At 45.2% G+C, this 286319-nt stretch overlaps 6 protein-coding genes, 1 long non-coding RNA gene and 1 pseudogene across 12 annotated transcripts; 3 read left to right on the top strand and 5 right to left on the bottom strand.

The window, feature by feature from the left end:
• Positions 1 to 23156: 23156 nt before the first annotated feature.
• HCAR2 (hydroxycarboxylic acid receptor 2) lies at positions 23157 to 25267 on the bottom strand. Its single transcript, XM_020970298.2, has one exon. The coding sequence runs from the start codon at positions 25171 to 25173 to the stop codon at positions 24055 to 24057; it is 1119 nt and encodes a 372-aa protein (XP_020825957.1). The 5' UTR covers positions 25174 to 25267; the 3' UTR covers positions 23157 to 24054.
• Positions 25268 to 39995: 14728 nt separating this feature from the next.
• HCAR1 (hydroxycarboxylic acid receptor 1) lies at positions 39996 to 41701 on the bottom strand. The gene has a single exon (XM_020970299.2). The coding sequence runs from the start codon at positions 41192 to 41194 to the stop codon at positions 40166 to 40168; it is 1029 nt and encodes a 342-aa protein (XP_020825958.1). The 5' UTR covers positions 41195 to 41701; the 3' UTR covers positions 39996 to 40165.
• A 34928-nt stretch (positions 41702 to 76629) lies between these two features.
• LOC110196772 (uncharacterized) lies at positions 76630 to 89965 on the bottom strand. The gene is made up of 2 exons (XR_002321311.1): positions 89830 to 89965; positions 76630 to 76924 (listed from the first exon to the last, which is right to left on the bottom strand). It is a non-coding gene; the product is annotated as an uncharacterized LOC110196772 (long non-coding RNA).
• LOC110196843 (large ribosomal subunit protein uL5 pseudogene) lies at positions 81607 to 82180 on the bottom strand (annotated as a pseudogene).
• A 63-nt stretch (positions 89966 to 90028) lies between the features above and the next one.
• DENR (density regulated re-initiation and release factor) lies at positions 90029 to 110945 on the top strand. 3 transcript variants are annotated; one of them, XM_020970176.2, is made up of 8 exons: positions 90029 to 90117; positions 93339 to 93453; positions 104713 to 104732; positions 105331 to 105415; positions 106739 to 106822; positions 108068 to 108184; positions 109163 to 109302; positions 109723 to 110945. In XM_020970176.2, exons 2-8 carry the CDS (start codon positions 93348 to 93350, stop codon positions 109765 to 109767), a joined length of 597 nt encoding a protein of 198 aa, XP_020825835.1. In that variant the 5' UTR covers positions 90029 to 90117; positions 93339 to 93347; the 3' UTR covers positions 109768 to 110945. The 3 variants fall into 3 exon arrangements, with proteins under 3 accessions (XP_020825835.1, XP_020825834.1, XP_020825833.1); XM_020970175.2 differs by having other exon boundaries at positions 90042 to 90134; XM_020970174.2 differs by lacking the exon at positions 90029 to 90117 and adding an exon at positions 90171 to 90252.
• A 211-nt stretch (positions 110946 to 111156) lies between these two features.
• Positions 111157 to 169476, top strand: CCDC62 (coiled-coil domain containing 62). 2 transcript variants are annotated; one of them, XM_020970170.2, is made up of 13 exons: positions 111157 to 111890; positions 122956 to 123151; positions 126880 to 127046; positions 129841 to 129942; positions 131506 to 131677; positions 132402 to 132503; positions 147167 to 147255; positions 148497 to 148597; positions 152008 to 152754; positions 157878 to 158034; positions 160648 to 160761; positions 167483 to 167572; positions 168566 to 169476. In XM_020970170.2, the coding sequence occupies exons 1-12, from the start codon at positions 111864 to 111866 to the stop codon at positions 167546 to 167548; spliced, it is 2040 nt and encodes a 679-aa protein (XP_020825829.1). In that variant the 5' UTR covers positions 111157 to 111863; the 3' UTR covers positions 167549 to 167572; positions 168566 to 169476. The 2 variants fall into 2 exon arrangements, with proteins under 2 accessions (XP_020825829.1, XP_020825831.1); XM_020970172.2 differs by lacking the exon at positions 160648 to 160761.
• Positions 169477 to 173486: 4010 nt separating this feature from the next.
• On the top strand, positions 173487 to 253177 carry HIP1R (huntingtin interacting protein 1 related). Of its 3 annotated transcripts, none has more exons than XM_020970212.2 (32): positions 173487 to 173674; positions 208717 to 208780; positions 210361 to 210503; positions 210714 to 210770; positions 216380 to 216460; positions 220477 to 220553; positions 222701 to 222762; positions 223871 to 224011; positions 225516 to 225573; positions 226688 to 226763; positions 227630 to 227770; positions 228062 to 228123; positions 229817 to 229889; positions 230959 to 231142; positions 231998 to 232086; positions 232500 to 232616; positions 232850 to 232951; positions 236342 to 236536; positions 237557 to 237704; positions 238791 to 238877; positions 240310 to 240417; positions 241952 to 242088; positions 242354 to 242464; positions 242960 to 243018; positions 243219 to 243249; positions 243402 to 243464; positions 246270 to 246370; positions 247990 to 248095; positions 249514 to 249637; positions 249761 to 249822; positions 250731 to 250875; positions 252503 to 253177. In XM_020970212.2, exons 1-32 carry the CDS (start codon positions 173582 to 173584, stop codon positions 252505 to 252507), a joined length of 3102 nt encoding a protein of 1033 aa, XP_020825871.1. In that variant the 5' UTR covers positions 173487 to 173581; the 3' UTR covers positions 252508 to 253177. The 3 variants fall into 3 exon arrangements, with proteins under 3 accessions (XP_020825871.1, XP_020825869.1, XP_020825870.1); XM_020970210.2 differs by having other exon boundaries at positions 250731 to 250937; XM_020970211.2 differs by lacking the exon at positions 232850 to 232951 and having other exon boundaries at positions 250731 to 250937.
• Positions 253178 to 258191: 5014 nt separating this feature from the next.
• VPS37B (VPS37B subunit of ESCRT-I) lies at positions 258192 to 278889 on the bottom strand. The gene is made up of 4 exons (XM_020970245.2): positions 278725 to 278889; positions 262639 to 262810; positions 261696 to 261778; positions 258192 to 260796 (listed from the first exon to the last, which is right to left on the bottom strand). The coding sequence occupies exons 1-4, from the start codon at positions 278863 to 278865 to the stop codon at positions 260293 to 260295; spliced, it is 900 nt and encodes a 299-aa protein (XP_020825904.2). The 5' UTR covers positions 278866 to 278889; the 3' UTR covers positions 258192 to 260292.
• Positions 278890 to 286319: the final 7430 nt, after the last annotated feature.

Genomic DNA, 286319 nt, shown 5'->3' with positions numbered 1-286319 from the left:
AATAAATAAATGCTTGTTCAGTGATTGAAAAATACATAGAGTTACAAAAGAAACCAATTCGATTGAAATATAGTTTATCTATCTATCTATCTATCTATCTATCTATCTATCTATCTATCTCTATCTGTCTGTCTGTCTGTCTATTATATCTATCTATCTATCTATCTGTCTATCTATCTATCTATCTATCTATCTGTCTGTCTGTCTGTCTGTCTGTCTGTCTGTCTATCTATCTATCTATCTGTCTATCTACATGTCTATTATTTCTCTCTCTCTACCTGTCTGTCTATTATATCTATTTATCTATCCATTCATTCCTTCATCTATCTACCTGTCTATTATAACTATCTGTCTGTCTAGTCTATTTATCCATTCCTTCATCTATCTGTCTCTCTTTTATATCTACCTATCCATTGCTTCATTTATTTATGTCTGTCTATTCTCTCTCTCTCTATCTGCTTGTCTATTATATCTATGTATCCATTCATTCCTTCATCTATCTGTCTATTATAACTATCTCTGTCTATTATGTCTATCTATCCGTTGCTTCATCTATTTATCTGTCTATTCTATCTATCTATCTTTTAAAAACAGGTTCACGGACCCCAGCTCCATTGGATTTGACTCTCCAGAATTTTGCGACAGAAGCAGTAGTAATCCTTTCCATATATCCTGTCCCTATCTGGTCCTCATTCCCTAATCTTTTCTCTATTTACCTTGGGAGGTGAGATTTTCTGGGAGCCAAAGTGAGGCATGCCTTTTTGATTTGGCATATGAAGTGGAGTTATTGGTTTGGATTTTTTTTTTAATCCTGTTTTAAAGGCAGAGCCAAGATGGTGGAGTAAAAGCAGTGACCTGCTTGAGCTCTCCCTCAAACCCCTCCAAATACCTGTAAAAATTGGCCCTAAACAAATTCTAAAGCAGCAGAACCCACAAAAAGACAGAGTGAAACAAATTTCCAGCCCAAGACAACTTGGATGGTTGATCAGAAAGGTATATCCACCCGATGGGGAGAGGAGCGCAGTGTGGTGTGGGCGTATAGGCCTCAGTGAACCTGGAGCAGGCCCCAGAGGACTGAATCACTGGCAGCTGTGGCGTCTTCCAGACTTCTCAACCCACGAACACCAAAGACAACTTAGAAGGTCAGTGGGAAAAGTCTGTGTCTGCTGAGAGAGAGATGTGCTGGGTCCCAGCCCCATTCCTTGAGTGCAGTCCCGGAGCAGTGGCTGCCACCTGAACTTCCAGGCCACAGTCTGAGGGGGGATCGAGTGGCTGATCAGAGGGGGATTGCAGGGATCTCTTTGCCAGTGCTGAGTCAGGAATCTCTTGCTTTGCCCATGCTTGGATCTGGGTCACAGTTCTAGGTGGAGGTCCTGGGGCGAGGAGGAGTGCTGGTGTGGTAGAGCTTGTAGTGGTTGTAAAGCGAAAATCCTCCTCACAGTTCCAAGACAGAAAAGAGTGCTTGTGGTCACTCATGGACCAGAGCACAGGCCAGGAAAGGAGTAAACATCTCACTCTTGATCATAGCACCTTGGAAGAACGGAAAATTTACGGGTTCCTAGAAGTATCTCTGAAAACAGCCGCACAAAACCCCTGAAGCTTGGGACAGTACATTCTCCACACTGGAAGCAGACTCCTACCTTAACAAAGAGTTTATAACTCAAGTAATTGGCTGGCATCATAAGCAAGCAGTCAGACTATAGAATCTTTCTTTGGTAACAAAGAAGATCAAAACATACAACCAGAAGAAGACAATACAGTCAAGGGTCCTACATCCAAAGCCTCCAAGAAAAATATGAATTGGTCTCAGGCCATGGAAGAGCTCAAAAGAGATTTTGAGAAGCAAGTAAGAGAAGTAGAGGAAAAACTGAGAGTGATGCAAGAAAATCATGAAAAACAAAACAGCTTGCTAAAGGAGACCCCAAAAAAATACTGAAGAAAATAACAACTTAAAAAATAGCCTAACCCAAATGGCAAAAGAGGTCCAAAAAGCCAATGAGGAGAAGAATGCCCTAAAAAGCAAAACTGGCCAAATGGAAAAGGAAGTCCAAAAGCTTACTGAAGAAAATACTTCCTTAAAAATTAGAATGGAGCAATTGGAAGCTAGTGACTTTACGAGAAATCAAATCACTGTAAAACAAATCCAAAAGAATGAAAAAATAGAAAGCAATGTGAAATATCTCATTGGAAAACAACTGACCTGGAAACTAGATCCAGGAGAGAGAATTTAAAAGTTATTGGCCTATCTGAAAGCCATGATCAAAAAAAGAGCCTTTCAAGAAATTATCAAGGAAAACTGCCCTGATATCTTAGAACTAGAGGGCAAAATTGAAATTGAAAGAATCCACTGATCTCCTCCTGAAAGAGATCCCCAAAGAAAAACGCCTAGGAATATTGTAGCCAAATTCCAGAGTTCCCAGGTCAAGGAGAAAATATCGCAAGCAGCCAGAAAGAAACAACTCAAGTATGGTGGAAACGCAATCAGGATAACACAAGATTTAGCAGCTTCTACATTAAAGGACCGCAAGGCTTGAAATATAATATTCCAGAGGGCAAAGGAGGTAGGATTACTACCAAGAATCACCCACCCAGCAAAACTGAGCATAATCCTTCAGGAGAAAAAATGGAAATTCAGTGAAATAGAGGACTTTCAAGCATTCCTGATGAAAAGACCTGAACTGAATAGAAAATTTGACTTTAAAATACAGGACTCAAGTGGAACATGAAGAGGCAAACAGGAAAGAGAAATCATAAGAGACTTATTAAGGTTGAACTGTTTACATTCTGCATGGAAAGATGATATTTATAACTCATGAGACCTTTGTCAGTATTAGAGTAGTTGGAGGAAAAAAATTATATGTATGTAGATAGATAGATAGATAGATAGATAGATAGATAGATAGATAGATAGATAGATAGATACAGGGCACAGGGTGAGTTGAAGATGAAGGGGTCATATCTGGAGAATAAAATTAAGGGGTGAGAGAAGATTATACTGGGAGAAGGAGAAAGGGAGAGGTAGAATGGGGTAAATTATCTCACATAAAACAGACAAGAAAATGCTTTTACAGTGGAGGGGAAACAGGGGAAGGTGAGAGGGAATGAGTGAGTCTTATTCTCATATGATTTGGCTTAACGAGAGAAAAATATACACACTCAATTGGGTATGGAAATCTATCTTACCCTACAGAAAATAGGGGGGGAAGGGGACAAGAGAGTAGGAGGATGATAGAAGGGAGGGCAGATTGGGGGAAGGGGTAATCAGAAGCAAAATACTTCTAAGGAAGGACAGGGTCAAAAGAGAGAATAGACTAAATTGGGGGCAGGATAGGATGAAGGGAAATACACTTAGTTTTTCACAACATGTCTACTATGGAAGTGTTTTGCATGACTACACATGTATAACCTGTATCGAGTTGCTTGCCTTCTCAATGAGGGTGGATGGGGAGGGAGGAAGGGAGAAAATTTGGAACCCAAAATTTTAAAAATGAAAGTTAAAAAATATTGTTTTCACATGCAACTAGGAAGTAAGATATACAGGAAATGGGGTATAGAAATCTATCCTGCCTTATAGGAAAATTGAAGGGGAAGGGGATAAAAGAAGTGGGGGAGAGATAGAAGGCAGAGTAGATTAGGGGTATTCAGAATGCATGCCATTTTGGGGTGGAGGGAGGGACAAGATGGGGAGAAAATTTGGAACTCACAATCTTGTGGAAGTGAATGTTGAAAACTAAAAGTAAATAAATTAATTTTTAAAAATCCTGTTTCAATTTTTACTTTGAACTTTTTGAAAAAAGGAAGCAGTTCAGCAAAGAGGAAAAATAGGAGGTCAGTGTTAATGAGGAAGGAAGAAGACAGCAAACAAAAGTAGGAAGAGAGGATGGTTGAAGCGTAAGGGGAAGAGACATTTGTCCAACTGTGGAGGGGAGTGCTTGGGTTAGTTGGTCAGATGATACTATCGCCACCGTTCCACAGTTACAGTTAAAGGTCAGTGGCGAGAACATTACAAGGGAGAGTGGTCATTTCCTGCCACCTATTGCCACCATTTCCAAACCATGCTGTCTGGCCCTCTTCCTCCAGCCACCTTGGGACCCCGTGCTCCGCTATGAGTTTCCCTGTTACCTGGCCCAGAATCAGACCATGATACTTCCTGGACACCTCTAAACAATGAGGCCCAGCACACACTTTTCCCCCTTCCCACATCCAATCTCTCCTTTACGTCTTGTCTTCCCGTATTAGAATGTAAGCTCCTTGAGGGCAGAGACTGTTGTGCTTACTTGTATTTATATCCCTAGCACTTGGCATAGTGCTTGGCATGCAGTAAACACTTTTTTTTGGGTAAATTTTTTCATTTTAAGCAAATACAAAATAAGAAAAGAAAAAAGGAACAAACTTAAATACTAAAACTAAAATAATACAAAATAAGAAAAGAAAAAAAAGCATTGCCACGTGCATAGCAAAACATGAGAAAGGATTCAAAGTATACAGCGATAAATTTCCATTTCAAGAAAACTTATGTAATAAATACTATGCATTGTGCTGGGAGCTGTCCATCTTCGCTTCTCTGTAAGTTTTCTTTTGTTCTCTGCTGTGCACTTTTTAAACTTTGCTCTTTTTTGCCTCTTCCACCTCCAGGCTACAATTAAGCACACACACACACACACACACACACACACACACACACACATATAATAAGCATATATAAGTGTATACGCAAATGTACACACATACACATGTACACACATACACACATACACACATACACACGTACACACATACACATGTACACACATACACACGTACACACATACACTTGCTCATACATATACTTAGCTATCTATAATCATACTCATCTATAGACACATACATTTCTGTGCCTCTGTCTATGTAACACCTGTCTATGCTCATTTGTCCTCTTTCTCTGAAGGTGGACAACATCTTGTAAACACTTATTATTAATAATAACAGCTAGCACTTACATAGTAGTTACCATGTGTCAGGCACTGTACTAAATGCTTTTATAAATATTATCTCATTCAATCCTTGCAACAATCCTGGGAGGAGGGCAGCTGGGTGGCGCAGCGGATAGAGCACCGGCCCTGGATTCAGGAGTTCAAATCCAGCCTCAGACACAGAACACTTACTAGCTGTGTGACCCTGGGCAAGTCACTTAACCCCACTGCCTAGCCCCCCCGTCCAAAAAATAAAAACCAATCATGAGAGGGAGATGCTATTATTATCTCCATTTTACAGTTGAGGAAACTGAGGCAGCTGGTGACTTGCCTGGGGTCACACAGCTAGCAAAGAGGTTGGATTTGAATTCAGCTCTAGGCCTAGCTCTCTATCCACTACACCACCTAGCTGCCTGACAATTATTAAATGTTTTTTTATTCATCTATTCATTCATTGCATTATGTTTCTGCCTTGGGAAGCCAGGAGTCCGCTCCTTGAGGGCCTGACATTTCTTCCTTGTGTGGATTCCCTAAACTTACACAGGCTTCCTTGTCTAGAACTTAGCAAATGGTCTTTGAGAGGTGTTGTTATCACACTCACCTGCCCTGTGGTTGAGCCAGCCGTCTCAGGCCTTCTCCCAGTTGGGCCTCCACCAGCATTCAGCCCATCCTCTGATCTGCCCTCAAAGCCTTCCAGCTTTGTGTAGGGCCTACCAGAGACTGTTTTCCTGTGGTGTGTAGCCTTTGAGAATCCAGGGTCATAGCCATTCCAAGATGAGCCATCCAAGGAGGACTCTGGGGCAGGAAACCTTATCTTCCTTTTAAATACCTTGGACTATATGCTTAAACTTTAATAGGAAAAGTTAGATGGCTTTATGTCTAGAGGCAGCTAGGTCATGTAGTGGATAGAGTGCTGGGCCTGGAGTTAGAAAGACCTGAATTCAAATCCAGCTTCAGACACTAGCTGTGTGACCCTGGGCAAGTCACTTCACCTGCCTGCCTGACTTTCCTTAACCGTAAAATGGGGATGATGATAGCACCTACTACCCAGGTTGTTGTAAGGATCAAATGAGATAATATTTATGAAAAACTTAGCACTGTTCCTGGCACATAGTAGGCAGTATATAAATGCTAGCTATTATTCACGATACTAAGGTGAGATCTGCACTGGAACAAGGTGCTTCCCCACTGGGCATTCTCTTCACCAGTAAAACCAGAAGTCCAGTCTCCTATGTTCCTCCCCAAAAAAATACTAAAGAGGGTAGTGCAGATAGGAAAAATTGTATATAGGAATGTATACAGGACAAAGCTAAAGCAACATCTGGTTACATGGACAGGAAGACAAGAAGAACTTATGTGTAAGAAACAAGCTTTTGAAGACTTTTTCTCCTACCTCTGGTGCTCTGGCTGGACTGTGCCATTGGCAAGTGGACAGCCCTCATACCCACCTTGGGCTTTGTATGTAACTCCTGCTGGGTTTTGTCATTTAGATGCAGCTAAGGTGCCTGCCCCCTTATCCGGCTCAAAGTCAGCAGGATTTCATGTTTTGCTACGGGTTTGTTTTTCTTTCTCCTTTTAATCACGCTTATTGGTTGTTTTGGAAACAATTCACATTCCAGTCAATTGAAGGCCCCTAGAATAAGCAAACCACCTCTTTCTAGACCATACACATTGCAGATACTGAGTTCCCTGGCAGGCGTGAAGAAACACCCCATCTGGAGGAGTGAGCAGAATTCACATGCCATCTTCCTCTTCCCCTCGGTGTCGTGTTCTCTGGGGAATGGACTCCAATTCAAATGAGCCATGCTGAATTCCTTAGTGCGCTTCATTTAACAAGCCCTTATTAAGCGCCTTCTCTCTGGCCCCATCAGCAGCAGAAAGAAGGGATCTGTTTTTCCTAATCATTTGACTTTGACACAGGTCTGGGCTGCAGGCGACTTGGTCATTTGGTTTTTTAGTTTACATGTTACACAATGACTTGGGAGGTAAGTGTCAGGGCTTACTGAAGTGGAGAAATATATTAAGAACAGTGCAAAAAACCCCCCATAATCTAGCTCTTACCATTGACCTCTTTACCCCATCTCACCCTGCCCCCCTCAAAAAAAATCACTTACCTCTTTATCCCATCTCACCCTGCCCCCCGACAAAATGTCTCTGGAATGGCTCCACTTCCAAACTCTACTGGGAGTCGAGGGAGAAGGAGATGGCGGTAGGGACAAACAGGGGCTTCCATACTCTGAGCAGGGGGTGTGCTGGTAAATGTTTAACAACCAGCTCTCCAGAAACTTATATCACCCTTTTAAGCTGAATCTGCATTGTTGACATTTTCTCCATCGCTTTTTTAAGTCTAGACCATCAACAAAACAATCAACCAAGTGTTAATTTGTAGCCCGTGTCGATTTCTGGGGGTGTAAATGCTATGCTGAAAATTTAGCAAGTGGCTTTCCAGAGCCGGTTTGAGCTGGCTCTAGCATACCCCAGGATTGAAGGAATTCTGGGGATTTCAAGGGAAGATGGCAGAACTGGAGTCACTTTCATGCCTCGGCGCTGGCTGTCCATCATGCCTAAAACGCTCTCCCTCTTCACCTCTGCCTCTGGAGTCCTTGGGCTCCTTTTGGGTCAGCCCAGGCACCACCTTTACGCGAACACTTTCCTGACATCTCCAGCTCTTACTTATATATGCACAAAGGATCACGGGAGAGACTTAGAGCTGGAAGAAACTTTAGAAGCCATGAAGGTGAACCCCTCATTTTACAGATGGAGGTTAAATGACTTCTCCAGGGTCAGATAGTTGGCAAGTGTCTGAAGCAGGATTTGAACCTTTTTGGCTCCAAAATTCGGTGTCCTATCCAATAGAGTGGACATTCATAATCTTTTATGACTTGGACCCTTCGGGCAGTATGGTGCAACTTATGGACCCCTTCTCAGAATCATGTTCTTAAATGCATAAAATGAAACATAAGATTACGGAGGAGACCAATCATATTGAAATCGCAATTATCAAAAAAAAATTTGTTTTAAGTCATGAACCCCAGATTAAGAATGCCTGCACTGACTAGACCATCAGCTCCTTGAGGGCAGGGACTGTTTGCCTTTTGTCTTTATGTCCTCAGCACTTAGCATAGTTCCAGGCACATAGTAGGAACTTAATAAATGCTTGTTGGTTGAGTGATTGATTTCTTACTCTATTTCTCTTCAGCATCCCCCCCTCCCCCCACCAGTCGTGGCTTGGTAAAACAAACAGAAGATGGACTTGGTCATTTGGTTTTCTAGTTTACATGTTGCACAATGACTTGGGAGTTAAGTGCTGGGGTTTACTGAAGTGGAGAAATCTGTTAAGAACAGTGCAAGGACAAACCCATAATCCAGATCTTACCGTTGACCTCTTTACCGCCCCCCAAAAAACATCACTTACCTCTTTATCCCATCTCACCCTGACCCTCAACAAAATATCTCCGGAATGGCTCCTCTTCCAAACTCTACTGGGAGTTGAGGGAGAAGGGGATGGTAGTAGGACCAAGCAGAGGCTTCCATACTCTGAGCAGGGGTATGTGACAATAATAATTATTAATATAATTATTGTAATAATAATTATATTTTATGTAGTAAGTTAAGGTTTGCAAAGTGCTTTACAAATATTGTCTCATCTGATCCTCACAACATCCCTAGGAGGAGAGGCAATTATCATCCCCATTATACAAATGAAGAAACTGAAGCAGACAAGAGGAGAAATGACTCACCCGAAGTCACAAGGCTGCATTTGACTCCAGTCTCTTTTTTTTTTTTTTTTAAGGCAATTGGGGTTAAGTGACTTGCCCAGGCTCACACAGCTAGTAAGTGTTAAGTGGTTGGTCTGAGGCCAGATTTGAACTCAGATCCTCCTGAATTCAGGGCCAGTACTCTATCCACTGCACCACCTAGCTGCCCCATTGACTCCAGTCTCTCTCTCCATCCACTACATTACCTGGCTGCCTACTAGAAAGAGTGCTGGAATTGGAGCTGGGAAGACCTAGGTTCAAATCCTAACCCCAGTACTTGCTAGCTGTGTGATCCTGGGCATACCACTTCCCTTTTTTGAGCCTCAGTCTCCTTATCTGTAAAGTGGGGATAAAAATACATATAGTCCCTCCCTCTCAGGGTTGTTGTGAGAGTCAAATGACATAATATCTGCAAAGGCCTTTGCAAACATTAAGGCCACATATAAATGACAGTTGTGATTTGTTTATCCAGGAATTGTTGAATTTGTTTTCTTGAATTTTCTACAATACTCTCCTGTTCTGGTGTTAGCTAGTAAGCCTTCAATTCCTCCTCCTTCCCCATTCCCACCCCTATGAAGCTTCTCTTAACTCTCCAAGTAGAAAATGATGAAAAGAAAAGAAAGGAAAAGGAAAGAAAAGAAGAAAAGAAAGGGGAAGGGAAGGGAAGGGAAGGGAAGGGAAGGGAAGGGAAGGGAAGGGAAGGGAAGAGGGAAGGGAAGGGAAGAGGGAAGGGAAGAGAAAAGAAAAGAAAAGAAAAGAAAAGAAAAGAAAAGGAAAGGAAAGAAAAGAAAAGAAAAGAAAAGAAAAGAAAGAAAAAAAAGAAAAGAAAGAAAAGAAAAGAAAAAAGAAAAGAAAAGAAAAGAAAAGAAAAGAAAAGAAAATTATGAACTCCAAGACTCCATTCCCCTGGTCAATGTGCTGAAAAGGGGATGCTGCTCAGAGACGGTGGTACCAGAAGCTTCTTATGTTCTGGGGCAATTGCTTAATTGCTCCAAGCCTCAGTCTCCTCTCTGTAAAAAGGGAATGAATGAATGAGTGAGAGAATGAATGAATGAATGAAAAATCACTAAGCACTTATTATGTGCCAAACACTAGTGCTAGCCACTGGGGATACAAGAATAAGAGACACTAGAGAAAGATTAAATAGAATAGAAGAAGAAGAAGAAGAAGAAGAAGAAGAAGAAAGAAGAAGAAGAAGAAGAAGAAGAAGAAGAAGAAGAAGAAGTCGGCATGTATGCAGTACTTAAAGGTTTGTTAAGCACTGTTGGCCCTCCCAACAGTCCTGGAAGGTAGGTGCTATTATTATCCCCATTTTATGGATGAGGAAACCAAGGCAGATAAGAGGTGATGTGACTTGCCCAGGGTCACACAGCTAGTAAGAGTCTGAAGCTGGATTTGAACCCAGATCTTCCTGATTTCAGGTCTAGTGCTAGAAGGAGTGGGAGAGCTTGGGTATCTATGGCATGATTTGGAAATGGCCAGGAGGTGACAACACTTGCCCCTACCTCCGTCATAGAAGGGTGAAAACAGTACTTTTGAAGCCCTTAAGGGTCTACGTAAATACAAATTGTTATTATGACTGTGTTAGATGTGGCCCAGTAACTAGAACACAAGTCTGGAAGTCTGGAAGACCTGGGTTCGAATCTTGTGTCAGATACTTGCTGGCTATGTGACCCTGGGCAAGTCATTTAATTTCTCTGAGTCTCAGTTTCCTCATCTATAAAAAGGAGATAATAACAGCATCTATCAAATGAGACAATTTATATAAAGCACTTTGCAAATCTTAAAGGTGCTATAGAAATGTTAGCTCTCATGGCTAATATGAGATCAGACCTCCATAGAAGTAATATTTCTATAATAATATAGTTATATATGTGTACATATATATATATACACACACATATATGTGTGTGTAAGAGTGTGTGTGTGTGTGTGTGTGTGTGTGTGTGTGTATGGTTATATCCTCCTGTTTTACTATCTGCTCTCTTAGGGCCATGTCTTAACTATCTTTGCATCTCCACCCAATATCTAACATCATGCCTTGAACATAGTTAAATAGTCATTCAAATTTATTAGATGGGAAGGCTATCTGGGAGTGGGGGAAAGGAAGGGGTGCTTGTCAAAGTTCTGGAGATATCAAAAATCAAATACATCACTAAAAATGTATTTTAACAAATTAATGGTTTCTGAAGGAAAGTGTGGGGGAGAAGAGGTATTAGACTGACTACCAAACTGAACTTCTGCAGAGCCATTGTGCTGACCCCACTGTTGTATGCCTGTGTAACCTGGACAGAACACCAGCTCCACTGCAGGAAACTGAATTGCTTCCATATGAGTTGTCTTAGGAAGTTTCTGAAGATCGCCTGGCAGGATAAGGTACCAGACACTGAGGTCCTTTCTTGAGCTGAACTGCCAAGCATTCAAACTCTACTGCAGAGAGTGCAACTCCAATGGACTGGCCTTGTTGTTCGAATGCTAAATGTACATTTGCCTAAAAGACTATTTTACTGAGAACCCACACAAGACCAGCACACACAGAGGTCAGAAAAAATGATACAATGACACTCTCAAGGTCTCTCTGAAGAATTCTGGAATTGATTGTGAGACGTGGGAGACAGTGGCACAGCACCACCTAGCATGGCGTGCCAACATCAAAGAAGGCGTTGCGTTCTATAGAATTGCCACAGCTCAAAAGAAATGTGAGATGACTGTGGTACAGCCTTCCAAGCTTGTATCAATCTGATCAGCCAGTCAGACACACTGCATCTTCTTTTTTTGGGGGGGGGTGAAATAGGCAATGGGGTTAAGTGACTTGCCCAAGGTCACACAGCTAGTGAGTGTTATGTGTCTGAGGCCGCATTTGAACTCAGGTCCTCCTGAATCCAGGGCCGGTGAGCCACCTGGCTGCCCCTAGACACACAGTACCTTGACCGCAACACAATGACGTCATTTTGCTCCTCTTTTAGCATGAAAGACAACAGCCAATCAGTGTTCTCATCTTCAGGATTTCATTCTCGAGTATCTACCATCCCTGCTGGGCTGACTTCCCCTGCAGCGTTTTGTCCATAGATTCTGACCTATCTTTCCTCGGTATCTTTTGAAATCTGCTTCTCCCAATTCTTTTGTATTTACTTATCTCTGTAGATGTTGGTGTCTTCCCAGTTCACTTTGTGGAATGAGGAGGGAAACCGAGGACAACTGAGAGTTCTTGAGATTGATTTCAGGGTCACTCACGGCTCATAAATGGGAAACCCATAAAAAACATTCTTACAGAAACCTAGGAAGGGGGCTGAGCCATTTCTACTCAGGTTTCGTCTGCTAAGTTTTGACTTTTCTTCAAATTTGGAATGTCTTCCCAGGAGGTAGTTTAATAAACCCAGGGGTCCCTTGAGCCACGGATCGTCTATGGGTTGTCAGATTTCAAGTTGAGTAGGTTTGGTTTCCCCAGGCAGTTATGATGAAGCTTATGCAAATTTCGTGGACAAACTTAACCACTTTCTGGTCAACAATTTTTGTGACTCAAAGTAAGAAAAAGAGAACAAAAAGAGTAAAACAATGGAAATGAAATAAAAGTTGGCTCCTAAGGAGAGAGAGAAAGCTACGCTATCCTTCCTTTGCAGAGGAGGGAGACCAGGGGTGTGAATCGCTACGTTCAATGTCAGACTTCTTGGATACATTGGTTAATTTTGCTGGTTTTTTGTTTCATTTTGTTTGTTTTTGTTCTTTTGTTCTTTATTTGAAGGGCTAGCTCTCCGGATGGCAGAGGAGGAGGGACAGATTGGTAATGTGATGTAAAAGCAAAAGGGATCAATAAAAATTCTTTAAAATATATTTATTGCTTAGAGATATATACTAGGTGCTATGACAGGAAAAGAACTCAGGTTTTGGAGGGAGAAGATCTGGGTTGAAATTGCCCCTCTACTTCTTGCTTGGGATCACAGATATAGAGAGGGAAGGGAGTTTAAATGTCCTTTAGTCCTGAGGTGTCAGACTTTGCTAAACCAGCTGCATGGGGCCAGGAAAGCAACCTAGTATGTTGCACCAGATTAAGATTTAACTGGGAAATGTTTAACAGAATAAATAAAAATGCAATGCAACATGTTCAACTCTTCATGATTCCATTTGTTTTTGTTTTTTTTGACAGAGATACTGGAGAGGTTCACCATTTTCTTCTCCAGCTCATTTTACATATGAGGAAACTGAGGCAAACAGAGTTGAGACTTTCTCAGGGTCACACAACTAGGAAGTGTCTGAGGTCACATTTGAACTCAGGTCTTCCTGACTCCAAGGCCAGTACTCTATCCATTGAAATACCTGGCTGCCCCTCAAGTCACGTCTTTTAAAAGAGGGAAGCAGTAAGTCAAAGTGGGGAGAGAGCTGGCCTAGAAGTCAGGAAATCCCAAATTTAAATCCTATCTCTGATACATACTGACTGTGTGACCCTGGGCAAGTCACTTTACTTCTCATTGTGATAAGTTGCAGAGAAGGTGCTGACCTGCAGTGGTAAGAGATTTTCCTCGTCCAGGAGTTCCCTGTAGGGATAAAATAACAGCTCTAGAACCTATACTTTTAAAATGAAAAAAGATGAGTTTTTTTATTAATAATAATAATAAAGGTAGATATATTGAGGCAGAGAGGTGTTTAATTTTTTTCTGGAGCAGCTGTATTATTTATAGCAGTCTTGCTGTTATTCCTTAAAAGTAGGGGGGAAAATTAATAAGTATTAACCAGTCTAATGTTCAGCTGCCATGGGAACCCTGGAGGACGAGCTATTTCTTTTCTTTATCATGAAAGACGGCCAATAAGAGTTGTTTCTCTGGGATCCATTAATTTGCATCCTACATAGTTCTGTGATTAATTTCCCTCACTAAAATAAAAGGCAGGTGGAGAGAAGTGGAGAGCATTTGGACATTGTTTGCCTATGGAAAAATCAAGCTGTCATTAACATTACCCTCCTACTCTTCCAGAAGCTGAATTTCTCTGCTGTGTGGTTCACCTGAAACTCTGCTCTTATTCGTAGTTGGTAAGTGCTTTTAAATAAATATATTTGGCAGGCTGTGAAAACCACCTGAACTGATTGGGAAACCCAGGAAAGACATGTTGGCCATGTGAAATGGACCTGTGAGTGGTACATGCTATACCCTTTCTCACTTCCATGGGGTTATAAGAAACAGTTGGCAGTCAGTTTTATCACATGGTGAAAGGCAACGAGAAACAGTCTAGCCAATAAGCATTTATTAAACCCTTAGTAGGTGTTAAGTACAGTGCTAAATGCCAGGGATACAAATGTAGCCTTTATAGACTCTAGGGAGCCTTATCCCAACCTGGACCTGCACTGAGAAGACAGGTACCCCAGAAGAAGGCCAGATCCCTGGAAGGGATGCGGCATGTCTTTCTAATATATATGTATATATGTGCATATGAATGGAATGATGTATATATGTATTATCCCCCATTGCAGTGTTAATTTACTTTATGTCATTGATTGATCCAGTGATTAGCACCTAGTCTCATGTAACCGATAAAATACCAATACTCTTTTACCAAGGGATAATATATAGCTGAGAAAATATAGTAAGAACAGATGTACCAAAAAGTTAATATATGCTCTCCCTTATATTATCTCAGTGCCTGGGGAGAGTGGGCTCAAACTTACAATGGTTGCTCCCCAGCATCCCTTCTTCCTCCCCAACTAAGTTCACTTCTAAAAGGGGCAAAACCGAGCAAGGAAGTCACTCCAGAAAATAGCATCTCATTGCCAGGTCTGATTCACTGCTGGGTAAGGCTGCTAAGGCTCATTCCTCACTGGGTTCAGCTGCTGGCAGACTGTGGCATGGGCTAAAGTTCCTGGACCTCTAGAAGCTCAGACTTCTGACCTTTGGAAGCTCACGAGTTCACCGTTATCTCCAAAGTGCCTTCTCCTAAGATCTGGGAAGCATAGAAACAATAGAGACAGAAGGAAAAGGAAGGTTTGTGAGTCCTCCTCCTCTCAGAGGCCCACAGCATTCTATCCTCCTTACTCAAAGGGCAACAGGCAGGAGGCAGACCAGGCTGCCTCTGTGAGAGTTTTTTTGCACATACTCCCACTTCCCACTTAGCAGTCGATCAAAAAGGCAGGCAGTGAGCAGACTGAAAATAGTTATAGAATATCTTTGCATGCTCCAAAGTGGAAGGGAAGGTTTTCTAGTCAGCATAACTGTAAGCAGGCTCCCCAAACATCCAGGTGGTTCTTTTGTACATACTCCTGAGACTGGGCTCTCACTAGCCAAACCCCTCATATAAGGAAAGTAAAAAACATTGTCCTAAGAACACACACACACACACACACACACACACACACACACACACACACACACATGCGTGCACGCACACTCAAAAGAGAATGTAGCAAAATTATAAAGACCAAGCACGACTCCAGTGAAGACAGGAGAGAACGTTCCCCCTCCCCCACATGGATGTGGGGTATATGTTCGCAGATTGTCAATGGATTGATCAGTCGTACTGATTTTTTTCCTTTTTTTTTTGTCTTTAAAAATGATATTTGTTATGGGGCAGCTAGGTGGCGCAGAGGATAGCGCACCGGCCCTGGATTCAGGAGGACCTGAGTTCAAATCTGGCCTCAGACACATAACACTTACTAGCTGTGTGACCCTGGGCAAGTCACTTAACCCCATTGCCTAACAAAAAAAAAAAAGAAAAGAAAAAAAACTTTAAAAATGCTTCACATGTGTAACCTATTGCTTGCCTTCTCAATGAGGGCGAGAGGAGGGAGGGAGAGAATTTGGAGCTCAGAATTGTATTTATTTTTAATGTAAATAGTATTTTATTTTTTCCAATTACATGTAAAGACAATTTCCAACATTCATTTTTAGAAGATTTGAAGTTCCAAAATTTTCTCCCTGTTTTCCTCTCTCCCTTCCCTCTTCATTCCCCGAGATGGCAAGTGATCTGATATAAGTTATACATGTGCAATCATATAAAACATATTTCCACAGAACTCAGGATTTAGAAAAAGAATGTTAAAAATTTTTACATGTAATTGGAAAAAATATGTAAAGTAGTAAATATATACATATACCCATACACAACACATATTTTCCTTGCATTTCAGGGACTCAAATTCTCTCTCTCTCTCTCTCTCTCTCTCTCTCTCTCTCTTTTTTAGGTGATTGGGGTTAAGTGACTTGCCCAGGGTCACACAGCTAGTAAGTGAAGCCGGATTTGAACTCAGGTCCTCCCGACTTCAGGGCCAGTGCTCTATCCACTGCGCCACCTAGCTACCCCCCCTGAGATTCTCTTTGGGGTGTAGAGGAAGAGACAAAATGTAAATAATTATGAACATACACATATATACAATATTAATGACAGGTAGTCTCAGAAGGAAGTCTGGGGTGGAGTAGGGTTAGGGATATAGTACTGGGAAAGCAGTAGGTAGTTCTGCAGAAGGTAGGATTTGGCCTGAGTCTCAAAGGAAGCCGAGGACGTTTAAGAATTGGAGCCAAAGGGGCAGAATATTCCAGGACCCTGAGCCCCAGAGCCCCTTCCCCCTCTCCCTCCCTCCCCCCCTCCCCAACCACTACCTCTTCTTCTGGTCCTAACCATTATGCAGAGAAGCAGCCTTTTTTTTTTGGCTAGGCAATGGAGTTAAGTGACTTGCCCAGGGTCACACAGTGTCAAGTGTCTGAGGCTGGATTTGAACTCAGGTTCTCCTGACTGCAGGGCAGGTGGTCTATCCTCGAATCAGCCTTTTTGGAGATGCAACCTCCAACTGCCTCTGTGGTCCCTCCCTCCTCAGCAGCCATAGTTACTAAAGATCCAGAAGAGAAAGTTCTCCCCACCAAAGTCCTTGGCGCTTTGGAATAGCTCATTGTCACAAGTGATGAAATCAGGATGCACTGCTGCCTATTTCCTCATGCTCCCTACGGATCATGGGATCTTTTCATCTGACTCCAATTAGCCTGTTTGCGTCTTCTTTGTAGGTAATTGCATCTTGTCTCTCCCTTTAGACAGCGAGCTCCTTGAGGGCAGGGGCTCCCTTTCGTCTTTCTATAAATCCCCATCACCCCACGATGTAATTGGTCCTCTTCGAAATGAAGGACAAACAAAAAGATCCCCAGCCCTTAGCATAGGGCGTGGTGCTTAATAAATGTTTCTAGACTGACTTGAAGCTAAGACCTCCGACAGGTGTTGTCTCCTGTTAGAAAGGGAGCTCCTTGGGAACAGGGGTTGTATTGCTTTTCTATTTTGAACCTCCATACTTAATGCGATGTTTAGCACATAGTAAGCACTTAGGATTTTTCACTCAATCAACACCAGTTTCAAAGGATGAACAGAGAAATTCTATGAAAGGGAGACCTTCCAAATTAAATCAACATACTCAATACCTGGTAACTTCAATGCAAAGGTGGGAATAGGTTAGGATCTTTGTTCCAATATGTCCCACCATAATATACCTGACCACTTATCAGGTACATTGCAGGGGGTAGATTGTTTTTAGGTGTGGGTTGAAGGAAACTCCACTGAAATCCTTTCCATCTCTAAATTCAGAGATCCTGTGGTTAGAGACTAGGCTCTGTTTATACCACTTGTCTGGCCTTGGGAAAGTAACTTATCTTTTCTGGCCCTCAGTTTCCTCTTTTGTAAAATAGGGAAACTGTGGTTGGACAAGACGATCCAGAAATTCCCTTCTAGCTCTAAATGATAATCCTATGATTAGACAATCTGCCTAGCCCCAACTGGTGAAGCAGAGTAACCTAACAGTGCAGTGGAGCCAAGAAGACCTAGGTTCAAATTCTGACTCAGGCACATACCAGCTGTGTGACTTAAGATGATTCATTTCTCCTCTCTGAGCCTCAGTCTCCTCATCAGTAAAATGTGGAAGATGGACCCGATTCTCTCTCGGTCTAGGCACCAATGATCTCAATCCCATGAGCTATGCTGTATTTTGCAATAACACTAAGTTTTGTTTTCTTAATAAAAATGATAAGTTCTATTTTTTTTAAACATCACATCCAAAGAACAAGTACTCATCTTTACCTGATATTTGCTAAGTTCAGAATTTTTTAAAATGGGTGGGAGAGGAAACATCATATCCAAAGGAATGGCATTTCATAATCATCTTGAAAACAAAACTCTTTTATTTTTTTCTTATTTTCAGGCAATTGGGGTTAAGTGACTTGCCCAGAGTCACATAGCTAGTAAGTGTAAAGTGTTTGGTCTGAGGCTGGATTTGAACTCAGGTCCTCCTGACTTCAGGGCCGGTGTTCTATCCACTGCGCCACTTAGCTGTCTCTAAACTCTTCTTTTTTCAACCAGCATATTTTCTGTGTTAGGTTATATTTCTTTTCAAGTTGTATTAGGGATACTATATCAAATACTTGCTACTTGTCAATAGTATGACTATATATTATAGGTATGGCCAACATAGTGAGTAAGTCAGTATCTGTGAAAAAAAAGATGGGATTTGACAAGATGTCCTCTAGCAGTAAAGCCATGATCCCAATCCCTCTTCACAGGGCTGCCCTTCAGATATTGATCAATACTCAAATATCATGCACTCTAGATCCTTCATTATCTCAGCTGCCCTCTACTGAACACTTTTCAGCTTCCTCATGTCTTTCTTAAACCTTAGAACCCTAAACCAGATATAGTAGTCCAGATGAAGTCTGATGAGGGGAAGTAGAGAGTTCAATTCTATCTTCGTAATCAGGAATCTGACAGTGAAGACAGAGAAATGGGTTGCCAATACGAAGTTTGTTGGCAGTGCCCAGCTCCTAGGTTTTCATATCCCTACAGGAGCCATATAGGCAGCCAGGTAGTGCAGGAGATAGAGTGACAGTCCTGGAATTAGGAGGACCAGAGTTCAAATGTGATGTCAAATGTTTACTAGCTGTGTGATCCTGGGCAAGTCACTTCACCCTGTTTGCCTCAGTTTCCTCATCTGTAAAATTAGCTGGAGAAGGAAACAGCAAACCATTCCAGTGTCTTTGCCAAGAAAACCCCAAATGGGGTCATGAAGAGTTGGACACGACTGAAGCAACAAAACAAAAATGGTGGCTATAGTCTAATTCGTCAAGCACCATTGTAAGTGCCACACACCTCAAATGTTGCTGACTTATCTTTGAGTATCTATCAAGAGAGCCTGGAAAAAAAATCTACAAGGTGTTCTAGACCATTAGTTGTCAACCTTTTTGGCCTTGGAACTTTTTGTACTCTTTTTTTTTTAGGCAATTGGAGTTAAGTGACTTGCCCAGGGTCACACAGCTAGTAAGTGTTAAATGTTTGGTCTGAGGCTGAATTTGAACTCAGGTCCTCCTGACTTTAGGGCGGGTGCTCTATCCGCTTCACCACCTAGCTGCCCCCAACTTTTTACACTCTTAAAAATGGTTGAGGACCCCAAAGAGCTTTTATTTATGTGAGTTATATCTATCAACATTTACCACGTTAGAAATAAAAACCAATAACATTTTGAAATATTTATTTATTAATTCATCATATAATAAAATTTATTAATGCATCATATAATAAAATAAATAATCATTAATTATTTATGAAAATAATAACACCATTACATGTTAGCATAAATGACATTTGTTAGTTAAAAAATATTTTCCAAAACAAGTTAATGAGAAGAGTGGCACTGTTATCCTTATTTTTGCTAATCTCTTTAATGTCTGGCTAAAGAGAAGACAGCTGGATTCTCCTCTGGGCTTCTGCATTCAATCTGTTGTGATGTGTCATTTTGGTTGAAGTATATGAAGAAAATTCAGACTCACGTGGCTGAAAGGGAGAAGTATTTTAATAGGAACTAACATTTTAGTGTTATTAGAGAAAGAGTTTTCGTCTTGCAGATCCCTCAAAAAGAGTCTCAGGGAATCTCAGAGACCTAGAGACCACACTTGGAGAACTGATGTCCTAAGCCATTCTGCGAAGACATCTTATTATCTGCTGCATCCAGAAATGTCATCTAACTGCCCACAATCACTGGGAAAGGTTTTAGAGAGAAGGAAGGAAATGAACATTTATTAAGCACCTACTATATACTAGGCACTTTACAAATATTTTCTCATTTGATCTTGACAACAACTCTGGAAGGTAGGTGATATTATTATCCCTGTTTTACAGTTGAGGAAACTGAGGACAGAGGTTAAGGTACTAGCCAAGGGTCACACAGCTAGTAAGTGTCTGAATTTGGCTGAATTTGAACTCAGATCTTCCTGATTCCAAGCCCAGCACTGTCTACTTTGTCACCTAGCTGCCTCTATATTTTTCAAAGATGGTTTGGCCTAGCTGATAAGAGTCAGGAAAATCTGGGTTCAGATCCTACCTCTGACACTTAACAACTGTTAAACCTTTGGTAAGTCGTTCAGTTTAATGCAGCAAGCATTTATTAAGCACTTCCTGTGTGCCATTCGATGCACTAGTAGCTAGGGTTACAAAGATAAAAAAAAAGCAGTACCTACTGTTAAGGTGCTTACATTCTACTGACCCCTTCTGAGCCTCAGTTTTCTCATCTGCTAATGGGGATGATGATCCCTGTAGTGCCTGTCTCACAAAATCATTGTAGGGTTCACTAATAAGGTAACGTGTATAGAGTATTTTGTAAATTTCAGAGCACTGTGTAAATGGCATTTGTTATTATCCCTAGCTTTGTATAAAATTATAGCACCCATGCCTAAAACATCATATGTATTTCTTTCTGGTGAGCTCACCCCACCTCAAGAAAAACACAAAGTCCCAGGGTTGCTAGATTTACAGAGCCATCAGAAGCAGCTGAGTCCAACCCTCTCTTTTTCACGGAGGAGGAAACAGAGACAGAATGAGATTAAATGATTTGTACAGGGTCACACATCCGAAGTGGGATTTGAACCTGGATCTTCCTGACTGAGACCAGTGCCCAATTTACTGTACTGTGGTGTCTAGAGAAGGTCTAGAGAAATGTTATTAGTATGATCAAGGGAGGTAGCTAGGTGGTACAGTGAATAGAACGCTGGGCCTGGGGTCAGGAAGAGCTGAGTTCAAATCAAGCCTCAGGAACTTGCTAGCTGTGTGACCCTAGGCAGGTCATTTAACCCTTTTTGTCTCAGTTTCTTCATCTGTAACGTGAGTGGCAACCCACTCCAGCACCTTTGCCAAGAAAACTCAAAATGGGGTCACGGAAAGTCAGACATGACTGCACAGTAATGACACGATCAAGGGAACATACTAAAGAAAAATAGGCAAGTTTAAGTCTCTAAGAAAACCATGATTGAAGTTTATAAAATTATGATAAACATAACATTTTTCCTCAGTGTTTGGAATACTAGAAATAGAGTGCATCACTTTGGTGCTTGGAAACGAGGTTGTTTAGAACAAATAAAGTCCTACTTATACAGAGGACGGTCAATTTAATCGAGCTGTGGACCAAGAGGAAGTGTCCCAAGGGGCAAATAGTTTCAAGATCGGTTTAGATTAGAACTGCTGTGGATAATAGACTCACGACTTTGTTGAAAGGAGCTCAACATGTTTGAGACATACTGTGATTTGTTTTAAGTTGTTGTCATAGAACAGAACTAATCACGCCCTCCCACAAAATATCCTTCCATGTGACTGCTGGAGACTTTCTGAAGCCAACAAAATGTCCCTGAAGGGACCAGTTGAAGTGGATGATAAGAGAAAAGAGAGAAAACTTTGCACGGGAGATGGGTTTGTAGATACTTGCAGACTCAGGCTGTTTTAAGAATTAGAAATTTCTGAATCTGATTCTTCCACTGAGTCATGGATTCTGAGTTAGGGAAAGTCCCTGGTCTTTCTCAGAGCACCAGGCTCTTCCTCTTTGTAAAAGAGATAATCTATGTGCCTTTTCACTGGTTGTATCCTCCATGCCGGGAATGTTTTCCCCAACCCCTCTCCAACTCTTAGAATCGCAGGCTTCTTTCAAGACTTAGTCAGCGATGTAAAGGGAAAGACTGTAACCTTGGCCCCGAAGAAGAGATATGAAAAGATACCTCCCCTCATTGCTTTGCAGAGGTATGAATAGGAGTGATGTCTATGGATGTAGAACATTGCACAGAATGGTAGGTTTCTTCAAAATGTCAATGGGTTTTGCTGAATTTTTGTTCTTTTCTGACTCATCTTTTATAAAAAAAAACCTGTTTTTATTATAATGGGGTATGGGAGGGGAATAGATACAGGGGGAAATGTAGATAATGAAACAATAAAAGCTATCAATAAAAATGTACGCAGGCTTTTGCAGGAGACCTCTCTCAATCTTCCAACCCTAACCCAGCTGCTAGTGCTTTTCCCTCTAGCATTATTTTGTATCCACTTTGGATATAGCATATACACTTTTTAATGCATGTAGCGTTTCTCCCTGTTAGCACATGAGCTCTTTGAAGGCGGGGTCTAGTTAGCTTTCTTCTCTTTGTTGTCCCAGAGCCCAGCTTAGTGTCTCATATGCCCTGCACAGAATAAAGGCTTAAATGCTTGCTGAATGTTCAATTGAAATGCAATTGAAGTCCCCGGACTCCTTTGCAGAGGTGGGGGCTCCCCAACTGTGGCTCCTTCATGGATACGGAGCATTTTATATATTATCAGATTTTTAAAAATATGTTTATCAGTTTTGCTGTGTTTTTTTCCCTCCTTTTCTTTTATTATTTGTTATTAGAGATAACGCTCCTGGATTGAGTAGGGGGAGGGACACAAAAATTTAGATGACGTAAAAAACAAAAGATGTCAATTAAATTTTTAAAAAGAAAAGTAACTAAAGGCAATTAAGTAGAAAGCACTGGATTTGGAGTCAGGGGACCTGGGTTCAAATCCTGTTCTGTCATTTACTACTTGTGTGATCCCAGGACAAGTCATTTCCTCTCTTTAGATCTCAGTTTCTTTGCCTATAAAATGGGGGGAGGGGGAAGAGAGAGAATTGGAGTAGATGGCTTCTGAGGTCTCTTTCAGCTCCAGATCTGTGAGCCTCCCTAGAGGCTCGGATGCCTCATCTTTAAGTGGGGAGGTTGCACTCTAACGCCCCTGGGTTCCTAATCGCTCTATGATTCTCAGAAGTGTTGCAAGGTGAACACGTCCAGAGATTACTCTTATTATTTATTTATCTCTGTTCAGGCAGCGAGGGTGGGACCATCTGTAAGTTTGCTATCAGGAACTAAGGAGGTCAGGGGCAAGCTTCTACTCGCCAAGGAATCCAGGAATGCCTGGGAGCCAGAAAAGAGCTTAGCCGCCAACCCAGGTGACTAATTCCCCACAAACCAGGACTTTTTCTTGCCATGTCAAGACTCGGAACTGAAACTATGATACTGGAAGCCCCTTTTCCCCTCAGTGAAAACTCTAATGCTTGTCCCTGTTCTGTTTTTGTTTTCTCATCGTACACACTCAATAACTCAAAATAACAGCTCAAAGAACAGACGAGCATTTCCGCGACCCATCACCCAGACACATGCAACACCAGCTGGGATTTTTTCTATTAAATTTTATTAAAGAAATGAAATCATGGCAACAACTGGACAACAGAGGTGGTTAAGAACACGCACAAACCTTTGACCCATAGGTAGCAGCATTTTCTCTTTAAAAGACAAAATCAAACAATGAAGAGGCAGCTTTCTTCTGAGACCGGAGAGGGTGGTTTGTTTGTTTTTTCCAGCTACTCAACCCCTCAAGTGTAAACATGCTAGGGACGGATTAGTAGCCCATTAGCTGTACTGACAGTCATTTAAAACCACTTAGTATCACTGTTCAGTTTCCCACCTTCTAATGGGATCTGCATTTCCTTATGTTTATTCTCTTCCTTTCACCTCTGGAGAACAGGGACATGGGGAGTGTCTTTGATCCCAGATGGACTGGCTCCCCCTAAACTCAGGTTTTTGCTGGCGTGGCCAGCCTCTGGAAGGACCAGGCTCCCCTCCTGTCACTTGGTTCCACACACGGTCCTGCTGCACATTGCTCCTGGAGTGGAGGAGCCACCCTCCCCCACCACCTCGACTCCCACATGTGGAGGGAGAAGGGGAACTAGATGAAGATTCTGACCAGAAGCTCTATGGCTGGGAGAGTGCCTGGCCCAAATCTATGGTCTCTTCTGGCCTCAATTCCACTGTTGTTAGGTTTGTGATCTAGAAGATGCTCTGAGATGCATAAATTAAGCCAAGTGTTCCAGAAGATGAGCTTTGCTTCCATCCTCTTTCCTAAAGGATTTGTGACAGCAGATCAGAATTGCAAGTCACTGTGCTGTTTCTCTCGTTCCATCAGAGCCATCAGCTCTGAAGACAGTAGCTATATGTGGACCAGTCCACTGGTATCGATTGATCCATAGAGACCCATTTCTGGACCCATTTCTAGAAATCTTAATTCTAGCAGTCTCATTCTCCCTTCTCTGCCACTGCCTGGATTGTTGAAGGAGATGCTGGGGCTGTATTTGTAGGGTTCCATGCGACACTGGAGTTGGTCATTAGTGCATCTGGCAGACTCTTTCTGGTGATGGCATTTCCAGAACTGGAATTGGTCAAGCACAAGTCCCTTGTGAGATCCCCACTGGTGCTCCGGTTGTTATCAGAGTCTCCCGTTGGCTTTTGCCAAAGACGGCAAGTGATCAGCTTGGAGAAGAAGTTGGGGAAGGAGGGGCTGGAGAAGTAGTATACCAGGGGGTCCAGCATGCTATTCATGTAGGTGAAGCTGAGGGTGATATAAAAGGCCAGGTCTGCTGAACGGTAGATCTTACAGTCACTGGTGCCCTGGGAGTAGAGGAGCCAGAAGATTCGTATTCTCACAGCCACACTGGGCAAAAAGCAGATCACAAAGACGATGGCGACCACCATGACAAATCTGATGGCCCGCTTGATCTTAGCCTGCTTGTCCAACTGCCTCCTACGAAGGCTCCAGACGATGCTGCTAGAGCAGAATATGATGATGCCAAGGGGCAGGAAGAACTCCAGGAGAAACATGGCATCGTGCCAGCCAAAGGTTGGGCAGATGGCAAAGCTGCTGCAGAACCGTGAGTCTCCCATCTTTTTCACATGGGAGGTGACGAGGAGGTGGCCAGTAAGGGCGATGGTGACACCCCACAGAAGGAAGCTGATGATGGCTGCTGTCCTATTGGATAGCTTGTTCAGAACATGATGGGGGTGAACCACCCGAAAGTATCGGTCCACAGCCACGACCGTGAGGAAGATAATGCTGCCTTGCCGGTTCATGGCCAACATGAAAAGCATCAGCCGGCAAGGGATGTCACCAAACTTCCAGTCCCATTTTCTGACGTAGTTATCCGTCAGGAAGGGAAGACAGAAGATCAGAAGTAAGTCAGCCACAGCCAGGTTGAAAAGGAAGATCCGGCTAGATTTCCAGGACTTCAGGGAAAAGCAGAAAGCCCACAGGGCCAGACCATTGCCAATGGTTCCAAACACAAACTCCAGCCCCAGCACTGGGGGCAACACCCGAGGAATAAAGTCATCACGGAAGACGCAGCAATTTTTGCTGCTCATGGCTTGGCTTTGCAAAGAGAGAACCTCACCAAGGAGTTTCGTCCTTACAACTGACACTCAAGGAAAGAGGTGTGTGTGAGGGTGAGTAGCTGTGAGTCTGCCTTTATGTTAGGTCAGAGGTGTCGAAATAGATGACTGAATGGTTACCAGGAAACTACGAAACAGCTGGGAAAAAAAAAAAGGAGAGACAGAGCAGAGAGCTTATGCAACCTTTCAGTAGCTGTTTGCATAAACAAATCATAAAAATCCCTGAGGTCAACAGAACCCACAGTATTTGGTGAAAATGTGAAGGGTAAATTTAGACGGATTGCTATTTGATTATTATGAATGTGAAGGATATCCTCTATGGGAAGAGAGAGGCTGTGTGGCGAGTTCAGGAGTTCTAGGGTCTCTCTCTGTCACTTACACCCTGGGGTCAATTTGAGTGAGTCACTTAACCCATCTGAGACTCAGTTTCCCTATCTGTAAAATGAAAAGGTGGAACTCTAATGTCCTTTACAGCTCTATGATCCTGTGTTTGTCACTAAGTAGTGTGTGTGTGTGTGTGTGTGTGTGTGTGTGTGTGTGTGTGTGTGTGTGTAGAGCTATTTTACAGAAATCATTAGGGATAAATGGTGAGTTTATTTATGCTTTTGGCAAAATCACATTTACCAGACTAAACAATATCTTTAAAAAAAAAAAAAGAAAGCCTCTAGAACTATTTGAACATGTCATCCCTTCCATATACACATTTATTTAGATCATTTTTTGGAATTCTGAGAAAATAGTAATGGACCTTTTGCAAGGGCAAGTATCTTGAATTTTTCTTTACTGTCCCTTTTGATACTCCTTCCACAAATATGAAATACCCCTCAGTTTTAAGTTATTTTCTAGTTAGAAAAGTATGCTAAAAAAAAGAGTTGTTTGGTTTTCTTGTAATTTACCTCGAGGCCTCTTTGGCTCTCCAGTGGTGCAGGAAATGGAATTACAGTGAACTTGTCTTTGCCAGCCTCTGGTGCAGGAAATGGAATTACAGTGAACTTGTCTTTGCCAGCCTTTGTAGTAGTTACAAAAAAAGGCAAAAACACAAGTGAGCAGTTTCTAAAAATCTGTTTTAAAGAAATTGAGCTTTTTAGTGGCAAGATCCTATTAATAGGATGTAAGTAAAACTTCACAGTATAGCAGTCAGAAAGGACCTCAGGAACATAGGTTAGGTGGCTAGAGAGAAGGACTTGGAAGCTGAAAGACCTGAATTCAAATGCAGACGCAGACACTTACTAGCTGTGTGACCCTGGGCAAGTCACTTCACCCTGTTTGCCTCAGTTTCCTCATCTATAAAATGAGGACTATTATAGCACCTACCTTGAAGGGTTGTCCTGAGGCCCAGATGAGACAGCATATATGAAGTGCTTAGCCCCTAATAGGCACTTTATTACTGGGGAAAATAGCACGTATCTAGAATAAGTGGCCAGGGAAGGGAGCCTAGATCTTGGCAGACATAAGAATTACAAGTAGAGGAACAGAGCAGTAAATTGTTTCAACCTTCCCAGTAGCAAGCAGTGTATTCATTTTATTATTGTTCCTTAAGCAGGGGGTGAAAAGGTGAAGGTGGGTTCTAAATGACAGCAAGGAAGATGGTGAGATGTCTACACTGGGTGGACACTGGTGTCCTGGCACATCGCTGGATGGTCTGGACAGTCCACGGGATGGGGGTGGGGTGGGGTTGGGGAGTTAGACAAAAAAGGTTAAGGTGATGATTAACTCAACCTAAAATCGCCCCAACTAAGGTGAATTTCAAAATTGAGTGGATTAATTTCCTCATGTTGGGGATGTGGGAGGGAAGTGAGAGAAGGGGCTTTAGAGTCTCTAGTCTAGAAGTCCTAGGGTAGAAAAAGCCCTGACTCAGGAGTGAGAGGAACTAGGTTCAAATCCCACATGTGATGTTTACTACCTTATTTATTACTGGGTGACTTTGTTGTTGTCAGGCCATTTTTCAGTTGTGTGTGACTCTTCATGACCCCATTTGGGGTTTTCTTGGCAGAGATACAGGAGTGGTTTGCTATTTCCTTCTCCAGATCATTTACAGCTGAAGAAACTGAGGCAAACAGGGGGAAGTGACTTGCCCAGGGTCACACAGCCAGTAAGTGTCTGAGGGTGGATTTGAACTCATGAAGATGAGTCTTTCTGGTTCCTAGCCCTGTGTTCTATCCACTGTGCCACCTTACTGCCTGGGGTAACTTTTGGCAAGCCAATGAATCTCTACGGACCTCAATTTCCCCCTCTGTAAAATGAGAAGGTTGGAATAGATGGCTACTGAGGTCCCTTCTAGAGCTATGATCCTAGGCAGGAAGTGGAGCACTGTGGCAAGGTAGATGATTAGGCCCCAGTGTCCTGGGAGATGAACTGTAGGAGATGAGCTAATAAAAGGTAAAAAGAAATCAGTGTTTGACAAGTCCATCCCAAGGGGTTCTATTATTAACTTTCTTGTAAATTATAGTCTTTTTATTATGGACCACAGGAGTACCATCATAGGAAGCCTCCAGTGGATGGAACCATCACCTTCCTTCTGGACCCGTTAGGGAGTGGCTACTTTCACTCAGTTCAGTTCAATTTAATTCAACCCAACCCATCCCAATTCAATTCAATTCAGCCGTCATTTACTAACTTTTGCCTACATGTCTGCCCTCAAGGAGCTTACATTCTAACAGTGTTTGTGATGTGTGCACAGATAAGAAGGCTGCAAAGGTCCCATGGGGGACAAAGGAGAGATCCAGGCAAGGTGCCCTTGAGGAGGGAAGGAACATTCAACATGGGTGGAAAGAGTGGCTTTCCCAGAGACAAAATAGCACTGGAGCTGAGCTCTAAAGGAAGGGGCAACTCTCAAAGGAAAGAAGAAGAGAAAATAATTCATGGAACGAAGAACACATGAAAGGGAGTAAGGTGAAACAAGGCTAATTTTAATGGGGAGTAAGGAAGAAGATAAGTGGGGATCAGAGTGTAGTTGACTTGACAAGCCAAGCTAAAGGGCTGGTATTTCTAACCCAGAGGTAATAGGGAGCCAAGGAGGGCTTATGAGCAGGGTAGTAACATGATCTGACCTGTGCATTAGGAAGATTATTTTAGCATCTGTGTGAAGGGTGGTTTGGGAAGTGAAACCTAGGGCACTGATAACAATCCCTCTTAATTCTAGCGCCCTCTGTCTGTTGATTATTTCACATTTATCCTGTCTGTAAGCTTGTTTGTACACAGTTGTTTACGTGCGATCTCCCCTGTTAGATTGTAAACTCCCTTGACAGCAGACGTTGGTTTTGCCTTTCTTTATATTCCCAGCACTTAGCATGGCACACGGCACATAGTAGGTGCTTAGTAAATATTTAGTGGCAGACCAATATCCTTAGAAACAGGGAGACAGCATGGCAGGGTGGAAAGGGCATAGGATTTGGAGCTAAAAAACCTGAATTAACTCTAGCTTCTGTTACTCCCTATGTGACTCCGGGCAAGTCATCTACTCTCTCCAGGCCTCAGTTTCCTTAATTGTAAAATGAGAGGCAACAAGCCTCTAAGGTTCTTTCCAGCTATGATGCTCAGAGCTTTAACTCCATTCTTTTTAGGGAAGTTCTAGGCTTAGCTCTGCTTCTTATTAGCTGTGTTCCTGGGCTAAAATCATCCCTCTTTCTGTGCTTCAGTTTCCTCATCAATAAAACAAGGGTATTGGACCAGATCACCAAAGCCCTCTGCAGCTCTATGATTCTAAATGAAAATTTAAAACTCTCCAGGCAAATGACTTCTTTTCTCCTTGGATTCTGGGGGCCAGTTCCAGGGAATTTCTTGCCCTACAGCAAGACTGGAGTCTTGTTTAATCTTGTTTAGGTCTTCCTATCATTCACCGGGCTCAGGAAGCTTGTCACAGTGAATCATTTTAAAAAACAGAAACCAAAGTGGTGGAAACCCCAGGGAAAGTTATACATTTTCAGTGGGTCATCCCCCAAATCTTGATCAATCTATGCCATAGGTCAGGAGTGACTTGGTTTGTGTTTCTGAAGCATCCTGGTTAGAGTACGTGAGGGGCTCCATTTTGTTTTTTATTTACCTAAGAATTAAAAAAAAAAGGAATTTTAAAAATTTAAACTTTCTTATTTACCATAAACAATAATTGTGAAGATTTCATCATACAGAAAACTGAAAAAAGGATTCTATATGAAACAGTGCGCAACTAGATGGCCCAATAGAGCACTGGGCCTGAAGTCAAGAAGACTCAACTTCCTAAGTTCAAATCTGGCCTGAGACACTCACTAGCTGTGTGAACCTGGGCAAGTCACTTCACCCTGTTTGCCTCAGTTTCCTCACTGTAAAATGAGCTAGAGAAGAAAATGGCAAACCACTCCAGGCTCTTTGCCAAGAAAACCCCACAAAGAGCTGGACATGATTGAAATGACTGAACGATAACAACATATAAAACTATGAGCCTCTATTATTTCCAAGTTGCTTTAAGTGTTCTGAGGTGCATAATAAATGTATTTATTTTTCCAACATTGTTTATTTTATTGTCACTAACTTGGCAAAAATCAGCAAACATGAACACTGTCATATTCGAAGAACCACAGGAGTGATGGCCCATTCCCCTCTATCTCAGGCCTTCGAAAAATAGGGTTGGGTTCCTTGAGGGCAGGACGTAGGCCATTTTTATCTTTATGATCCCAATGTGTTGCCTAGGTTTGGTTTCTGGTAAATATTTGTTGAACTGAATTGATTTGGGAAATGAAAGCAAAGCATCCATTAGTGGAAGGAGAGAGCTTAGCAAGCTGGGAGGAAGCTGGTTATCTTGACACAGACTGGGCAGAGGGACCCATAGAAGGAAAGGGGAAGAATAAGGTTCTGGAAACCCAGCTCATTTCCTGAAAGCAGACCAAGTGCCCATTTGTTTTGTCATCCTCCCCAGGGATAATGCATTTCTCTCATCTATTCCTCATCCCTAGATCTCAGCAGAGCAGAGATCCTTAAGCTTTGATTGTTTTGTGCAGAACTTTGGCAATCTGGTGGAGCCCGTGGACACTGTTCTCCAAAGAATGCTTTTAAATAATTTAAGCAAAAGCTAAATTTCAGTTAAAGGTTAAGGAAAATTAAGATGTCATTCTTTTTTTCCCCATCCAAGTTAACAGACTCTCTGAAATCTACGCACCCTGAACTAGAGTATATAATTTGCTATAACATGGGTCTCCCTTGGACCATGTGAAGAGAGAAGAAAGGCACCAAGGTATAGTCGATGAAGCACTGTACTTGAAGTCAAGAGGACCTGAGTTCAAATCCTGCTTAGACTAACTAGTTCTATGACCCTTAACATTTAACTTCTTGTGCCTTGGATTCCCCATCTACAGCTCTAAATCTGTGATCTTATGTAGGCTAGGCCCTAGACATGCTTTGAGGTTTTCTTTGTGGGCCTCCATTCCAGATCTCAACCCCTCTCTAATGTTGTAAATGGGGTTCATGAGGAACTATGTCCAAAGGCAGTTAGGTGACACCATAGTGCATAGAGCACCAGGCATAGAGTCAGAAAGACCTGAGTTCAAATCCTGACTTAGAAAGTACCAACTGTGTGACCCTGGGCAAGTCATTTAACCTCTGTTTGTGTCAGTTTCCTCAACTATAAAATTGGGTTAATAATAGCGCCTCCCTTCAACAGTTGTTATGAGTCTCAAATGAGATCATATTTGTGAAGTGCTTAGTAAGATGCCTGGGAACTGGGCAACTGGTTATTCCTTCCCCTTCTTCCAAATTCAGCTCTCTATGTCCAATTAAAATGATACACGGTTCCAAACTCAATCAGAGGGACCCTTAGCAGATCCTTAGGCATAAGACTTCATAAGCTTCAAGACAGCCTTTCCCTCTGAGGCCGTGGAAACCATCGCCTTCCTTTCAAGCACTTGGAGGCAGATAGAATGCTGAGATAAAACAATTTCACATTTTATTGCCAATTAAATTGCTGAAACAGTTGGCATTTGAAAAAGCCAATTGAGAAAGTGACTTGACAAAAAGTACATCGCTTTAGTGTCAGGGAGAGAAGGTGTGTGTTATATCTGTGATCTTCGACGATTGCTCAAAATCAGCTGGATTTACTGTGGAGGGAGACTCTTTAGAGAGATATCTGGAGAGAAGCTGATGAAATGTTTCCCAGTTGTGGTTGGGAAGCTGCTGTCTTTAAGAGAAAGGAGAAGAGGTGCTTCCTGAGGAGAATTCTTTTCCACTGTCTCTTATCACAGTGGATTTTTGAGAAGAGGTTTTTGGGATTTTTTTTTTTAGTTGATAACTATGGAGAAAACTGAATGTGTAAGAGGAAGAAAAAATATCAACATATGAATGGATTTGAAAGCATTTATTATGCCCTTACTGAATACCAAGCACTAAGTTGAGAAAGATAGGAGAGGTGGCCAGGGAGGGATGTTTTGGTCAGGCAAGTCAGAGGGAATGACGAGTGGAGTCCCAAGGGGAGCTGATACATATAGGGAAGTAGTGACCTGGTGGAGGTGGTTTATGTGGAAAGTTACAGGGATGGTGAGTGAGGAGAACCACAGGGGAGTCGATTGACACAGCCTTTCCAGGAACAATGACAGAGTTGATTTGATTATAGTTTCTGAACTGGAAAGTTGGATTGGGATGGATGGGGTTCTATGCATGGGAGGTTCCTCATCTGTAAAATGAGCTAGAGAAGAAAATGGCAAACCACTCCAGTACATTTTCCAAGAAAACCCCAAATGGTCACAAAGAATCGAACTTGACTGAATAACAACAAAAATGTGCCAAGCTTTGTGTTAAGTACCGGGGATATAAATTCAAGCAAGCAGAACAGTTCTACCCACAAGGATCTTGCATTTTAATGGAAGAAGATGAAACATAGGATAGCATCATGGCCATGTTTTGGGCAGGAAAGTCAGAGGAAATAGTGTTTGGAGTCATAGAGAGACGTTCCAAACTCACATAGCTGAGTGATGGCTAGGGAGGGGACGAGAAAGTCCCGAAGTAATAGTGACTGGGGTCGTCGGTCAATTAATTGACATCTCCTTTACAGGAATGGTAGTGCCAATTTGTTTCACGTTATTAGAGGTAGAAGTAGAAAGAGACCTCAGGGAACCTGCCAAGATGGCAGGCAAGTGGGATTGAGGGTTAATCAGAAGCCCAGGGTATCACAGTTCTCAATCAGAGGTGGAGGCTGGAGTGCAAGCAGCCGTAGAGATGGATTTGGTTAATAATCTGGATGTCTTCTGTAGCTGGCACAAAGCATGGTCCCCTGAGAATGGTGGTTAGTAAGACTATGGTATATTTTTGTTCTGCACTAGCCATCCAGGCCTCCACTGCAATCATGCCTGAGTCATGTTGAAAGACTTACTGTTTGGGAGAGCTAAGCAGGCAAGACAGCTGAGGCCCTGGGCTGTAGTCTTGGCCAATCCAGTCACTCACTAACTTTCAGCCTTATTGTGCTCCAGCACAGGGCTCTTATGTGAGTCAATGGCGCCCAAGTAGCCTGAGGACAGCATGATAAAATGGAAGTCTAGAAAGGGCACCTGCATCGTAGAGGGACTTTTCTCACCTGGGCGTTCCCTATACCAATGAAATCACAGGGCCAGTCCCTATTCTTAGCCATTCTATTAAAAGTGATACAGCTCTTTCAAATTTTGTATTTGCAGTTCTTAACACACATTTATTCACAATACTGGAACCAACTAAATCTAGGGCCTTGCTTTATGATGCCTATGTGGGATCCTAATGGAGAAGCCAGGACTGCAAAATTCTTTTCTTATAGAATACTGCTTCCATCAGACTCTTCCTTTCTATGTTTTTCCAAACTGTTTAACCAATCTGTTTTTTTTAAGTGAATAAACTTGTTTACTTGAGTTGAGAGCAAAACAGAAATTAGAGAAGGTATGCATCTGAGAATATATCAGATAATACAGAGTGAAGGAGGTCTCCCATTGGGAGTGAGAAAATTCGGCTCAACTGAGAGACAGAGACAGAGACAGACAGACAGACAGATAGAGAGACAGAGAGGGGAGAGAGAAAGACAGAGAAAGAGAAAAAGACAAAGAGAGAGAGACAGAGAGAAGAGAGAGGCAGAGAGAGAAAAAGACAAAGAGAAAGAAAGAGACAGAGAGAAGAGAAAGAGACAGAGAGAAAAAGACAAAGAGAAAGAAAGAGAAAAGAGAGACAGAAGGAGAGAGAGCAGAGACAGAGAGAGAGCAGAGATAGAAAGAGACAGACAGGAACAGAGAGAAAAAGACAAAGAGAGAGGCAGAGAAACAGAGGAAAGAGAGAGAAAGAGAAAAAGACAAAGAGAAAGAGAGAGAGAGAGAGAGAGAGAGAGAGAGAGAGAGAGAGAGAGAGAGAGAGAGAGAGTGCGAGCGCCAAAGGGAGATTCCCTGAAGTCTCCAGTGTAGTAAGCTGGGGATAGGGGAATAGGGTGTGGTCAAGGTAGCCGTTCCTCTGCATGGAGGCTTCTTCGAAGAGTCTTTCTCTCCCTTCGGTTCTAAGATGCTTGATCGGCTGCTGAATAGGGAGCGCTTTACCTTTTCTCTCTCAACTTCAAGCACTTAGCAAAACTAGACTTCTCTAGAGTTCTTCGGATTCCCCCACATCGTTCCAAACTCCGTGAATTCATTCTTCTTTGGATGCACCAAGGTAGTATTTGGTGTCAGTGTTTAAGCTCTATGATCCCTTGAGCCCCCAGCATACTCTTCACTTTGTACTTGGGGCAGAATGTCAAGAGTGCTTATTGAACTAATAAGAAATCTCCTGTCCTTTGGTGCGATTTTCCTTTACACCATTGTGGTCATGGTCAGTGTTGCTCATTGACTTCTCATCAGTAAGCTCCGTATTAATCAGAAAAGTTCTTTCCTTCTATAGTAAAATTGAGCCAGAATTTTCCTTTCTTTTTCCTAAGCGTTTAGATACTTGGAAAATGGACAGGAAAGCTGGCAACACCTCCTCCTTTGGCGAGGCAGCCTGGTGGAGAGAGAGCTGTCCAAGAATCACAAAGCTGGTGCTGTTGCTCAGTCGTTTCTGACTCTCCATGACCCCATGTGGGGTTTTCTCGGCAAAGATACTGGCATAGTTTGTCATTTCCTTCTCCAGCTCACTTTACAGATGAGGAAACTGAGGCAGACAGGGTGAAGTGATTTGCCTAGGGTCACATAACCAGTAAGCGCCTGAGGCTGGATTTGAACTCATGAAGATGTCTTCCTGATTCCAAGCCCAGTGCTCCATCCACGGCACCACCCAGAGGCCCCCAGAATCACAAAGACCTGAATTCAAATCCTGCCTCAGACATATACTGACTATGTGACCCAGGGTAAATCAGCTAACCCCTCTTAGCCTCAGTTTCCTCATTTATAAAACACATGGGTTGCACTTGATGGTGTCTAAAGCCCCTCCTAGCTCTGAATCTCTGATGCTATGATCCTTAGTCTTTTCCCCTTCTAGTGCCTCAGTTTTGTCTGTAAAATGAGAGTGTTGTGGGGCAGCTAGGTGGTACAGTGAATAGAGCACCGGCCTTGGATTCAGGAAGACCTGAGTTCAAATCCGGCTCAGACACATAACACTTACTAGCTGTGTGACCCTGGGCAAGTCACTTAACCCCATTGCCTAGCCAAAAAAAAAAAAAAAAAGGAGAGAGAGCATTGGGCTGGATGACCTCTAGGGTTTGTTGTGAGGATCAAATGAAATAATACTTCATTTGTAAAGTCAAGTGCATTTATATAAATGCTGGCTATTATTATTATTGGCGAATAAGCACTTGGTCATGGATTGGCTAGGTTAATCTGGGTCCCTTCGCTCTAGAGCAACAGCAGTTCTATCATAAATTTATCTCTTGATCGATGTGTTTGTTCTGTGTCTCATGCTGGGAACCCGAAGAAGTGAATTTAATTTTGTTTGGTTTTGTTTCCCCCTTGTAAGAACCACTGGGTCCCATTGTGCTCCTGGGAAAGGATGGCATTTCTTACCCCTAGGATCCCGCCGTGAGCCATGATACTGAGTGAGGGGCCACGGCTGCGCGGAGGTGACTTGCGTCTTTGCGGTAACTCACCGCTCACCGGGCAAGAGGGTCTGAACCAGTACCAATATTTACCAAGCTGAAGCAATGCAGGAGGAACCCAGAAAACAGCAGGAACTAAAAATAGAATGAAAAACAGAAGTGAGGGTTTCCACAGATTGGTATCTTGCAAATGCCCAGTTTTTCGAATGCTGACAAGTATCCAGTGTGACTCTGAGGTCAGAGGAGGAACTGACACTCAGGGGCTGCAAACTCCAAGCAAGTCACTTCTGTGCCTCTGTTTTCCCATGTGGAAAGTCGGTTAGATCGGGAAACCACCCCGCTTTACAGCTGAGGGATGTTGTAAGGAATGAAGACGAAGAGGGCAGAAGGCTTCAGGGCTAGGAAGGTTAAGGAATAATTATAAATGATTCATAGTAGAGTGAAGAGAGTCAGAGGACTTAAGTTCAAATCCCGGCTTTAACATATACTACCTTTAGGGCAGCTAGGTGGTGCAGCGGATAGAGCACCAGCCCTAGATTTGGGAGGACTTGAGTTCAAATTGGACCTCAGACACGTAACACTTACTAGCTGTGTGACCCTGGGCAAGTCACTTAACCCCACTGCCTAGCCAAAAAAAAAAAAAGGCAACATAACATATACTACCTTTGTCACCTTGGACAAGTCTCTTCTTCTCCTGGGCTTCAGTTTCCTCATTTATACCATCAAAAGGATTGGACTTGGGGGGGGGGTGTCAGTTTGTTTGGTTGGGTTTTTTTTTTTTACTATGGGCCAGGCAACATTTTATAATTACTCTCTCATTTGGTCATTACAACAACAACCCTGGAAGGCAGGTACTGTTATTATCCCCATTTTATAGATGAGGAAACTGAGGCAGACAGCGGAAAGCACCACATGATGTCCGAGGTCATGCAGCTAGTAAGTACCTGAGGCTGACTTTAAACTCAGGTCTTCCTGACTCCAGGTCCAGTGCTTTAGTCATTGCTCCACCTAGCTGCCGGGCTGCACGTCATGACCTTTAAGGTCCAGTTCTTCTCAGCTCTAAATCTATGGTCCCAAGTGTCTGCCCCTTGCTCTGCCTCAGTTTCCTCATTTGTAAGATGATTATGTTGAATTTGATGGTCTCTAAGGTCTCTCCCAGCTCTAAGCCCATTATCCTGAGTCTCTTCCTCTCCCCATGCCTCAGTTTCCTCATCTGTAAATTGAGAGGATTGGGCTAAATGCCCTCTAATGTCCCTTCCAGCTCTGGGTCTAGGGTACTAGGATCCTCTTCTCTAGAATAGGAGAATTTGTTTCAGAACAAATCTTTTTTTCCATGGCTTTGTGACTTGTGCATTAAAAAAAAAGTGAACCTAGAATAAAATTTTTTTAAAAAGAAAAATGGAGCTAAAGTTGAGTTGGATGCTTCTCCTTCCTCTTGGGAAAGCACCACATGATGCCACTGCAGAGAAATTTCTGTTCCTCCTCTCGGCAGCCACAGCAGGCTTTGGGACCCTTGTGCACAGCCGGGACTTCCCCAGAGAGATGCTCACCCTTTCCCACAGCGATCGCTTTCCCGAGAATCGATGTAGGTCCTGTCCTTCTAATAGAAAAGCCCTCGTGTAGGCAGAGGTCATGCTAGTGAACCTCTCCAGTAAAAAGACATGGCTGAGGCTTGAGGGCAAAGCGCTCCACTTCTTTGGCCAACCCAAAGGCTTTGAATGTCATTGCTGTCTTGACCAAGCCTCCTATTCATAGCACACATTTACACAGTCTTTTAAAGTTTGCAAAGCATTTCACAAATGTTACCTCATTTGGACCTCGCAATAACCTTGGGATGGAGGGGCTATTATTGCCCCCACTTTATGGATGAGGAAATGGAGGCAGATAGAGGTTAAATGGCTAGCCCAGAGTCACACAGTCAGTATTTGTTTGAGGCAGGATTCTAACTCAGGTCTTCCTGATTCCACCACCTAGCTACTGCACCTTACACAACTCCCCAGTAGAATGCAAGCTCCTTGAGGGTAGGGGAAGTTTCATGACTGTATTTGTATCCCCAGGACCTAGCACAGTCCCTTGTACACAATGGGCACTTAATAAATGCTTGTTGATTGACGTATTTCACCACAACCCAGCAATTCACAGGATCTCAGGGTTGGAAGAGACATGGGAGGGGAACTCATCCGAGCTGGACTTAGCCATCCCTACCAGGTGGTGTTCCAGTCTTGGCTTGAAGACCTCCAGCAAAGGGGCCCCCTTTAATACCCGAAACAGCCCATGTCATTCAGAGCATTATAGATTTCGAGATGGAAAGGGTCTTTGAAGTCATCCAGCCATAGGATCATGGTTTTAGAACGGGTCGCCCCACCAAAAAATGCAGCTAAGGGTCATGGTAGATAGAAGAATGGACATGGAATCAGGAAGACCTGCATTCAGAATCCTTCCTTAGACATTCACCAACTGCACGATCCTGGGAAAGTCATTTAATCTCCCTCAGCCTCTATTTCCTTCTCTGTAAAAAGAAGAGTCTGGCATTGACAACCTCTAGGGTACCTACCTTCTAGTTCTAAATTGATAGCTCTATGAATCCAACCCTTTCATTCATAGATGGGGAAACTGAGGCAGACAGCAATTAAGTGACTTGCCCAGGGTCGCATGGCTAGGAAGGATCTAAGAGAGGATATGAACCCACTTCTTTTTGTTTTGTTTTTGTTTTTAGGCAATTGGGGTTAAGTGACTTGCCCAGGGTCACACAGCTAATATGTGTCAAGAGTTCAGTCTGATGCCAGATTTGAACTCAGGTACTCCTGACTTCAGGGCCAGTGCTCTATCCACTGTGCCACCTAGCTGCCCCGTGAACCCACTTCTTCCTGACTCTCTAGGTCCAATGTTCTCTCCACTGTGCCACCCTGGCTTTCCAACCCACCTTGTTTTACAAATGAGGAAGTTAAGTCCCATAGAGGAGAAATGACTTGTCCAATGTCAGATAGAGGACATGGCAGAACTGGGATTTGAACTCAGGATCCTCTGATTCTAAATACAGTATCTTTTTACTACTCCATAGCAATCGTGAAATCTTCCCTTCCACTAATCTGAAATCTCTATGCACAAAAGTAATGTGTACTTTAGAGTATATTTTATTTATTAGATACTAAGGAGAGCTACCACTACCTCTGAAATTCTAGAGTGAAGTGGCGAGGTGGTTCAGTGGATAGAGCACCAGGTCTAGAATAAGGATGACCTGAGTTCAAATCCAGCCTCAGACACTTACCAGCTGTGTGACCCTGGACAAGTCAGTTTAACTCTGTCTGCCTCAATTTCTTCCTCTATGAAACAAAGATAATAACAACACCTACTTCCCAGGATTATTGAGAGGACCGAGTGAGATAATATTTGTAAAGTTCTTTGCAAACCTTCAAGGGCAATGTAAATGTTGGTTATTCTTATTATCATTCCCTTAAGCATCAGACTTAGAGTGAGGAAGATTTGAGTTCAAATCTGGACTAAGGCACTTCATAGCTGTGTGACCCTGGGCAAGTCACTGAACTCTCTCAGCCTCAGTTTTCTTATTCAATAAAATGAGGATAATAACAGCACCTACCTCATAGGAGTGTGTGAGGGTTAAATGAGATAAGAGATGTAAAACACTGTGCAAATCTTAAAGCGCCATAAAATGTAGTCGATTATTACTGTCGTTATTATTATTATTATTACATTTCCTCCACCTGGCATATCTTTCCTCACTCATCACCCCCTAATGAAGTCCCACCTATCTTGAGGCCAGTTCAAATGGCAACTCCCTAATTGACTAATGTTATAACTGACGTTGTTATGTAACACCCCAGACCAGAAGCATTTATGCTGGACTCCTCAGTGAAATGAAGGGATTGGACTCTGTGGCCCAGAGGGCCCTTCCAGCTCTCTAACTCTGACCCTTTGACCTTGGGAAATTCACTTCAACTCCCTGGGCCCCTGTTTTCTCATCTGTGAAATGACACGGATGGACTCGATGGCCCTGAGAACTTTTCCAGCCCAAACTTCATGATCCTCTGACCCAGTAATTGTTCTAATCTCCCACGACCACAGATGTCCTTGCAGTCCCCAGGTAGGATTGGAGAATGAGGGCTGGGTCGACCCAGGGGAACTCATCTACCAACACCCGATCTGAAACGCTTACCACGCAGCTGGTGTTGACTCAGGACAGATTGTTTTACTTCCACTCTACCCCAGACATAGAGAAGCCATAGAAAACTAAACCAGGAACGGGGTGCTGCTTCCTACGGCTCCCTCCCCTCGACCGGACAGCGGAAATCCAACCCAGCCTTAACAGCAGTCACTCCCCTCCTCTCCAGGGACACATTTTGTAAAGCAAATCAATGACGACAAGAATCATGGTAAGTAACAGCCGACTCCATAGAGCTCAAAGGTTTGCAGAGCTCCGTCATGTATTATCTGACTTGATCTCCCTGCAACAGCCCTATGAGGTCAATGGTACCAATATATCATCCCCATTGAGCCCCACTGAAGTAATTCTGTGACTTGGTCAAGCTTCTACACCTAATAAGTGCCAGAGGTGGGATTCAAACCTGTCTCTCCGTTAATTCCAAATCCAACATTCTTTCCAGTCTGTGCAACTCCGGGAGGAAGACTGTGGACTGGTCCTATTTTTGTGTTCAGTTATTCAGTTATTTCATTGACCCTCGTACTTAATCCTACTAGCACCCCTGCTCCTGTTACCACCATCCTCCCCATGCCCCACCCCATGCACATGTATCTACTCTGTTGTCATCAGTAGTATGTAAAAAAGACTCACTTCAGGCATCTGGAACATGGCAAAGAGGTTTTAATAGTGGGGCTTGAGGACATACCTAGAGAAGGCAGTATTTTCAGAGACAACCTTCTCTTCTTCCCCTATTCCCACCCTCACTTTCCACAAATCACTTCCAACACACATGTCTCTTTGGCATCCTGGTGAATTCAGTCAGGGCATGACATTCAAAATGTGTGGAGGTCCCACTGAACATCTGGATGGCTTCTGGAGCTAGTCTCCCTAAAATTACAACTCTTTGGGCAGGGTTTCAATGTTGACATTCCTTCTGAATTCTGTGTCTTTGACTCTCCTGGGCGCTTGGATCTCACACCACAGATCTTGAACTTGGTATAGACTTTTGGGAAGGAAGGGCTTGAGAAGTAATATACCAGGGGGTCCAGCATGCTGTTCATATAGGTGAAGCTGAGGGTGATGTGAAGGGCCACATGCACAGATGTGTCACAAGCACTTGATGGGACTGTCCAGAGAAAGTACAGTCTGGCCAAGACACTGGGCAGGTAGCAGATGACAAACACAGCAGCCACCACAACGATGAACCGGGTGGCCTTCTTCATCCGGGTTTGCCTGGTCAGCTGCTGCCTCTGCCTCAGGCTCCAGACGACGTTGAAGGAGCAGAAGGAGATGATGCCCAGCGGCAGGAAGAACTCCAGCTGGAACATGATGTCATGCCAGCCGTTGGCAGACTCCATGATGAAGCTCTCACAGGACACTGTTCTGCCCTGCACACACAGGTGGCTCTCAGTCAGCAAAAACAGAGTTCCCACAATGACCATGGCCCAGAGGGCACAGGTGATGCAAGCTGCTGTCCGGTTGGAGATGGTGTTCAGGGCGTGGTGGGGGTGGACCACCTTGAAATAACGATCTACAGCTACCACTGTGAGAAATACGATGCTGCCGGCTCGGTTGGTGGCCAGCATGAACAGTACCACTCGGCAAGGGATGTCTTCAAAAGCCCATTTCCGATTTTTCCGGTAGTAATCAGTCCGAAAAGGGAGACATACCATCAGAAGGAAGTCTGCCACGGCCAAGTTGAAAAGGTAGACGGTGCTTGGTTTCCATGACTTCATATGAAAGCAGAAGCCACACAGAGCGAGGCCGTTGCCCAAGGCTCCGAGCACGAATGCCAGGACCAGCAAGGGAGGCATCACCTGGGCGATGGTGTCCCCTTTGATGAGACAGCAAGTTCCGTTCATGACTGAGAGAGAGCCGGGGACGGGGCTCTTCTGCCCGTCTGACAGCTGAGCTGAAAGCTATCTGAGCCTCCCTCTGTAGCACGCTGGCATTGACCAGCCAGCTGATTCTCCGACTTCACCACGGTGGGATGCAGGTGTCTCACATCACACACATCTCATCTCTACCACCGCAAGAACAGAGATATTAATCAGGAAATGGCAGAGTCAGAGGGGCCTCCCTTGACCCAGCTCACAAGCTGGTGGCCTCCCCTGGAGAAAAGTGGCATGCCAGGGCTAGGACTGGAAGTGCAATGAGCTTGCCCACTGAGCGATTCTTTCCCAGGGAGCAGCCAACAGACCCACTGCGACTCATGCTGCCCAGCACAATGTCTTTTCTCTTCCTTGCCCAAGAAATGGTCGGGATAATTTTCATTTTCAGCTGGCCTGTTTCTCTTTGCAATCACTCCAGACTGACCAGCACAAACTACCCAAAAGGCACTAAGAGCTTGTTTGCCATCCCTCCTGGGGGGAAAGGCAAACATTTCCTGGAGACGTTCCCTGCCCCTTTGCTTGTGTTCCTCCCCCTGACCTCTGACTGACTGCCCAGTCCTCTCCTCCAACCCCATGGGGAGCCTGCATGGAGTAACAGAAGGAAAGGAGGGTCAGCTGTCTGCAACACCATGGATTTAGTCCACATTTAGACACATGGAGCAGGGGCAGAGGAGAGCAGTTTAAAGACTAATTCTGATAAGTCATTCTTAAGAATCAGAACTGCTTTCACTGCTGGGAAAAGCCACCGTGGCCACCATGACCACTTACCCTCACAACTGATGCCATGCTCTCCTGTACACATCCTTCCTCTGCCCCAGATCAATTGTGCAATTTTTTTAAGTCTGTGAAATGGAAACAGGCATCTTTTCTCATTGGTCTACCTCTATCTTTTTGGGAGTCAAATCCCCACACTCCTGGGAAGGGGAGCCTGGTATGTTTGCAAGAGACGATCAGGCTCTGAACTTGCCATGAGTGATCCAGACACTCAAAAGCTGAAACATATTTTGCTTGGGGGTGTCACTCAGTCGGTAGGGGGCCAGTAAAGAAAGTAGGTTTAGGATTGAGCCATGTGGCCAGTTTATCTGTGTATTCAAATGACCAGACACAAAGGTGGACATAGTACGACCCAGAAAGGCCCTTCCTCCCAAAGACTCTGGGGTCATATGGACCAGGTCTGATCCTGTGCTCTGACCCAAGAGGATCAGTCTTGCTTTGCCACTCATTGTCCCCACTTTGAGTTGCTCCAATTAAATCTAATGTTCTCTAAGTCTACATTTCTCCAAATATGGGTAACAGCGTCACCTATTTCCCATACAAACAATCAGGGTAATAAATGCATATTGAGCATAGGGAAGCTTTGTATTTACCCCCCACAGAAAAGGTGGAAGAAACAAAGACTCACAAGAGGTTACAAATGCATAGACCGCTCAGAAAACCAAACAGATCCTCTCAGAAGCCTAGGATTGCTCTCAGGGTAATCCTTGGCCTTCCTGTGAGCCCCTCTTCCATACAAAGTCCTATCTAGTTCCCCTAGATTTCATGGTGCCACTTTGTGGTACTAAAATCCCATATTTTACAGGAAGTCTTTCCCAATCCTCCTTAATTCTAATGCCTTCCCTATTAATTATTTCCTATTTATCCTTTATCTAACCTGATGTGTGTGTGTGTGTGTGTATGTGTGTGTATGAGTGTATGTGTTGTTTCAGTGCTGTCTCTCCCATTAGATTATAAGCTCCTCGAGGGCAGGGGCTGTCTTTTGCCTCTTTTTATATCTTAGGACAGTGCCTGGTGCAGAGTAGGAGCTTAATAAATGTTTACTGACTGATTGGTTTAGATTCCCTCTGGAAAGCAAACACATTAGATTCTGAACAATCTCCTTTCCCATTTGACCTTTACTGTCTGAGTAACTCACTGGCTTTACTCTCCAAATAGTCCACTGTACAGGAGCTATGAAGGCAATCCTCAGGAAGCATACAATGTCAGGAAACTCCCTTGTCTTTCTCAAAGGTCCAATCCCCAAACTCTTGAACTTGGAACCTCACAAAGTTGGTCTTATATGAGACATCTCTCAAAGCTAATGCTGCTCAGGAAATCTCCCTTAGCTGGCTAGAAGTTTAGATTACAGAATCATGCTCCTTGGGGAATTAAGAATCCTTCCCCCTCCACACAGGCATTTGGCATTTTTGAACATTGTCCATGAAACAATCCACAGACCAAATGGGCACGCACATTTCTGCCTCTGCCATGTGCCATGTAGGAAGTCTCTTAGTGCCTGGGGTTGCTACCATTTATTGGTTCCTCCTTTCAGGCTACATACAAGCACATATCTAGAGATCCCATTTACTTTTGCCACAAACTCCTCTTCAGGGGAGAAAGCTATGTATGAGCACAGTTTTCTCACCACCACCACCACCCCCAGAAAACAGGTCCACTCTCTGAGTGCTGGTCTGTCTTTTCTTTTTTTCTCCACTTAATAGCATTTTGGATTTTTTTCCAATTATGTGTAAAGATAATTTTCAACATTCACTTTTATGAGATTTTGAGCTCCAAATTTTTTTCTCCCTCCATCCCTCCCTCCCATTCCTCTTCCCCAAGATGCCAAGCAATCTGATATAAACTATAAATGTCTGATCTGTCTTTTCAAAGAGAAAGAGCCGCTAGCTTGCTTTTATAAATATGGATGGCAACAGTTGTTCTGAAAAGAATCTGTCTTTCTGACTCTTAGTCAGCCAATCACCAGGAGTCTCTGGTGTCCTGTCAGCAAGTTGCCAGTGGACATATTCAAATTCCATGAGAAATTGCTTCTCCAGTGCCTTGTATAAAGTTGGTTGGGGATCTCATCACACTGACCAGGGCCACCCTTTTCCTGACTCCCATCAACTCTCTCATAATTAAATAACAGATTTAGAGGTAGGACTGACCTTAAAGGACATCCGATCCAACTTTTTACAGATGAGGAAACTGAGGCCCAGAAAAGTTAAATGATTTGCTGAAAGCTACACAGTTGGAAAGTAATAGAATCGGGGTTTGAACCCAGGGTCTTGAACTTCACACCCAGTACTCTTTCCACTATATTATGTTCCTTTTCATAATCATAGTGGACACCCTCAAGTATGTGGCTCACCATGCCTGGAAGGCTCTCTCTCTCCTCATTTCTGCCTCCCGGCCTTACCGGCTTCCTTCAGTTCCCAGCTAAAATCCCACCTTCTGCAGGGAGCCTTTCCTGCTTCCCCTTAATTCTAGGGCCTCCCTCTGTTGCTTATCTCCAATGCATCCTGTCCATTGCTTGTTTATATGTAATTGTGGGGGGTTTTTTTGGCTAGGCAATGGGGTTAAGTGACTTGCCCAGGGTCACACAGCTAGTAAGTGGTATGTGTCTGAGGCCACATTTGAACTCAAGTCCTCCTGAATCCAGGACCGTACTCTATCCACTGTGCCACCTAGCTGCCCTTATATGTAATTGTTTGCATATTGTCTCTTCCACCGGATTGTAAGTTGCTCAAGACTATCTTTTTACCTTTTTTTGTATCTAGTGCTTAGCACAGTGCCTGGCACAGAGCAGGGGCTTAATAATGCTTATTGATTAAATGACTGACAGAACCTTGAAACAATTCAAATTCCACCTCAGATACTGGGTAAGTGGCCCTGGGCAAATCACTTAACCTCTTTGCATCTCACTTCCCTCATCAACAAAATGAGAGAATCAGAGTCAAAGGCTTCTCATAGTCCTGTGATCTTATGAAATACTGTTATCATTTCAGATTTAGATTGGGCCTTTTCCAAATGGAACCAGGTGATTTCCCAGTCATATTCCATAAGCAGCAAGCTTCGCTTTTGGAGGGAGGAAGGAACAGAGATGTAATTTTGTGGAAATTATGCCTAATGGCCTGCAACCTGGAGAGTTTGCCAGAGCTCTCATATGACGGGTATTTGACTCTGGATAAAGCCTCTTTAGACAGCAGGGTGCCATGGAAAGACTCTTGGGTTTGGAGTCAGAGAAACTGGATTCAAATATCGGCTGTGTTACTTACAGCCTGGGTGACCTTAGATAAGGCACATTCCTTCCTCTGCTACTCAGTTTCCTCATCTGTAAAATGAGAGTTGCACAGTGGATAGAGCACTGGCCCTGAAGTCAGGAGGACCTGAGTTCAAATCCAGCCTCAGACCAAACACTTGACACTTAACTAGCTGTGTGACCCTGGACAAGTCACTTAACCCCAATTGCCTAAAAATAAATAAATAAAGTAAAAATGAGGGTTGGATAAGATGATCTTAGTCACTTCCAGGCCAAGTCTGTGATCTCCATGTCTTGGTATCCTATTTCACAGTTGGCCAACCTCTTTTCCATGCTCTCTCACTGTATCGTTCCAACAGCAAGAACCATGACAACAATAAAGATTTTTATAGCACTTTCAGGTTTGCTAAACACTTTGTAAATATTATTTTATCTTCACAACAAGCCTGGGAGGTAGGTGCTACTTTTATCCCCACTTTATAAATGAGGAAACCAAGGCAGATAGTGGTTAAGTGACTTGCCCAGGGTCACACAGTTAAATTTTCTGAGGCTGGATTTGAACTCAGGTGACGCCAGGTTCACTGATGTTATCTGCTGTGCCACTTACACAGGAGGGTTGATAGGTTGCCACGTCTGGTTTCTAGAGAAGTAAATTGAGGCTGAGAGAGGTTAAGTAACTGGACAAAGGGAGGGAGGGAGGGAACAAGCCTTTATTAAGTACCTACTATGTGCCAGGCACATGCTAAGAACTTTACAAATATTATTTCATTTGATCTGATGTGACAAAACTATTAAGTGCTGGAACCAGGATTTGAACCCAAGTCTTCTGGGTAGAAGGCTGGATTTAGAGTCAGAAGACCCAAGTTCAAATACCTTCTCTGCTGCTTACTATCCAAGTGACCCTGGCCAAGTCATTTAACTTTTCTGGGCCTCTTCATTTATAAAATTAGAGCATTGCACCAAAGTATCTGTAATGTCCTTTCTAATTCTAAATTCTGTGATCCTAGATTCAAGCATTTGTCTGGTTCCTGAAGTTTCTAACCAAATGTAAACAATAGAAAGGATTTTTAGAAAGGCTAGGGGTTTGTGCAGTTTCTTCTATGGGATCCAGACTCTTTTAGTGAATGCTATGGTTTCTTTTTCCAATTTGCTGTACTGATTCTACTCATTAAGGCCTCTCTCCATCTATCTATCTGCAAAATGCCATAAATAGCCGTAGAATCATAGTATAAGGGTATATGTGTCCACCTCAACACCAATTCATGTAATTTTAGAAAGCCTGGAATTCTTGATTAAATCCATCAATCAAAAGTGTAAATAAGTCCTTAATTTGAGAAGAATGAAATATTTTGATCATTGAATGAAGATAGATTAACAGCTATATTGGAAATGTCTTGGGTTTTGTTTTTTTTTTTTACTTTTGAGGCATTTGGGGTTAAGTGACTTGCCCAGGGTCACACAGCTAGTACATGTCAAGTGTTTGGTCTGAGGCCGGATTTGAACTCAGGTCCTCCTGACTTCAGGGCCAGTGCTCTATCCACTGTGCAATCTAGCTGCCCCTTGGAAATGCCTTGTGATTGGCTGAAAGAATCAGACACCCTTCCAGGCTTAGGTAAGACAGGGTGAGGCAGTTCAAAATCTCATATCCCAGAACTATGGTGGTCAAATTCAGTGGTGGAGGGATCTTAAGTTGAGGGAGAATGAGTTTCTCTTCCCTTTTCCCCATATTGACCAGTTGATGACCTTGTGAACCTTGAGAGGTTAGAAAATCTGAAATTCCCATCACAACTGGTAGTAGAACAGCAGCAACTGATAGTAATATCTGCATCTAGGAGCTGAGCATCACACCATGGACAAGCTAGATACAGTAAGGAAAGGCAGCTTTAGGACTCTACAAGGGTAATCCTTGGAGCCCAAAAGAGAGATATACCCAACGGGGATTTTATAAGGACTCTATGAAGGGAAAAAGGCCTACCTTTGGCCACGTGGGCTTTCTGTTTAGGTACATTTTCCCCAGGGACATTGTGTGTGCAGTATGAGAGTGTACCCCCACTTTGTGGACAATGTTTCTGTAATAACTATCCTTCTCACACACACAGACACACACACACTTAATAAGTACCTTTTCTAAAAAGTCATTTTGGATGGTAATTAATGGGGAGCACACCGGTTGGGGCTCATGAGCAACAATACTAGAAAATTCCCATCCCCCTCTTTCTAGGATGCTAGGAGCAACTGTGAGGGGGGTGGGAATTTTCAGCTGCCCTTTAGGAGACCTGGCCTGCCAGTACAAGTGCAAGTTAAGGGAGGGAGTCCAGAGGAAATGTTACAAGAAAATGGAATAGACTTTGGAAGTCATATAACCCAGACCCTTCATTTTATTTCAATGCTTAAATAGATGCATATAATGTAGATGCACACTTGCCTTCTTATCCTGAGCAAGTCTTGTCCATGGTATTTGAATAAGTCCCTTGTAGAGGATCTGCTGAGTGTGCCAGAGTCATTCCTGTAGTTCTTTTGATAACTCTTTGATACTAATAAAAAAAACTCTGCCTATCTGTCAGTTTTCCTTTGCTCTCTTAATAGATCTATTCGACCTCCTTTTTTGGTCACACATGTCATATCTGATGTTTTTTCAGCTACTTCTCATACTCAAGTTGTTGGTATGTAGGGGGAGGACAGCAGCTTCATTGCTGGCAGGAAAGTAGGACAAAGCCATTAGACCCATTCAATCATTTTCAGTCTTGTTAAGTGAGGCTCTCAGGATGATCTGCGTGGACCATGAGGGTCATGATGAAGGCTGAAAGGACTTTTCTCACTCCAGACTGTACAAAATAATTTCCAAGGGGAAGGACAGGTCTAATATGAAGGGAAATTTGTTCATCAAAGAAAAGGGATTCCAGAAGGCACAATAAACGGAGGGAGAGGGTAGAATGGGACCTGGAAGGGATGGGGCTGACATGAATGGATCTGAAGGGGCAGGGAGTGGTGGCCACGGAAGGGAGCTTTGGCCCAGGTAGCCCATGCCACTGAATCACAGGTGGTTTGAATGGAACCATTGGGTAGTAGATGCTTCATGGCAGCAACATCAGCTGGGTTGTCAGTCTCTGAGCAAGTAGAAAACCAAGGTGGGAAAGAGGAAGGGAATATAAGTGGGCAACAAGGGTTCAGATGGCCAGTCCTTGGTCCTACTCAATGATCAAGGCAGTGGTTGGTGGAATCTGGAGCTCTGCTTCCGAAGGTCTAGGCCCCAGGGGTGGGGAACCTGCAGCCTTGAAGACACATGTGGCCCTCTGGGTCCTCAAGAGTGGCCCTTTGACTGAATCTCGAGGCTGCACTTGAGGACCTAGAGGGTCACATGTGGCCTCGAGGGCTGCTGGTTCCCCACCCCTGGCTAGGGTAAAACAAGCAAATAAATAAGGGTGCTAGGCCCTGAACGGGAGGTGGCAATTCAAAGACAAAAATGAAAACACTCTCTGTCTTCAAAGTGTTTACATTCCAGGGGTAGGGCATGGGGAGAGGGATATTGCATATAAACAGAAGAAGAAATGAAAAGTGGTCTGGAGGAGAGAATGCAAACCACAAGCAGTGGCCTTGATAAAGCTCAGAATATCATCATCCCAGCTTTGCAATGCCCTGGAATGGTTCTTGTAGCCACAAGGGCTTCCCTTTTCCTACACAAATAGCACCTGCACTTCTTCCCCAAGCCATTTCTCTGTTTCACTAAGGTCTGGGCAGATACTTCCTCCAGTCTCCTCTGCCATTTTTCTGGCCAGAAGCCACAGGACTAGAGGAAAGAAGACAGACTTTCCATTCTCTGGAGGCCACGATATCACTGGCCTATCGCATCCATCCTGATGCTTTTCATAAACGAATACAGCTGCAGGGCTTACAAAAGATGGTGCCACAATGTCACAGCCATAGACAGGGACCTTGGAGGTCAGCTAGCGCAACCTCATCACTTTACAGATGAAGAAAAATGAGGCCCAGTGAGAAGCGTGGCCTTACCCAAGGTCCCAAAAGGAATCAGAGGCATGCCTGACGTGTGCACCCATGCCCTTGAGCTCCAAATCCTCTGGTTTTCCCACCACACCCTGAAGCCTTGATCTGAGAGAAACAATGCAATAGCAGAAGGAACGCTATAGTACCAGTGAGTATTTATCTAACAATTTAAGGTTTACAAAACGCTTTACAAATATTATCTTATATGATCCTTATGACACCCCTGGGAGGCAGGTGTTATCCTTATTCCCATGTTATGAATGAAGAAACCAAGGTCGATAGTGGTTAAATGACTTGCCCAAGGTCACGTGGCTAGTGTCAAAGTCAAATTTGTGCTCAGGTCTTCCTGACTCCGAGTCCAGTGCTCTGTGCACTGTGGCACCTCCTGCTGCTCTCACAGGTCATTTATCCTCTGCCTCAGATCCTCCAGTTGGGTAACTGTTATAAAAAACACATTGCCTACTTCTGGGAAAACGAGTTGTAAACCTCAAAGCTCTATGGCAGCATGAAATTGTTCTGGGCCTGGGATTTCCTCAGTGTACCAAGGTCCCTTTGAGGAAATTCCCTGTCACGTTAGAGATTAGCAATTGCTCCCATATGCCCAGAGACACACAGACAATGTGTGTGTGTCAAAGGGAGGACGGCTCCCAGGTTGTTGTGACCCTAAGGATGCTGGTCTGTTCTTTACCCTGTGTGAGAGACAGCTTCATATACTGGTTAAGACCCTACCTTAGACACTTACTACCTGGTGACCTGGACAAACCATCTCACTTGTTTTTTCGCCTGTAAAATCAGAGTTGGACTCACTGATCTCTAAAGTCCTCGCTGTTCAGGATCTGTGGTCCTGTGCAACGATTATCATCTTTCCCATAGTTGGTCAGACTTGAAGACAAAATTATTCTCAGGTTCACTCTTGTGTCCCAGATTAAAAATAATTTATCTAAATGCCTCATCTGTCTGTCCCTTGTCTAACTATTCCCTTCTCCAAATTTTGTTTCATTTCATTCTTCCATATCATCCCCATCACTTGAAATATTTTCTCACCTCAATTTTGGCAAAGACTTCCTTCTTTCCTCCTGCACCCCTTCTTGGGAGGCCTATGAACCCCACCATGATGAAGCCTGATTAATACACACATTCACACATCATTCACATACGTGAATGCACAAATAAGAATACAAACAATACACTATTACACATGCATACACACAAATATACACATGAACACAAACATGCCTACACATTCACATATGTACAAACATACATGCACATATATGTATACACACAATACACATATACATATATGCCCAGACCCTTCCAACACGTAAATACGTTCAGTACTTCAAGAAGCAGGGGTTTTTTCATTGTGACAGTTGGGCCCCAGTCCGGGAAACAAAATATGCAATTTTGTATACTGTCTTCCCCTATTAGACAGTGCTTAGCACAATGTCTGCCAAACCATAGATGCTCAATAAATGTTTACTGACTAACTGGGGTGGAGGGTGTGTTTGGGGAAAACAAGTACCTCTGCTGTGAGGGCTGCTGAGCCCTTTCCAGGGCTGCTTTCCACCTTTGGTGTCCACCCGATCCACTTAATTCTCACCTGTGGCTCCAAGAAGCTGCAGCGTGCACAGCAGTCAAAACCTGAGAGGAGATTGAGGGGAACCCAACCCATCAGGGAGGTAAGAGGGTGTCTACCCCAAGCATGCAAAGACTTCTCCTGGCAGAATGGGCGGGTGAGAACAATTTGTTCCCATAGCCATGAAGACAGCTGAAGCAGGTGCTGTGGAGTGCTTGGAGCTTGCTTAGACATCGAAGACACCAAGGTTATCCACTGCATCTCAAGCCATCACTAGTGATCTTGGCTGTCCTATAACTGGACTGTGACTACTCTGGAAGAGAGAGTGAGGCTGACGACTTCATGCAACTCTGCCTCACTTAAATCCAATTTATGTGCAAATCAAAAGGCATCACCCATATCTCTACCATTTTTACTTATCTCAGAGTCCTGTGGTGACAGGCAAGTGATGAAGCAGCAGGTGTGGATACACTGGGAGCTGTAGTCACAACCCTATACACAGACAGCCCAGGCCATAGGGTCGTGTTCTCACTGGAAGCAGCAGTGAGGTTCAGCAGCCCCCTGGGTGTCTGAGCAGCCTTTTAAGGACTGCACTACTCACCTCCTAGTGTGAGGAACGGGCTAGGAAAGGTGCCCTAAAAACTGTCTGCTTACTCAACCCTGTTTACTGTGGCAGGCAGGGAATCCCATCCTGTGGTTGTACAGAAATGTACAAAAACTTCTGCAAAGATGATTCCACTCACCATCAGTATGTGGAATGTGTGCACACTTACAGACACCACAAAACCCAGCAGAACTGAAAGATGAACAGCTTTTGTTGTGAGAGAACACATGTGTGAGTATCACATCCAAATAGCAGCCGTGAGTGAAACAAGGCTGGCAAATGTAGGCCAGCTTACCAAAGTTGGAGGTGGATACACATTCTTCTGGAGAGGCTGTAGTGAAGGGGAGTGCTGTGAAGCTGGTGTAGGTTTTGCAATCAAAACTAATCTAGTCAGCAAGCTTGCATGCCTACCAAAAGGAGTGAATGAGATTGCCACTTGCAGAAAAACACTGTGCCACCTTCATCAATACATATGCTCCCACCACAACAAACCCTGATGAGGTCAAAGAAAAATTTTATGAAGACCTGGAAACCTTCATCATCAATATGCCAAAAGAGAACAAGCTTATAATTCTAGGTAACTTTAACGCTAGAATAGGCTCAGACTACCAGATGTGGCAGGGAGTCCTTGGAAAGAATGGAGCTGGAAACAACAACAGCAATGGTCACTTACTGCTGAAGACTTGTGCATCTCGAGACCTTCTCATCACCAACATTGTCTTCTGTTTACCTAAATACTTATAAAACTTTGTGGATGCACCCTCGCAGTAAACATTGGCATTTAATAGACTATGTGATTGTGAGAAGAAGAGACAGAATGTGAGAGAGATGAAGACAATGTGTGATATAAAGTGCTGGACAGATCATAGACTCATCTTCTCCAAACTAAATATTCACCTTCAGTAAAAGTGGCAGCCCCAACGTGAGATGACTAGCAGAGGACTTAATGTCAACAGATTTGCATGCTTCTCTGAGTCTGAACAAATGTTGCTAACTTGGAGGGAAGGCAGAAAAGTAATGGGCGGCTTTCAGAGATTTGGTGTATAGCACTGCATTTGCTCCTCTGGGTCAGAATGCTCACAAACATTAAGACTTATTTGACAAAAATGAAGGGGAAATTCAGAATCTGCTAAATGAAGAACAAGAACTCCACAGGGTTTACCAGTAGGATAGTTCATCCATCTCTAAGAAAGCAGCATTTAACTCCATCAAAAGTAAAGTACAAGTGAAGCTTGGAGAAATGCAGAATTCTTAGTTCAGTAAGAAGGCAGATGAAATTCAGTTTTATGCTGATAGTAACAATCCAAAGCACTTTTATGATGCCCTGAAGGCTACTCAGTGCTGATGGACCCGCATTGATTGATAAGGACGTGATCCTAGAGAGATGGGGCTGAACACTTCCATAGTATTCTCAACACACAGTCGTCAGTCAATGAAGCCGTTGACTGTTTACCTCCAGTTGAAGTCAATCCCTCCCTAGCTGAAGTTCCAACTGAAGAAGAGGTTTTGAATGCCAGTAGGCTCCTTTCATGTGACAAAGCACCTGGTGCTGATTCTATTCCACCTGAGATTTACAAAGTGGGGGGTCCACTGCTCATATAAAAGCTGACTGACATTTTCTTGGTTATATGACAAGAGGAGATTATCTCCCAGGAGTTCAAGGATGCTTCCATTGTTCATCTCTATCAAGGTAAAGGAAATAGATTGTCCTGTGACAATCAGAGGGCAGGAGGGTCTCTTTCTTAGTCATTGCTGGCAAGATTCTTGCCAGAGTCCTCCTTAATAGGCTGATCCTTCATCTGGAAGATGGTCATCTACCTGAGAGCCAGGGTGGCTTCAGAAGGGGCCGAGGAATGGTCCATATGGTGTTTGCTGCCTGACAACTCCAGGAGAAATGCCAGGAGCAGAACAGAGGTCTGTACACAACATTTATGGGTCTTACCAAGGCCTTTGATACTGCCAGTCATGACGGCTTGCCGTGAGGGAAAATCATGTCAAAATTTGGTTGCCTGGAGAAGTTCATCAGCTTGTGTATCAATTTCATGACAGCATGCTTGCCCAGATTCTAGATAATAGAGTATGCGCTCCCGCTTTCCCAGTCACCAATGGAGTGAAGCAAGGCTGAGTGCTTGCTCATGCTTTTCAGCACGATGTTTTCAACCATGTTGTCTGATGCCTTCAATGACGATAAATATGACATCATCAGCTACATCACTTAACTTGAAAAGGCTTCAAGCCAAGACTAAAGTGGAAAGAGAGTTGGTGCGTGATTTTTCGTTCACAGATGACTGTGCACTCAATGCAGCCTCTGAAGCTGAGATGCAACAAAGGATGGATTGATTCTCTGCTGCTTATGCTAATTTTGGCCTAACAATTAACACTAAAAAAACACAGGTGCTTTACCAGCCAGCACCATACCTTCTATAGGTAGAACCATCAGTCATAGAGAATGGAAAGTTTTGAAAAGTGTGGATAAGTTCCCTTACCTTGGTAGTATACTTTCTAGGGAGGTACACATTGACAATGAGGTTGATGCACACAGACCAGTGTTTGGGAGGCTCTGAAGGAAAGTATGGGAGAGAAGAGGTATTAGACTGATGACCAAACTGAAGGTCTACAGGACTGTTGTGCTGACCCCATTGTTGTATGCCTGTGAAATCTGGATAGTATACCAGCGCCATGCCAGGAAACTGAGTCACTTCCATTAAATTGTCTTAGGAAGATTCTGAAGATCACCTGGCAGGATAAGGTACTCGACATTGAAGTCCTTTCTTGAGCTGAACTGCCAACCATTCAAACTCTACTGCATAGAGCACAACTCTGGTGGGCTGGCCGTGTCATTCAAATGCCAAACGTACACTTGCCAGGAAGACCATCTATGGAGAATTCACACGAGGTGAGTGCTCACATGGTGGTCAGAAGAAGCAATACAAGGACACTCTTAAGAACTTTGGGATTGATTATGTGACATGGGAGATATTGGCATGGGACCCCCCAATATGATGTGCCCTCATCAGAGAAGGTGCTGTGAGCAAAGCAGAATTGAAACAGCTCAAAAAAAACACAAGATGCACAAATTTAGAGAATCCACCCCAAATGTTCACGTGGACTATTTGTGCCCAACCTCTGGTAGAACATTCCAAGCCAGTATTGGTCTGATCAGCCACAGTTGGACACACCGGACATTGACCCCAACATAGTGGTGTCATTTTGGTCCTCTCTGAGAAGGAAGGACAACCTACTTACTTACATAGACACTCTGTGCCTTTGTATTGGCTTTATCCTGTTCCTTAAATGTTTTCCTTCCTTACCCTTGGCAATCCCTCATTTCCTTCAAGACTCTGTTCTGGTGGGATGGGGGCAGCTAGGTGGCTCAGTGGATAGAGCACCGGCCCTGAAGTCAGGAGGACCTGAGTTCAAATCTGGCTTCAGACACTTGTCACTTACTAGCTGTGTAACCCTGGGCAAGTCACTTAACCCCGATTGCCTCCTCCCCCCCCAAAATAATTAAAATTAAAAAAGACTGAGTTCTAGGGCCACTTGCTATAACAGGAGTGCTTAACTTGGGGTCCATGAACCCCACCCCACAAGAGGGTGTATAGATAGATTTCAGGGCATCTGCAAACTTGGGTGAAGAAAAATGACATCTTCATTTCCATAACCTCTAAATGAAAATAGCATTTCTTTCCCTTGTGAAGGTCGGCTATAAACCATCAATCTGAGATGGAGTCCCTAGACCTTGCCAGCCTGAGGAAAGGGCCCATGGCATAAAAAAGGTCAGGAATCCCTGGTCTATGTGAACTTTTCCTGATCACCCCAGATGCTAGTGTCTATCTCCTACCTTGTATACATTTTGCCTATATTTTGTATGTTGTCTCGTTGCTGAGCTATTTCAGTTGCATCTGAGTCTGGGACCCGCCCCCACTTTGGCATTTTCTTGGCAAAGGTACTGGAGTGGTTTGCCATTTTCTTCTCCAGCTCTTTTACAGATGAGGAAACTGAGGCAAACTGAGTGAAGTGACGTGCCCAGGGTCACACAGCTACTAAATATCTGAGACCAGATTTGAACTCAGGTCCTCCTGACCCCAGGGCCAGCACTCTATCCACTGCACTATCTGTATGTACATGTACATAAAATCATAAGATCACCCTATAATCATGGCTGGGAGTTAGAGGCATTTGGCCAAGGGCAGAACTAGCTACTCCTCTCTGGGCCACACTCTCACACTTTTCCCCACATCCTCACTTCAGAGATGACTTCCTCTTTACCAGCCAATCTGAGCTCCGAGAAAAAAGTTTCTCCTAACTAAAACTCGGTCACCTTAACACTGCTGATGACTCAAGTTGGTTTGGGGAGTCCATGATGGTCCAGACTCGCATGACTTAATCTTTTCCTTTCTTTGGGGGGATTAAAATAATATTTATAAACAAATCTCTGTGGTTTGTTTCAAGCCCCCAGCTAGGCAAACTCCAGCAATTTAGAAAGAAAGCTTCCTTCTCTATGTGTGTTGTCAGCCATGACCTCCCTCTCAATCAACCTTGAGCGAGTGAAATATATATATACAGACCACCCCTGCATGGGGTTAACTGCAATTTCATCTTAATACTCGCTTTTGGATACTTGGTGAATAGCAATGTAAAATATAGATTTTAAAGAAACAGAGTTAAGCTTCAGAAGACGTATACATACTCTTCTTGGAGTGAGAGGAGAGGGGAGTTTCACTCTTTGCAGGCTCCAGGGTTTAAGGACAACTACAGACTTTTCTGCTGAAGCTCAGGATGGTTGAGACTCTCACAGCTGATTGGGAAGGCAGCTGCAGCAACAGTAATGGAGGTGGTAACAACACCTCTAGGCTCGCTCTTGGTCACCCCAAGGAGAAGCTGACTACCTGCCATTCAGCTTCTGATCGCCCTTGTGGTTGAGGGACCCCTGCTATGGCAGGGGGAGCTGGCATTAGCCCCCTTACTTTCATATACCATGGAAGGAATGCATTCTGGGCTCTTGACCAGTTCCTCACTGGGCTTACACATAATTTCTGCCTTTCCTCAGATTTTAGCTCTCCTTCCCCTTCTTTCAGGTCAAGAGGGAAGAAGCCTTTTTCTGGGGGCAGTCCCAGCTCCATGACTCCCAGGGGCTTAAGTAGACAAGTGTTGGGGACAGAAGATCTGCCAACAGTCACCAGTGTCTCTCCAATTCTCTGCTACAAAAAAGGGACCATATGGCAAAGAATTGGAAATTGAGGGAATGCCCATCAATTGGGGAATGGCTGAACAAGCTGTGGTATGTGAATGTAATGGAATACTATTGTGCTGTAAGAAATGATGAGCAAAACGGACTTCAGAAAAACCTGGAAAGACTTGTATGGACTGAGGCTGAGTGAGGTGAGCAGAACCAGGAGAATGTTGTACACAGTAACAGCCACAGTGTGTGATGACTAACTTTGATAGACTTAGCTCTTCTCAGCAATGCGAGGATCTAAGATATTTCCAAAAGTCTCATGATGGAAAAAATGCTATCCACATCCAGAGAAAGAACTATGGAATTTGAATTCAGATCAAAGCATAGTATTTGCTCTTGTTTTTCTTCTGTTTTGTTTTGTTTCCTCTAATTCTTCTTTACAACATGACTAATGTGAAAATATATTTAATAGGAATGTATATATAGAGCCTATGTCAGATTGCATGCTGTCTTGGGGAGGGAGGCGGGAAGGGAAAGGGAGAAAATTTTGAACTCAAAAGCTTATGGAAGTAATTGTTGAAAACAGAAAAAAATTAATTAATTAAAAAATAAATAAAAAGGAACCATAAATGTAGAGACAGAAGGGACCTTAAACATCTTTAAGACATATTGTCTCCCTTGTAAGAATATAAACTTCTCTTAGAGAGAAGCATGGGAAGCTTATTTGAACAGATGCAAAGAGAAGAAAGTAGAACCAGAGAAACAATATATGCAATGACTACAACAAAGAAAATGGAAAAAAAACCACTACAACAAAATTGAATGCTGGGAAATGATAATGACCAAGTCTGCCTCCCCAAAAAAGATGTGAAAAGAAACCTCACTCCGCTTCTTTGCAGAGGTGGGGAGCTATGGGTAGAGAATACTGCTTATAATGTGAGCCTTTTTAATAGCTTGCTTGGTTTTGTTAAATTATTTATTTATTTATTCTTTTATTTCTCTTTTTTTGCTATTAGAGATGGGTTTCTAGGAGGAAGAGGATGAGAAGGGATGGATATAGGGGAAAATTCAAGTGGCATAAAAACAAAGACATCAATAAAATGAACTTTTAAAGAAAAGGAATGGGGGACAGCTAGGTGGTGCAGTGGATAGAGCACCAGCCCTGGAGTCAGGAGGACCTGAGTTCAAATTTGGCCTCAGATACATAACACTTGCTAGCTGTGTGACTCTGGGCAAGTCCCTTAACCCCATTGCCTAGCAAAAAAGAAAAAAAAAAGAGGAATGGCAGCTTCTTGAGGCCATAGACAAGTTTTATAGCACCATCACATGCATGATCTCAGTAGCACACTAAAAAACAGATTTTAAAAGAAAATTTGAGTTGGATTATTAAGACTTTTGAGTATTGAGATTATGTTTAATATATAAATATAAAATTAATGTGCATAATTATGATAGCTATGCAAATAATATCAAATTATAAATATTTGGGAACAGTCAACTTTTAAAATATATTATAGACTAAGATTTTTTAAAAAAGAAAATTTGAGAGGAGATACTGCAGTCATTACAACTTGTCTCTTACTATAGACAATCTGAGGGCAGGGATTATCTCTTTTGTGGGTTTGTTTTCCTTTTTTTTGGCCTCCAATTCAGGCATGTTTTAAAAGAAATTAGATTGTTTCTATAAGAAATAAGGCCATAGGGAAGTAATGATGCTATAAAAATTAGATTTATACCAAATTCTTTCAGGCTTCTGAAAATTACAACCACATTGTGGTGAGACGCAGTTGGGGATGGAAAGGGACACTTGAAAGGCTTTTTGAACATATCTGCAAGGCTGATCTAACTCTCAATAAATAGTAATGGCTGAATGCAATTATATTCTTAGTCTTGGGACCTGTTTTTGATTTCTCTTTGACATTATGCATGACGGGATGAGGAAGTCTGGGCTTTGGGCTGTTCTTGTGGCTAGGCAGGTTAAACTCTTAACCATGGGTCGTGACTATGAAGACATTAAAGGAGGTGTTAGTTCCTCTGTATTCTGCCCTAGTCAGACCACAGCTGGAGAATTTTATTCATTCCTGGGAACTACATTTGAGAAAGGGTATTGACATTCTAGAGAATACTGTGAAAGCCTCTTCTTCTTCTAGGAAATGTTACAGAAGTAATAACATTATGACAACGTCCTGGTGTGAAGCCTATCCTAAATGAAGGCTTCGCCTTGCTCTCAATGGAAAAATCAGTCTCCCTTGAATAGAAGATTTAATCAATTTCAAGTGTATGGCATCCCTGCTTACTCCACCAAATTATACTGGCCTATTAGATTGTGGGGTGGGGTAGAGTTGTTACTACTACTTTCAGGATTCTGTGGGTCACCCTATGGGTGGCTATCTTAATTAGTTCACAGCTTCCCCAACAGTATCCTGTCTTCTACAACACCTCCACATATTTTCTCATCTTTGTCTCTCACCTTCGCTGGGTGCAAAGTGGTACCTCAGAGTTCTCAGTGTTTTCATTTCTCTTACTATTAATGCTTTGGAACAATCTTTCTCATGATTATAAATTAGTTTTCAATCCTGTTAAGAGCTTTTGGTTAATATTCTTTGACTGTTTGTTGATTGGGGAATCAATCAGCAAGAATATATTGAGTGCCTACTATGTTCCAGGCACTGAGCTAGGCAAAAGTGAAAGTTTTCTCATCTGCAAAATGAGGATAATAATAGCACCTATCTCTCAGGGCTGATGTGAGGATCCAATGAAAAACTATTTGTAAATTTTAGCATAGTGCCTGGCATATAGTAGGAGCTTAATATATGCTGGGTATTATTATTGCTGTTTAAGAAGTTTACATTCTAACAGGAGATGGCAGTATTTATAAAGCACCTAGCACAGGGCCTGGCACATAGTAGGTGTTACATAAAAGTAGTAGTAGTAGTAGTAGTAGTAGTAGTAGTAGTAGTAGTAGTAGTGCTGGTGGTGGTGGTGGTGGTGGTGGAGGTGGTAGTAGCAGCCCCTATTTACAGTCTAACAGGCGATGATAATATTTGTAAAGCACTTAGCACAGTGCCTGACACATAGTAGGTGCTATATAAATATTGGGGGGGGTGGCGGCGGGTGGTGGTGGGGGTAGTAGTAGTAGTAGTAGTAGTCATTATCATCCTTGTGATAAAGGAATTTACATTCTGATAGGAGATAGATGATAACATGTACAAAAAAAATGTTATGTACAACACACATTCAAGGTATATATAGATAAAAGGTAACTGTCAAAGGACAGGTACTAACAAGAGGGTGGGAATAGAAAAGGTCCTTGAAAAAGCAGGCAGTTGAATTTTTTAAAAATTAATTTGACTTCCGCTTCCAGGAGCCAAGATGGCAGAGTAAAAAGGTAGTTGCTCTCACCCTTCCCTACCAACCTCTGAAAACCCAGAAAGTTTCACCCCAGAAAAAACCCTAGAATAGCTGAACCAGAAGAAAGACGGGGAGCAGCACAGCAGCAGGCCAGCCTCACTTTAGCACACCAGGAGGAGATCCTGGTGACTTGGCACTCTACAGCAAACTGGTCTCCCAGTGCCTAAGCAAAAATAAGGGAGGCAGTGCTGCAAGGGGCCCCAGGTGGATAAGCACCCTGCAGCATTCATCTGAAAGGAGATGAAGAAAGCAACCTAGAGTCCTACTAAAGTTCCAGCCTTGCTGATTCCAGCTCAACACCAGGTAGGCTGCCAGAACCCTACAGCCTACAATTGCCAATATAAGAGGCCCCAGCACACAAAGCCAGTGACCAAGATCTAGGCTCCCAACGTAAGAAGCTTGGGTCAGTGCCCTCTGCTCCCCAGCAGGAGAACTCAATCTCGTTAAAGGCCAAGGAATAAAGAAACACCATGAGCAAAAAGAAACATACCATAGATTCATATTATGAGAAGAGTGAAGATCAAGACAGAAATTCTGGAGAGGACAATATTGTCAACAAAACCACATCTGCAACATCAAAAGAAAATATGAACTGGTCTGAAGCCCAAAAAGCCTTCTTAGAAGAGCTCAAGAAGGATTTTAAAGTCAAATGAGAGAGGTAGAAGAGTCCTTCAAAAATACAATTGGCCAATTGGAAAAAAATACACTGAAGAAAACAAGTCCCTAAAAACACAATTGAAACTGGAAAAAAAGTACACTGAAGAAACAAGTCCCTAAAACACAATTGGCCAATTGAAGAAGGAAGTACAAAAACTAACAGAAGAAAACAATCTGTTAAAAACTAGAATTGGACAAATGGAAACTAATGTCTCTATGAGAGAGCAAGAATCAGTCAAACAGAAACAAAAAAATGAAAAAATAGATGAAAATAAAATACCTCATCAGTAAAACAACCGACCTGGAAAATCATCAGGAGAGACAATTTAAAAATTATTGGACTACCTGAAAATCATGATGAAAAAAAGCCTGGACAGTATCTTTCAGGAAATCATAAAGGAAAACTGCCCGAAGTCCTAGAACCAGAAGGGAAAATAACCATAGAAAGAATCCACCATCACCACCTGAAAGAGATCCCAAATTGACAATGCCAAGAATAATAGCAAAATTCCAAAATTACCAGATGAAAGAGAAGGTGCTGCAAGCAGCCAGAAAGAAACAATTTAAATATCATGGAACCACAGTCAGGATTACACAGGACCTTGCAGCTTCTACATTAAAAGACCGGGGCATGGAACATGATATTCCATAAGGCAAAGGAGCTTGGAATGCAGCCAAGGATCAATTACCCAGCAAAAATGAGCATCATTTTCAAGGGAGGAGGTGGATATTCAATGAAATAGGAGACTTCCAAACTTTCCTGATAAAAAGACCAGAGCTCAACAAAAAATTTGATCTTCAAGTACAGGACTCAAGAAGGACTTAAAAGGTAAATGGGACAGAAGATACAATATGTTGTTAATAAGGGGGCTAAACCCCTACAAGGGAATATGACACTTGCAACCCTTGAGAACTGTATTGTTATTACACCTGTTAAAGGAGTATACATAAAGAGGGTGGATATTAGTTGACTTTGATGTAATGATAAAAAAAATCTAATCAAGTGGGTTAAATGGATCCAAATAAGTGGATCAATCTGATCTTAGAAAATGTACTGAGAAAGGAGGAGGCAGACAAGGGTAAATTACATTACAGGAAAAGACACAAAATCCTATTACAGCAGAGGAAAAGAAGGGGGGGGAGCATTGTTTGAACCTTACTCTCATCAGATTTGGCTCAAGAAGGGCATAACATAATCAGTTAGGTATAGAAATCTAACTTGCCCTATAGGCAGTAGGAGGGAAAAGGGGAAAGAAAAGGGAGGGGAAAAAGGGAGGGAAGAAGCAGTAAGTAAAGGGGAAGAAAAGGGAAAGGGATAATAAAGGGGGAGGGACTGAAGGAGGCGTGGTCAAAAGCAAAACACTAGTGAAGGGGGAAAGGAAAAGGAGAAAAAAGCATAAAAGGGGGAAAAGGATGGAGAAAAAGACACAGATAGTAATCATAACTGTGAATGTGAATGGGATGAACTCTCCCATAAAACGGAAAGGATTGCAGAATGGATTAAAAACCATAATCCTACAATATGTTGTTTACAGGAAACACATTTGAAAAAGAGTGACACATACAGGGTAAAGGTAAAAGGCTGGAGCAGAATATATTATGCTCAGCTGAAGTAAAAAAGCAGGGGTAGCAATCCTGATCTCAGACAAAGCAAAAGCAAAAATAGATCTAATCAAAAGAGATAAGGAAGGAAACTACATCCTGCTAAAAGGCACCATAGACAATGAAGTAATATCATTACTAAACATATATGCACCAAATGGTATAGCATCCAAATTCTTAGAGGAGAAGTTCAGGGAGTTACAGGAAGAAATAGACAGCAAAACTATACTAGTGGGGGACCTGAACCTCCCCCTCTGACTAATAACCACAAAATAAACAAGAAAGAAGTTAAGGAGGTGAATAGAACATTAGAAAAGTTAGGTATGATAGACCTCTGGAGAAAACTGAATGGGAATAGAAAGGAATATACTTTTTTCTTAGCGTTACATGGCACATACACAAAAAGTGACCATATACTAGGGCATAAAAACCTCACAATCCAATGCAGAAAGGCAGAAATATTAAATGCATCCTTTTCAGATCATGATGCAATAAAAATTATATGTAATAAAGGGCCATGGAAAGATAGACTAAAAAATAATTGGAAACTAAATAATCTAATTCTAAAAAATGATTGGGTCAAACAACAAATCATAGAAACAATCAATAATTTCATTCAAGAGAATGACAATAATGAGACAACATACCAAAACTTATGGGATGCAGCGAAAGCAGTTCTTAGGGGAAGTTTTATATCTCTAAATGCTTACATAAATAAAATAGAAAAAGAGGAGATTAATGAATTGGGCATACAACTAAAAAAACTAGAAAAAGAACAAATTAAAAATCCTCAACTAAACACCAAATTAGAAATATTGAAAACCAAAGGAAAAATTAATAAAATTGAAATTAAGAAAACTATTGAACTAATAAATAAAACTAAGAGCTGGTTTTATGAAAAAAAAACCCAATAAAATAGATAAACCTTTGGTTAATTTAATTAAAAAAAGAAAGAAGAAAACCAAATTACTAGTATCAAGAATGAAATGAAAGAAGAAGAGAAATTAAAACAATAATTAGGAATTATTTTGCCCAACTATATGCCAACAAATTTGACAATCTTAGTGAAATGGATACATATTTACAAAAATATAAATTGCCCAGATTAACAGAAGAGGAAGTAAAATACTTAAATAACCCCATCTCAGAAAAAGAAATTGAACAAGCCATTGATGAACTCCCTAGGAAAAAATCTCCAGGGCCAGATGGATTTACATGCAATTCTATCAAACATTTAAAGAACAATTAATTCCAATACTATATAGACTATTTGGGAAAATAGGTGAAGAAGGAGTCTTACCAAATTCTTTTTATGATACAAATATGGTGTTGATACCTAAACCAGGAAGAGTCAAAATAGAGAAAGAAAATTATAGACCAATTTCTCTAATGAATATAGATGCAAAAATTTTAAACAAAATATAGCAAGTAGATTACAGCAACTTATCACAAGAATAATACACTATGACCAGGTAGGATTTATACCAGGAATGCAGGGTTGGTTCAATATTAGGAAAACTATCAGCATCATTGAGCATATCAACACAAAACCAACAGAAACCACATGATCATCTCAATAGATGCAGAAAAAGCTTTTGATAAAATACAACACCCATTCCTATTAAAAACACTAGAAAGCATAGGTATAAATGGAGTCTTCCTTAAAATAATAAATAGCATCTATCTAAAACCTTCAGCAAGCATTATATGTAATGGGGACAGCTAGAAGCATTTCCAATAAGATCGGGGGTGAAACAAGGATGTCCATTATCACCACTGTTATTCAATATTACTGGAAATTAGCTTTAGCAATAAGAGAAGAAAAAGAAATTGAAGGCATTAGAATAGGCAAAGAAGAAACAAAGCTATCACTCTTTGCAGATGACATGATGATATACTTAGAGAATCCTAGAGAATCAAGTAAAAAACTACTTGAAATAATAAACAACTTTAGCAAAGTTGCAGGCTATAAAATAAACCCACATAAATCATCAGCATTTCTATATATTACCAACAAAGCCCAACAGCAAGAGATAGAAAGAGAAATCCATTTAAACTTACTGTAGACATTATAAAATATTTAGGAGTCTACCTCCGAAACAAACCCAGGAACTCTATGAACACAATTACAAAACACTTTTCACACAAATAAAATCAGATCTAAATAATTGGAAAAACATCAGTTGCTCATGGGTAGGCCAGCTAATATAATAAAAATGACAATCCTACCTAAGCTAATTTACTTATTCAGTGCCATACCAATCAAACTACCAAAAATTATTTTATAGAGTTAGAAAAAATAATAACAAGATTCATTTGGAAAAACAAAAGGTCCAGAATATCAAAGGAACTAATGAAAAGAAATGCAGGGGAAGGTGGCCTAGCAATTCCAGATCTTAAATTGTATTATAAAGCAGCAATCATCAAAACTGCTTGGTACTGGCTAAGAAATAGGGAGGTGGATCAGTGGAATAGGTTAAATATGCAAGACACAGTAGTCAATGACTATAGTAATCTATTATTTGATAAACCCAAAGACCCCAGCTTCTGGGATAAGAACCCACTCTTTGAAAAAAACTGCTGGGAAAACTGGAAAAGAGTATGGCAGAAACTAGGCATAGACCCAAATCTCACACCATATACCAAAATAAAGTCAAAATGGGTTCATGACTTAGATATAAAGGCTGATACCATAAGTAAACTGGGAGAACAAGGAATAGTTTACCTATCAGATCTATGGAGAACAGAAGAATTCATGACCAAACAGGAGATAGAGAACATTATGAAAAGCAAAATGGATAATTTTGATTACATTAAATTGAAAAGTTTTTGCACAAACAAAGCCAATGCAACTAAGATTAGAAGGAAGGTAGAAAATTGGGAAAGAATTTTTACAACCAGTCTCTCTGATAAAGGCCTCATTTCTAAAATATATAGAAAATTAAGTCAAATTTATAAGAATACAAGCCATTCCCCAATTGATAAATGGTCAAAGGATATGAACAGACAGTTCTCAGATGAAGAAATTAAAGCCATCTATAGTCATATGAAAAAATGCTCTAAATCATTATTGATTAGAGAAATGCAAATCAAAACAACTCTGAGGTACCACATCACACCTATCAGATTGGCCAACATGGGTAAACAGGAAAAGGATAAATGTTGGAGAAGATGTGGGAAAATTGGAACATTAATACATTGTTGGTGGAGTTGTGAAATGATTCAACCATTTTGGAGAACAATTTGGAACTTTGCTCAAAGGGGTATAAAAATGCGCATACCCTTTGACTCAGCAATAGTATCCCAAAGAGATCATACAAATGGGAAAAGGACCCACATGTACAAAAATATTCATAGCAGCTCTTTCTGTGGTGGCAAAGAACTGGAAATTGAGAGGATGCCCATCAACTGGGGAATGGCTGAACAAGTTGTGGTATATGAATGTAATGGAATACTATTGTGCTGTAAGAAATGATGAACAGGCTGACTTCAGAAAAACCTGGGAAGATTTATATGGTCTGATGCTGAGTGAAATGAGCAGAACCAAGTGCACATTGTACACAATAATAGCCATGTTGTGCGATGACTAAGATTGATAAACTTAACCCTTCACAGCAATACAAGGATCTAAGACATCCCCAGAGGCCTCGTGGTGGAAAATGCTGTCCACATCCAAAGAAAGAATTATGAAAGTTAAATTGCTATTTTTTTTCTCTTCTGTTGAGGTTTGTTTCCTCTTTCTGATGGTTCCTCCTATTGGTTTTAATTTTTACTTACAGTGCCACTACTGTGAAAATATGCTTAATAGGAATGTAAATGTATAGCCTATATCAGATTGTGCGCCTTCTTGGGGAGGGTGGGGGGGGAGGAAGGGGGAGAAAAATTTTAAACTCAAAAGCATATGGAAGTGATTATTGATAAATCAAATAAATTAATAAAATTTTAAAAAAGAAGAAAAGGAAAAAAATAAAATTTATTTATTTGTAGTTTTCAATATTCACTTCCATAAGATTTTGAGTTCTAAATTTTCTCCCCCTCCCTTCCCTCCCATTTCCCCAAGATGGCATGTAATCTGATATAGCCTCTACTTATACATTCATATTGAACATATTTTCACATTAGTCATGATGTAAAGAAGAATTAGAACTAATAGGAGGAACCATGAGAAAGAAGAAATAAAAAAAGAGAGAGCAAATAGCATGCTCCCACATGCATTCAGACTTCTAAGTTCTTTATCTGGACGTAGATAGCATTTTCCATTGTGAGTCTTTTGGAGTTGTCTTAGATCCTTACATTGCTGAAAGGAGTTAAGTCTCTTAAAGTCAGTCATTGCATAATGCAGCTGTTAACTGTGTACAACGTTCTCCTGGTTCTGCTCACTTCCCTCAGCATCAGACCATACAAGTCTTTCCAGGTTTTTCTGAAGTCCTCCTGCTCATCATTTCTTATGGAACAATAGTATTTCATTACATTCCTATACCACAACTTGTTCAGCCATTCCCCAATTGATGGGCATCCATTCAATTTCCAATTTTTGCCACCACAAAAAGAGCTGCTATAAATATTTTTGTACATGTGGGGTCCTTTTCCCATTTTTATGATCTCTTTGGCATACAGCTCTAGAAGTGGTATTGCTGGGTCAAAGGGGTATGCACTGTTTTATAGCCCTTTGGGCATAGTTCCAAATTGTTCTCCAGAATGGTTGGATCAATTCACAACTCCACCAACAATGCATTAATGTTCCAATTTTCCCACATCTTCTCCAACATTTATCCTTTTCCTATTTTCCCATGTTGGCCAATCTGATAGGTGTGATGTGGTACCTCAGAGTTGTTTTGATTTGCATTTCTCTAATCAATAATGATTTAGAGCATTTTTTTATATGGTTATAGATGGCTTTAATTTCTTCATGTGAGAACTGTCTGTTCATATCCTTTGACCATTTACCAACTGGGGAATGGCTTGTATTCTTATAAACTTGACTTAATTTTCTATATATTTTAGAAATGAGGCCATTATTAGAGAGACTGGTTGTAAAAATTCCTCCCCAATTTTCTACCTTCCTTCTAATTTTAGCTGCATTGGTTTTGTTTGTGCAAAAACTTTTCAATTTAATGTAATCAAAATTATCTATTTTGCATTTTACAATGTTCTCTATCTCTTGTTTTGGTCATGAATTCTTCCCTTCTCCATAAATCTGACAGACAAACTATTCCTTGTTCTCTTAGTTTGCATATAGTATGAGCTTTATATATAAATGTGTACCCATTTTGACTTCATCTTGGTATATGGTATAAGATGTTGGTTTAAGCCTAATTTCTGGCTGGCAATTGAATCTTTTTTTTTTTTGTGAGGCAATCAGGGTTAAGTGACTTGCCCAGGGTCACATAGCTAGTGTCAAGGGAATGAGGCCAGATTTGAACTCAAGTCCTCCTGACTCCAGGGCTGGTGCTCTATCCTCTGTGCCACCTAACTGCCCCTGGCAGTTGCATCTTGAAAGAATCTAGTGATTCTAAGAGGCAGATGTGGGAATGGAGAACATTCGAGGCACAGAGGAAAGCCAGTGCAAAGGTATGGACATGGGAGACTGCACACTGTATGTAGGAATATCTAGCTGGTCAGCATGGTTGGGCTGTAGAGTCCATAAAGGGGAGGAATATCTAAGAAAACTGAAAAGACAGGAAGAGGTCAAGTTGGGAAGAGCTTAAATGTGAAAGTGAGGAGTTTATATTTGATGTCAAAAGGAATGGAGATCCAAGGGGTGTATCACATAGAAAGGTGGCATGGTCAGACCTGTGCGTTAGGAAGATCACTTTGGCATCCGTGTGTAGTAGGATTGGAGTGGGGAGAGACTTGAGACAGGGAGACCAATTTCACTTGTCCAGGTGAGAAGTCACAAGGACCTGGACAAGGGAGGTGGCTGTGTTAGCAGAGAGAAGTAGACTTAACACAGGACATTGGGGAGAGATAGAAATGAACAAATGTAGCAACTGATTGGTTATGTGGGTGATGGAGAGTGAAACAAGGTAACCCTATTGGGGGAAGACATTAGAAACTGAGGGTCCAGAAATGATTCCCATGCACTTGAACAAATGATCCCCCTTGCCTCCCTTCTCTCCTCCACTTCTAAAAATCCAGAACTTCCTTCAAAGTGCACTCAGGGGCCACCTCCTATCCCAGCCCTTCCTCACTCCCCCAGTTCTTAGCACTCCCTTTCTGGAACTTGTTCAAGTGTTTCAGTTGTGTCTGACTCTTCGAGACCCCAGTAGGGGTTTTCTTGGCAGACACTGGAGTGGTTTGCTCTTTTCTTTTCCACATCATTTTACAGATGAGGAAACTGAGTCAAATAGGGTCAAGTGATTTGCCCAGGATTGCAGAACTAGTAAGCGTCTGAGGCCACATTTGAACTCAGGTCTTCCTGACTCCAGGCCAGGCGCTCTATCCATTGTACCAGCTAGTTCCCCATTTCTGTTGTGCATACGTTGGGTGTTTATTTATTTATATGTATTTATTTGTAGCCCATTGATAGAATATAAGAACTGTGAGGGCTATAAAAGCCAGTCCATCTTTATCTTTAGGTCTCTAGTATCCAGCACCCATACATATTAGGATGCTTAATCAATATGTGAAAAATTTGATTTATTTTGTCGTTGAAAGCCTATTTGGACAAAGGATCCATTCTGGAAACACATCAGTCGCCCACTTTTAGCTAAACTTGTAGCAGACTTCTGCTTTTTGGAACAAGAAGGGTTCTCAGAAAGTGGATGTTGGAACTTAGAGTATATCCCTTTTTTGAAGCTTGCTGTTCCTCTTTCAGGGATGGTGTTGTTTCTCTGTCCATGACCTTCTCCATACTTTTTCATGTGGCTGCATGTTGCAAGCATCTCTTTTTACTAAAGTTCCACCCCCTTACCTCTCAACCCGGAAATCTCTTGCATCATCTCAAAAGCTCCTGTCTGACCTCAGGCTCCTTTTTCTGATGGCTGTTATAGGAAATCTCTTGTTTTCCTACCTACCCGCTCATCCATTCAACTTAATGATAACAGCTCACCAGAACCAGGAGACCATTTATAATGTATACACAGTTAACAGTAACATTGTGCGATGATTGACTCTGATCGACTTAACTCTTCTCAGCAATACAATGATCTAAGACAATTCTAAAGGACTCATGATGAGAGATGCTATCCACATGCAGAGAAAGAACTACGGAGTCTGAATGCAGATCGAAGCATACTATTATCTCTTTGTTTTTTCTTTCTCGTGGTTTTTCCCTGTTGTTCTGATTCTCCCTTCACAACATGACTAGTGTGGAAATATGTTTAATATGATTGTATATGTATAGTCTATATCAGATTGTATACAGTCTTGGGGAGGGGGAAGGGAAGGGAGGGGGAAAATTTAGAACTCAAAATCTTATAAAAGTAAATGTTGAAAACTAAAAATTAGTTAATTTTAAAAAGAAATTAAAAACAAATGTTAAAAATTGTTTTTACACGTAATTGAGAAAAAAATAAAATAAAATAATTCTTTGAAAAAAAGGGTAATAGCTCACATTTATATCCTTTTATTGAAGTCACCTCAGAAGGCATTTCTTCCTCAAACTACTAGGAGATTGGAAAGTGTAGTTATAAGAAATAATTTTCCTAAAATCTGATCTTGTCACTCTCATGCTCTATAAATTGCAGTGGCTCCCTATTACCCCAGGCCTAAATATAAACTCCTCTGTTTGTCATTTAAAGCATTTCCCAACCTCTCCCCAAGCTGCCAAGTACACCCACCTGCTTGCTGCTTCTCATGCATGACAATGAAGATGATAGCAATAGCTAACATTTATAGAGTGCCTACTGTGTGCCAGGCACGGTGCTAAGTGCTTTACAAAGATTTACAAACTCTGAGTTGTGTAATAATAATTCTGTCTCTCTCTCTCTCTCTCTCTCTCTCTCTCTCTTCTCTCTCTCCCCTTTTCTCTCTATATATGCATATATATATATATTATATAATATATATATATATATATATACTATATATACAAAATAGCAGATGATATTATTGCCATTTTATAGATAAGGAAACTGAGGCAGACAAAGGTTAAATGACTTACCCAGGGTTACATGGCTAGTAAGTATCAGAGGCCGGATTTGAACTCAGGTCTTCCTGACTCTAAGCCAGGTGCTCTGCCCACTGTGTCCCCCAACCACGCCTACTATTATTTCTGTCTCTTTTTAACAGCTATGCCTCATGCCTGAAATGTTCTTCATCTTCACCTTTACCCCTTAGAATGTCTAGTACCCTTCAAGACTCACTTCAAGGAATCTGGCCTCAAATATGTACTATCTGTGTGACCCTGAGCAAGTCACTTAACCCCTATCGCCTCCAGAAAAAAAAACCCAACTCACTTCAAGGGCCACTTTCTATATGAAATCTTTTCAGATCCCCACAGCTACATACATCTTCCCCACCAAAATTACCCTGTATTTATTTTCTATCAACCTATATATTGCTTCCCTAATTGAATGCAAAGCCTTTGAAGGCAGGGGAATGATTCACTGTTGTCTTTCTGTCTATAGCATTTAGACCAGTTGATGGTGCATGGTGTGCATTTAATAAGGATTGCAGATTGACTAATTCTCATTTTATAGATAAGGAAACTGAGGCTCAAGAAATTGACTTCCCCAAGATTACATGGTAGGTAAATAAAAGGGTCTGAATTCGGGACTTATGACTCCAAGTCCATCAATGGCCATTCCATTATTAACAGAAACATTCTTCTCAAACTCTTTGGCTTCAGGACCCCTTTATACCCTTAAAAATGGTTGAAGACCCTCCCCCTCAGAGCTCTTGTTTATGTGGGTTATATTTAGTGATATTTACCATATTAAAAATTAAAACACCTTAATATTATTATGACACTAGTTTTAAACTCACAGACTCCCTGAAAGGGTTTTGAGGACCCTCAGTTGTCCATGGACTGCACTTTGAGACTCTCTGTATTACACTATTCAGTTAGCCCTCACTGTGACTTAGGTGTGCTATGCAATGTATCTTATCAAATATACGGTTGCAATTTCCTGGTAGGTGACATCTAAAGAAGTTAGTCTTCTTGGGGCAGGGAATTGGTCAGAGCTTATTCCAGGTAGTAAGGTGCAATAGAGCTCATGGGGAACTTCCCTATTCTGCTTGAGAAAGGCCTCACAGAGGAGCCAGGGTTCATAGAATTTTAGAGTTAAAAGCTCCAAATTTCTGCCCTTGGGAGACAAGCTCTATTGTCTAGGTTTGGGTCAGAATTTTTTGGATATAATAAACTAGTAGAATAAAAGATCATACCAAGCAATTTAGAGGCCAGCACAAGAAAAATGAAAAAGGAAGGGAGAGAGAGAGAGAGGAGAGAGAGAGAGAGAGAGAGAGAGAGAGAGAGAGAGAGAGGAGAGAGAAAGGAAGGAAGGCAGGCTACCATTTATATAGCCCCTACTATGTGCCAGGCACTGTGCTAAGTGCTTTATTCTTATTATTTGATCCTTCTAATAACCATGGGAGGTAGGTATGGTTATCTTTCTCATTTTACAGAGAAGGAAATTGGATAAGAAGAGGCTAAGTGACTTGTCCAGGGTCATGCAGCTAGTGTCTGAGGCCATTCAGGCTTTGAACTCAGGTCTCCCTCATTCAAGGTCTGATTCTCTATTCATTGGGCTGCCCAACTGCCCAAGTATACAGCTCTCAAACTAACCTACTCTTAGGTTTCTTATTTGGCAGCTAGGTGGTGAAGTAGGTAGAGCGTTAGGCCTGTAGTTAGGAAGCCCTGAGTTCAACTGTGGCCTTAGACACTTACTAGCTAGGTGACCCTGGACAAGTCACTCCACCCTGTTTGCCTCAGTTTCCTCATCTGTAAAATGAACTGGAGAAGGAAATGGTAAACCACCTTAGTATTTTTGCCAAGAAAACTCCAAATGGGGGCACGAAGAGTCAGACAGGACTGGAATGACTGAACGACAACATTATGATTAGGACTGTAGAAACCTGCAAGTTGGGAGGTATCTCCGAGGTCTAACTCCTCTATTTTAGAGATGAGAAGTCTGGGGCACACAGAGCTTCAGGCAGTTGTCTATGGTCACACCAGCAATCAGCAGAGCCGGGATTTGAACCCAGGCCCATGACTCCATGGCCATTACATCTGCATGGTAACTTGTTACCTCCTTTGCTAAAAGCACGAGCTCATGACCCCAGGCTGCTCAATCTCACCAAGCCTCAGTTTCCTCATCAGTAAAACTGGGCTCATTGTAACACCCCATTGTTTTTCAGTCACATCCAACTCTCTGTGACCCCATTTAGAGTTTTCTTGGCAGAGATACTGCAGTGGTTTGCCATTTCCTTCTCCAGCCCATTTTACAGAGGAGGAAACTGAGGCAAACAGGGGTAAGTGACTTGCCCAGGGTCACATAAATAGTAAGCGTCTGAGGCCAGGTGTGAACTCCCTACCTCACAAGGTTGCTGGGGAGAAGTGTCTGCCAACCTCAGAGCTGTAGCAGCTTTACCATTTTAGTCAAGGTCTGAAAACCCTCAGCAGTTTGCTCCAAACGAGCAATGCAATAGAAAGCCCTCAGATATCCTCCTAGGGGGAGACTCTAGTAAGGAGAGCAAATGACAGCTTTATCATTTAGTATTTTTGTGACCTGGGGCAAGTCACTTCTCTCTAAGCCTCAGTTTCCACATTTGTAAAATGATGGGGTTAGACCAGATGGCTTCAAGCTCTAAATCTATAATCCTTATTGACCTCAGAGAAGAGAAGGTCAGAGAAAGGAGGAAGGATCAAAGTGACCCTAGGACCTTAGAATAAGAAGTGGGAAAGGCCTCTTCTGGTCTTGTTGGGTCCTTTCGGCCATGTCCAACTCTTCGTGACTCCATTTGGGGTTTTCTTTTTCTTGTTGTTTTGGGGTTTTTTTGCTTTTTGGTGAGGCAATTGGGATTAAGTGACTTGCCCAGGGTCACACAGTTAGTAAGTGTCAAGTGTCTGAGGCAGGATTCATTTGGGGTTTTCTTGGCACACACACTAGAGTATTTTGCCATTTCCTTCTCCAGCTCATTTTACAGATGAGGAAACTGAGGCAAACAGACTTCCTCAGGGTCATACAGCTAGTAAGTGTCTGAGGCCAGATTTGAACTCAAGGAGATGAGTCTTCCTAGTTCCCAGCCCAGTGCTCTAACCACTGCACCATCTCAGAAAACTGAGCTCAGAGAGATTAGGTGACTTGTCACACAAGTTGTTGAAGTTCCTAGGATCTTAGAGCCAGACCTAGGAGGGACTTTAGAGGTCATTTTACAGGTGAGGAATCTGAGGCTAGAGAAATTAGGTAACTTGTTTTATGTCACAGAAATCATGAGTAACAGGGTTGAGATTCTGGCCTCCTTGGGCCTTCTAGACCAAAATCCAGCGTCCTTTCCATCACATCATCCTGCCTCCCTGAAGTTAAATAAATAAATAAATAAATGATCTTAATTTGAAAACAGACACCACTGGGGCTTCTGCAGAAGGAAATGAAACAGAGTTTCTCTCTCTGCTGAGATCACACCCAAGGTGGCAGGTAAGTGACCGGTAAGGCAGGTTCGCCTTTAGTCATAGCAGGATGTGGAGCAGCCGGTTGTGCAGGAGTGGGGTGGAGTTCAGGGTAGTCAACACTGACTCAGGCACCCCTGGTGAGGGAGAAGTGCATCAGGTTAAAATCAGGAAGCCTGGATCTGAAGTGCACTTCTGCTACTCACTCACTCCTTGTCTGACCTTGGACCAGTCACTTCCCTCTCCAGGGTCGCATTTCCCTTCCTCCTGAAAAGGGGGCCTTTGGATGAAACACTGTCACAGAAATTTCCTGACCTAGAATCCTTCGGACATCCATCCCTCCTTCTATCAACCAATCAAAAAAGTATTGATTAAGCACCCACTGATATGCCAAGCACTATGCTAGGCACTAGGGACAGAACTATGATGAATAAAACAATCCCTATTCACAAGGAGCTTAATAATAATAATAATAATAATAACAATAATAATAATGGTGGTTGTCCTTCATGCTCAAAGAAGACCAAAATGACAACACTATGTTAAAGTCAAGGTACAGTGTGTCTGACTGTGGCTGATCAGACCTATAGGAGCTCGGAATGCTCTACCACAGGTCAGGCACAAATAGTCCATGTGAACATTTGGGGTGGATTCTCTAAATTTGTGCATCTCACATTTCTTTCGAGCTACTTCAATTCTGCTTTGCTCATAGAGCAGAGCACCTTCTCTGATGGGGTCACGCCATGCTGAGTGGTCCTTTGCCAGCGTCTCCTATATTATGCAATCAATTCCAAAGTTCTTCAGAGAATAATAATAATTAATAATAATAATAATAGCTAACATTTATATAGTTCTTACTACATGCCAGGGACAGTGCTAAGCCCTTTACAGATATCTCATTTAATCCTTACAACAACCTGGGAGGTCAATGCTATTATTATCATCCTCATTTTACAGATGAGGAAACTGAGGCAACCAGAGATTGACTTGCCCTGGGACACACAGCTAGTAAGTATGTGAAGCCAGATTTGAACCTCAGATCTTCCTGATTCCAGGTGCAGCGCTCTATCTACTGCACCAGGTGATATGTGTGCATATATAAATTCATAGGAAAAAATAAAGAAAATAAACACAAAGTAATTAAATACAGGGCAAGTTGGGGAAGAAAAGCATAACTAGGTCGAGGGATTGGGAAAGGCTACATGGGAAAGGCGATGCTTGAAGATAGAGAGAGAGAGAAATGATAAATGAGAGACAGAGAGACAGATAGAGATAGATAAGATTGATAGGTCAATGGGGGGGAGAGAGAGAGAGAGAGAGAGAGAGAGAGAGAGAGAGAGAGAGAGAGAGAGAGAGAGAGAGGAGAGAGAGGAGAGGAGAGGAGAGGAGAGGAGAGGAGAGAGAGGAGAGGAGAGGAGAGGAGAGGAGAGGAGAGGAGAGGAGAGGAGAGGAGAGGAAGAGGAGAGGAGAGGAGAGGAGAGGAGAGGAGAGGAGAGAAGAGAAGAGAAGAGAAAGAAAGAGAGAGAAGAGAAGAGAAAGAGAAGAGAAGAGAAGAGAAGAGAAGAGAAGAGAGAGAGAGAAGAGAAGAGAAAGAGAGAGAAGAAAGAGAGAGAGAGAAGAAAAGAAGAGAGAGAAGAAAGAGAGGAGAAAGAGAGAGAGAAGAGAGGAGAAAAAGAGAGAGAGAGAAGACAGAGAGGAAAGGAGAAAGAGAGAGAGAGAAGAGAAGAGAAGAGAAGAGAAGAGAAGAGAAGAGAAGAGAAGAGAAGAGAAGAGAAGAGAAGAGAAGAAGAGAAGAGAAGAGAAAGAGAGGAGAAGGAGAGAGAGAGAGAGAGAGAGAGAGAGAGAGAGAGAGGAGAGAGAGAGAGAGAGAGAGAGTTGTTGTTTGTGCTTTGTTCTCGAAGAGGACCCTGGCATCAGGAAGGTGATTGATTCCATGACATGCAAGTGAATTGCATTTCAGTGAGGCAGGGCTGTGCAAGGTCACCAGCTTCACTTTCTTCCCTGGAGCCATCTGGGTCCAGTGGCCAGATATAAATCAGGGTGACTAGAGATGGCCCCCTCCCAGCTAGGCTCAGTCCCAGTGGATCATGTGGTTGCAGGCAGATCCAAGCCAGGACAGAGGTAGCAAGCTCAGCCCTTATCCATCCAGTGCTTCACACTTGCTCAAATTCCCGACAAAGTCTAAATAGATAGAGACAGACTGACAGACAGACAGATGGATGCATGGATGGATGGATGGATAGACAGATAGATAGATAGTTGGAACATTTATAAGCATTCACTATGTGCCAGGCACTGTACTGAGTGCTAGTAATACAAATTAAGCAAAAAAAAAAGTCTTTTTCCTCAAGAAAATTACCATTCTTTCTCTAAATTATTTTTTTCCATTAATGAAAACCCCCGTTCTCTCTCCTGCTCTCTCTGTTCCCATTGAAAAAGAAAGAAAAACAACTTGTAACGGATGCCCAGGCAAACCAAACAAATTCCCCCATCGCCCATGCGTGTTCAGTCTGCACTTTGAGTCCATCACGGCTTTGTCAGGAAGGGGGCAGCATGCTCCATCATGACAGGCTTCTGGTCAAATATGCTGATTAGAGTTCTTAAGTCTTTCAGAATCATTTGTGCAACAGCAGTACCCTGGTCCCCATGGCCTGAAGGCCAGGTTGGATACATTCTCCAGTCCTCTTAAGGGAGGTTTGGGGGTTTCTAGTCTCCACCTTTGGCTCAAGCCCCCACTGATTGTATTCCTCCAATTTTAGGGGTTCCTGTACCCCAGTGCTATTTAACCATTTAACAATCAGAGAAGATTTTACATGGGAATTTTTACTTCAAAGGTATATAGTAAGAACACCCTCACATACACACTTAGAGAGTGGCATAAACCCACTTTACATTATCTCAGTGTCTGCAGAGGGAAGGAGTATTAAGTTGTGAACTCAGTTCCTATACAGCATGGTGTACCAAGTTCCAACTCCAGAGCTCCCCTGGATTTGCATCCTGGCCACTCTGGCTTCTGTGCTAGGCTTGGCGGCAACATTCAACTAGGAATCCCAGTTCCATGGCCCTCGTGGCTCAAGCTGTGGTCCAAGGACTTCACCATCTGTATACAGAACAGAAAAAAGACAAAAGAAACACGATCAAAACCCCGAAGTTGAACCCGGTTCTTAGAGCTATAGGGTCCAAAGGGAAAGAGGTCTTCTCACCCCTGCCCCCCAACTTAGTTCTCATTTCCTGATCTGTGGGTAAATATGACCTTTATCCCCTAGATGTTGCCATTGTGGGGTTGGGGAGGAAAGAGAGACAGAGACAGAGACAGTGAGAGACAGGAACAGAGATACAGAGAGACAGAGACAGAGAGTATTCCTATCTGATGGACACAGACTGTTCTGGAAAGCAGCCAGTGGAATGAGGCTATTCCCACCCAAAACAGTCTATCTTCTCCCAGAAGGAAGCCCCTGCTATCTCTCACATGGGTGTCTCCAGCTTAGGTGATCTGAGCATGTGCAAAGCCAACACTTTTTTTTTTAAACAATATACTCATTTTTACAATATTGATCATAATGTTTAAATTGTTCTGGTTCTGCTAATTTAACCCTGCATCAGTTCATGAAAGTCTACATGTCTTCCCAGGTCTTTCTGAAACTATCTCTTCCATAATTTCTTATGGCATAATAGCATGCTAAGTATGTATATGTGATACATATCACATGGTATTCAAATACCATAACTTAATCAGCTATTGGTGATTCCCCTCAGTTTCTAGTTCTTTGCCTCTGTAAAAAGAGCTGTTATACATATTTTGGTACATATGGCCCATTTTCCTCTTCCTTTGCTCTTTGGGGTGTAGACCTGGAAGCGTATCACTAGATTAAAGGGCATATGCATAGTACCTGGCCTTCAGGTAGTGGAGACCAGAGAACTCGGTTCCAAGACTAATTCTAAAAGACCTAAGAATTCTAATCAAGATCACATTTTTTTTCTATTTAGTATTTTTTTCTTGTTTATTTGTTTTATTTTGTTTTGTTTTGTTTTTTCTTCTTCTACTTCCCTCCCTCAGAAAATATTAGTTTGGAATGGTGAGATGTTAGTTACACCTCTGCTTTCCTCCCTGTGTAAATTTTTTTTAAGTTTTTTTTATTAATTTATTTTGATTTATCAACTGTCCCTTCCATAAGCTTTTGAGCTTTAAATTTTTCTCTCCCTCTACCCCACCTCTCTCCCCAAGATGGCACACAATCTGACATAAGCTATACACATACGTTCCTATTAAACATATTTTCACATTAGTGATGTTGTAAGGAAGAATCAGAACTAATAGAAGGAACCACCAGAAAGAGGAAACAAAACACAACAGAAGAAAAAAAAGGGGGGGCAAATAGTGTGCTCCAATCTGTATTCAAACTCTATAGTTCTTTATTTGCATGTGGATAGCATTTTCCATCAGGAGACCTTTGGAGATATCTTAGATCCCTGCATTGCTGAGAAGGGCTAAGTCTATGTATATTAGTCATCGCACAATGTGGCTGTTACTGTGTATGGTATTCTCCTGGTTCTCCTCACTTCACTCGGCATTAGACTACACAAGTCTTTCCAGGTTTTTCTGAAGTCCACCTGCTCATCACTTCTTATAGCACAATAGTATTCCATTACATTCATTTACCACAACTTGTTCAGCCATTCCCCAACTGATGGGCATCCATTCAATTTCCAATTTTTGCCACCACAAAAAGAGCTGCTATAAATATGTTTGTACATGTAGGTCCTTTTCCCATTTGTATGATCTCTTTGGAATACAGCCCTAGAAGTGTTATTTCTAGGTGAAAGGGTATGCACATTTTTGTACCCCTTTGGGCATAGTTCCAAATTGCTTTCCAGAATGGTTGGATCATTTCACAACTCCACCAACAATGCATTAGTGTTCCAATTTTCCCACATCTTCTCCAACATTTATCATTTTCCTGTTTTGTCATGTTGGCCAATCTGATAGGTGTGATGTGGTATCTCAGAGTTGTTTTGATTTGCATTTCTCTAATCAATAGTGATTTAGAGCATTTTTTCATATGACTATAGATGGCTTTAATTTCTTCATCTGAAAACTGCCTAGTCATATCCTTTGACCATTTATCAATTGGAGAATGACTTGTATTGTTATAAATTTGACTTAATTCTCTATATATTTTTGAAATGAGGCCGTTATCAGAGACACTGATTGTAAAAATTCTTTCCCAATTTTCTACTTTAGTATTTTATTTTCCCCCACTTATATGTAAAAACAATTTTTAACATTCATTTTTAAAACTTTGAGTTCCAAATTCTCTCTCTTCCTCCCTCCCCAGCCCCCCTCATTGAGAATGCAAAAATTTGATATAGGTTATACATGTGTATTCATGCAAAACATTTCCATAATAATCATGTTGTAAAAGAAAACATATGCCAAAAAAAAAACCCTTCAAGAAAAAAAAAGAAAGTAAAAAAGTATGTTTCAATCAGCATGCAGAGACACCATCAGTTCTTTCCCTGGGGATGGATAGCATTTTTCATTAGAAGTCCTTCAGAGTTGTCTTGGATCACTGCATTGCTGAGAAGAGCTAAGTCGTTCAGAGCTGATCATCTTACAATAATGCTGTTACTTTGTACATAATACATTTCACTTTGCATCAGCTCATGTAAGTCTAGTTTTTTCTGAGAGCATCCTGCTCATCATTTTCCATAGCATAAAAGTATTCCATCACAATCACATACCATAACTTGCTCAGCCATTCCCTAATTGATGAGGATCCCCTCAATTTCCAATTCTTTGCCAGAAGAAAAGAGCTGCTATAAATATTTTTGTATATATAGGTCCTTTTCCTTCTTGTTTTTTAATTTCTTTTGGGATACAGACCTAGTAGTGGTATTTCTAGGTCAAAAGGTATGCATGGTTTTATAGCCCTTTGGGCATCATAGTTCCAACTTGCTCTACAGAATAGTTGAATCAGTTGACAATTCCACCAACAATGCATCAATGCCCCAATTTTTCCCCACACCCCTCTACCATTTGTCATTTTCCTTTTCTGTCCTATTAACCAATCTAATAGGTATGAGATAGTACCTCAAAATTGTTTTAATTTGCATTTCTCCAATCAATAGTGAGTTAGAACATTTTTTCATATGGCTATAGATAGCTTTGGTTACTTCATCTGAAAATTTCATATATTTTGATCATTTATCAATTGGAGAACGGCTCTGACTTTTATAAATTTGACTCAGTTCTCTATATGTTTGAGAAATGAGGTCTTTATCAGAAAAATGTGCTTCCAAATTTTTTTCACAGTTACTAATGCTGTGTTCCCCCCCATCCTATTCCCCAACCATGTTTATTCTATTTTCTCTCTCCTTTTACCCTGTCCTTCCTCAAAAGGTTTTGCTTCTGACTACCTCCTCCCCCAATCTGCCCTCCCTTCTATCACCTCCCCCCCATCCCTTTCCCCTCCTACTTTCTTGTAGGGTAAGATAGATTTTTATACTCAATTGAGTGTGTATATTAATCCCTCTTTGAACCAATTCTGATGAAAGTAAGGTTCACTCATTCCACCTCCTCCCTCTTCCCCTCTACTCTAAGAGCTTTTTCTTGCCTCTTTTATGTGAGATAATTTAGTCCATGCTACCTCTCCATTTCCCTTTCTCCCAGTACATTCCTCTCTCATCCCTTAATTTTACTTTTTTAAAAAAAGATATCATGCCTTCATAATCAACTCCATCTATATACACTCCTATCTGCCCTAATAATAAGAAAGTTTTTATGAGTTACAAGTATCATCTTTCCATGCAGGAATGTAAACAGTTTAACCTTATTAAGTCCCTTATGATTTCCCTTTTCCATTTGCCTTTTTATGCTTCTCTTGACTTTTATATTTGAAAATCAAATTTTCTATTCAGCTCTAGTCTTTTCATCAAGAATGCTTGAAAGACCTCTATTTTATTGAATGTCCATTTTCCCCCTGAAGGATTATACTCAAGTTTTGCTGGGTAGGTTATTCTTGGTTGTAATCTTAGCTCTTTTGTCCTCTGAAATATCATATTCCAAGCGCTCTGATCCTTTAATGTAAAAGCTGCTAAATCTTGTGTTATCCTGACTGTGGCTCCATGATACTTGAATTGTTTCCTTATGACTACTTGCAATATTTTCTCCTTGACCTGGGGGCTCTGGAATTTGGCTATAATATTCCTGGGAGATTTTGTTTTGGGATCTCTTTCAGAAGTGCTAGTTGATTCTTTCAATTTCTATTTTACCCTCTGGTTCTAGAATATCGGGGCAGTTTTCCTTGATAATTTCTTGAAAAATGATGTCTTGGCTCTTTTTTGACCATGGCTTTCAGGTAGTCCACTAATTTAAAATGATTTCTCTTGGATCTGTTTTCCAGGTCAGTTGTTTTTCCAGTGAGAAATTTCACATTGTCTTCTACTTTTTTTTCATTCTTTTGGTTTTGTTTTATTGTTTCTTGATTTCTCACAAAGTCATTAGCTTCCATTTGCTCAATTCTAATTTTTAAGGATTATTTTCTTGGGGCAGCTAGGTGGCACAGTGAATAGAGCACCGGCCCTGGATTCAGGAGGACCTGAGTTCAAATCCGGCCTCAGACACATAACACTTACTAGCTGTGTGACCTTGGGCATGTCACTTAACCCCACTGCCTAGCAAAAAACCAAAAAACAAAAAAAAAAAGGAATTATTTTCTTCAGTGAGCTTTTGGACCTCCTTTGCCATCTGGCCAATTCTACTTTTTTTTTTATACACGTCAGTGATCATTTTATTGACCTTTTAATAGAAAACAGGACTTTATTTGCCAGGAAGGATGATGCCATTGTACTTCTGCTGGAACCAGAGCATGGCTTCCTCTTTGCCACTTCTGTGTTTGGCCCCAATGCAGCCTGTCCTATGCTTCTTGTCTGCAATGCTGAACCCGGGCCTGCCCAGCACCACATAGAAGTCCAAGCCGTAGATACCAATGCTTGGGTCGTATTTAATCCCCAGATCAATATGCTCTTGGATCCTGAAGCCAAAGTGGCCCATGTCTGAGAAGTTATTTTTCCTTCACTCACATTCTCATACCTTCAGCCCCTTCTCCAGAATCTCTTCAGCTTTGGCCCCACAGACTGTACAGTGAACAACGATCTTCTCGTTCCTCCTGATTCCAAAAGATCTGACAGTATAGCGAGCTTTGGAGAACCCTGGGGTTTGGCCTGTGAGCTGCTCCAACACTTTGGCAGCCCGGGTCAGTCTGTCCCCACTTTCCCCAACACAGATGTTGAGGCATAGCTTACAGATGTGCAGTTCCCGCATGGGGTTTTCCTTTTCACCCTGATCTTGTGCCATGGTGGAGAACCGGAAGAGCGCCAATTCTAGTTTTTAAGGCGCTTTTTTCTTCACTGAATTTTTGTGCTTCTTTTTCCATTTGGCCAATTCTTCTTTTTAAGGCATTCTTCTCCTCATTGGCCTTTTGATTTTTTTGCTTTTGCCATTTGGCCCAATTTGTTTTTAAGGTGGTATTTTCTTTAGTATTTTTCTGTGTCTCCTTTATCAAGCAGTTGATCTGTTTTTCACAATTTTCTTGCAACACTCTCATTTCTCTTCCCAATTTTTCCTCTACCTCTCTTGATTTTCAAAATCCTTTTTGAGCTCTTTCATGGCCTGAGACCAAGTCATATTTTTCTTGGAGGCTTTGGATGTAGGAGCTTTGACTCTGTTATCTTCTTTTGAGTGAGTGTTTTGATCTTCCTTGTCACCATAGTAACTTTCTATGGCCAGAATTTTTTCTGTTGTTTGCTCATATTCCCAACCTATTGCTTGACTTCTAATTCTTTGTTAAAGTAGGGCTCTGCTTTCAGGGTGGAGGGCACACTGTCCCAAGCTTCAGGGGTTTTGTGCAGCTGTTTTCAGAGATACTGAACCTGTAAGTTTTCAGTTCTTCCAAGGTGGTATGATCTAAGGAGAGGTGTTTACTAGTCTCCCAGCCTGTGCTCTGGTCTGTGAGTGACCGCAAGCCCTCTTTTCTACTCTGGAACTGTGACAAGGCTTCCCGCTCCATCGTGGCTGCAAGCTCTGGTGTGCTAGTACTCCTCCTTGTCCTGGGACTGCCACCCAAGACTGTGACCCGGATCTGAGTATGGGCAAAGCAACAGAGTCCTGCCTCAGTGCCAGTAAATAGACCCCTGTAATCTGTTTCTGACCAATGTTTCAACCCCCTTACCATCTGTGGGCTGAGAGCTCCAGAAGCAGCTGCTGTCACTGGTGATTCAGTGGCTCTCAAGGCCTGCCCTTGGTTTGCTGAGGCCAGGGCTGTGTTGCTGTGGTCTGTGCTGGACTGTGCTTCACTCTCTCCCAGGTGTGACAGACTTTTCCTGCTGACCTTCTAAGCTGTCTAGGGCTGAAAAATTGTTTCACTCCATCTTTTTGTGGGTTCTGCTGCTCTAGAATTTGTTCAAAGTCATTATTTAAAGGTATTTTGAAGGGTTTGGGGGAGAGCTCAGGAGAGTCTCTGCCTTTACTCCACCATCTTGGCTCTGCCCTTTCAGCATCACATTTTAATGGAACTCAATGTTCTGGTGGGGAGATATTTCAAATACAAAATCAAAGGATGTCAGTGATGTCTGAGGGAAATACCTCGTTACCTTGGTTCCATACTGAAAATTCTACCAAGGATGATGTAACCAACATGACTACAGACTTAGACGTTTTGGATAAGTCTAATTGACTCCCTAGCAAAAAACAGATGCAGTCAATTCTTCTATCTTGCCTTGTGTCTCATTCCATTTAAGACCAATGTGATCATTCTCAAACTCTTGGAAAGAATATTTTTAAAAGATGCCAAGAAATGGCTACATCTTCCCCCAAAGTACCAGTATTGAGTCTTTGTATCTCTCCCATAAAATATGGGTGGGGGGGACAGATGAATGTGCTTGATGACACAGCAGGCATCAGTCAGGTGGCTTGCAGGATGATGCATCTGGCACCAACCAATCTGTATCAACCGTCACCATTCTCTAATTCATATGGTGAGGAACAGAATCAAACATGACTCTCAGTCAGAAGACCTTGCCATTTATTTAAATGGCTTCAGGGAGGAAGAATTTGGAAATGAGGGCACAGTTGGTCCTGGCTAACCACTGTCAGCTGAAATTTCAATTCAATGGAAAGCAAATAATGGTACCATGTTCCTCTGGCTGAATTGTAGTCTGTTGGCCCTAAAAAAGAGTGGAGAACCTGAAACAAGTGCTGAGATAGCATTTTAAACAGCAGCTAGTCTGCAAAACCAATAAGGGTTCATTGTTGTTTGTCTTTCATTCTCAAGGAGGACCATGACAGCAGGAAGGTGATGTCATGACTTGCAAGTGAATTGGATTTAAGTGAGGGAGGGCTGGGCAAAGTCACCAGCTTCACTCTCTCCTTGGGAGCAATCTGGGTCCAGTGGCAACATATAGATCGGGATGATTGGAGATGGCCCTGGATGTAGTGGGAGACCTTGGTCTTTTTAAGCTAAGGTCTTTAATAGGTCTCAGTTTGACTGAGGCAACACCCATTCAGTGATTAAGACTAGGTAAGAAATGAGGTAGAGAATGGTCTCTTTTATCTAATGAAAAACCGAAATCAATCTGGGAGGGGAAGGCCCTGGATTTCTGGCTAAAATAGAAACAATTGCTATTTACACTCACTCTGAGCCATCAAAGCCCGGAACAATGACCAAGTGAGGCTTGGGCTGGGACCTTTTCTCGGTCAATCAATGAGAGCCAAGGTGACTTGGGTTTAAGGCGTGGTCCTTAAAAAAAAGTCTAGCCCATAAACCTAAGATACCTTGTGAAGTTATAATGATCAAAATTTATATTTTGATGTATGATTCCCTATGTGGACAGAGGGAGAGGGAGATTAGGGAGGGAAAGGAGGGAAGGAGGATGGGAGGGAAGGAAGGCCAAAAGATTACTTTTACTATGCTACTGTTATTATGTAAAACTTTTTCTTTTTTTTCCTCTCCTCCCACTCACCCTAGAGATGGCCACCATTATACACAAATAAGTATATATGTGTATATATATATATATATATATATATATACACACACACACATAAAATTATTCTATACATATTTCTATTTATCAGTTCTTTGTCTGAATGCAGATAGTGTCTTTCTTCATATGTCCTTTATAGTTAATTTAAATATTTATAACAGTCAAGATGACTTATTCACTGAAAGTAACTTTATTAGATATTTAAAAGGAATAGCAAGTTGTACATAACAGATTTGCAGTTTCATGTTCATTCATCTTTGTTAATATACTATGTTATAAAAATGCTTGTTTTCTTCCATAAATTAAAAATAAAATAAAATGTGAAAAAGTATATTCTGTTACCTCAATGGCTATGGCCTCATTTTTTTTTAATGAGGGTGGGATTCTTTACTCAATTCACATTCATTCAGGAAGCCAGACTGGATGGCATCCCGTCGAATGGGGCCAGGAGATTTGGCTCTGGAAATAAGTTCTGTCCTTGATGTGAGGCACGGAATGAAATGTACCAAATAAAGTCCTCCATGGAGTAGGGCTATTACTTAATGGCAGGATGTTATTCCAAGTAGATTAGTTAAAAGTCATCAAGATGCTGGGAAAACAACAACTGATTTTCAAGTAAATTGAACAGTTTCAGCTTTTACAGCGGATTTAGTTAGTAATCTTGGACAAGAAGAACTATATGCCCTTTGAAAATAGTCTACCTTCTACTAGCTGTGTGACCCTGGGACAGTCACTTAACCCTGACTGCCTCCAAAAAAAAAAAAAAAGAAAAAGAAAAGACTCTACCTTTTAAACTTCCAGAGATGACAAAATTGAGAAATGCCAAATACTTGGTCAGCACCTAGCCCAGGGAAATACTGAAACACACTGTTAGTGGGGGGACTTAGGAGGACGGGATCCAGCTAACATACTGCACTATACTAAATTAAAGAGAGTTCCAAGATAGGCTAGCCTGATATCAAGAAGTTGAAGTTGGACTCCATCCAACGATCAGGGACGTGAGGAATACATTGAGGAGTAACTGTGTTTCTTTATTAACTTAATGTACATACAATGTTCTCTGATTTTCCTTGTGGAATTATTTTATGATTGAAATGTACATATGTAACGTTTATCTCTTTCGATTTTATAGTACATGTTTACTATTACCAGGTATTTGACTGGTTAATTCTGTAAAATATAATCAAAATCCCTCTAAGCCAGTTCACTTGAACATTAGTTGAATAGAGTAACTTTTGGGCATGGTTCCAAATCACCGGACCAGTTCACAGCTCTACCAACAGTGCATTGACGCTCCTGTTTTTCCACAGTCCCTCCAGCATTTGTCATTTTCCTTTTTTGTCAATTTCACCAGTCTCTTGGGTGTGAGGTGGTTCCTCAGAATTGTTTTCATTTGCATTCTTCTAATTATTAGAAGCATTTTTATGTCTATTAACAGCATGGATTTCTTCCTCCTAAAGGAACTAAGGGAATTCTAATGGTGGGGGGGGACAATATGTAAAAGAGACTTGGAAAGGGGTAAGAGAAGAGGGCGCCCACTCAGGGGCAAGGCTGCTGGTGAAGAGGTGGAGGAGTCCGGAGGGTTCAGGAGAGAAGGCTCTAGTGCTCCACAGTCCCTTTGCCCAACATCAGTTCTGATTTCTATGTCTGAGTTTTTGTTCTTATGCAAACAGGCCAAGCAAGGTCACAGTACTTGCCAATAGCAGAACTTGGCTTCCATTGTGATGGTTAACACCCTTTCCACCTGCAAAGACTGGGAAAGGCAGGGTAGACAGATGAAATTCTCAGCGCCCATACCCCATCCCACCCCAGGGGTCTCTGAGGGCAAGAACTGTAGGCAGCAGCCACAGAGGCTGGGTGGCCATCTGACCTCTACCTGAAGGCCTACAGGGAGAGGGAACACCCCACCCCCCTGTGGCAGACAGCCCATCTTTTTCACTTTTGAATAGTCCACAGGAAGGGTTTGCCTTCTGGGTCTAAGCAGAACAGGGCTGATCCTAGGCTGGCATTCAAGGGACAGAACAATTTAATTAGTGAGCTGATAATGAAAGCTTTATTGGACTTGTCTATTAGAAGAGCTGAAAGGGAAGCCCATGTGGCTTCATGGCAGACACAAAGCTGTGGGAGGCAGGAACCACGATGAAATACTACTAAGGGAAGCTCAATGAAAGACCTTCCCTGAGGCCAGGACAGATACCTTCAAACTAGTGCTGCCCACTCATGTCTCTCATACTGGGAACGGGAACACCTCCAAAAGTAAGACTGGAGGGGCAGCTAGGTGGCGCAGTGGATAGAGCACCGGCCCTGAAGTCAGGAGGACCTGAGTTCAAATCTGGCCTCAGACCAAACACTTGACACACTTACTAGCTGTGTGACCCTGGGCAAGTCACTTAACCCCAATTGCCTAAAAGCAAAAAACAAAAACCAAAAAAACCCCCCAAAAAACAAAAGTAAGACTGGGAAAAGCAGGGAAAGGAAAGGCTATGTCCAGAGATGCTGCCATGATGGTTTTCAGGTCATGGCAGGCCAGGATCAGCTTGGGAGTTCATAGAGGAGTGTAGGTGTGTGTGGGGGAGGGCGGTCATGGCCATTTGCTCCCCTGGGGGGGGTCAGGATCATAATACATCTTGGATTAGAGCTACTTGGGTGCTTAGGGGTGGTGGTACAGCTAAGAGACTCCACAGAGTGTTAGACCTGGGAGTCAAGGAGACCTGAATTCAAATCTTACTTCACACACTTACTATCTGTGTGATCTTGGGTAGTCACTTAACTCTTGCTTCTCTCAGTTCCCTCATCTGAAAATGAGTTAAATAAGAGACCCTACCACCTAGGATTGTAGTGAGGACCAAACAAGATAACATATAATGTGTCTTGCAAATCTTAAAGTGATAAATGCTAGTTTTGTCTTCCCCTAACTCTTCTCCAAGTAAAAATCATGTCTTCTGAATTCTGGGTTTCCTCTGTGTGTGTGTGGGGGGAGTGAGATGTAAGAAAACAAACATTTATATAGCACCTACTATGTGCTAAGCACTTTACAAACATTATCTCACTTAACCCTCACAACAACCCTACGACATGATTGCTTAGCTCTGTAGCTTACACATAGTAGGCACTTAATGCATTCTGTTGAATTGTATTGAAGGATCTTGAGGCCTGACTAAGCTCCAAGTTATCAGAAGGACTACTACCTCTCTTAGACCACGTGACACCAAGATTGTGAAGCCTTCACTAGCGGTCCATTAGAACCCCCAGATCATTTTCACAGTAAGCACTGTTTATCCTTGCCTCCCCCATTATAACTTGTGACCTTGATTTTTTTTTCTCTATCCAAATGTAGGACTTTCAATTTACCAGTGTAATTTCATGTTATTAGATTCAGCTCAACATTCTGGCTCTCATCCTCATTTTGGTTCTTCATTCTGTCATCCAACATTAGTTGTCTTTACATCCTGGTGCCATCTGCAGATTTGATAAGCATACCAGTTATGCCTTGGGTCAAGTAATTGACTAAAACACACACACACACACACACACACACACACACACACACACACATTAAAAAGCACATGGTCCAGGACTAATCCCTGGGGCACTCTGCTGGGTGACATTATTTCACATTGACATTGACTTAATCAATCAATCAATAAACATTTATTGTACATTGTGCCAGCACTGTGGTAGGTGCTGGGAATACAAAGACAAAAAGGCACATAGTCCCTGACCACAAGGAGCTTCCATTCTAGTGGGGGATATAAAGATTATACTTTAACTCTTCTATCATCAAACCCAAATCTCTCCATTTTGTGAACAAGGACAGGGTGAAAGACTTTGTTAAATGCTTTGTTAAAATAGTCCCCTTATTAAAAAAGCAAAACAGGGTTAAATTCAAATGACTTATAATTTTTTGGGAGGAGGTGAGGCAACTGGGGTTAAGTGACTTGCCCAGGGTCACACAGCTAGTGTCTAGTGTCTAAGGTCACATTTGCACTCAGGTCCTCCTGACTCCGAGGCCGGTACTATATCCATGGCGCCACCTAGCTGCCCTTCAAATGACTTATTCTTGATGATGTCCTGGCTGTTTGTGATTATGTTTTTTTCCTATATTTGCCAACCATCCTTCTAATGATACATTCTAGGATAGTTCCACGTGTAATAATGATGGACAGCTAACATTTATAGATAGCTACAAAGTTTCCCAAGCCCTTTCTATTACCTCATTTGGTCCTTACAACAAACCTGTGAGGTGGGTGCAATTATTATCCCCATTTTACAAAGGAAGTAAATGAGGCTGAGAGATATTAAGTAACTTGCTCAGGATAGCACGATTCTCATCTAAGGTTGGATCTGAACTCGGGTCTTCCCGGCTCCAAGTCCTCACTCTACACACCGCACCAACTAGTAGCGGCTGAGACAGTCCACGTTGTTTTTGACTCCCCAGTACAGGACCGGACACTCACTAGGGGATGGATAATTGAACTGAAGCCGAAATCGTCATCTTTCTCTGTATTTTCTGCCCATCCATCAAAGTCGGGCACAGTCAACCAGAACAGAGGTTACTATGTTTCAAGCACAGTCCTAAGTGCTAAGAACGCAAAGAAAGGCAAAAGACAGTCCCTGCCTTCGAGAAGTTTACAATCTAAAGGGGGAGAGAACACATAACGATGTACAAACAAACTGTAGGCAGAATAAATTGGGAAATAACCAATAGAGGGAAGGCATTATCATTAAGGAGGATCGGGAAAGGTTTCTTCTAGAAATAGGATTTTAGCTGGGATTTGAATCACAGATTCAAAGTGACCTTAGCGCTCATTCGGTTTACCCCATTATACAGATGAGGAAGTTGAAGACCATCCGGAAAGTCAAGAGACTTGCCCAAGGTCCGCATAGGTAGTGTGTGATTGAGGCAGAATTTGAACCCAGGTCCCTTGACTACAGAGCCAGGGCTCTTTTCTATTGCCCTACCTGCCTCCCCACTGCTGGAGCTCAGCTAGGATGATCCGGTCTCAGGCTGGAAGGCCCGGCTTGACTCCGACGCTCTCTCCCTCCCTCCCAACACCCAGAGCCTGGGGGCTCGGGCCGCGGTAGCCCCGACCCCGCCCACCACCGACGTCAACGAGGATCTCCGCTAGCCCCGCCCACGCTCCCGCCCCTTCATCCGAGGCGCATGCGCACCGGGCTTTTCCCTGCTTCCGCCTTCTCGCGACAAGCCCCGGGCCGCCGGCGGCCTCGCGGGACGAGCCGGCTTCTCGCGTGAGCGGGGCTGCGGGGTCTGTGGGGCCGGGACCACGGGGTGGACAGGGTTGCGGGCCTGGGCCGGGGCCGGGAGTAGGAGCTGCATGTGTCCCTTCTGTGGCCGGAGGCAGCGGGGTCTGTGCGGGCGCACGGGTAACGAGGGCCCCGCGGGGCAGCCGGGGGCCAGGGAGGGGGCGCGGGCGGACCCCGCGAGGCCGCCGGGCCCGGAGCCTGCACCCCGCGGCACGCGCGCGCACACTCCCTCTCGCACACGCACTCATCCCCCATCTGCTCCCGCGGCGGCTTCCGCCCTGCCCCCTCACCATCCATCCTCCCCTCCCCCTTCCCAGTCGTCTGTCCCCCCCCCCCAACCTTCCCGCACCCTTCTCCTTTCAGCCCCCACGATCTCTGGTACTCCCTTCCCTGCTCCTCCACGGCCCTGACTCTCCATTCCCCCCTAGACCTTCCCTTTTGTTTCCCATTCCTCACCCCACCCCAGTCTCCATCTAGATCTTCCCCCTTCCCTTCCTATTCCTCACCCCCCCCAGTCTCCATCCAGACCCTCCCCCTTCCCTTCCCATTCCTCACACCCCCCAGTCTCCATCCAGACCCTTCGCATTCCTCATACCCCCTGAGTCTCCAGACCCTCACCCTTCCCTTCCCATTCCTCAATCCCCCCAGCCTCCATCTAGACCATCCCCCCTCCCTTCCCATTCCTCACACCCCTCCCAGTCTCCATCTAGACCCTCACCCTTCCCTTCCTATTCCTCATATCCCTCCCAGTTTCCATTCCTTTCATGAACCCTCCTACTTCCCATCTCCTTATACTCCATGATTCTGCATTCCCTTATCGACCCTCATCCTTTCCTCCACATCCTCTGATGCTTCATTCCCTTGCTAGACAACCCTCACCCCTTCCCTTTCTTCAGGGCCCGCTGCCTTCCTTCCTTCATCCCCTTCAAGCCTCTCATTTCACATTTTCTGATTTGCCGTGCCCTTATAGACTTTCACCCTTTTCTCTTCTACTCCTCGTACAGATGTGTACCTTTTTCTCTGATTTCTTGTACTCTCTTCAGTAAATAATTTCTGCTCCCGACCTCCCACCTTCTCTTCTCCCTTCTCTAATCTTGCATTCTTTTGGACACTCAGCTTTCTGCCCTCGTTCCTTATACCTTCATATTCTCTCATCCCTTTACCTCCCTGGACCTCCTCTTTTTTCATTTGTAAAATTAGGGGGTTGGTTGGACTTGAAGGTCCTTTCCTGTAAGGTCCTTCCCAGCTCTCAATTTATGATCCTATCCCCATTCTTCACACCCTCTCCTTACTTCATTTTTCTCTCTTTTCATTTGTCACATTCTCTCATTCTCCATTCCCCTTTCCTCTTACCCTCTAATCCCCTCTCAGCTCCTGCTCTTCCCTCTTCCTTCTTCAGACCTTCTGGTCCTCTTCACCCTTTTTTCATTCTTCAGCCTCTTTGGACATCAAGTCTCAAGTCCTTCAGGCCCTCACCTCTCTGTCTTCATCCCTCATTCCTTTTGAAGAATACACTCCATAAATGTATCCTCCATACACTCTTCTGTGTAATTGGTTCATCCTTCACATTCTTTGATTCCTTATTCTTATTACCTTTCTTTTTCCTCTATTTTGGGCCATCACCTTTGCCTCTCACATTTCATAGTTTGTGCCTCATACTGGCTTTCCCCTTCAATACCTCACAGTCATTCATCCTTTTCTCATTCCTTATTCAGCTACTCTCTTCAGCCTCTCATTGAACAAGTTATTCAACTTCTTTAGGGCTTGCTTTCTTCTTCTAGCTCTTAGATTGGGATGCTGTGGTGTTTCATGATTTCTTCTATCCTTTGAATCTTCCTCACCCACCTACTTCTTTCCTGTTCATGGTCTTTGAGACTCTCTGCAGCTTCTCATCCTCCTCATACACTCTGGTCTCTGTAAAATGGACTAGATCAGGAGTTTTTAAACTGGGGTCCATGAATAGTTTTTTAATTTTTTGATAAATGCATTTCATCATAATGGTTTCTTTTGTAATTCTATATATTTTATACTTTTAAAAGCATGGTTCTGAAAAAGGTCCCTTATGCTTCACCAGACTGTCAAAGGGGTCCGTGACCCAAGAAAGAGGAAGAACTCATGGGATTAGGTTATATTTGAATTCTAAAATTCTCCAATCCCTTCTGTCTCCCTTTCCCTATTTCCCACTCCCCTTACAGCTTCTCTCTCCCATACTCAAGAAGCCATTAGAGTCCCTCACAGGATCCCAGATTTAGAGCTAGAAGAGATCATCTAGGCTAACCAGCTGGTTTTACGAAGGAGGAAACTGAGGCTCAGAGATGTTAAAGGCCTTGTCCATGGTCACCCAGTCCTTGGAGTGGCAGGGTTGGGATTTGGATCCCACCCTTGTTGGCTATCCTTGTCTGGCCTGCCTTCCTGCCTTGTGGGTTGAGCTCGGCCTTTCTACGTGACTCTCTTTATGATCACATCCTTATCCCTTCTGCTTTAACAGACTCCCCGGACTAGAGATCTAAAAAGGACGCAAGAGACCACGAAGTCCAGTCTCTCACAAATGAGGAACTGAGGCCCGGAAAAGGGGAGCGCGCCCCTCTTCCTCTGTGTTGTCTTGCTACACATCACATCTTTCCGCTCACCTTTGAGTCTTCAAACATTGCCTCCCCGCGTACTTTGCTGATTTTTCTCTCTTGTCCTGCTTGTGCTCATGTCTTCCTTCTCTTTACCCCTTCATCCTTTTTGTAGTAGTTTGTTTTATGTGGTTTTTAAGATTTAGGGCTGGAAGTCCCATCTTCTCATTTTACAAATGATAAAACAGGCCTAAGGTGGTCAAGTGACTAGCCCACTTTTTATCTCCTTATCCATATTCTGGTTTGTTTTTTTTTTTACTTTTAGGCAATTGGGGTTAAGTGACTTACCCAGGGTCACACAGCTAGTGTCAAGTGTTTGGTCTGAGGCCGGATTTGAACTCAGGTCCTCTTGACTTCAGGGCCGGTGCTCTATCCACTGCGCTACCTAGCTGCCCCACCTTATCCATATTCTGTTATGTCTCCTCATTTTTGTTTCCTAGTACTACTTTGTGAGCCTCGTTCTTACAATTTAGTGCTCAACAACCCCTTTGAATTGGATAGATGTAGGGAGGAAGGTGGCTTTCTACTTGTGAGTGTTGGGCATTCTAAAGGAATTTTGAAAATAATTTTCTTTTTCTCTTATAGGTTTGTGAGATGGCTACAGACTTTTCTGAGTCCACTGCCCCTGACTGCAAAGGAGACCTGAAAAGCAGCACCAAGCTAGACACAGAGTACCCGCTTCGGGTCCTTTACTGTGGAGGCAAGTGTTTTCAAGCTGTGTTATGTCACTTGTTTCCCTGATTATTAGTAGTCAGTACTGTTTTCATTGTCATGTGTCCTAAATTCCTTCAGAATTTTGTGTTTTCTATTAAAATCCTCTGCTAAATTTCTACCTGGATGCCTCAGTTTGATGAAGAGGTGACCCAGGTTGTCAAATACTAAAAAGATTTCAAGCACAATTCCAAGGGTAGATGGACCTACTTGTTAATTGATTTCAGGTAGGTTCGTCACCTGCTTGACCCAAGGGTGAGCAGTATTTCTGCCATAGCAGCTCACCTGAGGCATAAAAGCCACTGACATTTGTATGGTACGTCTAAGTCCAGAAAGCCCTTTACCTAAATATCGCATCTGAACTGGACAGTAGCCCTATGGAAGATGTGCTACAAATATCGTCCCCATTTTACAGATAGGGAAACTGAGGCTGAGAGGTCATTGTTCATGGTCACACAAGAACTTTGTGATCTGTGTCTGCGGAAGGAGGACCTGCGCTGGCCCAATCCTGGATCTTCCAAGTATTGTCATTAACTTTAAATAGTTAATGGGCGGAATTTCATACATGTGGGCACAGATGTTTATTTATTTATTTTGCTTTGTGTGTTTTCATTCTAATGTGGAGATGTTTATGAACGGGGTGTGCTTTTGAAGTGTCATTACAGTGGATGGAGTGCCTGGCCTAGAGTCGAGAAGACGTGAGTTCTAATCCAGCCTCAAGACTCTTACTAGCTTTATGACCCTGGGCAAGTCACTTAACCCTGTTTGCCTCAGTATCCTCATCTGTGAAATGAGCTAGAGAAGAAAATTGCAAAAGCACTGTAGTATTTTTGCCAAGAAAACCCTGCATGGGATCATGAAGAGTCAGACATGACTGAAACGAGTGAACAGTGACTCTTTCTAAGGGACATCCGAATTATGCCAGGCCTGAAAGGCTCCATTCCTTACCTAGTCCCTCACCCTTCCCCTCTGCGTTCCTCATACCCCTTGAGTCTCCATTCCCCCTTAGACCCTCACCTTTCCTTTCTCCTTCACACCCAAAATTTTGGCTTTGGGGGGGGGTTTGTTTTTGGTGAGGCAATCGGGGTTAAGTGACCTGCCTAGGGTCACACAGCTAGTAAGTTTAAGTGTCTGAGGCTGGATTTGAACTCGGGTCCTTCTGACTGCAAGGCGAGAGCTCTATCTACTGCACCACCTAGCTGCCCCCACACCCAAAATTGTGAAGGAATTTAGGACACAGAAATGAGAAGTCCAGCAAGTCTGGGGGTTGATATAGTGTAGCAGGTGCTGTCAAAGGGGAAGCAGCGTGGGACAGGGAAAGATCCCTCGCTCCAGAGTCAGAGGACTGGGGTCCCGCTTCTCCCGTGCTGGGTGACCTCGGTGGAGTCAGTGGGCTTGGGCCTCCCACTCCCTCATCTCTGATGTGAGAAGACTTGGATGGCGTGGCCTCTGAGGTTTCTTCCAGCTCCTTGTCTCTGAAGGGGCGCAGTACAGAGAAAGGAAGGGAGAGCCTGCAGTCTGGGAAATGGCCCTGTCATCCTGCTGTGTGCTGGGGAGAGCTTGGATTAGTGTTGTGGCAGTGAAAATGGAAGAGGCCGGTCTGAGAAACAGCGAAGGTCAGGCTGGGTGTCCCTACAGTCTAGGCAGAGAGAGAGAAGGGGAAAAAGAAGTAAAAGAAGGATTGAAAAAAATGGGACTAACCCTGAAATGAGGCATCTGGGAAAGGGAGGGCTGTGTGTTGGAGGGCAAGGTGATGAATTTGACTTTAAGCAGTTTGTATTTCAGATGGCATCGAAGTAGAGAAATCCATTGGGTATTCTGAGATTTGGGTGTGGAGGAGTAGATTGGAGAGAGTCCTTAGTAGTTTGAGGTAAGAGCAGATGGGATCTAGGATGTGATTGAGAGAGAGAATGGCAGAGGGACGGAGCCCTAGGTGGCACTACCGCTCAGGAGGGAGGCGATCTCTCAAGCGGATCTGCCTGCGAATGGTAGAGTTGGAGGAAGCCTCTGAGGTCCTCCAGCTCTGCTCAGTAGCCAGAGCATGAATTCCCTCTGCAGCGTCTCTGCTAAGTGAACACATCCACCCTTGGAAACCTGTGGTGTGCACCTCACCGCTTACCAAGACTGCGTTTCATTTTTATCCAGTTCAAATTGTTAGTAAATTTTTACTGATATGGAGCCAAAGTGCCTCAACAGTTGATTCTGGTTCTGCCTGCTGGGTCGCAACAGAATAAGTGTAATCCCTCTTCAGCATGTTCAAGGTATCTCAAACAGGAAAAGAAAATGATGAAATTTGGTGGGAAAAGTGTGGCAGAATGGTTTTTTTAGATATTTACCTGACTGAGGAATTTCCATTGGGGGACAATACCGTCCCACTTGTAGCCTCTCTCTAAATAAAACAAGAAGCATTGTGCTCTCTTGGGAACCACGAAGAGCTGGGCTGCCCCTCAGATACACAGGTTGTGTGACTCTGGGCAAGACCTTTAACCTTTCAAATGAGGTATTTGTGAAGGCGCTTAATAAATGCTTGTTCCCTGCCTCTCTTCCTCTAGATGACAGCTTAGGGGCAACTTCCTAAGACTGGAAGTTGCAGTGAGGGTGTGGACCTGAATTAACTGGTAAAGGCGGGGCTCCTCATCTGGGAGTTCACTCTGAAGAGAAAGTCGTTGGGCCAGACCCCATTCCTATTCCAGTTTAGTAGTAATTGTTCACGTTTATATGAAATTTCATGACTTGCAGAATACCATACTTACATTGTTTCATTTTAACCTGACAACAACCTTGTGTGTTAGAAGCTGTTCTGCCTCATTTTTTAGATGGGGAAACAGAGTGAGAGAGGTCAGGCAACTTCCCCAGGGTCCTACAAACTAAGGCTGAATTAGAATCCATGTCTTCCTGATACAAAGCTTGATGTGATGTGGAAACTTGAGATAAGACTATATTTTTTAAAAATCTCACCTCTCCTCAAATAGGTTTTTAAAAATAATTTCGGGGGCAGCTAGGTGGCGCAGTAGATACAGCATGGGTCCTGAAGTTGGGAGGATCTGAGTTCAAATACGGCCTCAGACCCAACATTTGACACTTACTAGCTGTGTGACCCTGGGCAAGTCACTTAACCCTGATTGCCTCACCTAATAATAATAACAATGATAATAAAATAAAATATTTTTTTAAAAAAGGAAGGGTTGCAGATGAGAAGAAAAGATAATAGAAGTGAAGGGAGGACGGCATTCTCATGGGGGGAGGGAGTTCTGACTAATGTCGTGTATTATGCCTTAAATATTGTTGGAGTTAATACAACTATTATTGGGTGTTTAGCTGGCTTTTTGTAGTGTGAAATTTCGTAATGGCAGCCTTGGTTCTGATACCAAAATCTGTTCATCTTAGCGTGAACATAGAATCACAAAAGCAGTTGTTTTAGTGAGAAGTCAGGAAGCTTAGAGAGAATTTCAGCTTTGTCTTTCTAGTGTTTCAATTTGGGGATTGAAGGAGCAGTGAGCAGAGACAAACTTTTGATGACATGATAGTCCTGAAGCTAAGAGCTCTCCAAGAGGCACTGGACACAAGTTCTCAGAATCCTAGAACTTCGGGGGTGGAAGGGACTTCATTGGTCAAGCCCACCTCCCCGAGCTGTCCTGGAAGGGGAGCACAGTGCCTCTCAAGGGAGCCTGCTTTACTTTTGGACACCATTAATTACATCTCCTCTCTCTTGATTCCTTGACTTCTACCCATTGCCCCTGTCTTTGCCTTCTGGGCCCATCGCTTTCTCTGTGGCACCAGGGTCCTTACACTGTCTTGCTGAAAACTGAACACAGCATTGGAGGTGTGGTTTGACCAGGAGTAGAGAGGGGTTATCACCTCCTCATTCCTGGAGGCTATGTCTCTCTCAATTCGACCCAAGATTGTATTTACCTTTTAGCTGCCATGTCACATTAATGATTCATTGACCTTGTTAGGCCACTAAGACCCCCAGATGTGTTTCGGACAGACTGCCATCTAAATGTAAACAGTACGTGTGAAGTTGATTTTTTTTCCAACCCGTGTGTAAAATTTATACTTACCCTTATTAAATTTCATCTTGCTAGGTGACAGCCTTGAGCTCTAACTTGTCAAGCTGTTTTGAAAAGCTGGCTCTGTTGTCCAGCGTGTTGGCAGTCCTGTCTTGTCTGAGGATCGGATGAGCGGGCCATTTATCTGAGTCATTGATATACAGCCCTGGAGTGCTTCATTGGCCACCGCCTCCATAGTAGACATTGAGCCCTCGTCTACTCCTAGAGTCTGACTAATCAGCAAATTACAGATGGTCCAAGTTCACTATGTTTTAGTTCGTCTACTTTTCCATAACGGTAACAATAGATACTTTCCCTAATGCTTTGTTAAAGTGGAGGTAAAATATAGGAATTGCATTCTTAGTAAAACCTGTCAGAGGGAAAAAAAAGTTCTCGGGACCTATACTTGATGAAGCCATGTTAGCTCCTTGTAATCACCACTTCCTTTTCTTTTAAATTTAATTAATGAATTAATCTAAATCAAATGAAATTCAGTTTAATTAATAAATTTAATTGGTTCTAATTTAATTAATGAAAACCTACCTTTTCTTTCTCCCACCTCCCCCTGCCTTGTGGAAAAAGAAAAACAAAACACATAGCAATTATGTGCAGTCAAGCAAAACAAATTCTTACATTGCCACAAGCCAAAAAAATATATTTCAGTCTGCGCTCTTGAGTCTATCACTTCTAGAAGGAGGTGGGTTCCATGTTTCATCCTGAGTCCTCTGGAATCAGGTCAGCCATTTCCTTCAAGGTTGTATTGTGAACGTTGTAGAAATTGTTCTCCTGGTTCTGTTTACTTTGCTCTGCATCAGTTCTTACAAGTCTTGTTTTTCTAGACGGTGACCAACTGTTTCATTAATGATCTGTTCTAGAATTTTCATAGGCATCAAAATCCAGCTCACTGGCTTGAATTGTACAAACAGTTCTCTTCCCGTTTTGGAAATGGAGACACATCCCTCTGGTGTTCCTGTGGGCTTCCATATTTTTGTCCAAGACTGGTAATCCTTTGGGGTTTCCTTTTGGCTCCTTTGGAGCTGGTTATCAACCCATGTCTTTTGACTTGAAGCCAGATTCTCTTTTCACTGTGCCGTCCTGCCTTTACTAAAGATGGATGAGAATTCCATGGCAATATCCCTTCTGTTGAATCCATGGGAGCTTATGAGAATCACCAAGAGAACATGTAGAGAGGATAGCTGAGGGCCTAGGACAGCATTTTAGGGACCTCTCACAGGTAAATGGTCTGATGAGAGAGAAATATGATGATCTAGCAGAGGAGACTGAGGAGAAACAGTCTAGGCAGAGAGGCAAGAGAGAGTTGTCTTGGAGACCAAGGAAGAGAGAGGATCCAGGGAAGGAGCAGTTGACAGTGAGGAATCACAGTGAGGTCAAGGAGAATGAGGACTGAGAAAAGAGCATAGCAGTTAAAAGATTGGTGGTGGTCTTGAAGAAAACAGTTCTGTTAGAGCGGTTGGAGGTCAGATTATGAGAGGTTGAGAAGTGAGGAACTGGGGGCCAGTTAGAGACTACTCTTTCCAGGGCTTTACTGAAAGAGGGAAGAGGTAAAGGACTCTTAATTTGAGGGAGTGGCAAGGGAAAGGCTCTGGGGTTGGGTTTTTTTTTTTAAGGATTTGGGGAGAACTGGTCATGGTGTAGGTAGAAGGGAAAGGATTGTGTCAATAAGGAGAGAGTGACTGTGAGAGAAAACAGTGATAACTAGGGCAGGCTGCTGGAAGAGGTGGGATCAAGAAGACAAGTTGAGGCCAGCTGGACTTTGGCAGTGAGAAGCCTCAGAGGACTAGAGAAGGAAAGGGGGATGATTGAGCTGGGGAATAGGGGAGAAGAGTAGCTGGGACAGCCTTGGTTTTCTCTGCAAAGCAGGAGGCGATGTCCTCTGCTAGGGCTCTGGGGGGGGCTGTGTAGGAGGCTAGATGGGAATAGCTGTTGTTCAGAACACAGTGGAGAGTCAGCCAGTTACCAGTAAAAGGGTTGTTGTAAAGCCATGAGGGCCCCTTGAGATAGATGACAAATCTGGAGTGGACTCAGGGGGCACTGCCAGTGATTTCCAGCAGGGGTCAGTATAGTGTTAGCAGGATCTGAGATGGTCAGGGAAAGTGAGCCTTGTGGTTTCCAAGGCACCTGTGATGCTGGGATAAGTCGATCAAACAAAAGTGTACGGTCAGGATTACCAAGGGAAGAAGGCAGGCCAGAGCAGGGGTGATGGAGTGGGAGAACAGGGGGCTTTGAAGGGGCTCATAGTCACAGCTGGGTGCTGGGTAGATTCAGGGGTAGTGTCCCAGAGAGGGATGCAAGGACAGAAGGCTGTGCTTAAAGAAGAGATCTCAGAGTTTTCTGGGTGATGATGAAGTCATCAGGTGGAACGAAGGTGCACATAAGGGTGGTTGATGATGTTAAGAAAATTGGGAGGCTGTGGTGCTTGAAGAGGTGTGAAAGCATGTCATCGAGTCTCCACATATGAGGGCAGGGACAGAGAGAGATGTTGTTAGTCCTTCCTTTGTGAAGAGGACCCATGACATCACAGGTGATGTCTTGACTTGTGTGTGAGTTGGATTTAAGTGAGGCAGAGTTGCACAGAGTCCTCAGCCTTACTCTTTCTTCCTAAGCCATCACGATCTAATGGCAGGACAAAAGTCTGGTAATGGCCCAGGCTGCAGTGGATGACCTTGGTGTCTTTGATGTCTGACCAAGCTCTGAGTGCCCCTCAGTGCCTGCTTTAGCCACCTTCATAACTGTTGGAACAGATTGTTTTCATCTGCCCATTCTGCCTGGGAAAGTGCTTGGTGTAGCCATCCCTCTAACCCACTCACAGGTTAGAGGCTTGACAGTTCCCTTCGATCCGACTTATCCTGGCTGTTGAGATGACTTACTGGGATGTGGCCACTGCATGCTACGGCTTTTGGGAGCCACAGCTGAGAGATGGGTGAATGAGGTGAACACCAAAGGTGGGTGAGCAGCCCTGGAAAGGGCTTGGCAGGCTGTCACACAAGAGGTGCTACTCCTTCCTGATCACCCCATACACCTCAGGGATAGAGGGGGTTACAGTGAGTCAAGTGTACTGTGAACTCCTTGAGAAATGAGGGGAGATGGCCCACAGGCTTGTAGTTGACTATAACCAGGGTCTGAACAGGGTGTTGTAGACAGATGGAATGAACCTCAAAGAAGGAGAGGTTGTAGAGTGGTGGGGACAGGAGGAGGGTCTAGAAGTGGCGGTGAGAAAAAAGGCACCTTCCTGGAGAGAAGCAGCAGCCTCTCTGTCTCTGACAGTAGCATCCTGCCTGTCTGACTGTGGACAGGTCACTTAACTAATCTAGACCTCAGTCTCCTCCTCTCTAAGATGAGGGGATTGGACAAGATGGCTTCTGAGGTCCTGTCCAGTTCTAGATGTGGGATCCTCTATTCTCCCTCTTGCCCTGCCCCTCCCAGAAGGGAAAGATACCACAATGTGAACTGGATTGGGGGATACTAGGCTGACATGGGGAAAGGTGGGGCTTGTGACCTTCCAGTTTAGGCCTAATAGGAAAAATGATTCTGTCTTGTCCCCAGGTAGAATAGTAAAGTGAGCAAAAGTTTGTTTTTCCTCCTTCCTTTTCTGAATCTGTTCACCTATTTTGCTTTCTCACTTGCCTCTTACTTCTTAATCCCATGCTCTCTTCTGGCTATTTGAAGGCCCTCATCCAAATCAACATTCCAAAAGTTCTGGGCTAAGATATGTAAGTAAGGGATGAATAAGGCTTAATATCAAATAAAGTGTTCACATACTGAAAGAGGCAGTTGTTAGCCCCAAAGAATCTTCAGCAGTGGACTTTGTTTCTGCCTGGCATTCTTCTCTGCTAAGAGGTCCTGCGAGCTCCCAGGCCCAATAAAATGAAGGTTCATTTATTGCTTAGAGACAGAGAGAGAGTATGGTTGGTTTGTGAAAGCCCCTTTCTAAAGATGAGGATGGAGCATATCCTGGAGTTGTCCTTGGGCCATTCAGATGAGATCTTGGGAGGCATTTTGTTCATTAGAGTTTTGTGGCCAAATGTTTCTTCTGGGTAGAATGGGAAGGAACTTTAAATTTTTGCTTAAAGAGATGGACTGTCCTGCAGTTCAAAATTACATTACTGAGTTTCCTTACATTACTGATTACTCTAATAAATGCAAAATATGCATACGTGGTTCAGTGATTTCATTATTCACAAAATCTCATTGACCTGCTTTTTTCCACCGTTGGGATTGTTTGACACTGTCAATTAAATACATTTTTCCTTTTTTTTTTTTTCCCTTGGGGCAATTTGAGAAGGGGCCTGCGTTGCTGTCATCACTTCCACTTCTTATGGAGAGCCCTGAGCCATCCTTTCAGGGATTCCTGCTTGCTAGAGAGTTGGAAAGGCTTCACCCATATGCCATGCAGCATGCAGAGCTGCGGTCACATGTGAGCCTCCAGGTCAGGCTGGGTGTCTGGGGTCTCCCATTTGCCATTTCTTTGTTGAAGAATCTCCCTTGAGGGAGCTCAGTGCAGCTCTCAGAAATGTTGGGGTGAGGCATTGATCAGTGTGCACGTGTGCACCTCCTCTAGCTTTAAGAATACTTTCTCAGACACTAGGGGACAGAGTCTACCACAAAGATTTTCCTTTTGCATTATAACTATAGAGTAGAAATTTTCTAATATTTTTAGAATAAATATTAGAATATTAGAATTTGTTTTCTAATACCATTTAGGGATAGCTCAAAGTAATATATTAAGCAATTTAACACCAACTAGTTGCCGATCTAGATAAACTGTGCATGTGGTAGTTATGTTCCTGAATTCTAGAGCTTGTAGGCCAGAAGGCTTGGTATCCTAAAGGATAGTAATGGGGTCCACATGTTAGATGACCCAGTGTTATATTTCCCAAGCACTGTAAGGAGAAACACTTGAGCTGAAGAAAGACAAAGAAGTGTGAAGGTGATTAGGAGACCTTCATAGTTGTAAAGAAAGCCAGAGATTGAATCTGAGGAGGGGAAATCTGGGAAGACTTGGGAAAATTTGAGAGAGAGAAAAGTTAGGATGAAGAAGAAGTGCGTCATGATCAGCAGTAGCAGCACCATGATGAAGGTAATGTTAATAGTAATAATAATAGTTAACATTTATGTAATGCTTATTGTGTGCCAGGAACTGTGCTAGGAAGCACCTGACAATTATTATTTCATTTGATCTTGACCTAAAGGAGAAGAATGATTTGAAGAGAAGGAAGATTCAAGAAAAAGTTAGTTAGCTAGACAAGGTAAAAGGTAAGAAGGAGTTTAGCTGCTAAGGTATTCACTAAGTGCCAAAGAGGTGGCCTGGGTTTGACAGTTACAAGCAGTTTGAGGTAGATGTTTTCCAGAGTGGCTCCGATAACAGTCCTTAGACTGTGGGAGAAGTACAAACATCACCCACTTGTGCAATTTCCCCTTCTTTCCCTAAGGATTGAATTTTTTAACTACTTGTGGGTATGCTTGTGCCTACTATAAGCTCCTGGTTAAAACTAGCCAATGTTCATTTCATCTCTGGCAGCCATACCCACCTTGCACCAGTTTTACCTGCCTGTCCGTTCTGCTCTTTCCGTTTGTTTTACCCTCCAATGATTGTTTCATTTCCCTTTTCTTAGCTTGCCTCGTGTTATCAACAGCCTTCCCTTTCTCCTGCTTGAGTCTCCCCCCGTCAGGAGCTAGTGTCTAACCCTTCTTGGTCTTCCTTCATCCTGCTTCTTTCTCACCCCTGAAGTAAGATCTGGGCCTCAGAGTGTCCTTCACATTCTGCTCACTTCCTGGTTACCCCCAGTTCAGCCTCTGACCTTCAGTTGTCTAATCTTCCCTCTAGGTTAGCGACATAATTTCCTTTTTATTCCATTCCAGTCCTTTTGCTTCTCCCTTTCCTTCTCCCTCAGAAGCTAGAAATCAAAATGTCCAGCAAAGAGAGGAAAGAAGACTTGGGTCACTAGCTCACATACAGTATTTGAATGCTTGCTATGTAGAACGAGGGGGAGACTTTTTCTAAATGTTTCATGAGAGCAGGATGGCGATGTTTGATGGAACTTTCAGGGGCACATATAGTTTTGATGAGGAGGAAAATGCTCTAAATGATTTTCTCTCCCAAAGTAGAGTTGACTTGTTGGGAGGTAGTGGGCTCCTCTTCTCTAGAGGTCCTCACTAGACACAAAGTCTGTATCTTCTCTGTCAGGTGTGTCAGAGAGGGAATCTTATTTCAGTATGGCTCTCTTTAGATGGCTCTGAGTCCCTTTCTTACTCTGAAATTTTGTTAAAATTAATTCGGCTTTTCTGTGTCTTGTGAAAACAGAATATGAAGCTTATGGAATTAGCTGGGGAGATAGCATAGAGTGGAATGGAAATCATAACCAGACTGAGAATCAGTAAACTCTGTATTATTATCATCGTGGTACTGCCACCTGCCAGTGCCCCTGGTCAGGTAACCCATGGACAAGTCACTTAAATTTTGTGGGCCTCAGTTTTACCTTCTGTAAAATAAGGGGTCTGATTTGATAATTGTTTCATTCATTTAAGCTTTGCAATTCTCGGTTCCTACTTACTCAAAGATAATGTGAAGGATAAAAGAAAATTATTTTACATACACATACACATGTATATGTATGTATATATATGTTTATTAGAAGATATAGAAATTGTATTAAAGGTGGTTCTCTACATGTATCTCTATGAATACCAAGACAGGCTGGTTTTCTGTCCAGGATGCTTCTCTCTGACTCATCCTGGTGGGTGGGGGCTCAAGGCCCACAGTACTGGAGACAGAGAAGATGTCAGCCTGCAGTGTTAGGAGCTTCCTCACCAGGGAATATCCCTGTACCCCTAAAATCACAGGTCGGGTACCTGGGAACCAAATGTGAGGTGATGGCCCAGCTTATCTAACAATAATCGGATATTACACCAACTCCCTTTGGTCATTGTTAGAAGAATTTAATTTAGTTGCATCTGCGGGTCACTGAAATAATTATGATAGTATTTTAGTGGAGAAGACTTATTTTCTGGTCTGTCAGTGGAACTTGACTTAACTGCTTATTAGATCAAATTTGAGAGAGGAGTTGTTTTCAAACTAACAGGAAGATTTGAAAAATATTCTATAAAATTCATAAGGGGAGGAGGGGTGGGGATGAAATAAACTGATAGAAAACTAATTCCACATTTTTTTCTTTCCCCAGTCTGTTCATTACCAACAGAGGTAAGTCTTTTTAATACTCTTATAAGCTTGTGCTGCTGTATTTGTGAGTTGTCTTGTTTCTAGAGTAGTCTTACAAATTTTTAATCTTCTACCTTTGCATTGGTCAGTTGAAACTACTCTGGAGTAGTTTCATGGTCTTATGGATTTATGAAGATTTTTTCCCCCTTAGCTTCTGAGTCATAGCTCCTTTATTCCTTTCAGCCGTACAGTTAACATTTTCTTTTTAAATGAAACTTAACAATAGCCAACTAAGAAAGGTAGTAACTTGAATTTAATGCAATTCAGATAGTTGAGAAGTAGGCAAGTGGAAGACACTGAAAATTTAGGAAGTATTCCTGTTTTCTTTGTATTCCCTTGTCCTGTCACTTTTTCTTTATATCTGTCTCTAAATTGTAATAACATAACTCTGACATGGTGAGATTCTGTTTGATTACAGATTTCCTTTAGCTGTTTTCCTGTTGCAATCTAGGTTTCAGATAGAAGAGTGGGGGAAGTTACTGTTTCCTCACTGAATATAATTGTGGCGTGTAAATTAAAATAATTTAATAGTGTGCAGAGTTGACTCTTGTAACAGTGAAATTTGATCTTCTTCCTTCAGTACTGTGAATATATGCCTGATGTTGCTAAATGTAGACAGTGGTTAGAGAAGAATTTTCCAAATGAGTTTGCAAAACTCACTGTAGGTAAGAACATTTTTGTTTTTCTGTCTTCGAAGCTTGAACTCTGTGTGTGTGTGTGTGTGTGTGTGTGTGTGTGTGTGTGTGTGTGTGTAAAACCTAATAACTTTTAACACCATAAAGTTTGTCTTTAGTGGGATAATACCATCCAAACGGACTATATAGATTTTGTTAAATCTTGTGGTCCGAGTATTGTAAAAAATAAAACTCAGTGAGGGTAGCTATTTTATGAATTTTTGTTTTCAGTAATTCTAAAGCTTTTCATGGGAACTTTGTAGCTGGAGAACCACTCACTGCTCATCATTTCTGATCTTTTTGAAATGGGATATATCTGCCTCATTCAGGGGTGGGGAACCCATGGCCTCAAGGCGACATGTGGCCTTCTAGGTCCTCTGGTGCAGCCTTTTGACTGAGCCCAAGTTTTACAGAACAAATCCTGTTAACGAAGGGGATTTGTTCTGTGAAGTTTGGATTCAGTCAAAGGGCCATACTAGTTACTGTGCTTATATACTTATAACTAGTTACTTATACTAGTTAGTATAAGAAGGGAAGTTCATGCTTTGACAGGTTAAATGATTTAGGCAGAAATCTAAAATCAGATTCCTGATTTCCATCCAGTATTGGGAACGGTGTGGGTTGGTAGCTGGCGGAGAAGTCTGGGTTAGGTGTCCAAAGGTGGTGGTGCAGTTACTTGGTGTGTATGTATGATTGGTGCCCAGCCCTCTTGGGGCACAGGAGTTGTAGTTCATACAGCCGGGGTCCTTTCCTAGGCTCCAGATTCCCAAGTATTATGTGGGATGTGGGGCGTTCGTTACCCATTAAGCAGAACTAGAACCCAATCCCTGTGACCTTGTTCGGTTAAGTTGGATGTCTCAGAGAAGGTGCTGACCATGACCTTGGGAGGAGGAAGCAGTTCTTCGTGCTGGTGTGCAGATGAGCATCTTTCCTCCTGAAGTATTGCCTCTGTGCAGAGCCTAGAGTCCTTTCCCCACCTGCTTTCATCCTGGTTTTGGAGAACAAAACACTTATTCATCAGAATTGGCTTAGCAAGCATGTGCTGAATCCTGTTCTCTGAGACTTTGCTGGCTTGACTGTTTGTCCTGTGGAATCTACCTGTAACCTGAAGGGCTTTCAGAATTAGATGGCTTAGCACAATCATTTCTGTTGTCAATAGCAGACTCTTTCTTTAGCGTAGACATAAAAGAAAAACTCCTGCCTTATCCATAGGGCCATCGTTGCCCTTCTAGAGGTGCACAAGGGTTGTGGAAATTTGTGTAAATGTGAAAAAAAGATATTAATGCTCTTTCATGGTTGCTTTTTTAAATACAGAAAATTCACCTAAACAAGAACCTGGAATTGGGGAAGGCCCAGGAATAGCAGGAGAAGAGGAAGAGAAGAAAAAGCAAAAAAGAGGCAAGGCCCAAGTAGACCCTCATTTGGGTTCATTCTCTGTCTGCTGCCCATTCATTGGTGGAAGTAGGAGGAAGGGAAATGCAATGATAAGATCTCTAGTTTGCAGACCCTTCCTAAGATAATGATAGGGTTCCTCAAATTAATCATTTCTGCCGTTGATTATTATAATTCCTCATGCATGGTGTTATGCAAGGAATATGATACCGAAGTCCTTAGGATCCAGTCTGATTTGGGACCACTGGTCTCTTTTCCATAAGCCAAATTGAACCCTGGGAAATAAGCTTCCTTTGTCCTTCCTTTGTACGTGTCAGAAAAGACCAGCCAGCCTGTTTATAAACTGAAAAATTCCAGCTGCCTCAGTGTCATTCAAATACCCATATAAATTAGAGTCAGGTCAGTGCTACTGTTGTTTTTATGGAATGCATTTTAATTAGAATGTGTCTGTACAAGATTAGATTCTGAGTGTGTGGCTGAAAGCTTTTGTGTGTTAACTGCTTTTGGAGAATACCTGTGTTTCCAAAATAAGTAAACAGCTGAGTATTAAGATTCCTTTAATATACAGTCCCACTCACATTTAGTAAAAGTTGTTTTCAGTTACTTGTTTAACGTAAGGCAGAGTAGGTGAGAAAGTAGGTCAAGGCCCTTCTCTTAAAAATAATAGTAGGGGCTGTGGCTTTCAAATAGCAGTCTCCCTGGTCACTGAGCACAAATGCTATTGAATGGCTATCACAATTTAACATCAATGATTATTTTGGGTTTCATATGTTTTAAAATAATGATCTGCATTTTAAATTGAAGGCTTACCTGTTAGTCATATACTGGAAAGGGACTTAAGAGATCGTGTAGTCCACCCCCACTTGCCCTTTCCTTTTTATGGCTAAGGAAATTAAAATTCAAAGAAGATAATTTCTCCTTATTTAAATCAGAAAAGACAGGAGAACCTGAGTAAACATTGAAAATCCTCTTGATGTTTGTTTTATATTAAGGGGGAAAGCATTATGAAAACTTGCCTCAATAAATGACCTCCTAACTTAATTCCATTCATTGTGGCTTTAAAAATTGGGATGTCGGTAATAAATTTCCACATGTATGTGATCATATAAATTCTGTAACAAGGAAAATAGGAAAACCTCACTGTTTTCAGTGATTTTCTTTAAATAGTAAATTTTAAGAATTTGAATTGGTACTTTAATTATTTTTGCCTTAAAATCACAAATAACCTGGTGCTCTCTTGTTAAAATAAAGGTGGAAGGGGTCAAATAAAACAAAAAAAGAAGACAGTTCCGCAAAAGGTTACAATAGCCAAAATTCCTAGAGCAAAGAAGAAATACGTAACAAGAGTGTGTGGCCTTGCAACGTTCGGTGAGTTTGCGTTTAAACACATGTCAAAGAACCCAAGCTTGAACTGTAGATTTTCCTGTTTTGTCAGCTGTTAAGAAACTTTCACAAGCCTTTTTTTTTTTTCATGAAAAAATAAAAATCAAACTCTGATTTTATAATTCTCATTTGAAAATCGGAACTTTTTGAGAAGTTGGAAAAGTCTCTTTGCAGTGGGGCCATTAGGATTTTTTTTCCTTCCTTCAGGGTCCGATTAAGGGGAAGTTTAGCTCAGTATGAGGAGGGCCGGCTAAGATTCCCTTTGAAGCCTACCAATGCTGCTCCTCTGTCCTCTACAGGGTTGGTGGCAAAGGGTTGCAAAGTGGCTCATCCCCTCTGTGAGTGGCAATGGAGGGTGAGGGAAGGCGGGTAGCAGCAGAATGACCTGCCTTCACAACTCCTTCAGTCCCTGGAGGCCTTGAACAAGTAGTGAGACTGGGGTGAAAAATTTAACCAAGGTCTCTTCGTGTGACTACACGGATTGCAAAACAGTGGACTGGACCTCATTATAAATATTAAGGTCTGTTTCTCTGCTGGGAATGTTTCCTCTCTTTTTCCTTTTCAAGAAAAGACAAAGTAAACAAGATATTTATTCTGATATGGAGTGTATGTAATCAGTGTGTCCCTGAAACTTAATTTGCTCGTACTGCATATGTTCTGTATATACACACACATAGGTTTATGTGTGTGTATGTCTGGTGCTGCTGTTTTTCAAGTAATGAGGTTTCATGTGACCTTGAAAATTTGTCAAATCATAAAAACAGGTCGCCATTGCAGTTCAGTGATCTCTTTTTTAATAGAGGAAAATAGAATGCATTAAGTAATTAATACACAGTGAATTAATTGATACAAAAACATATAAATTGTTTTTTATGAATTTGAAGTCAGACTAAATAACGTTAAAATAGAAAAGATTTCTTTGTGACACCCAGTTATATTACACTGTGTTCTTTTTTTTGACAGAGATTGACCTTAAAGAAGCACAAAGGTTTTTTGCTCAGAAATTCTCCTGTGGTGCCTCAGTCACAGGGGAGGATGAAATCATCATTCAGGGAGACTTTACAGATGACATTATTGATGTAATTCAGGAGAAGTGGCCAGAGGTGAGTATATGACAAGCAGGAAAAGAACACTGAACTGGCAGTTAGGAAATGTGGACTGACTGACCTTGGGCAGATCACTGCCCTTCCTATGCCCTGTTCCCCAACCCCTGGCCTCAGAGTCTTCATCTTAGATTCTGCGATTCCAAAGTAAGAATGTTGTACTCAGTGATTGCTTTAGCTCCCTCCAGCCCTGAAAGGATTTGATTTTACTGGTTGGGTGACCGTGGGCAGGTAGATCACCTCCCCATCCCCACCCCTCTCTCTTACTCAGTTTTCTTACTTGTAAAATGAAGATATGAACTAGATAACCCCTAAGATTCCTTCCAGCTCTAAGTCTTTGATCTTATCACTTTAAAAAAAAACCCAAATCCCTTACTTTACTCTAAAACTCATAAAAGTATAATAATCTGTGTTTTACAGGTGGATGATGACAGCATTGAGGATCTTGGAGAAGTAAAGAAGTGATTTTAAAAATTTGTCTGTATTTAATGACCTGAAGTTATAGTTGATGTAGCCAAAGGGAGGGAGGCCTTTAAAAATATATATATTTATCCTACAGTAAAACTGTAGACTACCCTTATCCTTGGCATTTCACTGTTCTGTACAAGGCTGCTTGTGTTTTTTCTTTTGTTTTATTTTTTAAATTGCCAAAGTCCAATAAGCTGGGGAAATCCATCATGCTTATGCATGAAATAGAGATTTAGTTAAATAAAAAATTTTGGTCATATGGTACTGACTTTTTTTTTTTCTCAGCACACTCTAGACTTTTTGTGGGGAGCATTTTAATTCATCTATTGCTATTTCAATTCACTGTACAATTTTTAAAAAGAATTTGGATGTCTTACTACCAAAGCCAGGCTCTTTGCTTCACCCTTAAGTCTCCAGTGTGTTTAGCCTTCAATTTGGCAGAAGGCAGCTTGTAGATGTATTGTGGACTTTACTATTTGATTACCAACAGAAATCCATTTCATACATTTATTAAAATGCTTATTTTGACTATCGGGCCACCGAGGTTGAAAATTCTTCCCAACATCTACAAATAAAGTAAGAATGAGATTGTCCCAAAACTCTACTAACTGTTTATACTTAAATCAGAAATACCAATCTGGGAAAGAGCATTTGCAAAATGTTTTTTTGCAGTAGGAAACTATTAGTGGTAAATTCACACAAATTTATACTGTTTTTATAAAAGCCCTAAGCCAGGCATTGTAAACTAGAAAAAAGAAAATGTCTTCTAGGTTGCTATTAAATTTAGCACCTGTGAAAAAAATGCTGATTGGTTTTTTTCCCCCGTACAAATTGAAATCCTGAATGTACTGGCCTTTTTATAATTAAGATCTTGAAAGTAATATATAGTAAGGATGTAAATTAAGAAAGTAGACATATTAAAAGGGTGCATTTTACTAAACAGATATCCAATTAACAGCTGTCTAAAGCAAACATTCAGGAGACCTGTTCAGCATGTGTGGTGTATGTATTCTATTGGTGCTGAAAGATGGCTGTGTGTGTGGCCGTGTCAACTTGTGAACTTTGTGTCAAGATACTCAGTGTTCAAGTCCTGGCAAATGCGTTTTCACTTCTTATTTGGCCAGCAATGGATGTCTCTGCAGGAAAATGTAGGATTAAAATGATCCTTGCCTATACTATTCGTGTCCTTTTTTGAGTTTGTGGCATATTAAAATGGAAGTTTGATTAACCTTTTTCACAGCTTCAGTTGTGACTAAATCCAGTGAACAGTTCTTGAAAGGGGCAATTCACACAAATTCTGCACTGTACTATTTTTCCAGAAAGAGCTCGGAGAGCTGAAGCAGCCCTTTCTGTCCTTTTCCCCTCCTCTCCTGGCGTCCTCTGCTGTCCATCAGTCAATCACCTAGTAGCAGATACTTTCCCTCCACGTGAGCCGGTACCCTCCGTATAGATTGTGTATACGCGGTGTTCCTGTTCAGCTGCTGACGTGAGCCCCTGGATCTGGATTTCTCCATAGGCCTGATGACAGACAGTAACGAAAAGTTCTTTTCGTAAACACAGGAACTCAGTATTTTAAAGAGGCCTGACTTCGAAAGACGAGCAGCCTTTCCGCGCTGCCCTTCGCTTCTGAACGCAGCCCGAGGTTTCCTCTGAAAAGAGAAGGGTCTGCGCGCGGCCGGGCCAGCCGGGAGAAGGGGCTTTGGGGGGGCGGCGCAGCGGGCCCCGGGAAATGCCCCTGAAAGGGCTTCCGGGACAGACGGGCCGCCGGTCACCCCGAGAGCCTCAGGTCCCCAAGAGCCTCAGGGCCCCCCGCCGAGGCGGGCCGCGAGCTCCGCCAGCTGCCCGGGTCCGGGATCTCGTGGGCCGCAAGTTCTCGCGAGACCCAGGTTCGCCCTCCGGGCCGCGTTTGAGTCAGGAAGGCGGTTTGTGAGCACTGAGTTGGGCAGGTGAAGGCGGGGCCGCGGCCGCTTGAGGCCAGTCCCCGCGACCTGGCCGGCCGGTCTGGGGAACGCAAGCCTATGGCGTTTCCAAGGTGAAAGGCCGACTTCGACTTTCTCCCGAGGCGGACGGGGACCACCACGCTGCGGCCACCTATGAACCCGACCTCACTCCCCCGCAAGGTACGCGCGGCGCGGCGCCGCCCCGCCCCGGCGCTCAGTGCCGGGTCCGGAGGCCCCGCCCACCCCGCCCCGCCTCTCTGGGGCCCAGGGCCCGGCCCCGCTCCCGGCCGTGGCCCCGCCCTGGCGCTCAGTGCCGCTGTCCGGAGGCTCCGCCCTGCCGTGGCCCCCGCCCCTGGCCCGCCCCCTGTCGGCTGGGCGGGCCCCTTCCACTCCTTCGCCGTCCCCTCCCCCCGTGCCCTGCCTTGCTCTCCTCTCGTCTTCTTGTGCTCACTCTGCTCAGCGCTCCTGTCTTCTGTGCTCTCCTGCCTTCCCAGCCCCCATGATTAGTCTTGGGTCCTTCCCTCCGAGCCCAGCCGCGATCTGTCCTCTCTGTTTCTTGTTGTGCACCGCTGTTTGCGTGGAGTCTCCCATTAGACTGTAACCCCTGAGGGCAGGGCTTAGCGCTGCCTGGCACCTAGCAGACCCTTAGGACCATCCTTTCCCATTCTTCCTTTAGCATGTGAACTCATTGCCTGACTGCGGCTACATTCTCTGTCGTTGTGTTCCTAAACTTCTTTAGCTCATTGCCTGGCACAAAGGAGGTGCCTGACAAATATTTGTTGATTTATTGATTTCTTCTTTCCCCTTTTTTTCTTTCCGCTTTCTCTTCTTTCCTTCTGTATTTTCTCTGCCCTCTTGTCTCTGCTGTTCCCTGCCTTTCTCTCTACTCTCCCTTCTTTCTGTCCTTTTCCCGTCCTCTCCTGTCCTCCTCTTCTGTCAATCAATTAAGCAGCAAGCATTTATTAAGTGCCTTCTGTGAGCCGGACACTGTGCTTAGCGAGGGGCTGCCTTCCTTCTCCCTGCGTTAATTAATGCATTTTGTTTTTCTGTACATCATTTCCACATACCCCTCCCACCATCTGGTGAGTCTTGCCTTTTAACAAAGCAAAACATTTTTAAAAAATCAGCCGAAATAGCCACTGCACTCTGATAGCACCTGTAATATTCTGGACCCGTGGTTTCCAACCGCTCCAAAGAAATAAGAGTAGTGCATTTCCTTATCGTTTTTTCTGGGGTCAAGATTGGTCATTACATTAAGCTTTGGGAGGGGGAGTGGGGCCTTGACCTGTGACTTCATTGGGGTGACCTGCGACTCCTTGCATGGAAGCTCCCTCCACCAAGAAGATCCACAGGTTGTCTGTACCGCAATCTTAGAGCTGTTTGAGGGCATTGAGAGGTTAAGCAATTTGGTTATGGCCATGATGATGGTCAAAAAGTGGAATTTACAGTTCCAGACCTCTCTTCCTCCTGTCCCCCAACTAATCCCCCATCATTGTGTGTTTTTTCCCCCCTGATTCTTCTTACTTTGCAATATTTCACACAAGGGAGATGGTGTGGTAAGATAGAAGGATGCTGGGTTCAAATCTTGCTTTTGATGCTTAATTTGTAAAATAAGAGGGATGGGTGGCTTGAGGTTTCTTCCTGATCTGAGTCTCAGATCCTAATTCAGTGTCTTCTGCCCTCTCTTTTCCGTCCTTTTCCTCCTCAGACCCTCCTGTCTTCTCTTTCTGGCCGCTTTCTTTGACTGCTTCTCAAGTTCATGTTACTGGGGGGTCAGTGGAAGGACTGGGAATGATTAGCCTGGAGAAGAGAAGCCTTGAGGGGAGTGTGATGGCTGCTTTCAAAGCATTCAAAGGACTCTTGAATGGAGGAAGGTTTTGACTTGCTCTCTTTGGCCCTGGGAGCAAAGAGGGGAAGTAACCAACATGCACATTTAATTTGTGTAAAAAGGAAAAAACCCAAAATACTGAGAGCTGTTCAAGAATGGAATGGGCTGCCTTGGGTGGTTCTGGGTGCTGGAGTGTGACTGGGGAGGTCTTCGAGCAAAGGTCGGAGGGCCACATGTTGGTGAGACTGTAGAGAGAGATGAATTCTTGTTCAGGCTTCAGTTGAACTAGATGGAGAGCTTCTGAGGGCCCTTCGCATAGCAGATACTTACTGAGTGCAGCTTGACTTGGTTTCCTCCATTCTCCCTCCTCTCTCTGGTCTTCTGTTATTTTTTTCTGTCCTGTTCCCCTTTCTGGCATTATAGCCTTTCTCCTTCTGGTCCGGTCTCTTTTGTAGGTCTGCTTTCTTCCCCTCCTCTCTTCTCTCTGAGATGCTGTCCTCTTTTCTTTCTAGGCTTTCCATTTATCCTTTCTATCTTCTTAACTTTCTTTTTCTCCTCCTCTTCTTAGTGTCCTTCCCTCTCTCCTTTCTTATTTCTCGCCTCTATTCTCCTGTTGTTGTTGCTTTTTTTAAAAAATCAAGTCAATATTAAGCACCTAATAACTGACAATCTAAAGTTTGCAAAGCACTTCCATTTATGCATTTGAGCCATTGAGTATATTAAGTTCCATTATTCTCATTTCACAAACTGAGGAAACTGAGGCTCAGAGAAGTGAATGACTTGCTAATGGCCACATAGCTAGTAAATGTCAAAGGTGGAATTGGAACCTAGATCTTACTGCCTCTATACCCTCTGCTCTTTGACAAGATGCTAAGTTCTGGGTCTGGTGTTATTTGGTCCTGTCTGACTCTTCTAAACCCCGTGGAGCATACTGTCCAGGAGGTTTTCTTGGCAAAGATCCTGGAGTGGCTTGCCACTTCCTTCTCTAGTGGATTGGGGCAAACAGAGGTTAAATGACTTGCCCAGGGTAGTACAGCTATTGAGTGTCTGAGACTGGATTTGAACTCGGGTGTTCCCTATTCCAGGCCCAGCGTTTGCCATCCAGCTGCCCAAAAGAAAACTGTCCCTGCTCTCAAGCAGCTTATGTTAAGTTCTGTTGAGTATACATGTCATGGATATAGTAAACAGTTTGAGTAAGAAGACGTCATTTACAACTATGGGCGTCAGGAAAGGCTTCCCTGGGGATGTGGCCTTGGATTCTGGGGAGCTAACAAGAGTGAAGTTCAGGCGGAGTGGGTGCATGCGCAGAAGTGTGTTGCGGGAAAAATATTAACACTGTGAGCTACATTTAGGCACAGAAATAATTTATCATCTGTCTAGTATCTAAGCCATTTTTAGCTTGGGGGGAAGAGAAAGGTAGGGGAGGGAAGGAGGAGAAGAAGGGAAAGGGGGGTGTGTTAATTTTTCTTCTTAAGGACCTAGCGCCCTAAGCCTTTGCTGAATAACAAAATTGTTATCTCATTCCCTCTGGGATCATTTTCTCTTCATTCTAGGAGTTAAACCAAGAAACTTCCTTCCTTCCAACTTAATCTTAATCCTTTCTCTTTGGAGAAAGGGAAGGGGAAGGAAAAGAGAGCAAACATTTATTTAGGCCTACTTTGTGCCATAAATATCTCATTTGATTTTTACAGCCACACTGGGAGGTAGGCGCTATTATGATCCTCATTTTACAGTCAGGGAAACTGGGGCAGGCGGAAGTTAAATGACTGGCCCAGGGTCACACAGCAAGTAATTGTCTGAGGTCTAATTCGAGTTCAGGTCTTCTGGACTCCAGGCCCAGTTCTCTCTCTGTTCTCTGTCTAGCTACCTTGGAATATCTTAGTCAGTTCCTGGTAAGGAAGAGCTCTCTTCTAGACAAGAGTTAATTTGGTTAATTAATACAACTTCCTAAGAAAAGCCTTAGCTAGGGGGTGGTGGATGGAGCGCTAGGCCTGGAGTCCAGGAGATTTATCTCCTTGAGTTCAAATCTGGCCTCAGACACTTGACCCTGGGCAAGTTGCTTCACCTTGTTTGCCTCAGTTTCCTCATCTGTCAAATGAGCTGGAGAAGGAAATGGCAAACCACTCCAGTATCTCTGCCAAGAAAACCCCAAATGGGATTATAGAGTTGGACACAACTGAATAACAGGAACATAGTTGAACATTCAATATTGCTTTTTGAATAATTCTATTAAGAATAATAGCCATTTTCAGTGGAAAAAGTCTGTTTCTGCAGTGAGAGAGAAGATAGGTTTCAGCCCCAGTTCTCCAGGTTGGCCCTGGGGTGGCGGCTGTCTCTTGAGCTTCCAGCCCACAGACTGAGTGGCTAATCAGAGGGGGATTGCAGGGATCTCTCTGCTGATGCAGGATTCTCTTGCTTTGCCCGTGCTTGGATCTGGGTCACAGTTCTAGGTGGTGGTCCCGGGGCAAGGAGGAGCGCTGACGTGGTAGAGCTTTAGTGGTGGTAGAGGGGAAATCCTCCTCACATCCAAGACAGAAAACAGTGCTTGTGGACACTCATAGACCAGATAACAGGCCAGAAAAGGAGCAAACACCTCTCCCCTTATCATACCATGTTGGAAGAACTGAAAATTTACAGGTCCCTAGAAGTATCTCTGAAAACAACTGTACAAACCCCTGAAGCTTGGGACAGTACATTCTCCACATTGGAAGCAGACCTCTACCTTGATAAAGAGTTTATAACTCAAATAATTGGCTGGGATCATGAGCAAACCTTGCAAGAAGTGTCAGACCATAGAATCTTTTTTTGGTAACAAAGAAGATCAAAACATTCAACCAGAAGAAGACAACAAAGTCAAAGCTCCTACATCCAAAGCCTCCAAGAAAAATATGAATCAGTCCCAGGCCTTGGAAGAGCTCAAAAAGGATTTTGAGAAGCAAGTAAGAGAAGTAGAGGAAAAACTGGCAAGAGAAATGAGAGTGATGCAAGAAAATCATGAAAAACAAGTCAACAGCTTGCTAAAGGAGACCCAAAAAAATACTGAAGAAAATAACACCTTAAAAAATAGCCTAACCAAATGGCAAAAGAGGTCCAAAAAGCCAATGAGGAGAAGAATGCCCTAAAAAGCAAAATTGGCCAAATGGAAAAGGAAGTCCAAAAGCTTACTGAAGAAAATACTTCCTTAAAAATTAGAATAGAGCAATTGGAAGCTAGTGACTTTATGAGAAATCAAGACACTGTAAAACAAATCCAAAAGAATGAAAAATTAGAAAACAATGTGAAATATCTCATTGGAAAAACAACTGACCTGGAAAATAGATCCAGGAGAGAGAATTTAAAAATTATTGGACTATCTGAAAGCCATGATAAAAAAAGAGCCTAGACATCATCTTTCAAGAAATTATCAAGGAAAACTGCCCTGATATTTTAGAACCAGAGGCAAAATAGAAATTGAAAGAATCCACGATCTCATCCTGATAGAGATCCCAAAAGGAAAACTCCTAGGAATGTTGTAGCCAAATTCCAGAGTTCCCAGGTCAAGGAGAAACTATTACAAGCAGCCAGAAAGAAAAAATTCAAGTACTGTGGAAACGCAATCAGGATAATACAAGATTTAGTAGCTTCTACATTAAGGGACCAGAGGGCATGGAATGTAATATTCCAGAGGGCAAAGGAGATAGGATTACAACCAAGAATCACCTACCCAGCAAAACTGAGTATAATCCTTCAGGGGAAAAATGGTCATTCAGTGAAATAGAGGACTTTCAAGCATTCTTGATGAAAAGACCAGAGCTGAATAGAAAATTTGACTTTCAAATACAAGACTGAAGTGGAACATGAAGAGGTAAACAGGAAAGAGAAATCATAAGAGACTTATTAAGATTGAACTGTTTACATTCCTGCATGGAAAGATGATATTTATAACTCATGAGACCTTTGTCAGTATTAGGGTAGTTGGAGGGGAAAAAATATGTATGTATATGTGGATAGATAGATAGAGGGCACAGGGTGAGTTGAAGATGAAAGGGTCATATCTGGAGAATAAAATTAAGGGTGAGAGAGGATTATACTGGGAGAAGGAGAAAGGGAGAGGTAGAATGGGGTAAATTATCTCACAAAAAAAAAACAAAAGAAAGGGCTCTTACAATGGAGGGGAAACAGGGGAAGGTGAGAGGGAATGAGTGAATCTTATTCTCATAGGATTTGGCTTAAGGAGGGAATAACATACACACTCAATTGGGTATGGAAATCTGTCTTACCCTACAGGAAAATAGGGGGAGAAGGGGACAAGAGAGCAGGGGGATGATAGAGAGGAGAGCAGATTGGGAAAGGGGTAATCAGAAGAATACTTCTGAGGAGGGACAGGGTCAAAAGAAAGAATAGAATAAATGTGGGGGCAGGATAGGATTAAGGGAAATAGAGTTAGTTTTTCACAACATGACTACTATGGAAGTGTTTTACATAACTGCACATGTGTAACCTATATTGAATTGCTTGCCTTTTCAATGAGGGTGGGCGAGGAGGGAGGAATGGAGAAAATTTGGAACTCAAAGTTTTAAAAACACGTTTTAAAAAAATGTTTTCACATACAACTGGGAAATAAGAAATACAGGAAATAGGGTACAGAAATCTATCCTGCCCTACAGGAAAGTAGAAGGGGAAGGGGATAAGAGAAAGGGGGGGGAGAGACAGAAGGCAGGGCAGACTAGGGGAAGGGATATTCAGAATGCATGCCATTTTGGGGTGGGGGGAGGGATGAGATGGAGTGAAAATTTGGAACTCAAAATCTTGTGGAAGTAAATGTTGAAAACTAAAAATAAATAAACTTTTAAAAAAAGAATAATAACCATTTAATTAATATAAGTATAATATGATGTTGGTTGTGCCTAATTTTTAAAATTACATTTAGAGTTGTGGTAAACAGATTTTTAGCACTGAAAACTATTAGCAAATCAAAACTACTGCTAGGCCAAAGGCCATCAACCACTAAGCATTTATTCCTATGCTCAGGCACTGTGCCAGGTGCTGGGGACACAGTAGAAAGAGTAGAACATTTCTTCACCTGGAGGAGTTTAAAACTTTGGGGGAGACGGTATAGGCAAATCTAGGCACGCTTCAAATAGATACAGAAGAGATAGAGCCTTCAGAAAAGGGCTTCTGTGCTTGAAGGAAAGGGTGAGGAGGGAATGCCTTCCAGTCATGGGGGCTGGCCAGTTCAAAGGCCGAGAGGGGAAAAGTGAAGTGTTAGTGACTCTGGAGCCTCCCCTCTCTCTAGTGGGATTTTTAAAAATCACATGATCATTTACACATTTTTAAAATACTTGGAATGCTGGAGAGCCCTGCTCCTGGGGAGGCTGGGCCTGGTTGATCTCTTGGGCTCTGGAGTTCAGAGCTGAAGATAACTAGGCCAATTGGGTGTCTGTACCAAATTCAGCATCTGTACTATAAGCCCTCAGAAAGTAAGGGAGTGGGGCACCAGGATGCCAAGGAGGTGCACACTGGCTGGCTAGAACCTGAGCAGGTCAAAGTCCCGCCAATCAGAGTATGTCCAAGCCACCTCATGTCCAGCCTAAGTTCGATGGAGAAACCATGTGTTAAAACATTTTTTTCTTACTAGCTGTGTGACCCTAGGCAAGTCACTGAACCCCATTGTCTAGCCAAAAAAAAACCAAAAAAAACATTTTTCTTAAGAAACAAATAAACCATGTTTGAAGAATAAATAAATGATATTTTCAAGGCAATGTTCTATGTCCTGGAGATACAATGGTGAAAAAACCCCAACATGGCCCCTGCCCTCAAGCAGCTCACAGTGTAATAAAGGGAATATGACAGGTACACAAATAACTCTGGTGCAAGGTAAAATGTGATAAGGGCAAAGCATACATACAGAGAAAGTGCTTAGAGAAAATGTGAGGTGGGAAAGATCAAATGGAGGAACCAGGGCAAGTTTCTCGGAAAGGTTGGCCCCTTGAAGAGAGCCATTTTAGTGGGCGGAGAGGAGGAGGCATGGCCTGAGTGCATGCATGGAACCTGGCAAGGGAAGAGTGAGCTGAGGGAACAGCTACAGGGCCAGTTTGTCTGAGTGTGGGCCTGAGAAGGAGAGCCCAGGGACAGGAGACTGGAAAGGGAGATCACAGCTGTGTTGGGGAGGGTCTTCAGTGCTGAAGAGTCTGCTGTAGGCCACTGGCTCTCCTCTTTGCAATCTTAAAAATTATTGAAGCTCTTACAGAGCTTTTGTTTCTGTGGGTTATATCTACCCATAGTTACCATATTAGAAATTTAAATGGATAAAATGTTAAAATACTTATTCCTTTAAAATAACAATAGTAAGCCCATTATATGTTAACATTAGATAACATGTTTGTGAAAAACAACTGTATTTTCCAAAACAAAAAAATTAGTGAGAAAAATGGCAGTGTTTAACCTATTTTTGCAAACGTCTTTAATTCTAGATTGATGGAAGACAGCTAGAGTCTCATATGTGCTTCTGCATTCAATCTTTTTGTGATAATGTTGTTTTGGTGGTTGTATATGAATAAATCTGGCCCTAGATATGTAGTTGGAAGAGAGAGGAGTATTTTAATAAGCTAATGATATCTTAGTAAGTGGTAAAAATAGTTTTGACATCATGGCCCCCCCCGACTTGAAGGATAGCTACTTTAGGCAGTAGGGTCTCAGGGACCTCCATGGGTCCACAAGAAACTCACTTTGAGAACTGCTGTACTAGGTAATAAGGTCTTGGGGCCCCCCATGAGTCTGCAGACCTCACTTTGAAGACCACTGCTCTAGGTAATAGGGAGCAGGCAGATACATGCATTAGGAAGATTATTTTGGCAGCTGGGTGAAGGATGGATGGGAGAAGAGAGAGAAAGGAGGCCAGGAAGACCAGGTAGCAAGCTCATCCAGTAATTCTGGCAAGAGGTATGATGAGGCCCTGGAGTGGAAGGGAGAGATGAGAGAGATGGTAGAAGTACCATGGAGAAGGACTTCCCAGCCAGGTGAATGTGGGGAATAAGGGAAAGAGGGAAGAATCCGTGACAGAGGTTTCAAGCCTGGGTGGCCAAAAGATGAAGAATAGAAGATCTAGGGGAGAAAGATGAAGAGTTTGGTTTGAGGTGTGTTGAATTCATGGCATGACAACATCCAGTTGAGATGTCCAGCAGGCAGTTGGACATTGAGGGCTGGAGCTCAGTCAGGGGTTTGATTGGGGCTGGATTTTAAAGATGGCCACTGAAGCAGTGGGAGTGAGTGAATGAATGAATGAAAAAGCACTTAGTGTTTACTAAAAAGCACTTTGCTGAGTTCTAGGGATGTAAAAACAAACATACCAAACAGACTCTGCCCTCTAATAGCAGGACTGTGGAGCAAGAGTGAAGAGAAGGGGAGGGTACACGCCCTGTGCCCGTGGCAGTGGGTCAGAGCCCAAGGCTTCAGGGTAGAAGTCCACGGGCCGGAAGGAAAGGCCGGTTCAGGCAGCTGGCTTGGTGTAGCTGGGAGAGCAAGAAGAAAGATGAGGTCAGAGTCTTTGAAGGGGGTTAGATGAGTCACAACTGACATTGAAACTGACGTTTCAAAGTTTGCCAAGCTTTTGAGATATATTATCTTGTTTGGACCTCACTATCAACTGAGTGCGATCAATGCGATTTTCACTTCGTATTTCTACTCTCTCTACTCACCTAGCCCAGTGCCTGGTGCTTAGAGAGCGCTTCTTAAGGACTTGCTGATTGATGCTGGAGGGATTACTATCTCTAGTTTACCGATGAAGAAGCTGTGGAAGCCTCGTCAAAATTAAGTGTCATGGTTATAGTCATGGAGCCAATAAGTAGCTGAGGTAGGATTTGAATCCAGGTTTTCTTGTCTCAGAATCCGGCCCTTCGTTCACTCTGTCATGCTGCCTCCCAAGACAGAGTTTTCTTCCTTTTACAGGCTTAAAATTCATTGTCCTCCCCATTGAGCAAATGGGCTCATTTAGTCTTCAATTTAGCTTACTGTCAAAGCATAACGTGTTCCAAGAGGGATAGAATTTGGGTTTATAGCAATGACAAAAACAACGCACAAGTTTTTCTGTGTTAGGCTAATCATTTTGTTACTCTTCGGTTGTGTCCAGCTCTTCACAACCGCTTTTGGAGTTTTCTTGGCAAAATTAACTGGAGGGGTTTGCCATTTCCTTCTCAAGCTCATTTTATAGGTGAGGAAACTGAGGCAAATAGAGTTACATGACTTTCCCAGGGTCACACAGTTAGTAAGTGTCTGAGGCTGGATTTGAACTCAGGAAGATAAAGTCTTTCTGATTTTAAGGCAGGCATTCTATCCACTGCACCCCCTAGTTGCCCTTCTAGACTAATAGCCTTTTAGAAAAAAAAAAAAGAGAGATTTGCAGTGCATAGAGTGCTAGACTTAGAGTCAGAACATTTGAATTCAAATTTTACCTCAGATGCTTATTAACTATGCAATCCTGGGCAAGTCACTGTCAAACTCTGACAATAAAGGTTTTAGCAAAAGCTTTATACCAACTGTCAACTCTGACAAATAAAATAAAATAACACCAAAGAGCTCACAGAGATAATAAGCAAAAAGCCTTCTTTACTCCTTTGGAGGAGGGAAGCTAGGCATGCATGCCAGGGCCTCCTCTGTGGGGAGACCTGAGGCAGCGAGGCTAAGCCTTGATATGTATAATTGTGGCTAGACAAAGAGCTAGGCAGTGAGGGTAACAGCAACAATGAGGCTAGAGAGAAAAGAGCCATCCATAGCAGGGCCTCCTGACCGGAACACGATTCCTGCAGGTGCTTAGCTGAGCTCAGGGACCACGGGGGTGGGGGGGGGGGTAAGCTGGTGTGAACCAGAACTGTGATTTAGCTGCAGCAGAGTTCATCCGGAGGGTGAGCGCAAAGGACTGTTGTTGTGCCCAGCTCAGGGCCCACCTGCTTGCTGGGCCTTAGCTCTGGAAAACAGAGAGGAGTGAAAAGAGAGGGGTGGTCTTGGCATGGGGATCCTGACATCACTTAACCTCTGTCTGCCTCATCTATAAAACAGAAATAATAAGCATACCTACTTCCACGGGATATTGTGAGGATCCATTGAGAAACTGTTTGTAGAGTGCTTCACAAACCTCAAGGCGCTATATAAATGGGGCTATTTGTATTATTAGTGTTGTGGGTAGGATGGGTAGAACATCCCGAAATACCGAAAAGGAGGACTAGTTGATACTGCTCTGGGGACGTAGTCTTTATATGTTTATTCCATAGCTTCTTTGTGTTCTTTTGTCAATCTTGAAGAGAATTACATCAGTAAATTCATTTAACTCTGAATTAAGTAATTGCTTGCAACCAGTCTCTTATTTTGAACAAGGTTAGCTCAGCTAGCTTTCTGATTCGTTTTCTTAGTTGTGGGGTGGTGAAACATTTTTTCTTTGCATAGAACATCATCTATTCAGAAATTGAGACCCACACTATCGAGAAACAGCGGAAAGAGCTGCACCTGTTGATTGGGGAGCTAAGAGACCGGGACCGAGAGCTCAGTGAGATGGTTCTGGCACATCAGAGACAGCTTCTGGCGTGGGAAGATGATCGGCAGAAAGTGCTGACTTTGGAAGAGAGATGCTGCAAATTAGAGAGTGAGTACAGCCCAGCCAGGTGTTCCCCCTCCCCTGCAGCAACACCCCCCCCCATGCCAGCCCCCTGCTGCACCCCAGCAGACCCCCTGTTGTGCTTTCCAGCCATCCCCACAACACTGCTAGGGGCAATACTGGAAGGAATGCTGGAGAATTTGGGCAGGAACACACTGATTAAATGCCCACTGCTTGGAGTGTGTTCTACAGAGTGATTAGCACAGCACCTGGTGCATGGGCAGTGCTATGCCAATGCTTAGCTTAGAAAAAACCGTTATACGCCCCCATTGGAGCAAGCAGGCTCCTGAGAGATACGGCCCACGTAGATAACCTATGGCACAAATGGAAAAATAGTTAGTATTGCACTGGGGCAGCGTGGATCAAATGCTGTGAGCCCGAAGTGCTGTGTGAACATTAGCAAATATTCTTCTGTCATGGCAAGAATCATTAGCAAGTGACAGTGTTATTTTAAAAATTAGAAGAGAGCATCAATGGAATACTTTTTTAAAAAAATTAAGGGATAGTGAGAACAATAACAAAAAGGAAGTGGTAGTCTTAAATAACCACATGGCTTTATAAAAAGCAGGTCGTGCCGGACTAGTTTCATTTCCTTTTTTGACAAATTACTAGACAAAGTAGATGAAGGATGTGCTGTAATTTACCTAAAATCTTAGCAGAGCATTTACAGATTATTAAAATTGTAAATAGTTATAAACTAGATGATTGTGCGATTAAATGGGTTCAGGGCTGGTTGAATGACTAGACCCAAAGGATAGTCATTAACGATTCCATGCCAACTTGGAAGAACCAGTGAAGTAATGTAAGGATCTGTGCTTGGCCTTGTGCTAATTAACATTGTTATCAATTACTTTAACAAAGCCAATGATGGCATACTTATTTGCCGTTTGCAGATGACATGAAAGCTGGAAGGGGTGGCTTGGAGGGATGGCAGAATCAGGATTGACAAAAGATCTTGGCAGGCCAAGGCACTGTGCTGAATTGAAGAGGGTGAAAGTTAATTATTGTAAATATAAAGTTTTACATTTGGGTTCAAAAAATCAACTCCACAAGTTTATGCTGAGAAAGGCATAATTAGAAAGCGTTTCATCTGAAAAAAGTTTGGGCTTTTGGCAGACCTTGGTATAAGCTCAGTATGAGTCAACCATGTGATATGGTAGGCAAGAGTACCCACAGCTAAGTAGGGGATGGTCCTGCTGTGCTCTGCCCTGGTCAGACCATATATTGTGCTGTGTGGGGAGCCCCATTTCAGCTAGAAAGTGCCAATTCCAAATTAAGATTGGTTAAAGGTGAGTAGTCTAGAGCAGACTTAACAGGGATGTGATATTTGCCTTCCAGTATTTGAGAGACTATCACGTGCAGTAGGATCCGACTGGTTTCATCTGCTTGGCCCCAGAGGGTACAATTAGGAGTCAGGGATAGAAGGGGCAAGGAGGCATATTGAGACTTCATGTAAGGAAACATTTCTCAGCAATTAGGAATATTCACAGGTGCCTGGAATGGGCTTCCCAGAAGGCCAGGAATGTAGCAGTCACTTAATAAATGTTATTGACTCGGGCAGCTGGGTGGTGACACTTACTAGCTGTGTGGCCCTGGGCAAGTCACTTAACCCCAACTGCCTTAAAAAAAAAAGTTATTGACTGACGGGGCTCCCTTGGGCCTTCGCAAGACATCTTCAAGTCAAGGCTTATTGGTGGACTGGAGGCCCTCCAGCCCACAACACTGCCATCTAAACCAGATGAAAATGTAATTGGAAAATGTTTAACATAATAAATAAAAAGACAACACAACATAGATAATGTCAACTTGTAGTTTTCTAACTCAGTCTGTACCTGCAAGGATCTGTTTCTGCTGGAACAGAGGGGTGTCTTATTAAGGTTCCAACTGGGCTAGATAACCTCACGAGTCTTTTCCAACAGAGATTTTGTGATTCAGATTGCAAATTTGTGATTTGCTCTATCTGCTGTAGGAAGCCATTGAATGTTTCTAAGAAGAGCAGTACATGAGCAGATACGAGAAATAATCTAAGTGTACTTGTAAGGCAGTGTACAAACAAGTGAAAATCAAAATGGTCCAAAGAGATTGCGGATGGATGGGCTGATGCAGAGTGGAATGTATCATGTACAAAATAATAGCAGTGTTGTAAGATGATCAGCTGGGAGTGGTTTAGCTGTTCTCAGTAATACAATGATCCAAGACAACTCTGAAGGATTTAGGATTAAAAATGCTGTCCATCCCCAGAGAAAGAACTGATGGTGTCTGAATACAGATTGAAGCACACTTTTTTTTAACTTTCTTCATTTTTCTTGAGGTTTTTTTTTGTCTATGTCTTCTTTCACAACATGATTATTATGGATATGTTTTACATGATAACACATGTATAACCAATCTTGAGTTGCCTGCCTTCTTAATGGGGTGGGGGGAGGAAGGGAGAGGATTTTGGAACGAAAAAGTTTTAAAAACGAAGATTAAAAATTGTTTTTACATCTAGCTGGGGAAAAATAAAATACTAAATACAAGCTAAAAAAAAAAGAGAGAGAGAGATTACATATGGGATGGTGGAAGGGTTTGAAGATTAGAAGGTCTGAATTCACTTTGAACCTCAATTACTGTGTCTATTAAAAATAAAAAGAGTTGGACTAGATGATTTCTATGGACCCTTCCAGCTCCACATCCCAAGTAAGGAGAGGATTCTGAGGAGACCAGCCATCAGAACGGGGCATCATTAGGCACATGAGGAAAGGTTTCCAGCAAATGGGTCTTAAGCTGGACTTTCAAGGACCCGCTCATCCACCTTCCTGCTTCTGGCTTCTCCACCTTCTTAAATTCCTAACACAGTGGTGAAGCCAAGTACTCTTGACGCTTCCCCTAGAAATAGGCACATTTTTAAACTTCAGTACTTCCCTATTTTTGAACCTGTCCAGAATTAACCACTTCAGCCGAAAGGCGCTGGTACCATGACATCTCTTCATCTGCTGTCCCACTGGGTCAGTGTCCAAACCTGCCCGCCCTCTGTTGACCCTGTATTTGTCGCTGTGGCCATGAGAGAATGTGGTAAGGAAATGGGTCACATAGAGTTTAGAATCATGCTTTGTGTTCTCACAACCAAACCAATTTTATCTTTAGGTTTGATCTATGTTCAGCTGGAGGTTCTTTGTTACAAATCACACTTGAGGAAGTGCAGTTTTTTCTGTTTTCGTGATGACCATCAGTGTTGCTCAGGGTGTTTATTCAGTGATTAACATGCACAAATGCCCAAGTACCCTGCATGATGCCTAGGCACCTCGGTATAGGGTGACAGATGCCTTTTAATTCAAACAAGTGAAGAAGAAGATGACTGGCATTTTAAAATTGTTATTTAAAAATTAAAATTATAAATTTATACTTTTGGGTATTTAGGCCATCCATGTCTAAGTGAAAATGTCTGTGTGCCCTTTAAAGAAAAAATGCCCCAGGGGGCAGCTGGGTGGCACAGTGGATAGAGTTCTGGCCTTGGCATCAGGAGGACCTGAGTTCAAATCCAGCCTCAGACACTTGTCACTTACTAGCTATGTGTGACCCTGGGCAAGTCACTTAACTCACCAAATTGCCTCACCAAAAAAAAAAACTAATGGAAAAAATGCCCCATCACTAGGACTCCCCTCTGCTCCCCAGAAGGTCACCCTGTTACTCCTCAGACTTGTCCATAAGGAAATTCTTGCTGTCATTTCCCTCAGATGAACTGCATAAAAGGAGTGAAGTCATTAGAGCCCTCACCAAGAAGATCAAAACCCTAGAATCTCAACAAAATGACCACCAGGAGGTTCTTCAGACAGCTCAACAGCAGCTCCAGGAAATGTCTCAAAAGGCCACCCAGGCTTCTTTCACCTGTGAGGACCTCGAGGTAGGCAGGGGGTGCCCGGCCACAGGCCTGGGAGAGTAGAGCCACCACTTCCTGTTGGTTGGATGGTTCCAAGCTGGGAAGGCTAGCTGTGCTCCACGAATATGTAATAAAGGTGAAGGGGGGGGCTGTAGGAAGACCACTGCTGTCCCGCTTAGTTTAGCTTCCTTCTCGCTTTGACTCTTTGGTGTGACAACACCCAGAGCATTTGGAGGACCTGAGAAAAACCATGGGGCTTTAAACTCAGGCAGCACTTTGCAGTTTGTTGAAAAGTCGTTTCTAAAATGACTTGGGCTGGGGAGGGAGTGGGAAGGGAGCAAGCATTTGTTAAGTATTTGCACTGTGCTGAGTACTGTGCTAAATGCTTCACAAATATTACCTGAGGGAGAATGCAGATTGGCAAGAATCAGAGTTAGAGAGAGTCTTCTTTAAAAACAAAACAAAACAAAACAAAACGAACTTGTCCTTTATTTTTTCAGTTAACAAACCCTCCTTTCCATCTCCCTCCCTCCCTATAGGGATCGTCTTACCCTAAGTCAGATAGAGGTTTGGGAAAGGATGAATGAAGTGAGTTCAGTCTGGTTAAAGGCCTGTGGGCTCTTATTAGATGACTGACTTTTCTGTGTTTCAAAAGGGCTTAGCCCAGAGACCCAAAACTTGAGCTCTTTAAAAAAGGCCAGGCATTTACAGTAGCCAGTCATTGGACTACATAAGGGCCTTGCCTTTTTCAGCGGCTTTCTCTTCTTAAGGAGAAAGATTTGGCAGTTCCCAGAGTCAACTTTGCCTCAAGGGGCCAAGCTCTTCTCATAACCCTTTTCCCTTATCCATAGTAGTATGATGAAGTAAAGCTTGAAATTATTCAGGAATTCAGTTATGGATTCTAAAGAATTACATAGAGAGAGAAAAAAGAAGTACCGTAGAAATGATGCATCTTCCTCCACGGCCCAACCCCAATGTTGCCTCCTCTGTGGGGCCTTCCCTGATCCCCCAAGTTGTGTGTGCTTACTCCCACCTCAGTTTTCATTCTATTTTTATTATTTGTATTTATGTTTCATCGTCTTAGGAGAATGTAAGCTCCTTGAGGGCAGAGCCTGTTTTGTTTTTGTCATTGTCTTTGGGCCTACTGACGCAATGCCTTGCATATAGTATTGTCCTCTGTCACTGTTTATTGAATTGAAAACAATCATCTAGCAGCATCATTGGAATTAGGGTTTCATCTTTCATCCCCATCAAACCAACTGATATGTGTTAAGGATTTACTGTGAGCAAGGCAGCATGACAGGCGGGCCCTGTCATGGAAGCAATGAACATGGGCTTGGATAGACTTTTGGAGAGAGTGGAAGACAGAAGGGCCTGGCGTGTTATGGTCTGAGGGGTCACAAAGGGTTGTATACAACTGAGTGACTGAATAACAACGTAATGCCAAAGTGAAGGCAAACCCAGTTTTGTGAAATGTAAATACTGTGATGCTTAATCTAGGCACACACACGTTTTGTATATGTGTATGTGTATACCATATAATACCTGTTTTATTGTTGTTGTTTCAGACATGTGACCCCATTTGGGGTTTTCTTGGCCAAGATACCAGAGTGGTTTACCATTTCCTTCTCAAGCTCATTTTGTAGATGAGAAAACTGAGGCAAACAGGGTGAAGTAACATGCCCAGGGTCACATAAGTAATAAGTGTCTGAGGCTAGATTTGAACTCAGGAAGCCAAGTCTGCCTGACTGCAGGCCCGGCGCTCTGTGAACTATAGCACCACCTAGATGCCCTATAATGCCTACATTCAATGGTAATAACACAAAATTCCATTTATCTTCTTTTCTTCCTTTTCATGGTACTGTTCTGAAAAATGTCTTACATGGCTAATGCTTTATGAGAGAATCACGGGTGGCCTATCTCTTTTTTTCTCTAAAATAAAGATCACATTTGTTATCACAAGTTTCATAAAAACACAGACAGCTTTTACAAAAATGATCTTGATAGAAAAATGTTTGAGTTTAAGTACATTGTAATGTTGCAGGAAAAACACACACTCTATTGCTGAGCCTCCATGTAAAACTTCAAAGAAACTAGATATCTCCTAACCAAGATATTCAATCTTTCCCATAACCTGTCTTTGGAAGTAAGTTCATTGTGTTTTCTTCACAGGCCAAATCATTTACTCATTCAAGTTAAATTCTAGGCTGTACAGTCGCTTGGTGTCATTGATATAGCACTTTAGTGAATAGCAGAACCAGAGCTGAACGGGAACTTAGAGATCATCTAGTCCAACCCCCTCATTTTACAGATGAGGAAACTGAGGCCCAGAGAAGAAATGATTTGCCCAGAAGAGCTGGGTCTAGAACCCGGGTCTTTTGATTTGCTGGCAAACGTTCTTTTCCTTTGGTCAACTGGACATGAAAAACAAACCAAAGGATGTTGCAGATTTCAAGCATTCCCTCCTCTGTGCTGAGAATTGCACCAGGTAGTCTAATCAATGGAACAGGATGAAAGCTCATCGGCAAAGGTCGCTTAGGTTAAACCGTTGGCTCAGTGTGTCCTGTGTAGGGTAGCTTAACTTATAGGTGGCAAGCTAGATCCAAAACTGGGAGATTCTACTTGAAAAGGCTTTAAAGAAAAAAGATGCTTATTTAACCTACTTTCACACCAGATAGATATAAGTAAATGAAAACAAAGAAATCACCAGCAAAAGAAATAAGATGAACCCAGATTCCTGTTCTAGTGGGACCTCTAATAGTACAGACAGAATGTGACAAACATCTTCTTTTTCTCTTCTTGCATTGTTCTCTCATAGGGAAAAAACAGATGTCTCAACAACTCAGTGATGGAACTTTCAGCACAGATAGGACAGTTACAAGCCCGAGAACAGGCGCTCTCTACGATGATCAAGCTTAAGGTAACACGGTCTTTGCCTTTCTGACTTGTTCCTTTCTCAGATAGCTTTATTAGACTTTATGGGAACCTTGAAAAAACAAGGAAGCATGGCGCATTGACTTACTGACGCCTGCTGGGCTCCTTTAGGCCCTCAGGCTGGTTCTGCCGCACTGGTCACTGACTGAACCCTAGAGAACAGCTTTCCCCTGGGGGCTGTGGCCTTGGGCTTGAGTTTGCTGATAAAGACTAGGTGAAGAGCTGTGATATATAATTCAGTCAGCAATTAGTATTTCCAAGATAGTGGTAAGGGTAAGGCTCTGCAAATCTAACAAAACCAGCTCAACCTGGCTTCCTTTAAAGCTCATTTTGGCCATCCTCCCCGCGGAAATTACCTTGTGTATATTTTGAACTGAATTTCTATGGATATGTTTCTCCCTGCTGAATATAAGCTCTTTGAGAATAGGGTGATTTTGATCATGATATAGCTTTAGCACGGGGCCTTGTACAGAGTAGTGGGCACTCAGTGTATTGCTTATTGAGTAAATGAGTGGACCTTGTCTCTGTTTCTCAATCTTGCTTTCCTCCTGCCAGCAGCCTCCCTTTCTCCTTTCTTTCTTTCTATTGCCTCTCTTTCTTTCTTTCTGTTCTTTCCATTTCTTTTTTTTTTTTTTTAATTTTTAGGCAGTTGGGATTAAGTGACTTGCCCAGGGTCACACGGCTAGTAAGTGTCAAGTGTTTGGTCTGAGGCTGGATTTGAACTCAGGTCCTCCTGACTTCAGGGCTGGTGCTCTATCCACTGTGCCACCTAGCTGTCCCCGTTCTTTCCATTTCTCACTGTTATCTGATCATAGATTTTAAGGTTTACAGAGTGATTTAGAAAGGTTAACTCAGTCGATTATTAACAAACAGAGGCCATCCTTTGGCATATCTGAATTTTATATAAATATTTCTGGCGATGTAACATATATATTCATATATATGTACATATATTTCTAGTATACTTATCGCTAGAGTACCCAGGCTCTCTGAAAAATCTTCTTAGAGACACCTTAATAGCTTGTTTTGTCTGTGACAGGACGTTCTCATTGGATCACTAGCTTAAATACTTAGAAATATACCTGTTGACTGCTAATATGAATACAAGTAAATTTCATGGTTTTTCTAAAATTTAAACAATGGAAAGAATTCTCCCTAAATGTTTGAATTATTTTATAAGAAAAGACCTTTCTTTAGTTAGTAGTACTGGTCTCTCTGTAAGTATGCTGACTGCTTAAGTAGCCTTGTGGTGCAGTGGGTAGCATGCCCTACTGGGAGTCAGGAAGACAAGTTCAAATCCAGCCTCAGATACTTATTGGCTCCATGACCTTGGAGAAGTCATTTGACCTTTTTGGTCCTTATTTTCCTCAGCTGTAAAATGGTGGTGGTGTGGTGGTGGTGGGGGGGGAAGTGGACTCTTCTCTTCTGTCTCTTCTGTCTCTAAATCTATGACTATGTTTTTCTAGGGCATTTTTTCCTACTTTGGATTTTCTGGGTGTGGTTAATTTAAATATAAGTAAGTTAAAATGCTGGCATTTCTAATCTGTAGGACAAAGATATTGTTGAGGCAATCAATCATATTACGGATTGTTCGAATAAATTTAAGATGCTAGAACATGCCTTGCATGATGCCAAAATGGTGGAATCCTGTATTATCAAGGAGAAGCAAGATTATAAGCAGAAAATGAAAATGCTGAAGTTTGAAGTAACTAAACTAAAAGGTAAGGAATGGATTACATGATGATATGCCACCATGCTTTTGTGTTAGGGCACCCTCTGTGTAAAGAAGAGTGTTCCCAATGTGGTTTGTGTGTAGAGAAGTTCTTTTAAAAAAAAGCAAACAAACGAACAAAAACCAACCTTTTTGCACATGTAGCCTAAGTAAGTTTTCCTTGGCAACTGTCCATTCTTCTAGCAAGTGAGGGTGAAACCATTTTTACAGCTCCCTTTAATATATATTTACTTTTCACACTTGAATACCTGCAGATACTTGGCTGATTTTCTGGCTTATTTTCATCTTTTCCTATTTTGCATGATTTAAAAGCTAAGATCTTCATTAGACCTTATGAGCTGTCTTTAATACAAGCCACGGAAGGCTTCCCTTCCTCAACGTTGTCACTATCCCTAATTTTTAGCCCAGAATGCTCCTGTTATTCATACAAGATGGTGTTGCAGTAGATGGGAGCAGATTGAGATCAGGTCAAGGATCAGACCTTTTATAGCCATAAGCAGTATTGAGTAGAGCCCATACGTGGAAACTTGCAAGGGCTGTCTGCAGTTGAAATTTCCTGTCAAACCCTTGTCTCAGTCATTGCATTGAGGCAGGAAGTTGCAGTCACAAGAAAGCCATGTATCCAAAGATAGGAAAAGACTTTAAATAATGGTACTCTTGGTGCAGTGCTTCTGTATAATTCAAAGACCAGATTCTTCCTATTTATATTAAAGATGAACTGAATGAAAAGACGACTGAAAATAATGAGCAGCGAGAAGAGATTATTCGCCTCAAACAAGAGAAAAGTTATCTTCATGACGAGTTGATCTTTACTGGTAAGTGGGGACAGCTTGTTCAACTCACATTTCTTTTCACTCGGTACCTTTGATGCAGTTGGGCGTGTGTGTGCAGTGATCTCTTGTGTTCTTCCCTAGTGTTAGTTACATTTCTGTAGTATGTCAGAGGAAACACCTTTCCCCAAAATGTAATTTTTTAAGCCCTTTTATTCTTTTCTCTTGTTAAATATGGGCATTCATCAATAGTGATGAAAATCTCTATGGGAGCATACGCCGATGTATCCTCATAGTACAGAGGGTGCCCTTGATTCCCTTTTGCTAATTGAGCGCAGGTCTTTGAAAGTCCTACCGAGCAGGGGAGGCTTCCAGAATAGGTCCAGGGGTGAACTGTGTGCGTGGCTTCTGCCTGAGGAAGGAAGATCCCCTCCTAGCTTCTGAAGGAGAAGTGTGTGTGGCACAAGGGGCTGGAGCCTGGAGCTGACTAAGAGGGAGAAGGACATAGTGAAGGTGATCTGGATGATTTGGGACTTGAGAAGCTGGCCAGAGATTGGATGTGGGGAGAAGACACTGGGGAGAACCTGAGAAGAAGCCAGGCTGTAGGAGGAGACAGCTGAGAAGACCTTGGTCACCTCGTTTTGAAGGATGAGGGAAAAGATTGACAAGAAGAGCCCAAAGAGGAGGATGAGGACCCAGAGAGAAGAAACCAGGAAGACATCAGCAAGGCCGGGTAAGGGAGGAGAGGTAAGTCCAGCACATCAGTAAGACAAATGAGAGAAGGGAAAGGAGGCTCGGTGGTGCTGCCTGTCCACTGGAGAGGAGGGAAAGGACATGGGGTGGGCTGTTTGGGGGCTTAAAAGTCATAAGTGGGTGTTACAGAGTTGTCCTCACCCAAAGGAGTTTGAAAGACAAGGACTGATGCTCTCACTACGAGTGAGAAAGCAGAGCAGAGAGAAGTTTGCACTGATTGGCATTTCTGTTGTGTGCAAAGTCCAGAATGGTCTCCCTCCCAAAATAAATGGTGAGAAGCTTGAGGAATGTCTCCTTGCGCTCCATTATCAGGGATAATGAAATGTTCCTAAAGGTCCTGGAGGAGCAGCATTGATGTCTCTAAGGCAGAAGAAAGATCTGAAGTGGCAGTGTGCCGAAGGTCAGAGAGCAGAAGAATGGCACACAGGGGCGGAAAAGAGCCAGGCGCACAGAGAATTGGAGCCAGTAGGCAAACTGGAGCCTCTTTGTAGACAGGAGGAAGCAGGGCGCCTTGGGAAATGAGAAGCTGCTGGTCCTCCAAAGTGTGATGGGAGAGTAGCGCTTGGTGAGAAATCGTCAGGAAAGATGAGATGACCAGCGGCGCTTGGTGACTCCTTGTTGAGGGAGGTCGTGTTGTGTCCTTGCGAGGATAGCAAGTGAGAAAGGCCTTCCATGTATCCAAGACATAGCAGCAAAGCCAGGAAGACTTGTCCAAGCAGATGACTGGTGCCTTTTTGGTGATTTAGGTGGGCATCAATGATTCTGCTAAAAGTAAGCATTTTGCCAAAGATTCTGAAATATTGGACGAGAAACCGAAACCCCCAGGCGCAGGTGGTGTTTTCATCACTGTTTCCAATTAAAGGCCAAGGGCACAAAGAAGAAAAGCAGATCTGGGAAGCGAACAGCTGGTGGAGTTGGTGCCTGAAGATGGAATTTGATTTCTGGATCAAGCCTTAAAATCTAGGGACTTTCTGTCCAGGGATGGAATGCCACTAACACAAGAATGTGTTTGCCTGATATCTTGTATGTCCAATCTCCTCTCCAAAAAGGAGCAGAGGAGAAAAGGAAATTTCCTGTGTTTATACTCCAAGGTAGACACCATTAGGAGACACTGCAGTATAAGAAGGATGACAGCGAAGACATCCAGAAGTTCCCAGGAGACAAAGTTCAAGGAAGTGAAAACAGCAAAACCCGAGTCCTCAGATGTCTAGCCACAAATGTACCAAGTGTAGCCAACGGTCAAAAATGAACCAGAGGGGGAGAGCTAGGTGGTGCAGTGCATAGAGCACCAGACCTGCAGTCAGGAGGACCTGAGTTCAAATCCGACCTCAGACCAAACACTTGACACTTACTAGCTGTGTGACCCTGGGCAAGTCACTTAACCCCAATTGCCTAAAAAAACAAAAACAAAAAAATAAGCCAGAGGATTTAATTTTAGGTGATAACTTTGCAGTGGGATCAGACCAAATGACCTCAGTAGGGCTGATGTGATTTGAAGGAAACAGGATAGGGGAAAGAGGTTGGGAATTAACAAGGAATATTAAGGTCTACTCATATGAAGAAATCTAGAAACTGGAGAGGGGAAGCATATGGTGGAGAGCATTTGGTCAGTATCAGTAGAGGGAGAAACAGAATTTGTCATTGATGATACTATAGACTACCTGGACAGAAAAAGGAAATGAGTGAGGCCATTTGGGAAATGTCATGAGCCTGGCACAGAGGCATCATGGAGGGATGATGGGAAATTTGTTATCCAATCGTTGGAGTTTGCACTCTGTCAAAATCAAAGGAGCTAATAATTTCTTGCTTTGCCTTAAAATGATTTTATTGTTCGAAAGGCAGAGAAATCAACAAAGGAGAATTTGATTCTTGGGCTTATTTTTTGCCAACAGGGAAGAAGTGGTTTCTGGGGTCAAAACTGTGGAAACTTTGGGGAGAAATAGTAACTCTCATGAATTTATAATTATGTGGTGTTTTTTTTTTTGCTAGGCAATGGGGTTAAGTGACTTGCCCAGGGTCACATAGCTAGTAAGTGTTAGGTGTTTGAGGTCGGATTTGAACTCAGGTCCTCCTGAATCCAGGGCCAGTGCTCTATCCACTACGCCACCTAGCTGCCCCCATGAATTTATAATTATGAAGGAAATAAAAGCTGGGCTCAGTTTGGTATGCAGCTTTGTGCAAACAGATTTCAAAGGGTACAGAGGAAAAGATAAGTAAGTTGTCATGAATCCAGAATTCTACAGGGGAAATCACCCATGGAGGCCTACAAGCTCTCAGGAATGAAATTCTGAACAGATAAAGCGAAATGGTTTTGATGAGGTAGAAAATTATTAGCTATTTATAGACAATGATACCAATGTCCAGGGAACTCACCAACTAGTGTGGGTTTTAAAAAGATAAATGCAGAAAGTAGAAGCAGTGCTCAATAAGAGAAGATGAAAACAAATGTGTGTGGTTTGGTGCTGTAAGAGTACATCAGGCATGCTGGAGCTCTGAATCAGCTGAGCACAGTTGAGGATGACAGAAAGAGGGGCCACAGAGCTCTATCGGGAAAAGAAGAGGCCCAAGAAAGGGATAGGACTGTCTGGGAGGATGGCGTGGTGGGAAGGGATGACAGAGAGAGGGCTGAACCGAACAATTCTGATCTGGCCTCTGTTTTCCCTACCGAGGAGAGTGACCATTGGATGGGCAAGCACAGAACAAAAACGGCTAATAGGGAGTTGATACCCAAGAAAAGTAAGGAGATAAGAGAGGACCTAGCTACCCGTTATGGACTCAAGTCATCTGGCCCAGATATGCTACAGCCTTGAGTACTGAAAACATATGCAGATGCCATTGCTGGGCCACTACGTGATGTTTGAAGGATCATGGAAAGTGGGAGAGGCACCACAGGGCTGGGGAAGGGCCGAGGTTAGTCTGACGTTCGATTTCTGGGAACATTCTGGAATGTGTTATTAAAGTCAAGGTTAACAACCTTTTAGAACAAGAAGCGATGATCACATAGAGCTGAGAACAGGTCATGAGCAGCTAACCTTGTTTTCCTTTTTGATAGGTTTCTTACACTGACAGTTCAGAGGACTGCTGTAGATAGGAGTTTATTGAGATTTTAGCGAAGCATACAATAACGTATCTCACTTTGTTCATGTGGAAAAGATGGAGAGATGTGGATTAGATAATATAATGTAGGCCACGTATTATCTGCTGGATTTGGAATTGATTGAATGGCTGGGCCCGAAGAGAAGCCATTAATGGTCATCTGTCAGTTTGGAAGGAAATCACCAGTGGAATCCCCCAGGGAATTTCTGCTTCATCAACAAAGAGTAGTTTTATTCTGGAGTTTATCTTTCCCTACAGGAAAGAAGCAATGGTTTCTGGGGTTAAAATATGCTAACCTTGTAATCCTGTATAGTTTATAGCATCCTTGTGTAGTTAACCCTGTATAGTTTAATGTTTTTTGTCAAAACTTGCACTGAAGTGTATATGGCACGCTTATGAAGTTTGCAGATGACACGAACCTGGCAGGAACAGCTGACCCACTCAATGATGGAGTTGGGAGCCTAAAATTTCTTGGGCCAGTTGTAATCAGGAGAAACTTAATAGGAATAAATGTAAAGTCTTATACTTGAATTTTTAAAATCCTCATAAAAACAGTTTGGGAGGGCAGCATAATTTGGTTTGTGTGAAAAAAGATCTGGGGGTTCTAATGAACTTGCAAGTTCAGTATGAGTCAGTAGGGTAAAATGGCGGACAAGAAAGCAAATGCAGCTGTAATGTTTCATAAAGAGAGAATGATACTTACAAGCAGGAGAGTGTCCAGAGAGCAGCCCAAATGGCAAAAGGGCTTGAGGTCATGTGAGGACAGATTGAAGGAAATGAGGATGTTTTACCTGCAGAGCAGAGGACCTGGGGAAAGAGGAATGGGAATGGGAAAGCTGGCTCTTAGTATTTGAATGGCCCGCACGTGGCAGAAGGATAGCATTTGTTGTTTGGCTCCAGAGGGCAGAGGAGTAGGTAGAAGGAAGGAGGCACATCTTGGCTGGATCTCAAGAAAAGCATCTTACCAACAAGATCCCTCCCCAAGTGGAAGGGGCTGCCTCAGTGACCTCCCCTCCTTTGAAAATCAGACTGGATGACCACTTGTCACTGGATGGCCACTGTCTTGTGGCAGGGATTCCTTTGGGGTCATGACTACTGAGGTCCATCCCTTCTAGTTGGGAAATTCTGTAATTCTGGGACCAGACGCACATGTCACTGGGTTATAACCTACCAAGTGATTCTTTTTTGGGATGAGCCTCCCCAAATCCATGGTGGAAGGAGCATCACCCATGTTGGTACCCAATGCAGGAAGTACCCACATGCATGAAATCTCAAATCTTTTGAAGTAAATAGTAAAAGATGTGTAATTAAGAAATAGTTGGGGGGGGAGAAAAAGGGAGAAAAAATTTTCAACTCAAAAGCATATGGAAAAAAAATTTAAAAATAAAGAAATAAAAATTAAAAAAAAAAAATAAAATTTAAAAAAAAAAGAAATAGTGGAATCCCTTCCCTCTCAACAGAATTTCAAAGTTAAAATTGTTTTAAGTAATTGAAAAATATTCCCCTGCTAGTCTTTTCAGCATTATTACAAATATTAGAACATGGCACAAACATTTTAATGTGGGCAGGTTAGAACACATTTTATTAGGTTAACAGTACTGCTGTGTTTGTAGTATGACTCTCTTTTACCTGTCTGTCTGCTCTTTAGTCCTGTGGGCATGATAATTGTGAATTGATTCTTTATCAGTGGGCCTGTGATCCGATCCGTGTGGCCTCTTCCTCCATGTTCTTTGTGGTTCTCATTCGTGGCCCTCCACAAGTCCTCTGGTTCGTGCTTGAAGCTCATCTTTGGGGGGGGTGTTCCTATGTGGGGATCCCAGTGGAGCTCCAGGCAGGCCTTCCCTCTCACTCTGTGACCTGCCTCCTCCTTTTCTGGTTGGAAGCTGCCTTTACATCACCTGTCATTTGTGAGAGGGCCTGGGAATGAGCTGGAGCCTCCTCACTTATACCTGGTGTCTCTCTTCTGTCTTTCGGGTCACCTGCAATTATGATTACTCTGAGATTGTGGCAGTCTGAGATCTGGAGCCATTGAACGTCATGGGGGGAGTCTCGGTGTGAAAACCATGGATGTGGGGAGCAGAGAGCGGCTTGGCCTTGGTGAAAGCATTCAGATTATCCTGAGTCTATGTTCTGAGAAATTAAAGAGTGAAAAAAAGATAGAGTTTTGTACCACCAGAGGCCATTCTTTTTATTGGATGAGAAATGATTTGAAAGTAATGAGATGAAGAGACTGAGCAGTTGAGGTCATGTGACATGCTGGAGTCACTGGCTGGTGAAAAGGACAGGCTGCTTCTGCAGGTTAGAAGAATGCACGGTGTAGTTGGTCAGGTCATGTCAGGGGAGCCCAGGGCTCTCTTGGTCAGGTCAGGGGAACTCAGAGCATGCTTGATCAGCTCTAGTCAGGAGCACTTGGTCCAAAGCATTGTGCCTTGGATCAGTCTTGACAAACAGCCTTTGGTCTTATGGCCATTCCCTGATTCCTACTAGTGCTGGAGCTGCTGGGGCCATTCATAGGTGTTTTGCATTCCCCTTAATTCATCGGAACTCTTTTTTTAAAAGTTTATCATGTTTACTTAAGACATTTTCTTTTCACTTTACTGTGCACTACAGGCATTTGCATTAAAATTCAATTGATCATTTTAAAAAAGAATTTATTGGGTCAAATGCATGGTGCCAAGCTCTCGAGATGCAGAGAGAAACTGGACACAGTCTCTGCACAAGTAGCTCTAACCCAAATTATAACACACCAGGATAGAAGATGTCCAAACAGGCAGGGGTGAGAGACTCAAAGTGGGGAAATACTCAAAGTGTTGCTGGGGGCATCAAGGGGCAGCTCCAACTGGCCTTGACAGAAGGGCGGATTTCCGCGTGGCAGGAAGGGAACATTCTGGGTATGGGAGACAGCACATGACAGGAATAGAGCCCAGAAAAAGTGGGATGGCATCCAGAAACAGCGACTAGTTTGGTGGGGATGTACGGTGCAGGAGGCGATTACTGCTGGATGAGCCTAGAAAAGTATCATTGGGTGAAATTAGAGGCCTCAAATACCTATGGCTACAAAATAATTTTTCCTTCCCCTGAATCCCTGTTGTATTTACTGGGGAGTCCCTGAAGGCTTTCAAGCAGGGAGAGTAAAGTGGTGACTGACCCCAGAATCATACTGGCTGTATGACCCTGGGCAAGTAATTTCATCACTGTCTGCCTCAGTTTCTTCATCTGTAAAATGGGGATAATAATAATAATATTCATTTGTTGTGAAAATCCAGTGCAATAATATTAGTAAAGCACTTAGCACAGTCTGGCACAGAGTAGGTGCTTCATAAATGCTTATTTGCTCCCCCCCTCAATCAGTGTGGTTGTCCAGAGAATTCCCCTGACAACTCATTTTTTTTTTAAAGCTATCTACAAAAGATGCGACCAAGAGAAGGTAACTGAAAACGTAGCTGGAAATGAATACAAAAGTATGATGGTCCTTTCAGAATAGTATCAGGGGTGTCAAACCTCGACATCCACCAGGCAGCCTGGGGACCTCCAAAGGAGCTTATTAAAGCCCTGTTGGGGGGAAAAAGAGAAAAGGTGGTAGGAGAGCTTCTCACTGAGACTGGCAGAAGAGAGGCGGCAGATCTGCCCAATTCATCTTTGCTTCTGTTTTCTCTGCCAAAGAACGACCTTTGCGTTGGTAAAGACAGGACAAAAATGACCAATCGGGAGTTAACGTCCAGGAAAAGTAAAGAGATGAGACAGCACCTACTTGCTTGTGATGACTCTAAGTCACTTGGCCCGGATGAACTACCTTCTTGGATACTGGAAGAACTCATAGATGTGGCTCCTGCTGTACTGGCAGCTTTATTGGAAGGATTGTGGAAAACAGGAAAGATGCCACAGTACTGGTAAAGGACTCGTGACTTGATTTTCAAAAGACGGAAGAGATTAGAATCTGGAGACTATGTGTTCTGCGCTTGACTGTGATTCCTGAGAAGATTCTGAAACATGTTCTTACAGGTCTGTTAGTGAACATTTAGAAAAGGAAGTGACAAGCACAGAGGGAAGCATGAAGAGCAGGTCGTGCCAGGCTAACCTCATTTCCTTTTGTGGCAGGGTTACTAAACTGGTAGGTCCAGGAAATGCTCTAGGTAAGAATTTACCTGGATTTTTACAAAGCATTTGATTAAATATCTCATACTTTTCTTTTGGAAAAGGTGGAGAGACACAGTCTGGACAATAATACAGTTAAATGGATTTTAAAGTGGTTGAAAGACTTCTCTGAAAGAGTCATGTTAATGGTCAGGTGTCAAGTTGGGAGGCAGTCTCCAAGGAAGCGCCCCAGGGATCTGTGCTTAGCCCTGGGCAGCTGAACATCTTTATCAGTGACTTGGAAAAAGGCATAGAGGGTATGCTCTTTAAGGTTGCTGCTGACAAAAAACCAGGAGGAAAGGACACAATCCCAAAAGATTTTAATAGGCTAGAAGATTGAGCCGAACCCAACAAGATGAAATTCAGTAGATATAAGTGTAAAGTCTTACATTTTGTTTCAAAAAAATCGTCTTTACAAGCGCAGGGTCGGAGAAGAACGGATAGCTAGCAGATTATCTAAAAAGAGCTAGGGGCTCAATGTGCACTGAGCAGTGCGATATGCATGAGCTCAATGCAAGCTCAGTATGAATCAATAGTGTGGCGGCTGCTAAGTGGCACAGTAGGTAGACCACTGGGCCTGGAACCAGGAAGACCCAAATTAATACCTGCCCTCAGGTACTTTCTAGCTGTGTGACCCTGGGTCCTTACCTTCTGTTTGCCTCAGTTTCCTCATCTGTGAAATGGGGATGATAATAAATGGGGATCAAATGAGACAGTAATAGTAAAGCGCTTAGCTCAACACCTGGCACATAGTAAGCTTTGTATAGACATTAGCTGTCATTTATCACTGTCACGTAGCAGCCAAGTGAGCCAGTGGAATCTTGGGATTCTTATTAAGATAAGTGCCATGTTCAGGAATCAGGCGGTCACACCCTTCTGTCCTCTGCCCAGATCAGACTCAGTTCTGAGTGCCACGGGTCAAGAGGGAACTTGAGAGAGCCCCGAGAAGGGCAGCATCGAGTCCATGCCACAGGGGGCGCAGTCAGAGGAGATAGCCATAGATCACCTGGAGAAGAGAACACAGCAGGATTTACAAAAGCTCTCTTCAACTATTTGAAGGCTGTCACTTGGAAAAGGCATTAGGCTTGTTCTCTTGGTCCCAAAGGGCAGAACTAGTAGCCATCAGTAGAGGTTAAAAAAAAAATAGGTAGACATGACCAAGAGGCAGACTGAAGCTTGATGTGAAAAGAAACTCCTCCTGTTTTGACGAGACATGGGCTGCTTTGGGAGAGGGAGAGTTTTAAGCATGGCTGTGTGACGGCTGATGTGGATAGCATTTTCCATCACAAAACCTTTGGAGATGTCTTAGATCCTTGCATTGCTGACAAGGGCTAAGTCTATCAACGTTAGTCATCGCACAATGTGGCTGTTACTATGTACAGCGTTCTCCTCCTTCTGCTCACTTCACTCAGCATCAGTCCATATAAGTCTTTCCAGATTTTTCAGAAGTCTACCTGCTCACCATTTCTTATAGCACAATAGTACTACATTACATTCATATACCACAACTTTGTTCAGCCATTCCCCAAATGATGGGGATCCTCTCAATTTCCAATTCTTTGCCACCACAAAAAAAGAGCTGCTATAAATATTTTTGTACATGAGGGTCCTTTTCCCATTTGTATGATCTCTCTGGGATACAGCCCTAGAATTGCTATTGTGGGGTCAAAGGGAGTTTCTTCATCTTTAAAATGAAGAGATTGAACTAATTGACCTCTGCGGTCCCTCCCAACTCTAGATCAATGTTTTTATGAGATGAACTTGATTCATCACGTCTTTCTCTGGCCTCCACATGACCAGTGGCATGTTTTTGTAGATTGGCTGGCCAAGTGGATGTATAGTTTGTTGTTTTTGTATAATGTAACAATACCTTTGTGGCATTCCAAATAATCAATACCACAGCATTATAAGGAATCCCAGATAAAAATTATTTATGCTTCATAAAGGAGAAAGGTGACATGTAGGGTCTTAGAAGAAGACCACAGATATCATTACCTTAGAGTCTGTCAGAAAGTCACATAATCAAAAATATTAAGCTTGTGTTGTGAATTTTTTTAACATATCGATCTAAGGATGATTTAGATGTCTGTACCATTCCTGGAATGCCTTAAACACCATTTCAGTTTCTACTTTCATCATCTCATCAAAGTTCGCCTATCTGGGAGAGATTTGGTTTACTCAGGTATCCAGACAGATCTTTGATCCATCCAACATGCCAGAGGCCTTCCTCGTCCTCCCTGACATTGTCAGCATAGCAGCAAAGCTGTCTGGCTTGTCTCCTTCTGGTCACAGGATGAGCCCACATTGTGTTCTCACCAGTCAGCTCTTTGATGACATCTTTGACTCTGATTCTTCTTGAGAATTCTCCCTGGATCACGCATTGTGCGCTGCTCACACCTCTCCCCCCTCTCTCCATTGTCCTTTCTGCATGAGACTCATTTTCAGGTCTTTGGAGGTAGTCATATTACTTACTTGGCTGCCATAGAGCCGTACTGGTGCAATGATAATAATATTGAAAAGATGGACCTTTTATGGGAAACTTGGGATCATCAAAGGAGCTCCTGCAGGCAGCCAGCTTGTTCTGTTTCTTCTGTTTCACTGTGAGCTCAGCTTGCTTTCTCTCTGTACTGTCTGTCCCAGAAGCACTGAGGAAAAAGCTCTTGGAGGGGTGAAGGGAAGGAGAGAAACATTTGTTAAGCGCCTACTTTATGCTGGGCACTGTGCCAAGTGCTTTATACGGATTTGATCCTCACAACATTCTGGGAGGTGGAGGCTATTCTTAGCTTACATTTTACAGATGAGGAAACTGAAGCAGACAGGTTAAGTGGACTTGCCCAGTGTCACTCAGGTTACTCCATCTGAGGTTGCATTTGAACTCACATCTTCCGTGAGTCTAAGCCCAGTGCTCTATGCACTACACCACCCGCTGCCTCTAGAACAGGATTTCTTTACCTGTGTGAACCACAAATGCCGTGAACCCCACAAACCCCAATTTGAAACAGAGTCTGCTCTAAGAAAGAGACAAATGAAATTGGGGTACATATGTCCATGGCTTAATTTCTTTCAAGGTGGCTTGACATGCATTGCATGGGAGTTCAGTCCAAAACTGGACTTTTGGGATTTTGGGGTACAGCCTTATATGCCTTTCGAAGAGTAGGTGTTCTCAAGGAGGTGCCAATCAACCATGATTGGTTGACATACTAGGAGGTGGGTGGGTTCCTTAGATCACTCAAAGGAAATACCACCCCTAGTCTTGGAAGTCTGTCTCCACCCAAACATGAATAGGATAAAATCAATTCAGGCCTGGGTTGGAGTTTGACCAAAATAAGAAGATTCAATGCAATCTCGTTATCAGAGATGTCCTGAAGAACTTTGGTCAGAAGGCTGGCAGAGGTACGTGGGTGGGGTGGGGGGAGCTCTGAGTCTCCAGTACACAGATTACCAAGAGAATCATTTTTAACACCTGGGAACTGTAAACTTTTTTTCCTACTTTATAACTGTATTCTAATATACTCGGTTTCCTTTGCAAGCCTGTGTATTTTATGTTATGCATTTAAAAGCATCATTCTGAGGAATGCATAGCCTTCTCTAGACTGTCAAGGGGATCCATGACACAAAGATGGTTATTACCCCCTGCTCTGTGTGGGTGTCCATCCAAATGCATGTTGAAATTTAGACAGTGGATACTTTTGCGCCACTTGATCTTTCCTTCGTGGATGGATAGGCCAGACTCTTTGAGTGACAACAGATCCCTTCCAGGAAACACGACAACGCCTTGGACTTCATACAGTCGGCACGAAGTCACCCACAGATAACCATGTGGAGGATGACATCATCCACATCTTGCCTTCTGAGCTGAATCTCTTCTGTCACAGTGGCAGTTAGCTTGGGCAAGTGCACCTCTCCTGATCTTAGACCTGGCCTGATGATTATTATCGGAGGGTTGTGAAACAGGATTCCACCTTCCAATACATCTTAAATGGCTCTCCTGTGTGGATGAGAGCCATCAGAAGAGAGAGCTTCAGAGACACATTCTGTTGACTCAGAGACTTTTTTGGCATCAACAAACAATAAGTGAGTGGGCTCTTCTATTCTCTACGTTTTTCAGTTAATTGTGAGATGTAAAGCTGTCCTCCATTCTCTGTGAAGGACCTCATCTCTTCCTTTCAGATGCAGCTCAGGCCCCATATTCTGCATCAAGGCTTTCCTGATCTCCCCAACTGCTGATGCCCTCCTTCCCTAACTATCTTGGGGGGAGTATTCACTTCATATTTATGCTGTAGATGTTCCTCTATGTCCTTTAAGCTCGTTGGGTAGGGATTGGCCAGTCTTTGCACTAATGTCCCTGATGGGGTGCTTGGGTGCTTATGTTTGGGTGCTTGTACTTGGACCCCAGTTTCTCCCTAGCCTCAGAAACGCTGCCTCTGACAATTTCTCCCCAGCCCAAGGACACTGTGCCTAGCAATTACTCATGAGTGGGCCCCAGTAAGCCCCTTATCTCTCTCCTTGGTGCAGTAACAAGCAGCCACCTGCAGGAATTATTGGTTTGAACTGGCTTTGCACTGGGTCATAAAGACATTCTTACCCACTGGACTATCTATACCACTGCCCTACCTCATCATCTACATCCTGGACTCCTCATTATCTGTATTCTAGACTTAAGACATATGCATACTCCCTACATCTATCTTGTCAAACAAGACATTGATTGGTGGCAGACTGGACAACTCTCAGTTGTCCCTGACCACTAGTTAACATAGTGATGTAGCAGGCCTAAAACCACACCTCCACGTGGCCCCCCTTGTGGGCTTTTCCTAGTGAACTCTGGGTAAAATGCCTGCCTGCACAGTAGGTACAAGAAGTGCATGTTCTTTTAAGAACTGACCACTCCTTAACCACTCCCTAATCCCACCCTGAATCACCTAGTTAGCATCTTTGGCACATGTCTTATCATATTTTATACAATATAAACTTTAACTATACTCTTTTAAGATTACAGGTTCCTTAAGAATACCTTGCCCGTTGGAAAGCGTAACAATAAACTTTTTGCAACTTGGCTTAAAGATTGCTCGAGTTTGTGAATTCATTCCAGACGACCTGCCTTGTGCTTTGGTTTTTGAGGGGTCCCAGCCTCTCAGACCTCATCATCCCCAGCTCCGAGCACACTGCCTGGCACAATAAGAAGTCCTTGCTGATTGGTTTTGCTTTTGATTTCTGTTTAGGAGATTCTGGTTATATCATTGGAAGGGTTAGGCTTGTCGATCAGGGTTGTTCACCTGTTCACCTGTTTTGTTTCCATAAGGTCTGACATTTCCCCCAAGCCTTTGTCCCTAGGTGCCCTCCCAGCTGGGTTGCTTTGTGTACACATCTCTTCTGGCTAGTTTTCCTTGTTTTGTTCTCTTTAGAGACTGTCGTGTTGGGTCCAAGTGTGGTGATCCTGCTGTGTTTAATGAAAAAGCAGCTTGTTATAAGATCTTGTGCAAATCTTTTTCATTTTTATATTGTTTGTAGCCCTCTTTCACTTTCATCTGCTGGTTTCATTTCTAGCAAGAATATCATGATTGCCATCATTTAGCTACATGTCCACTTTTGGGGAAGGTTCTCCCAGTCAGAGTGCCAATAGTTAGCTGAAATTGTCTAAAAACTGCATGATTCTTAGCCTCCAGTGCCCCTTCTTCTGACACTTTCCCGTGGTTGCTGCATAAGCAGAAGGGACCTCCTGGGCCGTAGGGCTGTGTTTTATTTTTCTAGGTTTAGTGGATTTCTGGCCCAAAGTCAGGTATCACCAGGTGGCTAGTATCCTGGTAACAGGCCTCTCCGTGCAGAGGGAGTTAAGCTGGTCCCCAGAAAACAGATCGGTGTGGGGCCCTGCCTGAAGCCTCTCCAGCCTGGTAGAACCTGCCTGGGCTTCAGGGGTCACCTCCATAACCAGCAGCAGGCATCAGACTAAGATGGGGGAGGTGGGAGTTTACTTAATAGTTTTAAAATCAGATTACATTTCAGAGTGGGTTACTTATTAGAAAGGGATTGATTTGTCAAAACAGAGTACATTAATAAAAAATGTAAAGTCTAACATGTTACAATGCATTAGTGTAATAATGCTGACAAATTCCTAATCAAAACTCAAGTCAAACCACTGTTCAGCTCAAAGAAGTGGTTGGGTTGTCATGCCCATATTTTGGATTGGTTTTCCTCATAAGATAACATAATAATGCTGCCGCTCTCCAGGGAACCACTCCTCGAGCATGTGAGACTCCTTGCATTTATAAGATGCTGGAACATGCTGCTGGTCCCTCCAACTGCCTGTGGCCTGGTTTCAGGAAGAGGGCAGTGGTCACATTTTAACCTTGTGTTGGATGAAAACCAGCTCTGCCTGATATGGCTGTATTCACAGAGTAACAGAATGTATCATTACTGCGTGTCAGAAAGTTCATGTCTTAACAATCCAAGTCTGTGGTGAAAAGAAATCATGGTCCTTAATGTTCTCCTAGGCTTTTAGCAAAGACAGAATAGACTTTGCATGTGAGATGTGTAATGCTGGCAGAAGAAATATCACGTTATTTTTAAGCAATTGCAGGCCGCAAAAGAGTGCCCTGTTTGTGGAGTTGGTGGGCTGATTTTCAGTAATGAGAAATCTTGGACTTGAGAACTGAACTTCTGGAAATGAGAAGATTTTTTTGATGTGGCTGGCCAAAAGCATTTTAATCCTATTTGTTATCCAACAGTCGAGAGAGAAAAGAGGAAAGAACAATTACTTGATATCGCAAAATCAAAGCAAGAACGAACAGATACCGAGCTGCATAATTTGAGACAGGTATGGATCTGGTTGTGATTTGGACTCTAGCTTTGTCGAAGGAATTGTTAGGCATACGTGTCTTTGTATTCTCCTTTGATATGTTGTGTGGGTCTGGACTCTATGATGGCAGGGTGGAAGGTATTCCCTCCATCCAGACAGACATACATAATCTCTTCATGCAACAAAGACCCCCACACAAACATATTTGGAGACACTCCTCCGTTTGGCCCTAAATCTGCTCCTTTCCACACTCTAGGTCTGTTGGATTTTACCCAAGTACTTCCTTTTCCCATATAGCGACCACTTTGGGGCTCAGAATTGTGGGAGTCAGCTGCCTCCATCTTGGTTATCATGGTAGCCCCCAAAGGTTCACAACATTCCTTGATGATTGATATAGGACTCAGGGCCTGCAGCCTCTCAGGTCCACAGTCCACAGTCAGCATCCCCTTCCCCTTCTTGGTTTTAGAAGCTACTCTCCCTGCACCCAGTGCAGAATGGGCTTGCAGGATCCCCATTTCATGCCCTTTCGTTTCACTCTCTTTAGACAGAGTCAGGCCCAAGAGTCTCCTCATGCCTGCCCTGCCACCTTCCCCTTTACCTGCCCCTTTCAAACTGTGTGATTTGTGCTCACTCTTTCACACTGGCTGCCACGTGGCATCTGTCAAGTGGGACATTCTTGAGCACCCCAGGCAGTTAAGTAACAACTGCAGATAGCTACGGGAACGTCCCATCTTCCCTGCACATCTCTCTGCCTTCTCTCAGGATGCCAACCTTAACAGGAACCTTCTTGTCCACACGCTTCCACAAGGGTCCATCTGACGCTGGTGCCCATCCTCCCAGGGCACCTTGGCAGCGCTCACTGCAGGCCTGGCCCACCTGCATGCCCAACGGTGCAAAGCCCTCAGTGGGACCACGTTGCTGTCTCCCACCATCTCTTTGTGTATGAGTGCGCACGTGCATTAATAAGTATTTTTAGAAACAAAGCCTGGGAGACTGGTTTAAAAAAAAAATAAAGCTTGGCCGCAGTCTTCCTCTGATTGCACACTCTGGAGTCAGACGATTTACCTGTGCTTAGAGAATGTTCATTCCTGTTTAGCCCTGGCAGTTGTGCCTTGGCTCCAAGGTTTAGAGACTGTATCACACTGAGAAATCTTTGTACTTTATTAAGTTGTGTTCGACATGCCAAGTGTCAAATTGGAGTGATGTCATTGCATTCTTTAGATTAAAAAATGGGCTAATCTTTCCATGTCTGTGTGCAGGTATATGTCAAACAGCAAAGTGACCTGCAGTTTCTTCATTTCACAGCAGAAAATTATAGGGATGATTCCAGAATGGAGGAGTCCCGGACGCACGACACCAGGTAAATGGCATGTGCCTTCTGGGCGCCAAGAAGGGGGTACCAGGGCCTTTGCACCACGGGGTGATCAGGACTCCTCTCGTGCTCCTCCTCTCCTTTGGTGCTTTGGGCAGGAGGCTTCTCTTACCCACCAGAAGCCGATGAGGAGTTCAGTTAGTGTCTGGGAGAAGGAGATCACCGTCTGTCTCAGCGTCTGAGCCCTTCCCCTTCATTCTCTCTTGCTGGCCTCCCAGGAGCCCCAGGAGGAAGGCTTCTGCCTGCCAGCTCAATGATTTTTATCCCCTTTTTACTGGTGAGGAAACTGATGCCTCGGCACTTGGCCCAATGTCTCCAGTGAGTGGTGGAGCGGGGCCAGGAACCCAGGGCGCTGGCTAGGTCGTTATCCTGCAGCTGAAAGGGATCTTATTCCCATCTGACCTACATCGTGGATCCCTACATAATCCATGGCGAAGGCAGGCCGAGGTGGAGAGGCCCACTGGGAGCCCCTGCCTGCAGAGCGTCTTACTGGCTATATATACTCAGTCAGATGATTTTGAACAAGAAGATTTTTAAAATAGTAGGGATGTTTTTTTTTGTTCAGTGCCATAAGTCCTCATTAGCATTTATTTAATTTCAAGAACTTGTACTTTTCCCTGATGGCCAGAATTCTGCTTTGATTCTGAAAGCTGAATTTGACAACCTTGACATTAATAGCTCATTAAAGAATTGTGCGCTCCTGTGAAAGAAGATAGGGCCGTGACTGCCAGCACAGTTTTCAAGTAGTAGGAGAAATACTTGGAGGCAGATATGAAGGACGTATCTAATTTAAGAGGCATAAACATATACTATACCGCAGGGTGCATGTAAGTTTTCTGAGCCTCAGTTTCTTCATCTAGCAAATGGGGATAATATTCATTCAGTAACAACATTTTTTAAGCGCCAGCTGTGTGCCAGGCTGTGTGCTCAGTGCCGCCTCCCAGGGTTGCTGTCAGGTGCTGATAAGATGATGGATGGAACAGGCTCTGTGAGCTTTAAGAAGCTCTGCAATTTTAACTGCTGTTGTTGTTGATAACAATAATGATATAAATAAGATGTATTTAGATTCTAATTCCCCAGGCAGCATGGCCAGGAGGCCCCTGGAATCATTGGGTGGAGGGATCTGTTCCCATCCCTGCAGTCTCCCTCACTGGGCAGTGCCATCCTCAGGGCTGATTTTGCCTGCTGCCAGCCAAAGAGAGGGCAAATGCTCCCAACTCCCAGCACAGCCCTCAGCAGGGCATAGATCCTGTGCCCCTACCTCCATACCCAGGGAGCACAAAGGGAAAGCAGCCCTGCTGCTGGTGGTTCAGAGTCCTGGGGCCTTTCTCCTTCGCACCCAGCTTCCTCCCGGGGTGAGCTCATGGGGCAGCATTAGGCTGGCAGGGGGTTTTACTGCAGAATGGAGAGTCACAGTCCAAGGATCTGAGCCCCTGGTACTACCCCTCACCAGCTGTGTGGTTGTGAGCAACACATTTGTCCTCTCTTAACCTCAGTTTACTCCTCTGTAAAATGTGTGGTATAGAGCTAGTAAAATGGTGCATGGGGAGCCTCTCATAATATTCAGGTGCTCTGTCAATGGGATTCGCTACCATTAGAGAGCTGAGCCGCCCCCTTTGCTGCCAGAATCCAGCTTGATCACATATTGCTGGACAGTGGCCCCACACCCTTTCTCTACTGGCTGGAGATGTTGCTGGAGTGATCTAATAAGGGGCTAGGATGTGGAACGGGCTTTGCGAACCTCTTTCATCTACTGTTACTAGGACCACTTGCTTAATAGGCCACGTGGGGATCTCTAGGATATTCTTATTTCAAATACACGCTTTGGGGAAGAATATATGTGCCTAGCTTTTACTATTTTGCAATATGAGCCTAAATAATAGCATGGATTGTAAATTATATTTGTATTTCTCAGTTTACTTTTATTCCCCTAATGTTATCATTCAATGATGATTTCCCTCCCACCTTCCCTCCCTCCCTCCCTCCTTCCTTCCTTCCTTCTTCCCTCCTTCCTTTCCTTCCTTCCTTCCCTTTCCTTCCTTCCTTCTTTCCTTCCTTCCTTCCCTTCCTTCCTTCCTTCCCTTTCCTTCCTTCCTTCCTTCCTCCCTCCCTCCCTCTTCCTTCCTTCCTTCCTTCCCTTTCCTTCCTTCCTTCCTTCCTTCCTTCTTTCCTCCCTCCCTCCCTCTTCCTTCCTTCCTTTCCTTCCTTCCTTCCTTTTCCTTCCTTCCTTCTTTCCTTCCTTCCTTCCTTCCTTCCTTCCTTCCTTCCTTCCTTCCTTCCTTCCTTCCTTCCTTCCTTCTTTCCTCCTCCCTCCCTCCCTCCTTCCTTCCTTCCTTCTTCCCTCCTTCCTTTCCTTCCTTCCTTCCCTTTCCTTCCTTCCTTCCTTCCTCCCTCCCTCCTCTTCCTTCCTTCCTTCCTTCCTTCCTTCCTTCCCTTTCCTTCCTTCCTTCCTTCCTTCTTTCCTCCCTCCCTCCCTCTTCCTTCCTTCCTTTCCTTCCTTCCTTCCCTTTCCTTCCTTCCTTCTTCCTTCCTTCCTTCCTTCCTTCCTTCCTTTCTTCCTTCCTTCCTTCCTTCCTTCCTTCCTTCCTTCCTTCTTTCCTCCCTCCCTCCCTCCCTCCTTCCTTCCTTCCTTCTTCCCTCCTTCCTTTCCTTCCTTCCTTCCCTTTCCTTCCTTCCTTCCTTCCTTCCTTCCTTCCTTCCTTCCTTCCTTCCTTCCTTCCTTCCTTCCTTCCTTCCTTCCTTCCTTCCTTCCTTCCTTCCTTCCTTCCTTCCTTCCCTCCCTCCTTCCTTCCCTCCTTCCTTTCCAGGACTGTCCCTTTACATGGAGTTTGTTTGAATTGTCGGTTGACTGGAGTTCCCTGCTGTGAGACTGACAGCATTAGGCAAGGCAATAACAGATTAGTAAGGGATCATTCAGCCAGTTAAGTGGCTGCCACGTGCTGAGCCTTGTGTTAGTTACATTTACCTGAGCAAAAACCAAATGTGTAAAATGTGGTCCTTGCCCATGAAGAACTCATAGCGTTATTGGGAAGATCAGTCATACACACGTGAAACAGTGTTACATGGTTGTATGCTGAAAACAATCATTCATGAAACTCTAGATTCTATAGCGTAGGTAATCATAGAATATGAGGAAGGTAACTATGCTGAGCACAATTATGAACACAATGGAAGTTGGGTCAGCCTGGACTACAGCTTTGGGGAAGGGCTTCATGGAGCCTCTGGGCCCTGGAGCTGGACCATGAAAGATGCCCTTCTCAGCGTGGCTTTGATATATGAATTTCAGACAGAAGTCACCTTAGAGAGGTATCTGTATTGATGAGGTCCGTATGAAATATGTAGAGTAATGGTGTTAAATATATATATCATAAACACAGTTCTTTGTAATATCCTTGTAGCAGAGAATTGAGTTTCTCAGATCTCCAAAGTGACACCCCCAAAAGCATCATTAAGAGAGAGGGAAATCAGAAGATATACGCTAAGGATCATGAAATCGAGGCCTCCCAGGTTCAACCCTGGAGGCCAGAAAAGGGTGGTTATGATGGAGGCAAAGAAGAAAAGAGAGTTAACCTTGTGTATGGAGAGGAGGCTGGTCCTGGCACTTCAGCCATTTTTGCCAAAGATGGGCTAGAAAGACAAAGACCCCTGCCCTTGAAAGAGAGAGTACAGTTTAATACGATGCCCCTGGTTGAATCCAAAAGGAGAAGTACATTGTGCAGGAGCAGTACGAAGTCAGCCCAGAGCAGTGACAGCGAGGCCCTGTCCCGGGAGCACCACTACTACCACCACCACCACTTTGGAGGGCCCGATCATAAGCACTGTGATCTCAATATCTTTGTGAACCCAGGCATGTCAAAAGCAAAGCAGACAGAAAGGCTGGAAATGGAGGGTCACGAACAGATGGAGGTGGCTGAGGCCTCCTATTCCCAGTTCAATGAGGGCTCTCTGAGTGACTCAGACATTTGTGAATCTAAATGCTGCCACCCAAGTAACTTCATCATCGAAGCCCCAGCCTGGAGCTCCGTTTCTGATATGGAGTGGATGAGGATTTTCAAGCCTTCTAAAGTAGAGAGAGTTGTTCGACCCAAGACCGTTTGCACGTGCTTGAGGAATGTCTGTGGAATAAAGCATCATACTCTCAAAAGGTAAGTTTTGTGTCCCATTGGCAAATACCCAGAATAAACACAACTACAATATTCAGAAATCCTTTTTCAGGCCTTTGTTTGCTGTTTGTGGTTATCTTATTCATGCCTCTAGTATACAGAAGGCAGAATTTTAAAACACCCAAAGAGACCTTTGATATAAAATTCATTTAAGAAACATTTATTAAGCCCCTTCTGTGTGCATTACTATTAACTCTAGGGATGCAGAAATAATACAATTTCTGCTTTTAAATGGGTCAGTCGATCGGCAAACATTTATTAAGCGCTTGCTGTGTTCCAGGCACTGTGCCAAGTATTGGGATACAAAGAAAGGCAAAAATTGTGGTCCTTGCCCTCAAGTAGTCTACATTCTAAAGGAGGAGACAATGTACAAATGACTATGTGTGTGCAAGATATATATAATATGAATGGCAGGTACAAATCTAGCCCCCTCATTTTACAGATAAGGAAACTGAGTGACAGAGTGGTGAATTGATTTGCCCAGGGTGGCATAGCTAGAATCTGAGGTGGGATTTGAACCCAGATTTTCCTCACTTCCAGGTCCAACCTTCAATCTGCTATAACATGACTGCCTCCATGGGGTTGATAGAGAGGGGGCCTGGAGAAGGGAAATAGAGTAAGAGGATCAGTGGAAATTATTTAGCTTCTTTTTCAAATGCTCAAATGGAGTGCCTTAATACGAAGGGGCAGGCTTGGTAAATTAAAAATAAATGTCCAGATGAATGTCTGGGAGTCTCCTCAAGATGTGTGTGCTAGTAGAGAATTTAGAATTTGAGGAGAGAGGCCCTGGGTTCAAATCCCCATTCTGCCACATGATGTGACTTTGGGAAATTACACATTTATTGGGGGGGGGCAGGGAATGGGGAGAGGGGAATGTGAAAGGTACATAGGTAAATAATAAAGGGTAGGAGTGATAGAGGAAGAAAGATCCAGATAAGGAAACTGGAGGGCATAAAATGTATCTGGGGGAGAGAGGTGTCCGAGAAGGCTTCGTGGAGAAGGTGGCCACTGAGCAGAGCATCGAAGGTGAATTAGAATTCTGAGGGGGCAGCTAGGTGGTGCAGTGGATAGAGCACCGGCCCTGAATTCAGAAGGACCTGAGTTCAAATCTGGCCTCAGACACATAACACTTACTAGCTGTGTGACCCTAGGCAAGTCACTTAACCCCATTGCCTAGCCAAAAAAAAAAAAAAGAATTCTGAAAGGGTAGTTTGGTGTGACTGGAACGTAGTGTGAAATAAGGCTAGAAAGGGAAGCTGGAGCTTGACTGTGGAGGGTCTTCGAGGGTCCATTAAGAAGTTTCTGTTTTCTCTTGGAGGCAACATCTGGGCCTTGGGAAGATGATGGTGGCAGCTACGTGAGGTCGTGAAGGAACGACTTGAGAGCAAGTCACTTAGAAAGTTCTTCCACCATTCTAGGCAAGAGGTGATTGAGACTCAGACATGGAGAGGGACGGATGAGAGAGCCGTCACGGGCAGGGACGCGATCAAGCCAGGCAAGGCATGGGTGGGGCAGGGAAGAGACAAAGGGGTGGGTTTTGGAGTGGACTCCTGCAGGGCTTTGCCCCTCACTGTCTCCACTGGCGTCCTGCGTCCATCTGGGCCTGGGTTATAGAATGAGGACGCTAAACGAGGTGTCTCTATGGGTCCTTCCTGCTCACTTAGGTGAGAGATGATGAGTTACATCTTTGATCTTTTGGATACGGTAAGCTTAAAGTGACAACGTCCAGGTAAAAGTGGCATTTAAGGCTGCAGAGGCAGGAGAGAGAGAGACAGACAGACAGAGACAGAGAGAGACAGGGAGAGAGAGGCAGCGACAGGGAGAGAGATATGGAGAGGGAAAGAGAAAGACCAGAGAGGGGGGACAGAGAGAGAGAAGAATGAGAGAGAGAGAGAGAGAGAGAGAGAGAGAGAGAGAGAGAAGGAGAGGGAAGGAGGAGGGGGAGGCAGAGAGAGACAGACAGGGAGAGAATGAGAGACAGAGAGACAAAGACAGAGACAGAACGAGAAAAGGGAGGGAGAAAGGAGAGGCAGAGAGAGAGAAGGGAGGGAGGAGAGACAGAGAGGAGAGAGAGAGAGAGAAAAAAAGAGAGAGAGAGAAGGAGAGGGAGAGAGGGAGGGAAGAGAAAGAAAACGGGGGGGAAGGGAGAGAGAAGAAGGGGAAAGAGGAGGGAGGAGACAGAGAGAGACAGAGACAGGCAGAGAATGAGAGACAGAGACAAAGACAGAGACAGAGAAGGGAGGGAGGGGAGAGAGAGAGAGAGAGAGAGAGAGAGAGAGAGAGAGAACGGGGGGGGGAACAGAGAGAGGGAGGGAGAGAGAGAAGAGAAGAAAGGTAGGCAAAGCGAGCCCAGAAAGGACAGCAGGCAGGAGTGTGTAGAAGAGCCAGCCTCAGTGCCAGTGTGTCAAGTTCAAGAACGCAGCCTGAAGAAGGCCTGCATTCAGCCGTTCAGAGGTGACATGAGAGAAGAAGACTTTGGCTGATTGAAGAGGCTGCAGAGGCAGGGGTCGATGACTCAGGGTGATCAGTGCAAGTGAGAAGAAACCCGGGCTGAGAGTGCAGGGATGTCAGGGGTCACATGAGGAAGATTTTGAAGGAGAGAAGAGACCTGACTTTGTGTGTGGCCCACAGAGAAGGGCCAGTGCATGGGGAAATACTGAAAAGAAAGGGAAGAGAGAGGTTAACCATGGATGGAGTGAGCTCCTGAAGGGAGGGGATGAACATGAAGAGGGGGCTTGGCCTTGGCAGGAGAAGAGCCACATTTCTTGAACTGGCACAAGTTGGGAACGAGTGAAGATGTAGAAAGGTTTGAAGATGAATGTTGGGGAGGTGAACTGATGGTGAACAGATCTCAAAGTAGAACACAGTCAACTGCTGAGGGTCATAGGGTTTGGGATGGAGACAGGGACTGGAGAGAAAGGAGAAGCATTGTACCAGTGGCTCTGGGGAGTGTGACAGAGAATCAATCGATGAGTAAGTGCATTGCTCTCTAGCAGTCAGGGCCCCATTGAGTTCCGATGACATGAATTTGTGGTAGGCCTTGTGGGCACGTGACACCACCCCTCCTTCCCCCCTGCCCCGCCCCACACATACAAATGCAATATTGAGCAGCCCTGGAGCAGAAGACAGAGCAGCCTACAGCAACGGGAGGTTACCCAGGAGGGAAGATTGGCTGAAGGCCCAGGGGCAAGGAACTCAAGGGATGGAGTAGTATGAGGAGTTTGGAGGAGGAGAAGGTAGTGATGCCAGATGAGGAATGGTGGGAGAAGAATCAGGCAAGGATGGAGGAGCTGGCAGTCATGGCCAAGATAAGGCACGAGTCTGTGCTTGAGGAGGGAATCTCATAGTTGAGATGGGAAGTTGGGAAAAATTAGGATGATTGTGAAGTCAAAGGCTTGATTCCTTGGGGACAGCTGAGATGCAGCGGAGAGGAAGGGCACAGCAGCTAAGGAAGCTAAACTAAGGAGCAGGCAGGGTATTGATGGGAATATTGTTATCACCCAAGATGAGGATGCGGTGGGGGGGAGACTGTCAAGCAGTCTTGAATTCATTGAGTAAGGAGAAAGTGAGTGGAGGGGGAGATTAGAGCCCTAAAGCCCAGGGCAGGGTGATAGGAGCAGATGGAGCCAGGCTGCCAAGGGGTACAGGCCCAGGTCTGTCAGGAAGGACCAGAGAGCAGCAGGGCTCACTCCCCTTCTGGCCTTTTGTGCTAGGCTATGAGAAGGGCTGGTGGTCAGCACCGAAGAGGGAGACAGGCTTCTTCAGGAGAAAGCGACATTTCAGGGAGGGCTTTTAAGGCAACCCTGAAGGGTGGGAAACCAGCTCCTCTGCTGCCTACACAGGACTGATTCAGCTGCCTATTCCACAAGGCTTTCCTAGGAGGACTGCCTGCCTTTTTCATTTTAAATCTTTTCTGGATACTTTAAAAAAAATTTATATCACTGTTACTTCCCAGTTATTCCCAATAGAACCCTCTCTTCTCACCATTCCCTTGTTTGGCAGTTATGCTAAACAGACACAAAACTTTGTCCATGTCTGCAAATGTATGCCTTATTCAGCACCTGTTGTCCACCACCTCTCTGAAGAGTGGCAGGTGACATACCTTGCCATCAGTAGTCACTGTTGGTCATTGCTTAGCTTAAGAGTCTCACAATCTTTTCGTTGTTGTTTTCCTTAACGTTACTGTGTTCATTATGTCAATAATTATTATTGTGATCATTATGTCAATAATTGAGCATTATAGCCATCCTTCTTTTGGTTCTGGGTATTTTATTCTTCATCCATTCGTGTCAGGCCTCCCAAGTTTTTCCTAATTCTTCCAGTTTGTCATTTCTTACAGCTTCTCCCTGAATCTTAGACTGTCACAAGTGTGTCTGTGGTGTTTGCTCGCTGTTGCCTTTGTGGGCCCTGCTTGTGTGACCTTGTCCAGATCACTGGCCCTCTTGGGGCCTCCTCTGGGCTAGAATATGGCAGTGGTCCCTTCCAGGTCTAACATGCTGGGAGTCCTTAAGTGCCAGCAACACTAGGCACCTTCCTATCACCTGCAGGAGAAGTGTGGGGCTACTTCTGTTCCACTGGCCTTCCTCCAGTGGAGTCTCTCTCCACCCTCCTGTAGTGAAAGGACTGGGGACATGAATCCAAAACATCAGGTAGGCATTTTTTTTAAAACTTCGATTCTACTTCCACCCACAAAACAAAACAAAAAATCCCATCAACTTCCCCCACCCCCAGTACATTTTACTGCACACAGTAGGCTTCATAAATGTTTGCAGAATTTTATAACCACATTAACTCTATTTCTCATGATTTATTCTCTTAGATGACCTTGCCTAGGGTACTTAATTCTTTTTTTTTTTTTCACTTTTGAAAGACTCTGATTGGTATAAGCATGCTTCAGTAAGGTATCTGGATTCTTACTTGTAAAAGGATTTCTATAATATTGATCAGTCCTAGTAGGATTTAATCTGAGCTCCTTTTTGGAAGTGGCTTGTTTGTTTTTCAGCCTAACATGGTACCTCGTCCTGGAGAAGTACTTTCACTGCAAGCCTAGTTGACGATGATGATGGTGATGCTAACAAGAGGGTTATCTGTTATTTTATTGACAGCTCGCCAATTGCCTTCTGGCATTCCCACCGAATGGGCGCCTCTAATGTGAAGTACTCAGCAAAGAACGAGGAGAGATGCACAGATTGCTCTTCCGATAAAAGGCATTCATCTGGATTTCTGTCGAGCAGCAGAGCCCCAGACCCTGGCTTCCATCACGTTAGTATTTGGCTGGCAATGACATGAAGATTTAGACACAACTGGCAATTCCAGGAGGCCCTTAACCTTTCTGCAGTACAGTGGTTAGCTGATGTTTGTTTTATTTTAGGAACTTGAGGCTCTTTTAAAATGGTCTTTGAAAGTTAAAACATTTAATCTCCCAGATCAGATTCCCCAAAGGAGGCTCTCAGTGAACCTGGGTGTTCTCAATAGTGAATGTGCTAGTTACGTGGATTTTAGTGTCAATTACTAAAAGCAATAGTGATGGGCATTCTTTATGACTCTTATTTTAGAAAACTAAATGTGATAGGCATTCTTTATTCTTATTTTTTAGTCCTCTTACCAAGGGGAATAAAATTAGTTTCTGAGAGCAAACATTTTAGTTTCCTCCCATTAGTAACTTGTAATGTGGCTTGTCTTCCATGATTTGCACATTGACGACAATGTAGAAGACTTTCCTCTGTAGACAAGTATAAACCAAGGCCGCACTGGATTTGGAACTGGGTGCAGATTTTGGTTTAGCTACTTATTCCTTGTGTGACCTTGGGCAAGTCATGTCCTCTGTGGAGGTCTCCTTCCCTTATCTGTAAAGTATTTACAAAGGATCGGATTTTGTGATTTATAAATTCTTTTTTATAAATTGTGAACTAATTGATCAAAATTGATCAAGAAGCACAAAAATTCAAATATACAAAGAACAAAAAAGAGGAATGTATATGAAACTGTAAGAAGGCTGGGACTGGAGCCAGGGATTTCAAAGGTGAGAAAACTCCCTCTATCAAGGCCGATTGGCACCTTCTCTGAAACGAAAGCACCTGGAACATGAAGAAAGTAGGTGGCTTGCTTGAGGTCAGTCAGCTGGACATCTTGGAGGCAGGGCTTGAACCCAGGCCAGCACTGTGTCCACTGCACCTTCATGAAATGGTGACCCTGTGTTGGATACAGTTTGATTAAAGTGTATGTTAAATAAAACACAGTAGCAGGAAAGTTGTCCTTTGTCTGCCCTTCTGCCCTTTTGCTTTTCTTCGTGCATTTTCTCTTGTTTTATTCATGTTCTTTCCTCTTGTTTTGCACTTCTCTCACTTCCCACTAACTCAGCCTCACCCCAAAACTAGGACCCTTCCTTGCTGCAAATAGGCGACTGTGATTTCTAAGGTGCCTTCCAACTCTGGTATGTTCTGTGATCCATTTTAAGCAATATCAAAGTGAGATTTAAATTAAGAACATTTCATTTAATTGAATTCCATTTAATAAATTTTACCTGCTTCCCAGGGGGGACTGAGGAAAGCCCTTTATAAACTGTAAGGGGCAATATAGAGATGAGTTGTTATTATTGACTATTAATAATGTATTTTCAATAAAAAACCTCCTTTACATTGAGTATTGTAATGAGTTCAGAGAGACAGGGAGGGATGGAGGTACAGAGATGCAAAGGGAGATGCGCACAGCCTTGTGTGGCTTTCCATCATGTCTTGTGGCCTTCCGGAATGTTTCTGCCAAAGGCTTTTACCATTTGTGTTGCCTTTTTGCAGCTCTAGGCATTGAGGAGGATCCAGCACAGAGACCGGACGTGTTTTACCAGAATTGCAACAGGAAATCAGAGTCACTTTCTTACGTCCCTCTTTTCTTTCAATATTATCAAACCATTCCCTTCAATGTTTCATTCCCCTAGGCACGTCCAAGAGTAAAGGGAGCCTTTACAGAAATCCATTCCTATACTTTTCCCAAGAAGATTCTGACAGTTGGGCTACATTACATTTGATGATATTACAACTCGGTGTCTCTTTTCTGCATTAGGATAGAATTAAGATAAAATTGACAAGAACTGATTGACCTCAGTGATGGTCAGTTGCCAGACCTACAGAGCATTTCCTTATTGGAATGATGATAGACACTGTTAGCTCCTTGGAAAACAGAGCAAATAGTCCTGAAGAATAGCTGAACCTGGTAGAGGGGGTATGACTGGGACATCTCAGCTATAAACCCTGCCTGGGAAAAGATGGGATTCCAACTCTCCTTTCAGGTCTCAGAAGCCTTCCTTGGGCTCCTCCTCTGACCCTGGCCATGCTGACTCATGACCCTGCATGATATCACATGTATATAGATGGTCTCTGCATATGAAGAATGGGAAAGTACTTTGAAGAAAAGACTGTGTGTGCACTAAGAGCTTTTCAGAAGAGTTGGGAATGGCTCATTTTCATGGTGAAAATTCAGCGCAGGAAGGAGCCAGTTAAATAGGACAAACTGGCATTCACAATCACATGTTTTAGAATAGCAACACAATTTTGAGTGTTTCCTATCGCAGGGACCAAAGGAAAGTAGCAGCTTGAAAGTGTTCTAACATGCTAATCAGGATCTGAAGAATTGACCGGAAAAGTTCAAGAATCTGCTGTATAGATGTTACTAATTAACTGGCACCAGTATGCCTTTGGTAATGGGAAACTATTCTGGTTGGACAGGCCTTAAAGAGATCAAAAGAACTTGTTTGTAGCATTTGTCAGTGCTGCTGAGGAAGTCAAAGAATTGTTTGTTGGTAGTTCTCATTTTCACACAAAAAAACCTGTTTTCAAATGCTTCTTGATTTCATTAGCCTGTTAAAATTGTGTCTTCCAGGATGACTGTTCTCCCACAAGTAAGCTTCAGCGCTTGCTGGCAGAATCTCGAGAGATGGTCACTAACCTGGAACTTAGCACTCTGCTCCCCGTTAGCGCTAGCAGTTCCAACAGTGTACGTTCGTTCTTCTCTCTGAATACCCTACTAAGTATGAAGGTGCAGGCTGACCTCTGGGGGGCATGAAAAGCTTCTCTGGATGTACCTGCAGAGCGCAGGGAGCGGTGCGTGGGCTAAAAGATGCCCCTGCTTCCAAACTGTTTCTGAAATGTGATACTTAGTGGGACACGTGGGGTGGGGGGAGCTCAGTAAAATAAGACTTCTTTCACAAAATGACCCCTCACTTAACCGTCTTGAGGCAGTGCATTCCACTTTTGGGCGAATCACCTTGGTAGGAAGTTTCTTCTTATATTGAGCTGTCTGTCTCTTCACAACTTCCCCACGCTGCTCCCCTCTGGCACCAAGCAGAACCAGGCCGATCCCACTTCTCCGTGACAGCCCGTCACACGCTTGAAAGGCAGCTCCCCTGGCTCCCGTGGTTGCTCCTCTCCACACTGAACATCGCCAGTTCCTCCAAACGGTTCTCACGCGGTGTCATCTCCAGGACCCTCACTGTCCTGCTCACCCCTCCACATGTCAGGGTCTCACCCAGCACTGGACACTGTCACACAGTTGTAGTAGACTAAGGCAGAGGTGAGCAGGACTAGTGCCATCCCTTTTCAGCGTGCCTCTCTCAGCTTTTCTTTTGGCTCGTGTATCATGCCTTTGACTCCTGGTGAGGCAGATGGAACATCACCCACCTTCCCTCCCCAGATCCTTTTTTTATAAAACTGTTTTCTAGTCATGCCTCTGCCATCATGTACCTGTGCTCTGATTTCTTGGATCTCTGTGTAGAACTTTACATGTGTCTATTTTAAATTCCGTCTTCTTTGATTTGGCCCATAATTCTTTCCTGCTGGGGTGTTTTGGGATCCTGATTTTATCATTCACGGACTCTCCGTGTTGGAAGGGACCTCCGTGATCATCTAGCCCAGATCTGTACAGGCTGTGTTGTGGTACACCAGATTGGTCTTCCAGCCAACCTTTGCTTGAAGATTTCTACTGAAGGGGGAACCATAGCACGTCCCAAGGAAGCCCATTCCCCCGTAACTCCCGATTGTTAATGAAATGTTTCATTGTATCAGACCTGAATTTGCCTCTTTGCCATTTTCAGCCATTGCTCCTAATTGAGCGTGTCTTGTTAAATTTGATAGATTGCCTTCTGTGCCTTCACTCAAGGCATTCATTAAAAAAAAGGGGGGGAGGCAGCTGGGTGGCACAGTGGATAGAGCTCCGCCTTGGAGTCAGGAGGACCTGAGTTCAAATCCACTCTCAGACACACAACACACAACACTTACTAGATGTGTGACCCTGGGCAAGTCACTTAAGCCCAATTGCCCAGCAAAAAGTAAGAAAAAAAAAAAGTAAACAGCACAGATCCCTGGGGATTCTACTAGAGATCTCCCTCCAAGCTGATACCAAATCATTAATGGTTTTCCCTGCAGCCATTTATTCATTCAGTTCAAAATCTCCATAAGCGTAGTTGGATATGCTTCTGTGTCTACTGGAGGAGCTGCCTTTTCTTGAATGGAAAGGAGGTTAGTCAGGCATAACTTATTACTGATGACGCCATGCTGGCTCTCAGTGATCACGTCTTTCTTTTCTGAATGCTCGCAGGGCACTCTGTTGATTGTCAGATTTTCCTGTGAATTGAGATCGAGCTCCCCAGCCTATAATTTGGAGAGTTCTCTTTCCTTTTTTGGATGGCAGAGCTGTGCTCTCTTTCTCAGTACCTTAGGTTGCTTTCTCCCCTGCTCTGCCTGAATTTTTAGGTCAGCAGTCACTCTCACTGACCGTGGGCTGGCAACTTGTACTCACTGAGGGCATCGAGGTCCTCTCTTACCATCTCCTCGTGTCTTGTGGGTTTCGGTTGCCTTCAGTTCTCTCTTTCCCAATTAGAAGATCATCGTTCTTGGCAGAAGAGTTGGGTGGTCCTGTCATCTCTGTCTTATTCATTATCATTAGCCCATTTATTCTCCATAGCAGTCCTATCTCTTCTTACTCTTCTTACCTCCAGTATAGCTTAAAAATAGACTGAAATGGATCTGTGAAAATTCCCACCACCAGTGCCGATGACAAGCTGTCCATGCCTGCCCATCCCCAGGGACTCTCCCCAAAGTTCGCCACAGTGGGTCCACCCATTGTGCTGAAACAAAACAGTACAAATGCATCCTCTTTGCCCTTGACTTTTTATGTGCTGATTTGCATCCTTTCTTGCACATCAAATGTCAGTGGAAAAATATCCATTGCTTTACAGCCTCCATCATATTAACCAAGTGGTGTGTCTACATCAGAGGGATGTGTCTGGTCCTGCTTTTGCCACTAGCAACTTTGTGTGATCTTGGACAAGTCCCTTAACTGCTCTTTAATCTCATTTTCTTCATCTGTAAAATGAGGGGTTGGGTTAGATAATCCCTTTCAGTTTTAACATTATGTTCTTTTTTTTTTTTAATATGAGGCATTTGGGGTTAAGTGACTTGCCCAGAGTCACACAGCTAGTGAGTGTTATGTGTCTGAGGCCGCATTTGAACTCAGGTCCTCCTGACTCCAAGGCTGGTGCTCTGTCTACTGCACTACCTAGCTGCCCCATTAAAATTATATTCTAAATCCTTGGGTTTGGGTTGGTTTTGTTTTTGTTTTTGACAACCTCAAATAGCTTAATATTTCCAAATTCACATTGAAGATCATTGTGTTTCCTTTTTCATATACCTTTCTTAGTCCTTGGACTCACTGGCATCTCTCTGGCTATTTTTGCCTAGTAACAATTACTGTTTGTTATAATGTTCTTATATAAGTAGTAGTATTAATACTGAAAGGGGCCAGGAGCACAGTGTGGTTCTGGTTTTGGACTCAGAAGACTTGTGCTCAGCCCCAGAATGCCCCGCTCTTTGCTCCTGGGGCAGTCACTTAATCCCTCTCGGCCTCAGTTGCTCCATCTGTAAAATGAGAGTTGGACACCATGATCTGTCAGGTTGTTTGTAGTTGAAAAACCCACAATGCCATGATTAGAATGGCTAGTCTCTGCTAGCAGAAGAGGCCTTCCCTGGTGAACGTGGGGCAGTTAGAGGTCTGGCAGGCAAGTGAATGACAGTTCAAGAACTATTAGAAAACTACTAGTAGGGGCAGCTAGGTGGTGCAGTGAATAGAGCACCAGCCCTGAAGTCAGGAGGACCTGAGTTCAAATCCGTCCTCAGACCAAACACTTGACACTTACTAGCTGTGTGACCCTGGGCAAGTCATTTAACCCCAATTGCCTAAAAAAGAAAAAGTACTAGTAGATTGGGCTTGCACTGTCGTGGTCTATGGGCATAAGCCTTATTTCCTCCAAGAGACTGAAAGCTCTTAGGAGGAAGGAACTGTGTGAGGCAGTTGGGTTAGAAGACCTGTGGGACCCCTTCCACCCCTGCATCTGTGTTCCTATGTCAGCCTTTTTTGATCTGTCCCACGGCCCCTCAATATGGTGCCCGGCCTGCAATAGGCATGCCGTGGAGAGTGGTTGAATTGAACTGTGCATCATGTTGTTTCTAGCGTAGTGGTTGTGTGGTCTATTAAATTGTTGGCAAGGTCTTCGTTCGAGGTCTCTCAGAATAGTATGGGTTAAATCAGGCAAAGAGCTGATTTGTTTGGGACAGCGGATGACTTCCATATAGTTTAGCTATAATGTCGCGTCGAGAGCTGGGCACTCCAGCTGGTGACAGCTGTAGGGTGGCTTGAGAACCCTCCCTCCCCCCTCAAAAAGACAAACAGATTAAAACTCAAGGGAGGTTATTCCTCAGAGTGAATTGTGATTAACTAATTCTGTTAACTCCTTAAGCTGAGCTTTCTTTTAAAAGAGCATTAGAAGCATCTGGATAGCTCAGTGGAGAGAGCACTGAGCCTAGAGTCAGGAAGCCTGAGTTCAAATGTGCCTTAGACACCTGCCACCTGTGATCCCGGGCAAGCCACTTACCCCCAGCTGCCTCAGTTTCCTCATCTATAAAATGGGGATAATAATAACACCTGCTTCTTTGAGTCATGGGGAGGATCAAATGAGATAATGTTTGTAAAGTACTTAGGACAGCGCCTGGCACATTGTTGTTCAGCTGTTTCGGTCTTATCTGACTCTTCCAGAGCCCATTTGGGGTTTTCTTGACAGAGATACAGGAGTGGTTTGCCATTTCCTTCTCCAACTTGTTTTACAGATGAGGCAACTGAGGCAAACGGGTACATGCCTAGCACATAGCAGGTGCATAAGTGCTTGTTCCCCTCCTTCCCTCCTACAAGTGAGTGAGACATCATCTGAATAAAAAAGACAACACTTCAGTGTGTTTTCAGCTGTCTGGACTGAGTGGTAGAATCACAGAGTCAGAATTTTATAGTTGAAAGGGAGCTCAGAGGCCTTGTTGTCCAGTCCCCACCCAAAAAGGAGTCCTATCTGTAACTCATGACGAGGGGTCATTCAGCTGCTTCATGGAATCTTCAAGGAGGGCTCACCCCCTGGGATGACACCCTGTTCCATCTGTTCATGACTCTAATGCTTGGAAGGCTTTTCATTACGTTAGACTTAAGTTGATTTCTTTGCAGTTTCTACCCACTGCTGCTGTTTTGGCTCTCTGGGGCCTGATCTCTCTTCCAGGTGACAGCCTTTCAGATACCTGAACACAGCACTCATTGTCCTTCTCAGTGAGGCTTCTCTTCTCTAGGCTCAACGTTTCCAGGTCCTTCAAATCATCCTCCTGTGTTACTGTCCCAGGGCCCTTCACTAGCCTGCTTTCCCTTCCTCTGGACACTGACCAGTTTATCCATGTCCTTCCTGAATGGTGCTGCCCAGAATGAGCACAGTGCTCAAGGTGTAGTATGACTAGGGCAAAGTACTAAGGGACTATCACCTCCTTATTTCTGGAGGGGATGTTCTCAGTGTAGCCCAAGATCAGGCTGGGTTTTTTTTTTTTGGCAACCATAGTTAGCTTACAGGCCACAAAAACCCCTCCATCTTTTTCAGCTGTCTAACTGCTGTCTAACCAGGCCTCCCCATCCTATACCCATCAAGGCCAATTTCCGAATCCATGTGTAAGACTCATATTTATCCCAATTCAATTTCATTTTATTAGATTTAGCACAGAGCTGTAGCCTGCTGAGATCTTGTCTGCCCTGACTCCGCTATCCACCATGTTAGCTATTCTTCTCAACTTTGTGCCATCTGCAAATTTCATGAACATGTCAGCAATGCCTTTAGCCAAATTATTGCTAACAGTGTTATACAAGCCACAGCCAAGCATTGAGACCTCAGGGTCTCCACTGGACAGCTCTAGGCAATAGGTCTTGAACCATTAATTACCACTCTATCCACCCCACCCCCTACCCCCCCAGTTTGGAATTCTTCTAATTGTATTATCATCTAGTCCACTCTTCTGCTTCATTTCACAAGAATAGTAGGAGATGCTCTACCAGTTGGTTAACTGAAGTATAGGTAAGTCATGTCTAAGATGTTAATTACCCTGATCTACTAGTCCAGCCTAGTGACCCTGTCAAAGAAGGAAATCAGATTACTCTGGTGTGACCTATTCTTGATAAAGCCAGTTCATCATAAAAACCATTGCTTGGGGTCCAGGTGTTCATTTGTGAGCTCTTTGGTGATCTGTTCTAGAATCGTCCGAGGAATCAAAGGCCAGCTTACTGGCCTGGAGTCTACAGACTCTGCTCTTTCCCTTTTTTGAAAATCTGGAGATTTTCTGTTCTCTAGTCCTGTGGTACCTGCCAAGGGCTGTTCCCTTCTTCAGGCATCACTGATGGAGGCTCAGCCATCACATCAGCCAGACCGATTGATTACCAGTGCCCTGAATTCATCCAGGACAACTAGCTTTACCTGTCTTGGGTATCATCTCCCCATTTGCCATTTTGGTTCTTCTCCTCGGTCGTTCTCCTTGGCAGAAAAAATCGAAGCAAGTGAGATTTGAACAACTGTTGCTTTTCTCTCTTGTCATCCCCTGCATCCCTGCCTGGGCCACTGCTTGTCCATGCTATTCCTTTGATCCTCCTCTCCCCCCCCCCCCCGTAGCCATAAAGGTCTTTATTGGGATTCTCAGTTTCCTGCAGCAGCACCATTTCGGCCTGAGCCGTAGAGTTCATTCTGTGCAGTCCACATCCTTTTGATCCACTTCTGCTTCCATTTTCTGTATGTCTCTTCTTAAAGTGAGTTTGGCGAGTTCCCTTTTCATCCACTTGCAGTGTCTTTAGACAACTCCCATTTCCCCCCTCTTGTGGGAATTATTTACATCTGTATCTTCAGAATTTGGTTCTTGGGAGTTTCCATTCCCTGCTGGGCTGACTTCCTCTAAAGGATTTAGTTCTTGTACTTCATTCCTGTCCTTTTTCTGAACCTTCTGGGTTCTGATTCTAGTAGGTGCAATCTAGGGGGTGTGTCAGACTATGCCCAGCTCTCCTCTCCTTCCTTACCGCAGACTCTAGTCTCTTCCTCCAGATATTCCCATCGTTCACGTCCTAGGAGCCAGTCTTTCCTTGTTCGTGAGAGTCAGATCCATGGTAAAAAATTTCCCCTTATTGGTCCCTTCACTAAGGCAATTACCTGCCTTTCTTTTTAGTAGAACGTATGCTTCTTGAGAGCAGGGGTGATCTCCCTCTAGTGCCCAGCACCAGATCTGGGACATAGTAGGTGCTTAATAAGAAATGCTTGGTGGTTGATTAATTTGGTTGCTTTCCTGTGTCCATCCAGAGTACTGACTGAAGGGTTCTTTTGTAGGCAGACCTCTCCGAACTGACAGCTCACAGAGTGCCACTGCCAGTGATTGAAGAAAACACCTCTTGAGGGCAGTGTTCCAGGCGATCATGGGTAAGTCACCTCTGCTTATCTTGTGACATTTCCTAAGCAGCTTCAGGACACTGATAATGAAAGGTCAAGGTCAGACTTTGTTTGTGCCCCTTCTCTTTCACCTCACCTTTACCTGCCAACAGGTCCCTTCCACATTTCAGGGACTAAGTAAGTGTGGCTGTGATTCCTAATCACAGAGTGTTAGATAAGAAACACACTCTGGAGGTTACCTAGCCCAGCCTCCTTGGTTTACAGAAGAGGACACTAGGACCCAGAGAGCCAGAATAATCTGCTCAAGGTCACAGCTAGGACCAGAACCTGGATCCCCAAGCCATACCAATGCACTGCCTTGAACAAAGTAGGCACTCCATTAAGTCCTAGACATTTTCTAATATGATTGAATATCAGCATCTTTCAAAATCAGTGGTTTACAGATAGCCTCTTCAGAACTCCCCTTTAATGTAAAGAGGCCTTTCGTATGTCGTTACAGGACTAATAAAGCATGGTCATAAGCTTTGGACCCTTCCCTGCAACAGCTGAAGTTTCTGCCTTGATTCCTTCCGCTCAGGCCAATTTTTTCCCCCTGAATGGTCCTCTAGAGAGTTTCTCTGGAGTCCAATTTCAAATGGGCTAGTTTGTTCAGAGGTTTTTGAAGGTTCTGAAAGTCAGCACAAGCACTTGAGATATAGCTAACAAATCATTGATTTTTGGTGTCAGCGATTTTTCAATTCTTAAAAATCCCTTGTATGATAGTACAGTTCTGATGTGTATGCATTTAGGAGAGGAGAGAAGAGCCCAGCTCCACTTCCTGGAGGTGGCAGGCAGGAGGTTCCTACAAAGCTGCCCTCTCTTCTGCAACCAAGGGGACTTGGAGGGCTTTCACACACCCCTGATTGTCTTTGCCTGTGTCAGGAGGCAGAGCTACATTTCAGAGACAGTGGGGAATTAGACATCACTATTCTCTTTTTACTGATCTTGTTAAATATGTGTATCTTCCCTCCTCCTCCCCGACAGAAGCAGATTTCTTGTCTATTTGGAAGGAAGGAAGCAGACATCCTTGCATAATACTTACTTTGAAAGAAGATTATAATTCTTCATAAGGAAAAAACAGCTAATGCCCAAAGGCCCCAGAAGCTAAAAGACCATTTCTTAACACCTGCATTTTGAAATGTTGTCAAGTTAGTAGTTTCCAAATGTCAGATTATATATATATATATATATATATATATATATATATATATTTATGCATTTACATATCTAGATGCCAAGCCTTATATATAGAGATATATATTTGTGGAACCAAGCTTGGTATTGTGCTGAGAAAAACATGACTCGTGTGTAAAGATGCCCTCCCGCTAAATGTTGGAGAAGCCATGGGTAAGCGTGAACATCAAAGTGAGAGCCTCACCAATGGGTGATAAATTGGGCAGAATTCTCCACCCTTTTGATGAATTGTCTGAACTATTTTTTCTTAGTTGTGTATGCATTTTCATTTTTTACTGATCTGTTACCAGGGTCAATTTATAAATGCCTAAGAAATGGCATTCTCTTATTATTTTGTTGTTTTGGCTCTGAACTTTGTGATGTAAATAGACATGAAATAATGTGCAAAGTGTTTTTAACTGGAAAGTACTTCCTGACGTCCTTTAGCCCCCACCAAAAAAAAAACCAAAAAACAAAAAAAGGAGCTGAGCAGTTCCCCTCCTCTGGTCTGGGGCCCCTTGTATACCAAAAGCTCACTAGAAGATCAAGTGTTATGTGTGGTATTTTAATTTTTTCACCTCCAAGGAATGAGAACAGTACCGTATTTAACTTGTAAAGTCATTTTATTTTTTAAAAATATGCCATGTGTATCTGTCTCATCGAAGAGAAACAACGGCAGCATTCAATGAAAATATTTTTGACAATAAAGAGAATGACCTTTCTACAGTCTCTTCTTGGTCATAGTATTGGAGTGGAATTAGGGAGGCTGGCGGGTAGACCCATGCAAGGGAGGTGAGAAGAAGGTGGTGGCCCTAGGCCCTCCCACTCCCTTTCCAAACTAGGAACAGCCCATCGCTTAAATTCCATTATTAAGAAAAGGCCTGGCCGGGCAGCTTTGCTTAGGAATGTGGGGATTTATTTTTTAATGCCCTACCCACATAAAAGAGACAGCTTTCCATTGTGCTCACCTAAGTTTGTCTTTGTTAAAAAAAAAAAGTTTCCATGTTATGTCGTTTGATTTTCATGAGTCTACAGGGCCCACCCCTTTTGGCCTATCTAATTAGGGTACTGAAAGCAGAAATGGGGTGGGGTTTACTTATGTTCTTTATAAATGCATACTTTATATTTGGACAGGGTGAAACTGAAAAGTTATAGTTTGATTCCAAATAAAAAGGCTGCCAAGTTAGGAAACCTAACATGTCCTGGGGGAGGCTGGATTCCAACAGACATTCTCCTTACCAGCTTGCCTAATGAGGAGTGAACACTGCTGATTTGCTGGGTTTGAAACTCTGGGGGAACCAGGTTTTAATAGGACTAGTCTTTGTGAGGGTGGGAGATTGGAGACTGGAGTTCTTTTCTAGATCGTACGATTACAAATTCTAGACCCCTTCTTAGCACTGCGTATGTACTCCCATGCAGTTCAAATAGGAGAAATTGTAAGTTTCTCACATCATCTACAGGCGATATTGGAACATCAGCTGCAATTCTTTTCATGGTTGCCTTTTTGCAAACGCTTAGCATGGACCCTCCAGCATGAGATGACCAAGTATCCCATGTGATGGTGTCCTAGTGATGCCTTTGAATGCACAATAAGATGACTTCAACAACTCCTTTACCCACCACCTATCTAGGAACAACCTATGAGCAACCTACTTCCCTTTATTTTCAGGTTTTGTCTAGGGGGCAGTTCCTGTTCAAAGGCTGGTACCCTCATACTATAAAAATGGCCCCAAAGTTGTGTTTTAAAACCATATTTTAACATACATTCACGTCATTGACAACCTGCAGCTATGAGAGAGGGTTACCACTTTATTTGTTCAGTTATTTGTCAGCCAGGAATCATCTCAGCTGCTGAATGAGAGTCTCTTCTAAGGATAATCTTAGAATTTATGAAAAGACTTTTTTTTAACAGAAATTGAAAGACTTTTTTTTTAAAAGGGAAATCAAAGCCTATGATACATAAGAGCCAAAAATAGTTTTTGCCTCCAGATTACAAGCACTTCTGCTTAGGGCCGGAAAAGTCTGGGCGGCAGATGGCAAATGAAAAGGTGAGGTAGACCCTGAGCTGTTAGGGACCTCAGCTTGAGGCCCATCAGCTGCTGGGGCTCAGCTGTTCTCCAGAATTCCTCTCCCTGCTCACCCCTCCTTCTTCCTCCCCCCAAAGCACATGCCTCTGAATGTCCATTCCCATCATCAGGGTCTTGCAGGGGTCGTTTTGCAGTCCTCCTGCTGTTTGCTTGGCGAGTTTTTCAGAATCCACTGGGAGCAGGTTCTTTATTCCAGGCCTTTAGCAGAATCATCTTGTGGGATGGGGAGCAGAGTAAACAGAGCATATTCAGAGACTGGGTGCATCAAGACAGCAACTGAAGAGGGAAGGCTGAAAGCCAAAGTGACCTTTGGATATGGGAGACCCAGCACCCGGCCATCGGAGGGTGCTTAGATCAGTCTCAAAGATGCTCACACTTTCCCGGTCCTTGGTTAAGCATGCTCCCAGGAGGGTGTATGTCCTGTACCAGCTAATGCACCAGCCAGACCAATTATTTTATTTCATTTCAACAAATGTTAATGTATAAAATACACCATACTGGGAAATAGGAATACAAAGATCTAAAAAAAATACATGGTCCCTTTCTACTGAGGAGTGGGTTGGGGTTAAGATAGTCACATATGCACAGATAAATATAAGAGGCCATCTAGTCATTCTGCAGATGAGTAAACTGAGGCCCAAGGAGGTAAATACAGGTAATAAGTGGAAGAGCCAGGATTTGAACCTGAGTCCTCAGACTTGAAATCCAGTGACCCTACTGCACCCCATGGGGATAGCTGCATTTCTTGCCTGGCACAGGGGAGAGGGAAATTATAATAACCTTATAACAAACACTTATTAAGCAACTACTGTGTACGGGGTACTGTGCGTGGTGGTGAGGTGGAGCATCGAGTGATAAAAAATTTAAAGATGACCAACCCTGCTCTCAAGCAGCTCACCCCTTAGCTGAGATATACTGCACAATACTACATAAAACCATTAGAGAATTACAAAATAAACGGTGATGTTTGAGCAGGATGGGCACGAGGAGGCAGTGACGTTTGAGGTGGACTCTAAAGGGTGGGTAGACGTTGTCATAATCAGGGGAACTGTCCAGAAATATAATGGGCGCCCCTTTGGAGGGGTGGGCTTCCTTTCCCTAGAGCTGGGATGTGGTGGAGGGGATGCTCCATCAGGTACAGGTTGGACAGGGTGGCCTGTGAAATCTGTGGTTCCATGACCAGGACTATGAGTGAGAAAGATTATTTTGCCAGTGGAATAAAGTTGGGGTTGGGGGGTGGGGGGAATGTGAAAGTAGGAAGGCCTTTTTTGTGGTTGTTCAGTCATCTCTGACTCTTTGTGACCCCATATGAGGTTTTCTTGGCAGAGATACTAGAGTGGTTTGCCATTTCTTTCTCTAGCTTATCTTACAGATGAGAAAACTGAGGTAAACAGGGTTAAGTGACTTGCCCAGGGTCACACAGCTAGGAAGTGTCTGAAGTCACATTTGAACTCAGGTCTTCCGGACTCCAGACCTGGAACTCTATCCACTGTGCTATCCAGCTGCCCACCTAGAAGGAGGATATTACTGTTAAATAAGGCCATGGTCATGACTAAATGTACTAGCTTCATAAAAACCTGGACCTCGATTTTGTTGGAAACTCCCAGATGAGGAAATCCCTGTCTATGAATGCATGCCCCCACCTTCCCTGCAACTTCTAGCCTTAGAGAGTTGCCTGCAGCAGATTTGCCCAAGATCACAGACATCAGAGGCAGGACTCGAACCCGAAGGTCTTCCTGGCTTCAAAGTCAGCAGCTTTTCTACCAGCCGTCTTATGTTGCCTCTGGACTAGGGTCAAATCGAAGGGAGTGTCGGACGGGTCAGATTCAAGAGAGGTTGGGGAGGCGAGATTGGCAGGACCTCATAACTGATTGGAGATGAGAGGTCTAAGGAAGGTGGAAGAAAACAAGCCCCCTGGTTTGGAATATGGCTAGTGCCGCTGGAGAAGGGAATGGCAAGCCGTTGCCAAGAAAACCCCATGGACATTATGGTCCACAGGTCTGGAGAGGCAGACACGACTGAATGACTGAACAACAGTGCTGTGGGTGGGCTTGTCTGTGGGGTGAAGGAGGAACGAGGAAAAGAGGGGACAGATGGGCTCGAAAGATTACGGAACGCCTTTGTTTAAGGATTGGGGAGATGCGAGGTCATTTGTAAACGGATGACCAGCGGGAAGTGGAAGATGCATGAGAAATGAGATGCGGAAGGGAGGGGCCAGGTGCAGGAATGAGCCATGGTAGGAACTGAAGTTCTGTGACCTTTGGAGAAGGAGGAGACGAACGGAGAGATGGATGACCTCGATCTCAGGGAACTAGGAAGCTAGGGGATCTACTCTGAGGAGACCTGAGGAGCACGGATGGAGCAAGGAAGATGGGAAGGCGTCTGGCTGAGGTCCAAGGGTCAAGGGGTGGCCCTAGACTCAGAGGATGACGGGTGGGGGGCGGGGAAGGATGGGAGGTCTGAGGAGGGGGAGAGGTTGATTGATGGAGGCGGGAGTGGGCGGAGCTCTTGGTCAGGTGTGGGGGCCGGCCAGCCCTTCCTTGTGGAGCCCGGGAAGGAGGAGTGGTGCTGATGATGCTCAGGGGAGGGGCGGCACCGCGAGGGGGCGGGCCCGGGGCGGGGCCTGGGGAGGCGTGGCCGTGCGGGTGACGCGCTGGCTCAGTCGCGCTGGGCGCCGGGGCCGGAGCAGACGGGTCGTTCCGGGTCGGCTAGGCGCTCCCGGAGCTCGCGGGCGGCGAGGATGAACACGATCAAGAACGTGCCGGCGCGGGTGCTGAGCCGCAGGCCGGGCCACAGCCTGGAGGCGGAGCGGGAGCAGTTCGACAAGACGCAGGCAAGGCTAGGGGCCGGGGCGGGAGCGCCGAGAGCGCGGGCAGCGCCGCGCAGCCCCGTGCGCTTCGGGCGCCCCGGGCACGGCAGCGCACCCTGGGCACGGTAGCCCCGCGCGCCCGGGCACGGCAGCGCCCCCCGGGCGCAGTGCGCGGCGCAGGGGGAGCGGGGTCGGGGGAGCGCCGAGCCCCGGGGCCCCTCCCTCGCGCGGGCGGGGGGGCGCCCGCCGCCCCCTCCTCATTGGGAGGCCGGGGGTGCCCGGCGCGTCCGGGCTCCGCTCCCCTCCCCTGCGCTGGCCCCGCAGGCTTGGGTGTCCCCCCTGGCCCGGGGGGCGCCCGCCTTGTACCTGGACAGCATCGTGGGTTCTAGCGCCGGGAGGACCTTAGAGAGACCTCAGCTAGGCCGGCATTCTCCTTTTACAGAGCAGGAAACTGAGGCCCAGAGCGGGAAGGGACTTGTCCGAGGGGTCTGGCAGCTGGGAAGTAAGTGCTGGAGCCAGCTCTCCAAACCTGGCCTTCCGACCCCCGTCTGGCACTCCCCACCCCGTGCCTCCCTTTCAACACGCGGGGATTTCACCATGCTAGTGGGTCCATGTGACTGATGTCATCTCTCTTGTGTGTGGTTTCCCACGGATATGTGTGTGTGTGTGTGTGTGTGTGTGTGCGCGCGCGCGCCGATATCAAAGTGGACGAGTTTGTGTGTGACCCCCAGTGTTTGTCTCCTTCGATAAACGTATGGAGAATCTCTCCGTGTCTGAGCTCATAGATGAAGCTCTCCGCATGGATGGGTGGCCATGTGTGAATGTGTAAACCTGTCTGGACATCTGTGTGTTTGTGGCTGTGAATGGTTCTCGGTGTGTGTTTCCTTCCATAAATGTACGGCGACCCATACGAACATTTTTATCTTTGTATCTTTGTGTGTATGTGTCACTTTGAGTGTGTGTATGTGTGTGTGTCCATGCCCATGTGTAAATGTCTTCCTATCCAAACATCTCATTGTGTGTGTATGTCTGTATGTGGGTCTCAGTATGTGTTCATGTGTAAATTCTTAGCACTCTCCAGGCATTTCGGTGTATTTGTGGGCACCTTTTTGTTCAGGGGCCCCTGTATTTGTGAGACAAAGTCTAGAGTGGGGGCAAGGGGACAGCGGGGTGGGGGGGCACACTTGTCTGCAAATGAGGGCAGTCTAGAAGTATTTGCCCCTTTCCAGGGGTCTGGAGATTGAAAAAGGTGCCTGCTAGGTTTGGGGGTGGGGTAGGGCGGGTCACCCAGTCACTCCCTGCTGTATCTCTGGGCCCTTACTCTTCCTCCCCTAGCCCAAAGCCCATTCCCGAAAAAGGAATGTCCAGAGAAGGTTTTCTTGGCTTAAGTAAACACGGAAGCCCAGCTGGGGCTTTGCCACCTCATGACAGATGACAGAGGCCCTGGCAGCCAGGGGAGACAAAGGTGAGGGCACTCCTGCTCGGCCCCCTCCCAAGGAGAGCCAGCCCAGGTGCTCGGTCCACAGGGATTCCAGCCTTCTGGGCTACAGGTTTATCTGTTCTGTAATAGTAGCTGACATTTACATAGTGCTTTAAAATTTACAAAGGGTTTTGCATGCATGATTTCATTAGAGCCCTCAAACAGTGTGACTTCCTTCCCCACATGTACCTGGGAAGGGAGGTTGGGTTGTCCAAGAGCATCCAGGATGGTTTAATTTGGCTGGCAGTCCTCTGCTGACCCCTTGCCTCATAGACTTCCAGACCTGGATCTGGAAGAGATCCCATCTAATCCAGTCTTTTCATTTTATAGAAAAGAAACTGAGGTGCAGCAGGGTTGTGGGTTTTAGGATTAGAGGCAGAGCTGGTTAGAGACCTCAGCTACCCTCTGTTCCAAGCCTCCGTTTGAGGAGATTGAGGCCCAGAGAAGTGAAGGGGCTTGCCTGGAGGCACCCCTTTTGTGGGGTGGGGGCCAGCTCCTTTGACAGTGATAGGACAGGTTGTGTTGTGGAGGGGGGGGTTACAGCCGTCCCAGTGGGCCCCAAAGAGCAGGACTGGCAGCACTGAATGGGTGGAAGTTGCCAGTTTAGACTCAATGTCAGGAAAAACTTCCTGACAATAAGAACTGTCCCAAAGTAGGCCGGGCGGCCTTCGGGAGGGAGGTGGAGCAGTTTTGTTGGAGGCCTTCCAGCAAAGGCTAGATGGCCTCCCAAGTTAGGGATATAACGGAGGAGATTCTCAGGACTCAGAGGCCTCTCAACACCCCTTTTAGCCTTGAGATTGTCAGCACCCCATGGAAGGCAGGTGGGACAGGGAGGGATGATTATGCCCATTTTACAAATGAGGAAGCTGAGGCCCAAAAGAGGACTTGCTTGTAGGGAGCATGAGGGCAGTTTGGAACGGAGGCCTGCGTGCCTGCTCTATCCTTGGCATCTCACTGCCTCTCTTGCCTTCTCAATTGCATTTGTCCGTGGTGTTGAGGGGTTAGCCGTCTTAGTCTTTTGTATGTGGAAGGAGAAGCTGGAGCCTCTTTTCCAGGCTGGGTCACAAGGAATGACGGGGATCTCTCTCCCCATCTCCCCCTCCCATCCCCAAGTCTTTGATTCTTACGGTAGGACCATATTTCCTTAGCGGAAACTCCTTGTTTCCTTTCCTCTGGACTGGAGCTCACCAGAGAGGCCTATTATCTCGTCAGTGCCAAGGTGAAAAGTTGTATGTATGTGGTCAGACTTGTTTGCCTGAGCTCTGGCCCAAATACAAACATGTGTACACCCTCTTATTAAATACCTGCTCCTCACAAACACTTCCGGCCCCACACAGGCGTCCCCAGGCTCCTTCTTCAGCTCCAGAGCCCAACAGGCCCGGAGAGTTCTGAAGCCTGTGTTTATTTAAGCAGTTAAATGTTGGAGGACCTTTATGAGAATCTTGTCATGAATACTAGGACCAGTCAATGAACAAGCATTTATTAAGTGTCTACTGTATGCTGGGTGTTCTGTTAAGCCCTATAGATACAGAATCATTCAATTAACCAGTCTTTGTTATTGGCCTACTATGTACCAGGCAGTAGGCCTATGTGGGCCATCTCCTCTGTTAGAATGTGGGCCCTTTGAGAGCAGGGATTATTCCCAGGACTTACCACAGTGCTTTGCATATGATAAAATCTTAGTAAATGCCTTCTGTTTATTCACATTGCCAGACCCTTGAGAGGGACCAGGCCAGGATTGTGAGGACACTGGTTTAGAGTCTCCTAGGGGAGGTAATTCCCTCTACTGATGCAGGTAGTGCCTAGAGCCCAGGATCACACGGCTAGGGTGAGTCAACCCAGGTCTTCCTGGCTTTGGGGCCCAGCACTGGGCTGGACACTGAAGATACCCCTCCTTGTCCTGTGGGGGAGGGGGGGGAGGGAGGTCATCACGTTCTATCAGGGGAGACGACATATATATTTGTAGGTGATGGCCTGGGAGAGCCTGAGCTCAAGGGGACCTCAGATATCATCTAGTTCCCAGCCCCCTCATTTTACAGAGAAGGAAACTGAGGCCCAGAGCTAGATAGGGGCTTGCTCAGTGACTGCCAAAGCCAGAATTAGAGCCTGGGGCCTCCGGTCCTCCAACCTAGCATCAATGCCTAGCATTGTCCTGTCCCCTTTTGTTTGACGTCCTCTGAAGCGTTAGCTCAGCTGGTGCACCTCCAGGCCTGGAATGCCCACCCCTCTCAACTTTGAAGTCGCCCAACTCTCCTGGAGGCTCAGCACCAGCGAAGGCTCTCCTGATCTCAGCCTCTTCTGTTGCCCCTCCTCCATCCCCTGAAAAAACGACTTTATTTTTACGTTGGCATACTTGAGTTGCTTTGGATTTCAGCTTTGTCATATGTGATATGGAACTAGGTGACCTCTGAGGTGCCTTGATCTCAGCACCATCCGATGAGCCCGTATAGACATTCTCTTTATTTCCCCCAGGCTGTAAAGGGTCCTCCAAAGCCACTTGATCTAAGCTTTTCATTTTACAGATGAGGAAACTGAGGCCCAGAGAGGTTAAGTGAAGTCATCCAGGTGGTAAACATACTTGGTGGGAGTCAAAGCCAGGTCCTCCGACTCCAGAAGGGAGGGAAGGGAATGAACAGTCGTTCAGCACCTACTGTGTGAAAAGCGCTGTCACTGCCAGCCCTCTGTGCACGTATCCCATCCCGTCCCCCTCAAAATCCCAAAGTAGAATGTAAGCTCCTAAGGACAGGCCGTGTTGTCCAGTTTTGTATCTCGGTTGTCTAGCCCAGTGCCTGGCACATAGTACGTATTAATAAATACTGACTGAGAACTGAAGTCACCCATTAAGGCTACTGTCCCTTCTCATCAGGACTGGAGTCAGGAAGACCTGAGTTCAGAAGTGGCCTCAGACACTTCCTAGCTGTGTGACCCTGGGCAAGTCACTTACCCCTGTTTGCCTCAGTTTCCTCATCTGTCAGATGAGCTGGAGAAGGAAATGGCAAACCACTCCCGTATCTCTGCCAAGAAAACCCCAAAGTTGGACATGACTGACCAACACTCCTACTTAATTGAGGCTGAAATGTCCCCTGCGTCAGAGACACTGGTGGACAAGTGAGACCGCCCATCAGCAAGTTGTTTCCCCGTCGTCCATGTTTACAGAGAGCTAGTCTCTGACTTCTTGGACTATTAGAATCAAGTCCCTACAGGCAACCTGCACCCCCATTTTCACTTTGAAATGAGAAAAATGCAGTGGGGCCACCTCCTCTGTCATGCAATACACGGTAACAACTTAGTTGTAAAGCTTGGGCCACCGCAGGCCCCCACCTGATGAGCACTGAGAATCATCTGCCCAGAAATAGCCCTGCAGATTATTAATTTATCACCATGATTACCATCATTACCCTACAGTGTCCTTCACGTTCTTGGCCCTGGCGTCCAATTCAGAAAAACTGAATGTGGTTTTTGAATTCTAGCCCTTTTAGAGGTACCAGAGTGGTAAGTTACAGGAGACACCCGCCGAAGTGTTTATTGTTTGGACAGAATGTAAATCAGGCAGGGAAGTTCCATAGGACTCACCATTTCTGGGAGGAGCAGTGTGGCTCAGTGAATAGAGCCCTGGACCTGGAGTCAGGACCATGGTTCTCAGTTCAAATCCTACTTTTGACTTTTTTTTTTTTTTGAGAGTGGGTCTTTCTGGGGGCAGCTAGGTGGCACCGTGGATAGAGAACCAGGCCTGGATTCAGGAGGACCTGAGTTCAAATCCGGCCTCATACACATGACACTAGCTGTGTGACCCTGGGCAAGTCACTCAACCCCCTTGCCTAGCCAAAAAGGAAAAAAAAAAAGTGGGTCTTTTTGTCTTACTTAGGCTGGAAATTCAGCAGCCACTCATGAGCTGATTGTTATATTAATTGGCCCAGAAACTTTAACCTGCTCCATTTTTCTGACCTAGGTTGCTTCATCCCTTCGTCCCCTGCTCCCAGAGGTCGCCATATTGGTGCGGGGCTCAGTGTGGACAACTGGTTGCTTTAGCCCCCACTGTAGCCTAGAACTCCCAAACTCAAGGGATCCTCTGGCCATCACCTCCCCCAGTATTTGTCTGGCCTTCTTCTTTTACAAAAATGTTTAATTGATGACACCTTCATTTCTCAATAGATCTTTTCTCTTTCTCCTCCCCTGGGGAACCATGCCTGGTAATAAAGATAATAACCAAGTAGGAGAAAAAAAAGTTCAGCAAAACCTCTGTAATATTCTTCTACGCCCTTCGCCCCCTCCCCACCTCTGCAAGAATCAGTCAATCAACAAACATTGGTTAAGGGATTACTCAGTGTGTCTGGGTGCTGGGGATACAAGAAAAATCCCCAAACAAGGAGGACAACATTTAGTAAGTAGGTGTGTATGTGTGTGTAACGCAGAGTAGATGAACACCTCTGACACCTTTGAGTTGGTTTGACACCATGGACAAGTCACCTTCCCTCTGGGCCTCAGTTTCCCCATCTGTAAAACAGAGCATAGTTCACAAAAGGGTGGTCTGGAGGGTCAGACTAGGGCAGAAAATTGCTTTGCAGTTCCAGGCTCTCTGTGTCGGACGCCGTGCCAGTGTTCCAGCGCCGAGTGAATGCCGACTGTCGTTGAGGCAGCGGGTCAAAGGTGGATTCAGGACCCAGGTGTTCTCTGGACTCTTGGTGTATGATAGTGAAGGGACAGAGGTTAACGCCCCCTGGGGTGCCTCTGGGTCCAGCCAGTGTTTTTGTGAGGCCCTGGTGAGATCGTGCTCTGAAAGGTCTCTGCCAGCTTCAAAACCCTGGAGAGATGTTATTTCTGGTGCCCTTAGGTCAAAGAGCTGTGATGTCAGTGAGCCCATTGTCGGCACAGGTGGCAGCCTACCTTGAACCTATCCATCCACAGGCATTTGTAAAGTACCTACTGTGTGCTAGGCGCTGGGGACAGATGAAAATAAAAGCGACTGCCCTCTGAAAATTTACTTTCTACTGGGGAAGACAACATATGAGTGTATAAACAAATACATAATTTTGCACCATCAATACATATCAATACTTAAATACAATATAAATATTTTTTGGCTGGGGAGACACAAATTGCTGGGGGGGAGGGATCAGGAAAGGCCTCATGCAGAAGAGAAAGAGGCTTGGGCCGAGCTTTGGAGGCAATTAGAGAGTGGAACTTAATAGGTCAAGTCCACGAGCACTTACTTATTAAACCCTGACTGTGTGCCTGGCTCTGCTAAGGGCTGGGGATACAAAGAAAGGCAAAAACAAAACACAGAAACATCCACCCATCGAGGTCTTGGGGTGTTGCTTAAGGCTTTGAGGTCGAAGGACTTGTCCAGGGCCAGATTTTCATATACTAGCTTATGTGTTCTTTATTTGGATGCATGGCTTCTCTGCCTTATTAGATTTTTCTCGCTTCCTTTTTTTTTAAGGGTTGGGACTCAGTAAATATTTGGAAGAAGCAGAGGAAGCCTTTCATTGGCTCGGGGTGGGGGGATGTCAGAAGGTTGTTTTCATTCATTTGATCTCCAGTAAGATTCACACAAGTATCTTTCGAAGACTAATAAATGATAATAACGTGCATGGTGTCGTGAATGCAGCTGAGGAATCAGGAACCAGTCAGACTACAAGCACTCACTAAGAGCTGGGTTCCAGTCCTGCCTCTGATGTCTGTTGGTTTTGTGGATCTGGGCTGGTTCCTAACTTCTTGGGGATCCGGGCAATGCTCGAAGATGACGAGGTACAGGTAGTCAAGTACGGGAAATATCCACCACGTGGGCCGAGTCCCTGCCCTCCCCTCACCCGATCACTCGTCTGCCCGGAACGACCCACTGATCCAGCTCCAGTGTGTGTCCTTGAGTATAAGCCACCACAACCCTGTGAGATGGGCACTAAAAATATTATCCTCATTTTACAGACTAGCAAACTGAGGCCTAGGAAGGCTAAGTGACTTGCCCAGGGTCACACGGCTAGGGCTTTGAATAGAACGCATGTTGTCCTGCTTCCAAGTCTGAGTCTTTCCACTCTGCCGTGGATAAAAGGGTTTAGTTGCCAAGTTGAGGAGATGGAATTGAAGCCAGGTCACCTCGATCTTGCTCCAGCAATATCTTAAAGCATCAACGTCTCCCTCAAATGGAGTTGGGGTGAGATGAGCAAGATCCATGAAATGAGATCGCCTTAGACGGCCAGTCTGGTGACAAGGAGCCAGGGGGTGGGGGCTGGGGGGGGTGGCTTGGCTTTTTTTCCCCTGATTAGGCCCCTCTTGGGAACTGAAGGGATGAGACAGTTGCTTGCATATCATTTTTCTTCCAAAGCTTCCGTCCCCCTGCAGAGCTAAGCAGAAGCCCCACCCCCTTCCCCAGTGATGTCTTGGCTGGGCATGGAATCTGTCCTTCATTTTAAACTTTCCACCATGGATGGATGAAGGCTGTGGGAATGAGGCTTTGTAAGTGGTTAATATTTAATGGGATTACTCCCAGGAATATCAAATGAACTTGCTTCCAGATTGAATTGCTGGGAAGAAGCTGAATGTCTGTATACATCATTCAATAGAGAACATGTCTGTCCATCCATCCATCTGTCCATCTGCTTGTCAGCCCATCTATCCATCTGTCTGTCCGTCCATGTGTCTCGCCATCTACCTGTCTGTACATCTATCCATCTGCTTGTAGGCGCATCTGTTCATCTATCTGTCAGTCTGTCCATCCATCCATCTGTCTGTCTATCCAGCCACACGCGCGCGCGCACACACACACACACACGCTGCTTACTGACTGATTGACATGGGATGTTTTTCCCTTCCTTACAGAAGATCTAATCCTTTATGGCGGCCCATTTTCTTCTGTCTCCTGGCAGGGTGTTTTCAGGTAGCCAGCTTGGTTTCCTGAGAGCCCAAGGGCTTGGTAAACCCTAAAGTGCTATTTCGAGGGTTATTATTATTAGACACTCAGCTGCTCTCCAGGCTCCCCCCCCCCCCGCACTTTTGGGCCCACATTGGGCTGGGAGGAGGGGGGAATGTTGAGGTATAGGGTTTCTGGCGAGGGCAGCCTTTTCAATGTGCCCATCTCTGATGCTGATAAGCTGCAGAAATAGGAAGCTTTGGGGTCAGTCTTCAGCTGTGGGGGTGGGGGGGTAGGGAGGGAGATGGGGGCAGGGTGGGGGGAGGGCTGTGAAGTCACATCTCCCCCTCTCTCCGTTGCTGGGGCTTATGAAGGTTGCAGTCTGGGTGTGGAACATGAAGCTGAGCTCTGTGTGTATGTTTATCTGGGGTGAGTTTAATCTGTGTGTATATAAGACTCAGGTGAGTTCCCAGAAAACCTGCTCTGCTCTGTCCTTCCCAGTCCCCTTGGTGACAGCGTGCACGTAGGCAGGGAGCTTCTCCCCTCTCTGGGATGGATTTGGGAGGGATGTGTTGGAGCCTCAGAAACTCCAGGCTCAGGTCCTGTTTCTGACCCCAACTCTGACAGAGGGCCTTTGCTTATCCAGGCCTCAGTTTCCCCATGGGATTCAATTCGACTGAACAAGAGTGGATTAATCACTAACCGTGTGCTGGGCCCTATGCTAGGTGCTAGGGATATAAAGACAGAGAGAAACAGTCTCTGTTTTGAAGGAGCATATATTCTATCAGGGGAAAGAGCACATGTATACAAATAAGGAAATAGTCTCTGTTTTGAAGGAGCATATATTCTATCAGGGGAAAGAGCACATGTATACAAATAAGGAAATAGAAGCTTATGCAAAGTAGTTTCTAAAGGGAATGAGCTCTAACAACTGGGGCAGATCAGAAAGAACCTTATGTGACACCTGAATGGTGCTTTGAAAGAAGGTAAAGGTCATGAAGGATTTGAGTAATTTGAAGGATTCTAAATCATAGAGGTATGGAGGCAGGGCATGTCCCATGGGGACAGCCCATGCAAAGACTCAGAGGTGGGAGATGTACATGTCATGTACAAGTATGTATTGGCAAAGGGCTACCGCTCAGGGTCAGAATCCCAGGGATGGCCTGTGGAATACAGTCATCAGGATGTGCTCTGTGACTTCTGCGTCAGATCTAGCCAAACTAGGCTGGTGGGTGGTGGGTAGGAGACTGAGGGCTGGGGGAGGAGGGGGAGGAAGGGTCCGCTACAAAGCAAACTTATTGTCACAGGTGCTTCTGAATAATCTGATTCTTCAGAGGATTGTTCCTTCCAGAAGGAGCTTTAGCAGATTCCTTTGGTTACGGGATAGTGTACTTGGTCAGCAAGCATTTATTAGATTCTTGCTGTATACCAGGAATAGTGTAAGGAAAAGAACACCACACTTGGAGTCCCTGGGGCCTTAGCTTGGATCCTGGCTGTCTTTCTTGCTAATTGAGGAAAAGGGCTCAAAGATTAAGGGGAAGATGTGGACCTTAGCTGTCGTCCAGGTCGGGCTTTCACTTTACAGATGAGGAAACTGAGACCCAGAGAGGGATGCCACAGCCCAGTGAAAAGAGCAAAGGATGTGTAGTCACCTGACTCGTATTCAGATTTCCCCCCCCCCAGCCACTTTCTGCCCGGGGGCAGGTTTGGAGCCATTTTTTAACCTCCTGGGGCACAGTTTGCTCATCTTTGGAATGAGGGGGTTAGAAGCACCTCATAAATCATCGATCCTGGGCTCTTCAGTTGTTTGGCCAAGTTCACACAGGCAACAAGTGTCAGAGCTGTGATCTGGACCGCCGAGGTCCCCTGACTTCAAATCAGCCTCCACTTTTTCCACTCTGTCACCCGGATAGACTGTGTCCTCTAGAAACAGGGAAGCTGCGTCAGTATCACCTACTCCAACCAGCCCTTGGAGGAGCTAACCAGCTGAGAGACCTCGGGGGAGTTCTTCAGTCACTCCTCTCTCCCCTCTCTCTCTCTCTGTCTGTCTCTCCTCTTTTCTCTCTTTCTCCCCTTCTCTCTCCCTCTCCCCTTCTCTGTCTCCCCTGCTCGCTCTCTCCTGCTCTCTCTCTCTCTTACTCTCTCTTTCTCTTCTCTCTCTCTTACTCTCCTCTCTCTCTCTTTCCCCTTTTCTCTCTTTCTCCCCTTCTCTCTCTCTGTCTCTCTCTCTCCTCTCTCCCTCTCCCTTTCTCTCTCTCTCTCTCCTGCTCTCTCTCGCTCGCTCTCTCTTCTCTCTCTGTCTCCCCGCCTCGGTCTTCTCATCTGCACACTGGGGGTACCCCCTTCCCTGCCTGCTTCCCCAGGTCATTGTGAATCTCTTTGTGACCACAAAGCATCAGTTATACACACAGAAGTGATTAGGGTCATTGTTCTCTCTTTCCCCTGGCATGGTGGGGATGGGCCCTGGTGGCTCACTGGTCTGACTCGCTCTGCCAATCACACTTTCACTCTGATGGCTGCTGGAGCAGAAATCTGGTCAAAGATTAACTAACATTTATGGGTACTCAGCTGAAGGGCTTAGAAAACAATGGGAGAGAGGAAGGAAGGCAGGCAGCCAGCCAGACCCGAAGAGGAGCAGGGTGCCCCACGTGAACCACGGTGATTTGCTAATCTCCCCCTTCCCCCTTCCCCTGTCTTAGTTATTTATTTATTTATTTTTAATTAAGCAAAGCCCTCTGTTATACTGACCTCCACTGTGCATATTATGGGCAACCAGATGATGCAGCGGCTTAGCATGCCAAGCTTAGAGTCAGGAAGACCTGAGTTCAAATCCTACCTCAGACACTAGCTCTGTGATCCTGAGCAAGTCATTTAACCTGTATTTGCCTCAGTTACCTCATCTGTAAAATGGGAATAATAATAACAGCCGCCTCCCAGGGTTGTTGTGACGCTCAAATGAGATAATTGTAAAAGCACTCAGCACAGCGCCTGGCATGTAATAACCTCAACATTTTGTCGTTCAGTCTTTCTTCTGGCGTGTCCGACTCTCCATGACCCATTTGGGGTTATCTTGGCAAAGCTACGAGAATGGGTTGCCATTTCCTTCCCCAGCTCACTTTACAGATGAGGAAACTGAGGCAAACAGGGTGAAGTGACTTGCCCAGGGTCACACAGTTGTTACGTGTCTGAGACCAGATTTGAACTCAGGAGGATGAGTCTTCGTGACTGCAGGCCCGGCCCTCTGTGCACTGTGCCACCTAACTTCTATATAAACATTAGCTGTTACTGTTACTGTAACGATGAGCTGAAAGGGAGCATCGACAAGCCTTTGTAGCCCATTCCGAGGGTTCTTAGCCTGTCTAGTGAAATCTGGGCCCCCCGTCCACCCTTTCAGAATCACATCTTATTGCGGACATTAGTGATGGAAGGAAGTGCTACATTTCGGTTAAAGTTTAGTGAAAATAAAGACGCTGGAGTTTTTTTAACCCTTTCAAACCTCCAGACCCCCTGAAATCTCTCACAGATCCCAAGTTTAGAAATCCTCATGGGGAGTAAAAAGGGGCCCTCAGGATACAGAGCGTTCCCTGCCCTCAAGGAGTTTACGTTCTACTTCAGGGGTGGGGATGGGGCATGTATGGAATTAAATATGCTGACAAGTAAATTGAGAAGTGAAAGATCACCCGTCATCACTAGCAGAGTACAGATGGAAGAACTCTAGTTGGGGAGTCAGGGCCTGGGTTCAGATACTACCTTGGAGAAATCACATAACTTCTCTGGGCCTCAGTTTTCCCCTTCTGTGAAATGGAGTTGGCCTCAGTGGTCACTGAGGTCTTTTCCAGCTCTGCTTCCGTGATCTCAAAATCATGGATAATGGGTGGCCGGCATGCCCCAGGCCCTGTCCAAACATCTTGGCAGACCGGTGCTGTCAGTGGATGGCCAACATGCCCCAGGCTCTCTCCAAACGTCTTGACAAACCAAGGCTGACCTCATAGGAAGAGAGAAGGGACAAGGTTAACCCCTGCCCTGATGCCAACCCTGAGCGTGTCAAAGGAGAGGTTTCCTCTATACCGTGTGCATGGGTGGATGGCCACCCTCTCAGCCCCAGGAGCCAGGGTGGAGGGCTGGTCTGTTGTGCCCTTCCTCTTGGAAGCACCAGGATCTGCCCAGGCAGCCAGCTGGGTGACTGTCACTCACCATGCTGGAAGGCCTGGGTGACAGAACCCCCAGAATAGGATCCACCCCTGGGCTGGTAGCAGCACTTATCCCATAGCATCATGGGAGGTAACTATGCAAAGCGGGAAAGCCCCCTGGGTAGGTGTGGGGGAAAGACAGGATGTGACTTCCTTGGCAGAAATGCTAGGCGGCCCTTGTGGAATCATCACGCCAACCTGGCGATGCTCCCTTCCCCGACTCTGCCCTGAGGCCTCTACCCTCGGACCGCAGGGCTGCTGTTACTGTTTTCATCTGAAACTGGCTAAGCTTCTGGAGAGAGAATCAGGTCTGGTCTTGGCCCCCATAGGACAGAGAACCCCAGCAGGCCAGCGTCAGAGTCTGGACAGAGAGAAGGGTTGAGTTCCTTCAGACAGCTCTGGGGGATGGGGTGTTTGACCTGTCAAGGCCGTTAGGAGGAAGAAGGATTGACCTTGGCCCACGTGGCCCCAGTGGCCAGAAATGCAAACAATGGGGGAGGGGGTTGTCAAGTCAGCTAGCATTTATTAAGCACCTACTGAGTACTAGATATTGTGCTGGGGATACACAAAGGGGCAAAAAAAAAGCCAAACCCCAAAACAAAAACCAGCCCCTGCCCTCAAGAAGCTTACAATCTAATTGAGAAGCTCCCTTCATGGGAAGGTGTTAAATTCTTGTTGATACCTTAGAAGCTCCCTGGATCCCCAGAATCCTTCCAAGGAGTATGTAATGATAATAATAATAATAATAATATAATAGCAGCTAGCATTTCTATAGTGCTTACAGGTTTGTAAAATAATTTACAAATATTACCCCATTTGGTCCTCATAACAACCTATACATGAGGCAGACTGAGGTTAAGTGACTTGTCCAGGGTCACGCAGCTAAAGTATCTGGGGCTGAATTTGAACTCCGGTCTTCCTGACTCCAGGCCTAGCACTCTCTCTTTTGGGCCACTTCGCTGCCTTCGATGTGCTAGAGAAAGGGGTTATGGAGGAAAGTGGAATCTGTCTGGTTAAAACAAACCAAATCCTCACACTCCCAGGAGCCTGCTTCTCTGGCGATGACTCAAGCAGCGGCTCGTAGGCTCTCCAGGCCGGGCGGTGATGTCACCTGGGTTCAGGAATGAGGCTGAGCAGCCCGACACCCTGTTTGTCTGTGATCCGTCATTCCACAGGAATCATTCCAGGCTGGCCGAACCGTGGGAAGACTGACTCCTTTGTCCAGCTCCCAGCGAGCCCTGGAGGCAGCCCAAATAAGCCCTGTGACCCCGGGTAAATCATTTCCCCTCTATGGGTCTCAGATTCCTCATCAGCAAAATAGGTTTATTTTATAAAAATATTTATCTACCACCTGGATGGGCCTAAACCTCCATATATCATAGAAATGGAAGTGGGGTGGAGTTTAAGTAGAAAAAGGAGGGAGGCTCTGAAGTCAGAGGACCTGGGTTCTAATTCTGCCTCTTCCCCTTACCACCAGCATGACCTTGGATAAGTCACCTAACCTTATGGAATCCTCACCAGGTCAAAGGCCATTCATCCTTCCAGCCATCCTGGGCTGTTGAGGATGCTTGGATGGCAGTTGTATAATTGGGTCTGGTGTTGGATTCAGGAAGGCCTGGGTTCAAATCCTGCCTCTGAACCCTCATAGTAATAGCTTGACTTTCCATAGCCCATCAAGACTGGCAAAGTATTTGCTTTTTGTATCTTGTTCAGACCTCACAACAACCATGGGGCCAGGTTGGGGTGTCACTGCCATTTCTGTTGATGAGTCCTGTCAGTCATGTCTGACTCTCCATGGCCCCATTTTGGATTTTCTTGGCAGAGGTACTGGAATGGTTTGCCTTTTCCTTCTCCAGCTCATTTTACAGATGAGGAAACTGAGGCAAGCAGGGTGAAGTGACTTGCCCAGGGTCACCCAGCTAGGAAGTGTCTGAGGCCAGATTTGAACTCGGGAAGATGAGTCTTCCTGACTCGGGCTTGGTGTTCTATCCAATGTGCCTCCTAGCTGCGCTATTGCCATTTTATAGATGAGGAAACTGAGTCTCAGAGCGGTTCAGTGACTTGCCTGGGATTACACAGCTAGTAGATTTCTGGAGGTGTCGTTCAGACCTCCCGGCTCCCAGGTCCCGCATAGTCCCTACTATGTGCTGCTCTGTGACCACGGGTCAGTCCCTGAATCTCTGTGAGCCCCAGTTTGGTTATCTGTAAAGTGAGGCCAACACCACTCATGGCCTCACCTTATGGAAGCCGTGAAGGGGCCGTAGAACCATCGGTAGTTGTCACTGTTGTCACCGTTTCCCCGGGGGTGCTGAGGGTGAGAAGGCATCGTAGGGTCATGGGACTCCTCTCGACATTACTGCTAGCACTGACCCAGTCCTAGATTTAGAGCTGGAAGTGACCTTAGAGGTCAGTGAGTTTAGCCCTTTCATTTTACCCAGGAGAAAAGGAGGCCCAGAATGGCACAGCTATTAAGTGACTGAACCAAGATTCGAACCAAGATTCAAATCTGGGTCTCGCTTACTCAGATCTGGCCCAGTATGCACGGTCCACTACCCCGTCCTGCTCTCCGGGCAGGATTAGTCAGACACCAGCCCACTGGGACTGAAGGGCAGGGGGTGCCGGTGAGGACACCTGCCTGGTCACCTCTGCTAGGGCTGAAGCATCCCAGGCTCGAGTCAGCGCCCCCACTCACCTGTTAACCTGGCTTTGGGCGGCAGCCCCAGATTCCCGATTCCAAGCTCGGTTAGCTGTGGCAGCCCCAGGCTTGCTTTTGTCTGAAGGGCTCGTGGGGTACCAAAGGCATGTGTATGGCAGCACCTCCCTCCTCCTGACGTCATGGTGAAAACACTCAGGGAGGTTGCTCGTGGTTCTGTCTGGGTGTAAGCCCTGTGGAAGGAGGGCTGATTCTGGCAAAGGACTCCGCCATCTGATGTTTAACTATATGGTAATGATGATGATGATGATAGCAGCTAATACTTATATAGAGCTTACTATGGGCCAGGCATTGTACTGAGTGCTTTATAATTATTATTACAATTATTGGTCCTCACAACAACCCTGGGAGGGAGGTGCTGGTATTACCCTCGTTTTACAGATGAGGAAACTGAGGCAAACAGGTTAAGTGACTTGCCCAGGATCACACAGCTAGTCAGTATGTGAGGTCCGATTTGAACTCGGCTCTATCCAGCACCACCCAGCTATCAGAGAGGCATACCCATGTGTCTCTCTTGACGTTCTGGCTCATTCTAGAGCAGAGGTTCTTAATTTAGGGTCCGTGGACTTGGGGTTGGAATGTGTTTATTTTTACTATTTTGATAACTGTTTCCGTAGAATTGGCTTTCTTTGGGATCTTTTGCATTTTTTGTGTTTTATTTGATGCATTTAAAAAATGGCATTCTGAGAAGGGTCCTCTGGGCTTTACTGGGCTGCCCAAGGGGCCCAAAAACTAAGGAGTTTTGTCTTGAACAAAAATATTTAGGAAGTCCAGAATGAGTTCAGTGGTCCTACAACCTTAAATTTAGAGACCAGAGGAAAACTAGAGCCTGTCCTCAGGAAGCTGCTGTTCTCCTGGGTCCTGTGAAGCCCAGAGTTTCAGTCCTGGTGAAATAGAAGCTCCTCAAGGTCAGGGAGCGTTCCCACTTTGGTCTTTGCATCACTAGTTTCTGGTGCGTAATAGGTGCTCAGTAAGTTGACTGCTTCGTGTGCACAGAATTTCAGAATTGGAAGCCAATCAGTCAAGCATTTATTAAGTACCTAGTATCTGTCAGGCACTGTGCTAAGAAAGGCAAAAGACAGGCCCTGCCTTCAAGGAGCTTACATTCCAACGGAGGAGACAACATGGCAGACATGGACAGAAATCTCTTCTTTCAGCACACCTCCTCTGTGGTTGTCCAGCTCTTGCTGTGAGAATGAGCTCATCCGTCCCGAGACAACCCAGCTGGCCTTGGGGCAGCTCTGCTCTGCAGCTCCGTACCTGTGGTCTTGAGTTCACCAAGTCCCCAGACTCCCCGAAGCAGGAACCAGGGCCCTCCTTCCAAGGCTCAGCTCAGAATTTAAGGGAGCTGAGCTAACATGGCATGGTGAGCCAGCAGCCAAGCTGGATGAGACCAAGTGATGGGGTAGTCTTGGGGTCAGGAAGACTTGGGTTCAAATCCCAGCTCCTACACTTAGTGGGTACATGACCATGGGCAAGTCATTTGATGTTTCTGGGCCTCAGTTTCCTCATCTGTCAAATGGAGCTGTTATCTGTAACACCTACTTTACAGGGTGGTTGTGAGTCTCAGCAGAAGATAATTTCTGAGATAATGCCCTTCACAAACCTTAGGTGTTTTCCAGTCATTCAACAAACATTTATTAACTTACTAAGTTAAATATTCATTAATTTGTTAAGAGGGCAGCTAGGTAGCACAGTGGATAGAGTGCTGGGCCTGGAGTCAGGAAGAACTGAGCTCAGAAGAGGCCTCAGAAACCGTGTGACCCTGGGCAAGTCACTTCACCCCTGTTTACCTCAATTTCCCCATCTGGAAGATGAGCTGGAGAAGGAAATGGCCAACCACTTCAGTGCCTTGCTAAGAAAACCCCAAGTGGGGTCATGAAGCGTCAGACACAACTGAAATGACTCAGTAATGTCTTATATTTTAGTTATTTCCGTTAGAAATTATTCTGGGACAAGTCACCATCCTGCTATTATTCTTTTATTCTTCTATTTTTATTTTTTAATTATTATTTTTATTAATTATTATTTAAATTAATTTAAATTATTATTAAATATTTTAAAACATTAAATATTATTAAATAAATTTAAATTTAAATTAATTATTAATTATTATTTTATTATTAATAATAACATCGCTCATATTTCTGTGGCTCTTTATATGAAAATATGAGCTATTGTTGTTATTAATAATAAAAAAGTAATAGCAGGATAAGCTTTGCAAGGCATTTTACATATGTTCTGTCATTTGACCCGACAACCTTGGGAGGAGGGAGTGCACACTTTACAAATGAGGAAACTGAGGTTTTGAGAGGTGACTTGCTCACTGTTGCCCTGGTGGATTTGAACTTGGGTTTTCTGACTCCCTCAGTGTGCTACCCACTGCCCCACCCTGCCTGATAAAGCCCGAAGCTCTCCATAAATGCTTGCTGTGGTTATGCCGGCCACCACGGTGTCTCTCTGGGTATTCAGTAGGTGCTAAATTTTTGCAGCCTTTCTTGACTCGCTGCACGGTTTCTCAGGATTCCTTGTATGACGTGCCTTGATTCCTTACTCAATCTGGGCTTCCTGAGGACCACCTTTCTGTAACTTCTCAGGTTGATGGCCTAGTCCTGAACAACATCTGATGATGATGAAGATGAAGAAGAAAATGGGAAAAAAACCCTGAAATTGACAAATTTGGTAGTGGAGTTTTGTGTTCAAGGAAGGGCCAGGTCAGAAAGAGGGTCTGTAGGAGGGGGCTGCCGAGGCTGCTCTGCTTGTGCACATGACATGTGTATGCGTGCGTGTGCATGCATGTATTTTCACAGGACACACCCCTTTAAAGCTGGAAGAGACGCTAGAGGTCATGTAGTCCAACCCCTCACTATACAGAAGGGGAAACTGAGGCACAGGTTTTATGCCGTGCCCACGGTCACAGAGAGTGACAGAGACCAGACTGGAATTCAGGGCCTTGGATGGTTTCCAGATCCTGCCATCTTCCTAGCTCGGGGAAGGGTGTGATGGCATCTCGTGGCCTTGGTGACTGAAGAGGCAGACTGCCACCCACTTCTGGCCCCATCTGACTTCCCTCCCCAACCGGTCTTCTGCCTTGATTGCCCGCAGTGACCATTCCCTGAGTCAGGGAGGTGAGCCGCCCTCTGTCTGAGGCATTTACCCTCTCCCCCAGCCTGGGCCGCTCGTCACGAGACCTGCCAGGCCAGCGGAGCCCGTGCAAAGAGCAGAGGACCAGTCGGGGCAGAGCAAGAGGGCTTACTCAGGGTGCAGCCTCCTCAGCATCCTTGGGACTGCCATTGATTGGGCTGCAAGGAGGCAGGAGTGATGCGTTCAACCTAGCACTGAGTGCCTGGAAATCTGCAATGATGATGGAGGCCCTGCCCTCCTGGAGCTTATACTCACTTGTGTAAATGTGCTGTGATGGGGGGAGGGGATTAGAAAGGGCTTCATATGGGAGGGGCCAGAGTGAGTTGAACCACAAATGGAGCTAAGAATTCTGAAAGCTGGGTGAGGTTGGAGAGCATTCTGGGCATGAGGGCACCTTGTACAGATGGGGAAACTGAGGCCCAGGGAGGTTTCGTACCTTGTCCACAGTCATGCCGAGAAGTATCGTGCTCGGGATATGCTCACAAAGAGCTACCTCTCAGGGGTGACTTGTAGACGAGAGCACTGAATTTGGACCTGGGACCTGTATTCTAACAGCAACGATAATAGTAATAACTAGTATTTATGGAACACTTTATTATCTGACTTTATCCTCACAATAACCCTGGGAGGTAGCCACTATTATTATCCCCATTTTACAAATGAGGAAATTGTGACCAAGAAGTTGTGACTTACCAGGGTCACACACATCGTGTCTGAGGTAAGTTTTGAACTATGGTCTTCCCGATGTCAGAAACAGCCCTCCTGGCTGCCTAATCCACTGTGCTGACTTTGAGCAAGTCACTTCCTCTCTGGGCCTCAGTTTTCACCTCTGTGAAATGGGGGAGGTTGGACTGGATAATAATAATAATTAACAAAAGCATTTTAAAGTCTGTAAAGGACTACACACGTTATTTCATTTGAGCCTCATGACATCTCTGTGGGTGACGTACCTGCAGGTATTACTGTGCCCATTTTATAGTCGAGGAAGCTAAGGTCCTGTAGCTATCAGTGGCAGGATTTGAACCTGAAGGTGTTCCGGGCTCTCTCTAGATGTAAGCCTGCGATCTTACGCTGTATGTGGCTTGCTTTGCACGTATTTACTTGCATGTTTTCTCCCCATTAGACTGACAGTAAGCTCCTTGAAGGCAGCACTGTCTTTTGCCTCTTTTTGTATCCCCAGCACTTAGCACTGGGCCTGGTGCACAGTAGGTACTTAATAAATGTTTATCAATTCATCAAATTGAATTAAATCATTAAATTAAAAGAATCCACTTTGCGGGTGCCCAGTCCTCCTGCTTTGGTCCTACGTCCAGGGCGTGCTACGTCTCTGCAGCATGTCCCAGACGGGAGCTCGGCCACCTGACCCGAGGCTGCTTTTTCCTTCTATGGCAACAGGGTCCCTTAAGACGCTGGCTGGTTCGTTTTACACAGCTGGTGATCATTCCAGGAACCGGTTCTGTCGGCACCCGTGAGCCTCCTTAGAGCCAATCAGCAGACACGGGGAGGACAGGGGCCAGCCTTGGTGGACCTGGGAGGTGCGGCGTTGCCACCTCCATTCCGATGCCCTGGGCACCAGGGCTTCTGCTGGCACCTGGTGGGGGTTTTTTAACTTATTTGCATAAAAAACAAAGATGGGTTTGTTCTTAGAAGCATCTACAGGTGTATGTCAAGGGTTTCAAACTCCTGTGAGCAGGGGGACGGTCTCCACCTCTCAGAATCCCAGGGCTGCGCCTCAGCAGCTAACTTAGTCCTGCCCTAACCTGGGCAGGGGGTTAAAACCTGGATTTTGGGGGTGAGGGACCAGCCAGAGTTCTGGGAAAAATCTAAGGAATGAATGAATGAGCAAACATTTATTAAACGCCTCCTACGCGCCAGGGACACTGGAGATGAGAATACAGAAACAAGATGGTCCCTGCCCTCAAGGACATTATGTTCCAAGATGGGGAGACTCACCTAGAGGGAGGCGCTGGCTGGAAAGAGGCACTTTGGTTTGGAAAGTTACAGGGACGGTGAATGGAGTCATGGCGGGGTGGGGGTGGGTGGACATGGCCTTCCTTAGCAGCATCCCCCGTGTTGATTCGATTATACTTCCCAGGTCAAGACGGAGTGAAAGGCAGGGTGGAGGGAGTGGAGTGTGCAGTGTGGCTGGGGCCAGCTGGAGGGAGTGACGGGGACCCCTTTCCGCTGGGGCGGTGTCGGAGGAAGTGGTTGAGCCTTGAAGAAGGGCCCATTACGGGAAAGAACCATTCCCAAAGTTTGACTGGACACTGGGAGGGGGGGGAGGTCGTCTTGTGCCTGAAGACGGTGAACAGCCTTGAATGCCCTACTAGAACTGGAATCGGGAAGACCTGGGCTCAGATGCCGCCTCTGCTACTTAGTGTGTGACCCCAGTCAAATCACGTAGCCTTTCTCAGGCTCCATTTCCTCGTCTGTAAAATGGGGGTGACAATGGCACCTCCCTCTCAGCACCAGACCTGAAGTCAGGAGGACCTGAGTTCAAATGCGGCCTTAGACCAAACACTTGACACTAGCTGTGTGACCCTGGGCAAATCACTTAACCCCAATTGCCTTAAAAACAAAAAACAAATAAATGCCATTTGTGACTAATGAGTCAGCAGGTTCAAGGTGAGCCGGGCCGTGGATTCTGGACCCAGGTCTTCTGAGTGCTCTTGGTACAATTGCTCTCTGTGGGTCCAAGTATATTCTGCAGCTGGGGTTTGCTTCCTGTGTTGCATTGTGAGGCCCCGGGACTCTTGGGAACCTGGGTTCCTGTTGTGGGCCGGAGAAGGATGTTTGTCCGCCCCTCTCCCTGCCGCCCTCGGCTGGGGGTTCCACCCTGTCCCCTCTCGTTGCCTCCCCCCCTCCCCCACATACACAAACACACCCTGTTTGTCCCACGGGTCCGGACTCTCCTCCCTCCGCAGGCTAGACGTCGGAGCGGATAAAAGGCCAGACTCTGAGTTTGAATTTCCCCTCAGACGTTTGCTAGCTGTGTGACTGCCCACGTCACTTCGTTTCTATCAGTCCCATTTTCCCCTTTGTAAAATGAGCTGGTTGGACTGGGTGCCCTCGAAGGCCCCTTCTAGCTCTGAATCAGTGATCATTCTTGCCTCTCCCCCTGCCTGTGCGTCAGTCTCCTCATCTGTAAATTGAAACGACTCAAGGCCGTCTGAAGGCCCCCCGATCGGAATCTTTGGATCTCTTGATCCCCGAGGAGAGCACAAAAAATGTTTGAGAGGCAGCCACAGGCCTCTGCCTGACCAGACATCAGCAGCCATCTCTTTCCTCAGCGGCCAGCGGTCTGGGCAGATCTCCTGCATTTCTCCAGGTGAGAAACACGGCCAGAGCCCTGGAATCTCTGCTTGATGAGCCGGCTCTTTCTGCTTGGCCCCAGATGGCATCTGAAAGGGGCAGAGAGGCCTAGCGGTCAGACCTGCCCCGAGGCCGAGGGTCCTGTCTTGAGAGGCACATTGCTCTGAGGTGTGTCTGTGGTCTTGAGGAAGGAAGTTTGCCTGTGGTCTAGAACAGCAGAGGAAACCCAGAACCCTCTAGTTGTTTTTTTTTTTCCCTCAGATTGCTTCCTATTAGCTATGGCATTTTATTAATTTATTTTATCAGCAGTCACTTCCATATGCTTTTGAGTTTAAAATTTTTCTCCCCCTCTCTCCCTCCCCAAGACGGTGCAGAATCTGATACAGGCTATGCATTTACATCCCTATTAAATACATTTTCACATTAATGAAGTTGTGAGCAAAAATTAAAACCAATAGAAGGAACCATCAGAAAGAGGAAACAAAACTCAACAGAAGAGAAAAAAAAGATAGCGATTCGACTCCTGTAGTTCTTGCTTCGGATGTGGACAGCGTTTTCCATCCCAAGACCTCTGGAGATGTCTTAGATCCTTGTATTGCTGAGAAAGGTTAAGTTGATCAATATTAGTCATCACACGACATGGCTATCATTGCGTACAACGCAGAACCTTCTAGTCTTGGCTCCTGTGTTTCAGGAAGTCCCTGCTTCTGGCCTCAGTTTTCCCGTCTGCAAAATGGGTAGAATCATTTGTTCGGGAAGCCTTCATTAAGCACCTACTCTATGCGCCTCTGTGGAAAGCCCTTCTTTGATACTTTTCTCTTAGTGTAGGAGGTTATGAGTAGATTGAGTAGATGAATGGGCGGATGGGTGAATGGATGGAAAAAACTTATTCAGCCCTCGCTGAGGGCTGAGCACCGGGCTAAGGACTGGGGATGTAATAGTAGACACAGTCTCCGGGCTGACGCTTCAGAGGGCAGCGCTGTCCAGGAGGGGGCGCTTCGGTGTGGAAATTTACCAGACTGGTGAGTGGACTAGGAAGGTGACTCATTTGACATGCCCTTCCCAGTAATGGCGCCAGTAATGATTTGACTCCGACAGTCTGAGCTGGAAAGCAGTAGAGGGCTGGGGGGATATGCTTGAAGGAATACATGCATGGGAGAGAGGGAGAGAGAGAGAGAGAGGGAGGGAGGGGGAGGGGGGGGAGAGAGAGGCAGGAGGGGGAGAGAGAGAGAGAGAGGAGGGGGAGGAGAGAGAGAGGGAGGGAGGGGGAGAAGAGAGAGAGGGGGGAGAGAGAGAAGAGAGAAAGAGAGAGAAGAGGAGAGAAGAGGAGAGAAGAGAAGAGAAGAGAAGAGAAGAGAAGAGAAGAGAAGAGAAGAGAAGAAGAAGGAAGAGAAGAGAAGAGAAGAGAAGAGAAGAGAAAAGAGGGAGGGAGAGAGAGAGGAGGGGGAGGGAGGGAGAGAGGAGAGAGGGGGGAGAGAGAGGGAGGGAGGGAGAGAGAAGAGAGAGAGAGGAGAGAGAGAAGAGAAGAGAAGAGAAGAGAAGAGAAGAGAAGAGAAGAGAAGAGAAGAGAGGGAGGGAGAGAGGAGAGAGGGAGGGAGGGAAAGAGAGAGGGGGAGGGAGGGAGAGAGAAAGAGAGAGAGAGAGAGAGGGAGGGAGGGAGGGAGAGAGAGGAGAGAGAGTGTGTACAGAGAAGTCAATTGCAGCGTGTCTGATTCAGCTGGCCCGACTTACCAACTTAATTCAATTCAACAAATGCTTATTAAGCACCTCTGCCAGCACTGAAGATACAAAGGAAAACAAAAAGACAAAACAACCCGAACCTGATGTCCCTGCCCTCAGCAAGCTTACAATCTAAAAGCACAGGATTCCTAGTCAGAGGCTTGTTGTTCAGTCATTTCAGTTGTGTCTGACTCCTTGTGACCCTGGTGGGAGTTTTCTTGGCAAAGCTACTAGAATGGTTTGCCATTTCCTTCTCCAGCTCATTTGACAGTTGAGGAAACTGAGGCAGATGGGGTTACGTGACTTGCCCAGGGTCACCTAGCTATAAAGTATCTGAGGCCAGATTTGAACTCAGGAAGATGAGTCTTCCTGATTCCAGGACCTATGCTTTGTGCGCTGTGGTGCCAGTTAGCTTCCCCTAGTCAGAGGACCTAGGTTCAAATCCTGCCACTGCTTATTACCTGTGACATCTTGGACAGGCCACTTCACTGCCCCCACCTCAGTTTCCTCATCCATAAAATGGACAGTTTGTTCTAGATGACTCCTGAGAGCCATTCCTGGTCTAGAGCTCTATACTCCTGTGAACACATTTAGCTGGGTACATCAAGAAAGGCTTCGTGGAAGAGGTGCCATCTGAGCTGAGCCTTAAAAATCAAGGAGGAGCCTGTAAGTTAGAGGAGGAGAGGGACTGAAATTGCCCCCCTCCCTCCCCCAAGTGGTGTGGCTGCCTCTGGAGGTCTGGCCCAGCCCCCTACCAGAAGACTGGACACAGCGACCCAGAAAGGGTGGCTGCTTGTATCATAGGATAGAGTGCTCCCACCAGGGAAAACAGATACTTGAGGTCTGTGCTGAGTGCTAAAGATACAAGTAAAGGTAAAACTCGGTCCTTGCCCTCAGGGAACTCACTGTCTATGGGCTTGTGGTTAGAGGCAAACAACAAAAATGTGTGTGTGTGTGTGTGTGTGTGTGTGTGACTAGAAGAAGCAGTTATCAAAACCTACATACACACACACACACACACACACATTCACTGACACTCACACACACTCTCTCTCCCATGAGGCAGCTAGGTGGTACAGTGAATACAGTGCTGGGCCTGTTTTTCGCTGAGTTTTGTCTCCTCACACAGTGCCTGGCACACAGCAGGCGTTTAATAAATGCTGCCCGGATTGGGTCAGGAATCCTCTTCCATCCCCTGCTCCCACAGGTAAGGGAGGAGCCAATTGCACATGAGAATAGGATTATGGGTGCTGATTTAGCGCAGGGGGGCCTTGGAGGTCAGTGAGTCCAGCCCACTCATCTTATGGACCACAAAACTGAGGCCTTGGAGACATTAAGTGACTTGTCCAAGGTCACCCAGTTTAATTATAGGACCATAGATTTAGAGCCGGAGGGGGACTCAGAGGCTGTGGAGGAAGCAGCTGAGACCCAGGAAGATAAAGTGGTTTAGGGGCTACGGACCCCAGGTTAAGAATGCCTCCTCCCAGGCTTGTGACTCCTGAGCCTGGAGTGTTTTCCATCCATTCCCTCTCATTACTGTCTCCTCGTCACATTTCCCTGGTAGAAGGTTGGAGTGCAAACCTCAGCCTGTGAAGGAGGAGGGGAGTAGAGGGGAGAGGAGGGCAAGGTCTGTGTCCTTTCACTCCCAGATTCCCTGAAGTGGCCCTGCCCTGTCTTCTCCTGGGACAAGGTTTGGCCGGCCCAACCTGTTTCCAATAGCGGGGCCCTGTGAAATGTAACAAGCCCCCACTATGCCCAAGGACTGTGCCTCCTTGTGTGTGGTTTCCTGTGCCCGGGGAAGCCGGAGGCCTCGTTCCCTCTGAGCCGCCCTCCACGTCCCGAGACATCTGCCTGCCCAGCACACAACGAGGCTGTGTTTGCCAGGGGGGTGGCAGAGCAGGGAAGGCATCCAGCCCGTCTCCTCTAGTGCACGCACGCACACGCGCGCACACATACACACACACACACACACACTGGCACACAGTCACACACACACACACACACACTGGCACACAGTCACACTCTTCACAAGGCACTGGGGCTGAACTGGGTCCTGTTCTGTCTCCTGGTGAGGGGCTGATGCCGTAGCCAAGGGATGGCCCTAGAAAAGCAGGGAAAGGTGGGAAGGGATCCCACCAGGTTCTCAGCTCCCCCTCCATCCTTAGGCAGCCACCCAAACCTCCCCTTCTCCTCTTCCCTTCCCTCCTACCCCCATCACTCTCTCCACCTGACCCAGCCAGATTTTCTCTACAGGGATAAGGAAATCCTGCTCTGAAGTGACCTGGGATGTGGGGGGAAGGAGGGTGGAGATGTGAGTCGCTTTTCATTGGCTGGAGATGAGCTGATTTCTGATAATGCCTGAGAAAGCAGCTCTCTGAAGCCAGAGAGCTCTGTCAGAGCAGCCCAGTGCCATTGGCTGGGATGTCCTGGGGAAGGAGGTGGACACACACTACTGAGGACCCAGGACTTGGCGGCTTCTTCCTCTGCCTTTCCTGTGGCAAATGTTCTAAGACCAGGTTAACTTTCCAAGCTCAGATCCCTTTGTAGGATCCCTGACTTTAGGGTTGACAGGTACCATTGGGGCCATCTAGTCAAGACCTGCCATTTTACACATGAGGATATGATGAGGACCAGTGAGCCACAGAGCTAGGAGTTCTGGGGCTTTGGAGCGGGGGGGGGCTTGGGAATTGTCTAACACTCTCACCCCCCTTTTTAGAGGTGAGGAAAGTAAGGTCCAGAGAGATTTATGGACTTGGCCCATCTAGTAAGCGGGCCAGGATTTGAACCCAGATCCTCTGAGGCTAAACCCAGTGGCCCTTCTGCTACATCAGGCTGCTTTCCCATCATAACATTGGTTTGCATTTTGTCAGTTCACAGTTGCATGAAGCTTTCCACGGATTATTTTATTTAATCCTCATTACTGTTCTGTGAGATGGGTGTTATAGGTTTTATCGTTCCTCTCATTCAGATGAGGAGAGTAAAACTGAAGGAGGCAGAGTTGCATGTTGTCTCCTCCATTAGACTGGGGGCTTCTTAAAGGCAGGGACTGTCTTTTGGCCTTTCTTTGTATCCCCAGAACTTAGCACGGCACCCAGCATAGAGTAGCCACTTAATAAATACTTACTGACTCGAGTAAATGGCCGAGATCTCAGTTGGTAGGGCTCAAACTCGCACTTAGGGCTTCTCAACTTCAAGTCAAGGGTCCTTTTGGCTATAGTACAGTGGGAAAAGTGATGTCCTTAGAGGCAGAAGACCTGGGTTCAAATCTTGCCTTGGATACTTTCTACTTCTGTCACCCTCAGACTTTCATGGGCCTCAGTTTCCTCTTCCGTAAAGTGAGGAATTTGGAGTAAATGGCCTCTAAGGTCCCTTCTAGCTCCCCTCCCATTTCTGTCAGTAAGGAATCCGTTCTTTTGGGTCTAGAGTCCAAGGGTCAGAGGTCCCGGATGAAGGTCGTCAGAGCGTGGTTGTCCTGCCATGTTGGTGAGGTGAGAAGGAGCCTTCGTGGTCAGCAGGGTTGGTTTAGACCCCTGGGGCAGACTGCCAAGGGAGGATGGGAAGGCAACCTTTAAACAGGAGAGATGGCCGTCGATGGCAGCATGAGTCAAAGGTGTAACATGGCGGCCAAGAAAGCGGATGCGATCTGGGGCTGCATGAGGAGAGTCGTTGTGTCCGGGATGAGGAAGGTGATAGCTTCATGGTCCTTGGCCCTGGTCACATCACACTAGGGGTGTTGTATCCAGTTTGGGGCATCCACTGGAAGTCAGCTCAGCTGATGAGGGGCCTTCCTTGAGACTGTGGTTAATAATAATAATAATAATAATAATAATAATAATGATAATAATAATAAAACAACTAGCATTTATGTAGTGTTTACTATGTGCTGGGCACTGTTCTAAGCGCTTTACAATTATGATTTCGTTTGATCGTCACAACATCCCTGCAAGGTAGGTGTTATTATTATCCTCATTTTACAAAGGTTGTGACTTGGCCAGGGTCACACAGCTCCTATCTGAGGCCAGATTTGAACTCAGGTCTTCCTGACTCCAGGCACAGTACTCTATCAGCTGTACCACCTGGCTGCCCAAGATGGGTTGATGGTGCTGGAGTCTTTTAGAGGAGACTTAGGAAAGGCGTGATGATAGCTCTTTTCATGGATTCGGAGGGCTGTCAAGGAAATTAAAGGATGGCGAAGTTTTGTCTGCTTGGCTCCCCGGGGGCGCTTGTGTAGAGACAAATCTCAGTTTGATGTCAGGAGAGCCCTTCTGACGGGAGCTGTTCCACCTTGGGAGGGAGTGGGCTTCCTCTCTCTGGAGGGTTTTTTTTGGGGGGGGGCTAGGCAGTGGGGTTAAATGACTCTCCCAGGGTCACACAGCTAGTAAGTGTTATATGTCTGAGGCCGGATTTGAACTCAGGTCCTCCTGACTTCAGGGCCGATACTGTATCCTCTGTGCCACCTAGCAGCTCCTCTCCGGAGGTCTTCAAGCAAAGGTTGGATGGAGATGGTGGTAGCACAAGGTGAGGTCCCTTCCAAATCTGATATATTCTGTTTAGATTCAGCCCTCCCCACAGGGGGGCAGGATGGGTGGAGGTTGGACTGGGACCCCTTAATGAAAGAATTTGTTCTTTAAAACTTGGACACAGTCCAAAGGCCATACCCAGGGACCTAGAAGGCCACGGGTTCTCCACCCTTGGACCAGGTGATCTGTTGAGGAATCAGTCTTAGGAATCAAAGGTATTTTGCTATTGTTATTTCATCTGACAGAGATGGATTAATTGCTGGCTGTTGCCCTGAGCTAGGTGCTATGGATAGAAAGGTATTACCGGACATCAGTGCTGCCATCGGGGAGCTTTGATCTAACTGGAGAAAAGCACATTCACAGGACAAGGGAGGGTGGGAGCCTGCACAGGAGAGACCCTGGCCAACACTGGAGAAGAGAGAGTGTTTTCACCCAGGGGGTGGTTAGAGAAGACTTCATGGAGAGGGCAGCTCTAAGCTGGGCCATGAAGGAAAGGAAAGGAGGCGTCAGCAGAAGGAGATGGGATGGAGGGCTGAGAGGGGAGACCCATGCCCAACATGGAGGCAGGAGAGAGCAAGGTAAGAAAGGTGACCAGGAGTCCAGTATTGAAGAACTGTATCAGGTCTCTGGGGGAAGACAGAGGCTCATCAGAATGGGGAGGACAGTTTTATCACAGAGTTCCAGCCCACACAGGGCACAAGAATTCCCTTTCCAAGCAGCCCCCAACAAATACCCATCTAGGGAAGGGGATCTCCCCCCCCCACCTCCAGAGGCAGCCCATCTGCTTTCAGTGACTTTGATTGTTAGGAAGTTGTTTTCTTGACATCCAGCCTAAATTAGCTTCTGCAATTTCCTTGGTTTTCTGTGAGTTCAGATTCATGAGTCAATCAATCAGTATTTATCTGCATCTCTGTGCTAGGACTAACGCAGGTGCTGGAGATACAAAAGCAGAAAATGCTCTGTGTGTGTGTGTGTGTGTGTGTGTGTGTGTGTGTGTGTTTTCTCCAAATAGAAACGGAATGATACATACTGACAAGTTCTGTCTCTATCTAGCTGGTATTGTGTTAAATAAAACCTGTTCTACATTTGAGGTCTTGTAAGCCCAAGTGCTTGCAAGGGAGCTGAGGGCACTCCTTGTAGTAAAGTTCCATGCATTCCTGTTTCCAGGAAAGAGCAGTTGAGCCAGGCTAGTGTGATGAGGGAGATAAGGGCTGTTCTCGAGGAAGACCGTGCTCCAAAGTTCCCAGAGTTCCCTTGGGGTAAGGATGAGAAATCTCGAAATTGGCCCTCTCATTTCAGTATTCGGGACTGAAGAGACCAGAGCACCCCAACGTTTCGAGATGACTCAGGGAGAAGCTGGCATCCCCTGAGGTTTAGTGCCTACTGGTGCCCCGAGGGAAGAGAAGAGCAAGGCTTCCAGTAATTTATACAGTTGAGTTGCAGCCTCAGATCTCAGAATCTAAATGAATCAGGGGCACAATGGGGGCCTGTGTGAAAGGAGGTCAGAGTGACTGGGAGCTGGTGGTGGGAGGGCCTGGCCAGAGCAGGCTGTGCTGTGGTCAGCTGAGGGCCCGGCCATGTGGCCTGGAGAAACAGTAGAATGTCGTGGGAATTGCCTTGGATTGGGGGGTCAAAGGGCCTGCTAATGCTGGCTCTGCTACTCACCATCTGGGTGACCTCTCAAGACCTTGTTTTCCCTTTCTGTAAAAGGGTGACCTTGAACTCCAAATTGATGATTCCTCTCCCTCCCTCTGTGCTCCGTGGTCTGTGTCTTCCATGTAGGTCTCTGGGTTGGTTCTGAAAGGGAGGAGAGTTTGGGATGCCTCCCATGGTACTTCTGTTCTTATAAGGATAGCTAATATAGCATGCATCATCTCATTTGATTTTCACCACAACCCTGTAAGGCAGGAACCGTAGGCAACAATATGCCCATTTTTACCTGTGAGGAAACTGAGGCTCACGGAAGGTGCCAAGACTGACTTACCCTTTGTCACCCAGCTCGTAAATGTCAGAAGTGGGATTTGAATTCCAGTCTCTGCTGACTCCAAATCTAGAAGTCTTCCTACTGGACCACACTGTCATTTATAGGGAGGCATAGAGGACCCCTGTCAAAAGCCTGGGAAAATTGACTGAGACCATTTTGTGTTGCCAAACAGAAGACAGAGGCAGGAAGGGAGGCGGTGGAGCTCATTGGGCATGGGGGTAACATCCATGGTCAGAGCTTCAGGAAAATCAGTTTGGCCGCTGTGTGGAGGATGGACTGAAGAGGTGGAGGTGAGGAGGCTGGTGAGGGGGCTTTAGAACTGGCCTGGGTGATGAGGGGCCAGACTGGGGGATCCATGTGGGCAGAGACAAGATTTGGCAGCGGACGGCTATGGCGGGTATGTGTGGCTCCATACGGTATCATGAGCCTCGCCGTGAAGGCCCTTGTCCCCATTGTCCATCATCCGCTGATGGCTGTCTCATAGATTGGATTAGGTCAAGTCTACCAGGCCATTCCATGTTCTGGAAAATTCGGCCAGATTCTCGTATAGATGAGTAAGATGAAGAGACAGATGTCTTTATTTTTCACTAACCAAGGACAAGCTTGTGAACTGGCCCTTGGTATGAATCTCACCATGTCCACCCCTTTCAACCACAGCCCTCCCTACACCTTTCCTCAACTGCCACGGGGTGGGGCTGGGGCGGGGCCTAGGACTTGGGGTCTTTTTGCTTTCCCGGACCCCGTGCTGGCTGTTTGTACAACCAGTTGACCTTTGAGGATGTGATAGAAATAGAAACCAAAACTCCTCTTTCTCCGTGCATCCCTCCTCCCCCCTCCCCACAGCCTTTAACGCCATCATTCTGAATCAGCTATAAGTGAAGGCTGTCCATCCAAGCCACATTTCCCATTCATGGAGCCATGGGTTATGTCTCTGGGGAGGTGTTGCTATGGTGCTTGTCCTGGGCACACAGAACACACCCAGCTTCTTTGCACCTCAGTCTTGGTCTACTCTGATAGAGCTTCCTTTTTAAAATTAATTTATTGTGGTTCATCAACAGTCACTTCCATATGCTTTTGAGTTTAAAATTTTTCTCCCCCTCCTTCCCCACCCAAGACAGCACACTATCTGATACAGGCTATACATATACATTCCTATTCAACATATTTTCACATTAGTGATGTTGTAAGGAAGAATTAGAACCAATAGCAGGAATCGTCAGAAAGAGGAAACAAAAGTCAACAGAAGAGAAAAAAAAATTAGCAAATAGCATGCTTCGATCTGCATTCAAATTCCATAGTTCTTTCTTTGGATGTGGACAGCATTTTCCATCACGAGGCCTCTGGAGATGTCTTAGATCCTTGCATTGCTGGGAAGGGTTAAGTTTATCAATATTAGTCATCGCACAACATGGCTGTTACTGTGTACAACGTTCTCCTGGTTCTGCTCACTTCCCTCAGCATCTGTAGACCTTCCTGAGCTTCAGAAGCTCATGGGGGAAGGGCGAGTCACGGCACCTCTTGGGACTCAGTTTCTTCATCTGTAAAATGGGAGGATTGTTAGGTTAGCTAGCCCCTGAGGCCGCTTCCAGCCCTGCATCTGTGGTCCTGAAGCATCTCAGCAGTCTGGACCTCAGTTTCCTCATCTTTAAAATGAAAAGGTTGCATTCCATTAGATATTTTCTGAGGTCCATCTCAGCACCAGACCTTGAAGCTGTCGTCTCCAAGCCGGTCTTCTCAGGCTCTGGGATGATTTTAGCTCTAGAAGGAAGAAGAGTATTGAGAGGTTTTCAGGCATAACCCCATCATTGTACAGAAGGGAAACTGAGGCCTGAGAAGGTGACTTCCCTGAGGTGGGATTTGAACAGAGATCTTCTCGACTCCCAATTCAGTGTTCCATCCACTATACCCTGCTGACTTAGTCCATAAACATTTATTCACCGACAAGACCCACCAGCTCTCAGTTCTGGCATTTTCTCTGGCTGTGCTCCATGCCTGAAACGCTCTCCCTCCTCATCTTCCTAGAGTGTCAGCTAAAATCCCCCCTCCTCCAGGAAGCCTTCCCTAGCCTCTCTTGATTCCAGTGCCTTCCCTCTGTTAACTATTTCCTATTTGTCGTGTAGATGGCTTGTTTGTACGTATTTGTTTGCTTGTCATTTTCCCCATTAGACTGTAAGCTCCTTGAGGGCAGGGACTGTCTTTTGCCTCTTTTTGTATCCCTGGCACTTAGCATAGTGCCTGGCACATAGTAGGCTCTTAATGAATATTTATTGATCGACTGACTGACCTAGTTAAATTATCTGGGATTGCGCATCCTGTTTTAGCATGCTTCTGGAAGCTCTTTCACAGTGTTCAGTTCAATTCAGAAAGCATGTAAGCACCTACTACGTGCTAGGGATAGATCAGGGAGGAGAGAGGCTTAAGGCTGGGAAGCCGGTGAGGAGTCTGGGTGACTGGGAGGATGGTGGTGTCCTTGGCCGTGGTTGGGAAGAGGGGGAGAGAACGGTTTCTTTTCCGGACAGGGTGAGTTTGAGATGCTCTGGGGACATCCACATCAAGATGTCTGAGAGACAGCTGAGGCTGGAGCTGTGGTTGAGCCAACAGGCGTTTATTAATGGGCCGCTGTGTGCCAGGCCAAGCGCTGAGCCCTGGGAATATGAGGCTGGCATGGGCATTCCTTCAAAATGGAAGCTTTGCTAATTAGAGGAAGGGACGGGCCTCGGAGAGGGAGCCACACGAGGTTGGGAAGTTCGGAGTCAGGAGCGGAACCAGGAGACGAGTGAAGGAGGAAGGTTAGGACTGGGTCAGGAGCTCTGGGGGCACCAGCTTCTAAATGTTAAATTGAACCAGTGGGAGTTAATGAAGTCACCAAGTAAGGGTGTACAGACGGAAAAGAGAAGAGGGCCCAGCACAGAGCTCTGCCAGCGTGGGTGGATCCAAGAGATGCATTGGAGGTGGAGATGGGAGGCGGGGAGGATGTGGGGCAGAGAAGGGAATAAGCATGTATATAATGCCTACTGTGTGCCAGGCACTGGGCCACGTGCTTTACAATGATCATCCCATTTGATCCTCCCAGCAACCCTGTGAGGTAGGCGCTCTTATAATCCCTGTTTTGCCTTTGGGGAAACTGAGGCAGACAGAGGTAAAGTGACTTACCTAGGGTCACCTAACTCCTAAGTGTCTGAGGCTAGATTTGAACTCCAGGCCCAGCGCTGCCTCATGATAAGACCTCTCGCCACAGCTGCCATCAGGTGATGAATTTTTTAACCACAACAACTCTCAAATTTATTTCATTTCAACAAGGATTTATTAAGTGCTTGTCCTGAGCTGGGGATCCAGTCCCTGCTCGGGGAGTCATAGGATTGTACCTCTAGAGTTGGGAGGTACCCCAGAGGCTGGATGATCTAGCCCTCTTGTTTTAGACAGGGAAATGGCTTAGCTGTGGTCAAGCAGCCATTCTCTAAGGAGCAGCATGAGGTCACTCAGCCGATCATCAAGTATTTATTAAGCTCCCACTGTGTGCCAGGCACTGAGGGTACAGAGACAGAAATTAAACAGTAATCGTTCTCAAGGAGTTTATATTCTTTTGAGGGAATTATAATTGTTGTTGTTCAGTCTTTTTTCAGTTGTGTCTGACTTTTGTGACCCCATTTGGGGTTTTCTTGGCAAAGATAATGGAGTGGTTTGCCATTTCCTTCTCTAGTTCATTTTACAGATGAGGAAACTGAGACAAACAGGGTGAAGTGACTCGTCCAGGGTCACACAGCTAGTAAGTGCCTGAAGCCAGATTTGAACTCAGGAAGATGAGTCTTCCTCACTCCAAGCCTGGCACTGTGCCACCATCTGGCCATCCCTAATTCACCTCTAAGTTCCCTTCCAACTCAAAATCCTGTGATCTTGGTAAAAAAGACTTTTGCCAACCCCAAAACTTAACCGGGAGAGAAATTGTGAGAGTGCAGAATCCTGAAAGACCGGCTGTATCCTAGCTGCATGACCCTGGCCAAGTCACTTCTCATCCACAAGGACTTGCTGAGAGGACATGATAGATAAGCGTCCCACCACCGTCAGTGAAGAGTTTCCGTGCCGGGAGTCCCCTGTCTCAGGGTAATGGCCAGTCAGGTCCAAAAGCTCTCAGCTGGCTTTCCAGCCGGCTCTTTGCAGTGATCATGTCTTGTGGGATTTCCCTCCGTCCTCTGGGGCTCAGAGCTCAGCTAGTACAAGCAGAATTTGTGGTTTTCTCTTGTTGGGGTGAGATGCATGGGACTAGTGAATGGCGTGGTTTCTTGGGAGGTCCATAGCCATCCAAGTGAGTGGTCATGGGGGTGCCAAAGAGGAAGGAGCACCAGCTGTGAGCTCGTAGAGGCTGGGGAGGGAGGTGGCTGGGAGGCAGCGCTGCCCTGAGGGTGGAGACCAGGTATCACTGGTCTGTGACGCTGAGCCATCTGCTGGAAAAGAAACAGCAAGGCTGACTGCCTGCCTTCCTGGGGGGAGGGAAGAGAAGAAGGGCATCCTTGTGTGAAGCGTGGATGTGTGAACTTGAGGGTGTTTCTTGTTCACCAGTAGCTCCTGGTTTTTCCAGTATCTCCTGGGCCCTATTAGCTCTCTGGAGGCGTGTGTGTGTGTGTGTGTGTGTGTGTGTGTGTGTGTGTGTGTGTCTGTCTGTCTGTCTGTCTGTCTGTCTGTCTGTCTTTGTGTGGGGAAGGATGACAGAGAGCAGAGAATGAACACTTTGACATTTTTTCAGGGAGAGGGACTACCAGAATCCATTTATCTGGAATATTACTATTTCTCTCCTCCTATTTCCATCTGTACTCTGATTAATTTCTTTTTTTTTTCCCCACCTTTGGGGGTGATTCCTTTTGTGGGCAGGTCGGGTGGCATGGTAACATGAATGAGTGTTAGCCTCTGGGGTTGAATCCTGCCTCGGACACTTACTAGCCATGTGACCCTGGGCCCTTAATCTCTCTCGACCTCTGTATTTTTTCGTTTTTAAAATGGTGATGATGATAGAGCCTCCATCCCAGGGTCATTGTGAGGATCAGTCGAGATAATGCATGTCGAATGCTTTGTAAACCCTGTAGAAATGTCCACTATACATGATGGTGGGAGGAACGTTCGTCCTGGGCCTGTGTTTTACCTCTGCTGTTCTTTCTTTCCTAGGCGATCAGCATAAGCAAAGCCATCAACACCCAGGAAGCTCCAGTGAAGGAAAAGCATGCACGCCGTATCCTTCCCAGAAGCCTGTGCCCGGGATCCTTGGGGAAAGGCGCAGGGCTGGGGGAAAGGAGAGAATGTTGCCACGATTTCTCTGTCCATGATGGCAGTGGGCTGTTGTGAGAGGGATGGGGATGTAGTCCAGGGATGCATGACACCTGTCAGGAAATCCACTCTTTCTGCAGTTTGGTGAGGTCTTTCATTGACTGAGAGTTGGGGCCGAGGCAGGCATGGCTTTCCTGCTTTCTGGCTCGGCTCTGAGCATCCCGGGGGGTGGTCTGTACACTCACTGAGCTTGCTTCCACCCTCCCCTTGGGGAGTTCTTGGAGTGCGCGATGTAGAGTTGGGGAGAGACACCAGAGGTCATCTAAGTCAAGCCAGCTCTTTTAACAAAGGAGGAAACTGAGGCCCGGGGGGATTAAGGCCTCGGGACCTTAGAGGCCATTTAATCTCCTGAGGAAACTGAGACCCAGAGAAGCGGACTTGCCCAAGGTCACGCAGCTAGTGTGTCTCAGAAATGGGATCTGACTCCGTCCCCAGCTCTCTGCCCTTTACTGCCACAGGTAGTCAGGGGCAGAGCTCGGCCTCAGACTCAAGGCCTCTGACACTGAATCCCTCGCCCCAGACTCTAGTGTCTCCAGCCTTGCAAACCCATGATGCTTTCTTGTTGAAGGAAGAATGTAGTGCAGTGGGAAACAGTCCCAGATTTGTAGTCACTGGGCCTGGATTCCAGTGCTGCCTTATGAGCTGTGTGACCTTGGGCAAGTCACTTACTCAGTCACCAAGTACATATGAAGTCTCTTCTGTGTTCCAGACATTATGCCAGGAGCTGGGGACACAAATAAGAATGAAACCATTCCTGCCCTCGAGGGTGATGACAAACACATTTATAAGTATATAAAAATTTAATATAAAGAAAACAAATACAAGCAGAGTAGAAGGAAACAAACATTTGTTAAGGATCTGCTGTGTGCCAGGCACTCTGCTAAAGTGTTTTACAAATCTTTCCTTTGATCCTTACGGTAGCCCTGGGAGGTAGGTGCTATGTGTTATCCCCATTTTACAGATAAGGAGACTGAGGCAAAAAGAGGTTAAGTGACTTGCCTAGGGTCATACAGCTAGTACGTGTCTGAGGCTAGATTTGAACTCAGGTCTTCCTGACTCTAGGCCCAATGTCCTATCTACTAGGCCACCTAGGTGCCCACTCAGCCTAAATATGAGCTGAGTTGGGAAGGGCCCCAGCAGTGAAGAATTAGGAAAGGCTCCACATACAGGCTGGTGTTTGGGCTCCCCTCGCTGGCCCTCAGCTTCCCCTTTGTAGCAGAGGGGTTGGACTGGAGACCTCGTTAGGTGCCCATCAGTTCTAAATCTGTGATTTTACTACCTGTCTGCCAGTGGACAAAAGGAGGGCAAGAGATTTGGAGGAGACAGTGGCTTGTGGCTTTGACTGGAGCTGTTCAGCCTGCCTCCCCCCACCAAAAAAACATTAATTTACTCGAAAAACCCTTATTAAGCACCTGCTGTGTGCATACCCCTTGCATGTCTGGACGGGAGCCTGTTTCCTCCCACGTTGACCTTGACCTTGAGAAGGCATCATTCTGGGCACCCACCACGAGAAGGGGGCCTTCACCTTCTGGTCCTACGCCATCGGCCTGCCCCTCCCCAGCAGCTCCATCCTCAGCTGGAAGTTCTGTCACGTTCTCCACAAAGTCCTTCGAGACGGGCACCCCAACGTGAGTAGAGCGCCAGCTTCCCCCGCCTCCTGCCCTCCCCTGGCATCCCAGAGGACCTCGGGGCAGTGACACCGTGCCCCCGCTAGCGGCTGGGGCAGAGATCGCCGGCCATTCTCTTCAGCAGCAGCTGCCACGCAGAGGGCTTGGGTTTGGGAAGGGACCCAGATCGGACCCTTCCTTCTCCCATCCCCTCTCCTCCTTCCATTCTAGGTTCTCCATGACTGCCAAAGGTATCGGAGTAACATTCGGGAGATCGGAGATCTGTGGGTGAGTGTCAAGAGCCGGCCTTGGGGCGGGGGAGCTTGGCAGAAGGCAAGTCCATTTGCCCCCTTGCCCCTTCCCTTTCTGCCCCCACATGGTTTTTAGTGACCATTTACTGCCTCGGGGTGACTTTCAGTTCCACAGAGAGGCAGGGTGGGGTAGTGGCTAGAACCCTGCACTTGGAGTCAGGAAGACCTGGGTTCTACTCTTGCTTCAGATATTTCCTGCCTGTGTAACCCTGGGCAAGTCACCTCTCTGTCCCTCAGTTTTCCTCATCTGTGAAACGGGGATAATAAAATCCTGAAATACCTCTCCGTAGAAGGTGTGATGACATTCTGACAAGATTAAGCCTTTAGCAAACCACCAGACGCTGTTGAGGCATCATGGCTGAGGAGAGAGGGCGGAGGGGGCTGGACCTGGAGTCAGGAAACCCGAGTTTGAATCCCCGCTCCAACGTGTAGACAGTGTGGGATTCTGGGAAAGGCAGAATCTGTTTGAGTTGGGGTTTTTTTTGTTTTTTTTGTTTTTAAATCCAAATCTGCAATTTCATCAGTGCAAGATCATAGGAGTATAATTCATAGTTTTAGATTTTAAATGGGCCTTGAAGGCCGTACAAGAACAAAAATGCAATAGTCTCTGCTCCCAAGGAGTTCATATTCTAGCAGGGAGACCCTTACCTCTCAGTACCCTCCTCCCCCCAGGACAGCTGTCAAAGACTCTACATTTCCATTAGTAACTGGTTTTAATAATAATGTTAATAATAGATGTGTTGGTACAGCACTTCTAGGTTTGCGGTGCACTTTGCAAATATTATATCATTTGATCCACATTATAACCCTGGGAAGTAGGTGCCCTTATTATCCCATTTTACAGTTGAGGAAACTGAGGCAGACAGAGGTTGAGTGACTTGCCCAGGGTCACACAGCTAGTAAGTGTTTGAGGCTGAATTTGAATTCAGGTCTTCCTGACTGCAAAGCCCAGTCCTTTGTCCACAGCCCCACCTAACTGCAGTTAAATGACTTACCCAGGGTCACACAGCCAGTATGTGTCTGAGGTGGGACTTGAACCCAGGTCTTCCTGACTGCAAAGCCGAGTCCTCTGTCCGTTGTGCTCATATGTCATTGTGATGACAAGTGCTTCCTGTGAAGCTTTATCTAGATTCCATTTGCTTTGACTTCACGTGTTTGCTTTCTCAAGGAGGGGGGAGAGGGAGAGAGTTTGGAACTCATAATTTTTTTAAAAAGAATGTTAAATTTTAAAAAGGGAAAAAACCATTACATTTGCTTTTATGTATTCATTAATTCCACAAGCATTTCCTTTTCCTATCTGATTTCTTTTTATGTCATCTTTACTTCTGCATATATTTCTTCCCATCCCTTTTCTGGCAAGCCATCTCTTAGAACAAGGAATTAAAAAGAAATAATAGCTAGCATTGGTAAAGCACCTGCTGTGTGCCAGGCACTGAGCTAAGTAAGCGTTTCACAATTATCATCTCATCTGATCCTCAAAAAAAACCTGGGAGGGGAGGGGAGGTATCCCCTTTTTGCGGATGAGGAAACTGAGGCATGCGGTGGTTCAGTGACTTGCCCAGGGTCACACAGCTAGTAAGTGTTTGAGGCTGAATTTGAATTCAGGTCTTCCTGACTGCAAAGCCCAGTCCTTTGTCCACTGCCCTACCTAACTGCAGTTAAATGACTTACCCAGGGTCACACAGCCGGTAAGTGTCTGAGGTCAGATTTGGGCTCCTATCTGCCTGACTCCAGGCCAGATGCTCTGTCCTCTGCACCAAACCACCCCCCTCCCCTAAAAGGCAGTTCAGCAGATAGTTTGAAACATCCATCAAATCCATCAGCAGCTGCAGTGGGCCACCAGTTTTCTGGAGAAATCAACTGCCTTTTTTTTTTTTTGGGCCCCTTTGGTTTCTCTTTCCTCTAAGGATGCATCTGATGCCTCTGTTTTGGGGAGCCAGCCCCTAGATCCAAAGTGGATTTCTGCAGCCCTGGCCCATTCCCATACCTGGATTCCCGAGTCCCTTCCAAGCCCTAGGAGGAAGAGCAGTTTCCTGAGTGAAGAGGAGGCCTTTTTTTCCTAACCCCAGCTGGCACAGTAGAGTCAGGGGACTTGAGTGCGAATCCTCCCTCTGCTGCTTCCAGTCTCTTTGCCTTCACCTGTCTAGGCCTCAGTTTCCTCACCTGTAAAATGGAAGGGCCGGAGAAGACGGCCTCAGAGGTTGCTTCTGTCTCCAGATCGGTGCTCCTCGCGTGAGACGGATTGTGTTGGCTCATCCCGGGGATGGGGGATGGAACAGCTGGCCGGCATGCTGAGGTTCAAGATGGGGAGGGTCCCCCGAGGGAGGACTTGGCCTGATGGAATGGAATGGGCTAGCAAGGGTGTGCCTTCCTTAATGCTCTTTTTAAAAGCACAAACACACACTGCTGGAGGCCCACAGCCCATGCTGGGATCTAAGCCTGGGTAGCCGCCCAGGAACCGAGGGACGCAGATGAGAACCCCGTGGTTTGAGGCACACGTGTAGGCCTGGGTCTGCTTGTCACAGTCAGCCAAGATATGTCTGCCCACCAGCATTCTTAAGACGCGTCCCACGCAGAGCTGGCCCGTCGCCCAGAGAGGCACTCTCCTCTCCTACGTGTTTCTGGGGTGAAACTGGTGATGGGGCAGCCGAAGGAGAGGCGGACACCCTTGGGAGACAGCAGTCAGGGTTACGGGGTGGAGGGCAGGGGGGTACTGTTCCTGGGAGGAAGGAATCTCATGATCCAGAGCTGGGAAGAACCTGCGAGCATGGACTGGCAGAGCCGAGAGGGGCTTGGAGGAATGTCAGGAGAGGTGTGGATCTCAGGACATGGGATGTCAGAGTGGGGAAGGGCCTTTTTTTTTTTAATTTTTCTGATAGTTTTATTTACTGCTTGAAGTATAATCTTCATTTAGGTCAAGAAATCAAATCTACAACAATCACTAAAATTTTATTTTGAAAATTAATGGAATACTTTATTCCAGTTGTTAAAAAATATTCTAATTGTAAATTAATTTTAAATTTCCCATGTCATAAATCATTACCTTTACATATTAATGGCACTTATTTTTATTTCATACTTTTTAAAAAGTTGGTATACATTCCTTCAGAAAAATGGTTTTGGTCTTCCTCCTACTCCTCCAGCCAGCTGAAATACTGCCAAGCCGGGAGGGGCCTCAGAACAGGGGATGTCAGGGCTGGGAGGGGGCCTCAGAACAGGGGATGTCAGAGCCGGGAGGGGCCTTAGAACAGGGGATGTCAAGGCTGGGAGGGGCCTGAGAACAGGGGGTATTAGAACTGGAAGGGGCCTCAGAACAGGGAATGTCAGAACTGGAAGAGTCCTGAGAACAGGGGATGTCAGGGCCGGGAGGGGCCTCAGAACAGAGTGTCAGAGCTGGGAGGGTCTTAGAATAGGTAATGTATATGTATATGTAGTTTTCTACATCTGGCTACAAAATCTGGCTGCCTTGTATTATGATGAAAACAGTTTTGGCCTCAGGGACCCACTGAAAGGATCTTGGAGACACCCAGGGTTTCTCAGACCACACTTGGAGAATGACTTGATCTAGTCCAATCCCTTTGTTGTACAGATGTGGAAACTGAGGCAAGGAGAAATGAAGTGATTTGCCCAAGGTCCCAGGATTGGAGAAGGGGCCTCCAAGGCCTCTCCTCCAGTCTGTGCCCCCCCACACACACACACAGTGACTATGCAGCCTCAACTTGGACACCTCTGGTCAGGGTGGGACCCGGGACCTCTTGAGGCAGCCCCTGCTGCATGTGGACAGCTCAGATTGTGAGGGGGTTCTTCTGTTCTGTTCTGCCTCTTGTAACCTCCATCCCTGGGTCAGCTCTGAGAGGTGAGCCCTCAACCCATCTGACAGGGCTGCTTGAGCACAGGTATAACACAGGGCCTCTGGGCTGCTTCTGTGACTCAGTTTCCCAATTTGTAAATTAGCCTTATAAGGCGTAATGTTGTCTTCCATCTCCTGCCTCTCCTACCCAAGTGAACTCATTCTGATCCCGGTGACTTCATTTCCTTTTTTTTTTTTTTGAAATTGTATGTGTTTATAGAGACTACATGGCTTAGTAGGTAGAGTCAGCCTGAAAACCAGGCAGTCCTGGATTCAGGTCCTGCCTCTGACCCATTATAGCTAGCTGTGTGATCCTGGGTGGCCTGGAAGGCCTCCTTCGTCCCCTCTGCCTCCTGGCCTCCTTTGTGAGGCCTCCTTTCTGAGGCCTCCTCTTAGTGAGTGCCTCGCTTTGAGGTGACCCCCAACTTCTCCTGGGCATAGGTAGTTGCTGGTAGCCCTCGATTAGACCGGGAACGCCCTGGGAGCAGTGTTTGGCGCTCCGGTTTGGGGGATGGGCTTTTCGCCTTTCTTTGTATCCCCGGAGCTTGTCTCAGAGCCTGGCACAGGGGAGGCCCCGATAAGTGTTTATTGACTCAGTGGCTTAAACAACTCTGAGATTCTGAGGTACGGAGTTCTCACTGGTGGAGGGAGTTTGCTCACTGGAGTGCCCTTTCCCAGTGAAATCACAGGCCAGTGATTTCTTTTTCCCTCCCTCCTTCCTCCCTTCCTCCTTTCTTCCTCTCTCCCTTCCTTCATTTTTTTCTTTCTCTCTTTCTTCCTTCCTTCCTTCCCTTCTTCTTACCTTTCTCCTTTCTCTGTTTCTTTCTTTTTCTCTCCCTTCCTTTAATTTTTCTTTCTCCCTCTTTCTTCTTTCCCTTATCTTTCTTCTTTCTTTGTTTCTTTCTTTTTTCTTCCTTCCTTCCTCCCTTCCTCCTTTCCTTCCTCTCTCACTTCCCTCATTTCTTTTTTCTTTCTTTCTGTTTTCTTCCTTCCCTTCTTCTTCCCTTCTTTGTTTCTTTTTCTCTTCCTTCCTCCCTTCTTTCCTTTTCCCTTTCCCTCCTTCTTTCCTTCCTTCCATGAATCTGTTCTCTTCCTCTCTTCTATTTACATAGATGTATATACACACACACATATATATTTTATGATGTATGGCTTGTGTGCACACGTATTGATTTATGTTAAATGTGTACATATGTACCTACATTTTTATGTCACCACCCAAATCTCTCTCTCACACACACACACACACGCACGCACGTGCATGGGCACACATGGGCTGTCCCACTGTAACTAGGAAGCACAGCTAAATAAAACAAAGCCAGCCAGCCATTGGCCAGGCCAGTCTGACAGTGTATGTATGCCCCACTCTGCCCCCTTGTTCCACTACCTCTTTGGGAAGAAGAGGCGGGCTTGCTCCCCTGCAGTCACAATTGGGCTCCGTGTTGACTGGGCTCTTCCAGGGCTATTTTCTTCTTTGTTCTTGCGGTCTTGTGTGAATTACTGCTCCCAGCATCAGCTGATCCAAGCCTTCCCAGGGTTCTCTCACTTCCTCGTATTTGCGGCAAGGTCTCCCAGCGCTCTGTGGTTAACGCCGTTTGTCCAGCTGCTCTTGGCAATCTGTGTGGGGACCAGCTGTGACTTCAGGGGAGCAAGCCTGCCTCCTCTTCCCAGAGAGGAGATGGAACAAGTGATTTGGGCGATGACATAAAAACACAACATATGTTTTCTCTTGGCAGGGCCACCTACATGACCGCTATGGACACCTTGTGACCATTTACACCAAGCTTCTGCTGACCAAGATCTCCTTCCATCTCAAGGTAATTGGCTTTCTAGAATCCAGGGGCCAGGAGGGAGGGGTCCTGGTGGGGTCCTTCTTGGTTCAGCAGCTTCTAGCTGATGTCACCTTTGACCCTGAGGTGCTCCCACACCCCCACAATTGTCATCGCTCCTCCCTCTTCCTACTCGTATTCTCTAGTTAGATGTTGGCAAAGGGATGTCAAGAAACCAGCGCCATCCTGAAAGTGGACAGATGCCTTGGTCCGCTCTTCCCCTCAAAATGCCACATAAGCACTAGTCGGGGAAGAATGATTGAGCCCGTTCCCCGGCGTCCAGACAGGTTCAGGGCCTGGGGAAGGAAACAAGCCCGCTATGTGCCAGGCACCAAGCTAGGTGTTTTACAAATATTATCTCATTTGAACCTCACAACAGTCCTCAGAGGGCAGTACTATTATCATTCCCATTTTAGGGTTGAAGAAACTGAGTCGGAGAGAGCTTAAGTGACTTGCCAGGATCACACAGCTGTTAAGTATCTGAGGTCAGATTTGAACTCAGGTCTTCCTGACTTCACCCGGAGTAGAGAGAGTGTCGGACTTGGAGTCAGCATGACCTAGGTTTGGATTTCTCCTCAGATACATGCTATCTGTGTATCCTTTGCCTCAGTTTCTCCATCTGTTAAATGAGGGGCTTGGACACAGTGGTCTAGCTCAAAATCTACCACCCTATTCTATTGGATTCTAAGCTGTTTGAGAAGGATTCTGTTATTTTTCAGTTTCATTTCCCTAGTGCCTCACATGGAGCCTTGTACAATAGCCAGGTTGTGTGTTTGTTTGCTTCTCAAGCCTTGAACATTTTTTTTGGTCAGTAAATTTGTTTCACCACATCATGGAAATCCCCATTATACTTCTAATTGATGTCCCCCCTGCCCATACACTATCCCCTGTAAGTAAAACAACATTAGGCTGATAAGTACATGAAACCAACGTTGTAACAAGGGTGAGACAGCTGGGACTTTTCCCACGGCACTGAAATTTAGAGGGCATGAGTAGTGCTTGCATTCCTCTGATAGGCTAGAAATAATTGAGCTTAGCCGCCAGTTAGCAAGAACAGTTAGATTTACCCTTCCCTGCCCTCCCACACATGCCAGGTGTGTTCTTCCCTGCCACCACTGTGGCAGGCTCCCCAGCAGCAGCATCCTGGGGGCCTGGGCTCCGTACCAGCGAGGCTGGTGTCCCAAGATCTCTGTCACCCCACTACTAGGCTTTGTATCTCAGGGTTTTTCCTGTATCCCAATGGAATTTAGTGCTTGCATTCCTCTGATCGTCTAGAAATAATTGAGCTTAGCCGCCAGTTAGCAAGAACAGTTAGTTTTACCCTTCCCTGCCCTCCCACACATGCCAGGTGTGCTCCCCAGCAGCAGCATCCTGGGGGCCTGGGCTCTGCACCAGTGAGGCTGGTGTCCCAAGATCTCTGTCGCCCCACTACTAGGCCTTGTATCTCAGGGTTTTTCCTGTATCCCAGTGGAATTTATTTTAAAATGTTGATTTGAGGGTGTATTTCATGCTACTTGGGCCAAACCCTTTTTCCAGCTCCCGTTGCTCCCTCCAACTCCAAGTCAGCCTTACCTTTGAGGACCCTTCTGTTTGTCTGAGGAACAGGCAGATGTGCTTTTTAAGTTAGCACAAACATGACCCAGTGTTTTAGGGTTTTTTTTTAAGGCAATTTGGGTTAAGTGACTTGCCCAGAGTTACACAGCTAATAAGTGTCAGGTGTTTGGTCTGAGGCCACATTTGAACTCAGGTCTTCCTGACCTCAGGGCCACTTCTGTATCCACTGCACCACCTAGCTGCCCCTGTTTTAGTTCTTTTTAAAGTTGTCTTCCAACTACCATATATTAAGCATCTACCGTCAGGAAGACTCCCCTTCAGGAGTTCAAATCTGGCCTCAGACACATACTAGTTGGGTGACCCTGGGCAAGTCAAGTCACTTCACCCTGTCTGCCTCTGTTTCCTCATCTGTAAAATAAGCTGGAGAAGGAAGTGGCAAGCCACTCTAGTATCTCTGCCAAGAAAACCCCAGATGAAGAGTCAGACACAACTGGAATGACTCAGCAACATGAGCCCAGTACTGGGCTACATGAAAGAAATGCGAAGACAAAAATGAAATTTAAAAAGTAATAACATAATTAATTATATAAATAAAATAAAATACTATGTTATTCATGGACATAGTTATAATAATTTAGTCAGTCAGTAAACTTTTAGTACGTACCTAAGATCTTGGGAGACAAGATTGTATGTTTGTTGCAAACATAGTAACATTTATTAGGCACCTACTATGTGCCAAACACTGGATTAGGACCTGGAGATCCAAATACAAAGAATGAACCATTTCTTGCTTTCGAGGAGTTTACATTCTTTATTTACATAAAGTCAGGTAAGTCAGTCCATCGGTAAGCATTTAGTAAGCACCTGCTATATGCCAGTTACTGATAGGCACTGGGAATATGTAGACGGAAAGAAATAGTCTCTGCTGTCAAGGGCCTTATGTTATATCATGGGAGACAGTGTTAGTGTACCTGTGCAAGTATATGCAAAAGAGATAAGTCACCAGGCATTTATTAAGCACCTACCATGTGCTAGGCTCTGGGGATACAAGTGTAAAGAAGGAAATGATCCTTACCCAAGAGAAGCTTACACTGTGGTTGGGGAGACCAGTGCATATATAGTAATAACTAATTATAGCTAGTATTTCTGTAGCACCAGCTATGTGCCAGGCACTGTTTACAATTATTATTTCACTTCATCTCCATGACAACCCTATGAGGGAGGTGGTATTATTATTCCCATTTTGTAGATGAGGAAACTGAGGCAAATAGAGGCTAAGTAACTTGCTCGGGATCACACAGCTCAGAGGTGTCTGAGGCTGGATATGAACTTGCATATTCCTGATTCCAGGCCCAGCACTCTATCCATTGAGCTGCCTGGCTGCCTCAAACACAAAATAAATGCAGGTATCTACAAAGTAATGAAATATGAGGTGGTTTGGGAGGGAGGGCACTAGCAGGGAAAGTTTCATGCAGAAGATGTTGCAGAAGAAATAGGTAAAAAATTTTTTGGTACCGAGGAAGTGCTAGTGGTTGGGGGATCAGAACCTCACAAAGAAGGTGGTTTTTGAGCTGAACTTTGAAGGACGCCAGTGAGTCCGAGAGGTGGAGGTGAGGAGGGAGAGCCTTACACACATGGCTGACAGCCTGTGCAGATTCATGGAGGTGGGAGGTGGCCTGTCACAGGTGAGAGATGGCCAAGAATTGCAAATGTGTTTTCTTTTCCCTGCTTGGTTCACCTTGCATAAGTAATGTTTGTGGGTTTTAGTTTATTATAGTGTCACATTTTAAGAGCCTACTCTTGGCTTTAGAGTCTGGGCATCCTTTCTGGAGTCTTACCTGGCCTTCCTGGTCAGCATGCACTTCCTTCCCAAGCTTTATTGGCCTTGGGAGCCAATGTGGTGGTTTATCCTGCTGGAGCTGCCCAACAGGCAGATGAGATCTGGCACAGAACAGCCAAGAGGCTTCTGAGTCACAGCCTGATCTCCCTCTCCCTCTCCCTTTCCCTCTCCTTCTCCCCCCTCTTCTCTCTCTCTCCTCCTTCTCCTCTCTCTCTCTATCTCTCCCCCCTTCTCTCTTTCTCTCTCTTTTCTATCTCTCTCTCTCCCCTCTCCCACTCTCCCCCCTTTTCTCTCTCTCCCTCCCCCTCTCTCTCACCCTCCCTTCTATCTCTCTCTCTGTCTCCTCTCTTTCCTCCTTTTTCTCTCCTCTTTCTTCTTCTCTGTTCTCTCTCCCCCCTCCCTCTTTTTCTCTCTTCCCCCTCCCCCCTCTCTCTTCTGTCTCTCTCTCTGTCTCCTCTTTTTCCCCTTTCCCTCTCCTGTTTCTTCCTCTCTGTCCTTTCTCTCTCTCCCTCTTGTTTTTCTTCTCTTTCCTCCTCTTTCTCTCTCTCTCTCTCTCTCTCCTCGATCTTTCTTCCTCTCTTTCCTCTCTCCCCATCCCCTCTCTTGGCAGCATCCACAATTCCCCCCGGGCCTGGAGGTGACCGATGAAGTGCTGGAAAAGGCAGCTGGGACAGATGTCAACAACATGTGAGTTTTCTGAGGGTTCTGGGACTTGGCCACCATGGGTGAGGCCGCGGGCCTGGGGCAGGGCCAGAGGAGGGGGGCTTCTTTGGAGGCACAGCCTCTGGACTCGTCAGTCATCCAGACATATTTATGGGCCCACTCATTCCTCTCCCAAAATGCTTTGCTTCCCCCGAGTGCTTCCTTCAGATCCATTCCCAAAGTTCCTTCAGCCTTCTCATGACCAGTGACACACATGTGCTGGCCGGTGGTGCATCTGCGTAAATAAAAGAGGACAGAAATTAGTTCCTTGGCCCCAAACAGGCTCACACAAAGCCCCGAAAAGGAGAATGGCTCTGGATTTAGAGTCAGGAGGAGCTAGTTTTAAATTCTACCTGTTCCACTTCCTAACTGTGTGACCTTGGGCAAGTCACCCGTTCTCTGCCTCAGTTTCCTCATCTGTAAAATGGGAATAAATAACTCCCGGCTGTTATGAGGATCAAATGAGATGCTATCTGTAAGTGCCTTGCAAACCTTGGAACAGTTATGGTGATGATGGTGCCTCTGCTCTTCCTAACCAAGTGAAGCACTTAATCTCTGTGATCTCACTTTTCTCACATTTAACGCGGGAATCGTAACAGCACTTACCCAGCCGGAATGTCTGCTGGGAGGCTTGGGGAGATACTGTCTGTAAAGCGCTTTGTAAACTTAGGTGCTCTGTCAGTGTCAGTTATACAGAGGGCAAGCCTTCCCTTCTGGCCTTTTATAGCCCTGAAGCCTTGGGCCTCTGGACAGAAAGGGGCTGGAGAGCTAAGATCAGGAGAGAGCTTGGTTAGGAAGGGGCTGAAGGAGCTGGGCCACCGGGAGGTGAGCAGAAACCCAGACTCCCGGAATCCTGGTCAGTGGCCGCCTCCCAAATCCAGTCATCAGTGAGCTTGGGAAGCTCTGCCCTTGGCTTTTAACCGTGGCAGCAGCAGCAGCAGCCCCTTCAGAGCCCAGAGCTCCTCGGGATGTTTCCAGGATGTTTCATGGTGGGATAGCCTGGGTGGTGGCGTAGGGAAGGGAGGGTTCTGACTGATGCTTGAATCCTCGCTGAGAGCCACAGAGGAGGATTTCATGGATGGAAAACTGAAAGATAATAGCCCAAAGATGTCGAGTGACTTTGCCAAGGTCACACAGACAGAAAACATCTGAGGCAGGACTTGAATCGAGGCCCTTTAACTCTGAATCTGTTACTCTTTGTGCTATGCTAGGCTGCCTCACACTTAGGAAACACACACACACACACACACACACACACACAAACACACAGTCTGTTTCTTTCCTCTCTCTCTCTCCTTTCTTTGTCTCTCTCTGTCTCTTTCTCTCGTAAACTCAGTTGTGAGGTTTTAAAAAAATGTTTTATTTGTGCCTTTTTTTTTATATAACAAATCATTTCCAAATCACTCTGTCCCCAGTGAACTTTCCTTTGTAACAAAGTAAAAATGTGATATGGTGGAAAGAGCAGAATGGATTTGGAATGAGGACCTGAGTTCAGATCTTACCTCTGATGCTGACTGCCCGTGTGGCCTTGGCCTAAAATCTCTCAAGCTCCAGAGGCCTCATTTTCCTCATATAAAATAACAGGGTTGGAACAGGTGGCCTATAAAGACCCTCTGGGTTCTCTAGAGCAGTGATCCGGAGCAAAGTCAGCTAACCAGTGTGCACAACATTCTGTATCTGTGGGCCCCCACCCCTGCCATCAAAAAGAGGGAAAGCATATCTTCTGTGGGGCTAAGACTGGTCATTGCAGTAGCCTCAATTTTTTCAGCAAACAATGTAAATTTCTACCATAAATGTTACCAGGTCTTGTATTGCCCAAGAGGAGGCTGTGTGTGTGTGTGTGTTTCCTAAGTGAAACAGCCTAGCATGGTGCACAGAGCACTGGATTTGGAATCATAGGGTCTGGGTTCAAATCTCAGCCCTGCCACATAGTACCTGTATGACTTTGAACAAATTTGGCCTTTTCTAGGCCTCAGTTTCCATATCTGTAAAGTGACAGAATTGGACGAGATGACGCCTAAGGTCCCATCCTCTTCTATATCTCAGAACCCACGACCCCTGCAGCCACTGCTAGACTGTTCCACCATAGGCCTGGCCTCCTCCGACCTTGTTCTCTCTCTCTTGGCCTTTAGCTTCCAGCTCACCGTGGAGATGTTTGACTACATGGACTGCGAGCTGAAACTCTCAGAGTCAGGTGAGCCCTCCCAGGAAAGGTAGGTGATCCAGGGTCCGAGTGGAATTTCCTGGATTCCCAGAGTTAGGAGGAGGGGTGGAGTGGGGAGAGAAGAAAGGGGGCTTGAGGCCAGGCCTGTTAGCTGCGCCCTGAATCCTTCCAGGCCAGTGAGTATCTGAGGCCCGAGAAAAGGAGGACAGCCTCCCTGCCTCTCAGCGCAGGTTGGACAGATTCCCATGAAGGTAGTTCACTAGGTCATGTTTCCCAGGGTGCCAGGCTGTGCTGTACCTTCTGTCTCAGACAAGGACAGAAACATGCAGGTGACTCCCCCAGGCCCCCAGCCAGGCAAGTAAGGCAGGGAATGCTAGATTTGGAAGCAGAAAACTTGGGTTTGAATATCAGTACTACTATTGGGAAAATCACCAGACCTCTCTGGGTCTCAGTTTCCTCATTTGTAAATTAAGGGGGCTGAGCTCTGAGGACCCCTCCAGCTCTGAATCTATGATCTGATGTTTATCAGTCGTGGGAGGAAGTCCCCATCATTGTAGAACCGTCCCTTGGCATAGTCAGTCTGGTGTCTGGGACAGCGAGCTGAGGACGAGCGATGTGGCCCCCTCGCTGTGTAGCCTAGAGGCTTCCAAAGACTCTCCAGTGTGGGTGGAAGCCTCTGCCAAGGTGGAGGGAGACTCCTACCCCTCATTTCCTGGGCTACTCTGGTTCTCCAAGGACTTTGAAGTCTGGTAGCCTGCAGGCGTCTAGAGAGGAGGGCTGAACTGGGGGACGCTCCCCTTTGATATCTTGCAGACAGTCTGGAAGGGGCCGCTAAACCGTAAGGTGTGCTGGACTTAGAGTTGGGAAGCCCTGGGTTCAAATTCTATTTATTGCCTGTGTGATTTTGGAGAAGTCACTAAACTTCCCTTCCTTCATCTGTAAAATGAGGGCATTGAGCGAGATGGCCTCTGAGGTCCCCGCCAGCTTGCGGTCTCATCCTCTGAAAAGTCACTTCATTTCTATGGGCCTCAGTTTCCTCATCTGTAACATGAGGGCCTCTGGCGAGGTGAGGTCCCCACCAGCTATAGCTACAGTCCTTTCCCTGTCTTCTTACCAAGGCCTTCTTCTCCCTTGGCAGTCTTCCGACAGCTCAACACGGCCATCGCAGTGTCTCAGATGGCATCGGGCCAGTGCCGCCTGGCCCCCCTCATCCAGGTGATCCAGGACTGCAGCCACCTCTACCACTATACGGTCAAGCTCATGTTCAAACTCCACTCCTGTGAGTCCTCCTCTCCTGGCTTTCAGCCTCCCTGCCCCACCAAGGGCCACGGCCCTGACGTCCCTGGGGGTTTGCTGTGCATGCAAACAGCAGGGCTCTGGGCCTGACTCAGGGTTCCATGAGAGCCTTCCAGTCCAGCCAGACCTGGATGAATGGCTTGGGCAAGGCAGCCCCTGCCAGCCTCATTTATCCATTTCCCACTTTGTAGATTGTAAGGGGCAATTGGTTTTTTTTAACCCTACATGAACCCGAGATCACTCTCACTGCTCCTCACAAACACCAGCATGAGCTTGTGAGCTGCAGGCTCATTTTAATGACTTGATTTTAATATTATTAATGACCTTATTAATATTAATGCAATAATAACTTAATTTTACTATTAACCCAAGCCAAGCACTTATTTTTTTCTTAATAAATATAATTTTCTTAATTGCACTGTGCATTCCAAAGACAGCTAGGAATTAGGTTTGAATCGTCTACCATTTTTGTATTACTTGCATTACCTCTGTCTTCCATTATCACAGATAATTAATTAATTAATTAGTGAGTGTTTGTTGAATGCATGAATAATTCAGAATTGGCTGTTAAGTTCGTACCAATTCAGCAAACACTCACTGAACACCTCCTGTATGGGAGGCAGTAAAAAAGAATGATGGGCTCTGAATCAGACCAGACCCAGCTTTGAATCTTCCTCAGAATGTAGTTGCTCTGTGACCTGGGAGAGGTCCCTTTACTTCTCTGGAATATCAGTGGATTCATCTGTAAAAGGGACATAATGATACATATAATAGCTGCCTTCTAGAATTGCTATGATGCTCAAAAGAGAGAGAGCAGCCTGATGGTGCAGTGGATGGAGCACTGGGCCTAGCGTCAGGAAGACCCGAGTTCAAATCCAGCCTCAGACACTTACTAGCTATGGGTGACCCTGGGCAAGTGGAGCATTGGACCAGGAGGTAATTCTGGTTGAGAGTCAGCGGAGCATGGCAGGCTGATTGGTGGACCTAGAGACAGGAAGACCTGGCTTCAGATCCCACTTCTGACACGGTGCAATTATGAGCAAGTCAGTTAACGTCTCTTAACCTCAGATTTTGGATCTAGAAAATGAGGATAACGAATACCTTGTCGTGTGCATCGAGACATCATGATGGAGATCCAGCCTTGCAGTCAGGAAGGCCTGGATTCAAGTCCTGACCGTGACACCTAGTGGCTCTGTGACCCTAAGCAAAGCACTTAACCTCTCTCAGCCTCAGTTTACTTATTTGTAAAATTATGATACCTGGAATATCTTAAAGTCAGCATTCATGGTTATTACTATTAGGAGAACCTGAAGTCCTAGGCTGGCTTCACTACTTACTGGCCACATACCCTTGGACTAGTCACATTCTTTATCTGAGCCTTGGTTTCCTGATCTGTAAAATGGGGCTGGTAATATAAACAAGATCATATACGTAAAACTTTAGAGTGTTTTGTGAACAGATATAAAGTATTCTTCTTGCTCACTCAGGTCTGCCAGGTGACACGCTGCAGGGACACAGGGATCGTTTCCATGAGCAGTTTCACAGGTAACAGGAGGCAGGCCCAGAGGAAACAGTGATGGCCTATGGCACATTCAACAGAAAAGTGGCCTGAGGTGCCCTCCTTGGCTCCTGATGTGACCCCTCCCTCCAGTGTGGGGATTCTGAGAAGGGGGAGCTGTTGAGATTTGATAGGTCAGCACTTGTATGAAGAAGGTCCTATTTGGTGTTCCTTGAATTCAGCCCTCTCTGCTTGTGTAGAGGCTAGCCCTCATGTTTGGAACACACTCCTCCATCACTATCACCTCATAGAATTGCTAGGTTCTTTCAGGGCTCCAGGAAGCCTTTCCTAATGCCCTTCATTTGTTAGCTTTCCATCCTCAAATTCTCATGTATATCTGGGGCTCTTCACAGTTTTTGCATCACGAGCCTCTCTGGCCATCTGGCGGAGCCCCTTCTCAGAATAAAGTTCTAAGTAACTCAAACAAAATACACAGCATGACAAAAAGAAAAGCCATATGTTAAAATAAAACTATAAAAATATTTTAAAACAAGTTCACTCACCACAGGTTAGGAATCCTTATCTGTATATGTTCTCTTTTCTGCCCCTTCCCCACAATAGAATATAAGCATCTTGAGGACAGGAACTATTTCATCTTTTTTGTCTTTGTATCTCCAATGCCTACCACTGTTTCACGGGTATAGCAATTGCTTAATAAATGCCTGTTTTGAATTGAATTCGTTTTGGAGTATAGAAGAAGAAATCTTGAGCATCAAAGGAGAAAATGATAAACTGAAAAACTAAAGGCTGGTTCTTTCAAAATGCTAATAAAATGGATAAACCTTTAGCTAACCTCATTGAAGAGAAAAAGGGAAGAAAATCAAACTACTAAGTAGAAAATGAACAAGTACAGATTAGACTGGAATTCCTTATTCTGCTGGTTATGTCTTAGACCTCTTCGGCAGTCCAGCCTGATAAAGCCCATGGACATCTTCTCAGAATCATGTTTTTACATGCACAGAATAAAATACATAAGATTATAGAGAAAACCAATTATATTGAAATACAATTGCTAAAAAAAGTTCACAGACCCGAGGTTTGGAAGCCCTGTGCTAGCCTGACCTGTCCACTTTGTAACCATCAACCTCTCCCTGTTTGCAGCCTCAGAAACTTCTTCCGAAGGGCCTCGGACATGCTTTACTTCAAGCGCCTCATCCAGATTCCTCGGCTGCCAGAGGTATCTTTGCCTCTCTCCCTGAAAGCATCAGTGGACCCCTAAAAGCAAGGCTGTGAGGGGTGCAGACCCTGGCTAACTGCCACATAGGGATCTGCCCTTCCCTGCCCCCTCCGACTGTGGTGCACTGAGATCCCCAAGCAAGCAGGGCAGGCTGGAGCTTGTGTTCTCGGCATCCCGATGGGATGGGTCAGTTCAGGTGGTTCAAAGGTAGAGTTAGGGGAATAGTGAGTGACAAGGCCATATACAGAGATGGGCTGAAGATTGTGGGGCCCCTTAGCTGGAGAAGAGAAGATTTGGGGCACCATGTGAGCTGTCTTCAAATATCCGAAGGGCTGTTGCACACAAGAGGGGCTGGCCTTGTTCTGATGGGTCTTGGAAGACAACCAGGAACACTGGGGGGGCATTGTGGAGGGACAGATTTTGGCTGGAGGTCAGGAGTAACTTCCAAGGTAGAATGAGCTGCCTTGGGGGTCCTAGGTTCCTGTCTTCAGGGAGGGATTAGTTGGTTAACTATTTGTTGGGGGTGTTGGTGAGTATATCTTTACCAAAAAAAGGGTATTGATAGCTTGGTTTTTTTACACCCTTTTTATTTCCAAATATATTCCTCCCCATCCCCCTCCCCAGAAGGCCAGCTCTTGTAACAGAAGAGGTAGGGGAAGCAGTCTAGAATTGAGCAAGCCTGACAGTCCATGCAGCGGTCCATACCCATAGTCAGCCATGTCTGCAAAGAAGGGTGGAAGGTGCTTTTTCTCCCAAGGGGGGGGGGGGGATTGTCATCCAGATGTGACTTGTACTGAATGGCCGCCACAGTCTCTTCCTACTCTAAGGATCTCATTCCGAGCATCCTGCATTTTTTCCTTCCCTAGGGTCCTCCCAATTTTCTGCGGGCCTCGGCTCTCGCCGAGCACATCAAGCCAGTGGTGGTCATCCCTGAGGAAGCTCCTGAGGATGAGGAGCCAGAAAACCTCATTGAGATCAGCACTGGCCCCCCGGCTGGAGAACCCCAGGTGACAGCCTGCTAGCCATCGGTTTCCCTTGCTGCCTGAGCCCTTCCCCCTTGGGAGGTTATCATGTGAATGGCCTGGCTCTGGCATGGGGAAAGGGAGAGGGCAGAGTAATCCCCAGAGGGCCTCCCTGTCGCCCAGCTAAGCCCCGCTGGTTTTGTGGCATGAATGAATGAATGAATGAGTGAATGAATGAATGAATGCTGCCGCTATCCCTTGGGCTTCTCCTGGAGTGGAGAAGTGTTGCTAAGTGGATAAAAAGTGCTCATGGAGATTTGATTTGACTCTCCACAGGTGGTGGCTGACCTCTTTGAGCAGACATTTGGCCCCCCCAATGGCACAGTAAAGGATGATAGGTGAGAGGCCCAGAACCTCGGGGAGAAGAAGGGGAGACTCCGTGAGCAGAGCTAGGATGGGGGCTCAGTGGGGATGGTATAATGGATAGGGCATTAGGCTTGGAATCAAGAAGACCTGAGTTCAAATCGTTCCTCAGATACCTTAGTAGCTGTGTGACTGTGGGCAAGTCCCTTCACTTCTCTGGGCCTGAGTTGCCTCATCTGTAAAATGAGGAGGTTGGAGTCAGTAACCTATGAGAGGTCCCTTCCAGTGCTTTGAAGGGCAGGGGGTGGGGAAGTAGGAACTGTTGGTGAGATCCCAGATGCCCCTTGGAATCTGAACAAATGCACAGATGCACAGTGAAACACACTTTAACCAGAACAGTTTGGGGAGGGGATTCTGGTTAGTTTCATGTCCTGCTCAACGTAATATTTGTTTACCAAATCCTCGTTTGTCACTCCTCGTCAGACACTTTTCTATGTAGCACGAGCCCATTTTCCTTCCCTGGTAAATAGGGAACACGGACTAACACTGAGTATTTGCTGACTGAGGGTCTTAGGGAGTCACCGTTCTGAACATCATTTCACCTACATTTTGATTCAGAGCCATTGACCAGGAGCTCTGGTGCCCAGGGCAGTCACCGTAACCTGCGGAATCATTTAAGTTAGCCTCCTCATCAATAAGCTAGCATTTGTAGACCCTGCAGTGTGCCAGGCACTGTGCTAAGCACTAGAGATAAAAAAGATACATTTGAAATAGGTTCTGCCTTCAAAAAGTTTACATTTGAACAGGGGACGGTACAGATAGTCTATGCAGACTAGATACAGGGTGGTTTGGGAGGGAGGAGGCCATCCAGAAAGGCTTCATGGAGGAGGTGGCACTTAGGCCAAGCCCAGAATGGAACCAGGGATCCTGAGAGGCGGAGGTGAGGAGAGGGAGCGTTCCAGGCATGGGGCACGGCAAGGGCAAAGGTCCGGAAGTGGGAGATGAAGGGTTGTGTATGAGGACCATCAGTGGACCGGTGTGGCCGGGCCATAGAGTATGTGGAGAAGAGTAAGGTATAAGGGGACTGGAAAGACAGGAAGGGGCAGTTTGGGAAGAGCTTTGAATGCCAAAGAGGAGTTTATTGAGGAGGGGGTGGGAGTGGGGGCAGGGTTATAAAGACCTTCACTTTGGCAGGATCACTTTGGCACCTGTGTGGAGAAAGAGTGGGGAGAGATTGCAGAAAGGGAGACCCATTAGGAGCCCAGAAGAGAGGTGATAAAGGCCAGAGCTAGGGTGGAGAGGAGAGGCTGTGTGACCCTGGGCAAGTCATTTAATCTCTATATAGAGTAGGAGTCATACAGCAGATGTCATTGGGAGGGGGAATTTCCTCCTTGAGAATTAAGGATTAATTAAATCATAGGGCTAGGGAGGAGAGGGAAGGGGTGAGGGGCAGTGGGGAGAGTAAGAGATGAGGAGAGGAGGAGAGAGAGGGAGAGAGGGGAAGGAGAGGGAAAGTGAGAGGCAGAGGAGAGAGATAGAGGAGGGAAGGAGAGAGGGAAAGAGGGAGAGGAGAGAGGAGGAGGAGGAAAGAGAGAGAGAAGAAGGGAGAGGGAGAGGAGAGCCAGGGACCCAGGATGGAGCCTTCGGGGAGGCCCAGCTAGGATGGTGTATGGATGCCACCTGCGTGGGGCCATGCCCCGGTGCAGCCCAACCACCATGTGCCCACAGGGACCTCCAGATTGAGAACCTGAAGAGGGAGGTCGAGATGCTCCGAGCTGAACTAGACAAGATCAAGCTAGAGGTGGGTGCCCCGCACCCCGGGAGTTGTGATACCTCGATTGTCATCAGCAGTATCTGTGGTGGGAAGGGATGCAAGGTCCCCCACCGGCCTGGGCATCTGCAGAGTCCTGGGTTCCAGTCCTACCCTGGTCTGACCCTGGCCCCGGGCATGGGATTTAAAACCTCTCTTTGCCTCCGTTTTCCCATTTACAGAAAGATACAAAACGGTCCCTGTGACACAGACCTCGCTGAGCTAGTCTGAGGCTCAGATGAGATGCCCGGAAAGTGCTTTGTGGGGGCGGAGGTCATCATTATGATTATAGCAGTTGTGAGGATCCTGGGAGATGATGGCCATGCTGCGCTGACTTTAATGTGCTGTAGAAATGCCTGACAGTGTGGTGTCATGGAGAGAGGGCTATCCCAGAGCCAGGACGTCCTGGGTTCAAGTCCTGGCTCTTGGCCGTGTGACCTTGGGCAAGTCACTTAATACGTCCCAGTGCCCCCCGAGAACTTTAGAGACAGCTCTAAGTGCAGAGTGGGCGCTGGGCCTCATTGGTAGAGGGAAGAGTAACAGCCTCCTGAGAATACTAGCCGACCTGACCAGCTCGATGGCTCAGGGTAAAGCACTGGGCCTGGAGTCAGAAAGACCCGAGTTCGAGTCTGGCCTCATATCCTGGCTGGGTGACCCTGGGTAAGTCACTTCACCCTGTTTGCCTCAGTTTCCTGACATGTAAAATGAGCCAGAGAAGGAAACGGTAAACCAGTCCAGTGTCTGCCAAGAAAACCCAAAAGGGGTCACGAAGAGCCAGATGCAACTGAACAGCCATATGACAATGATACTCCATAATAATATATAATCAGACTCATAATGGGATAGAGATGGGAGCTGTGGTTTCATTAGGGTCCTCCTAGATGAGGAAAGCCCTCCGCCAGCACAGGCTGGCGCCTGCTCTGAGTTGCCCGGGGCACGGAGAGGTGTGGAGGTTTGCCCCAGGTCACTTGTCTTGGGGGTACTGGCTCCTTGGGTGCTGGGGATGGAGGGCGAGGGGGTGTGCCCAGGCGTCCCTGACTCTCTCCTTCCCCGTGCCCAGGCCCAGAGGTACATCACGCAGTTGAAGGGCCAGGTGAACGGGCTGGAGGCCGAGCTGGAGGAGCAGCGCAAGCAGAAGCAGAAGGCTCTGGTGGACAATGAGCAGCTGAGGGATGAGCTGGAGCAGCTGAGGAAGGCCAGGCTGGAACAGGAGCGGGCCCAGGGCCTCTACCAGGAGGCCGAGAGTAGGTCCTGGGCCCGGGCAGGGGTGGGGAATGGTGAGGAGGCTGAGCAGAGCACAACATACACGTGCACGCGCACACACACACACAAAAGGCCTAGAGTAGTTCCTGGGCCAGGTGGGGGCGGGGGATGGCAAGGAGTCTGAGCAGAGCACTGCACACACACACACACACACACACACACACACACACACAAACACACACACACACACACACACACACGAGGCCTAGAGTAGTTCCTGGGCCAGGTAGGGGTGGGGGATGGCGAGGAGGCTGAGCAGAGCACAACACACACATGCGCACACACACACACGCACACCCCCCCGATACTCCCTCACCATATGAGGGGACTCTCCTACTCCAGGGTGGACTCTGTGCCCGGCCCCTCCAACCTGCCATTGCCTCATGAGGAGAGCCTAGAAGCGGGCAGACCCATGCTCACACTTCTGCAGCAATCCTAGGGGATGGGGCCTGCACCAAAGGGGCAGCAGTATTTTTGGGGCGTGGTTCTGGGCAGGGAGATAGGGCACAACTGAAGATCCGTGTGACCCTGGACAAGTCACCTACCATCTCAGCCTCAGTCTCCTCATCTGTAAAATGGGGATGGTAATCATCAGGCCTGCCTCCCAGGGTGGTTGTGAGGCAGATGTGATAACATCCTGTGTAAAGTGCTTTGCAAACCTTAAAACTCTCTACAGATGAGGCTGTTGTTGTTACCCTCCAGACCTGAGATCGGTCATTGCCACACCCCACCTTTGGCTCCGTTTTGTTTTTTGTTAACGTTATTGTAATCATTTTCTCAGGGCGGGGTGTTAATGTACTGGCCTCCCCAACCTGTGCTCACCCCCCTTTTTCCAGAGAAGGCCAGTGCCACCGAGGCTCGGTACACCAAGCTGAAGGAGAAACACAGCGAGCTGATCAACACCCATGCCGAGCTACTCAGGAAGGTACAGGCTGCCCCTCCGCCCCCCAGCCCAGGGGCACCCAGTCAGTCAGGGACAGCAGGCAAGGCCCTTGGGCCACAGGGGGTCACTTGATGGGTGACCTCAGCCAAGTGACCACTAACCTGTAAGCAAAAATAAAACTAGACTTGGTGTCGGTCAGTAAAGCGCCTCCTGTGTGCCAGGCACTGTGCTCAACACTGGGAATACAAAGAAAAACAAAAACAGGATGCCTGCCCTCAAAGAGCTTCCATTCTAACGGGGGAGGCAGCCTGGAAATCACACGTACGTTAGCCAGTCGATCGGCAAGCTTCTTTGAAAGGCCCTCTCTTGTCCAGAGTCATCGGAGGTGATCAGAGACTGGCAGGTGGGTTCCTTTCTGGGGGGGGGTCTCACTGGGCCTCCCTGTCTGAACTCAGAACGCAGATACGGCCAAGCAGCTGACCGTGACCCAGCAGAGCCAGGAGGAGGTGGCGCGAGTGAAGGAGCAGCTGGCCTTCCAGATGGAGCAAGTGAAGCGTGAGTCGGAGATGAAGGTATGTGTGACCCTCCCACGCTCTCCGCGGGGACTCCGGTTCTCTCGAGCCAAAGACCACGTGGGGAGCGGCTGCTGGGGAGCTCCCGAGCCCCCCAGACACCCTCCCCTGGTCCCCGATTGTGATAGGTCACATATCAGATAAAGGCCCCAGACAGCAGGCTGCCCCTGTGGTCTGTGGCCCCCTCCCCAGCGGCCCCCCGCTGCCCTGGGTGACGCGTTTTCCCGTCCCAGTTAGAGGACCAGAGTTACCAGCTGGAGAAGCTAAAGAGAGAGCTGGACGCCAAAGCAGGAGAGCTGGTCCGGGTGCAGGAGACGCTGAGCCTCAAGGAGCAGGTGCGAGAACCAGGGAGGTGGATGCTACTGTTAGACCCATTTTACGGATGAAAGAGCAGTGAAGCGTCAGGGTTGGATTTGAACTCAGGTCTTCATGGCTCCAGTGCTCCACTGGCTGCCTTAAAGAACTAGGGAGGCTGTGCCGTACATAAATAAGCATTGTATGAGGGGAGGGAGTGAAGAAGGGGAAAGATTGAAAACACACACACACACACACACACACACACACACACACACGTGTGCATGCTCTGGGAAAACTTGGGGAAACAACTCTTTCATGTGGGGATTACGGAAAGCTATGTGGGCGCCTGAGCTGAGCTCTGAAGGAAGCTGAGGATTCTGAAAAGTGGCGATGGGGAGGGAGGGCATTCCAGGCATGAGGCACAGCATGGACAAAAGTGTGGAGGAGGGAGATGGCAAGTTGAGTTCAGGACCCAACTAATGATCTGCTTTGGCTGGAATGTAGAACAGGTTGTGGAGGACTTTAAGTGCCAGCCTGAGTTCGTGTTTATCCTAGAGGCAATAGGGAGCCAGGATAGCATTATATAGTGGAATTAAATCCTGGACCTAGAGTCAGACAACGTGAGTGCTCTACCCCTTGCTGCCTGTGGGACCTTGGACAAGTCATTGAAGGCCCTCTCTGTGCCTCAGCTTCCTCATTTGTTAAATGAAGAGGTTAGACTCTTCTATCTCTAAATCAATGGTCCTATGATACTGAGTCATTTTGCTTCTCTGTGCCTCAGTTTCCCCATAGGTAAAAAAGAGGGGGTTGGGCCCAATGGCCTCCAGCCCTCCAGTCCACATCAAATAAAGGTCCGCCCCACCTACCCCCAGAAATAGGCACCCCTCTTGGTTCTGGCAAGGGCACCCTAGGGTTCCCCCAGCACCCACTGGGTAGGTAGCAGAGAAATAAGAAACAGGGAAGCTCTAAACTGGGAAACTTCCCTCCTTCCCCGGGGAATCTTACTCTAGTTGGGTATGGATGGATTGCCCCCTGGTGGAAGACCCTGTGCTAAGTAGCCAAAAGAAATAAGACAGGCCTAGCTTGTTGAAGAGAGCACAGGACCTGAAGACGGGAAGACCCAGGTTCAGATCCTTCCTCAGAGCTTCCTAGCTGATAGAGGCCCTCTGAACCTCCTCACCAATAAGATAGGGATCAGAATACCTGTAGGGTTGTTGTGGGGCCTGGGCCCCAATCCTGCCTCTGACACTTACCATTCATATGACTGTGAGCATGTCACTTAACCTCTTGAGCCTCAGTTTCCTCACTTGTAAAGTGGGGATGATGTTAGAAAGGCAGCCCCAGGAGTTAGGAAGACCTGAGTTCAAGTCTTGCCATTAAAGTATACTGGCTGTATTCCCTAAGGCAAGTCACCTGATCCATCAGTGCACTGGGCAGCTCTCATCAGGGCTTTGGAGGGGCAGAGAGGTAGCAGCCTGCAGTAGTAGAGTTTCCTCACCTGGGAGTTCTCTACTTTCATGACATCCTGGTCAATCAAAAAGTGCCTACAGGGGGATGGTAGGGAGGCTCAAATGGAAGACTGGATAGATGAAAGAAAAAGCATTAATTAAGCTCTTACTGCATACCAAGCACTGAAGCTACAACTAGGAAAGCAGGACAGTCAGTGGCCTGGAGGAGCTCCCGCTCTGACAAGCTGGAATGTTTAGAAAGCGCCGAATAAACAGCAGCTGTTAGGATTCTGGTCCCTGATCCCGGGGGCTCATCTGAGGAGGACAAGAGGGGCTAGGGGCAAGGGAGAATGTAGATACGTGCAGAGAGATTCTCATCTGCTGTCTCTGTCACTAAAGGAATGGTGTGTGTGTCTGTGTGTGTATGAAAATGGGAATTGAAGAGATCTCAGCACACATTTTATATTCATATGTATATCCACACGTATGTTTGTGTATATATACATATACATGCATATATACATATGTGTGCCCAGATGTGTGTGTGTAAGCTGGGGCCTCAGAGGGTCAGTCAGCAGGCAAGCGTTTCTAGGTTCCTGCTGAGTGCCAAGCACTGTGCTGAGCTGTAGGGATGCAAAGTCAGTCCCTGCCCTCAAGGAGCTCACAGTCTAATGGGCAGACAACAAGCAGCCGTGTACCAAAGAGATATGCATCACAGTGGATAGAGCACCGGCCCTGGAGTCAGGAGGACCTGATTTCAAATGCGGCCTCAGACACTTGACACTTACTAGCTGTGTGACCCTGGGCAAGTCACTTAACCCATTGCCTAGCCAAAAGAAAAAGATTAGGAAAGGTACCTCTTTCTTCCTCCCAGCTTCCTTCCCCTCCCTCTTCTTTTTTCTCTCTCCCTCTCTTTTCTCTCTCTTTCCCCCTCTCTGTGTCTCTGTCTCTCTCTTCGCTTCCCTTCTCTTCTCTTCTCTTTTCTCTCTCTCCTCTCTCTCTGTCTCTGTCTCTCTCTCTCTCTCTCTCTCTCTCTCTCTCTCTCTCTTGTCTCTCTCTTCCTCCCTCCTCTCGTCTCCTCTCGTCTCCTCTCCTCTTCCTTCCCTTCCCTTCCTTCCCTTCCCTTCTCTCTTCTCTCCTCTCCTCTTCTCTCTCTCTCTCTCTCTCTCTCTCTCTCTCTCTCTCTCTCTCTCTCTCTCGTCTCTCTCTTCCTCCCTCCTCTCGTCTCCTCTCGTCTCCTCTCCTCTTCCTTCCCTTCCCTTCCTTCCCTTCCCTTCTCTCTTCTCTCCTCTCCTCTTCTCTCTCTCTCTCTCTCTCTCTCTCTCTCTCTCTCTCTCTCTCTCTCTCTCTCTCTCTCTCTCTCTCTCTCTTTCCTTCTCCTTCTCTCCCTCTTTCTTTCCCTCCTGTTTTCTCTCTCTTTTGAAAGGTTGTCTTATGCTGGAAGAGGGATTAGATGGGCGTGTTCTATTGCATGGCCTCAGAAAGTAGAGCTGAGGTCAGTGAGTGAAAGGTGCAAGTTTAAGCTTGCTCTAAGGGCAAACTGGCCAGCATCAGAGCCATGCGAAAGGGGAATGAACGAGCTGAGTCTGTTACAGGGTATCTGGGTCCCCTCTTTAGAAATTTTTAGGGGCAGCTAGGTGGAGCAGTGGATAGAGCACTGGCCCTGCCGTCAGGAGGACCTGAGTTCAGATCCCGCCTCAGACACATAACTCTCTCACTAGCTGTGTGACCCTGGGCAAGTCACTTAACCCCAATCGCCTCACTAAAAAAAAAAAAAGTTTTCAGCCAGAGCCCTAGTGGCCATCTGTCAGGGGGTCGTAGAAGAGCCTGTCGGTCGGGTTGGCCCGGATGGCTGGGGAGGGCCCAGACAGTGCTGACGTACTGTGACATCAGAGCCGGGAGGTGATCAGGGGTCAGGGTGATGAGCAGAGCAGAGCTGGGAGGGTCAGCACCTCACTCCATCCCCTGGGGGGTTTGCAGAGTGGCTCCGAGCTGAGCTCCAAGCTGGATGCCCTCCACTCGGAGAAGGAGTCTCTGAGCAGCGCAGTAAGGCAGCGGGAGGCCGAGCTGCAGTCTGCACAGAGCCTGGTGCAGGAGAAGGAGGCGGCCCTGAATCGGGAGCAAGAGCGGAGCAGCCGGGAGATTGGCGAGCTGCAGGGGAGGCTGGTGGAGAAGGTAACCCGTGCTCCTTGCCCCGTGGTAGGCGGGGAGGAGCTGTCACCAGCAGCTTCTCTCCCCAGGAAGCCCACATTTTGGGCGGCTGGCTTTACCACTTGGGCCTTGGTTTCCTCATATGTAAAATGAAGGGTTTGGACTAGATGACCTCTGAGATCCTAAGGTCCCTTCCAGCCCTAGAGATATGACTGCATGGTGTCTTTCCTGGTTCTCCTCATCCTAGTCTAGAGGTTTTAAGGTACCAAGAAGCTCTAGAGAGAAAGGGAGGCGGCGTGGGTGCCCACTTGTGGTGAGAGTCACAGGCTTTCAGGGAGGATTCCTCTGTATGTTGCTGCTGTAGAAAATGAGCCTGAGGTCTGAGTGGGACAAAGGCATCTGCCTTTGTGGTGTAACAGAGCCCCTCCTGGTTGGATATCAGAAGACCTAGGTTTGAATCCCATCTCTGCTGCCCTCTACCACCTATGGGACCTTGGGCAAGTCACTTAATTTTTTCTGAGCCTCAGTTTCCCTACTCTGTAAAATGAGGCAGTTGGACCACACATCCTCCTATGATCCTGACCTCCTCCTTCTGTGAGATATAACACTGCGTTATTGGAGAGAGCGCTGGACTCAGAGACACATTCAGATCTCAGGGGACACTAAGAAGTGAGGTCATCGGGCGAGATCAGAAGCGTCAAACACGGGGTCAGAACTAGATTAAAATGGTAGTGGGAAACATTGAACAAAGTTAGTAAAAATACAGTAAAACATAGATAATGTTAATAGGTGGTTTTCTCAGTCAGTATGCGGCCTGCCGGGTTCCTCACGTATGGTGGCATGGCCCCATTTTCTATTTGACTTTGATGCTCCCAGACTAGATGACCTTGGGTCCCTTCCACCCATCCCCTCAACCTCCGTTTTCCCATCTGCAAGATGGGGATAAAAATACCCACCCCTGCCTACATGGCAGGGTTCTCACAAAGTGCCTCGTGAGCTGGGAGGCGCTTCATCGCTGTGGACGGTTTTGCTCGCCTTTCCCAGGAGGCCCAGCACCAGGGGCTGCAGCAGAGACTCCTGGATGAACAGTTCTCCGTGCTCCAGGGCGCCGTGGCAGAGGCAGAAAACACCATGAGGGATGCCGTGGGCAAGCTGGATGACCCCCTGCACCTGCGCTGTACCAGCTCTCCAGGTCGGGGAGGGAGGGAGGGAGGGGCAGAGAAAACCGTATCTGTGGAGGCCGAGCCCCGACTTCCATTTTTTATTGATGTTTTCTTGACACCTTTTAAGTTTTCACACTTGTCATTTCTGGGTGCACCCGCCCTACTCTTGCCCTGTCCTTGTGGGAAAATGCGATTCAGCCAAGCAAACCAACATCAGCCAGCATCCTTCAGTGTATGCACCCTTCCGTACCCATAGCCCCCCACCTCTCTGACCGGAAGAGGCCAGTACTTCTTCCTTCTCCAGAGCCAAGACTGCTCGCTTTGACTAACAGATATAAATTATAGTACTTAAATAAATTAATGTGTCTGTGTGAAGCCCTTTGGCTTCATTTTACTGTCCTTCCCATTTATCTTGTGGACGTGGTATACAGCTAGGTCCCAATCAGTACAAATAACGAGTCGTGTGAATTCTAATAGTTCACCATTAGAATGTGCACCACATGTTTCTGCTAGAAGCGATCGCTGTTTTGTACATGATTGTAACTGCGAATAGCGCTCACTCAGACGCATGTGGCTCCTTTGCGGGATTCCTCCTTTGCACTAATCAGGACCTCTCTCTGTGCTGTTTTCCTGGCCTGACTTCCTTCCCTCTGCATCAGCTGAGATAAATCTTCCCGTGCTCTTCTGTATCAGTCATAGGTTGTCATTTCTTAGGGCACGGCGTATTTCCCTTACATTCACACACCACTTTGTTCCAGCATTCCCCAAGGGAAGGATGCCCTCTCTGTTTCCAGATTCTGGCTAGCACAGCGAATTCTGCCTCTCCATGGAGCAGGGCGTGAGAGGAAGGGCTGGTTCTGGGGGTCGGAGGAAGCCGGCTTTCTCTGATCTCAAGGCCCCGCTGGGCTGGGCTCTTTGGGGTGTGTCACTCACCTGAGCCCCAGCTCTTCCAGGGCAGTTGAAGCAGGTCCACTCCATGGAAAGGCAGCTCCAAACAGGGGCCACAAGCCTGGCCAGGCCGGGAGTAGTGATGATGGGAGGAAGCCTCAGCTGTCGGTCCTTTATCCCTAACGGTCCCTGTCCCCCGTCCCCTCCCCTCCGACCTATATTTCCAGATTACTTGGTGAGCCGGGCCCGGGCCGCCCTGGAAGCCTTGAGTGCCCTGGAGAAGGGGCAGACGAAGTATGTGGCCTCGATGACCGGTGAGTCAGAAGGAGGAGCTACTGGGCACTAGGCTGGGGAGAGGGCAGGATTCTCAAGGGTGAGAGAGATGGAGCTGCCATAACCAGTCAGTCAGTAAGCATTTATTAAGCACCTCCTGTGTGCCAGACCCTGTGCTAAGTCCTGGGGCTGCAGAAAGAAGCACAAGACAGCCCTTGCCCTCAGGGTGTTCCCAGTCTAATGAAGACCATAGTTACCAGCATGCCCTGGGCCTTCCAGCTGGGTCACTCAGACAACTGTTCAACGAGCATTTTTTAAGGACCCACTATGCTTCAAGCGTTGTGTTTTGTACTGGAGATAGAAAAACAAGAGCAAAACAATCCCTGCCCTCAAGGAGCTTACAGTCTAACGGGAAAGATGAAGATAACACGTACAGGGGAGGGGAACCTGCCGCCTATTGACAGAATCCAAATTTTACACAATGTCTGTCATGGATCAATCTAGGCACACACATAGTGTGTGTATGCGTGATCTTTATATGTGATGTTTACATGAGCCAACATGCAAACATGTATGAATAATTATAGACGCAAAACAATATTTGTACACGTGACAATTAGTGAGATTTCACTTCAGCAAACACCAAGCACTTTCTCTGTCTCTGTCTCTGTCTTTTACTGTTTCTCTGTCTCTGTTTCTCCATCTTTCTGTCTCTGTCTCTGTCGTTCTATCTTTGTTTCTCTGTCTCTATATCTCTCTGTCTCTGTCTCTATCTTTGTTTCTCTGTCTCTATCTCTCTGTCTTTCACTGTTTCTCTGTCTCTGTTTCTGTCTCTCTTTGTCTCTGTCTCTCTGTCTCTGTCTTTCACTGTTTCTCTGTGTTTGTCTCTGTCTCTATCTCTATCTTTGTTTCTCTGTCTCTATATCTGTCTTTTACTGTTTCTCTGTCTCTGTTTCTCCATCTCTTTCTGTCTCTCTGTCTCTGTCTCTATCTTTGTTTCTCTGTTTCTCTGTCTCTGTATCTCTCTGTCTCTCATTGTTTCTCTGTCTCTGTCTCTATCTTTGTTTCTCTTTCTCTCTGTCTCTGTCTTTCACTGTTTCTCTGTCTCTGTTTCTCCATCTCTTTCTGTCTCTCTGTCTCTGTCTCTATCTTTGTTTCTCTGTCTCTCTATCTCTCTGTCTCTCACTGTTTCTCTGTCTCTCTCTGTCTCTGTCTCTCTGTCTCTCTATCTCTCTGTTTCTTTCACTGTTTCTCTGTCTCTGTTTCTCCATCTCTTTCTGTCTCTCTGTCTCTATCTTTGTTTCTCTGTCTCTATATCTCTCTGTCTCTGTTTCTCCATCTCTGTCTCTGTTTCTTTATCTCTTTCTGTCTCTCTCTGTCTCTGTCTCTATCTTTGTTTCTCTGTCTCTATCTCTCTGCCTCTCACTTTCTCTCTGTCTCTGTCTCTGTCTCTCTCCCTCTCCATTTTTACAGATCCCTCTGCCCTTGTGGCCGCGCTGGCCCAGTTTTCTCACCTGGCTGCGGACGCCATCATCAATGGGAGCGCCACCTCGCATCTGGCTCCCACGGACCATGCTGACCGTAAGTGGCAGGCTTTCTCCTCTCCTCCTCCCTGCAGACCCCCGGGTTGAGCCCTGGGGCAGCTGGTAAAGACAAAACATTACTGAGAGCGCTAGGCTCAGACTCAGGAAGATCGAACTTCCTATCCAGTCTCTGATCCTCAGGGCCTCAGTTTCTGCAGCTGTGAAATGGAGTCATTTGCAGCACGTTCATTCGTTGCTGTGTTGTGAGGAGCAGTTGATGTAATAGTGTGTAAAAAGAAGCTTGCGAGCCTTAGGTCAAAATGCGTCACCTTCTATTACTGTGATTGAGCCTGGGCTCAGAGCTTGGTTCCAGGGGCCAGGAGTCCATGAGGCCGATGACTGACCATTGCCCATTGCTGGGGACCGTGAGCCCGAGACCTGGCCCTCCTCTGACCAGCGTGTCCGGCCCCTCCTTCCCATCCCTGTGCAGTCACGAGATCTGTTTCCCTCCCCAACAGCCCGTCCCAACAGAGTCGCAGAATTTAAGGGTTTAAAGGGATCTTGGCGGTCATCTGTTCCGGCCCATAGCTGAAGGAATCCCCACTCTAACATCCCCAGCAAGTGGTTGTCTGGCTTGTGCTCGGAGACCTCCAAGGCCCCAGGCGCACAGAACTCTGGGTCTGAAGTCAGGAAGACCCGAATTCAGATCTGACTGTGTGACCCTGGGCAAGTCACCTCCCCACTGCCTGCCTCAGTTTCCTCACCTGTAAAATAGAGATAACAGTAGCACCTACTTCCTAGGGTGGTTGTAAGAATCAGATGAGATGACACGTGTCAACCACTTTGTGAACCTTAAAGCATCATGGCGGTGCTTTCTGTTATTAGCTGTTATTCAGACCACTGGGTGGCTTTATTAGCTATTCTTAAGACCACTAGAGTAAGGAGACCTGGGTTCAAGTCCCATGTCTGGCATTTGCTACTTATGTTGCCTCAAGCATGGGAGCCTCAGTTTCCCTATCTGTAAAATGAGCATATGTACCTTAGCAGTAGACGGTACAGGGTAATGGTCTGGCTTCGTCGGGCGTCAGCCTCCCACTGGGCCCTGCAAGGGGCGGGGGAGGGTGGAGACAATGGGACATGTGTCCTGGGTTCAGATCTCGCCTCTGACACGCCGCAGTGGTATGACCCCGGCCAAATTATTTCACTCTTCAACACCGCACGCAGCCGAGGTGAGGGTGGCCACCCAATTCACCGACAGCCAGTTTTGTTTTGTTTTTTTAGGCAATCGGGGTTAAGTGACTTGTCCAGGGTCACACAGCTAGTAAGTGTCAAGTGTTTGGTCGGAGGCCAGATTTGAACTCAGGTGCCCCTGACTTCAGGGCCAGCGCTCTGTTCCCCACGCCCCCTAGGTGTCCCTGACAAGCAGTTTTTAAGTCTGTGGGTGATGACGGTTTCCGTACCGCAGATTCCCAGCTGCAGTGGGACCTAGGTCTGGGCCAGAAGGTCTTGGACCATTTGTGGAGGAGTGGTGTTGCAGACGCCTGTCCTGTGTGGCTGTTGTTGTCATTACTGTAGCCCGCTCTCTCCCGTAGGGCTGACAGACACGTGCAGGGAGTGTGGGGCCCGGAGCCTGGAGTACCTGGGGCTGCTCAAGGACCGGCAGTCTCTGAATCAGGCGGACCCCGAGCGGATGAGGGGCCCCCTGCAGGACATCCTCCAGCTGGGACAGGTGAGGGAGCAGAGGACACAGACTGGGCTCATTCCTGGAGGCAGGGACCCTGTGGCATAGTCGGGGAAAGCTTGGCGGCCACAGTCAGAAAGACCTGGCTCCTGATCCTGGCTGGGCCACTGTTTACAAGCCATGTGACTTTGCTCAGCTTTCAGAGACCAAAAGTCTGTGAAAGGGAGATCCTAATTGTCTCCAAGCATGAGCCCTTCGCAGGACTGGGCACCTTCTTTGTCACCCTCAATTGCTCACATGCTCCCCCCAACAGGAGCTTAAGCCCAAAAGCCTGGACGTGCGGCAGGAAGAGCTCGGTGACTTGGTGGACAGAGAGATGGCCGCCACATCGGCCGCCATTGAAAACGCCGTTCGACGGATTGAGGTGAGAGTCGGGCTCTGGCCATTCGCCTCCTACCCCCTTACAGGTGTGTGGTTGGACCTGACTAACCAGCCATCAGAGACACACAAGGCAGAAGGCTGTGGGATGCCATGGCCAGCCTGACCTCCCCTTTCACTCTTACATTCTGGCCGAAGTGGCCAGATTTCCACCCCCCCCTTCCCCTCCAGTGAAGTTTTGGTGGCCAGGACTCCCTGATTGGTCAGTGAATTGGATGGCCACCTTCCTCAGGGCTGCTTGGCGTCTTTTCCTAGAGCAGATGGGAGCATACAGAGGAGAGCTGGGTTTGCTCAGAAGCACTGGAATCCTCCACTGAGGCTCGGATGAGACAGTGTTTGGAAAGCCTCTGCAGATCTTAAAGTGCTATTACTTAGCTCCCCTGTGCCTCAGTGTCCCCATCTGTCAAAAAGAAGGGGCTGGCTAATGAGCTTCGAGCTCCCTCCAGCCTGAGGTCAGCATTCTCTTCTTGTTCGTCCCCAGGATATGATGAACCAGGCACGTCACGAGAGCTCAGGCGTGAAGCTGGAAGTGAATGAGAGGTGAGGGGCTCCCCACTTCCTGCCCCCCCAGTCTTGGGCTGTTGCTCCGGTCACCCCTTCCCTTGGTGCTGTCAGCCCCTGCTGAGTCCTGCAGGAGGGAAGGTTTGGGGTGGGGTGTGGGGACGCCTTTCAGCCAGTCTCAGAAGGAACCAGGCCTCAGCCACGTTCCAACCTGGGTGGGGTCTCCCTCTTCTTTCTAGGATTCTCAACTCCTGCACTGACCTCATGAAGGTAACCAAGGAGTCACACCCCCCCCCACCATGGGCAATGGTCTTACAGTGTGGTAGTGGAGGGGAGGCACTGACCAGAGCGGGGTGGGAGGGAGGCGCCCCTCTCTGGGACCGGCCGGCTCTATAATAAAACATGGTTCTTGACTTTGCCAGGCCATCCGACTGCTGGTGACGACGTCCACCAGCCTGCAGAAGGAGATTGTGGAGAGTGGGAGGGTGAGTCTGGGGAGAGCGCCCACTCAGAGGGCAAGGGGCTGGGTGGGGTTGAGGTATGCAGGGAGCAGGCCCTCAGAGCTACCCCCGCATGCCTGCGGTGTGTATGGCCAGTCTTTCCCGCCTCCTCTGGAAATCTGTAATTTTCTTCAAGGTCATATCAGGACCCACCTCCTCCAGGAAGCCTCCCCATTGGTCAGAGTAGATGACTCCACTTGGCTTAGGAATGTTTCTGAAGCTGGGCGTGACCCAGAACTCAAATAAGCAAAGGAAAATGCTAGATAACCCTTGTTTATTTTTTTTTAATTTTATGAATTTATTTTAATTTATCAACAATCACTTCCATATGCTTTTGAGTTTAAAATTTTTTGCCCACTTCCTCACCACCCTCCCCAAGGCAGCACACAATCTGATACAGGCTATACATTTACGTTCCCATTAAACACATTTTCATATTAGTGAAGTTGTAAGTGAAAATTAAAACCAATAGGAGGCACCATCAGAAAGAGGAAACAAAACTCAACAGAAGAGAAAAGAAAAATGGTAGCGATTCAACTTCCATAGTTGTTTCTTTGGATGTGGACAGCATTTTCCATCCCGAGGCCTCTGAGATGTCTTAGATCCTCGTAATGCTGAGAAGGGTTCAGTTTAACAATATTAGTCATCGTATAACATGGCTGTTATTGTGTACAAAGTCCTCTTGGTTCTGCTCACTTCACTCAGCATCAGACCATATAAGTCTTTCCAGGTTTTTCTGAAGTCTGCCTGCTCATCATTTCTTATAGCACAATAGTATTCATTACATTCATATGCCACAACTTGCTCAGCCATTCCCCAACTGATAGGCATCCTCTCAATTTCCAATTCTTTGCCTCCACAAAAAGGGCTGCTATGTATATTTTTGTACATGTGGGTCCTTTTCCCATTTGTTGGATCTCTTTAGGATATAGCCCTAGAAGTGCTATTGCTGGATCAAAGGGTATGCACATTTTTGTAGCCCTTTGGGCATAGCTCCAAATTGGATAACCCTTGTTTTGAAGAAAAACACCTCCAAAGTATCTAGGGTTTTTTTTAGACCTTATTTAAAAAGATAGAAAATGGACACATGACATTAGGGCTGAAGTATACTTTAAGGAGGCTGTGTGCATCCTTGTCCCGCTCCCCACATTTGTTAGCTCTCCCCTCCCATCCTATACCTACTTGTCTGTTAACATGTTGTAGAATGTAAGCCCCTTAAGGGCAGGCATTGTTTGAGCTTTTGTTTTTCTAGCCTTAAGTACCTGGCACCCTGGTTGGATTGGATTGTCTGGGTAAACTAATACACAGAACTGAGCTTCCTGTGGGCCAGAGGCCGGTGGCTTCTGAAACCATTGCCCCATGTCACCCGCTTCTCATCAGCTTCCTCTAAAGCCCTCAAGGAGATGGGAGTCTTAAGCTGGAAGGGACCTTAGTAGTCAAAAAGGCCTATCCCCCTCCTTTATTTTACAGATAAGGAAACTGAAGCACAGAAGCAAAGTTACTAGTCCAGGGTCATACCGCTAATAAAGCCAGCCCTGTTATCCAAACTGCTAGGGGTAAGAGGGAATGACATAGTGGATGGAGTTTTGGCCTTGGGATCAGGAAGACCTGGGTTCAAAGCCTGCCTCTGATATTTCTGAACCTCGGTTTCCTCATTTGTAAAATAGTATTTCAAACAGCATCTACCTCACAGGGATGTTATGAGGCGCAAATGAGACAGTGTTGAAAACTAGAGTGATACATGTGTATGTTGGTATTTGGTCCAGACTATGATTTCATCAGTGGGAGAATTCCCGGGTATAAAAACTCCCTTCACCATTGCAGATATCAGCTCATTTGCAGTTTCTCTGTTGAGGGCACTGAAAAGTTACTTGTCTGAGGTCCCCTGGCCAGTCTGTGTCAAGAGTCAGGACTTGAACCCAGCTCTTTCTAGCTCCGTAGCCAGCTTCCTGTCAGCCACATTAGCCTGCCTGTCCTACAATCCTAGGTCTAGAACTTTTGGGGACCTCAGAGTCCTCAATCTCCCCATTTTACAGATCAGAAACTGAGACCAAGGAAGTGAAGTAATTTGCCATGGGGCACATTCCCCGCCTCCTTCTCATTTTCCTCTTAGAGTTGATGATTGATTGATTGGGACTTTCTCACTCCCAACTAAATTACCAGCCAGGACCAAAGGCTAATAATAATAATAATTTGATACTTTAAAATAAAAGCATAAAATGAAATGAAATATTTATTTTTAGAAATTATATATGATATATCATCAGCATCGTTTTTTAAAATAGTAAATAGTCCAAACTTCATCTCTCTTTGACGCCAGAGGGTGTTACAGGTCCTTTTTCAAGCAATAAAAGTTATTTATTAAGCACCTACTGTGCAGATACAGAATCAAAACAGTGCCTGCCCCCAAGGAGCTTACATTCATCTGGAGGGACAGACAATTCACTCGATCCATGAGCATTTATTAAGGACCTACTGTGTGCCAAAAGCTGGGAGTACAGACAGAACCACCATGGTCCCTGCCCTCAAGGAGCTTACTTTAGAACGAGGTAGTGACTAGCAAGAAAGGAAGATATAATGAAGTGATGCTGGGGGGTGAGGAAGGGTCAGCTTTAACCCCCAGATGGAATCATTCCCTGTCCCCTTCCCCCATGACTAAGAGTGCCCCCCATCTTGAGGATAAAAGCCTCAGGGGAGAAGGATCTGGGGTGGAGGCACTGACTGTCCCCCCACCCAACCCATCCATCCACCCCATTCACTGAGCTTGTCTTGTCTGCCTCTCGCCACCAGGGGGCAGCAACCCAACAGGAATTCTACGCCAAGAACTCACGCTGGACCCAAGGCCTCATCTCCGCATCCAAGGCTGTGGGCTGGGGAGCCACCCAGCTGGTGTAGGTCCAGGCGGGGAGAGGGAGGAAAGGTCATAGTGAGGCCTCTGGCTGCCTGGGTGGGAAAAACAACTTGAGCATCCCCCTCCACCCCTCTTCCTGGCATCCTTGGCCAAGATGGCGAGGAGGAAGCTGGGAGCAGCCAGCTGGGCTCATCGGGTAGGGTGAGCTGGAAGGAGCCCCAGGAGGCAGTCTGGGCCAGCCCCCTCCTCTTAGCCAGAGGAAACTGAGGCCCGGAGAGACTAACTAGCCCCAGGCCACCCAGCTAGCCAGTGTTAAAGGATCCCCTGACCCCAGATCTAGTGCTTTTTCCATGACACCAGGAACCCTGTGTTACAGATGAGGAAACTGAGGCCCAGAGCTGTGCAGTGACTTGCCTAATGTCTCACAGCTAGTATCAAAGGGGGGATTCCAAGGCAAGGTTCCTGATTCTGAATTCAGCGTTCTTTCCACTGTGCCTAGCTCGTGGGCTGTGACTGTGGCTTAGGCAGCTTGCGTGTCTGCCATCCCTGGGCAAACCACCCCCGGTAGTTTCTGGGGAAGCCAAAGCCATGGCACTGATTATGTTTGGGGCATGCCTAACCACCCCCTGTCCCATCACACACACACACACACACACACACACACTCTCTCTCTCTCTCTCTCTCTCTCTCTCTCTCTCTCTCTCTCTCTCTCTCTCTCTCTCTCTCCCCTCCCTCCCTCCTCTTCTCTCCCTCTGTCCTCTTGTGTCTCTCTCTCTCTCTCTCTCAGTCATGTCTGAGCCCCTATTGATAAACCAGGGAAGGAAGGTAACCAGGATGGGGAAGAACCTTGAATCTATGACTGATGGATGGGGAGAGATCGATGCAGTGGGGGTGGTTTGAGCCCGGAGATGTAGCCAGCTGTCTTCAAGTGATGTGGATGGGGGAGACTTGAGCCTCTGGCTTGGTTTCACTCAGGTTTCTGCCCCTGGGACCCCAGGGCTGCTGCTGTTTGTGAGTGAATCTTGGCCAGGCTTCTGAAGGGAGAAGCCTTAGTTCCAGGTGTAAACCTGTCTCTGGCATCAGGTCTGGGCTTGCCCAGCTGTCAGACAGACAAAGCCGGCAGGACAGCCTCAGAAGTCTGGGCAGGGAGGATTAGCCGCTCATTCAGACAGCTCTGAATTCAGAGAGGGTGCGGGGCATTTAGCCCAGAAGAGAAAGGAGTTAAGGCACAGATAGCCTTCTTCAGGTATTGGACCTTGGCTGCCAGGAGGAAAAGGCAGAAGTAGGAGCAGACAGTTGGGAAGGCCTGAGGTCAAAGACTGCCCCAGATACTTATTAGCCGGATGATCCTGGGAAAGTCACTTAAGTGCTCTGTGCCTCAGTTTCCTCATCTGTAAAATAAAGAGTCCGGAGTCTGTGGCTTCTGAGGTCCCTTCCAGCTCTCAGTGATCGTATGATTTCATTTGCAAGGGGGCAGCTTTAGGCTTGATGTCATCAATGAGAACTGTCCTGAAGAACTGCTTAGAGAGGTAGTGAGTTCCCCATCACTAGCAGTCTTCGGTTGGGGGGGGGAGGGCCGGCTGAGCATCTGTTGGGGATGTGGGAGCGGGACTTCTTGGGGGGCTCTGAGTTTCTGTGTGATTCTCTGCCCCTCCCCAGGGAGTCAGCTGACAGGGTGGTCCTGCACACTGGGAAGTATGAGGAGCTCATCGTCTGCTCCCACGAGATCGCAGCCAGCACGGCCCAGCTAGTGGCCGCCTCTAAGGTGAGGCCCTGAGCACAGACCCAGCAAGGTCTCCTGGAGCAGCCTTCTCCAGCCAGAGAATTACCCCATGGGATCATAAGATTAAGGCTGGAAGAGACCTTTGATCTAGAAATCTAAACTGGCCCTTTTAATTTAAAGCTGAGGAACAGAGAGGGAGTGCAGAGTTTGGAGTCTATAAGACCTGAGTTCAAATTCTTCCTCTGACACTAGCTGTGTGACTCCAGCTAAATCACTTAACCTCTCTGTGCCCCAGTTTCCTCATTTATAAAAAGGAGTTGCACCAGATGGCCTCAAGCTCGTTTCCCACCCTAGACCTATGTCCAGAGGTGACTCATCCAAGATTCCACAGGAAGTGGATTTATGCCCAGGTGGTCCGAGTTCAAATTCAGGGCTCTTCTCTTTTTTTCCTTTACATCACTGTCACTTCCCAGTAGAACACTGCCTTGTAACAAATAAGTACAGTGGATCAGTTGGTCAACATGTACTAAGTGCCTGGCACCATGCTAGTCACTGGGGACTCTTTCAAGATGTATGCCACACTCTGACCAGCTCGTCCACCAGCCCTTTTGGGGGACCGATATCACCCTCTGGGGATATTCCCTGGCATCACCTTCTTGGGTTTTTGGTCTGTCTTCTGTATCATGGGCAGCCGCCAAGGAACTCTTGAGTAGAAGAATTCTGAATTCTGAAAGTTCAGCCACTTACACACCACAGGACCTCTGATTAGAGGAACAGATGACCAGAGCTGGCAGGCCATCCAGTCTAAGCCCCTTTGTTCACAGAGGGAGACTGAGGCTGCTCAGGGGGGATCACACAGTGAGACACTTGAAATCAGGAAGACTTGGGTACAAATCCCACCTCACACACTTAAGTGTCCCGAGGCAAATCTCTGAACCTGTCTCTTCCATAAAATGGGACGGCGGTCCCCTCCAGCCTAATCTGGGTTTCTGTGACCCTAGAAGCCACTTGCATTTCTTTGGACCTCACTAATCACCACATGCCCTATTTTAATTCTTCTTAATTATATATTAATTTATACCTTTAATATAGCATACATTAATATATTTAATGCAATATATAATTTATATATTTAATATAATATTTTATGTATTTTTAAAATTAGTATTATTATTACCTTGTGGAGTCTTGTTGAGGAAAGTGCTCCCACACCAGAAATTCTTAACCTTCTCTGTGTCATGGACCCCTCTTAGTGAAGCCCCTTAGTACCATGTCTTTAAATGCACAAAATAAAATGCAGGGGATGACAGAGGAAACCAGTGACATTGTAGCACAGTCCAGAAGCATGAAAAAGACCAAGATTGGGGATTCTAGATTAAGGCCCGTGGTCTCTACCATAAAGTACCAGGCCCGTGGTAAGCAATGGCCCCTGTCTGATGGGTCCCTTTGGCTTTCGGCAGGTCAAAGCTGACAAAAACAGCCGGAATCTAAGCAGGCTTCAGGAGTGCTCCCGGTCCGTGAATGAGATGGCTGCCAATGTGGTAGCTTCCACCAAGTCCGGCCAGGAGCAGATTGAAGACAAAGGTAAGAGATCATCACTGTGGACAGGGAGAAAGAGGGATAGGGGTCAAGAGAAAAGGAGGAAGCCACTGGGGGCGGGGATAGGCTGCCTCCTCACCAGCTTACTTTACTCTGCCTGACACCCAGACACCATGGATTTCTCGGGCATGTCGTTGATCAAGCTGAAGAAGGAAGAGATGGAAACTCAGGTAGGATGGTGGACTCTCCCCGCAACCTCCCTTTTGTGTCCACTCCTCTGCTGTGAATCATGGTAGATACAAGAAGTATGAAACACAGCCCCTTGGCCTCAGAGAGCTTACAGTATTGTCGAGGAGACAAGATTAATGTTAATTCATTCAGCAGACATTTTTCAAGTCACTGGTTCCAGGCAGTGGGAAAACAAAATCATGTCAACATCTATCATCGATTGATCTAGGTACACACATAGATAATGTATGTGTATATATGTAATATTCATGTGATGTTTACATATATTAACATATAAACAGCATGAGTAATTATAGATACAAAACAGTATTTGTACATGTGACAGGAGTGAGAATTCACTTCAGCAAACACAAAGCTCTTACATCATATGAGTCAGTGAGGATAGAGGGCTAAAAAAATAAAAACATCAGCCCTGCCCTTGTGGTGTTTCCATCTTCCTAGCGGGATATGACAACTACACAGATAAGTATAATACAAGATAGAGTGTGAAAGGGCAGAAAGAAGGGAACCTAGGAGTATTTAAGGAGAGAATACTTCCATTTGGAGGAAGGGAGGGAATCAGGGAAGACTGAACCTTGAAGAAAGGTAAAGAATGTGAGAAGCAGATGAGGAAGGAGGGCCGTTCCAGGCAGGGAGGGCAGCCAAGATGGGAGATGGCCTGAAGAGTTTGGGAAATACCATATACAAGATGAGGTATGTTAAGACCCAGCTGTTAGGGGCTGAATGTGCCTTTGAGAAGGGTATGGGGCAGGGGTCTATGGGGCCCAGACTAGTTGGGGTGGGCATCACAGTGGGACACCCCTTGAACTTGGCCTTGAGTGATGGGGCCGATGATAGACACCCTTAGGGGCTGACACATGGGACTGACTGGGTTCTGGGGTCCCTCCAGGTGAAGGTACTGGAACTGGAGAAGACGCTGGAGAATGAGAGGATGCGGCTGGGGGAGCTTCGCAAGAGGCATTACGCCCTGGCAGGGGTGATTGACCAGCCTGTCGAAGAGGATCTTAGCCGCCCTGTGGCCAGCCCTCGACGAGGTATCCTGAAGAAGCCCCCACTAGCTCAGAAGCCCACCCTGGGGCCCAAGCCAGACTGCCAGGTACCCTTGAAGACGTGGCTCTCTGGATAGACCAGGCCGTTCAGTCAAGCACTGTGGTGGAGGGGAAGGATAGTGGGACCTGGAGGCAGGTTCCGGAGGCAGGTTCCGATCCTGCGTCTTAACATTCACTAGCTATGTGTCCTTAGGAAAGTCACTTACAGCCTCTCTGGGACAGTTTTCTCATCTGAAAAAATTGAGATAATAAAGACTGTAGCATCTACCTCACAGGGCTGATGGCAAGGCTCAAATGAGATAGTAAAATGTTGGCTTTGCCTTGGTATTGGGCATGGACAAAGGAAAGAGATGAGTCCTTCTGAAAAAGTGCTGGGCTTGGAGTGTGAAAAAACAGCGGCGTGCGTTCTGCCACGTTCCACGCTCTTCAGCATGTCACTTCTTTGCACCTGTTTGCTCATGTGTGCAGAGATGGAGTTGAACTGTATTTTATCTGGGATCCTCGGAGGATTCATGGTCTGATGGGATAGACTACTTCTTTCTCTTCTCACCCCTCAGTCCTGAGAAAGGCCCCAGTCTGATGTGGGAGCCATCGGAGGAACAGCCTCTCCTGGAAGAACCCACGCACATACACCCACACGGGTACACATGCATACAGCCGAAACATTTATGATTCAGTCAAGCATTTATCATGTGTTAATGTTTTGTGACTGTCCTCTGCCATAAGGGAGGACGTGGGGTAATAACCCTGTGGACCCTGGCTTTCCATGACAGGGCTCACAGCCCCTTACTGGGTTCAGATGCTGAGAATAAACAGTGCGAGTCAGTTCAGTGCAAAGCTTTATTGGCAAACAGTGAAAGGAAGAAGAGAACCCAGTGTACAACACACACATACACACACACACACACACACACACACACACACACACACACACACACACTAACATAGAGTAACATAAATCACCTAAAGGCAGTGCTGTTGGGGGAGCACAGAAACACGAGTCTATTCAGCTGGAAAGCACCTAAGGTACCCTTCGGAAAATGGGGTGCTTGCACCCTGATATTAGTGGCAACCTGGAGCTGGCCACTTTGCAGATCAGGGTTTCGGATACACGGGGGATTTATGGGGTACACAGAAGCAGAGAGAAAAGCAAACTAACTGTTGGAAAGATTTTTTGGATTCAGATGCACTACCCTTTAAAAAAAGATTATTGCCAGTATTTTTCCAAGGATGGATCCTATCAGCTACGGCCTTCCTTGAGGGGAGAGACCGTCATGATGGTCTCAAGACCAGCAGGCCTAGTCTTTGACAGTCAAGCACTGGGGCAGGGCTGGGACTGGATGATGCCTGCCTCCAAGGAGCTTCTATCCCACCGTCTGAATAGCTGTACTTCAGACTGAGTTGGGATGGGATGGGATGGATGGGATTGGCTGATAGAGGCAAAGGCATTCTGGAGGTGGGAAGTTGGGGAAGCAGGAAAGGCCATGGGTCATCAGGAGAGAAGCTTGGATTAAGGTCCCTGCAAAAACCCCCAGGCAGGAGCAGGGAGGGGGTTGGCACCAGCTGCCTCTTGGACCCATCCACCCTGAGCAATTCCCTCTTGTCATTTCAGCTTGAGAAGGAGGATGGCATGTACCAGGCCCAGCTTATGAACTCCTAAGAGTGCTCAGCTCTGGCTTTGAAGAGAAATGAGGTTGGGGGGACCCTCCCTGGCCCCAGGGCAAACGGGAAGGTTCCCTTCTAGCTCCCCTTTACCCAAATGGCCCAGGAGACATCCCCCCCAGGCCCTGCAGGGCTTGTGGGTGGGAAAGAAGAGTGGATCCCAGAGCCAGGAGATATCTGTGTTTTAAACAGATCACAGCTGGATTGTCCTCCAGTTTGCTGCGGCACCTTCACCCAGTGGCTCTGAAGCCCTGCAGGGCCATCCACTTCATGGGCTCCTGTGGCCAAGCAGGGGGTGGGGGAGCAAGCTGAGGAGGACTTTGGTGGCTCTTGAGCTTGAGATGTGCTGGACAGTTCTCCACCCTATACGTGATTATTTATCTGCAATAAGAAAAACTTCTTAACCCAGCCAGGCTCCCCGCCGACCTGAGCTGGAATCCTTCAGGAGAGACACATGATGTTTTTAAAATACGAGTTCCATCTTTTCTCTACTGTTTTATATTCAGTGTATTGGGTGCAGGGGCTACGTTATTGGCAGGGGATGCTTTGGGGAGGGTCCGGCCCTTTCCTGGGACTCTGAATCTGTGATTATGGCTTGTTGGGGAGGAATAAACATTAAATAGAATCTCTGAGAAGCTCCCTGGCTACTGGGGTACAGGTGAGGTACTTGCCCCCTCCAACTGGGTCTTTATTTGGGGCAGCAAATAGAACTAGGTCCTGTCTTCAGTGATCTGTTGTCTGATGGGAAGAGTCCTTCAGTTCAGCAAGCATTTCTAAAACACCTACTATGTGCCAGGCACTGGGATAGCAAGATAAGAGAACAGTCCTGCCCTTGTGGATTTGACATTCCATTGGTTTGGGAGGAGAGCCAAGTAGTCAGTCAACAAGCATTTCTAAAACACCTACTATGTGCCAGGCACCATACTAAGTGCTGAGAATGAAAGACAAAAACCCATTTTGTGCCCTCAGGGAGCTCACTTTTTATTGGGAGACAACATACAAATAACAACATATAAGTTCTACACAGTGAATGGGAGGTCATCTCAGAGGGAAGCCTGCTCGTGGACCATGGCCCCATTTTATCTTGTGTGCTGCTTGAAAACCCTTCCCCTTGTCTCTACAGCTGGCTTCAGACAGGGCTGGTGCAGTGGAGAGAGTGGGGCTAGATTTGGAGTCAGGATCTGGGTGTGAATCTGGACCTCTTACTGCTCAGGTGGCTTTGGGGAGATAGCTGACCTCCCTAGACCTCGCCTTCCTAAAAAACCGCGTGGCTTGGGGCAGATGGTCTCTTGGGAGAATCTTCCAGCCATAGCATTCAGTGATCCCACAAAATACCAGGGCATTAGAGGGACCTGATGAGAGTAGGGGTACCCAGGGAGGGAAATGTCACACCTGACCAGGCATCAAAGAGACTGGACCAACTCAATTCCTCTAGAAGACACATGACTCTCTCCCTGTGTCTTTCCAGCCAGGCAGATTCAAGGCCATTCTCGCCACCTACAAGGTGGCATTGAGTTGAATCTGCTCTCTGGTGGGGAGCCGTTCCATACGGGGTTCAGTTCCTTGGAGGTTGGGGGAGGGGAGGTGGGAGAGGACATGTCTAGAAGCTTGCCTCCCTCTTGGTCCTTGGATGGCAGAACCTGCTACGTGTTCCACCGACATCACCTGGGAACCCAGGCCACCTCACTGCCAAGATAAAGTACCTGAGGCAGGACAAGAAAAAATGGACTGAAATTCTAGGAGGGGTTGCGGTTGGACATTACCAAGAACTTGGAGGCAAGGAGACAGGGCATATAGACTTGCTTTTCTAGGGGAAAAAAAAAAGGGAGCCACCTTCTGGAGGTAGGGCCCATCTAAGCTCCCCTTCCCCTTTTAAAAGACATTGCCTTCCCTCCCCTCCTCTACCCCGTGGAGTGGGCTCAGTCTGCCTCCACCCCATCCCTATTTCCTGTTTTTCCTTCCTTTGATGAGGACTGACCTCTGCCCTGGGAGGCCCAAGCCTGCCTGCCAGCACCTTGCTGAGAGCACTTTTCAGGACTGGCAAAGGGAAAGTGGGGTGGGGGTGTCGGGGAGGGAGCTTGGCAGTGAGCCCTTATAACTGGCCAGGGAAGAGGGACAGCTTGAGAAGCAGCTGGCCTGGCTGCCCTTCAACCATTCAAGGGAGAGCCATATGCTGGGCAGGAAGTTGTCTCAGCCTCATTAGAAATGGGGCTTAGCAAGGGGCAGGGCCTCAGCTATTTGCTTAAGCAAGGAAGTGATGCAGTCCCAATTCAGTCTGGCTGGGAAGGTGGTTTGGAAAGCCACCGAACGTTAGAGCTGGAACGGCTCCTACCAGAGGAGTGTTAGGGCCAGGGAAGGAAGCAGCTTGCACTGGGGCAGACACACTGCCAGGCCAACACGAGAACCCGGGTTTCTTGACTTAGGCTGGGGACTTTTTAACTTGCTGCACTGAACAGACCTGCTTCATGGGTCCTTCTGACCTCTGGCCGATAAGGGCTTTTCCACTGGCTTCGGAAGGTTTTTGTTTGCATGCATTCACACTATTGTCTCCCTTCTGGCCTGCTCAGGGGAGTCGGCCTTGGCAAACTCCTTTGATCCTGTCAGGAACTAACCAGGTAATAGGGGAAAGCACTTGGCAAACTGAAGGAGCAGTGTCAAGGTTGGCTGTTACGATAAGGTCTTCAAGTCTGAAAGCTAGAAGGGACCTCGCTGGGTACAGTGCCTTTATTTTATAACCAAAGAGAGGAGGAGCTCAGAACTGAAATGCTCCTGGGAAAGACCAAACCTGGAAACATACATATCTATGGGGGAAACGGGACTTCCAGCAACCTTCCCAACACCTTCTGGGAAAAAAAAAAAGACCAGGAAAAACTGGCTAATATGTGTGGCTAACATACGGAATAGGTTATTAAAACTTGCCCAAAGAGGCCAGACCTGGGTCCACCCACTTCTGACACATACCTGACCAAGTCACCTAACTTGTCGGTCCAGACAACTCTTGAGGCTAAACTGAAGAACAGCTGGTGTGCATCAGGAAAAGGAAGTTCCATCCTGTCTGTATCGTAAATGCCTAGCACTTACCTCACCCGTTCTAAGGCTGCAGAGCCCTAATCTGCTTTGCCACCTAGTTGCCCCCAGTTTAACCTGCAGTATTAAATAGGGTCTGACTGGCAGCAAGGAATGGGGGGTGTCACTGGAAGTATCTGAGCAGAGGCTTCACACTGCAGAGATTCCCACTCTCAGTAATAACGAACTCCAGTTTCTTCCAGTCTGGTGTCAAGTCTATTTACTGCTAACTGCTGCCTGATTCTGGAGGAGGGAAGGAGTTAGACAACTGGGTGGTGCCATGGTGGATACAGCGCCAGGCCTGGAGTCAGGAAGACTGCTCCTGAGTTCAAATCCAGCCTCAGACACTTCCTAGCTGTGTGACCCTGGGCAAGTCACGTCACCCTGTTTGCCTTGGTTTCCTCATCTGTAAAATGAGCTGGAGAAGGAAATGGGAAAACCACTCTAGTATCTTTGCCAAGAAAACCCCAAATGGGGTCACAAAGAATCAGACAATTGAAATGACTGAACAAGGACAAAAGTAGTTGAGCTGTTTTCTCCAGGATCTCCTCCACACCCAGGGGCCGTGGACTGTGATAGATAACCCACTCATGATAACACATTAGTTAAAGCCAGAAAAAATGAACCAGAGCTGCCTCTGGCTCTTCTGGTCACATGACTGTCCTGTACAAACTTTGCCACCATACAAAAGGCCTGCACAAAGGCCAGTGGTGCCTCTCCCCTCACCCCCACCCCCACCCCACCTGACTCGAGGAGTAGTTTCTTAGGGCAGGGAAAGGAACAGAAACAAGCTCTCCTGGTCTAGTTCACACTAGGAAAGAGCTTTGTACACTAAGGCGATGGTGTATTTTCAGGGTGTTTTACAAACTGAATCCTGTTATTTCTACAAGGTCAATCAGCTTTGCTCGCTTCTAGCCAGGTTGGGCCTGGGTGTGTTAACCACACATGGCTTTTGTCCTTGTTGGAGGGGATTTTAAAGCCGCTCATTTTCTGAGTACAGCTGACTTTGAAAAACATTTCCTTTACTTAGGAGGACAAACAGATTTGTAAGAAAAGGTTTGGCAATCTTAAGGGATGCTTTCCCAGGAAAGGGACTCCATCAACCTAGATTATCAGTAACAAAAAAACACCCAGCATAATATCATATCATCCATTAGCAGTGTGACCATGGGTATTTCCCTTTCCCATCTGTAAAACTGAGACATCACCTGCTCTACCCATCGACAAAATGATGGGTGTGAAAATACTCTGATGGGGCAGCTAGGTGGTTCAGTAGATAGAGCCCTGGTCCTGGAGTCAGGAGGACCTGAGTTCAAATCTAGTTTTAGATACTTGACACTTATTAGTGGTGTGACCACGGGCATGTCACTTAACCCCGACTGCCTCACGAAAAAGAAAAAAAGAAAACACTCTGTAATAATAGAACATCATACACATATAAAAGGAATTATAGTAAAACGTAGGGTTTGGTGGTTGTCAAGGGAAAGTATGAGAAAAGGCCATTTCCAGAAATATCTATTTAAAAATAAATGGCATCAAAACTTATTTTTAAAAAATAAACAGCAATAATGGAAAGCGTAAGAAAGCAAGGACTAGTTAAAGTGTAGATTTTCCCAGTCTACTATAAGAAGTCACACAATTGAAACTAGAGAAAGTACCTCTCAAGTTCTCACTCATTACACTACACTCTTACTTCACCCTTGGGATGAAGACTTTCTGGCTTTAGACGAGCTCAGTTTCGTTTCCCGTTGGTAAATGGGGACTGTACTACCTGCTGAATCGACTTTAACAAAGGGGCCAGGATCCGATGAGATAGTAAAAGCAGCAAAGGGCAATACAAATGTGGAGTGGTCTTCTTAATTGTGCCCAGAAAGCAGCCTTTTCTGTGCAGGGACAGGCAGCAGGCTGAACACAAGGGAACCTTCAATGAACCCTCACAATGAGTTCACGGCAGCTGGTTGACAAGTGTACGTGGCAGGGGTTTGAGTGCAGCCTTTTCTGAGATGATAGGTCATTAAATGCCCTTCTAGAAATGAGTCTAGCTCCCAGCCAACAAAGCACAAAAGCAACTGACCCATCTGTCCTGACCGTGCATCGGGGGACCCCAAAAGTAAAGCAATATGTCAAGGCCACTCAAGTTCTATTGTTTATTGGAAGCAACCAGAGGTCACGGTATCCATGAAGGTTCCCCTTAGTTACCCGGCTCAGATTAAGCCTGTCGAGCTGCCCCAGGCTGGGGTTTGGGATAGAGGTAGCAGATTTACATAGAAACCTGTATTTTGGCGCTGCTCTCCAGCACCATCTCTGAAAAGCCACCATCAACATTCCTGGGGTAATAAGAGGAAGGGAGGCTGTTGCTGCCTCTTTTCAAAGGCAGTCGGTAGGAAGGGCTTGGTTACTCAAGGGCACTGAGCAGGAGCTAACAACCAAACGTTAGCGGCATCAGGGAAGAGGCGGCGTCCATTCAAAGCTAAGCTGTTTTGATCACCCAGTTTCTTCCAGAACTTTGATCACTGGAATTCTAGACTGGAACATTTTGAAAGTATTCCCCAGGCAAACCAGCGACAAGATAATTATTAATAATCATTTCTTTTATTAAAGTTTCCTACAGACCGACACTCACAGTTCCAAACGGGGCCCCCGGAAGGAGAGGACAAAGCCAGCCTCTTTGTGCCATTTTCACAATCTCAAAAACAAAACACAAAGGTAAATAGTTTGGGCTGCTGACTCGACTGCTGTGGGAGCCAGACTTCCTTGAAGAGAGGAGCACAGCTAAAGAGGTATAACAAAAACAATGGCGTTTCAAGCCATGGAGAATGACTGGCAAGTCCGCTTGACTTACGTGGCACCTAGCATCCTATGACAGTTTATTTTCTTTTAAAATGGTCGACCATACATACAGTGGAGTTCAAGTACAGAATCACAACTGTTTACAGGAATGAATACAAAGGTTGGCACAAGCTGCCAGCAGTCAGACACAGAGGAACCCCATTTCAGCTCTACCTTTCTCCAAGTTCCAAGCACCTCTGGAGCCTCTTTGGAAGTTGACCGTTGACACCCTGGGAGATCCTGACACATGACGCCCAGGGCCCCACCTACTGTTTCAGAGGCCCTTTTGGTAACAGCTGTGCAGTGTCCCTAGCCACAGCCCCAACACTGAAGCTGAACCACATGGTATGATACAGAGTTCACTATCAGAGGGGAAGCATCTGTCCATGTGGCCTCATCTAGCCATCCCTATCATCTGTAGTGCTTCCTGCAAACCAATTTGAAATGTTTTCCATCGTCCCTCCCCCCCCCCCCAAACACCATGTTCCCTGCAGCACCATATTCAGAACCTATCCCCATCTGCACAACACATGGAGTGCAGAGAATAATGCTAAAGACATTTCAGGCTCAACAGGACAGGGTTTTTCTTCTGTTTTTGCAGACAGATGAATATCGGCACCATCATAAGAAAAAGCCTGTCCCTGAAAGGAGAGCCACAGACTCTAGAGGATGCCCCCAAGTCAGACTGGGGCAAAGTCCTCCATAGCAGCCTATTCCCAAGCCCTTGGAGTCAGAAAGGAGGCTGTGGCCATCAGGTGATTGGAAAGGCTACCACGAGTCACAAGTCTAGTCACCAACAGTGATCCTAAGGCACGGCACACACGTGCAACAATGCATTGCTTGCGAGAGGAATTTGCATTTTATCTGCACGATAAGTATTCTATATTTTTGATAGTCTCCCTGAATGGTGCTGTGAGCATTAAACTTTTTTTTTTGTAGAAAACAGAAAAATTTCACAAGTTGTAAAAATATTTTTGGAGGGTTTCTTATTGGAAAATTATTGGGGGTGAGCTCTTTGGGGGCGGGTATGGGAAGGAGAGGGATGAAGAGGAAATATCGGGTACGGAATCTTAACACAAAAACCCAGGTCCCACTTCCCTCTCCAGTTCTCTCCACAGGGCCTGGATTTCTGAGCCTCTGAAGGTACAGACAGCATTTAAGCAAGTGCAAACTTTGCTTTGTGGCTTCTAAGCATCTTAAAAGCAGCAAGGTTTGGGGGTGGGTGGGAGGTGGAGAGTGCTAGTAATGATTTTCCCCCAAAAGTAGATTCCATGTAGAAAGTAAATATACCAAATTTCATACCTGCTGTGCCCATCTGGGATTTTAAAAGCAGCAGAGAACCCCAATGCTGCTTTGCCCCTAAGCAAAGACAGTTACCATCCGATACCGGCCTGATCAGTGTGGAATTGGCTTTTGAAAATCAACCTAGAATGAAACATGCTGAAATGAACTGCAATGGGAAGACAATTCTAGATGTGGCTGGAACAACGGCAGGTAGCTAAGTTTTTCTTCTAACCCAAATTTCTCAGCTATCAGCACTAGAACATTAAGAGATCTCACCAAGAGTTGCAAACAAACCCAGAGCAGTCAGCTTCTTTCTCCCGCCCAGCTTACAGAACCTGCTGGGTTTACACAAATCAAGCGGCATCACACTACCTACCAAAGAAACGATGATTCTAAAAACACCACATGTTCTTGCCCCACAAGAAACGGAGCCCCCAGATGAGCCCGTCTGGCCTTTTTCTCCTCCCGTGTGTGCAGAGCCCAGAAGGGTTCCCCACAGATTGGGGAAGGAGTAATATAAACTCCATGCACTGACTCAGGGATGGAGGTGCAGCCGCAGGCTCACTGAAGGATGAAGCCAGGATGTGGAGGCAGCCTGGGAGGAGGTCTCTGAGGGAGGGCCGGGGGGTACGGTGATGCAAACTGAGCAGGGTATCCTGGCTGGGGGTTGTGACTAAGAGAGGGAAGGCCCACCCTGGGAGGAAGAGGAGGGCACTGCAATCCCGGGTAAGGAAGGGCCTGTCCTGATCCCATGGCCACTGTAAATGGAGTCGCGAACCGTCCAGCAGGGACTGGGGGTGGTGGCGGAGGGATACGCCGCGGCACAACCGAAGGGGGCACACTGACATCTGAAGCTGGGTAGGGCACCATGGGAGCTGGTGTTGAATCTGGCACCCTAGGCTGCAACTGGACTTGGGCCTTTGGAAGTCTCTGGCCCTTGAGCACCATTTCCTGAAGTTTCTCAATTTTTACTCGACGTAAATGAGCGAGTTTCCGCTTATTTTGATATTCGTCAATGAATGAATCTAGTGGGACTTCTCCGTCAAGGAACTTCTCCGCCATGTTCTGAAATGAGGAGCAAACACCGAGTTAGAGGCTGTGGAATCCAAACGGAAGCCACAATTCTGTACCAGAGGCCCTCTGGGGCTCCCTGGCTCCCACATGAACAACCGAGGCGGAAGGAAGGAAACCACTGCCTCCGTGTCAGTCAGTTGGGTCACTCCTGATTTGGACCCCATCTACTTCTGTGACTCTTTCCTGAAAGATGGGCGTAAGGACAGAAATATGTTTATGTCCCTCGGTCCCTAAAAAGACCGTTTAGCAAGGCTCTGCCCACCCAGAGTCACCTGCCAGGCTCTGGCCTCTTCACAAAGCCGAACTTCAGGGCTAACCTAGTGGCACGGGGCGACATTCCTCAGCTCTTACTGAAGCCTGAGCAAACACCACTGCGTCTCACAGTCCAACACATTGTCAGACAGTTCCCTTACAGGCCTCCTCTTGCCTGTTCTCTCACATTTGTTACGGCAGCTGGCTAAAGAAAAGGCCAATCACGTTTAGGAAGCCTGCCAGCTGTGCTCTGCTCTGTGTCACCTGCACCCAGGCCACATTGTGCTCCTGACCATCTGCACACATGCCCCAACCAAGTTTCATCAGCCTCAACATCCCCTGGCACGCCACCTGCTGCAGTCTGCAGCTCTCCAGCATCTCCTGTGTATTTCTTATACAAAGCCCACGTAACAGACAGAATTACAAGTTTATAATTGACTGGCCCTGACTCCACAGGAAGGGTCTTATTTGTTCTACTGTGGAGACCTTTCCCCAGTGCTGTAGCCTAAAGGTAGGAAATACTGGGATGTTCAATTCAACATATATTAAGCACCTACTGTATGCAAGTGTGTAAAGCCCTGTGTTGAGTGATGGGAATACAAAGTCTGAGTCCCTGGCAACATGACAGTTCACCTTACCTCTGTATCTTCTTCAATCTTAGCTCCTTCTGTTTGAAGAAGGGCTAGCAACGTCTCCAGAGAAGCATTGCTGGATTGCTGATCTGTAAAATGCAAGACAAAGGAGAGTGAGGTACCCAGACACTTCTCGGGAGTCCCCCTCCTTCTTGGAAGGTGCACACACCTGGCAAACACACCACCTTTTAAACTGCTCTTCTGAAAGTTGCGACTGAGTTTGTTTTAATTTGGGAAGCCAATAGGAGAGACATTTTCCTGCTGATAACTGGTTATTGTCCTGGGAAACAATGCTTCCCACTGCTCCTGAAGAGAAGCAAGCACTGTACCAGGAAACGCCCCGCCAGGGGCGCTCTGGGGATGGCCCGGAGCCACCCAAGAGCACATGTGCTACTTGTGCCAATATACCATGGCCATAACAAAAGCTCACAGTATTACAGAGTTGAAAAGAAAACTACCACACTCAGTTTCTCTGAGTACTGTTAAAGTACTCAATATTTACACCAAATAATTTCCTGATTTTTTTTCATACATAAAATATGAAATTTAGCATTACAACAAAATGTTCTAAGCAGAGAGGTTTGAGAGAAAGGAAAAGTAAACAGCGATATTAATTATTTTTCCACATTTAATGCAATAGTTACATTTTTTCAATATTATATTGGGGGATTATACTCATTACATGGGAGGAGGAATATGGCAGCAAGCCAATTCTGTTCCTCCAATTCTATTTCCAGAAGACTGCCATGCTCTTCTGTAGTCTAGAGAAGGTTATGGTGTTAGGATAATGAAATAAAATCTGTTTGTAATAGACAGCAAAATTCTAAAACTGAACAACTTCTCACTGCCACTGAATTCTAGCATCTAAACTTTGTCATGGATCACCATCTACCTGAAAAATGTCCTTCCATGCCTTGCATTCTTAAAAACACCACCCCAGGAAAGTTACCTAATTTGGTTTTCTTGATCTGATAGGCTTCAAAGAGAACCTGCAGTTCCTGGTATTTTTGGGTCAAACTGGCTTTCAAAGTGTCCAGTTGCGGTTGGTACAGAAGATTTCCTTCTGCCAGGCTCCGGTTGTTGGCAAGAGTCATCTCTTTGTTAAGCTGAACGTTCTGTGTCTGCACATAGGAGAACCAAAAGCATATTATCACAGTTTATCAGCAAGTCCCAAAAGACCTCTCTCAGAATGCGTCTCTCTCCACATACCCCCACCCATCTGTTTGCAAGCATTTTGACTTTGGCATGGTCTATAAGGGAGGCAGGTTTCAGTTCATACACAGTCCCACTGGTTTATATGCAGTCCTAGGATCAACTGTAATACTACACCCCACCCCCGCCCCCAAATCTTTAAAAGAGAGAGTGACAAGTAGGTTTTTTTACATCTTCTCAGGGTACTGTTTGACCTATTACTCAGTTATGTCTTTAATTTAAACATTTACAGAGAGACTTGAATTCCTGAATACTGCCACCAGTCCTTCCAGAAGATCACAGCTCTATGGGTTTAAGACTAGAATTTTTAAAAAAGAGATTTAAGAACCAGTTCTTTCAGAGGGCTCAGACAGTAATTTGGGATAGAAAGACTGGTACAGTGACAACTCAGCCTTAATAATCAGATTTAGAGATCAAAGGAAAAAATATAAGAGCCTAGGATTTCATTAAGTCTGAAGTGACATTGATTCTTCAGAAAGGGGGGTGAGGTGGGAGTTGATGCTTTCTTCAGACCCAGTTCTTTAAAGCTGCTAAATTGGAAAGGCTCATTATTCTCCTTTGGATTATCAGCTAACACCCTGCTTTCTGTAGTCCCACATTTTTCCTCCCAATAGATGGGAAATTATTCATTAAGACTTTTAAAAACCTGCTTTCTTAACTCTTAATACAGGCACCTAGGAAGAAGGAAAGAAATCAGTCAAAAAATATTTATCAAATGTCTACTATGTGCCTGCCTCTGTGTTAAGAACTAGAAGAAGAAAGAAAAATTCTCCAACCCCCCCAACAAAAGTGTAGCCAAAGTCAAAACTTCCTACCCACTCAAATATTTTGAGGGAAGCAGAAAAGTGAAGATTATCTTAAAAACAACAATAAGCATCTATGTATACTTCGACCTCTCCTTTTCTCTTTCCTAGGATCTCTTTTATATATCACAACCTGCCCAGTGACCTCTTGACCTCTCCCTAGCTTTTGCATTTCATCAGGACAAAATTCCTTACCAGTTATCTGTCAGAGTTCTGGTCCACAGCCTCTTGTCCAACCCAAACTAGTCCTCTACTCCTCTCCTTAACATTTCTCTCCCTCTCCCCTCCCCCATCTATTTTAACGACTATTAGCTTCCTCTGGGATGAATTTAGTGTACATTGCCTGACAGCCTGTTCATATTCATTTATAACCATGCATAATGCAATGTATATTCAAATGAATGTACCCATAAAGGAACAGAGACAAAAGCTTCTCCCAGTTTTCTCCCAGACACACTCAAGACACATAAGATAACCACATTAGGAGCTCAACTTTTCATATACATTAACACTATCATGCAAATTAGCTGAGCCACAGGCAGAGCTACAAAGAAATCAGGCCCAGCATAAAATCAATTCAGTTAAATTAAAAATTAAAAATAAGACTAGTCACCATGGTACTGTCAAAAAGCAGTGAATATTCCAAATTCAGAGCAGCCAGAAGAATCATCTGCCTCCCCTGCTATTTTCAATGATTAACTCAGACCATTCTGTACTCAGGGGGAAGTGAGGCGAAGAAAAACAAGAGGATCAGAGCACTGAAGACTAGTTCTAAAAATAGTGATCTTTAATACACAGCAATTTATGTTCAGGACACCTTACCTCCACAAGTATGACTGAATTCAGAAGAATAAAAGAGGCGTACATACAGGGGGCACAGTCCTTCTGTAAGGAAACACACCTAGCCGAACTTGTTCGCCCCTAAGACCGTCCCCTTTCAAAAGTCGGTTTATGAGGTTTTTTAATTTTCCAAGGAACTGAAACGCCTCCTACCTAAAAGCTGGAGTATTTGCTGGAAATTAGTCAAAGAAGCTCCCTTTGACTGTGCACTACCGGCTCAGAAGTACCTCTTCCCTGAGCGTAGCCCACCAGGCCCAAGAGTAATTTCAATAATTCAGGGTAGGACAAGGCAAACAGTCTAGAATTGACTGTAAAATTCAACAATATCTAAAATCTTGCTCTACCAGAACATTCTAGTACTCAAAATCATTACTTATTTCATTTGGTATCCCAAGATTCCTGGATAAAACTTTCCTAAGCAAGGAGTTTCAGGGAGCAAGGACCTTTTAAATTTGGGGTATCAGAGCTTCTGGTAGAAAAAAGGCCTTTTTAAATAGTTTTGAAGGGTAAACCAGTCAACCTACTTAATTCTCTAACTGGAATGGTTCCCACACCATCCTATTTCCTTTCATCTCTAAGCTTAAAAGTATAAGGGACATACACAAATAATCAAAAACTCACAAGTGGGAAAGCAAACCATCTCCCAAAGAAACCATCCAAAAAATTTCAATCTTCAAACGAGGCAGCATTAAAATGGGACTAAAGGGCAACGGTGAGAAAGCCTAAATGACCAACAGCACACTTCAATAGACTTCCGGCTTTTACATACAGCCTTGGCATACCATAGACTTGTAAAGATAAGGAAACTCATACTCAGAGGAGGCTAAGAACAATCACGAATGCAAGCCCACCAAATGACCAAAAACAAGAAAACAGCCAATAAGATGGGAAAGCTATCCACAATTAGCCCCACCACTTACGCCTTTTTGGATTGACTCGAAATTTAAATGTACACATCTTATCTAGAAGTATACTTGGGAATACTTGTAGAAAGCACACTCCGTTTCAGACATAAAATTCACAAAAGCATCATTACCTCAAGACACCAAGAATAGTTACAAGTAGTCTTTCAAAAAGCAGGTCCTCCATGACCTCAAATCAAATAATGCATATAAAGTGATTTGCAAATTTTAAGGTACTCTATCAATAATAATTATTACTATTAATAATAACACATTGTATATATAGCCTACCAGTCCCTGAGACCTGATTAACAGATGTCCCCAGCAGAGATCTGGCATGTTTTTAATGGTACTTGCAAAAGACATGCATTATCCTGGGAGCACAAAGTAGTAGAGACCAGAAGGAGGCTGCGATAACAAAGTATCTCTTAATTATCAAATGGCAACTATATACAATAACCTTGGGAAGAATGTCTGGAAACAATAATGGTCAGAGTTCTGTCATGATCTATACTCTTGTGGAATGTCTTCCAAACCAGATACATATTACAAGGTGAAATTTGAAGACCCAAACTGTCCCCAGTCTGGCACTTCCATCTACAGTTATAATCTTGCATCTATAAACACTGTGGTAGAAAATCTCATCATTTCCATGCTACTTTTTTCAGAAAAATGCATTCTGAACTACTTACCCAAGCACACAGAGGTCTCTCCCTCTTTATCCAATCATACAAACCTTACTATTCACTTACTACATAGAAAGATCCATTAGTGACAGAAAAAGCACTCCATTCACCCACTCGTCTTACCAGACAGTCATAAGTTGTTGTGGCCAAAAGAATTAATCATACGGTGGCCAGCACTCCAGTGAGGCCCTCCACACTTAACTCCTCAGAAAACAGACCCAGTTTCTAGATCCACACTCCAAACTTTCCTAGCTCTCGTACTCCAATGGCAAAGCCTTATAGAACCCAAGGTCACCCTACCAGAGAAATGACTAGGATTTTTGCAAAGGTAACAAGTGAAATAAATCACCCGATCTCGTGTTAGGAATCTACACAAGAATGGAATAAGGCATGCAGAGCAGGCATCTCATTTGACCCTCACAGCAGCCCTAAAAGATAAGCACTCATCATTCTATTTTGCAGATGAGTCGACTGAGAAGATCAGAGAGGTGAAACGGCCACTCATCTAGTAGGTGTCAGACGTCTCATCTGAACTGAGGCTTTGCCTGAGTACAACCTTCCTTTGCCACATCCTTCCTTTGCACTATACCACACACTGCCTCTAAAAGAAGCAGAATTCTAGTGCCTAAGAGAAACTAACTAGAGCATTCTTCAAAAACTCCAAAGGAAGACAGATGCAATCTGTTCTAAGCGATGAGAGACAGCAGCGGGCGGGGGGGGGGGGGTTAGAGCATGTTGAGTGTGACTCTTGACGCAGGACTAAACTTTAGAAAGCATTAGTCATCAGAACGACGTTTGTATTTAAACAAAGAAACAGCACAACAGTTGCCTCACTTGTTCTGCTCAATTTTAAAGTTACTCATTTTGAGCTGTCTACCTACTAAGAGCAAAGACTGGTGAACAACAAGGCTATACTGGAGTAATCTGACTTTCACTAATGGGTCTCAATTTTCTCATCTGTAAATTAAGGTTTATATGTCACTAGGCAATTGTGAGGCCTTAAAGCTTCACTAAAAATTTGACACACCACGTATTTTTAATGACAATAAAGTATTTTTAAATCATAATATCGAGGTTAAGCAAATAATGCTTATCTATCTAGCCTCTATACGAGGGAAAGGTAAGAGACCAGCTCTTTTCTAAACTGTTATCTCCCCCAGCACTGAGTACAATAAGTACTACTTATATGTTTGCTCAATGATTATTAAATAATATCCTACATTAATGGTTACTATTAATAAAAATAGCCATGATGTCTAATGAGAAACTATTTTGCACTCCCATAATGACAGCATAGCCTTTGCTTTGAAGTGGAGGAAGAACAAAAAGTAATTTTGATTATGATTATAATTGCAGCTGATTCTAAACAAAACTACTCAGCAGCATTATTGCAGAGTACCACTGAACTGCACTGGCCTTCCAAATGAAAGGTGCAGTCCTTTAGCCAAAAAAAAAAAATTCTCAGATGTAATTTCAAAGATTTGTCAAGATAAGCTAATAAATGATCTGAAGACATGACTCATGCATGTCCTTATCTTTTTTTTTTAATAATATGCAGGAAAACGACTACAATTGTATTACACTCCATTAGTGTACTTTCTTCAAGCACAAGCTTTGAATTATGCCAATCATTAACTAAAGCTTGTCTTGTTGACAACTAAAATTAAGTCAACAGTTATTTTGAGCATGTATGTGAACAAAAACTTGAATACTGAAACAATTTCTGTATCAGAAAAGCTGAAGTCAGTAAGCTATGAACATAACAGGTCTGAAGGACTAGGCTATAAAGACCAAATGCATCCAGGAAAGTTAACCTTCCGACTGTGACAAAGGCAATACAGTCTAGGCTAATAATCACTAAAGGAATGGGCTGCCTCAGGGCTAGTGGGTTCCCCTTCACTAGAGGTTTTGGAAGCAAAAGCTGGATGACCACATGTCAGATATAATGGGGGATTTCTTATCTAGTCTATCTGGGTTGGATTAAATGGCCTGTGAGATCCTTTCCAACTGAGATTCTGTAAGCACTGAGCCAACAAAGGCTCCAATTACTTCAATTCCAAGTCCTACACAAATCTTACTGGAAAAAAAAAATAACAGCGATTTTTGGCTGGATTGTTTGATATGTTTAGATCAATAACAGTATTTAAAACCCTGCCTTGTGAAAATGTCCCAAAATGCAGCAAATCTGTGGGCTGTGTGAAACCATCTCCAAGGATACAGCCTGCTTGTAAAAGGAAATTTACCAGCTGCTTACCAAGAGTTCAAGTAGGACAACCTCCTCCACCAACCAATAAATAGATTAACAAGAGCTACAATCTGATGCATTTGGTTCTCTTTGCTGAGATTAAACCTGAGAAAAATTAACAAACAGTGGTGGGATTTAAGCTAACAAATCTTTTCCATGTGCAACTGATTTGTACATGAAGAATCAGTATGCCATTAACATCACAAAAGTTATGCCTGAAAAACAAATGACCTAGTCTTCAACGTGGAGAATGAAATGGAACAAGAAATGGAACCACTACAATGAACTTGATGGTTCCCAGTGTGATGTGATAGTAATCATTCTCATTTTTATTAGAGGAGCATTAAAAACCATATCTCTTTGGTAAATATTTGGTCAAAGTAAATACTAACAACGGCCTGTTCCATCCTCTCCCTACTGAACCACTTCTAGGTGGGGGACCCCCAAACTGGTCACAATTAGTTTTTATACTTTGGGGGTTTTAATTTTATTCTTATTTAATTTAATTTTTATTAATTACTTAATTCTATTCTTATTCTGAACTTTTCAAACACAGAGAATGAACATTTCCAAAAACAAAGAACACAAAGATTACATGTAAAACCACTAATGTCTACTACACATGGCTTGCTTTTTTAAAGAGTACATCATTTTTAAAAGTGTCATAGTGTATTATTAAACATATTACTTTCAAAACTGTCCTGCTTCTCTGTTTCCTTCTGAATTTGCTTTTAAAACTTTTTTTAATGCATCAATGGTCATCTTTTTTTTTTTCCTTTTCTTTTGGCAACTCTATCAACTGCCTTTCCTCTCCTTCCAAAACTGCCCCGCCCCAAAACACAGTCTTTGTCATAAATAAGCAGTCAAGAAAAACAAATCCATAAATCTACCCCGTCCAAAAATGTATGTCTTGCTCTGCACCTTGATTTTATCAAGGCCTGTGTAAGAAAGAGAGCAGCATGCTTCCTTCCTCATCAGCCCTCTGGAGTTGGGGCTGGTCATGGCACTAACCAAAGTTCATAAAGGTTTGGTGTAGAAATTAAAATCAACAGGGAATGAGGAACTGTGGGAAGGAAGGTAGGAATTAAGGAGACATCAGTCATAAACTATTACAATTAATTCGATGTTATTTGTCACTGAAGAGAAAAGAGATGATATCCAATCTCTACTTCTCACTACTTGGGTGACCTAGGGCAAGGCACATCTCCTTTTGGGAGGTCTGTTTCCTCATCTATAAAATTAGAGGGCTAGACTATTTGATCCCAAGTCTCTTCAAGATCAAAATCTACATCCTAGGATGCCCACTAGACTATAAACTCCTTGAGGCAAGGACCATGTAATTCATCTTTAGAACCCACTCAGCGCTTAACATGAGGAAGCCTTTCCTTGTAATTAAGCACTGAAAGGGTGTCCTCCCTAGCCCTCACACATACATACACAGCAGACGGAAGGTAGCATTAGAAAGGCCCTAGTTGCTGGAATGACCAAGGCCGGCCTCCTGCAGAAGGTGGCACGTGGAGCTTGTGTGGAGTCCTGAAGGAAGCTGGAAGCAGAAGAGACCAGGGAGAACATTCCAGACACGGATGCCAGTAGTAAGGCACTGAGACAAGAAATGGATTGTCCAATGCGTGAGAAGTAGCAAGCTGGCACCCACGGCTGGACTACAGATTACAAAGAAAGGATTAGGATATGAGGAGACTGAAAAGACAGGAAGAAGTCAGGCTGTGAAGAGCTTTAAATGCCAAACAGAACAATCTATACCTGATCCCAGAACTAGTCACAGTGAACCACAGGAGTTTACCTGTGCTTTAGGAAAATCTTGTTGGCAGCAATGCAGAAGATAAATTAGAATGGGGAGAGGTTTGAGAATAGGTAGTCCAAATAGAAGGCTACCACTATAGCCCAGACAAAAGATGAAGAAAGTCTGAACCAAGGTGATGGCTATACAAGTGGAGAGGACATGTTTAAGAGATATTACGGAGAAATAAAAAGACTTATCAATAACTGGGGTGACGGAGAGGGAGAAATCAAGAATTACACTGAGGGGTCAAACCCAGATGATTAGAAGGATGAGGGTACCCTCGACAGCAACAAGAAAATTCAGAAGGGAGGGTTTGGGGGAAAAGAATGACTTCCATTTTGGACTTGAGTTAAGAGATGCCTACAGAACATCCAGTTCAAAATGCCCAATAGGCAGTTGATGTGGGACTGGAACTCAGGAGAGACACTAGGGTCAGATACATATTGGACCTCCAGAAATCATCTTGACAGAAGCTGATGAGTTCCACATCAAGACGACGTAAAACAGAGCTTTTGAGGACACACAGTGGGCATAACATCAATGAAGAGCCAGCAAATGAGACTGAGAAGGAATGATTAGACAGCTGGGAGAACAGAGAGAACAGAGTGAGGAAAACCTAGAAAGGCCAGGTCAATAGGGTCAACTTTCGCAGAAAAGTCAAGAAGGATGAGGAATGGGAAAAAGGTCACCAGACTTAGCAATCAAGAGATCCTTGGTAACTTTGGTGAGAGAAGTTTCAGCTGAATGATGAGGTCGGAAGCCAGACCTCAAAGAAGAAAGGAAGTGGAGGTACCTGAGTGCAGATGGATATTTCAAGGCATTCTGCTGAAGAAGGAAGGAGAGATAGAGAATGAGAACTGACATGGGAGGATCTAGTAAGTATTTTTAAGGATGGTGGAGCCGGACATATTTGTAAGCAGCAAGGAAGGATCCAGTAAAGATGGAGGGACTGAAGATTAAAAAGAGAGTGAGGCCATATACAAAGATAAGGTCAAAATTGGGACACGATTTAGACATAAAATGTAATGCCATAAGCAAATTAGGGAAGCATGGAATAGTTTACCTGTCAGATTTATGTATGTGGGAAGAATTTATAACCAAACATGAGACAGAGGCCATCACAAGATATAAAATGGATAATTCTGATTACATTAAAAAGGTTTTGCACAAACAAAACCAATGCAGTCAAGATTAGAAAGAAAGCAGAAAACTGTGGCGGAAGTTTTTATAGGTTCCTCTGATAAAGGCCCCATTTCTCAAATATATGGAGAACTAAGTCAAATTAATAAGAATAGGAGTCATTCCCCAACTGATAAATGGTCAAAGGATATCAACAGGCAGTTTTCAGATGAAATCAAAGCTATCTATAGTCATGTGAAAAAAACGCTCAAAATCACTACTGATTAGAGAAACGTAAACTTAAACAAGTCTGAGGTACCATCTCATACCTAACAGATTAGCTAAGACGTGGTTATTGTTTGTCCTTCATTTGCAAAGGGGACCATGACATCAGGAAAATGATGCCATGACTTGCAAGTGAATTGGATTTAAGTGACAGGAGGGCTGTGCAAGGTCACCAGCTTCACTTCCTCCTCTGAAGCCATTTGGGTCCAGTGGCAGGATATAGATCAGGATGACTAGAGATGGCCTCTGGCTACAGTGACAGAAAAGGAAAATGACCAATGTTGGAGATGCATGAAAATTGGGACACTAATACACTGTTAGTGAAGTTGTGAACTGATCCAACCATTCTGGAGAGCAACTTGGACCCAACAATACCACTATCAGGTCTGTATGTATCCCAAAGAGATTTAAAAAAAAAAAAAGGCAAAGGACCTATATGTACAAAAATATTTAGAGCAGCTCTTTTCGTGGTGGCAAAGAATTGAAAATTGAGGGGATGCTCATCAACTGAAGAATGTCTGAACAAGTTGTGGTATGATTATGATGAAATACTATTAGTGATGAGATAATAAGATAAAAAATGGTAAGCAGGATGCTTTCAGAAAAACCTGGACTTGCATGAACTGATGCAAAGTGAAGTGAGCAGAACCAGAACAGTGTATACAGTAACAGCAATGCTGTATGATGATCAACTGTGAATGACTTAGCTATTCTCAGCAACACAAAGATCCAAACCATTTCAAAAGACTTATGATGAAAAATGCTCCCCACCTCCAGAGAAAGAACTGATGGAGCCTGAATGCAGACCAAAGCATACTATTTTTTACTTTATTTTTTGTGGCAGTTTTTTTTTAATCTGTTTTCATTCACAACATGACTAATGTGGAAAGATGTTTTGCATGACTCTACATTTAACAACCTATTTCAAACTGCTTGCCTTCTCAACGAAGGGGAAGAAGAAGGAGAAAACGTGGAACTCAAGAGATGGGATTAAAATGGCTCATACATGTAGAGGCACTGGCTTTGTCAAGGTGGAACACCTTTTTATCATAGTCAGAAGTTAAACAGGAAATAGTCGATGATGTCAAAAGGGTTCTGAGATGAGAAAAGAGGGCACTCTCAAGCCAATGGCCTCAGTTTTTTCAAATAAAATGAACTTAACCTGGCATTAAAGACATTCACAATGTTTCTCCAACCTTATTTCAGTCTACTTTCTTCAACGTATTTTATATTCTGACAAGGACTTTGCCCTCTCCTACTGCTTTGCATTTTAAGCAGGCTAGGAATGCACTTTCTTCACCAAATGCCACATTGAGAGCTTTCTCTCTTCCTTCAATGAGCAATTCAGGTGCTAATTTCTGCATGAAGACTTCCATCCCCCTCCCTGAAAGGGATCTATCTCTTCCTCCTCAAATGTCTTAGAATTTTTGTTCAAAGGAGCAGTCTAGGCAGTTCAGGGGTGAGGAACCTTCAGCCTCGCCACATGTGGCCTTCTAGGTCCTTGGGTGCAGGCTTTTGAATCCAAGTTTTACAGAACAAATCCTTTTATTAAGAGGATTTGTTCTGTGAAGTTTGGATTCAGTCAAAGGGCTTCCACTGAGGACCTAAAGGGCCACATGTGGCCTCAAGGCTACAAGTTTCCCACCCCTGAGGTAGTTTATCTCATACAAAACTCGATTTGCATGCACTTCTTAACCTCACCCCACCCCCACCCCACCAAGTTAGATGGCAAGCTCATTGTGAGCAAGAACTGTGTTCAACAAAAAACCCTTTTCAACACTGACTAAGCACCGAGTTTAAGGCAAAGGGGACAAAAAGCTGGATTTTTCCCCATTCTTATGCAGCTTTGGGGGCAGGTAGGTGGCACAGTAGACAGTGTTAGGCCTGAAGTCAGAAAGATTCATCTTCCAGAGTTCAAATCAGGCTTCAGACACTCACTAGCTGTGTGACCCTGGACAAGTCACTTCACCCTGTTTTGCCTCAGTTTCCTTATCTGCCAAAGGAGCTGGAGAAGGAAATAGCAAACCCCTCCAGTATCTTTGCCAAGAAAATCCCAAATGGGGTCATGGAGAGTTGGACATGACTAAAACAAGTGAACAATAATAATGCAGCTTTTTACAATAGTTCTGTTTCTGTAAAGTGCCTTGGACACAGCAGATGTTTAAAAATGTTTACTGAATTGAAGACTGCCCAAATAAATGATCTCTGGTTAAGTGATCAATTATTTTAAGAAATTATAGTTTAAAATAAAATCTATTTGAATTTGATCAAGTTTTGGATTTTTTTTTAACCTTGCTATCTAAAGAAACTGGTCAGCCAAGATACAAACATACCTTATTCTTCTCCAAGAAAATGTCGCTAAACCCTTTCTTAGACCACACACTATAAAGCAACCTACTAAGTGCTTGATAAATGCTGGCTGATTAACAAGAGCTTATTGTATAAACATTAAAAACTACCTGTACTCTAAATATATCATGGACAAGATGATACCAACAACAAACAAAAAAAACCACCAGCAACTATTAAACCCAAGAAAATTAACTACAAAAAGCTTCTAAGAATATAGTATTTTAAATTTTACCCATGCATGACAGTGATTAGGTTAAGTGACCACTAAAATTACACATGGATAATTAAAGGTATTCCTGCAAAATGAGTGCTATGCACAGTATACGAATCCCAAAACAAGGTTCTGCTGTATACAAAGACCATAACAAAATTACACTGCTATAAAATAAGTTGAAACTAGACTCCATCAATTGGACAGGGACATAATTACTGTAGATACACTTTAGTAGCCAACAAGGTTAGCCACAGTTCTATCTGAAGTATTCTCCTGAATTTGTATACAGTTAAGAAGCGCTAAAAGAACAGTATTAAAGGATGTTAACTTGTCTGTAAAATAAGGTCTTCTTTTGGGGGGCCAGCCGGGATAAAAAGCCAATTTTGTGTTTTGTTGGAAGTGATGTAGTGTAGAAGACATCAAGCTTACATGTATGGCTGGACAAAGGAGAAGGCCAGTGACATATCAGATGGCCAGGCCAGCCCAGAGTGCTGGCTCCCACAGAACACTCAAAGCCCTTGGAATGTGTTCCTAAGTGCCTCAGATACAGTCAGAAGGTTTATGGAAAGTCACAAACAAACATTGCGCAGAAAGAAAATGCAGGGATGACTTCTGATGTAGCATCAGTGGAAGAATGGGATGGAAAAAAAATTATTATAGTAGAATTGTAAAAAAACATAGGGGCAGCTAGCTGGCAAAGTGGATAGAGCACCGGCTCAAATTCAGCCTCAGACACATAACCCTCACTAGCTGTGTGACTCTGGGCAAGTCACTTAACCCCAATTGTCCCCCCCAAAAAAATATATATGTAAAATTAAGCTCATAATTTTCTTACATTCCCGAGACATCTACACACCACCCAGGCTATACTCTAGCATCATCCATCTCAAAGCCCATGTCCCACCCAATCCCATGGGTACAATTTTTGGTTGACTTCACCCCTAGGACCTGGGCTATTGCTTTATCGTGTCTATCTCCAAACCATTTCTGGGCTTTTCCACACCATATCTCCACTCTCCCACCCCCATCTTTTCCAGCTCCCCTTTTTGTGTTATCCTTCCCCAATAGAAAGTAAGCTGCCAGAGGCCTGGGACTGTCATTCCTCCATCTATTTGTCTTACCAGGACTAACACAATACCAGCATATAGTAAGTACTTAATAAATGCTTTTCCTATCTACTATAATGGTGTCCCAAAGATCTTGGTGCAAGTTTAAGCTATTTAAAACTGCACCAAGACCTCTGGGACATACTATATAAGCCTATTCAATTTTAAAATTCTTTTAATAAGATCAAAAACATAAAAGAAACTGAATTTCAAAATGTTCTCTGGGATTTTAAATATGAAACCTTAGGATTTAAACACAAAGGACTACAGATTCTTAACTATTCAAATAGTTAAGTTATACAAGGTAGAAGCAATGATTCCATTAATGCCACTTCTACATTCCAATCAAGACTAAAGTCTGCATTCAAGCTAAATCTTACTTAGAAAAACCAAGCCATTTCAATAAGCATTTGTATTTCAGTCCCAGGGATTTAAATTAAGGTACTGTCCTTTCAGTGAGGCATTATGATTCATGCGGCAGCTCTCCACCACTACTCACACACAAATCACTCCAGAACATGCCTCCAGGAAATAGACCCCACAAGAGGGTGGAGCTTTTCTCATTTTCCACAAAGCCACTGAGTCTTCTAAACCCTCAACATGTTTCAGAGTGCATTTTCAACATGGACTTCCCCTAGCAATAAGAAGAAAGATTAAGGATTGAATCCATAGTGAAATCATTAGTAACTTTTAGTATCACCTATTAGCAACAATTATATCAATCAATGTTACCTCAAAATTTAAATCCTTTTACTTAAGTGTCCCAAGAGGCCAAATTTAGCTAAAGCAATCCCCTTTGTAAGACTGCTCCTTTTAAGGGAGTACAGTGCAAGTCCAAGGGGTTAAGGCAACCAGATAGAGAAACACATTCCTCTTCAATGTAAAAATAACCTTAAATAAAAATAAGTATTTTACATATGAGCCATCAAGTTAGTTAATCCCTAATCATAAGACCCATTTGAGGATGTCACATGCCAGAATAAAGGGAGAGGTGAGAGGACTTAGTGCCAGAGGAAATAATGATCTACATGGCAATTAAGACACTTTTAAATGGTCTGTGCTCTATTACAACTCATTCACCATAATAAAAAACATGTTACTAAAGCATAATACCTAGTTGTCTTTAAACCCAATAAGGAATGCCTTCAAAACCTAGCCACATTTTCCATACACCACAAAATACCCCCTCAGGCTGGAAGATCCTTACTCTACAATTTAAAACACTTTTCTCTGCCAATTAGAAAGGGAAGCTTTTGGTTCCAGTTTAGAGGTTCTCTCCTCGGTCCTTTACTGTCTCTTATCCTCTCAACTACAGAGCTCCAGAATCAACTTTAACTTAGCCCTACTTTGGGCTCAGGAACATAAAATAGGCATCCCTTGAGCTCAAGAATGTTTCTAAAACTGCCCATGTATTTCATGTAAAGGAATCCTTTTGTCTTGCCATGCTGCACTCTTTCATTAACCGGAACATTAATTATCCCAGAAGACTAAGACAGCAACAGATTTCATGAAAACACACATCCAACACTGACATGAGCAAAACTATCACGGTTAAAAATTCCGTTTCACCCAATTGTTCAGAAACATGACACACAGGACTTGGGAAGAAACACGAACCGTATGATAGACCCCGTACTACACCAGAATTAGGCTGAGTTGACTAAAGTATTCTGGAATCAACCTAAAGTTTCCTTGTTTTGGAAGCGCTACACCCTAAAAAGTAAACCATCACTGAGTAATTTAACAAGAACTCTGTGGCCTAACCAATTGCAATAAAGTGTAAAGGAATCCTTGTCTGAAGGTCAACTTAAGTCAAAAAAGTAATAATACTATTGAGTTAATTAAGTTAAAACTGACTCTGCCTTCCCCTCTAAACAATCATTTCTCCCTTCCTGCTCCATGGTTCTAGGCTACACGTTATTTTTAAGAGCCTCATAGAGTCAGTCAGAAGAATTGGACCTTTTTATGGTCTTTCTTCCCCAACGGAAAAGCTATTTTTGTTGCCATTCCATGGACATAGTTACCCTGGTTCTCACTGAAACAGAATGATTACATACAGCAAATTGATTTGTAGGTACGTATTACAACCCAGAAATAATAACTATGATTTTATTATTAAACTTGAAAAGGCACCCAGCTGACAACCAACGATAGCTTTCACAACAAGTGGAGGGAACAAAAAGGAACCAAATCTTTTCTTCCTCTGTAGAGATAAAACTCACGTTCGGGTGAGCAAAGGAACTGGCGGATTTATTATTATTTTTCAAAATGTAAAGTGCCACAGAGAGACCACAAACGGGGTAAATTTCATCTCCAAGCAGCCTCATTACGTGCCAAGTTCGGAAGCCCTTGAATACAAGGAGTGTATTAATGGAAGGGTTGATACCATCGCACTACAGTGGCCTCTCTGTAGTTCAGGACAATGATCTGTTGAGGGTTTTCAGTGTTTCTGAATGTCTAACCTAGACACACAAGCCCCTTTTGAAGGAGACTGGCTCGGAGCTGTATGATTGCTCCGATAGAAAGTCTACATGGGCTTCTGGGTGAGAGGTGTTGTGGTACAGTACAGGCATGGGAAGGCTTAGACTTCAGAGACAAAGGACGGGTGGTGGATGAGTCTGGGAGGGCTGGCTTTAAGCCGGAGTCCACCTGTCCAAAGCGGGTCTGGAGGAAGGAAAGAGGACTGCCCATGACCAATCTCCAGAGCCCAACTGGCTAACAGTAAACCACATCACAAGATATTGAGCAAGACAAGGGCAGATGGGCTTCTGCTGGCCTCCTGAGGCTGGGCACTAAGTGAGAGGAGAGGGGATGAACCCCTCATCTTTCCCCTATTGCCCCTTTATCTCTGCTACCGTGTTATTTGCCTACCCTGAAAGAAAAAAGGAAACTACCTTGGGCGCCTGGGCCAGCTGCGGAAGGCACTGCTTCCTCCACCTATGCCCCTCCAAATGGGCACCCGAGGTTGCTATGCAACCTCTGGCGCCCCCCCCAACATTTCGGCCCCCTCGGGTTTCTTTTTTGCCTCCTCTGCATTTCGCCCTTCTCTCCCTTTCAGAAAAGCTCCACAGCCGGACTCCTTCCGTCTCACACCCCGTCCTGGGCTCCTGATCTCGGCCTCCCTCAGTTTCCCTCAACTTACAAACCTCCCACTTCGGAGCCTTTTTCCCGGCACAATCCACTAACCGAAACTTGCCCCTGGGCGTCCCTCGGCGCCCCCCGCCCACGCCTCTTCCTCCAGCCCCCCGGAGGGTCCCCTCAAAGCCTCCGCCGGGCCTCCTAAACCCCAATGCTCCGGCTCCCCCAAACCTCCCCCTCTGGTGGCCCCCTCGGCGCCCACCCTCCTCCCTCAAGCCCCGCCCTTAGGTTCCCCCCAGATCCTCTCCCACCGCCCTCAGGCCCTTCCCCCGGCCCGCGAAGCCCCCGAGGCGCCCCCCAGGCCCGGCCCCGGCCCCGCTCTCGGCTCTCACCTCCTCCATCTCCTGCACCATGCTCGTCAGCTGCTCCTCGTCCTCCAGCAGCTCGTTCAGCTGCACCAGCGACAGCCCCGCGAAGCGGCCCGCGACCCCCGCCGCCCCCGGCCCGGGCCCCGCCGCCGCCATCGCCGCCATGCCGGCCCCGGCCCCGGCCCCAACCCGGGCCCCGCCGCCGCCGCCGCCGCCGCTCCGAACCGCCGCCTCACGACGACGCCGCCGCCGCCGCCGCTCCCGCCGCCGTCCTCCTCTCTCGCCCCCTCTGCCCGCCCAGGCCGAGGCGCGCGCCCGCCCCCTCCAGGAGCCCCGCCCACCCGCGTCGTGGCACCGCCTCCCGGTGACGTCACCGCGTCGGGCCTGGGGGAGGGGCTCCTCCCCGCTCCCACCAGGAGCTCTGTGGGCCACCGGGACGGCTGAAGTGACGTCAGGCAGTGAGAGAGAGAGCGGGATTCCCACCCACGGGGTCATCGGAATGGGAGCCCCACGGTCTGTAGTGACGTCAGAGGGAGAGCAGGATTCCCCATCCGCCTCCTCCCCCAAACTGGAAGCATTGGACTGGGAGCCCAGGGTCACCGCCGTCACCGTCCTAGAGACCTTGGGCCGTGGTGACGTCAGAGGGAGAGTCAGATTCATGGGCTCACAGGTTTAGAGCTGGAGTCATGGAGGTCTGCGTCCTCCTTTTAACCTATAACGGAGAGTGAGTGATTTGCCCAAGGTCTCACAGCTATTAAATGTCCTGAGACAGGATTTGAAACCAGGTCCAATGCTCTGTCTCCTGTGCCATGGAGATATATGCAATATATATGGAGAGATATATGTATACATATATGTGTGTGTATGTGTATACATATATATGTGTATATGTGTATATGTATGTATATATGGAGATATATGTGCATATATATGATATAAGACATCTAGGGATATTGAAATTGGCACCAGTGGACTATAGTGATGATAATGGGGAGTGTCGTCTAGCCTGGTCCCAAGGCATGGGGACAGGAGAGTGGTCTATATAGTAACATCAGAGGAAAAACTGGATTTCCTCCCACTAGGCACGTTAGAATAAGGACCGATGGATTCTGAGAAAGAGAGAGGGAGAAACAGATTTCTGCCATCCTCTCCAACACCCCATCCAAAAAAAAGGTCTGTAGTGACATCAGGCGAACAGAGGTGAGGAGAATTCATAGACTAACCTGGGGTCCTGGAACTGGAAGGGGCCCTAGAGGTCACGTGGTCCCATTTTAGAGAAGTGCAGGTCAGTGACTTTCCCAAGGTCACAGAGTAAGTGAGCAAAGCTGGATTTGAGCTCAGATCCCCGACTCTAAATCCAGCTCTCTTTCTGTACTGCACTGACTCCCTTCTCCCTTTCTGGTGGCCCAGAGAGAAGAGGTGCTTAGATTGTGAGCTCCTTGAGGGCAGGGACTGTCTTTTGCCTTTCTTTCCCAGCTCTTTGTATCCTGAGCCCTAGACTGGCCGGTTCCTGGAACATAATAGATGCTTCATAAATGTTTATTGATGGAAGTAGGGGACACTAATGTAAGCTCTTTGAGGGTAGGGACCTTCATTTTTGTCTGTTTAACCCAACAGCACAGTGATTTGAACTGAATTGGATAGGATCGGATCAAATCAAATTGGATTGCATTGTTGTGCCACAGGGGAGAAAAGCAGAATTTTCTAGGAAAGCTGTCTCGTTTGGTATTTCCAACACCAGGGGCCATTTTGTTCCCCAAGGTTGCCATGTCGATAAGAACTTTTTGGATGGTCTCCTCGGCAGGCCAAGAAGGGTTCCTGCCCATCAAGAGAAGAAAAGATTATTGATTTAAGGCTAGGAAGGATGTCACACACCCAGCTAATCCAGCCCCCTTCTTTCACAGGTTAGAAAGCTAAAACCCAGAGGCAAAAGTGACAAGCAGAAGCTGAAACCTCAAGCCCTGGGTTTTCAGTGGAAATTCTAGACAGGACCAGTTGGATTTTAAATGGTAGGCACTGAGAAATCCCAGTTTATTCTGCCAATATCTTGTTGGTGCCTAGATTTTTGTAAGTCTCCTCCTTTAGACTGTGAGCTCCTGAAGGGAAAGGCACAATTTTTGCTTTTCTTTGTATTAAGGCAGACTTTAGGGATGCATTTGTAAAAAACAAGCAGTACCTGCCCCTCAGGGAGCTTACATTCTAATAGGGGAGGACACCCCAAATAGGGAAGTGGCCTCTAGGGAGGGGATCTTTGGTCGGAGGGGTCCCAGAGATAGTAAATACATTGGCAGGCTCTTTCCAGAAGCCTGTGGTTTGGTGACTGTGCCCAGAGCAAGATGGCACCACCCTACTCCAGGAAGCCTTCCAGAATCCTCTCCCATTCCTTGATAGGGTTCTTACTCACCTCAAATATTCCCAGAGCCCTTTGCTAGAATGCCTTTCCTTTGTTCCCATCACACCCAACCTTGTGCAACGTATATCTCTCTGGTGGAATGAGACCTAGGACCCTTTCTTTGCCTTTTCTTTTGGATTCCCATGGTAGATGCTTAGTAAGTATTTGTTGAATGAATGAACACCCAGGGCTTTTTGAGACAGTGGGAGGCCCAGGGGCTGGGGCAAAAAGCCTTCTTGGCATCAGGGGAAATCTGGGTTTGAATCCCAGATCTAACAATTAGTTCTGTGAGTAGGGGGCAAATCATTAACTTCTCTGAACCTCAGTTTCTTCATCTGTAAAATGGTTGCAGTACTACCTCGTAAAGAAAGTACTTTGTAAATCTCAGGGGGCTTCAGATATCTGAGTTGTTATCAAGATTCAGTGAAAAGTTGAAATAGGAAGAGCTCACCACTAGCTGAGGGCAGAGGGGAGATGTTATGGGAGAACTATCTCCTCGGCTTTCATCTGGTAAGTTCCTGCTGCCAGAAAAAAAAAAATCTGCTACAATGCAGAAATTATAGAGGGAAAGACCTAGGGTTTTTTGTGCTTATAAGCATAGATTCAGCCTTCATAAAAACCCAGATTGGAGTTTCTGACACTCTTTTATGGAGAAAATTAAGTCAGAGAAATCAGTTCTTTTACCAGTTGCAATCTCATACATTCTTTTTGGCTAAAAATATTAAAAAAGACAGATTCATGCTCTCATGCTTCCTTCAGTGTCACAAAAGTTGAACAGTTAAACAGAATCATGATCAAATACATCCCTCAAGGAAACAAACCTAATGAAACAAACTATATAGGTAAGCTAAGTCAGGTTATAGATTAACTACATTTAGATGGGTCACAATGGGCTGATTGAGAGGGGAGATTTACATGCCTACAGAGTCAGCATAACCAGATCACCTTGGGAAGCTCAAACTCTCCTTCAGCTTCTTGAGTGAGGAATGTTAAAAAATCTGCCTTTAATTCTAAAATTCCATAAGTCAGGTTTTAGCCAAGAGAGGTTAATATTACCAGGAAACAGTCAGCTAAATATCTGTGAGAAATACTGTAATGAAATGTAATAAAAGGAAAACGAAAGATTTACATCACAGATGATAGATTCGATTCTAGAGAGTGGAGGGGGTAGGGTCCCTAATTCTAACCCAGTCCTCCCATTGCACTGAGGAAATACCAGAGGCCCAGGGATTGTGATTGTCCAAGGTTGCCAGGGTAAGGAAAGGGGATAGAGCCACTGAGGAGACCACCAGACACTTGGGCCTTGAAAGAAGGGGAAGACTTTAACAAATGGAGAAGGGGAGAGTCTGCTATAGTCACCAACAAGGTTTTTACCTTTCATTTTTTTTTTTTAGGCAATCGGGAATAAGTGACTTACCCAGGGTCACACAGCTAGTAAGTGTCTGAGGCTAGCTTTGTGTTCCTGATTTCAAGGCCCGTATTTCTATCCACTGTGCCATCTATCTGCTCCATTCTTTCATTCTTATCTAATTATTCCCCAGCTAGATTGTAAATTCCTGGAGGTGAGGGTCCAGAAGCATCAGGGCCCAGTACGTCCTAGGTACTCAATTAAAAACATGTGTTGATTGATGGGTCCCATGTAGAGATGCTTCCTCGCATACACCATCAGAGGGAGGGTAGTGTAATGGATAGAGCATTAGATTTGGGAAGTATGGGTTCAAATCCTAGCTCAGATACTTTATTGGGCTGCATGACCTTTCTCTAACCCTTAGTTTCCTCATGTGTAAAATGGAGGATAACAATAGCACCTACTTTTCAGGATTGTTATGAGGATCAGATATATGTAAAGAATTATATAAATGTAAGCTATTTAGTATTAGAACGTGGAGTTTGGCTTTCTTCTCCACTAGTAGGAATGGAGTGGGCTAAGTCACATTTTTGCTTTTCACCAACAGTACACTTTTGTCTTAGAGCAGCAACCATGGTCCCACCTGTGCCTCCAAACCTGTGGTTTGCGTGTCATATGAACTGACAGTGTTTTTTCTTTTTTTTTTTTAATTATTATTAATTTTTATTCTGAACCTAACAAACATGAATTAGAATGGACATTTGCTTAAGCATAACAGGACCGGAAAAGAAGATTGTACAAGCAACAACAGATCCTTTTTCTGTACGTTTCTTTTGTTGTGAAATCGATAAGTTCAAATGTCGCTTTCAAAGCTGTCCAGTTTGTGCCTCTTTCTGGGAATTCCTGTTCTTTTTGCTCCATTAACAAAAAGGACCTTCTTCTCTTTTCACTTCCTTATTCCTATTTCCCACTTTCCCTCCCAACCTGTCCCCCAAAGGAAAAAAAAAGGCAGAAAGAAAAACAAAGGCCTTCTAATGAATATATGTAGTTAAGGAAAACAAATTGCCACTTTGGCCAAGACCCATGTGTATTCCAAGCTCTAAGTAGGCTTGGACTTTTCCCTGGTAAGTTAGATGCCTGGGGTTAAAGGAGGAATGGAAGGGACTATGGGTAAATGAAGGAGGTGATTCCAGAACCTTAGAGGATGCCGAGTCTGACTAAAACCTAAACAAGAGTCACCCCTCAGGGTAGCCCTCTCCTCCACCCCTGATGCAATGTGCCAGATGAGTGACTTCCCCTCACTTGGTTAGGAGTTTCGCCCAGTGTCTACCCTAAATCTGCCATTCCACTATTCCCACCCATAGCTCTCAATCCTCATCTCTGGAGCCAAGAAAAAAAAAAACCAACAAAAAATGATTCTTTGTGGAGTCTGAATGCATATCGAAGCACACTTTTTTAAACTCTATTTTTCTTGGGTTGATTTTTTTTTTTTTGGTCTGTGTTTTCTTTTGCAACCTGGCAAATATGGAAATATGTTTTGCGTGACTGTACATGTATAATCTACGTTAAATTGCTTGCTTTCTCAAGGTTGGGGAGGGGAGGAAGAGAGAGAATTTGGAGCTCAAAATTAAAAAAAAAGAAAAAGAATGTTAAAGATTGCCATTACATGTAATTGGGGAAAAAAATTACAATTTTCGCTTAAAACCCTCCCAACAGTTCTGAGTCTAATCCCTCTTTTACATGAGGAGCCTTCAAATACCTAAAGAGAATCATCATGTCCCTCTGTAGTCCTCTTCTGCGGGTTAAATATACCCAATTCTTTTAACCAATTCTTGATTATTGGATAATTGTGAGACTCCTTATTGTAAGCTGCCCCGTGCCTGTTCTCCTCTGGGTATTTCCCACCTTATCAGTGTTCTTCCTAAAATGGGACACCCAGAACTGAATTCAACACTCCAAATACAAAGTGACCAATAGAGAACACACACAGTAAGGCTTTTATTTCTCTAGCTTTAGATACTATCAATCCCTCAGTTACAATATCATCCTGTTGCCTTGCAGCCACTGAAACTAGATCTTTTTAGGAATGCCTAACAACACCTCCCTCATCTTGTACTTGTGAAGTTGATTTTTTTTTATAACCTCAAGTATTAGAACAGTATTGGTACCAAGTAAGTGCTTAATACATGCATTATCTATTCATTCAAGTTCATCTACTTGAATGAAACCCTATGAGCTAACCTGTCCAGCCAGATGTCCTTGAGTTCTGACTCTTTCATCCAGCATATGGATGACCATGGTTAACCTATCCACTTTCTTCCAGCCTTCTCTCCTAGTTTTGTGTCATTGGTAAATTTGGTTAGCATTCTGTGAATTCCTTTATGCCAGTCATTGGTTGATCAGCACTGGAATAGGCATGGATGCCTGGGGCGTTCCATTGAGGGGCCTCCTTTCAAATTGACATTAGATGACAAATGACTATTCTTTGTGTCTAACCATTCAGCCAGTTCCAAATCCATCCAACTGTACTGTTGTCTTGCCCACATTTCTCTCTCTTGCTTATAAGTAAAACAAGGAGAGATTTGGCCAAATGCTTTGCTAAAGTCTAAGTAAATTATAATCATAGCATGTCCTCATGTTTTGTTAACACTGTTAACTCTATCAGTAAAGGAACTGAGGTTAGTCTGGCATGACTTTCTTGATGACGCCATCCTGTCTCTTTCTGGTCACTGCTTCCTTTTCTAGATGTCCACTAGATGTCTTGTAACCAAGCTTTCCAACCAAGCCTGGGGCATTTGACTTGCAGCTAGGTGTATGGAAAGGGACATGACTCCAGACTGGCAGTAGAATGTGAGCAAGATATTGCATGCCTGCTTAAAGGACCAGAGGAACAGGGCTTGTGGAAGAGAAACATGTGTGGTCCCAGAGACTCTTGAGCAGAGACATGTGTAGAAAGAGAAGCTACAGACATGTAGGGGAAGCTGTCTTCTCGACATGTCCTTGACTTTCAGTATGCCTCCCTGCTAGCATGGACCACCTTTAGTGAGATCAGATCCTCTCTCCTTTGAGTCACGTGAAATCCAAAACTAATTCTATTTTGTTTGGTTCTTTCAATTTTGTGAGCTAGGGCCTGCTTTGTTGTAAATTATATGATTGTGGGGAAAATGAGATGTTAGTATGATTCTGAGAAACTGGGGAGTGGGTACTCAGCACAAAATGTTCTGTACATCTTGTGGTCAGTTCTTTAATGACCACAGAAAATACCAGGATATTCTTTTTTAAAAAAATATTTTTCCCAATTATATGTAAAAACATTTTTTAACATTCATTTTTTAAAATTTTGTTCCAAATTTTCTCTCTCCCTCTTTTCCCTCCCCCCTCATTGAGACGGCAAGCAATTTGATATAGGTTATGCATGTGGAGTCATGCAGAACATATTTTCATATTAGTCATGTTGTGGAAGAAAACAGAGACCAAAAAAAAACAACCAAAAAACAACCCGAGAGAAATAAAGTAAAACAAACTTTGCTTTGATCTGCATTCAGACTCCATCAGTTCTTTCTCTGGAGGTGGGTAGCATTTTTCATCGTAAGTCTTTTGGAATTGTCCTGGATCTTTGTGTTGCTGAGAATAGCTAAGTCATTCACAGCTGATCATCTTACAATATTGCTGTTACTGTGTACACTCTTCTGGTTCTGCTCACTTCACTTTGCATCTGTCCATGAAAGTCTTTCCATGTTTTTCTGAAAGCATCTTGCTCATCATTTCTTATAGCACAATAGTATTCCATTGCAGTTATATGCAACATCTTGTTCCATGATTCCCCAGTTGATGGATATACTCTCAATTCCCAATTCTTTGCCACCTCAAAAAGAAGCT

Source organism: Phascolarctos cinereus, unplaced genomic scaffold, assembly GCF_003287225.1.
Source record: "Phascolarctos cinereus isolate Bilbo 61053 unplaced genomic scaffold, phaCin_HiC Scaffold_4;HRSCAF=312, whole genome shotgun sequence".
Lineage (NCBI taxonomy): Eukaryota > Metazoa > Chordata > Mammalia > Diprotodontia > Phascolarctidae > Phascolarctos > Phascolarctos cinereus.
Note: the sequence above shows the minus strand (reverse complement) of the source record. Positions and strands in the feature narration are given on the sequence as shown.

Excerpts from the sequence above, each read along its gene's own strand:
- HCAR2 (XM_020970298.2), bottom strand. The coding sequence starts at position 25,173 with ATGAGCAGCAAAAATTGCTGCGTCTTCCGTGATGACTTTATTCCTCGG.
- DENR (XM_020970176.2), top strand. The coding sequence starts at position 93,348 with ATGGCTACAGACTTTTCTGAGTCCACTGCCCCTGACTGCAAAGGAGAC. Across the intron at positions 105,416-106,738 it reads GTTTGCAAAACTCACTGTAG|AAAATTCACCTAAACAAGAA; the intron begins GTAAGAACATTT and ends TTTTAAATACAG. Across the intron at positions 109,303-109,722 it reads TTCAGGAGAAGTGGCCAGAG|GTGGATGATGACAGCATTGA; the intron begins GTGAGTATATGA and ends TGTGTTTTACAG.
- CCDC62 (XM_020970170.2), top strand. The coding sequence starts at position 111,864 with ATGAACCCGACCTCACTCCCCCGCAAG. Across the intron at positions 129,943-131,505 it reads CTACGATGATCAAGCTTAAG|GACAAAGATATTGTTGAGGC; the intron begins GTAACACGGTCT and ends TCTAATCTGTAG. Across the intron at positions 131,678-132,401 it reads TGAAGTAACTAAACTAAAAG|ATGAACTGAATGAAAAGACG; the intron begins GTAAGGAATGGA and ends TTTATATTAAAG.
- HCAR1 (XM_020970299.2), bottom strand. The coding sequence starts at position 41,194 with ATGAACGGAACTTGCTGTCTCATCAAAGGGGACACCATCGCCCAGGTG.
- VPS37B (XM_020970245.2), bottom strand. The coding sequence starts at position 278,865 with ATGGCGGCGATGGCGGCGGCGGGGCCCGGGCCGGGGGCGGCGGGGGTC. Across the intron at positions 262,811-278,724 it reads TGGTGCAGGAGATGGAGGAG|ACACAGAACGTTCAGCTTAA; the intron begins GTGAGAGCCGAG and ends TCCTATGTGCAG. Across the intron at positions 261,779-262,638 it reads GATCAAGAAAACCAAATTAG|ATCAGCAATCCAGCAATGCT; the intron begins GTAACTTTCCTG and ends TGCATTTTACAG.
- HIP1R (XM_020970210.2), top strand. The coding sequence starts at position 173,582 with ATGAACACGATCAAGAACGTGCCGGCGCGGGTGCTGAGCCGCAGGCCG. Across the intron at positions 232,087-232,499 it reads ATGCCGAGCTACTCAGGAAG|AACGCAGATACGGCCAAGCA; the intron begins GTACAGGCTGCC and ends GTCTGAACTCAG. Across the intron at positions 232,952-236,341 it reads CGCTGAGCCTCAAGGAGCAG|AGTGGCTCCGAGCTGAGCTC; the intron begins GTGCGAGAACCA and ends GGGGGTTTGCAG.